Source organism: Chroicocephalus ridibundus, chromosome 5 (genome assembly GCF_963924245.1).
Source record: "Chroicocephalus ridibundus chromosome 5, bChrRid1.1, whole genome shotgun sequence".
Taxonomy (NCBI): Eukaryota; Metazoa; Chordata; class Aves; order Charadriiformes; family Laridae; genus Chroicocephalus; species Chroicocephalus ridibundus.
In genome coordinates this window covers 8,407,702-8,696,059 of record NC_086288.1, presented here as the reverse complement: position 1 = coordinate 8,696,059, position 288,358 = coordinate 8,407,702, and the positions used below count along the sequence as shown (strand labels likewise).

General features: G+C 41.8%; 3 protein-coding genes and 1 long non-coding RNA gene across 9 annotated transcripts; 1 reads left to right on the top strand and 3 right to left on the bottom strand.

The window, feature by feature from the left end:
* Positions 1 to 8,520: 8,520 nt before the first annotated feature.
* On the bottom strand, positions 8,521 to 22,079 carry LOC134515860 (uncharacterized). Its single transcript, XR_010071129.1, has 4 exons — positions 21,962 to 22,079; positions 11,790 to 12,029; positions 10,624 to 10,712; positions 8,521 to 8,607 (listed from the first exon to the last, which is right to left on the bottom strand). It is a non-coding gene; the product is annotated as an uncharacterized LOC134515860 (long non-coding RNA).
* A 624-nt stretch (positions 22,080 to 22,703) lies between these two features.
* On the top strand, positions 22,704 to 43,083 carry PPM1K (protein phosphatase, Mg2+/Mn2+ dependent 1K). 2 transcript variants are annotated; one of them, XM_063335347.1, is made up of 7 exons: positions 22,704 to 22,884; positions 26,042 to 26,549; positions 27,129 to 27,229; positions 34,934 to 35,099; positions 35,624 to 35,768; positions 36,849 to 36,983; positions 37,447 to 43,083. In XM_063335347.1, exons 2-7 carry the CDS (start codon positions 26,110 to 26,112, stop codon positions 37,576 to 37,578), a joined length of 1,119 nt encoding a protein of 372 aa, XP_063191417.1. In that variant the 5' UTR covers positions 22,704 to 22,884; positions 26,042 to 26,109; the 3' UTR covers positions 37,579 to 43,083. The 2 variants fall into 2 exon arrangements, with proteins under 2 accessions (XP_063191417.1, XP_063191416.1); XM_063335346.1 differs by having other exon boundaries at positions 22,705 to 22,884; positions 26,022 to 26,549.
* A 7,929-nt stretch (positions 43,084 to 51,012) lies between these two features.
* On the bottom strand, positions 51,013 to 229,294 carry WDFY3 (WD repeat and FYVE domain containing 3). Of its 5 annotated transcripts, XM_063337332.1 has the most exons (67): positions 228,882 to 229,294; positions 193,225 to 193,319; positions 172,121 to 172,331; positions 166,486 to 166,609; positions 158,305 to 158,414; positions 157,106 to 157,267; positions 155,096 to 155,288; positions 151,793 to 151,979; positions 148,755 to 148,921; positions 145,399 to 145,866; positions 143,924 to 144,022; positions 140,140 to 140,333; positions 137,479 to 137,936; positions 135,394 to 135,477; positions 127,256 to 127,433; positions 124,371 to 124,585; positions 123,738 to 123,850; positions 121,389 to 121,620; positions 118,534 to 118,634; positions 117,247 to 117,465; positions 113,480 to 113,661; positions 111,745 to 111,976; positions 108,696 to 108,856; positions 107,546 to 107,657; positions 106,941 to 107,131; positions 105,311 to 105,463; positions 102,750 to 102,823; positions 102,487 to 102,648; positions 101,117 to 101,211; positions 99,204 to 99,324; positions 97,459 to 97,676; positions 94,617 to 94,852; positions 93,202 to 93,336; positions 91,109 to 91,288; positions 88,957 to 89,190; positions 86,919 to 87,018; positions 85,235 to 85,395; positions 84,458 to 84,687; positions 83,496 to 83,605; positions 82,439 to 82,621; positions 80,434 to 80,591; positions 78,871 to 78,948; positions 77,627 to 77,854; positions 76,734 to 76,787; positions 74,204 to 74,372; positions 73,824 to 73,987; positions 72,895 to 73,043; positions 72,499 to 72,619; positions 71,999 to 72,084; positions 71,562 to 71,642; positions 70,962 to 71,016; positions 70,478 to 70,597; positions 69,528 to 69,645; positions 68,269 to 68,375; positions 67,347 to 67,500; positions 64,827 to 64,918; positions 64,290 to 64,502; positions 61,379 to 61,526; positions 60,181 to 60,335; positions 59,572 to 59,730; positions 57,916 to 58,095; positions 56,637 to 56,819; positions 55,658 to 55,754; positions 54,273 to 54,602; positions 53,097 to 53,208; positions 52,545 to 52,742; positions 51,013 to 51,711 (listed from the first exon to the last, which is right to left on the bottom strand). In XM_063337332.1, exons 3-67 carry the CDS (start codon positions 172,298 to 172,300, stop codon positions 51,591 to 51,593), a joined length of 10,584 nt encoding a protein of 3,527 aa, XP_063193402.1. In that variant the 5' UTR covers positions 172,301 to 172,331; positions 193,225 to 193,319; positions 228,882 to 229,294; the 3' UTR covers positions 51,013 to 51,590. The 5 variants fall into 5 exon arrangements, with proteins under 5 accessions (XP_063193402.1, XP_063193399.1, XP_063193400.1 ...); XM_063337329.1 differs by lacking the exons at positions 193,225 to 193,319; positions 228,882 to 229,294 and adding an exon at positions 186,594 to 186,610; XM_063337330.1 differs by lacking the exons at positions 193,225 to 193,319; positions 228,882 to 229,294 and adding an exon at positions 186,594 to 186,610 and having other exon boundaries at positions 94,662 to 94,852.
* A 24,692-nt stretch (positions 229,295 to 253,986) lies between these two features.
* On the bottom strand, positions 253,987 to 288,132 carry CDS1 (CDP-diacylglycerol synthase 1). Its single transcript, XM_063337191.1, has 13 exons — positions 287,774 to 288,132; positions 279,680 to 279,807; positions 276,645 to 276,741; positions 272,211 to 272,308; positions 269,758 to 269,897; positions 268,152 to 268,210; positions 265,850 to 265,932; positions 264,298 to 264,385; positions 263,165 to 263,233; positions 262,218 to 262,370; positions 260,686 to 260,805; positions 257,947 to 258,050; positions 253,987 to 256,756 (listed from the first exon to the last, which is right to left on the bottom strand). The coding sequence occupies exons 1-13, from the start codon at positions 287,879 to 287,881 to the stop codon at positions 256,627 to 256,629; spliced, it is 1,377 nt and encodes a 458-aa protein (XP_063193261.1). The 5' UTR covers positions 287,882 to 288,132; the 3' UTR covers positions 253,987 to 256,626.
* Between the last annotated feature and the right edge of the window lie 226 nt (positions 288,133 to 288,358).

The window sequence follows — 288,358 nt, the reverse complement described above, 5'->3', positions numbered from 1 at the left end:
TACTTTGTCAGGATATCACATTATTACAGACCTGAGCCCAGGGTTGAGAAGTCTTTCTGCATAAGTCCATGCCTATTGAAATACACCAAGATATCTTTAGTTAGAACATCATAATTAGCTGAGAGACATACAAAAAAGAAGGGCTAGGTGCAGAGAAATAAAAGTTTCCATGTTCTGGTAGTGCAGCTGGATTGGTTTTGGAGACAATGCCATGGGTGGTTATTTTTTCCGTCTTTTCTTTTTGAGTACACTTCCAATAAAATGCCAAGGGTATTTATCCATTTCAGAAGGATCTCTCTTTTTCAACTTAAGTTTGTATCTTAAAAGGATACAAAATTGAAAGAGGTTATCATTCAGTTGCATGTAACCTCACTGTTTGAATTTATAAATATTGCAAACTGGAGTCTTGCTTAAAGAAAGGAGCAAAAATGGAGTAGAGGGTTTGGGATTCGGCTGTAGAAAATAACCATAAGTATCCATATGTTTTTAGAGGCTGGAATCCCAGTGTTAAAGGAGTGTGAATGTTATTGGGGACTGGATATAGTATTACTCTAGTGATAAGTCTATTTTCCACTTTTTGAAAAAGAATTTTCCACTAAAATTATGACTGCCAGATTTCCTACACCACTCACTACTCTCAAATATTTTGGAGGCTCCCATGATCTTAATACAAAAAGGGATGATTTGGCCCTGGCACCACGTACGCGCTACGCACTATGACAATTCAGACAGCTGGTGGTCTGAAGATCACAATTTGGAAACCCTTATGTGAGCAAATAACCGTGTTCTCTTCTTACTAAATTAATTTAACTAGCCACACTGTAAAATTATACTGCAAGCCATTCATGATCCTTGAGATGAAACGTGTTACTCTTCAAATGATGCTTTACAGTGAAAGATTTTATTCCTCGAAAGGAAAAAATATCCACAGAAATATCTTAATATAACTTAATAACATATCCACCTAGTACAACTGATGATTGGGTAAATAGACATTCAGCCATATGCCTTTTAGACAAAAACTTTTAAAGTCACATTTTCTTAATTTGAAGTGGGTGATGGATAAAATGCATGAGGAAACTCAGATTTTTCTGCCAACTGCAGCATAGTGGAAATCTTCTTGCATAATGAAGTGTTAACTAAGTCATGCTTTTGCAGAATGATTTAAAGTGTGATTCCACCACCAAGAGACTGTAAAAAAAGCAGGGCTCCATAGTGTCTCAGTAACTTCAGCATAAGATATGCTGAGTTTGCAAGGAAAAAAGGTGGGAATGTTTGGTTTGGGAATTTTCCCCCTCCTAATTTCCAGTCCCCCAAACTCCTCCTTTGCATCTCATGCATCATTAGCTGGAATAAATTATCATCAGACTAAATTGCATGATTAACTATAGCTGAGTTGGCAATAGAGGGAGAGAGACTTTAACCCGTACCATAGGCAAATTTGGTAGGAAATAGCTGATAAAGAAAGTGCTCAATCACCTCAACTACGGCACTTTTACAAAATAGTCTTTTATAGAAGAATCAGAGCTTAAGGAAAAGTATACTAATGAGACAAAACAAGCTTGTATAAAAACATGCAATGAGTTTCAGAAAAATTCACTACAGTCAGAAAATTATCAGCTTTATGGATAAATTTCAGAATGTTCTGTAAAACATTGGGGAAAAAAAAACAACAGAGAACTGAGAAGCACACAGAAAAATAAAATTTTGACAATCAATTATTTGCTTAGCAAAAAAAAAAAAACAACCCCAAAATAACAAACAACAAACCAACCAAAAAAAAATCTAGAGAGAATAGATTTTTTGCAATGCAAATACTTTACAAAGAAATATCCTAAAACAGGTAAATCTGAATAATCCACTGAAGTGTAATCTAAAAGGGCAGAAGATTATGGAGCGCAGGCACTATCTGTCCCCCCACCCTGTTTAATTTGCAGAAGTAAAAAATTAAGAGGCAGCATATAACATCTGGTCTCTATTCCCTACAGCGACCACATTTAATTGTGCTTATAGAGAGAGACCATGATTTTTGTCTGAAACAGCTTTCTGCTCTTTAAAAACCTCCAACCATAGTACTCAGTATCTTGGCTGTGCCTGTGCAGAATCTCTCCAATGCACCCTTGAAAGCAGCAGCAGCAGCAGAAGGAAATGCATGATGACTTTCTGGGTGGTGGCCAGATATTGGGAGACATTGGTACCTCCCTCCCCTGCCCGTTCCCCACTGCTGGGGCTACAGCAAGGAAGAGAAGAGGTGAGAGGGGCTGGAAATGCAGTGTGCTACCCTGTTATTATGTGTGCTGGAAAGCGAGCTGTGCTAGCCATAGTTTTTCTTTGTAATTTATGTGTTATGTCATAATGTTTCGCTACAGCGGGATTCAAACTATTCAAAGTATTTTTAATTAGCGAGGACCCACAGAGGAAGAAAGCTGTATTCGTACAAGGAAATAGGACAACAAGGAAGTTCTCATGTGAGCCAGGGCTCTAAGGAAAATATTGTCAATGAGGCACAAGGCTGCCTGCATCTAGATTTACACTGTGGTGTAAACACTTACAGCTACCTAAATAATGTAAATTTAAAGCAAAATTAAAAGCAGAACATTAAATAGGCTCTAGCAGTGCTATGAAAAAGCATATACTCACCAAGAATGAACACTGCTTGGCAAAGCACTCAGACCCTGATTTTTTTCTGCCTAAATCACACCCGAACTGTTGACTGATGTTACTCCAAATGAAATTTAGGTTTGATTAATCTGTTCCTTAATATCGTCTTGTTGTAGGCAAAAATAAAGAGTTATATGGAACAAACCAAAATATTTTTCCTAAATTAGAGGCTTTTATGTATAAAGACAACTTAAGTGAATTTGCCATCAGGCTCTAGCACGCTGTACGGAGATAGAGAGTTGGTATGCAAGTTATTTCTGTAGCTCTACCTCGTCTATAACATTTGCTAAACTGGAAGTGCAAAACAGTTGTAGGAGTTATCCGAGAAGGGGAGAGGGGAATTTAAAACAAAGGGCTTGTGTTTTACTTTGCTTGTAAGGCAGAAGCAAAGGGCAATTTGGGGATAGTGTGGTTTATGTATGCTTTATGGCAACTAAAATAAAAGGGAAGATTGCTTTTTTACACCCAGAAAGAATAATTTTCCTGATTTAAATACTGAGTAAAATGCTGATAATTCCTTCATCAAACATGAGTACATAAATAAATTATACAAGAATAATTATTTTGTTGCGCACTATATTCATAAATATTAGATAGGAAAAAGAAAATCTCAGTTACAGAAAGCAACAAAAGCTAGCGAGGTCTCTTGAGTTTTCCTTTTATTAAAATAAATCAGTAGTCTTGCTGGGATTTCTTAAAAATAATTTATGTCCAGAAGTTAAACATGTTTAAATAAATTGACTGCATAGATCTTCCAAAGAAAGAAAGGCCTAACGCTACACTCAGATTTTTGGAGAGAGTTTGTTGGTTTTATTCTGGTGGGTTAAAAAATATATGTTAAATAAAGCATGGTTTCTGATGATTACTTGATAATAGTTCGTACGGTCTGTGTATAAAAAAATTGCAGGTTTGTATAAAAGTGTCTGTTTTGGTAGGAACTGCTAGTTTTCACGGGTGGTTTGGAAAAAAAAAGGTATCTCAAGGTTAAATTTCTCAGGAACACTTTAAAAAAAAAATCTTTGACACACGTAGCAAGAAGAAAGCATTATTAAAAGGACGATCACTTAAATAGAATTAATCAAAATCGATTTTGTTTAGACTGGGAACCTGAAAGGACAAGACCAAACAAGATGCTCATGACCCCCTTTTTTAAAAAGAAGAACAAATAGTCATACCCTGAAGTGCTGACTGAGCTGTATGCTGTTAGCTCTCCCTGACTGTAAAGGTACCCCTCACTTCGTCTGTGCTCTGTAATAAGGATCGTGGCTTCTCCTTTCTTCTAACCTGTAGAAAGATCTTTGGGACTGATTTGATTTAGGGAAGATGAGAATGGGCAAGTTTCTGATACTTACATTGTCTTTGTCTTACCCAACAATTAGTAGAAAAGGGTACTACAGACCCCATCATGTTGAGGAAACAGATTGCAAAGGCCAGTAACATTGGGTCGCAGAGACAAAATCTCGAAATGGTTAAGCAGTTTCATGGGAAATGGAGAAAGCTAGAGGAGAAGACAGGATATGTTGCTTCCTCTATGTTTCCAAAGATTTACAGGGAGTACATAAAACCTCCTGGCTTCTGAATTATGAAACCACATTTATTCCTAGGTGGGGGTTGCAAGCCCATATAAGGAGGCAAATCCCCTATTTCCCACAAAGCCTTCCCACTCCCCCAGTAGAGATGCTAGACCTTCACAGGAAGTGATCGACAAGGGGTTAGTGGCTTCAAACTGGAAAAGGGTAGATTTAGATTAGATATTAGGAAGAAACATTTCACTACGAGGGTGGTGAGACACTAGAACAGGTTGTCCAGGGAAGTTGTGGAGGCCTCCTCCCTGGAAGTGTTCAAGGCCAGGCTGGATGGGGCTTTGAGCAGCCTGGTCTAGTGGGAGGTATCCCTGCCCAGGACAGGGGGGTTGGAACTAGATGGTCTTTAAGGTCTCTTCCAACCCAAACCATTCTATGATTCTATGATAATTAAAGTGAGAACTTCTTTCCATTATCTTTCAAACCCAGTTCTAGTACAGACAGACATGTCTTTCATAACCAGTTCTGGACAAAGGAAATTATTTTGGTTTACAAGATGGATATAAAAACCATGTTGCACAACCCACCTCCTCTTCTGTCTCCTGCCAGTTGCCAGGCATCTCCCTCATGGGCCAGTGGACAGGATTCTTACAGTCCCTAGTGAAGCCACTTTGTGTGGGGCTTAGCAAAGTCTAATGATCCTTCCCATTTACTCAGCACTGGTGAGGCCACACCTGGAGAACTGTGGCTCAGCTTTGGCCAATGGCATGTCCCCCTTGCAGATGGCTGGAACTAGCTCCATCCACCATGGGGGCAGCTCCTGGAGTCTTCTCACAGAAGCCGCCACTGCTACCAAAGCAGTGACACATAAACCCAATACAGAAAAGATAATTTAAAAAGAGAAAGAGTACAAGAAACACAGGCAGGAATTAAAATCTAGGGACACTGAACCACTTAGTGGGAGATGCTGAAAGAAAATTTTAAAAGTGACAGGTGACAAGACATTGCAGGAGGAATTCATCAATGATCTGAAGGAGGGGATCGAGTGCACCCTCAGTCAGCTTGCAGACAACACCAAATTGGGTGGGAGTGTTGATCTCCTTGAGGGTAGGTCGGCTCTACAGAGGGATCTGGACAGGCTGGATCGATGGGCTGAGGCCAACGGTATGAGGTTCAACAAGGCCAAGTGCCGGGTCCTGCACTTGGGTCACAACAACCCCGTGCAGCGCTACAGGCTTGGGGAAGAGTGGCTGGAGAGCTGCCTGGGGGAAAAGGACCTGGGGATGCTGGTCGACTGCCAGCTGAATATGGGCCAGCAGTGTGCCCAGGTGGCCAAGAAGGCCAACAGCATCCTGGCCTGTATCAGGAACAGTGTGGCCAGCAGGACTGGGGAAGTGATCGTCCCCCTGTACTCGGCACTGGTGAGGCTGCACCTCGAATACTGTGTCCAGTTTCGGGCCCCTCACTACAAGAAAGACATTGAGGTGCTGGAGCGGGTCCAGAGAAGGGCAATGAGGGTGAGGGGTCTGGAGAACAAGTCTTACGAGGGGCAGCTGAGGCAAATGGGGGTGTTTAGTCTGAAGAATAGGAGGCTGAGGGGAGACCTTATTGCTCTCTACAACTACCTGAAAGGAGGCTGTAGAGAGATGAGGGTCGGTCTCTTCTCCCGAGTAGCAGGTGACAGAAGGAGAGGAAACGGCCTCAAGTTGCACCAGGAGAGGGTTAGATTGGATATTAAGAAAACTTTCTTCACGGAAAGGGTTATCAAGCATCGGAACAGGCTGCCCAGGGCAGTGGTTGAGTCACCATCCCTGGAGGTGTCTAAAAGAGGTGTAGTCGTGGCGCTTGGGGACATGGTTTAGCGGTGGACTTGGCAGCGTTGGGTTTACGGTTGGACTCGATCTTACAGTTCGGTTCCGGTTCTGTGGTTCAATGAATCACGCCTCGGGGACGGGGGGCGGCGGAGGCGGCCCGGGACGGCTCCCTCGCTGCCGCCTTTCACCCACCAGGCGGCGGCGCGAGGCTGGCGGCGACGCTGCGCGGGCGCGCGCTGCGGTGCCGCCTTCCGTCCGCCAGGCGGCGCCGCGACACCCGGCGGGCCCGGGACGGGGCGGGGGCACCGAGCAGCGGGCGGCACCGCGGAGTACGGCGGCGCCTCCGCGCATGCGCTCTGCGCGCGCGGCCGCAGCCTTCACCGCTGTCTGACCTTGCCGGGACACCGTCCCCGTCCCGTCCCGCCGCCCCCCCCCGGCCCCGGGCTCTCCCCGCCACCCGCCCGTCGACCGCTAGCGAACCCAGGGCCCCCCCTTTCCCCCTGGGCATCCCCCACCGGGCCGGGGAGCTCGGCGGCGCCCCCGGCCGCAAGGAGGGTCCAGGGGCCGCCCGGCTCCGCTCACCTTCTCCTTCGGTGCAGCCGCATCCCCGGCGGCGGGGGCTCAAGGCTCAGTCCCGGTCGTTCCTGAAGGCAGTTCGTACTTGGTGGTTACTCTGGAATATTGAAGCCAATTTAGCATTACGGTCTTAGGCCCTTTCCAATGTAAGGTGTTGAAAAAATGCTGTTGCTACTACAGTATCATCGAGTTCTTCATGTAATGCTGCTTGCTGCCCGAGCACTGCAGTGTTGTTTCACTGGGGAGTTTTGTTCTCCACCTTTCTTCCATAAAGCAGGCAGCGCGAGATGCCATCCAAGCAACTTTTTTGGCCTTACTGCTGCTTTCTCTTGTGTTAACGAGCCAGTGGTGTTGGGATGCGGATGCTAGACGTGCCTCCCATAGACCAGAAAGCCTGCATGCGGAGGTCACCGTGCAGCAGCTGGCCTTCAAGTGGTTTTGTCCCAGGTGACACAGTGCCTTGCACTCAACTTGTCCTTAGACCGGTACTTGCTGGTACTGGGTGGGATGCAGAGACCCACGGTTCTGGGTCAAACATACATCTCCAGGGGCTGGCATGGTATTCCAGCCTCCTCGCGCCTGTAGGGACGGCTTTGGTCCTGCAGACCAGAGAAGGAAACCTTTTTCAACTTAATCCATAAAAAAAAGACAGAAAAATCACTACAGATGGGAAGTACCAGTACTACTTGATATTATTAAAATAAAAATAGCTGATAGGTGTGTATTAATGACCCCTAACAATCCATCTCAGATCGTCTATGTAGAGTGAAACACCTCATTTCTTCAGGCCAGGAAAGCTTTTTAATCTCAGGATGAAGACCTAGCCCAGTCCACCCCTCTGGAGGCATGATGGCGTCAGCATGTCTTTCTCCTGGACTGTTTTCTCCAGGATGAGCGTGATCCAGTCAGCAACCAAGAGCTGGTGTGCAACCCTCCCCTTTCTGGGCACTTCTGTTTCCAGACCAGGTGCCATCACGCTGCATCAGTCTCGGAAGCTCTAGCAGGGAAGCTCCAGACTGCTGGCCTGGGAGTCCAGAGCACGTGCAGTATAGGAATGCCTGAACAGTCTGTCCCGCTTCATTGACAGCTCAACTGATGTTTATTTGCCCAGGCAGGCTTTGTAAAGCTGAAAGGGCTGCTGGACTCAACGTCAGCACAGTAGTTTGCATCTCTAGCCAGAAAGCAGCACTTTTCTCCATGGGGCACAGCACAGCACTGAGCTGTTCCTTTGGCTTAACGCAGGGCATGCGACCTCATGCTGAAAACACAGCAAGACATACAGACCGGGAGTAAGTTTCCTACCTAGGAGGTGTAAGGGCTGAGAGCATGGCGAGTGCTGTTTTTCCTCCTTCATTCCTGAGCTGCAGTTCAACTGAAGCCACTGCTGGACTAGGGAACAGGCTCCCTCTCCAGCTATCCATGGGTGGTTCAAGGTGGACCCAAAAAGCCTGCATGATACAGGCCACAGGTCTGAACTGGTTTCCCCCTGTAGTGAGTCCAGTAATTTCCGTCTGATTAAAATATCTCTTCAAAAAAAGACATCCAATTTCTCCATGAAGAGGCGGATAAAAGCTGGCATGCATCTGTAATTTGTGAAACAAAAAACAAGTGAGAAGCTCAGGAGCATGTAACACAATGCACCATCTTAGTACACGCAGGTAACACACCCCTTCCTTCCCAACCAGAGAGATGGAAGTCATCGTCAGCTGGGCTTTCTGCATGCATGTCCCATCAAAACGCAATAATTCACAAGAGAGCAAATTAGTGGTGTTAGCTTTTAAAACAAACAAACAAACAACAAAAAGAAAAAGAGTCCAGGTTATTAGAGTAGGAAATGAAAGGGCCTATGAGCTAGATACTTTCATCTCTGTAACATTTTTTTACTGAGTTTGAGTAATTCCTTCTTTAAGAGATGGAGTAGAAATACTGCAAGTTACAGACCTTACCCTCTTGAGGTTTTGCAGCAGGTGACTGTGCTGAGGAAGAATATTCATCTGACTCCCCTCGGGGAAGACTTGCACTGTCTCCATCTGCTGTGAAGGAGGAGAGCAATACTGGACTTCTATGAAGTCGAACATTTACATCAAAATATCCCAGAGAAGAATCTTGACCTTGAGCACTAGACGAGTAATCATCTACTATAAGAACCCAAAGGCAAATTACTCCCTGACTGGGCTGGCACTTGCCCAGGCAGTGGTCCAAAGCTTGGGTATCACCAAAAAGCACCACTGCTGGACATCAGGGATGTTTCTGACACACCCTAAAAGCAGCGGGAGCTGCTGCAGTGATCAAGCAGGTCAATGCACAATGCCACTTCTCCCAGAAGAGAACCGATTACAAAATGAATCCAGGTTCAGTGAAGCAGCAGCCAGCAGTGTCAGCAAACACCGGACATCTTCCCTTTGCACAGGAAACCCAAGGAAGTAAAAACATGTTGAGTGCCTCAAAAAGATCAGCTCACACAGGGAAGAGTGAGCAGGGAGTCTCTGACTGCCTTGGGTCTGTATGGGACCCCTTTTGGACTTGGCTCGCCCAGGAGTTTTCAGCAAGCCTTGATCCGACCTCAACCATTGTGCTTCCTGACTTGTCGGTCTGTCCCTGTAGGACAGGCTTGAGCGCGTCCCAGGATGGGCGGTGTGAAGCAGCCCGCCTACTGTATTTGAGTGCCCCAGGCGACAGGAATACCTCTGCTTCTTGCAGTCTCTGCTGAAGCCACCTTGCTTGGGGCGGTTGCAAAGTCTAATGATTGCCCTGAAGCACAGGTTTTGCTGAGGCAGTGGTCTGAGAGTGGGATATCCAGGGAACCCAGATACATGAACTACACCTGCCTGCAGGCAGTACTACTCCAGCACCACCCTGGGGTTTTCCCTCGGAGACCAAAATGGAGCAGGGATTTTACAACGGTTGGCTCCTGTGGCAGTGTATAGCCGATCCCTATGAGAGCTGCTGCCAGGGGGAAACCACAGCCGTGGCGAGGCACGGGACACTACAGCAAAGATCTTTTCTGTCACCCACAGGCTGCAGAGTCTCGGCAGGACTTGGCCAGTACTCGTGCTCTTTTTCTTCATGGAGTTTGCATTTGCAGTCTTTTCAATAAAAGGAAATACTTTCTAATATGAATCGGTGCAATAGAAATTGCGATGTGACTTATTTAACTGACATACAGATCACGTTACATGATTTATTTCTGTACCAGAGTCTAAGGTTATATTTAATGCACCCTTTGGATTCTCTCTGGGAATGAGGAAGGGAGATGAGCTGACACGCATCTTAGAAGAACTGCTGTTTTCAGAGTTGGTCCCAATGACTAGCAACAAGACATAAAAGTATTTTTGGCAGTGTGGAATGCATTTACAAAAATATTGCATTTCCAGTGGAGCAGGCGATGACTCCCCTCTACAGGCAAAGGAGGATAGCTCTGTGGGGAGACAGGTTGCTGCCCATGTGGTGATTCAGGGAAAGGGAATTAGGCTGACTTTGCAGCCTATCTGCCATCTCACCCCAGCTTTTGCTATTGCCCTGTCTATGACCTGCAAATACCCCTTAGTCTGGCCTTTGGGTGGGTTTTGCTTTCTTCCTTGTCAAGCCACTTTTGTCTTCAGTCTTCCCGTAAAATACATCCCATAAACTGCCATTTTGATTGCAGCACATTTAAAAGAGGTGGGTGGTGAGCTGGTGTTGTCCAAAGGCAAGAAGTGGGTGGCTGTAGCACTGCTTTGCTCTCAGACTGCAGGTAAAGCTGGCAGTCTCCTTTTGGTGAAGTGCCAATGACTGGACCAGCCTTCAGAGTAGCCAGGGAGCACTCGCTGTATGGGTAGGGAGGCATGTGATGAAAAGCTGACTCAATGTCACCGTGATCCTGCATTTGTAATTCTATGCCCGGTTCTATGAAAGGCCCCAGTTCTTGAGAAGAATGTGCAACGAGGTCCCCTAACCGCAAGATCCCAACCAAACCTACTCTCCTTTAGCACCCGAGAAGAGACACAATGTGAGAACCAAAAAGCAACATCTTCACCCATCAAACCTGCAAATAAAACCAAATTAGTTACCTGAAAATCTCCTCAGCAATCTAGTCATTCCAGATATACACCTGCACAGCATGACAGACAGGTTTTCTTGGTGTCAGGCAATTAAATCTCTATGAAGATATAAATCAAAACACCAGCTTACAAATCATCATCATAAAATGTTGCTGGAGGTTATGTTTCCCTGTTTCTTTTCTACAATTTACTAACACTGGATCTTTCTGGAATACGCTCTTTTAAATTTGTCAGGGAGTAAGCCAGAAATTGAATTCAGGTATATGGATGAGTCTTATAGTCTTGAAAATAATATTGTGAACATTTGTTGAAGCTGCTTGTGCTTTCATTGGTTGGATATTATGTTCAGTTGAATCCGTTCCATATTGTTATGTAGATGCATGCACAGACATTAAGCTATCAAATGTGTTATGTCTCATTGCGTTTTCCTTCAAAGCATCTGAAGGTCTGTCCTGTCAGCTGGATTGTCCACCTGTAACTGATATCTCCCTCCTTGATTTATACATGTTGGGAAAGAGCCCAACAAGGAGCTGGGTCATCTGCAACAGGTGTCTCCTGTCTTTATTTCTTACTGTCATAGACTGAGGTCTGTGAAATTTAACTTTGCTGCACCACAGAATTACCTTGCCCTTTGAGACAAACAAATTAAATTTGCTGCTGTATATTGTGTTGTACTGGGCACTCTGCCTTTTCTTTATTCCAGCCTTACGACATCAAAGCATTCATTGAAAAAAGATGGTATCATACTGTCTGCATTAAGTGACATTTTACTGTGCAGATCACACTGGAGTCTTGTTAATTTCCATCTCCCTTATGTTGTTTCTAGTCAGATGTTTTAGAAATTCCAGTAAGAAATAAGAAGAATATTTTGTATGGCTTTGTACAATATTTTGAATGTAGTCTGTGCAAAGGTCAAGTGTTCCTATGTGGTCAACAAGTGATAAGCAATGTTTAATAATGTCCCATTTAAAATTAGTTAGTTAAAAGACAGTCTAAAAGTGTTGCTTCTCCAAAGGTTCACACAGTAATTCACTGAATTCAGAAATGGGTACATTGTGACTGCCGTGATAAGCGGAGGCCTCAGGCAGCGCAGAGGCCAAGCAAAGAGAGACAAGAGGTGCCTGTGGAGAGAGGGAGGTATAAATTTTGTAGAAACAGCAGGCAACTCAACTTACCTTGAGTAATGTATTAATGGTGACCCTATAACAGCTGCTCTGCTGGTCTTGGCTCCCCCAAAATGAAGAGCCGGAGCCAGGGTCCGTGTCTCCTGCGTGCCTGGAGTACTGCTTATCAGCCCCTGCAGAGATGTCTCAGGGAATGGCCAGGTCTCCTTCTTGGCTGCCCAGAGTGTGCTTAGGGACGCTGCAGCATGCAGAAAGGATCCTCCGTTCCAGCTCTGCAGTTTCAGCCCAGACCTAAAGCGGCATATTGGAAAAGATGCACTTTAGCATCTCAGTCGCTGTTCACACTGTGATTCAGGATTGACAGCTGTTAAGATGGAAGCAGCATGTGTACACGTTGCAAAAAACAGACCTTGTAAATCCTCAAACAATGTTGGCAGGGCACAACGGCAACGCACTCTGCTCCGTGTGAGAGGGAACTCTGTCCAACCATAGTCGGTGCATGATGATCCCAGGGAGCAAGGAAATGGGGCCGGAGAGAGGGGAGATTTAATAAAAGTTAAATGTAGTTTCATGGAGCATCTTGGCTGGTTCTGTTCTACAGTAAAAGCTTTACTGGTGTCAATAAGACAATTCCCATTGATTTCATTGCTATGAGATGACTCCCCCCATCCCTCCAAAAAAAAATAAAGTTCTGGAAAAAAATAGGAGGCACTGAGTGTCGTTAATTCCCCATGGAAATACACTGTTGAAAAAGCATCATGGCTTGTGGACTCAAGCACTAAATAAAAGCACTATACTTACAGTTGAGCAAGATACACTGGATGTGCCTGACAGCACTGTGTTTCGCTAAAGAATGGTTGCACTTCCATACGTCCTGCACCTCTCCAAGATCTTACCCGAAAGTGGGCCAACCCATTCATGCATTTTCTTATTTGTGCACCAAGCATAAAACACGTTTTTCTTATTTCAATACATGGGTCAAGCCATATTAGAAAAACAGTTGTTTCACAGTGGTGTAGAAAAAGATGAGATCTTAAATACAGGCTGGGGGCAACCTGAAACTCCAAATGTGAGACAGAACATAATCATGTGCAGATGCAATTGCACAAAATGACTCACCTGGAAGGTGAAGACAGAACGGGCCAAACAGCTTACAAGGGTCTCCAGGAGCAGAGACCCTTGTGGAGTTAGGACCTGGGAGAACCCATGAGGGAACACTTCTGCTTACCCAGGTTTTCCCAATCGGTGGGATAACCTCCAGTGTTTTGGTATTCACCCAGCACTACATCTGGGCCAGGCTTGCCCAGATTTGAGATACAACAGGTGACAGACTGTTATAGTTTGGGCTGGACTGGCCACTGAAATGAATGACATATGCTCTCTGACCTCTCTCCCTTCAGAGAGGGGAGAGCATCTCCCTTCAGAGAGCGGAAGAAGAGAGAGGAATAGACTTATGAGTTTAAAAGAAACTGAACTACTTTAATGAAATATTATTAATAAAAAGAAAATAATGAAATATATACAATATATACAAAACTGTATCGAGATCCCAGGATGACGATCGCGTCACTGGCATGCACTGGGAAAGTCACAGGCTGGACTCAGTGACAGATGGGAGCTGGATTCCTGGTCTGGATTGAGGAATGGATAGATCGGGATCAAAGGCAGACGAACAGAGAGAATCCTCCTTGGACACCGGCCATTGAAGAAAGAGAGCTGACCCTTTGATCCCTCAGCTTTTATGCAGCAGCAGCAGCCCTCAGCAGGATGCAGATGGGATGGAATACTCCATTGGTCAGTTTTGGGTCACCTGTCCTGTCTGCTCCTCCCTGCACGTGTGACCCCTCTACGTTTTTCTGCTTATGACCCTCCAATGGGGCAAATAACAAAGTGAGACGGCCTTGGTTGTTACAGCAGCAAGTATAAAAAAAGCCTCTCTGCATCCCATTCCTTGGCATAAGTTACAATCAGGTTTTACCACTCTGGGAGAGAACAGTGTCTGAACAATATGCTGCTAATTTCACAGAGTTCAGTTAGTTAGAAGAGGCTTAACTGAAAAGTAAAATTACTGAACAGAAAATTGGTTCTGTTTTACATCGAACCAGGACACAGTCTGAATCAGGATGTGCTTACCTCCTTGAAATTAGTATTCCCTTAGCTAGATGCAAAAAACAGGTAAGCTCTGCCACTTCTTGTCATGGTAGAGACAAGAATTAAAGAGCCATTCTTCATTTTTGTTTTCATCAATACTTACTATCGTATGTGCAACTCTTTTCAAAACTGGCTTCTGAATTACCCTCCACTTGGTCTTGAAAATATTCAAATAGTATTCCTAAACATCGTCCTAGATAGTTAATCCTGCTCAGGTGAATAGATGCAACTGGAGTAAGCACAGCATGACATTTAACACTGTAACCATGGCACCTCCCCTTCTTGAATGAAGCTAAATGCAAACATTATCTCTTTCCTCTCCCTGTGTTGTGTTGCCCTGAAAACTAAACAGGCTTTTTCCTTCAAATGCTGACAATATCATTTGTTTCTCTGCGCTGAAGAGATTAGGTGAAAAGGCAGAAGCAGGATTAATTTACCGCTGAGGTAAGGGGTTGGAGTCCTGTTGATTTCAGCTGAGCTGTATGCTCACTTGCATCAGTGGGGGATTTGAACCAGAAGCTGAAGATGCATTTTTAAAGATGAAACTCATCTTCTGAAAATGGTGAAATGTTTCCATAGAAAAGTAACTAACTGCATGGGGCTTGATGACTTGGACTAGCCATCAGCAAATCCTTCCAGCTTCAAAACATTTTCAGGAATTTATTTGCCCATAACCAGTCATTGTTGCTTACTACAATTACCATAACACCTTGGAGACCTGGAAGACCGTTGTCTTCAGCACTGCACAAAAGGCCACTCAGAATAAATCCCAAACTAATGCCTGCTCACTGTCATCTGTCAGGATGAGAGTATCTCCTTTTTGTCAGTTTTTCACACGTGACGCTATGCCTTTCTAACAGGAAAGGGTTGCCTGTCTGTCCGCAGCTGGAAAAGCCTGGGACAGTTTTGTGTCAGTGGGCACCAGGGAAGGATCAGCACAAATGTTGGTGCTCCAGGCAGTGCAAACAGAGGGCAGCCATCCATGTTAGACAGGGCACTCCTCTAATCCTCCTCAGCTCTTGAAGGAAACTGGCAGTGGCAAGGAAGGTGCCCTCACATTTATACAAATCTTAATATTAGCTGTGCACAACACTGACATTATATGCAGTTACGTGTGATGCGGTAATGAGCTGGTTGCGCAGCTTTATGCTGCTTGTGGACTGGTACCCTCCTTGACAGCTAGCCCAGGAGCTAGTCCAGCCTCTGCCGAACTCATCACAACTGCTCCTCTGATCACCCTCGCAACACTCCCACTGACACTGAGAAGTCTTCTTGCCCCAACTTTGCAGATAAGAAGCAGAGATAAAGCCATGACTATGAAGTAAAGCAAGGGCTCAGCCAGAGGCTTGGGACATCTCGCTGAAAGAGATTTAAGTTAATGCTTCACACCTCTGATATGCTAGAAAAAGAGCTCATCATTGCAACTGAACTGACAAAATAACCAGTTTATGCTACTCACCCTAATTAGTAAAAAGTGCAATTCCCCATAAATATTTTCTCAGCAGTAGACACAGTTTTGGTTGTTCTCAGCATCCTTACTCCATGTCCATCCAGCTGTTTGTCCCTACCATCCACCCTGTCCCGCAGGGATAATCACCCAATTAATGCACTAAACTGATCTGAGTTTTAAAACAACCAAAAATGGCAGAAGATGTCAGCAGCAAGTGCAGAATCGCAGCAACTATGCCGCACCCCAGATTCCCACTTACTGTAATGGGCCCATACAGAAGGTAGATGGCAAAGTAGGCAAAGATTGCACATTGCATGCAGCGGTGTGTTGCTTACACACTGTATTTCTATGTGATGCTCACATGTCAAAAACAAAGATTACATACTGCTGAAGCTTTCATTCAGTGCCGGACATGATTTTGAACACATCCATCTTCCTGTGGACCCAATGCTAAGTCAATATGAAGATTCTCAGAAGTTTCTGTATGCTTTGGGTCAGATCCTATAAGCTGACAGATTCACTCATAAACACAAAGTTTCATGAAATCTTCTACGTTACAAAATGATGACATAGGATTTAATTTTGCATGTGGGCCCTGTGCTTTTTGCTTTTTTAAAAACACGAATTTTAACTTGAATAATGCCTCAGTTTTTGTCATACATTATAATGCTGAATGCCTGTTATCCTATTCTTCTGATTTGCTCTTAGGATGAAGTAGTATCCCTTTCTATAATAGCAGGCAGTGGCTGTATTAAAAACAACTAAGCAAAGATGAGTACAGCATCAACAAGAAATAAAAACTGCTATTAAGTACAATAATGCCATGGACTGGGTCACACATGAGCTTACTTCTGCATGATTTCTACCTTCAGAAATTTCTGCTGATTTCTGCCTTCAAAACCACAAATACAAAGTAGCAACCACTGTTAAAAACTACTCTCTTTTTCTGTGTAAGTTCTAGAAAAGCCTTCTCTTGAGAGTTACAGAAAGAAAAGCATGGCCAAGCAAGAAAGTATTCCTACAGAGCAGGCTTACCTAAACAAATACAAGTATCAGAATACTCTTACTCTTAAAGGATGCTTTTCAGGGATTACCTCACTTTATCACAGTATCTTCCAAGTCACCCGAAAAAGGCCACCACAGTCCAGCTCTAAAGGTCAAGAGACAGGCTATTTCAGACCAACAATGCAGTGACTGTCAGAGACGTGAGCACTGGCAGTCCCTCTTCTTCACTCATGAATACCTTCTCTAATTTTAGCTCAGGGACAGAAGCCAGAGAAGCTGCCTCTCTCTCAAAGCAACACGCTGATTAATTCCTTTAGGAGTCTATTGGTAGGACTTGGCATTTCCCACCACACACCCTGGGTGCCAGGGTAGAGCAAAAGAACTCACCGTACTCAGCACTATACGTGCTGAGGGCATGGCTTTCACATGCTACGCTAGTTCTGCCTCTGTGCCTCTGAACAGTTTTAGAGGGAAGCTCACATAGAGGCTTTGCAGCAACCAAATCTCAAGGTAGCGAAGGCACAACGTGAGAAGGCATCAGGAGAAAATGACTCTTACTCCTTCTTACTCTATGGCAGTAGGAACAAGCTCTGACCTTCCAGCTAGAAACAGAGAGAAGTCTGCCGCCAGAGACCACAGCGCTGCTGGGGCATCTGATCAGGCTCTCCCAGGGCTGATGACAAACGCCAGGCAGACGCCCTCCATTAGGATCTGTTAAACACATTTCCCCTGAGCAGGATTTGTTCTCTTTAGGATTCTCAGGTCAGTTCTGCTAAAGCTGCCTTAAATCCCAGATGTCCATAGCAAATAGGGAAGGCAATCCAAATCAGAATAAATAAATAACTGTAAAGCTTTGGAGGAGAGCAGAGGAGGTGCTTCTTTATATTAGTGACACCTCCTGGATCCTCCACTGTTAACCCTGCTAATGGCTTTACACTCCTGTTGATCGTAAGCACTGAATATGGGATCGGAGGATAAATTATCTGATGTCCCAGACACTTGAGATAAAAGGCAAAAAAACCCGAATATGAGCTGTGCTCAGTTAAGAGCTGTGCTTTATAACTCTCTAAAAGGGAATCACAAGTCACTAGCATTTTCTTGGGGCTGTGGGGCAGTGGCGGGGTACATGAATGAGAAATAAACCCCTCTCCATTCCTCACAGTCACTGGATGAGAGAGCAGCCAATAGTGAGCAGGGCCAGCTCCTCCACCCATCTGGGCACCTATGCTAGCTCACCATCAAGAGGTGTGTCCTTGCATGTCTGGAAAAAATTCTGGCAGGCAGTGAGCTTCCCTCTATGCTCCAGGGCTGTTGGAAAGCAAGGAACTGTGCATGACCTGGCAGTGTTTTAAACAAGTGTCTTTAATATTGCAAAGCTGATCAGAACCCAGCATGATACTTAACAGCATACGTCGATCCCTAATGAAGAGTAGTTACTAAGGAAACCACTTAAAAGCCTGTTTTAAAATATCTGTCATATATTCAAAAGCCAGAATAATTTCCTGCTGTCAAATTACAAGACGTCTTCAAAGGTCATTAGGAATATTCTTTAATCATTATGATAGAAATATGCTTGTGGTTCCTCTCAGCAGACAGAGGACTGAATCGTGATCTGGGATATTATCTTTGTAAAACTGAAGTCACGTCACTGAAACGAAATCAGCTGTGCTACTGCAGAGCCATTCCCCAGATTAGATTTTTCAACTACATATTTCAAATACAAAGTTACTGTGTCTGACATCCTAATCTTTTGAAGTATCACAACTTCTAATTTACGATACTTCAGATACTTCAACAATGGTTCAAGTTCAAGGACAAATTCAATTTGCACAGATGAAATGCTATAAATGGAGAACGCCAAAGGCACAATGTGAAGGGCTAGAGACATTCTGTTCTAACTCACTTTTTCCTGCATTTAAGAGGACAGACTCTTCACTAGGGGCACAAAAAGCTCAGCAAAAATATTTTTCTGTTTCCAAATAAACTGCCTGAATATTCAAAAGCCATTAAAAGTATCAGGGCAAACAAAGCAACCATTTATTCTTTTTTCAAATGTATGCTTTTCAGAAAACGTGTTGTATTGGGTCTGGCTGGGATGTAGTTAACTTTCCCCATAGTAGCCCTCATAGTGCTGTGCTTTGTATTTGTAGACAGAGTGGTGTTCAAAATGGCACCAGTGTTCTGGCTGCTGCTGAGCTGTGCTGGCACTGCTGGCTAAGGACAGGGAGTGATGAAGCAGCTTGGTGAGGACCTGGTGGCCACCCAAGGTTAATCCACCACACCTGGGATCACTAAGTACAGAAACCTGACTTTTGTTTTAATGACTACAGCTCATCTTCTAGGCATGATTTTGATCTGACCTTCCCAGAAAGCGTACAGTGTTTAGACACAGGAGTTTATTTTCCATCTCTACTGGGACAGAAGCAAGCCATGTCATCTGAATTCAGAGTTCTGTGGCAACAGAGGTGCAGCTGACTCCCATCTTTCCTACAAATGAGAACTGGTTTAGAGGCAGCAGATTGATCTGGGCACTCTTGTGAATCTGCTCAAGTTGCACCGTAAGCATCATATTTCAGAATGCCTTCTGTCTCTGTGTAAGTCATGGGTCCCAAATGAGACAGAAACTTGTTGAATAAGATAACCAGAGGAAACAAGACTCCTATCCTAAAGTCTAAGCACACATGGGATGTCACATCACCTGTAAAGGTATATAGCATGAGTCTTGAGATTTAGGCATTGCATGTCATTTGAACAGTGCCAAAAGTAATACAGTTTCACTTTTCTATTTCTCATTTCTAATCAGAACGTTTATTAGCCTTCTTAGTCACGTTTCAGTGTTAACACTATTATTATTTATGCAAGGGCAATACCTGGCAAGAGTGCCAAATAGCGCATTTCCCTCGAAGAAGGAAGCCACTTTTCACCCACACCCTGAGGACCGCGTGCTCCTTGTCAGCAAGCAGCAGCACAGCTGCTCCACCAGGGCAGGCAAGCTGGGCATAAGGGTGACAGTGAGGCAGGCAGGGACCTCACTGACACACCCATGGCACCCCAACAAGGAGAGCCAGCACAGCTGGTGGCAGCAACAGGGGTCAGCTGTGGCCCAAAGACAACCAAGCTTGACCATAGAGACAACACAGGCTCAAGGTCAAGCCAGGAAGTTATATCAGCCAGGGAAGCACAGCATCAGCAAGGTACGTGGCCAGGGATGGGCATACCTACCGCATAGTTCAGGCAAGGGCCTGAGCTTAAATTCTGCTCCCAAGCCAAGGGACAGAGATCCCCAATAAGGTTTCCCACATCTCCTTTCCCAGTACCAAGCACTGTGCTGACAGCTGGGCCATGCCAGGGTTGGCCACAAGCCCAGGCAGGCAAATGCCCATGGCAGGGGTAGAGCCTGTGGAGCTTCTCAGTGCAATTAGGGTCTGACAGCAGCCATGAACGCCTTTCCCACCTGATTTTGAAGAGCCGCTTTTGAAAAGTGCCATGACAAATGATAGCTGTGGCCAATTATTTGAAGGTCAGTGTTAAGAGCGTGGCTTTACCACAGCCACGGGATGTTTTCTGGTCTCTTCTGATCTGCCAGCTAACCTAGAGAGTACAGAGATAATTAGCTAGGAGTCTACCGTAGGGAACAGTTCTTCACTTATGAGGATAGAAAGCATGGTGAAAAAGTAAGTTCTCCCACTTGTAATGTCAGGTATCGCAGAGCATACTGTGCTCGTAAGAAATGCAATATTCAAAACCAGCTTGCTCTGCATTTCTGCCTTGATCTGAGATCTAACACATGGAGATTGCAATGGACATTTCTTTTCCAGCTACCCAAGAATCACAGCTACTGTGTGTTCAGTTACAACACTGGGCAGGACAGCATGCTAGCACACCAGCAACCTCTCCCTGCTCCCAGTAGTTTGGTTTGTTTTCCAGTCACGAGACAGTCAATTAAGCTTTTAGAATCCAAAGATGGAAGCATGCAGAAAAGAAGGATGAGTAAAAAAGGGAAGAGAGGTAGCAGGAGAGAAATAATCACAGCAAAATATGTGCAAATTGTGAAGGAAAAGGAGAACAAAATAAAGTAGAATGGGTGGCAGGGGAGGAAAAGGTCAGGAACACGATGGAGAAGCAAAACCAGAGGCAGTAAGACAGAAAAGAGTGAGAAAGATAGTCTTACAGGAGCAGAAATTCCTTGTTAGGAGACACAGGATGCAGAAAACTTAACTCATCCTTTAGGGAAAAAAAATGCAAGGCGAAAGTCAAAATTAACTGTTTGCAGTTGAAAACAAATGTTGCATAATACAAGTTCCTGCCCTTCCTGTTTCTGAATTTTTTTGCCTCCTGTCCTCTGAGTGCTGTCAGATGCCCCTCAAAGTACCAGGTGCTCAAGTACTGTACAAATACTGTACAAGTACCATACAAATACAAAGTACCATACCCTGTCCCCCACACCTCACACCCCCGCCTGTTTCCCTGTGGATCTGTGCCACTGTGCCCTGGCCTCATCTTTAAGCCTGATGCCTTCTCACAAAGCTCCTCTTACACCTGCTGCCTCTTTTCTCCTGCCACCTCAAATTCCTGCTGCTGCCCCTTCAGCTGCCTCCCACTTGCCTTCCAAAACCCTGTACATAGAATAATTCCACTGCAGATAAAGGTTCAGCATTTATAATTTCCATGCTGGCTTTCACCGCAAACTATGAAGGGCAGAAATTGTCTCTCAGCACTTGTGCCTAATGTCATATAGGTCCCTGACACTTCCAGGAAGCCCCTGCTGGTACTGCTCTGTAAATAGCAGTACCTGTTTTACAGGGTAATGTCCTATTTTCATTCTTGATAAATCACTGCACTACTTTGGATACACTTCTGTAAGGATCACTTCTGCTCAGGAAAACTGCCGCTCTTTGCTCGATGGCAGGAGAGCTGGTTTCCAAGGAGCATTGTTTGTCCTTTGTCTCACTGAGGACAAACGGGAACCAGGAAACAACCTGCAGTATCAGATGACAGCGTTGCTATCCTCAAAAGACTCACAGGATCAAATTTAATTCCAAGCGCTGAATGGGACACCACACATCTGGAAACCAGAATAATCTGGTAGGTACTACCATGCTTATCTAACTGCTTCTAGGCATAGACCCTGCACAGTGAGAGCTCCGAGGGATTTTCTTGCTGCTTTTCTGTTGCGGGGAAGCCAGAAGCCGATGGATTTTGCAGTCAAGGTACATCATGTGGTGGGCACTAGGGCTGCTTAGCTGTCCCCTACTGAATACAGAAGGGAGACGGCTGACATCAAGCTTTGTTCAGAACACGATAAAGATGACATTGCAGTGGATGTTAAATATTAATGGCAGCTTTGACAGATTAAGGATGCCACCTAGTAACAGCACTTGATATAGATACGTAGCTCCAAGTTTTTAAGAATCTGTACTCACAGTCAGGAGACCAAAGAACGTGGTTCCCTGAAATACGGTGCCTTTGTGAAGCCCCTAGTTGGAAATTGAAATCGTCAATCTGTAAACCTACTAGCCCAGTATCACATTTTAAATGACTGTTTGTAAGGTAACGAAGAAGTCAATCACAAAGAAAAGTTAGAGAAAAAACAACCAAAAGCCAAAACCTTCCTTACCTCACAAATATCTGGGGTATACTTGACAGTGACCTCCTTAAGCTCCTACAGAAACTACATCAGCTCGCATTTTTCTCTTCAGGTTTCTATTTTCAAGCACTCTTGTCTCCAGTGGACAGTGTAAGGGCAGTGGGAAGGTGTGTTTCAAAGGCTTTTGTAATTAAGAGTCATCCGATTTGCCAGATCACGTCCAAGGTCAAAGACTGTGTCGGTAGCACCGCGCCATGCAAATGATGTCTTTAACCTGCCATTTAGACACGGGTCAAATGAACAGGAGACGGCAGGAGTGTTTTTTTCATAGAAAACAGCCGCCTCAGAGCAGCACGCTTGACTGCATTTTAAATCTGTTGCCATATTTTTCCTTAACGACACACACGCTTTTCTCTTGAGGCCCCTCGAAAACCCCGTGTGCAGTAGCTGCAGATGCAGCCCGCGCGTCCTCGCAGCCAGGCTTCCCACCCGGCCCTGGCTGGCTTCGTGGGGCGAGGAAGGCGGCCTCGGCCAAGGCCACACCGGTCTCCCTCCTCCTCCTGGCCCTCGGGGCCTTGCTTTCCCCGGCCCGCCGCCCCCCCCGCGCCCCTGGCGGCCGGCGGATGGAGGCGGCCCCTCACGGCCAACGGCCGGCGGGCGGGGCGGCCCCTCACGGCTAACGGCCGGGCGCGCGGCGGGCGGGGCGGGGCGGGGGCGGTGGGGGAGGCTTGGCCGTCGCGGCGGCCGCCATTGGTGGCGGTGGAGGGGCAGGGATGCGGCGGGACGGCCCCCGCCGCCGCCCCATTGGGCCCGGCGGGTTCGGGCCGGTCGTCGGGGCGGGGCCGGGGGAAAGGACCGGCGGGCGGGAGCGCGCCCCGCGCCTGGGATCGGGAAAGCGCCGCTTTCGCATCTGTGGGGCGCAGCTCCCCACCGACGACCGGCCACGGAAGGAGGTAAGGGCCGCCGGACCCCCGAGGCAGCCCGGCGGCCCCGCCGGGGCCCCGTAGCGGCCCAGCCTGCCGGGGGCCGGGGTGGGGGTGAGGGGAGGTTGACTGCGTGGCAGGGTCGGGGCTGACTTGCCTCCCTCGCTTCTCCGCGTTTCCGTCTCCTCCAGCCGCGGCTGCTGCGCGGGCTTCGCGCTCGGTCTGGCGGCTCCAGTGCGGCGGGCGGGGCCGGGCCGCTCCCGCCCTTAGGCCGCGCTGCCGGTCCCGCACAAAGGCGGCGGCGGAGGAGCGAGGAGAAGCCTCCGGTCTGCCCGCAGGTCTCTGCCGGCCCCTCCACCGCAGCCGGGAGGAGAAGACCGGCGCGGAGCCACCTCTGCCATCAGGGAGGGGCTTGCGCCGCAGGAGAGCGGTGCTGGCTAGAGCAGGCTTTCCTCGGGGGCTCAAACGGCGACCGCACGGCCTCCGCATGCACAGAATAAACCCGTCCTAGCTCAGTCGGTCGTCTGCTAATTCGCAATTAGTAAGTAGCAGCAGAAATCTCTTTAAATTGCGGCTGTCAGTGCCGTTTAATATCCAGGCAGGGCGTGAGATGATATTGTCGTATATATAAAATATTGTATTTTTAAAAAAAACCCTCTGATTTAAGATTAGCTTAACATACAGAAACATGTAGTACGACCCACAGCTGTGGGGTTTGGAAAGCGTGCAAGGCAAGCGCACTCATATGTGTTCAGAGTTCTGAATTCCTTTTTAAATATGTTTAATCCCCTGGGGCAGCAGGCATGCCTTCTCTTTCTTCCGGGTTTCTTTTTTTTTTTCCCCTTCTCACAGTCTGGAAAATTTCCATCTGCCAAGAAGCAGCCAGGCTGTAAAAGGGGCACCATGCATGCTGAACTACAGTTTAATTGCTCACTTCATTCGCTTTAAACATTGTATTTCCGTGTCTGCCTGCAGGAACTATTTCTTTAAGTTAAATATGTATAGATTAACAGGATCAGATAGATGCACATCTGTTTGTCTTGGACTTTGGCTTTAACACCAGTGCCCCCCTTTCCAATACCTCAGTCTTGTTTTGCACAGATAGGCTCAACCGGTGTTTGCAAACGTATCAGTTAGGAAAGCACAGACTGTTGTTATATGTCCAACTGAAAGCATAACCATTTACATCACAGAAACTAAAGATGAGGTTCCTACTCTTGACTTGCAGAGACACTTGAAAAGCCAAACCATTGTTGGTAAAAAGGGCATTTGGAGAGTTGAATTTGATAGAGAACAAACACATTGATTAGCTTGGGATTTTGGATTAATCCAGTGATTCGTGCTATGGATACTGGGGAACCTAAATATAGCTAACATGTACTTCATGCACTCCTTTCGAGCTGATGGAAGTGAAACCAAATGTGGGTTTTGCTAATTGGCAGGCTTTCAGTTTGGTCATGCCGTGTTTCACAGAAGGAAGTTAACATACTGTTGTTATGAGTCAAGGATAACAGAAAAGAAAAAGCAACTCAAGAAAGTAAAGCAGTTTTTAAATAGGGATGTGATGTCGCCGTCACCCTTGCAATAAAATTGAAAATTTTAAAAGTCCAAGTGGTCAGTTCCACTCACCTGGTGGCCTAGCCCGCATTCGTCTGGCTCAACGACAGTGATTCCCAGCACATTCGGACTTTTATCAAGTTGACAGTTACTCTCTTAAGTGCTAAGTAAAGAAACCTTTCTTCATTTAAGAATGGCATGAAATGTAAACCAAGAAGCATCTAAAGCAACATGCTTTGAGCCGAGATGGACAAGTTAATGGAGGCCCTCCAGAAAGCTCATGTCACAGCCATTTTCTACTAAAGCAGCCACTTATTAAGTTACCTTCGACTGCATTTTTTGCAAGCACCTGGATTTTGTCTAGTAATTTAAAAAAGTAGTTTTAACAAATATTTCAGATTTACAGATGCAATTACGATTGGCATTGGGAAAGTACAATGGCAAGGCACTCCGGCCCAGAATTACAGTGTCTCTGGGGTACATGTGTTGCTCTTTGCTGCTTGATTGTGTCAGACCACCCTTTTTTTTTTTTTGGCATTCACTGTGAGCCTGCATATTTTTAATTCCTTTATTATGGCATATAATCCATTTGACTCATAATTTTGCTCTCAGCAAACTTGGAGCAATTAAGATAGAAATTCCTCATCTAAAATTTAGTGTGGTTAGTTACAGTGATCTGATGGTCCAGTTCAAATTACTCCAGTGCGACAACATAGATTTACTATAAACTGCATCCCAGCCTGTTGGCCTTTCATCAAGTTGGGTGTTGCTCTACAAAAGGTTACATAAGCCAGTCGTTCTACATTTGTCACTATGCTAGATGAATCAGCATTAGTCAATTTTTATCTATGCTGAGCCAAGCGTTTAGTTTCTCTGGGATGGAAAAGATTTGAGAAGCCAGTAGATCTTGCTTGCCTGTGTTTGCCAAGGGAGCCCATTTCAGGGTTAGGTGGCAGAGAACTTCAGGCCAGTTAAAGCAGCAGAGTTATGCAGGGTTTTTTTTTGTTTGGGAAGTTTGTGTGTGCAATTGTGTATGTCCATGGATACACTCTTAGTGGTCAGTCTTAGATAGCCTAAGAAAATCACAGGTCTGTGTTGAAAAGTATTGTTCAAGTCCTCAATAAACGTGACAGAACCAAATATCGTGAGCAGATGAAAAAACTCTTTAAAATGTAAGCAAATATGTTTCTCCTGCCTTCCCCCCCGGAAGTGACAGTGCGGATGTTTCAGCAATTGTTTGAAGAGCATGCATGATAAGCTCATTTTCACAGCCTTACCTCATATTTTCACATTTTCATATTTTAGCTGACATGAAACAAATTCATTATCACTCTCATTTGCTCCATCACAACCTCTTCAACCTTCACAAATTCAGGATATCATTATGCGGGTGGCTGGCAGAAATGTCTTACCTTGATCTATCTGCAGTACTCCCCATTAGATGCGAGTTGGTCTGTGTGGAATTGTTTCTCGGTGAGTCATGCAGATCCCTCTGTAGTTTTTCTAGGCGGTGCTCTGCTACGCATGATTAGCGGGCTCTGAGGGTGACATTGTTTCCTGAACGATGTAACTGAAAATTCCTCTTCCTGTGCTTCTTGTTTCCTGATCAGTTTTCTCTTTGTTCTTGAAGACATTCCAGCAGCTGCGTATCTTTTATTGTTGATCTTTTATTGCCACGAATCTCTGTGAAGACAAGTTATGTCAACAACTACTTTAATTAATTTGGTACGAAACGGAGGGTATCAAGTAAGAAGGAGAGCCGTGCTGACGTCCCGCCTCTTGCAAGACGAGAAGCGCCCGATAGCCGCATGCTACAGCTCCACCTCCGAGCGCCGTGCTTCCCGCTTCGATTCAGACGGGAGCGGGCGACCTACCACATGGGACACCTTTGGCATCTGGGACAATCGCATTGACGAACCTATTCTCCTCCCACCAAGCATAAAGTATGGGAAGCCGATTCCGAAAGTCAGCCTGGACAATGTGGGCTGTGCTAGCCATATTGGGAAGCGTAAGGAAAATGAAGACCGGTTTGATTATGCTCAGCTGACAGAGGATGTCCTATACTTTGCAGTATACGATGGACACGGCGGGGCAGCAGCAGCAGACTTCTGTGATAAGTACATGGAAAAATATATTAAGTAAGTGTGCATCAAGTGAATGCATGTCAAATGAACTACAGTGGAGACTCCTTAGGATTGAAAGGGAACCAGTGGGTCATACGTTGTCACTAATCCTCCTAGGTTATAGAGCCACCTAGCCCAATAGGACAGCAGGAACACTGGCCTGGAGCAGTCCATTACAATGGACATGCTGTGAACTTCTTATTCAGTATGGTGCCTGGCCCATTGAGCAAGCCTGGAAAGACAAGAGGGGAAAACATGATTGTACCCACCTTCCAGGAAAGGACTGGGAACACAGAGAGAGTGTGAATTGACTGTTTTCAGATGGGGTCGCTATGATAGCTGACCTACAGCTTCCTTACACTCTTCTGTATCTCTGTGTCACATCCCTGGGTGTTGAAAGAGGAATTTTATCTATTTGCAAAATTACAGGATTATGCTTCCAGTGTAGGTCATTAGTAAAATCCTATTACCTGTTCACTGAATTTCAGCGTTATTCAATGCATGCAGGGAGGAGATAAGGCTACAGAAGAGATTGATCGAGATGCATATTTCTTGGAAAGAAGTTTAATTTTTTGTTTCCTTGTTTGTTTCCAGAGAATTTCTTGCTCAGGAAGAGAACTTGGAAAATGTTTTGAGCAAAGCTTTTCTAGAAATAAACAAAGCATATGAAAGGCACGCTCATCTCTCTGCTGATGGTAGGTAAAAAAGTACTCGTATGGGTGTGGAGAATGAGGTTTTTCTTATTTGCTCAGTAGTTCTGTAGTAAAATGTCCAGAAAAATGCTTGAAAACAGTTTAACTTAACATAGCATTTTGCTCTGATCACTTACTGCAAATGAAACAATTACGCTTTACCTCCTTAAAATTAAAAAAATATAAAAAGTCTAAATTAAATTTACTGGGGGAGTTATTAATCTGAATGTTAGCATAATCATCAATTAATTTCTCTTAACATGATTCTGTCAAGGAAAGTGTGTGTCAAGTTAGCAGAGAGTGATATAGATTTGCAAGGAGCATAACTTTACTGTGCGAGAAACCTGGAGGCGGGGGGGTGGGGGTTTTTGTTGGGTTTTTTGGTGTTTGGGTTTTTTTGTTGTTGGGAATTTTGGTTGGTTGGTTGGTTGGTTGTGTGGGGTTTTTTTAAAGCTGTTATTCCTGTGGGTTAGAAGAAACAGTATCAAAAGTTCCCCTTTCTAACTTGGCTGCTGCACCGGAGGAGGCATGTAAGCCAAAATTAATACAATTGATATTGCTTCTGCACAAACAGAATCACAGGAGTAGCTGAGTGTGAAAGGCAAAAAAGCAGTGAAGAGGAAAACAAGGTTGGTAAGGCTGTGGTCGAGCTGGCACCAGCCCTTTTAGATTCCTTAGTCCTGGCTGTTAATCAAATTCTCACATATATGTCTAGAGACTAAGTACATCTGAAGTTCCAGGTCCAGCAATGGGAGCTTACAGGGAGTAACTTGGGCAGGTAGATAGAGATCCCCATCCCAGTTCTGTCACAGGAGTTTCCTCAGCCATGAGATACAATTTTAACAGTCAGTTTAGGCAGTCTTAAAAAAACACAACAAAACAAACCCAATTAAAAAAAAAAAGCACAACAAAAAAAAAAGAACCAAAAGCAAACAAAAGACCTGTCCCAGTGCTGATGCAGGTGGTGGCCAAATGAGATCGTTTCAGAAGAACAGAAACTGTAAAACTCTTCCCTCCAAGAAAGATTTGAAACCAACAGGCCCGCTAGGGACTGAAGTGATACTGTATTCTCAAGCCACCTTTCTTAAGCAATGCATGTATACAATCAAGTAATGGAGTGGCTTCCTGCACTTTAACTGCTACGTGAATCTTGGTAGACTCAAATATTTCCTGGCAGGACAGGTAGCCTGACTGTTGCGGCACTGTGAGGGATACACACCTTTCCTCTTACCTGGTACAAGCTAAGGTAACAGGGGTATCAGGAAAAAAAGTTTCAAGTCCTTAAATGCAGCCCTTAAAGAGGGGGGATTTAAATCCATGAAGCTCATTTCCCCCTTACATCCCAATTTCCCCATTATATCCTTTTTTTTTCCCCCTTACATCCCAATTTCCCCATTATATCCTTTTTTTTTTCCCCCTTACATCCCAATTTCCCCATTATATCCTTTTTTTTTCCCCCTTACATCCCAATTTCCCCATTATATCCTTTTCTTTTTTTTTTAAATATTGAAATAATTTAAAAAATAGCAATGTGGTAAAAAACTCCAGAATCACTTTTGACCTTTGGGGGGAGTTTTAACTGAGCTTATGAGAGAGCACATCAATAGAGCAGATGTGCTTTTTATCCAAGATCCTCCTTGCAAATACGTTTTCTTAAAAGCCCAAATTCAAGAAAGCATCTGAATAAAGGCTTAAGTGCTTGCCTGGATGTGGACCTTTCATTTTCACTAACAGGAAGATCTGTTATATTTGTCCCCCCTAGCTTTGTTAGTAGGACAGCTCTTGGTTTGGCTCATTGAAGTGACCTCTGATAAGTGTCAGAGCAGGTCCTTGAGGAGAAGTATTGGGAACTGTGCTTGGTATATTATTCTGTTATTATGAAAACAGTTTCTGATTATAGCATTTCGTACATGAGATTTACAGAACTGGATAACAACAGTGTTTGACATACAGGTTGTGCAGCAAGCTGAGCATTTTGGAACTGCTTATAGGATTTTTTCCATATCATTTAACTAACTGGTGCTGCTTAATGAAATATAGTGCAAATGCCAGCAAATTTACGTAACAGTTACCAAGATACTAGACAAACCGTCTTCATTAAAAAAGCCTGAGGTCAAGCAAAATAGAGGGCAAAAGCATTGTCAAAAATCCACCAGGGCCACACTCCAGCAAGCACTCAGTATTTCTCAGGTAGTCTGAGAACCTGCAAGCTCTTGCAGGAGCCAGTAGGATCTAAAAGAGCCCAGTGCTCTTGGCTGGTTGCCCAGCTCGAAATCAAGCTACAAGGCAAAGAGTGGAGTAACAGCGTGCAAAGACAAGTGTAGATTTCTGAACAAATTAAACTTTTTGCATATCTTTTGTTAAAATAATTCAGTATTATGTTGACTGTTTGGTGTGGATATTTTCGTTGTTGCTGCTGTTTTGAAAGTTACATAAAATTTCAATGCTTGGCATGTATCCTTGTTCGAAGCCTACTTCCAAACTGATTCAATTTGCCAGCAAAATTTCTGATCCAATTGTGGCTATTCTAGATGTGACAGTCAAGACTGTTGCTAAAGTATCTTGAAAATGGTGGCTGGTTGTGTAACGCTGTGTATCTGGGATACGCTGGATGCTCCTCAAGACTGACCTCCTTTTGAAACTTGGCCATAGCTGACGAAGTGGAAAATAATAGCTTAGTCTTGTTCTAGTAGAACATGCCAGGATTCACTCCTTTCACTGAATTTGCAAAAAAACAGAGCATGTTCAGGATTTCCAGGTCTTTAGTAATACACAACCAGCTTTAAAAGCGTGTGCCTGGGTGTTTGAAGGAACCTAAGTCCTGGGACAAATCCCTGCATCCAACATTACGTGGATTTTGTTTGACGCATTGTTTATAGTACTATTTAAGGGGGACATAAATTTAACAGGACTAGAGACGTGCCTTGTTGGAACACCTAGCTATGTCTTCAAGGGCGTGGCCCTTTGTAGTTCACTTTACAATTATAGAATATTTGAAATTATAGATGGAAAATACATAGCATAATAGTTTCTATAACCTTTCAATTAATAATAATAATAAAGGTATATGTATGTGTTCCAGGTACTGCTACTGTGTCTGGCGTGCAGTTCACTAGTGCTGTTGGTGTGCTGTACTATCCTGCTGGGCTCTAGTCCAGTATCCCCTCTGGCAGTGATCTGTACCTGTTGTTTCACATAAAAGCATAAGAAACTTGCTGCAGGCAGATCTGGGATAATCTGTCCTCCACCTAAATCCTTTCTAATCATTAACAGCTTAAAGATATGCCTGAGCCCTGAAGCATGGTGTTTGATCTCTCTTCAAAAATGCATTTTCATTCACTTCCATGCATTCAGATATACCCAGTCACTTTTAAATTGCTGCTAAACTTAGGTATAGGACACAATAAAGGAAGATCAGGTCCAATGAATGTGTCGTTACCCACGAGACAACTGTTAACACAGATGGACAGAATTTTCTAATATTTTTGACCAGCCATAAAAACTGAAATGTAAAGGCTGAATAGCTTTGCTCAGCAAGGACAGAAATAAGGAAGCAAATCAGGTACTTGAGGAAATTTGAGCATCTCTCTGGAGAAGCATAAGACAAACCCTCTCCTGGCCTAGTGCAGTCCTACAAGGTACTGCTACTGCTTCTGTTCACTGTGATCCACTACTCAGAGAAAACAAGAGGGAGTCTTTCCATTGACCTCCATGTTCAGTGCATCCAACTCTAATCGCATTGGCCACTCACTTCTGGAATAGCCATCTTATTAAAACATAGCCAGGTATTAACTGGTTTATCTAGGTTTAAAAGGCACTCCTGGGATCTTACTATGCTGAGCAAACAGCAAAAGCTATTTAAAAATAACTAAATTTATAAAGTAGTGGGTTTTGGGTTTGTTTTTTTAAGTTACCATTCAAACATATGATTTTTATTTCTTTGAATATGTTAACCTGCAACACTGAGGAAAAGGGAGAGCTGCAGAAATTGTACTTAAATATTTCATAAATCCATCAACGTTACAAAGGCAGCCTTTTTATCCAAGGGCCCTGGTTATTACCTAATCAAGTTAGAAGATACTGATTACAATATTAAAGGGGTGTTTATTTTGCATATTTTCCCATACGTCAGAACGATTCATATACTTCTATTCAGTGCCTTTAAGATGGCCCCATTTTAGTGGGCACGAGTTTGAACTCCCCATTTTTGTGTTATATATAAATGTATATAAAAAAATAATTAAATTACCTTGAGGAAACACATTGGGTCATATTCTGTACTGAAGATGTTCTTCAGAGTGGCCACTCTTGCCATATATGAGACAGGGGGCCCTCTAGCATTGATATGATTCTTTGGTTGATTTGTTGGTTGGTTACTTACCTCCACACAGAAAAAAATAAAATCCTAGGTTTCATTTTGGCTGAATTTAAACTGGTTTTGTCACACAGTTTTAGCGAGAAGGCAAGAACAGTGGCAATTCCCCAGAAACGCCAAGGCTGATTTATCTGTGGCCAAAGATGCATGTGTGAGCCTCAAGTACTTCCTATATGACCTGCAAAGGACAGTGCAGGCAAATCCAAGAGTGACTACTTCCCCTGTTCTGCAGCCCTTATTCTTTCATCTCCAGTGTTGCAGGTTTCTTTTGTTTGAACAAAGTCCCTGGGTGAATTTCCTATTTGCCTCTGTGTGCGTGTTATTTGTGGCAGACACTGTACCTGGTCAGCAGCTCTAGAACTGGAGGCCCTGGACACTATATGCTGGGCTTCAGTGGAAAGAGAGATCTGCTTAATTTTGTCCCAGGTGAAGGAGTCCGGCGGTTCCTAGCCTGGACTACTGGAAGGTTCCCACATCCTCTTTGTCACATTAGTTGAGATGACTTGCAGTAAAAGTTGTCCAGTGAGTGTTAAGAACCTATTGAAAGATCTTAGTTTTATAGTGATATTGTTAGGAAAACAAAATAAACTCTTTAACTGTTAAAACCAATATATATGCTGATGTAACATATTTTGATATTATTAAGTGACCTAGCAGCAGTTGTAGTAAAGCATTAGAAATGTTATCCCATCATCATTCCTGTGTTTTTGACCTGTGCTAGAAATCACATAACGCGTGCATCATGTTCTTGCACCCCTATCCAGATCATGAACTGGTTCCAAGGAAGAGAGCAAGAGCAGCATTTCTTTTTCTAGGAGTGCTGTTTAACTACTAAATGTATATAAAGCTCAGGTCACTATGACCATTACCGCAATTCTGGACAATATCTTGACTTGTTCTTTAGTACCATCGCTTGATTTTGTGATAGCAGCTCTTTTGGCTTTGAGAATTTGCACTTGAAAGGTGCATATTCACCCAAATATCCAAATGTTTCCAGTCATTTATGAATTAAAGACTACGGATCTTAACTTTTTCAGAAACTACTTATGTTTGTCAGCATAGTTCCAAAACCAAGGAATGAAATGGGAGACTAGCGGCAGTTCTGCATTAATTTTAACGTCTAAATAAAATGTATTTTCTGTGAAATAAAAAGGTAGTTTTATGTAGGTTCTTCATTTCACTTCTTTTAACTTCACAACAACTAACTGTTGGCTAAAACAGGTATTTTACTGGTTCTAAAATTTCTAATTGCACTGCTACTTGTTAGCATCTTACTTGCATAACATACCTCAAAGTGAGCCTGCACTGGACTAGTCATTGCTTCAAATTAGAAACTGGATGCCAGTCCTTACCCAAATAGTCAGAAACTTACTGGCATCTCAATAATTTTGAATGGTATTGTAACCTGCATGGCAGCCATAACATAGTCCCAAGATTTGACCTAGATCACCACGGTTGATGTTCACGATTGACACGTTGGTTAAGTGTATAGCTAAACCACGTCCTCACTGCAGTAATAATACCTGTTTAAAATAATAACACAAGCTTAGTTTAGACTGTTGCCTTTTTTTGGATTCATCAACTCCCTGCTTTTGCTGCACAACAAGGTTCAATGCATCTTTCAGGGCTTTGTGCATTTCAATTTACTCCCAACCCTAGGCTACTTCTGGGGCGCTGGGACCTTGCAGGGTTGGGGAGAAAGGTTGCTAAGATCCCAGAGCGCTCGCATTTCTGTTCCCGTAGTATGCAGAAGGTCGCGCTGCATGTATGGGGTTTGCTGGCAGCTGGTCAGAGATGGGGCTGACTGGCATTCCTTGGGCTCAAACGTGCCCTCCTGTCTCAGATACATCCCCTCTCCCCAGGGTCAGGGCTGCAGGGCCAGAGGTAGGAGTGCACAGAGTTGCATGTCATTGTGGCTGAGCTCTGCAGAAGCAGTGGTGGAAAGATCTTTACCTGTTAATCGTGTGAAAACAGGAATATAACTGGGGATTCTCATTCCTAAATTAGCCCCAACCCCCTCTCAAATCGGCTCGCTTTTAAAACCTGGAAAATCCCGGAATGCAGGAGAGCTACAGAGGGCCTTTCAAGGGGATTTGCATTGGCTGTGAATGCAAATGTGTTTGGGCAATAGCTTGTCCTGGCCGCACATTTTACTGTAATAGCTCAAGTTGTCAGGAGTTACTGTTTTCCAGGGACCTTTCACTGGGTTACCTTTGCATAATTTGCAGGAAGGGAAGATACTAACTGTAAAATGGACTGCTCCTTTCAGAAAGCAAACAAAAAATGAAAGCTGAGCAGTTCTGGTATTTCCTTCATCACAGATAAAACTGCCTATCTTTCCTGACATAGGCAGACTCACATTTCTCCTTTTCAAGCACTTCTTTTTTTTCCAGAGTATTGTAGAAATTGAAACGAGAAGCCCTTGCACCAGTTAATCCAGCTTGGTCCCTGAGCACAGTCAGTCAGCTCAGCTCACTCCGTTACCTGTAAGAGAAGGCAGACGGCACCCGCAGCTCTGTTTTGCCCTCTAGGCAGTCACTGTGCACCCCTGTCAAGTGATCCCACTAGTTCCCGCGCCAGATTGCCCAGAGAGCCGCTGCCAGCTGACTGCATTGGTTTGCAGGCACAGGGCAAGGCAGAATCCAGCGTCACCTTTGCACTGCGACCTCCGGCAAGTGGACAGGGTCTGAAGGGAGCAGCGTCCCTTTCTGAAAAAAGCCAGCGTCCTGCTGGTTGAAACCGTCATCTCTTGCCAAGGCTGGAGGAAGCAGAGGAAGATTGTAACAATGCTGTCAGCAATAGGAGGATGAGACAGACTGGTATAAAAGGGCAATCTAGTGTTTCTCTTCTGGTGCATTATGTGGAGCTACAATTACTATTACTCAATTGCCCACTTTACCACCTAACAGAAGGGAAGGGCCATCAGCTTTATAGTGGGCTACCTGAGTAGTCCCTGTGCCCAGGGATAAGGACGATAACCCTGTAACTTGAGGTGAGCCAGTGGGACAGAAAAAGTATTTACCACAAGCTGAAAGGAAGCCACTGTACCTTGTACCGCTTTTATTCCATTTGCCCTCTTTGCATGGAGCCATGTTGTTGCACAGAAATACTTTTCGTTTCTACTTCCTCTCTCTCCCCCCAGTCCTACATGCATGCATGTTTGCTGTAATTTTTTTATGTATGTAGATTTAGTTTAAACTTAAAAGCAGTTACTTATTGGTAATGTAGAGCACAAGTTGTCTTCATTTTGCCAATTTAAACTGTTGCTGTTATAAATAGTCCCATGCTTTGAGGCAGTGCTAAAACCTCTCTCTCTGATATGACGTTTATAGCAACTCTGATGAACTCTGGGACCACTGCAACAGTGGCTCTGCTCCGGGACGGTATTGAGCTCGTTGTGGCAAGTGTGGGAGACAGTCGTGCTCTGCTGTGTCGCAAGGGAAAGGCCATGAAACTCACCATTGACCATACTCCAGAAAGAAAGGAGGAGAAGGAAAGGTACCTGTCAGTTGATGATGTGGCTTCCCAGGGAACGGCCTCAGTCAGGATGTGCTTGTGGTCTGCTGCTGGGTTGGGTCTGGAAGAAAGCAAAGAGTTGAACATAATCCCCCAAGAATACCTCTGAGCTGGCAGAAAGTAACACAGCTCTAGTTAATTTGGTTCCGTTTAGAGGACTGGGGATGTGGAAGCCCTGCACGAGCGTAAACTGTCTCAGCAGTAAGATCAGCATAGGTAGGACCTGGTACAGAGCTGTGACACATGGTTCAGACTTGTCCAAGGCTGCCAAGTTAGAGCCAAGACCTGAAGAAATGCACCATGGTTCCCAGGTCAGGACTCAGCCCACTAAGCCACATCCCTTAGGTGGGCTTATGTCCCTTCAGACAGCAAAAGCCAACCCTCAGTTTCCCATCTTAGGTCCTCCGTACCTCATTCCGCATCAGTACCTAGTGACAAAAATTGCAGATAGGGTAACGGTGTGAAGCAGTAACTCATATTAATTTTTCTTTTGTGTTTCTGGACAGGATTAAGAAGTGCGGTGGCTTTGTTGCCTGGAACAGCTTGGGACAGCCTCATGTGAACGGTAGACTTGCAATGACGCGGAGCATAGGAGATTTGGATCTTAAAAACAGTGGTGTGATAGCCCAGCCAGAAACAAAAAGGGTTCAGGTAAAAGAAGGCCTGGTTTACAGGGACAGCAACATTTGGACTAAGGGGCATCATAGGTATTTGATCCAGGTGGTGGTACTCAACATGACATGTGCCCAGGTGAAGCCTGACGGCCAAGCATTGTTTTTTATTTGTGGGGAAGTAACCAGAGACCAATTCTAATGAAGTAATTGCAGATTAACACTACTTCACAGAAAAGAATCTGGCTGTGATACTAAATTCAACCAGATCGACTTCTAAATCTCATTTATCACAGTGCAATATAGGATGAGGGAAGAAAGCTAAGATGTGATATCCATTGCTGAAATACGAGTCTGTCTGGCGCTTGTGGTCAAATTAATAATTTTGAGGTTAATGCTGATTTAAAACCATCACTGAGAACCAGGTGGGATATGGATGGGCTGTCATCAAAAAAAAATAAAATACATAGAAGTTTGCATACTTGGGAGGAAAGGGGGAGGAAGGCAGGAGGAAAGGGCAGCTGCATACATCTTACCATAGCTCTGTAGTTGTCTCAAAAACAAATTAACCACCCAGAAGGTACTCAGCATGGTTGCCTTCACTTTTGCAGGAAGGCTCTCCTCCCAGCTCCTGTTCTGTTTGCTGCTTATCCCCAGTGCACCTCCCAGGGCCTAGGGAAATTATATTCAGTTGGTCTTAATTAAACGGCACCCACTAGGCCTGAGGGGTTTCGGGAGATGATCGCAGTGTTATCATGTCTTCCTTGAAATCCTCAGTTTAAGGAAGCCTTTTGTTTACTGGATAAAGTATGGATCTGGTCTTTTGGCCTCAGTGTATTTATTCAGAGGGCTGCTTCCTAGAACTGGAAGCACCTTAAGACACTCTTCTCCAGTAGGGAATACAGCCTGCGCGGCTGATGGATGTGCTCGAGGATTCAAGGGGGTAGCCTTTGGCTAGCCGAGGGTTTGGGGGTTCCAGTTGGTCTTTGCACAGAAAGCAGGAGAGCACGCAGCACCCACAGGACAAGTACTGTGCAACAGAGTGTAAAAAAATGAAGGCAATTAATTTGCCTTGCAGCACTCGCTCCATCGTTGTGCGTACTATGTGCCTTTATTGCAGTTGCATCATGCAGACGACAGCTTCCTGGTCCTTACTACAGATGGTATTAACTTCATGGTGAACAGTCAGGAGATCTGCGACTTCATTAACCAGTGCCATGATCCTGCCGAAGCTGCCCACGTTGTTACTGAGCAGGTAATGCCAGCGCTTCTCTTGGCACCAAATGCTTGCTATTGTTTTTGGTTTGGTTTTAAAAAAACAAGTATGCAACCACACATACAGGTGAACTGAACTATACTGGTTGAGACATTCGCTATTCCTGCCAACTAGCCTTTGCCTTGCCCTGGGTCTTGCCACATCCTTGCCAGGCATCATTTCAATTAGCTTGCTTAGCTCACAATCCACTGAACTGTGTAGGACCGTCACCGCAGTTTATTCCTGTGCTGAAATGTAATCGGCATAGACAGAAATGGCCAGTTTCTCACCGGGGTTCTGGATGGCGGCATATCCTATGGAAAGCTCTGGGGTATACTAGAATGCAGCATCAGGGTGGGACGGGGCAAGGAAGTCTTGGGCCTCAGGGCTTGTTTCTGGAGCCAGACACTTGTTTCCTTTTCCAAGCAAGACGATGCTGCTGACAATTTGTTTCTTCTCTTAGGCAATGCAATTCGGCACTGAAGACAACAGCACAGTTGTCATAGTGCCATTTGGAGCATGGGGAAAGTACAAAAATGGTGAGATCAACTTCTCCTTCAGCCGCAGTTTTGCTTCCAGCGGGAGGTGGGCGTGAAGACCTGCCACAGCTATCTTTTCCTGCCATAATCTGGACACAGCGTGCTACAGGAGAACACATCCATCTGTTCATAGGTTGACTCGGTGTCTTGTCCATCTCTTCTGTTCCCAGTGTTATAGAAGATGCCACTGTTCCCTCGGTGCATAATGCCCTGTTGTTGCTTATGGCTGTTGCATTTTGCTGCATTTATTTATTCCAGTCGGCATTGAGGCAGCTATTCCTTTGGTTTTGTAGCCCCAGCAGCTCTGCACATCACTTAGTTCCCATAGACGAGGCTCTGGGCTTTCACCGAAGGCTAGAGGTGTTGCACAATTGTTTCCTACCGACTTGTGTTACCCAGGACCCTTAGTTACCTGGCAGCTGTATAAGTCTTGAGTCTCTGAGCCACATGCTGGCTTCTTTGTATGTTAATACACGGGGGAACAAACGCACAGTGTTCTTAGGTAGACAAAAAGCAGGTTTGTTGTCTTCCTCTGCTGTGCAGCCAGCCAAAACTCCCCTGTGCTTCAGAAGAAGCAGGTGAAAAATAAGGGAGAAGTTTCAGAAGTGTTTAGGTTCTGATGCCAGTGGCATTTGGTGTAGCTGAACAGCTTCCTGAGACAGTGCTGCTTTGCAGGGCTTTATGCTCTCACTGCCATCATCCGTGATCCTCTAGCTCTAAGGAGACGGAGCAGGCTGGAGCCACGTGCTGTTGGACAGATGGGAATGTTTCTCCATTGTGTCTCTGTGGACCACGCAGCAGCCCCTTGCACTGGCTTGTCTCTGGTGTGCCAATGCTTGACAGGAGCACAGAGGAGGGAAAAGCTGCACATTTTTGATATCCAGAAACTCTCATCTACTTGAATTTCTTTCTTTTTTTTAAAAAAAGAAAACCAGCTAATTTCTGAGAGTTTACTAATCAAGATTCTTTGGACGCAAGACAGGAGAGTTTATTTCTTCATAAATATATGAGGATTTTCCTGCCCTCTGCTGAAGGTTTCTTTCAGTTAGTTGTGATCTCCTGTGTCTCTTCATGTTATACAGGGAGCTGTAAAAATGCCCAAAGCAGGCAAGCTAGAGAAAGAAGTGAGCATTATAATAGCTGTAAGGTAATTTTTATAAGTTTTGAGTATCGTTTGTAGTAGATTTCAGATATTCAGACATCAGAAAGTAGTTTTATACTTAAAGGAAGCATTTCCACTTCCCTTTCCGGAGGGAGTCTGCGTCCAGTGAGGCACAGGGGGCCAGAGCTCTGAGCCAGCTCGTATCACTGCTGTGACACAGACTGCAGGTGACGTGTTGGCATCAGATGGAGATCTGCTCCAGCGTGTCTCCTTCAGACCTTCTTCCTCCGCCTCACATCAAATGTGCAGCTCCTGTGGCCTCCGAGTCACCCTGTTTCAATGAAATATGGGCAGAGAAGAACTGGGCTTTCCTCAGGCTTGCCGCAATATTTTTAATTCTATGGATGTGTCCAACAGCACAATTGTAAAAACAAAACAAAGTGAAAGAGAAGTTGCCTGATACTAAATCACCTTGCAATAAGGAAAAGTATATCTGAGATGCGTGGCCTGATTCTCATTTTGCAGCGTGAAGCACGCATCTTCGTTACTTTTAGCCCTTTCCTTTGAGACCAGGGTTACACCTGAGGCAGTCATTCCACATGTTTTTCCTTGCCTCTGGTCGAAGGCCGAGCAACACCGAGCACAGTGTTGTACTGACAGCATTAAGTACTAGGTGTTCAGAGAGTACGCTGGTTTTGTCCCATCACTTGTTGTATTACGTGGTGTATGTAATGTGTATATTCGGTTTATAAGGACGGAGCGCTTGTGAGTTGGTATATGTAAATCTGTCATACTGGCTGCTGTTGCCCAGGCCTCTGTAATGAGCACATCACTGGTTTACAATAATAACCCCTTCTCTCTCCCCAGATTTTCCCCAGGGTTGGGGTTCAGTCGTCACCTGAAGTCAGAATGTTTGTTAGTCCTGGGTGCAGCCTTACCTACCTGAGGCACAGGGGCACTTTCAGTTGTTAGTGCGAGCAGGTTCTCGGTCTGAGGCAAGTTTGAAGATTCCTACAACCCATTTGGGGCAAAAATGGCAAAACGCAGCCTCTCCCGATCCCTTGAGAGGTCGCACCTGGTGCTCCAGGAATGTGGTCGTGACGGGATTGCACTGCAGCCTTTCTCCTGCCAAAGAAGGGACCTGCTAAAACAGCAAGTGTGAGAGTTGGTAGCAAAGGGTTAACCCCAGCAGCAGCCTTACTCTGGGCACAGCCAAGGGTTAGAGTCAGGCTCTGGAGAGGGAGTTGCTATGGGGGTGGCTTTGGTATCAAGTGTCAGAGAGGCTGGAGCAGTGCTGCAGGGATTTGGACAAGGTCCATCGACACTGTCCTGTTCCAAATGCTGCTCATTTCTGTTGGGCCGGCTAGTCAGCTAGCCAGAGAGAAGATATCAAGGGCACTGGGGGCGTTTGTGACAAGCAGATTTTTTTGAGCAGTGCTGGATACTTGCCGAGCTGAAGACAAGGTATTACATGCAGGCTGCTAATGAAAAGCATTGCCAATGAAGAGCAGGTGCCCTGAGGAATGACCTGGCAGTTAAAAGTAGCTTCTAAATATTGACCCAGGCGTAACACGACAGTTTTTCTTCTCACTGGAGGTTTTGGGGCATTTTTTGGTTTATACCTATCTGGTTGCCTGATTGCATAGAGAACGTAAGTGGTTGGGGGCTTTTATTTCTTCTAACAGAGTGGTTATCCTCTCAGGGGAAGGATACATCCATAACTTTTTTTTAAATTTTATAAAGGAAAGGATATGACAGAGCTTTGCAAAATAGATGATTGGATAGAGCGGTATTAGCGGTTGCTATTACTGCCTTATACAATCAGGGAAAAACTTAGATTAGAAAGGACTTCTGGGTGTCATCTAGCCTAGCCTCTTGCTCAAAGCAGGGCTAACTTCAGAACTGCATACTGCATGAAGGGGTGTCTCCTGACATGGAAATGCAGTGCCTGAACATGGATGGGAGAAAGAAGTTAGCACACAGTGGGGTTTACCTGTGGAACCACTTAATTGTATTGAAGTTACTTACCAGTATTTAACAGGCCCTCTGTAGAGCTGCCAACCAATTTCACAAATAAAGCAGCACATACATAAAACTAAGATACGAGCCTTTTTGCTCTAAGCAAAAGTGAATCAATAACTGACAGGAGATTACAGAGATGCATTTCGTACGCACAGGTTATTCCCTGCCCTGTTCACTCTAGTTTTCTGCATCTCGTTCTGAAGTAAATGAGCTACTGATGAAGATGACATGCTTTGCCAAGCGGCCCAGTAGTCCGCTGTTCCTCCTTCCATTAAGAACAGAGGTACCTTCACACTGGTTTGTGTGGATTCTTTACTTCATGCTGTGCATGGCAAGACTCTTAAGTGCCAGCTTGAAAAGCATAGTGTTTTGTAGAAACACTCCATTACCGGGACCGTTGGTCTCTGCCTCCTGAAGCACAATGCTGCTTTTTCCTGACAAGATGACAGTGAACTTCCTCAAGATTTAGTGCCAACTGCAGCAAGCCTTCTTTTTCTCCAAGAAGTCGAGAAAAGCCTGCAACTTTCTGGGTGATGGATTTTTTCATCATTTGACACTTCTCTCTGAAGAGTATTAGAACAAGTCCCTGCCCTTGCATTTCAGGTTTGAGGCTCTTTGGACACTGAAACCGTGTTGGCAGAATGAGCTTTGCCAACACATTTGTGTGTTGGGTGGGACACAGGTGGTGTACGGCACTGAATTCAGAGTCCGTGGAGTAAAGCCATGTTGGGGAAAATGGAAGCGGTGTGTAGTAGTGGTACCAGAGGATCAAATTCGCAGTGCTGCAGGAACGTCTGGCCAGCAAACCTCGGCATATTGTTCTCCACCAGAGCTAGGTACTGCTCGGCTGTGATAAAGGTGCACTTCTAGGTTTTTTCCTATTTAGTGAATAAGCCTCCTGCTGCCTATAGCAGCTCTGCAAGCAACCAGCGTTTCACCCCAGGGACCAGTGAAATTCTCTTGCCTAGCAGAAAGCTCTTTCATCTTGGAGACAAAGAGCAAATTGTCCAAACAGCAGCAGCTGCCTATCAGAGCGGTTTATTGTTGAAAGATCGCTAGATGTATCTTACACTTTGAAAGAAATGAAACCGACTCTCAGTTTGCTCTCTAGCTCCCCATCTTTTCCATCCATCTATTGTTTCAATGAAAAGAACGATATTTTTTGTTTATTACAGACTGAACTGAACATTAAGGGTGGCCTAGTGAGCAAACCATAACAAGCGTTTGCTTTTTTCCTGCCTTTTAGGAATAGATTCTCAACTCCTTTGGGTCTGGTAAGAGTATTTTCTTGCCTGAACACTCCCCCTGGAGCAGTGGTGTATCTCACTGTACAGGCACTGCAGGAGGCTGGGCTGGAGGTGCAGAAAGACGGAAAAATGCTGTCCACCTAGATACTTGGTTTTACTATGAGGATATAGAAGGCACAGGGGGTCCTCATGTTGCTGGAGGATTTACTAGGACAGGTGCTGAGACTGCGACTGGAGTTCCAGCTCGGTCTCTCCACCACCTGGAAAAAGGGGTTTTGTGCTTTGTAGAAGGAACTCACTAAAATGTCATTTGCAGCCTTGATTTAGGAGAGCTGGTCTCTCTGGAAGGTGAACATAGTGCAAGAGGTTGACATGGGGATGAGATCCAACAGTTTGTTTAATACAGGGTCCTCGATACAATCAATCCCTTTTGTTTGAAAAGCTCAGGGTTGGAGAACAATCACGGAGCACAGTTTGTGGTTGAGAACAGGGGTGTGGGGAGAAATCAGCAATATTACTGATTTTTACATACTTAGGGGAAATGAAAATTGTAAGGAGCTTAGACTCACCACAGGATTTCCGCTGACTTCCATGGGGTCAGGGTATCAGATCACCTTTTCTGTCTCAGCAGGCGAATGTGCTGCGGTCAAAAGCATTGGGATTTCTAGTTAAGGGAGAAGCACAAACCAAGAGTACCAGTGAAACTGGTTTAATATTAATTTTTCTTAAACAAACTCAGTTGGACACTGTTAGGTCCATTGGTCACTCACCCAACAAGCCGAATGTATGGTATAGCAACACTCTGGGTATTCCTTGGTTCCGAAGCTGCTGTTCTCAATGCAGAGATATCCACCCAGGATATTGAGTGCTTGGGCGGCAGCGCGTGTCATAAATTTCTACAGACTTAAGTGCAATTGCGTACATTTGTTACATAGTTTGCCTTAGGACTGTGTATAATTCCTGTGGTTTGATGTTTATGTTTGGTGTAATCAGTGTCCACAATTCATCTACTTCTTCATTTTAGAGAGGTGTCCATTTTGCCTTTGTTTTTTTTTTTTTTTTTTTTTTTTTTTTAAAATGTTTGTTCATCAACTCAAAGCTACAGTGGAGCAGATAAGTCTACACTGGAATGCTTAAAAGATCTTTTAATAAATAATTGGCTTCTAGAGTTGTGTCACTACAAATGGATTTTTCTTCTTCTACTGCATTGCGAACTACCGGAAAAGTTTCTGCTTCTCAAGCTGTTTCGCGACTGTCCTGTTAGCCCTGGGCCTCAACCCCTGCCATAAAAAGCTTCTGATAACCAGGGCTTTGCCTACAAAGACCTTCACCCAACGATAACCAGGGCAAAGTACCTTCTGTCTCTGCGCTCTGCCAGCGTCCGTGGGCTTTGCTGCATCAGGGCGACACGTTCTAACTTGCTGGTTTTGTCTTTTATATTTTGATACATTACAGTACCAAGAAATCAGAAAGGCCTCTCTGAAACAAGTCCGTCTTAAAAAAATAATTCTTTTGTGAAGCAGGAAGGCACCCTGGGATAGTTATCATGGTGAGCGATGGCATCCTGCAACAAACTGGAAAGAAACAAATGGGGCCTCCTCAATAAAAGAATATATTTTGGCTTTTGCATGGATTCAAGACCATGCAAAAAGTTATCCTAAAAGAAATGATAAGGAGAAGAGAATAGCTGAAGGTTTTAACACAGAAATAACCTTATTATTTTTAGTTACTACTGCTTTTAGAGCTGAATTCAAACCTACTTTTACTCTCTCTCCCTTGAAAGGAGCAGGCTTGACTCCAGTGAAGTCCTAGCAGTTTCCTACAGCTGAGCCCCAACCTTTTCCTTGGAGGACCAAAGCGAATCTTTTTTTGTTATCCTTTGTTGTCAATCTGCTCATCAGCTTTTATAGATCCATGCCTCTATCCCATGGTGGTAAGCGTATAGTAGTCACTGGTCAGGTAGGTGAATTTTAAGAGGTGGAGTATTAGGAAACCCGCTGGGGACGGCTTTGTCCTTTCACAGGAGTTGGGAAACGGCTCCCGAGTTACTCTGCAATAGGAGCATTTGGCCTGTAGCGCACGTCCCTGTGACCAGCTGGTTCGTGCACGCCTGCAGGAGAGGAGGGCGGCTCAGTCCCAGCAGCACCATGGCGGTTCCCTGCCCAACCTCATCAGGATGGTCCTGGGAGAGCAGCCAAGCTTTAAGAAAAGCCATCCTTGCCCTCACGTGGGGCGCTCACAGAAGCTGTGGCCCGGGAAGAGCTAGAAGCTTTTCCCAGAGCTGAGGGGTGGCTTATGTCAACACCCCTCAGCCTACCTGCGCGGCGTGGGGGTCGAGGCTGGTTACACAAAGTTTTCATCACTGCTACGGGGCAAGAGCCTTGCTCTGCGTGCACGCGCACACACCCCATACCTCACTGTTTAGATTTGTTTCGTATTCTTGCCCCGAGGTCATCTTTGCTCTTGCTCAGCGCTGCAACCTCCCGCAGCCCTGCCCAGCAGAGCAGAGCAGGAGGCACAGGCTACGGTGGCACCAAGAGTGGGGAGGGAGTTCCTCCTCCCGGGGAAGGTGCTGGTGGGACAGCCGAGGGCCCAAGCGCCTGGAAAACGGGCTGGTTTGGAGCTACCACTGTCTTTGGGCAGCCTGGTTTTACCCTTTATTTATTTAATGTGGTCACTACATTTTGTGGTCATTCCCCTCCATGCAACAATGACTTCACAGCTGCTCCCAGATGTTCACACTTACAAAAACTTACAAAAAATGTCATATCTCCCCCTGGCGTGCCTGCCCCACAGCACGGAGGGCCTCAGCTGGGGCAGCACGCCAGGGGCTGCGGCAGACTCTCAAGCAGGTGCAGTTGGGTTTACGCTCACATCAGTGGCCATGTTCAAGTTTTGGTCCCGTTTCTTAAAAATTCCCCTTCTTTGGGGCCAGCCACGCACCCAATGCAACGTCACTCAACTCCTCCAGGAAGGCAGGGCAGGATTTGGCTCCCGACGCATCAGTCCCGTTTCTGTGCTCACTTACCCTGTCCCCCTCTCTACATTGTGTGGCACACCCACCCACCAGTGAATCAGCACCGTGTCCTGACACGGAGACAGACGTGTTCCACTGCCAGTAATTCTTTAAAAATACATATGCATTTTTTACAATGGTATGCAGCACAAACCACTTTATACTGAGAAAGCAGGCTCCAAAACTCACCTCCCTGAACTGTCAAAGTCCTCACAACCATGATGAAAAACAATTTGGTCACAGCAAATTGGCCACAAATTTGTTAACAACGGACTGGGCTACAGCCTAGAATGAAATGCTGCATTTTCTAGTTCATAATAGCCCCCTGCCCCCAAAACTAGACAGCTACGGACCTTCTGTGACCAAGCAGCACACCCAGCAGATGTGCTGGACGCCTGACCGTTTGTTTTTGCTGCTAAATTGACTACCTGGCCCCGGGAGGTGCTTCTGCCTGGCAGGAGCTGTGGCGGAGCTAGAGTTAAAGGTGCACTTGCAGTGAGCTGCCCAGTCACTCACCGACTGCCTTGTTCCACTCCAAAACTGGCTGCTGGCCCGTCTGATCCCTGTTGGGGATTTTATGGCTCCAACGCTGACATTTGAGCTGCCATGAATTTCACAGGCCATCATTCTTCCTCCTCCCTGACGCAGGTTTAGTGCAGGAACCTCACAAAAGGCTTTGCTAATTAATCATCCTTTTGTTTGTTTGGACAGAAAGGAGCCAAATGAAGTCTCCCAACACCTGATTTGCAACAGGGACTCTAAATTGCCCTATCTTAATGTCAACACAGAAGCCTATGCTCCACGGGGGAGCACTTTCCCAATCACAAGGTCCGTCAGGACCATGGCCCCCGCCGCTTCTCCATGCTTGCTGCTGGCACCTCTGCTCTCCACCATGCCTGGGGGATGCCAGAGGCAGCCACACGGCCCTGCCTGCCAGCCTCTGGCCACACAACTCACTTGAAAAAAATTAAAGGACAATTATTTTTTTTTCATTTCGGGGTGCTGAGGGCACACGAGGGCCACAGAGCCACCCCCTGAGGCTGGCTCACCTTCCCAGAGCTGCGCCATGCCCTCCCTCAGACCTCACAAGCCGTGGAGCCGAGGCGCCGCAGTGCACTCTGCAGGCAGGACGTGACACAAATTCCAGGTTCTTCGCGTCATTCCAAATGCTGTACACCAAGTTAAGCACAAGTTAGCTAACTCAATACGGGACAAATCAAAGGAGGTGGCTCACATATTTTTTTACCTGAGGGGAAAATGAGGTTGAAATACCGCATGCTGAACGATGCAGCTGCACAGACCAGCCCGGAGCTACTGTTAGGAGGACGTTTTCAGAGTATGAAGATTTAAAATATGGAAATCCTTGAATGAGAAATACTTGAACCTGTGAAAAGGGGACATTACCAATACTATATAACCAAGATAAGGCTTAGGAAGGCCATGAAAATTGCTTCTGTAACTACTACACATAACTAAAAACCCCAAAGACTTTACAGAAGGAGTTGAATGCATACACACTTAAATTCATCAATAGAAGTCCCTTTTCTTTTACAACCAAACAATGCAATGTAATTTCTGGTGCTCATCAGCCAAGGAACATAGAATCATGGAATCATTTAGGTTCGAAAAGACTTTTAAGATCATGGAGTCCAACCATTAACCTAGCACTGCCAAGTCCACCACTAAACCATGTCCCCAAGCGCCACAACTACACCTCTTTTAGACACCTCCAGGGATGGTGACTCAAACACTGCCCCAGGCAGCCTGTTCCAATGCTTGATAACCCTTTCCGTGAAGAAAGTTTTCTTAATATCCAATCTAACCCTCTCCTGGTGCAACTTGAGGCTGTTTCCTCTCCTCCTGTCACCTGCTACTTGGGAGAAGAGACCGACCCTCATCTCTCTACAGCCTCCTTTCAGGTAGTTGTAGAGCGCAATAAGGTCTCCCCTCAGCATCCTTTCCTCCAGGTTGAACAACCCCAGCTCCCTCAGCAGCTCCTCATAAGACTTATTCTCCAGACCCCTCACCAGCTTCGTTGCCCTTCTCTGGACCCGCTCCAGCACCTCAATGTCTTTCTTGTAGCGAGGGGCCCGAAACTGGACACAGTATTCAAGGTGCAGCCTCACCAGTGCCGAGTACAGGGGGACGATCACTTCCCCAGTCCTGCTGGCCACACTGTTCCTGATACAGGCCGGGATGCTGTTGGCCTTCTTGGCCACCTGGGCACACTGCTGGCTCATACTCAGCTGGCAGTCAACCAGCACCCCCAGGTCCTTTTCCCCCAGGCAGCTGGAGAGTTTCCCACCAGCCACTCTTCCCCAAGCCTGTAGCGCTGCACAGGGTTGTTGTGACCCAAGTGCAGGACCCGGCACTTGCCCTTGTTGAACCTCATACCGTTGGCCTCGGCCCATCGATCCAGCCTGTCCAGATCCCTCTGTAGAGCCGTCCTACCCTCAAGCAGATCAACACTCCCACCAACTCGGTGTTGTCTGCAAGCTGACCGAGGGGGTGCAACACGGTAGGCCCAACTGAATCAAAGCCTGGTTTTTAGTTAGAGAAAAACTGTTAGCCACCAGTGCTGGCACATAATTAACTGCCAACATGAAACCCCACATTCTTTAGCATTATCAGCTTAGAAAAGCATATAAAAACACATTAAAGAAGGAGTAACATATTTCAACATTTGGGAATCTTAGGCTGTTTCTCACCAGATAAGGTCAAGTTCTGCTCTAGTAATCAGTCTCTCCTCAGGGAAGATGATTTAAATTGGATTTTGATACTTCCTCCTCTTGCGCTGTCCTTATCCAGCATGACTTAAATCATTCTTTTCTGTCGGCTTTCTCTCTATCGGTACAGCCTATTCTTCTACACACTGTCAAATTCTGCTGGCTTCACGCTCTACAACAACGCTTATGAAGCAAAAAAGAATAAACAAAGACATGATTTCACACTGCGTCATCGTACTCGCGTTCAGAAAGCAAAACTGCAACAAATAATAGCAATTTACTCCTCATGATTATATAGAAACATGTTACTCATTAGTTACCGCTCCCATGTTAAAAATGTTTATTCAGCTCCAAATGTTGTGTTTTTCCAACAAATGCAAACCAGCTTTTTGGTGGTAAATAGCAGGTATTTATTTGAAATGAAAAAAATACTTCAGTACCTGAACTATTGCATTTAATCATGTATTGTTGTAATTGTGTTACTCTACCTTTTTGCATTGGAGACAAATATACAATGAACATTCAGATATCACAGATTGCACACTAGATAGTAAATCGTCAGGCCTTTTACGTAACCACCAAAAAACAGATATCGGATTCTGCAATATAGTACAAAATTCCACACTCCAGTCTTAGCCAGTTATCTTCAATTTACTCCTGATGCTGTACAAATAAATGGCCATTTAACTAGGGCTTACAAGTTAATAACAGGACAAAAAAAATATACATTGCACTGACACAAAAAGTCAGCTGTGTTAATAGTCATGCAACAAGTAACCAAACTTGCTGAAATTAAAAATACTTTCTAAAAAGTTTTAACTGCATAAATATTTTGTACACAGTTCATTTACTGAAACAAAAGGAGTCTTTAAATGATACAAAGCAAATATAAGTTTCTACCAATTTTATACATAAGAAAGTGCAAAATAACTTATCTAAAGTGTTCTGCTATTGAACTGATGAATGTCGGCTGGAGGCAGCCAACCCCCTCTCAGAAGCATGACATTACAGTTGCACACTACATACGAATGTTAAGAGTACATGAATAAGTATACTACAAAGAACAAGGCAGGAGAAGACACGTGAGGTACTTGCAGAGAATACAGTCTACTAATGGTAGTGTACATGAGTCTATTTTTGCTCAACAGATCTTTACATGGAAAACAAAGCAAGTATTTGCATTAGAAGCTTGAAAGAAACGGGAAAAAAACCCCACTCCCAAGTGAACAAAAGAGTTGCCCACAGCACCAGCTGCCAGAGGAAATATGAGCAGGTGTGTTTTTCCCCTCCACCTCCTACAAGCAAGAACCTGGTTTTTTGGAACAGCGCAAACAAAGAATTAAGTCCGAGGGCTGTGGTGATTTGTTTGCAAAATGTAAATTGGGACTAACCTCTACACTACAGAATTTGTAAAGAATAGCCACCTTGATTTTTCAGTACGCTGCCAAACAAAGCACAGACCACCACCCGTACAACGTGCTTATGCAGCTGAACGCAGTCGACTACCTCTTCACTGACGGCCCACTATCTTCACGACCCTGCATTAGTACTATATGCCAACTGTTTGCTCTAGTGTTTAGATTATATCAGTGTTATTGTCATAAAACTTGCTTTTATTAGGGTTTAATTATGTGGCTGTACGAGTTCCACTCTGTAGAAAAGACTTTAAATTTGGTTTTGATTTGAAATCTGGAGGCAAGGGGAAGAAAACTCCGTGGACTCAAAGGCATTGGTTAAAATAGCCTTTTCTTCAAACTGAAAACGTTAAGGCCACTAGCCTGTCTTCTGAACTATGCTGGTTTCGCATCATTTTGGGAAGGGTGAAGGCAACGTTAGAGAGAACAGAGAAATTCCAGTGCTCCGCACATGCTTACTGAGGACCTATTCTTGTTTTTAGGGACAAATCTGTCCAGGTAGCCATGCAGCGCGGCTACTTGATCATCACTCTTTGGATCCAACGGGATCTATTTGGGTCAGAAAATCTCAACAAACCTGCATTTACTCAACAGTGTGCAAGGGCTCTAGAGAAGCCTTTCTGTTCATTTGGGGACTTAGTATACATACCAAAACAGGAATATATCTCATTTTACAGACCAGCACATACATAATAAACAAACATGTATCAAAATACGTATTTAACCTTCAGTGCATAAACATGTGATACCAGGGTAAATAGTAAGTGATCAGGATTAACAAATTATTCACCGCTAGAAGCTCAAATCAAGAGAAGACAGGTGTGCCACCGCAGTGCCAAGGACCTTCTGGAAGGAGCTCACACCACCACAGAAGGTCCGGCATTTTGGATGGTGCAATTCCAACAACAGTGCCGGTTTTAACCATTTACTGTCCCAGGGCCAGAGTCTGCCCAAATCATTTCAAGTGAAGGATAACATCGTCTCGAGTGAAGACGCTCACCGAAGCACTAGCAGAGCAAAAGCAGGGCCACTTGTCTTCTGTTGGTTTGGGTCATATCCTTACCGCTATTTAAAAGAACCCATTGTGAATATACCTAGAGCTAGATTGGTTTGTCACTCATTTACAAAATATATACACATACGTTAAAAAACCAAACCAAACCAAACACCAGCCTGCCCCTGTCCCCCCCTTCCCCCCCTCCCGCCCCACCAAAAAGCCACTGGCAAGACCTCATTCAGAAATTAAGTCCATGGGCCTACCCAATGCACGCGTTCCAATCCCAGTGGATATCAGTGTCTCTACTTCATCCCACATGTAGTGCAAAATAAATGATAGAGTAGTAAAAAAATACTGCAATTAAATTCATATTGGAACTTAAAAACCACAATGGAAGTCTACTGCTGTCCTCAAGTTGATGCCATGTGCTGAAACACGAAGATTAGTTCTTAGAAGCGTTTCTGACATGACTAAGATCACCCTGTTTTAGAGCAATGCCTATTGTTCTGGAAGTTTTTTCGCAAACAAGCTACAGGACAACAGCAGTTAAATTTTATGCACAAGGAATTCATTCTGTATCTATATGCAAGCCAATTGCTATTGACTAAAGAAGTTAAAAGCTGGTTCTTGCACTGCATGAATCAGCTGCTAATGAACAGTAAGTAATTAACAAAACTGCAGCTCTGACATATGTATAAAAGAGGCCTTATTAAATATGAACAACACTGAGGTGGTAAATAGTTTGGTATAAAATGCAACACAAGTGTACAATTTAGTTCCTGGTTATCTTACAGCTAGAATAAAATACTCCAAGTCCTATTCTCAAAAATGTTTTCTTTTGAAAAAATCCATGTAATTCTACGAATAGCCTTACTTAGATTAAGATACTGTGGGCAACTGAAAGAACAAACATGCACAGACTGGATTTTTAACAGAAATACGCATAATGCCTTTGAGTTTTCTGGTTTCTCTTTTTTTTTTTTTTTTAACATTCGTATTTAAATTGATAGATGAGATAAAGATGCCACACAAAGTATAGTGGTTAATCTGAAGTCCCATGTAACAGGCAGTTAAGTTCATATTTAGATAAAAAGGCCATTATACCTATTTACAATATACACAGTTGCTTGCGAAGAAGGCAGATTTACAACTATCTTCTAAAAAGCCTTCCCCTCCCCCTCCCCCCGATAAAGATGACTAGCTCTACAAAAACAAGACAAGAATGGGTATTTAGGATAAGTGAGGATTTTCTCGATAGCCACGTCAACACAGGTTTAGGGGTTGACAGTTCTATTGGATTTGTGGTTATTAATCATGTCTTTCTTGGGCCTTGCTCTTCACTTAATTATGCTGTTAGCCTCATTTACCTTCTGTCAACACAAATCGATTCAATGATCCCTTTTTACTTTTAGTGCTTAAAACTCAGTATAAACTTAAGTGTAAACAGACAATATTCTAATCCCTTCCGATCACTGCACGATACTCTCACTAGTTCTTGGAGTGATGGCGGGGCTGGATGGGGTCTCTGTTTGCCAGGACCCCATCAATTTCTGGGCCCTTCCTCTGAACCCCGCTCGTGCTGCAGGTTGTAGAAGCAGTTCTGGCAGACTCTGACTGGTGAGGAAATCTTCAGACGCTTGATTTCAGACTGAAACCGACTGCACCTGTAGAGGAAAACAAACATCGCTGTGAACACAGGTCCTCTCCTGACCTGGCCATTTTCTGTCCAGGTGTGGAAATTATCATCATGACTTCAAATACCAGAGAACTGCCCAAACTCATCAAGGAAATGCAATACAGTGTGGCAGAAGCAGAATTTAACAACAATCAACAACAAATTAACAACAAGAAACAAATCAACAAATTAACAACAGAATCAACACAATGATTCTGCGCTGGGAGGTAGCTTAAAAACAGCTGTTGTCACCAGTTTAGACTCAAAGTATATAGCTACAGAGATGAAACTAGAAATAAAATACCGTGTCTGACCTAGTGGACCAGAGAAGAGACTCCCACCTCAGTTCCTGGGCAAGAGGAGCTCATATACATCTGCTGTGTCATACGTTTCCCTGTGTGAGGCTACATGTCACTGGCTCCTAAATCTGCATCCTTACAGTCCTGCATATGGTTTACATTTTGACCGGGTTGCTTGTGGAAGGACTAGTTGCAAAAGAAGTTTGTTTGGGATTTTTTTCCTTTGCTAAGTTCATTTGCCTAGAGTTTTTCCCAAATGGGCAACAGGGAGGTTTTCAAAGCTGCAAGCAGATTTCCTTCTCTCCTGATACCTGTCTTGCTAACTATAGATTTACTAAGGGTCTGTGTGTCTTTTCCAATTCCTCCCTGGAAGTTTTGAGAGCTTTGATGCTTTTTCTTCATCAGTTCTGTTCTAGTAAGGGAAACCTCAGTCTTTCAGCAAAGTTCCGTTGCATGCAACAGCTTTACCCAGCCTAAAATTCAGTATGGAAAAGAGCCCAAAGGAGGCTCTTGGCTGGCTTACTTCTGGCAGAAGAGCTGTCCGCAGTTCCTGCAATGGTGACGCCTCTCCGTGAGTGAAAAACGGACCGCGCAGCCCGAACAGCTGTCTCCCCCCTCGTCCTTCACCCAGTGATCAGCTGCAGATCGGCCAGGCTGATCGCTTACGGACCAGCTGAACACTCTGCCTCGGCCATCCCCAATAAGAATTCTGCTGTGATCCCTGCAAGAAAAAAGCAAAAACATTCCTGCAACAACTCTGGCACAGTAACGCGCAGACAGTGACGACCAATTTTACATGTCAGAATATGTCATAAATTAAACTACTAGCACAGTAACTAATGTGTACATTAGCCTGGTCTGACTGGGAAATGGAGCTACAACAACACTCTGTATAACATAATGCAGCTGAGTAAGTCTACTTATTTTCGTATTTTTATCTCAGTCCTCGAACAAGGCTGCCCTAAACAGAAGCACCACAAAACAGCATTATGCAAAGAACAATGGCTGGTTCGGACCACTTCCCGCTGACAACACCGAAAAAAATGTTGTAAGTGATCACTTGTGAACTACTCACTTAGAGATGCCGAGTGCAGTGATTTCTGCTGGATGTGCGTTGTCTTTGCGATCAAATGCCGTGTGCATAGTTAGTTTGCTTCTAAACACCAACTGACGCTCCCATCTGTATCCTAGAAATGAGCAGAAAGTAGGAGGGGGGAAAAAGCAAATTTGCTTGTTCTCATATTTGTTCCCTCCTCCCCCAACATACCTGTATGTGTGAGACTTTGTAGAAAGAAATAATCTCCCCCCAGAGAGAATTCTCTATGACTCAAGTTTCTCTTGGGGAAAACACGTTTTTCAACCGCTTCCTCAACACATGTAAGAAAGGAGAGGATACAAAACAACGCACAGGGCCTCCAATTTCTCTGAGTCCAGTTGGGGGCTGCAGAGAATGGTGATGTACACAGGGAAGCCCTGTACCAAAGCCTGTCAGGATTGGGATAGCTTCATTTTATTTTTTAATTTTATTTATTTTCTTTTTAAAGTCAAGACTTAGATTTCCAACTGTCACTACTTTTCTTCATAAATGCTCACACAATGCTGTGTTCTGGGCATGTGACTAAACATAGTCACCATGACATACCAGTGTTTTGGCTGTTGTTCAGCGGTATTTGCAGAGTATCAAGGTTTTCTCTTTTCCCCCACTCTGCTCTGCCCCCCCCACCCCCGTCAGCAGTTTGGAGGTGCACAATAAATCAGGAGGGGACACAAGCTGGACAGCTGACAAACTGACCAAAGGGAAATTCCACTCTGTGTAACATCACGCTCAGCAATAAAACTGAGAGGAGGGGGTTTTTGGGGAAGGCAGCCATTTGCTCAGAGACTGGCTGGTCATGATTCTGCTTGTGGGAGGTGACGAGCGATTGCCTTTGCATCGCTTGTTTTGTCTTCCTCTTTTCCTTTGCTTATTAGACTATCCTTATCTTGACTTGTCAGTTCCCTTGCTTTTGTTCTTTCTATTCTCTCCACCATCCCACTGCACGGGGTTGTGGTGGTGGTGGTGGCCATCAAGTGCCTTAGCTGGGTAAACTGACCAGGAAAAGCCTGAACAACACGCAACCTTTGCACACAAATTTTTCTCTTCACTGACCATTTTGGAATTCAGAGCTGCACAGACAGAGAGAGACTGCCTTACGGGTCCGTGCTGACAGCACGTTTATCTGACAGAGGAAGCGTGTCCAGTTTCTTTTACCTGGTTTAAGCTTGCTGTAGTGCCGTGCTTCAGCATAGCTGGGGTGCGGGTGGTTAACCTGAGCGTGGGGATGCATTTTGGCTTGTCCCTCAGAATAATTCACGAAGATAAAGCCATCTTTCTCATCCAAGCTGAGCTGATCTGACCAACGCCTGGAGTCATCGGAGCCGCTGTCTGCTGACCATGCTGCCGCTGCTCTGTTTGATGATGACCTAGGCCTGTGGCTGGTGCTGCTTGGTTGACTCTGGCTCTCCTGCAGTTTCGTGTCCTGGCCTATGCATGGATCATCCGCCTCGGAGTCACTGCTGTCCTCTTCATGGGCTTCCTGCCCTGGATTCACAGGAGAGAAGATGTTGTTAGCAAGGCTGCTGATCGCCTGAGCTCTTCCCCTATTCTGCTGCTGCACTACCTACAACCACTGCAGCACGACTAGGGGGAAACTGCATGGAGGCATCTCAAAGCCTTCGCAAAGATTCAGCTCCTGCCAGGAATCAAACAACTCGCGTTTTTTGTACTGGTCTGTCAGAAAACAGCACTCCTTAGCTGAAGCAATTTCCTATGATAGTCCATCTGAGGTAGGCTATGAGAGACACAATGAGTACAATTTTCAACAGCGCTCAAGTTAGCAAAACCAAATCCTGCTGTCTTTCAGCAAAACTTACACAAGTAACACAGTCAGCTATGCTGCAACTCCAGCCGACTGAGAAACATGATGCAGATTTGTTAATAACAGGTTTTGTTAATACAAAAAAAGCAGCTGTGGAAGATATTTATATTCCTAGTGACACTGAAAAAAAAAAAAAAAGAGCTGTCTATATATAGTAATTGCTAATGAGTATCACGCGATACAGATCCAAATCCAGATCGTATCTTCAATATGAAAAGGGCAAGAGGAAGATGAGATGGCTAAAAGAAAACACACCCATCAAGCATGGACCAGAATATTCTGACAGTGGAAAGATGATACGGCCAGCATTGCTTGTCTCAACAGCATACTGTTCCATCAGTAGATTTTTTTTAACTCTGCTGTTATGCTATAATTCCATTTCAAAATAAAAAAAAAAAAAAATCTAGCTTTTGGACAATGGTAACATCCATTGGGTTTACCGATAGCAGAAACAACCACACACAGAAAAGTTCAATCTTCACAGAAAAAAACCTATGATGAGCATGATTTTTTCTTACTCATAGCAGTATGAAACTACCATAAGCAAGGTGGTGAATAAAGAACTCAGATGCTTTATTTATTAGGCCCACTGGATGTCAATTTTCATTTGAGACAAAATCCCCTTCGTCCATTCTGCACTGTATAACCACATGATTTTACCTATGTATGGCGAAGATCAGATAAAAGGCAAAGACAAAACACTTGTCAGGAGACATACCTATTTGTGCTTCCTGACAATCCTCTTGCATTTCCAGCATCTCCGCAGGCTCTGGAGCTGGTGTTTCCGGTACTTGCAAAAACTCCATCCGCCAGAACTGGAGGGACAGGGAATAAGGAATAAGCAAAGTGGCATGTACTGAACTCTTAGCTTTCTTCTGAGCTTCTTGTAGAGTTAGGATGGCTTATTAGAACTGCATGTTTGCACTGGTAGCGTGAGAGGCAGGTCACATCTCCATATTGAGCCCTGTTTACGGGGGCTAACTACTGTAAGAGGACGTGTGTTCATGCCTGAATCACAAGTGAACAAGTCTTGTGCTGTTATTTAACATCTTTGCTGTTCAAATAAAAAAAAATCCACTGCACACAGCAATCTGACCAGCAGACTCTGGTTAAAGCAGACCCAGGACGGCACAGCAAAGTACCAAAAATTGGGCTAGGTTCGCAGTGATCAGAGATGCCACTAAGTTCCTCTTTTCTTTCTAGGCAGCAAAATGAGTGTCTCAAGGTGTGTAGAACAAAAACGGTAAACGAAAACTACAATCTCCAGGCATGAAAGTTGGTGACCAAAACAGGGCAGGAAGCAAAAGGTATGCTCCTGACTATTGCTAGTTACGCCCCACCACCACAACGGGTGGATCGAAAAGGAGAAAGAAAACTGAAAGACTGTATAGGAATGTCAGCTCACTGAAAGAGTTTTCCACGAATCTTTGATGTCCATCTAACTTGTGGACACGATACACTGCACCACCCTGTGCAGGAAAGGCACAGCTGGTTCCAGCACCAAAAGCAGTCTGCATCGTCTACCCAGCCTGCACTCCCTCCTTCCTGCAGGATTTAACTGTTCAGGTGGAGGACCCAATATAGCAAAACTGCTTTTTGTACTGGCCAGGACACTATGTTGGATAGACATGACTACTCTAACTACTACTAACTAAGGAGTAAACTTATTTTTTCAAACAGTGATTCCTGATACTTACCCGGACAACTCCATCCGAATGTCCTGTTACTATGACATTCTGAGTATCCCACTCATTCATCTCTGACACAAAGCAACACATTATTTGCTGGCTTCGGCCAGTGAAAGTGTTAACACTTGCGGTAGGGCTGCCATTAATGCTCCATACATGGATATAAGTGCCAGCACATGATACAATATCCCCCTGCAAAGACAAATAACATCTCCGTATTTCAATATAGGTCGTAGGTTTTCTTCAGCAAAATATAAGCCAGGTTCATTTATAAGCCAAGTTCAGCCATCAAAGCTGGCACTTTCAGAAAGTTCTGTTCGAGCCTAGTTTGGACACCTAAACAAATCTTTAGGATGATATGCTTTTTTTTTTTTAAATTGTACATAGAAAAGCAGACTTAGTAGTGACCTATTTGTTGTATTTACAGCATACAATGAGTAGACCAATTCCTCCACTTTTCACAGCATAGCAATCCAACAGTGTATTTTAAGCACTTTTCCTTCTCAGTTTTCAAAGACGCTATTCTCACAGACTCCTCTCTTTTTTCACAAACATGTACCACCTTAAATTTCATTTGCTTCCTTATTGGGAAAAGAGCGAGAGATGGTCCAAACTAGTGCAGAGGGGAAATGGGAGCTGCAGTCTAAACCACTGGCATCACCTAGCAGCTAATCTACTTGCTAACCCCTCCTTGCATTACAGCCCCATTTTGTCTTGATTTCAACCACTACAACTGCTCCAGTTGCATCATGGTCCATCCAGCCCTCATGGACCAGCTGCATAAAGTTTCAACTCAGGCAAAATCTTTGACGTGCACGGGAGCTCGATAAATGGCAACCCATCGCTTATAGGACCACCAGGGAGACATGCTTTTAGGGTATGTCTGTTTCAGCTACAATCGTCACTGCAGCTTCATCCAAGGTATCTTCTGCTTCCTTTAAATGAAGCGTAAGAGAACAAAAGTCAACCAAGGTCAAATATCAAAATATCTTTTCTTAGTTCCTGTGGCAGGTTTGACAACCCACTCTGAAAGCCACACTAGCTACACTGCTGCCAGCACTGTTAATATGCCCTTCTGAACTCGAGCCGCTCTGCATGGAACAAACCTATGTGCGTCTCTGGACAAAAGATGCAAATAATTCCCTAAACCAGCTAATTAGTTTTCAGATGAGTTATACAAGTTTTCTCAAACTAACAGAAGACCCTGGTTTATTTTTCTTTGGTGTAGCAATTTCTGACTCTTGCTACTGTTTCCACTGCACATTGGTGAATGGTATTTGGTTCTTACCGTTAATTCGTTTATACAGAGTGCTGAAACCGGAGCCCGGTGACCTCGAAGCTGTGTTAGAAAAGAGAGTTTATTCAAATCCCAGATGATGCAGGTGCGATCCCGTGATCCACTCACAATTATGTGATAAGCTAGCGATGCTGTTAAGCACGTGACAGTGTCAGTATGACCCAGTAATGCCTGTAAAACAAAAGTCAGGAGGAACAAGCTGCAATCAGGAGAGACTACAAAAATTACGGCATTAAACCCACTTATCTGAAGAGATTCAGATAATGTAAACATGAATATCCTATCGGAAGATGCAAGTGACTTACAAGAATTCAGTTGGCAACTATTTTCATACTTGACAATAAGAGAAATAGTATTTTTTTTTCCATTTAAAAAGTACTCTCACAAAACCAAATTTCAAGCGTCTAATGTTACATAGACTTCTACTGAAAAAAACCCCCAAAATAAATTTCCAACCCGTTCTGCATCAGTAGCTTATTTATAGGGTCCATATGTGTTCCAGGCTGCACCTGAAATTACATTCTGAAAACAGAAATTCTTTGTAAATAGCTCCTATAAAAACTTCTGTTGGTGTTTGAGAAAAGACAAGAAAGAGCGGCAGCCAAAATGGTAAAGTCAATTGGAAGGAGGAGAAAATTACAAGCATCTACTTGTATTAGACCCTGCTTTTACATTTTAGGCTTAACCTAACCATTTGAACAGGAGTCTGGAATACAGTCAGATTATTGCAGTTACAAATCATTGGCTAAAGTACAATAAATGGCCTTCAATATACTGCCCTGAAATTCAAGATAGAGTGTTTTATCTTGCCTTCTTCTTAAGTAAAATGCTTTGGAAACATAGCTTTGGACAGTTGTTAGAGACCATGCAAGGGAAGTTATTAAATAATTCTCTAAATTTCTTCTCAAGTGGAAGCTTTCCTCTGGAAACAGTCCTGCTATAAAGGTGCTAACAGGAACAGTAACACTTAACAACCTAGCTACCTATAACAATGATACTCAGCTTCTAGGATATTCTGAGGTAGTTGGATGGGGGTGTTTTGTTTCGTTTACAGGTGGGCTTTTTTATTATTCTTTCTTTAGTAAATACAAGACTTAGCTGCAAGTGACTTTAAAGCACGAGTGCTCGTTTGTTAGATTAAAAGTTGATGCTTTGAATTAACAAAGCAAGAACAATTTAAGGTGATCCTGAACAAGTATACTCTGCTCCACAAACATCACTGCCAGAAACTGCAAAGTTTTGCACAGAAGTGTAATTTAAATATATACCTTATAAAAGAAAAAATTAAAAAAAAAGGAAAATGAACTTTTGAGACAGTTTCCTTCACTGCCCTCCCTGACACAGTTTTATACAACACTACAATAAAGCAGATGAATTCACAAAACACACCAGTATAATTTTGTTAACATCACTACCAAATTCTCCGTCTCTCCGAAAAGCTCCTGGTGATCAACTATCCCTTAAATGATGCAATTTCCAAGATGCATTTTGCCCACTTCCAATGCAGATCGGCACCTCGACTACTCAGTTCTCCCAGGGTTCGCTGGACTCATGGTTTCAAAGCTTACTATGCGAGCAATACCCTTTTGGTAATTCCTTTGATCTTGTAACATAATTTACGTAAAAGGTATCTTTATTGTATCTTACCTGTTTCAGTGTGAGGGCTTTAGCTTTTTCTTTGGAGATGCCCATTTCCCACACACACACTGCTGTGCTTGTTCCTCCAGTGATAACTAGTTTGGGGTTGGGGCAAATGGCACACAGTATCTGACCCCATTCTGACAAACATTCATAAACAATTACTGCCTAAAAAAAAAAAAAAAAAAAAAAAAAGAAGAATTACTTGCAGGATTAGTGTTTGGTAGGATAAAAATAAAAACCTAAGAACCCCCCTGCATGCTGGACTATTAAGTAACCAAGATATCACTGCTACCCCCTGTGCAGTTTTTCCTCAAACAGAAGCAATTCCAGCCTCTGCCAGAAGATGCCCCCCGAGAGCACACGAGAGATGACCTTCAACGGCATAGATTTAATTCATTCATGTTTTGCCGGCCTGGTAAAAAATTATTATTAATTGGCTTATGTTATTGTGCCAGTGTTCTGATGAAGACCACCAGATAGGGAGCAATAAAACATATGCAGTATGAGATTATTTCATTCACATGTGAAATAAATTTCCATTCTTAGATTTTTTCACTATTGAGTGCTCATTGGTTTTGGTACATTCAGCACTGAAAAAAATTTCAGATTACAAACCTTGTCCGACTCGTAGGTACCCAGTCTACAGCTGAGGTCTGCATAGCCCCAGGCAAAAGTTTTATTCCACGTAGGTGGGATGAGAACCTTATTCTGTTCTACTGCCAGAATGCCTTTATCAGTACACACGATCTGTCCCACAGGCTCCTTGAGCTCTGAAAAAGAAGATGGGGTTATGTTTTACTGCTAGCACAGACAAATATTACCTGATCCCATTAAATATTTGATGCTGTGCACAAGCAGGATCTCTGTATTGGCTATGTCATGCAAATCTTTGTTTCAATTGCAACGATGGCAACTTTTGCTACATTCCTAACAAATGCAGGGCTAAGCATTTACCAGTAGCGGCGACAACACCCCGAGGATCACAGATAGCTCTGACCCCACCTGCAATGCTGCACAAGATGTTCTTCAGACAAGATGCCTGTCATCATTAAAAGTCATTGTACCATTTTCGGCACAAGTGAAAACAAGTTTTTGGTATCAATTCTAACATCTTGGCCAAGCGTTCCCACAGGTTATGTTCCTGACTACAGCCCGTGGTGTTCTACCCGTTTTTCCTCAAGCTTTGCAAATATAGATTAAGGCTTTCTAATTTCCAGTTTTAGAGTGTAGCTCTGCTATGTCCTGTGTAGTAGTACGTCTACCTCCCTTTACGGCAGGCAGGCATAGATTCATTTAACCAACTCAGAAAAAAATCACCATATAGCATTTACCTGCCTCACAAACAATTAAGTTTTGTCCAGTCCAATATCAGAGACGACGTCAAAACCCACCTTTTTTAATCTCAACAACCAACACCACCCTTTCCTGTCAACACTTCTGAGTATTTCTCAGCACTGTGATAAAGAATCCTTCTGCTATAAAAATCACAAAATTGAGGCTATCACAGGCCCAGAAACAGTGTACCCTGAATATCGTTTGTTAAGACTTTAAAGAAGTGCTTAGGTCCAATTTTGTCTCTCTCTTTTAAAAGAGTTACATTAAAGCAGCACAGATGTAGTGCTTTCCAAGTACACTTTAAGGTAGCGAAGAACACAATCTTACAGTATTAGGATATTTTAAATTTGCGTTTCTCACAAAAGTACAGGTATTAAGAACATTAGAGCTACGCGAAACGTGGAAAAGGATGATTTTGCTGAAACTTTGAATGCTCTGGCAAAGAAACAGGAATAATTACTGTGGGTTTTCACTCTACCTTTCACTGGGGCAAGTGATGGCCGCAGGTTGTCCAAATGATGGAAAAAAATCTTGTCACTTGTGGAACCAGGGGGCACAGAGGTTCCCACAGTCTCTCCATTCAGTCGGCTTCTAACACGCTTCGGTGGGTGTGGCTTTTTAAAGAGCTGAAATTCATTAAGAAATTGATTATCATCAAAAATCAAGAGGTTTACAAGAGCACAAGCTTAAAGAGATCATCAGTACATGCAATTTACCTTCTAAAAATTCTGCAGGTCAGCAAATGTTACTTAGTTCTGTTCTCAGTATTCACTAATACCTTATGGCGACCATTTCAATAAGACTTCAACAAATAATATGAAATCCCACAAGGATATAACAAGAAAAGTATCTTCAGAGCTACTTCCAGTTGCAAAAGCAGTTGAAGTAAAGCAAGCAAAAATCCCGAAGTTGATACATAACACGGTATTAAATTCTAACCTAGGACAAAATGAAAGCTAAGTTTTGGCTTTGAAACAAACTGTGTCCCACAAACATCAGGTGACACACTTGGGAGGCGGCCAGACTACCAAAGAACAGAATGACAGCATGGGTGGGCATGTAATTGGACCACATATGACAATCGCGCACAAGAAACGCATCTTAGCACCCGGTTATCTTCTGCCTAGCTTTTCATTACGAGTGACTGAATTTCCATTTTACCGTCTCAGTGACCATCCCCAGTATCTCAGTGTTAAATAAGCCATAGCTTCTAATAAGCCACGATCATCAATGACACACGCTAAGGTTTATCACGTGATAAATTAATAATAAAAATATTGGATGGTAACGCTACGTATTATAAAATGTAAATGACAAATATAAACACTGAGTGGTATTTTGTAAGATTTTGATTACTCTTTTGCAGACAGGCTATTACAGGACTGAAAGGAGAACTGAAATTCCAAGGCTGAAAGGTATTTTCCTTACAGCCCTTTGAGACGTGTTACCTGTTTGCCTATCCAAAGCAGAGGGAACGTGCATAAGCCTAAGGCAGCTGAGCTATGAGCACGCACACATGTTTCTACTGCTTGCACCTACGCTCTGGGTATGAAGGGTAATCACAGGCCTACGTGCCACAGCTCTCACTGAACTACAGCACGCCTCCTGTCTGGCTGGGCTATGAGAAGATGGAGAGAGAAGGCACGTCATACAGCCTTCACATGGGCAACTGATCTCAAAAAAACGCCAGTTCTGCCAAGAAAAATAAAAAAAAAAACCCACAACTCCTTTCTCCTTTGAGCAGTCGTTCCTCTTGTTCATTCATTCTGCTCTGCCTCCCCAGGCTGTGGCATCTCATGACCCTCACAGAGTCTGAGAAAGTGTGGTTCCAAATGCAGCACCAGCTCTGGAATGTTTTGCACAGCACAACTTCTTAAAATGGGAAACAGAACTATCAGGGGCATTACTGGTGGAAAAGATGGGATAAAAAAAAGATGTAGTTCTCATGTTACATCCCCATGCAGCAAAGGAGTGAAAACATGCACAATAGCCACGTCACTGAGATAGCCTGCCTTAGATCCCCTGTGGAAAGTCACAGAAGGTCATAGGCAAAACTCTCTACAGTTACACAAAAATGCGCTCCCAGAGCGCTCACCACCAAAAATGACTTAAGGAAGGAGTTTTGAGTTTATTGCAGTCTGCCTGTTCCTCTAGCAAAGCTTCATGCAATTTCTGGTAGATCTCATCGTAGGTTTGTACCTAACAGGCACTCGAAAACTAAGGCAGACCTTCAGATTCAGCTGCAACACTTTCCCATTGCCCTGCCGTCAGCCCCAGTCTTTTATCTGTTCCTCTGGTTTTAGCTGGGCCACGTCCGATTATCATCACAACCCAGGGACTGACTATTACTTCAGAGGCAAAAACCCCACAGCCACTCCATATCTTGATTATTGAGAGAGCACGAGGAAGGAAAAGGAGAAAAGCAGCCAGCCACAGAGGACAGACAAGCAGTTCTTAGCCTTCTTTCCAAGCAGTAAGAGACAGACAGCTGCCAGCGGGTCCCCACAGGAAATTTCCTGTGGCTGTCCTGAAACAACATGTGCTGCTGTAGTCTAGAGTTCCCAACATGTGGGCTGGGTTCCCAGTGAATCGCAGAAGGTATCCGTGGTTTCCACCAGGATTGGAAAAATTCACTGATGACATTTAAAAGTTTCACTGGACAGCAAAAAAACCCTACAGAAATGCCTATTTAAAAAAAAAAAAAAAAAGAGAGAAAGAAAGAAACCCTTAACCCCGCCAAAAAACTAAAACCCCACACAGCAAAACTTTAGATTTAATATTACATTTAATAACTTAATGTAATCTCTTAAAGAGAACACAAACTTTAAAGCTGCAATAAAAATGCATCTATATAGCTCCTTAACTATTGCTGTCCTACAAGAGTTAATCTTCTTAATTTAAATTTTAAGGTTGTTTTTTTTTCCCCCATCAGATTCTTCAAATAAAAGAGGAGGCCAAGCCCCGCAGAACACCAAGTGATTGGTGTAAAAAAAAGGAAGCATAAGTTGTTATAGAATTATTTTTTTACAGGATAACTTAAAATACCTACACACTAGGCATTACTTTGAATTTGGATTTTCACTGCTCCTCTCTGACTTTGCAGCAGGAACATACATACTTTTTTTTTTTTAATGCTGATTTTTTAGAGTGGAACCATAATTCATTTTGCCTTTATTTTAAGGACGCAAAGTGTGTGTGTGGGGGGGAATAAAAAGGCACTGATCCTCATTGCACTTATGATGGAAATACAAATGATTTCACATCACTGGAAGAATATTTATGGAAAAAGAGTCCCAGGAATTTTCACTCCTAAAACACTTTGCCGTTCTATATCGATACGTTTCAACTGGAGTGTCATCTGGCAAGTAAGAATTCTACAAACAGTTTACCTGCTTTGGTATCTGTCCAAAGTTATTAATGAATCCTATAGTAGCTGTCTCTTTTAATGGATCATTGATGTTATATATGTCCACTTGCCCCTCATAGAAGAGATGGTGAAAGACATTTACAGCTTCTACTGCAGCAGGACCTTGCTGTTTATAGCCAAAGATCAAGTCAATCCACTCATGCAGATGTGCACTCACAAAGTCACATTCCAGAGCCTGAAATTCAAAGGGCATGCATTAGAACTAGCCGTACCGGTCATCGTTTGAGGCTACTGCACCTGCCACGAAGAAAAACGCAGAATATATTTTGACACATCCTTGTTAAATTTTGATAAATCTTTTCGTTGAAGCAAGTCCTGTCTCAATGAAATCCCCAGCCAAAAAGGAATGGGGAGGAAACACTGCTTCTACATACCTTTGCACCAATTAGCCATTAACCCAGACCTCCTGGACTGTGACTGAATGATTTCAGCTTAGGTTAATGTGCAGTGGAAAGTCCCAACTGACGCTTTCTATTGTGATTATTAAAATGCAAATTACCTCCCGATGAACTCTGATAAATTCACGAGGATCTCCTTTTGCCCATGGGGGGAGTATTACATCACCAAGTTTAGTGCCATTTTGTTTGCAACCTATTAAAAAAAAAGAAAGGAAAATATGGAGAGAAGCACTGAAACTGCACTGCACCAGCAATGGTAAAAAAAAAAATTATAAAAAACGATCAAATTCTAACACCTTTCCTTAGTAAAGGAAGCCACTTCAACCTTTTCTTTTTTTAAATACTATGTAATTTGTAAATGTCAGGCAATAAACACGGAAAATTCTGCCTCAGTTGTTCATGTAAGATCGCTCACAGGAGGAGAATATTCCTTGCTAAGACTTTTGAAGATGATGATAGCATTTCAGCATACGCTCTTCAAAACAAACATTACTCTTCTAGCTAGAGGCATTGACTCTTCCCCAGTCCGCACAACTTCATAATGTAAAGCCTGAACTCAAAATCTTTGTTTCCCCGTCAAGTGCTCTTGGAACATGATTATTTTATCTTTATCTTTCTGTTTAAGTGAATTTCTGCTTTTCTCTCCCCGTCATGGGAAAGACCCACTACAGTGCATGAAAGTTAATGAAAACAACAGCCACTAAAGTAGCCTTCTGCAATCATTGTACAACCAGAATCTTGCTCTGTCAGTTTAGTTTGCGCCTAAAGCTACCACGGCAGCCGTCCATTTCGCACTTAGAGGCGTCAGCACAGCAAGGTTTGTTTTCTTACCTCTTTTTGACTTCCTTCTTATTCTATGAGGACAACTGGAATCAATGTGCTAGGTCCAATTTAAGAGAGGACATACTTTCCTGTATTTGGCATCTGTTTAGTATGCGTATAGCAATGGCATGTCAATTTAGTATATTTTGAAGAAAATAAATCCCAGGAAGACACAGCGTAACAGCAAACCTCTGTAAAGCCTTGGTGGAACAGTATTTCATCCCAGGATTGCTTTTCTTCACAATAAATATATTCCATATCAAGGAATGGAGTTATTGTTTTACCATGAGAATGGCTACACATCACAGGAGTACAGACTAAATATTCATTTCTTAACAGCGAAGAGCTAAGTGGTCACCCCACAAGCTTCGTACCCAAGGACATTGGTGATTCTCCTGGGCATGGTCTGGCCACATACATTCATGTGGGTCCCTGATAGCTCCCTTCCCACTCTGAACATTAAATGGCATGTTGCAATTACAAAAAAAAATGTATTTGTTAAGAGTTCCCAGTTATGTTCTTGTTTTGTTGCCTGTTGCCAAGAGACAACTCCACACTTCCTATTAGCCCAGAGGAATACTATCAAATTTCCACATTTAGAGGGATACCCAAGTACTACGTACAGTGTTCCAGCAGAAACACCGCTTGCATCACTAGAATTTAAATCTTCCTCTCTTTTTATCTCAGGGGGAAAGGGAGCAGGACGGCTCCGAAATAACACAATCAGAAGTATCACATAGTGTTTGACAGTTGTTCGTAACACAACCTTTTCTACTGTTGTTCCAAATGCTCAAGGAAGAACTTCTATGACTCTAATGGTCACAGTTCAAAATTATCAGATATGGAGCTAAGTGGACAAGACTTCAACATTTTTCTGGTAATTGTCATACCCGTCTGTGTAAAATATACTTGGGAGAGATTTTGCAGGTTGTTATTTTGGTTTTGTGTTCTGTTTTTGTAAGGTTGTGCTCCCAATCTCTTACAATACATTCTGAATAAAGGATTTGAGGCCATTAAAACTTAGGAGTTGTTTAGTCTTTCTTATTGCTATTAGATTCACAGCACAGAGCCCAGAAAAGAAAAGCTTAATGCCACTGTTAAGTGACATACGTACTAAGGAACATGTATGTCCTAAGGCATGAAATTTGACTCCTGCTGAATAACCACTCTCACAAAAGCTACCGCGACATTTCAACAAAACCTATAGGAATACTTTTAAGAGGAAATTCTAAAAGTGAAGACTGTCAATGGTGAACACCATCGTGGAGTAGCAAGTTACATGGAGAAAAATGCAAACCAGAGAAACTCCAAGTGAAACATGATTATCTGTGCATTTTGAACTGGTAAAAAACCAAAAATCAACTAAAACACACCACTCTAAACGGAAGTCCTTTTGGGGTATTTCATTGTCTTGTTCAGCAATTCTCAGAACAAACTTTGCATCAACTGCTTAAAACTAACACTCAGTGCTTGAGAAAATACCTTGTCTGATAAATCTGAAAAAATAAATCTGAGGTATCACAGAAGCAATAAGAATTCCTGCTGTGCTCTTCCTGATGAAACAATGAGTTCTGAATCATTCAGACTTTCAAATATAATATTGAATACACATTAGTATAAGGAAATATCAGGGGTAGTCCTGCTTGACTTGCATGTTCTGACATGAAAGCATATCTATCTTTTTCTCATGCAGTTGAACAGATCTTTTTCCGCCCATATTACGAGACGTTTTTCTCATGTTGGACTGTCTGGCTCCGGTCTTGCACCTGCAGCAATGCTATCAAGTTCCTTCTGCCTACCTAGGTCAAAATTGTTGGAATTGAGCAGGAACTCGGGGAGGTAGAAGAACTCTGGGATGAGCTCCTTCACATCTGCCATGTTGTGCTTCGACGCTGAATACCAAGCCTCCCGTACGCTGTGAAACATTCGGTCTGCCAGGTCAAAGTGACCGCCCTGTGGGACAGAGCGAGAAGCATGTCAGCACCTCTTAACATAGCAGACTTTGCCAAGAAGGCAAATCAGAATATCCTCTGCCCAATGAAGAAAGTATAGATAATGGGGCATGTTTCCTTCTGTACCACAACAATTTAAAGAGCTGCATTACTTTTTGGTACAAAATAATAGTAAACGTAAAGCACTGAGATACAGATATGAAGAATTTTAAGAAGAGAGTCATCTAGTCCTATTTCAGAGAAACACAAATCTTTTTTTGTCTGATGGCTTCTGTCTAGGAAAATATTTGACATGTAATGTTACAAACCCCATTAACCACTAAACGGGCAAACAATTCCAGGCTCTGCAAACGTTTATTTTAACAGTCAGTACTAAAGTGTCTCTTTGGATAGACATATTCGTTTAAAATAACAATCTTTCAATACCTCCAGCTCAGAACTAAACAACTGGCATATGATTCTTTCAACAACAGACAAATAAAGCTTGATGAGCACAGTATTTTTCACAGTAAAACTCGCTTTGTTTTTTTTCTGCTGATATTTTGTTCAGCATACATTTAGAAAAACGTTCAAACGACAAGAAAAACAAATGTGAATTCCATTATATCTTTTACAAAGGAATATCAAAAACCTCCCAGGCAGTAACAACTCTGCCAAAAATATTTCTTCTACCATATTTGATGAAAACAAAGCCGATTGTAATATTTTTCACTTAGGTCTCATATGTACAGCAGGAATGAAACACAAAGTGAGGTGATGTAACTTTTACCTGTAACCGTAAGAAAATCTGGGTAAAAGGCTCCATCCGGACAAGATAGGAAGCCACTATCATGGCCGATGAATAGTGGGTCCCATAGTGATACGCTGGAGTTTCCCCTGCAGAAGATTGTTTGTACTATGTTTATGATTTTTAAAGCAGTTCGGTGACAGAATCAGTACTAAGTGAAAAAAATGTAATTAGTGCTGCATTTTAGTAACTCTGACCTTGGACACATTTAAAATTGGAATTCGTAATTTTCATTCCGAGAATGTGGAAGCTTTATGTTTGTCACTGCCACCACTTGAGGTTTGGCTGCAGTCCAGTAACCCTAATTCAATGGGCTTCTGCAGAGCACTACTGAATGGTTAGTCATTTTTTATTTTAACTAATTGAAACGTTGCAGAGCAGCTATGGTGATTTCTGCTGAAGAAACTACTTTTTTTTTTTTTTTAACTCTTGGTCTTATTGATTACTGTGGTATTAAAGACTTGGGCAAAAATAGGTCTCAGAATTGTTGGCTACAGATTTTGTACAGCTTTTACTTTCTTAATTTCCTGGCAAAACGTCTGCATAAATACACTTAGAACATACTGATTCACTGCTACAAATGAACATCTTTGCCACCTACTGTGGTTTGATACAGAACAGCACCGCAGTAGTTAAGCACGCTTGTGTCTTCAACAAAAGCACACAAGAAGAAATGTATCGTATAATAGCTGCCTTGCCAAACGCACAAGTTTTATTTTCAATATATATGGAAGCTCTAAAATCAAGAATATGTAACTTAATTGCATCTCATTCTGATTTTTTTTAGCTAAGAAAATACTGTTTCCTTGGCAAAAAACCATGCATTACGATAAGAAATGAAAAAGCTAGAGTACGGCTAATACAGAAGTATTCCCATTCCTTTGTATAACTTATTTTCCTGCAGCAGCACTCAAACTGTATTAGTAGAGACAGCTGGTTGTGCGCTTCATCTGCCTACCCATTCCAGCCTTTAGACAATGTTAAAGTGTTCTGGATGCACAACTGTTTTGCCTTTATTTTTACATATAAACAAAAGCTGCCATTCAAATTTAAAACAAAAAACACAGCAAGACAAACAACGCCCCTTTGCTACTTGTTGGAGAGTCACTAAAAACCATGGTAGAGTTCTGCATATCCACACCCAGACCTCTTGACCCATAATATAAAAATCCATGACTCCCTCCCATCATGTGACAGGCATGCGTCCCTCTGCTCTTCCTGCAGGATGTATCATTACTTACCATTGGGATCTTCCCAGTCTTTGTATCGCTTCTTGTACTGCGCTAACCTGTCTTCCGTTTGAGCTCCCATGGGCTTGGCCAGGTTTCTGAATGTCTTGGGATTCGTAAGATCCAGTTCCTTTAAAGATAAAACAGACACCAATTTTATAAAAAATGCCCAAAAGTCAAACAAACCCTTTCAACACTGCTGATTACCATATTTAGCACCAAATGCATCCCAAGGTTGTCATCTTTGTTTTCTACACACACAGCAGGTGCAATGTTGGATGTGCTTTAAACAGTCCTTCAGGCTGATCTAAGAGAGTCAGTATTTTTTATTTTAAGTCACATCTGGGCTCCATCTACTTTTTTGCCCTGCTCCCCTCATCCTCTTCCCCAGTTTCCCCTAATTCTGTTCTTGAATCCTTGGCACGTACCCTAACAATATTTTATGTTATGGTCTGCCTGGTAGCAACAGCTGCCCAAAAAAGCATTAATAGAATGTTTCATCTTTTTCAAAAGCAAATTCTTTACCGTGGAGCCAGATTTCGCAGTATCCCCTACCACAGTCTTCTGGACACGCTTGCTTTATCTGTTGGCATAACATCCTTCAGGGTATTCAGTAGAAAGCTAATGCGAAGACTTACAAGAACTGCTACAATAGAGAGAGGCAATTGCCTTAGAAAAAGCTATGCAAGCCGGCCCTCATCTGTGCGCAGTCCAGTAATAGTTGTAAAATCAGTGCAGGCAGGAACCTGCCCACATGGGACAGCCAAGAATCTCCAATATCCTACCCCCTGAGAAGTAGGAGGAACATTACAAAACAGATGAAATCAAACAACCGATGATAAAGATAAGCCTCGGTTTTACCAAGGTAACATGAGCAAGCTGTAATATTTGCAAAACCTCCAACATTAAAAAAAGAAAAAAAAAAAAAATCACTGACAAGGCTGACAAGGTATTTTATTTACCTCTGAATCGTAGTCTGCGAGGATCCAGGGAAAGACAGGGTACTGCATGAGATCATTATAGGATCTGCCCGCCAGAGTGTTTAAGTGCATCAGGTACTGGAAGTTACTGATTTCTCCTCTCTTAAGGAAGACAGATAACAGCACTGTAAAGTGTTCACTTTACAACAATCAAACACCTATGCCGCCAGACTGTCAGTGTTCAGCCCTCCCCAAACAAACGGAACTCACTTCAATATCACAATGCATACTCTACTTTTATTACAGTCCCTCCCCCCCTTGCATTTTCGACAGTAGGACCATTTCCTACTTGATGATGGTATAATGAAATAGTACAAACTAAAATGCTGAGATACGCTTTCTATAGCGGTATATTCCACCTGTTTGAATAAGAGGATGCACCTTATGTGCACTGATTAATTGTGTATCACTACAAAATGTGAAATTTAATATAAAAAAAAAAAAAACCCAAAATTTTCATACTTACTTCCCATCTTTGAGTAACAGATTTTTCTCCCACTAAAGTGCTAAGCAAGCCAGACCTAGTGGGAAGAAGGAAGTGTGTTTTCTGACTTAGCAGCAAGATCTGGGTTACATCTTCACAAGACAATCCAAAGTTTTAATCTTAAAACTTGTAAACTGTAACGATTAGAAAAACTGAGCTTTGTTCCTTTTTGCTTTAGCAGTGCCTTTTTTTATTCCTAAACACAGACTGTTAAAATTAGGCATATTAATTATGCAATTCAGTGACAGTACAAATATATCAAACAGGCTGACCATGAGGAAAATACCTTTAACAACTTGGACAAATCTAATGGCTTTGGCACTCCAATTCTTTTCAGAACGTATTTGTGTACTGATAAAGTTAATCCTGATAGCCTAATTAGTAAGACGACACAGCAATGCTGCCAATGATTCTAGTACACTTAAAATAACTGGAGCACAACATCATTGGGCATTTTTTTTTTGGAATGCCCAGTTTTAAATCGAGGTTGCAGTACTCTCCAGCGAATCCTAACCCTAATGCAAGCATCATTTATTTGGAACTGATGAGCTCCAGAGCGTGTGAGGAATAGATAGTACTTACCCTTGCTCTACACTGGTGTTTGGTCTCTGCCCAGACACCGACTCCGAACTGTCTGTTAGAGATGGCACCACAGCCAAAAACCTGCATCAGCAGTTAAAAGGAGATTGAGATTAGCGTTTCTGTCCTCGGTACGTCTTCCTTAGAAATAGAGTGCATTTAGTGCAGTTACAGACTTCGTTTTGAGCAGCTACGTAACCTCTTCAACAAAATCGGAAGGACCCTTTTCTCAAGAATGCATGCGGGAAGTTTCACGCGCAGGCATTAGCGCTTCCTAGTGGTTCTTTCGTGCAGCACTAAATTGCTATCGGGTTATCCACTGCCTAACACCCATCACTTGCTATCTCCTTCTGGTTGTTAGGTCGCTGTAAGCTCAAATATGGCTCAGCACAGATATTTGCAAATATGCAGAATAAATGTTCTAACTTGTTTTACCATACCTTTGATAAACTTTGTTTCTAACTCCTTTTTGGAAAGCTAGAAGATAGTTCCGTCCGTCTCCAGAGAAAACTTCAATTGCAATTGGCTGAAAACAAAGCGGACAAACCCATGTCAACGCTAACACACTTTGTCACCTCTGAAGGTCAGACACAGACCAGTTTAGCCATACTCTACTACATCTGACACCAAATTATGGTGAAAAAGAATTTGCTTAGTGCAGCCAGATGTTTTATTTTTGGAACGCTAAAATTCACTAATACACACAACAAACTAAACCATGGTAAGCCATCAGACAAGGATGCCCAACGTAAGCACACAATAAACTAAACCATAGTAAGCCATCAAACAAGGATGCCCAACTTAAGCACTTCAATTTCAACACAGTGAGCAGCTTCACTTTCCAAATACTGATCAGTTATTTATTTACTTTTTAAAAATTACAACATTGTCAAAAAATACCAAAGTTGGCTCCTCAATCCAAATACAGTGTCCAAGTTACCTGCAACAGGTATCTTCTTTTATGTACTTCCTTGATATCTTCATAGGCAAAAATGCTGCATGTTCTTTTGAGTTGGCTTGGACCTTGCCTTGCTCCCCTAGGTATGATTGGCTCATGCATCCTGCAAATGAGCATAAACAGGCAAGAGGGAAGTGATTAAAAAGATGATAAATTAAAAGAATTATTCTCTTAACTCTCATATGAGAGTCCACTTACAGAAATAGCTGATTTTCACTATATATCACACTACGCTGAGCAATTTGTGAGCACAGAGGAAACTGCTCCTGAGGTCTTTCTGAATCTGACATTATTTTGAAGCTGACTCCTCAAAAATCTCATTAAATACTTCTTGTTCAGCTATTAAAGACTGAGAAAACTCTCTGTTAATCTACTCACTTTGGAGGCAGTGTCTCAATATCTCGTATTTCTCTGGTGGCTGTCATGGTAAATCCATCAATGACATAGAAGTGCTCTTTCCCAAAGAGAAGCAGCCCTTCGCTGGTGTCAAGGCCCTGAACCCGAGCACAGCGGTACATATGCTGAATCTGTAATGAAAAGCAGACGCTTAGCAAAAGCAGGTTAACGAGCTCAGGCTCAGACTGTTGGTTTGTTAGAACAAGCCCCAGACACTGCTTTATGACTTGTAGATACAGCAAAAACTCTGCTATTTCCCCCCTTAATCAGGGATACACGTAACACCTGCAATTAGCAATTGGGAAGAGAGTTAAGTAGAGTCTCCTCCGTATGATACAGATTTTTATATTTACTAACTTATTTACTTACACCATGCTTCTTGAGCATATTTTAGAACCCGTAGCCCACTCGACTATGATCACAAATGTATTTACTGGTGTACCTCAGATGCACAAAGTCTGAAATACCAAATATGCAGCACGGTCATTCAACGTTGTTCTTGGGGATAAAATATTAGTTATCAGGGGTTTCCTTCTAATGAAAGGAACAACTAATTATTGACAGTCTGCCAAGTTCAGTATTTATATTTTCAACATATATTTTCTCTCTGGACTCATTAAGCTAACAGGATAATAATCCAAGCATGCGATAGCTCACAGCTTTCATTTCAGGACAGGTTCTTTTCTCTTCTAGCAGGGAGAGGGAGAGAAAAAGAATGTTTCCAGCGCAGGGTTTTCAGCTCACGATCTCTTTGAATCAGAGCACACATTTGGTTTCAAGGAAGAAGCTGATGAAATATTAAGCAAATTCAGCTGCAGATCAGGGAAGGTATTTAGGACATTTATTCCTGCTTGCAACATGTAATGCAGAAATTCCAATTCAGTGCTTTGTGTGTTTGAAGCAGACAGTACCTTCTCTCCTTCTTCGAGAAGTCGAAGCAAAGTTGTATTGTCAGTCTTCTCCTCTTCATCAATCGAACTCCCCTCAACAATTTGATCCTGTGATTGGTCCTGGTTCTCATCATCTCCTCCATCAGGAGCAGAGCGAGACCGTTTCAGAGGAGGCTTCACCAGGCCTGGAAAAGAAGAACAGAGAAAGATAAATAAAAGCCTGGCACATAAAAAAATTCACTTTGCAAAACCTATTGAACTTCAAAATTACTGATCCAATGCTAAGACAGAAAAACAAGAGTCCTACAGGATCCTTATGCTTATCTTAATGCAAATGCATGAGAAGATATAAAAGCAGATAATTTAAAGAAAACAGTTCAGGACAGAACAAATGGTCTAACCTTTGACTCTTGCAATCGTGTCCTCCCCGTGTTCTGGCTCCTGATGAGTTGTTTCACCCACTGTATTCTCTTCTATAGCATCCTGAAAGACTGCAGGGTTTCCCGAAGCCAGGCGCATGTAGTACTCCTTACTATCATAACTTATAGCTCTTCGGTAACGAGCAGGTTTCTTAGAAATAATTGAAGAAATTGCTTGGTCAGTCAACTCCTCACTCACTTCTGCGAACGTGTTCCAGGAACAGCGTGTGCAGCACAGTGCATGCCCACCAAGTGTTTTGTGCGTGCTCATACACCAACACATAGAGAAACAGAGACTCTTCAGTAGATCTAATCTGCCAGCTAATTTGCAAGGGATCTACTCAGCCACTCAAGTAATAATGGGGTTGCAGAAATGCCTGCAGATAAACCTACAGCATGGGAAATAAGAAGTGTGGCTGGTATCTTATGTACTGTCACAAAAGGCTGGGATACTTGTGCTTAAGTTTGATAGATCAGATAGTCATTTTACCATCTTCCATTACTTCCTACAACATACGCGGCTTATTCGTTAGCCAGCTGACTTCTTTGCTAGGCAATAGTTTGAATAAAAAATTGCCTCAAGGAAAAGACACAGACATATGGAAATTGATATGAACTTAAAGCAGTCAGGGACTGGCTTTAAGGCTCAGAAATTCTTAATTCTTTTTCAGTAAAGATGCTGATGCTTTGTGCCGGTCTCCTGCCCACAAGAGTATCCATTTAACCAAAATAATTCTTTGAACGACTTTTCTACTTTTGGGTGACAGCAACGGATTATGATACACTTAATTATGGTGGTGATATGGTGTTTTTTTTTCATTTTAGGGTTGGATTTTTTTTTTTGTTTGTTTTGGGTTGGCTTTGGTGAGGGTTTTTTTTTTGTGTGTGTTTTTTTGTTTGTTTTGTTTTTTCCTTTGTCCATCCCATTCCCCACCTCAGACTAATTCTTACGTTCCTCACTTGATTATGGAGGTAACGGCTGAAACAGAAGTAAGAACTAAATGAGGACAATAAATATGTCAGGATGATCACAGGAGATACAGGTGAAGATAAAAGAGATATTAAAGAACCAAGAGCCTTTCCAAAATTAAAACACACTGATGCACATGGATGGATGACAACCCATTCATTTTATACTGGAGTTGAAAATTTTCTTCGACTACTGTTTAACTCCATCCTCAAACTCTAGAAAGTTTTGTGAATGTGTTCAGTTTTCCATCACAAATAATTTTTTTCGTTTTGTAGCCCTATTTCCCAAGAATTTCAAAATTACACTGGAATAATTACAAAATTCTATTATTTTCAATCCAGTTCAGTGCTTTACATTATGAAGAACTGTAGAATACCACTGCCATTCCAGTCAAGATTTTCCCTTGTCCATTTTTGCAGTAATAACTGGAAATACCTGATTTTTTTTTTTTTTTGTATTTTTTTTGGTTCATCTGTATGATAGCGTAGTGGGAAACTAAATGACCCACAGAATCAAATTAGCTTTGTTACAAGTGGATGCTTGGGAGGACGAAGAGATTAAGATCAGCAACATGAAAATTTATTATTTCAGGTCAAATTGACTGCCCCCAAAATAAAAAATTTAAGGCATCGTCATCTGATTTGCTCACTTATATTCTACTAAGTCTTCGCTACTTATCACCACAAAAATGCCACTTAAATGACGCTTAAAACCTCTGTGGGAACAACTTATGTAATAGCCTACAAAGAGAAATCCTAACTAGCCCTGCTAACACGAAGAAAGGAATACAGTAAAAATTTATGTTAGATTCTCTATTACAGAATTACTTTCATTTATATGTATTAGTTTATCGTTGAATATAATTCAAAGTGAGTGTACGAACATTACACATTGTACTTAGTGATGGGCAAGACTGTGAATGTAATTAACAGAGAAGCAGCACAACACTGAAATGCCTGCAGAGCTGCTACTTCCAAACAAGTCTGTTATTCTCAAGGCAGGATTCACGTTTTTTAAACAAATGTGTGTATTTCATTAATAACAAAAACAAGAAGAGTGAGCTGAGACAAAATTAATCCGGGCTCTAACAAAACCGGGCCTGTTACAGCCCGTTACCACCAAAACCGAGAAGAACTGCTCACCAGAATTTCAGTCTTAGAAAGAAACACTTAATTTCCCAGTGAGTGCTTCCAAGTGATCGTGTTGCCCATTACTAAACAAGTTCCACTGACCATTAGTTCAGATCCCAAAGCCACAACACTTCACACAGTGAGAACAGTGATAGCACAGCCCAACACAGCCTGTTAGTGTGCAGCAAAGAAGGTAAAATCTACAGAAAGTTTTATTAGGTGAAGGTTCAGGAGAGCAAGTAACATCTTCTAATGTGATTACTGAAAAAACCTTTAGGCCTGGAAATATTTACTGAAAGAGCAAGTTAAAAGCCAAATGTAGAAGCCTTGTTAAGATTGCCTAACATGCAGAAGGAAAAAAAAAAGCTGTATTTATTTTACATTCTTTCAGTCAGTGTGCTTGTTTCTTTACCTTTTGAGGAATGGTATCATCAGGTGTCTCAGGAAGTCTACTTGAGAAGTCAGACTGAAAACAGGGCATCAATTATATAAGCATCAGAGAAAGAACACTTTTGAGAAGAATGTATGATGGCACGTTCTCCGCTTCAGGTGAACTGGACTTCAACTACAGCTATTGTGTGTCAGATTGCAAGCAGACGAAAATACCTAATGGTTTAAACCTGGCTGAATGCTACTGTTTGTTTGCTTGTTTTAAGAACTTTGACACTCATGCTTAATTTGAGGAAAAAAATCCTACACGCATGCCTAAAAAGACACAATAAAGACTGCTCCATTTCTAAAAAACAGTGTTCCAAAATTAACAGGTACTAAATGCCAAGCTTTCAAAAGCCACGTGCATTTCTGCTACACAGCCCACGTTCATATTCACAGAGGGATGAACGCACATTGCTGTTTGGTTTTTTTCCCTTTTTTTTTTCCTCTTCCCTTTTTTTTTTTTCTTTTTCAGATCACTGTTTACTGTGTTATCTCACATAAGGCCCAGAACTCAGGCTGAAACTGCCACAGTTAGGGTACTTCTCAGCTTCTAGAGGCTTGTGAAGGTGCCTCTGCTGTTCCCTGGCACGATCACTTAGCTGAGGCAAGCACACCTCATCTTATGTTGATTGCTAGTCTTCGAGTTCACTTCCATTTGAGTCGAGTGATTCAGTCCCTTTACTAAATATATACTATGAGGAACAACCGGACTTGAGGAAAACTGGACCTTACCAACCGTTTAGGACATACAGACGGAATACCAGGTAATACCAACAGAGGAAAACGCGTTTCTTAAGAAAAACTTAGCAAAAAAAATACTATTTTACAACGGGGCATAAAATTACTCATCACAAAATCTTGAATACTTACCAGCAAGTTTGTTTCTTGCTCAGCTTCAGGCATGTAGGGATACTGAGTATAAAACATGTCATTTCGCACCATCTTTTTCCTCATTCTGCAGGGACCCTCAGTCATCTCCAGCATCCACTTGTCAAGATGGGAGCCAATGGGGGGACCCCACAAACCTCGCTCTCGTAGTAACTCGTATTCAATTTGAGACCACTCTTCTGTCACGTATTTTAATGCGTTCTGCTGACGCTGAATAGACAAACATTTGTATATGCATCAGGAGAGACGCTTTTAAGCCTGTCTCTGATGTGAGCAGAGACATTTTCACTACATTACAGAAAAACGTGTAATAACTCATAATTCTGGCAGCATTTTCTTGTACGCCTTAATGAGATTTCTGGTGTCAGTCACCATAAAAGCAGTGTTCATATTGTAATCGTCCCAACAAAAAAGGAATAAAAAGAAGGTAAAAGCTCTGCTTTTGGTTTATATCGTTAATTGAATTTATTTCTAAATGGCAAATATGAAAGAAATGTAACACTAATCCACTGATTTTGAAGAAGTATTTTAAGAATGAAACCAAAAACTGTTTTGGAGGCCTCCCCTGCCTGTATTTACACTGAAGATAGAAGTTAAATGAAGCAAAAATTGGTGGTTGTTTATTTTAACTAATTGCTTTCAATGAGTTGTTTCTCTCAGAAGCTGATTTCTTAAGATTTACAGCACACAGCTCAGCAACTAGTTTGAACCAAAGGTCTTTGGGGATGTTTGGAAGAAACCGCAGGGTGCAAGGATTTCATGCTGGAAGGCACAGAGCAGCCACTTTCTATCACTGCATGACTTGGGAAAGGTACCATAAAAATTATCTTTGCGTTACTATAAAAGTAATGTTTGTACACAATGCTTCTCCCATCTTAAGTTTTTATACAATGTTTTAGAAAGACAGCATATTCTAGCAGATTTCCAATCTCTCTTTTTTCACACTTCTAAGGAAAGACTACTTAAGCTTCTGGAAAAATAAAAAAAGATTTAACATGTAATTATGTTGCTACAAGAGTTTTCATCTACAAGCAGATCAAAATGAGCTTCCTCATTTGTTTATTTGATTGCACTTAGAAAACCCTTAAAAATAACAACTGTATCTAAAAATTCAAACATTTCACCAATGACAACCTCCTATTTTTAGCCCCATACTAAGAAATGGAATCGGTATAACCTAACAGGTCAAAATATCAGTGTCAGGTAATTAATCCTCTGAACCATACCTCTTGATATTCCTTATACTGCATGTCCACCAGGTCCCGAACCACTGCGATGTGAGTAAACATCCACTGGGAAATTTCCTAATACAAAGGTAAGAGGACAGACAGAATGACACATTATAAAAGAAGATCTTGTTCAAATGAAAAGCCTATGAATATATCACCTTGCTAAATTTGCTCACGAAGGAGCATTTCTTAATTTAAAAAAAAAAAGATAATGAATTTAGATAATGAATTTAATGAATTTCAAACTACTGCATGCAACAGTACTTAAGGGTTTTTTTTGTTTGATGTTTTCTTCTTTTGTTTTTTTTAAAAGAGGCAATAAATTCACGTATAGGAATATCCTTTAAAACAAACTGGCAAACATTTGGAAAATATTCCAAGCACATGACTAACAGTTCAGAACATTCCCAAACAGCCAAAGACTGGCACTGACAAATATTACTACTTTCCCCTATTTCCTTTTAAGTAATATTTTGTGGATACTACCTAGTTTGTTGGAAACCCTCAAAACACGCAGCACTCCTCGCTCTGTACCGCAACACACCTTTTTGCACTTATTGCTCCCTCTACTGATACAGCCAGTAACGGCTCCTGTCAGCTCAGTTTGTGAGTTTCTCCCTTTTCATTTTAACGCATATGCCTGCTCACCAGGAAGAGGCCCGAGAGCACTGAGAATTCTTTATTTTATCAAAGCCACTGAATGATCTTCAGATCAGAAAAAGAACTGGCAACGTATTTTTTTCCACAGGACACAAACTCCTGATTAAGTCAACAGAAATGATACATTTCCTTGTGGCAGGAATACACCTGCCCCCTCCCTTGAGCCAATGTGTCCCTAACGTTGCAAGTGCTAAATACAATAAGAACTCAATTCTCCAAAACTTTCAAACCCCTCTCTTTCCTTTGTGTTCAATGCCTCGGATACTTTATATTAACTCCTTGCAATGCCCCACCATGTACTGTCCTGCTGAGAGCACCCCTGCTGTGCTACTGTGGTCTAACTTACTTTTTTTTTTTCCACCCCCCCTCTCAAGCAAGCAGGTTTGTAAAGTGAACTTCCAATTCTATCACATATTGTTTTGCTGAACTCTTCTCTGTCGTACAGTAACAGTGCAAAGTAGCATTTGTTTAGAAAAGATACACGGTCATAGAGGGATCTTCCTAAACCACGTAATCTTGGGGGCAGGATGAAAAAAAAAAAAAAAAATTTTCTCACATCGTCCATTTCAGAGCAGTATTTCAAACTGAATTTAAGAGCCAGACTAGCAAAGCGATAAAGCATATATGTAACCAGAAGCAGCTGAGCAGTCTCACCAACAACAGAGTTTAACTCTTGGCTTAACGCTACAGATACACCTATTAGATCATACGGACATATCTATTAGATTAGGACACACAGAAGCAGGATGCCCAGTCAGGATATTCAAAAAGGGGAAAGAAAACCAAGCACCACATATCATTTCACGCTCTGCAGGATACCTTACATTGGGATATTTACCACAAACCCTGAACATACCTTGTTGGATTTTAGACTGCATGTTATTAATTTCCAGAAAGTACCTGTGTAGAGAGATTGTGTTTATTGAGACCACTCTCCTTGCGGCTTCTCCTGGAACCGGTTAGTTTAGAGAGGCCGAACCCACTGCTAACTCGTGAAAGTTTGGACTGTGTGGTTGGAACCAAAGCCTCCCCTCTACTGATGCACTTCTTCTCATGAGCTGAAAAACAAAGAGAAAGCGTTGGGAGTACTTTTTAGGTGTTTTTTTTTTTTCCCCTACCCCCATTATAGTTGTTTTTTTAAATAGAATAACCTTTTCTGCTGCTTTAAAAAGGTGGTTGTTTGGGGGATTGTGTGTGTGTGCATGTGTTTTGTTTGTTTGGGGTTTTTTGTTGTTATTTGTTTCTTTTAAGAGTGCCCAGGAGCACTACATTCATGTCAGACATTCATGACTTGTATGAGGAAAGTTTCCCAGATGAAATCTGGGAATTGCTTGCATTTTGAAGTGAAGCATGATGAACAGATTCGTTACTCCTTTTATTGATTATCAAGATCAGGGTCCATAGCTATGAATTCCGTCCTCATCTGAAGAGGTGAAAAACAGCTACATATAAACAAAATCATCACCTAGCCTCTTCCTACCCCCACCAACTTTAATTTTCATGATTTACATCCCTTAAAAAACAAGTTGGCATTCCAAAGAAGGGAGACAGCATCTGGAGAAATACTTTTTTTCTCAGAACAGTCACAAAGATAACAGAATTTCCATAATTTATGTTATAAACAGTAGACAGTAGCAAAAAAAAAAAAAAAAATAAAATATGCATCTGAGCACCGTATCCCTACCCAAAAACGTAGAGATGACAACGTGACCCCACTAACCAATCTGGTGGCAACATACGCTGTATCGGCCAGACAAGCTAGGTGGGCCTACTGCACCTTTTTGTGCACGTACAGCCATGTCAAGTCCACAAGACTGGTGTGCTTACTTTAAAACTGAAGTAAAAAAATCCCACCCAAGTTCAACTGTCTCAAAAAATTTAACATCCTCCCGATACTCTGCTAATGGATCGTGCTGTTTATCAGTTACTTCTGATTTAGAAAATACATGCTCACATTCCTCACACTTTCTTCAATTCACTCCACACCTGAGCTTTCTTTTTCTTTTTTTAAAACCACTACTACTTTGTTATAGCAATAATTTCTCCAAAGATCCTTCACTCTGCTCAAAACATTTCTGCAACTATACTATCAGGGAGATACTGGAAACTTGAACAAACATCAGCCAGGGACAAAGCACATCTAGAAACAGAGAGACTGTAAAAACAACTATTCCAACTTTCCAAAAAGGCTTTCTGTACATCCAGGTAAACTCAATTACTTAAAAGCGGCGTAATCATCAAAGGAGTCACATCTATGGAATTTTATTATCTTCTGTCTAAACTCTTGCTAATCCAGTCCAGCAACAGTTACACAGGCATGGTGCTAACTTGTGCTAAACTCGTTTTCCACCAGGATTCCCAGGTCCTTTTCCTGCAAAGCTGCTTCCCGTGCTGACCAGAGTTCCCAGCCAAGGAGGAGAAGTCGTGGTACCCTTGCTGCTAGAGAAGGACTGCTCAGTCACGCATTTCCAATCATATCGCAGACCGAGCGTTTGCAGGCTGCACCCTGACATGCTCAAGGCGGGGGTCTCCCTCCCTGCCAGGCACATCCCTGCCAGGCACATCCGATCCTGACAATGGTAACCACAGGTAACCCCAATCCAAGCATTCATGGAGAGTAGCTAAATGAACCCATCACTGTAATCCACAATACGCTAATTGGTGTGCGCTGACTCACAAACACTGGATGCTGATGAGACCACCGACAGTACTGAAAAAAGGCCCTGTGCGCAGTGGAGTGTATGTATATCCTATACGTGGTACAGTTTCTGAATGAGAAACATTAAACGGTGACAGAGTACTTACTGCGACACAAAAGCTAAGCCCATATTAAAATGTCCACTGCATACGGTTCACTTCAGGGAAATCTACCGTTCAGGACAGATAAATCCTCAGTTATGCTTACCCAAATGATTTTGCCAACACTTTAAACTTGCTTCCTCAATAAAAGGTCTTGCAACAGTTATATCCACTTGGCCACGATCATTGACAGGTAGCGTCACTTTGAAAACTTCTTCTAAAACCTGTTTTTTACTATGGATCAGCTCTGTCCACACTCTGTTTATGGCTTTTAAAAGAAGCTGGCGACCTGCAGAGGCACAAGAACACAAACAGCAAGCTTTCTACAGTGCTTATAGAATTAGTATTTTTACAGTAGTGAACTGAATAATTTCTGCAATTATACTCCAGTTTCTTCCCCTCTTGCATGACCTGTGAAATGCCTTTGGCCAGCCTTTCTTTTTTTTCCACTTATATGCTAACAGAAAGTATCTAACAGTTAATTTTAGCATTTTTTTTCTCCGCAAATCTGAAACACTGGCTCTGATTAGTTTTGATTCTTCTCCCACATCCATTAACAAAATGAAATTCAAAAAAACCTTATAGAAGTATATGTCTATCAACATATATATGATTCCATGCACATATTACGCTTTAGTATTTCTACATATGACTGTGTGCATAAATACACACCTGCATAAATATCAAATAGACACATGTAAGAAAAAAATAAAAATCACGGAATCCTTTCTTCCACAGCTAGTTTATAAATTTTCTTTCAGTGAAAGATCATGAGGATGCCACTGAATAATTTTACCGCTTATACCAATTATTTCTTACCTATGCTCACGGAAGATCCAGCTGGTATAGAACCATGATGCACACTCAAAGTGACCCATTTCTATTGCATTCGACTCAGTGTACACAAAGCAGTATGTCTAATTCTGATGTGTGTCCAGAAAACAATGGAGAGCTCTTGCTATTTTAACAAAACAGAAACTTATCCTGGACATGCCTGTCTTGGTATTTCTAAGTGGTTTTTCATCTATTTTTTATATATATTTTTTTATACACATTCCGCCCCCCCCCCAGCCCTCCGAATAACTGGGGTAAAAGATTAGTGACATAATGCCATACAGAAGTGGCATTAGCAGACATCTGTGGCTTTGTCACTCTCGGATTACCTTCGCTGACATCTTGATTGTAGACTCCATCTGGTTCTATATCAGAGGGGATCATAATGTGCCAAGTTGTCATCCTGGCTTCTGCTTCCAATCCAAACCCATCAACGTTGCTACAAATACACAGCGAATTAATAACAACCAGAAAAAAACCCTCCAGTTAGAGCATTTGATTCCCTGTGACAGTATCACAAAGATTAATATGTGCTAGTACAGCAACGTTATCTTCCCTTCTGTCCACTTGAGTTCTGGTAATCTGCAGTCACAAGCTGAACTGAAGGTTTATGAAAAATGACACGCCATGGACACTGATGGCACTAGAGAAAGATGCTAATATTTGAAGGAACACAAAACAGACGAGGCCACAAATGGAGAACATTAGGGTTTCTGCTGGTGATGCTTCTCAAGTGTCTTTGGATGAAACACAAGTTGCACATTTTGTTGGAAAGAGAAAACAAAAATGCCAGGCAGGCCTTAACAGCAATGCAGAAAAGTAGGTGTCTACAGCATTTGTCACAGGCATCTGATTAAATGCCTGACTAGACTTACTTCAGCGTTATACATCCAAGTACCAAGACACAAAATTTGTACGAAACGATTCAATAGACTATAAATCTAATGACAGATCCTTTTGACTATTAATTACTTAGGACCAGTGGTTCTTTCTACCTTGAAAACATTTCAAGTTATCAAAGCATAACAACAAAAAGGTTAGACAAGCAATTGTGTCAGAATTTTAAAATATCTTTGTAAAAGGAGGTAAGAATGTTCTCTATACCCGGACTCTTCAAACTTAATTTTGTTTCAAAATCAATCACTTAAGCGTGCTCGCATTTCACTGGCTGGAAAATTATCCAGAATTTGCTGACTTATTTGCAAGGCGAGTGTCATTGCTGAGAGACAACAGGTCATTTTAATACTCCACAGCCCCAGTTCTGGAATGAATTTATGTCTGAGATATTTACCTTCCCACGTGCAGATTAATCAAGCAGTGAGCTAGGCAGCTGATGAACTCTTGATCATGATTTCCAGGTCCCAAAATTAAGTTTCTGTTCACAGTAAGGACCCTTAGGGAATCAAGGAGAGCCACTTGCTGAGGAACAGTTTTGTGCGGTCTTGAGAACTGATACAAGATGGTCCTGTTCAGGCAGTGATAGATAGCATCCAGCGATAGTCCCTGAGATCTTCTTTTTGACTGATGGGAAATAAAAACACACGATCAGATAGTAGCAAAAAATCAATTTACTGGCACAGAATTTTCCCCTGAATTGACCCGTGCTCATTTTGCAAAATCAGTATTTTACTAAACGTGTCAAAATCTATGAACTTCAAGGACGAAAATAACATGAATACATGATACACTTAAAATTTTAACATCTGTAAAGACACTGATTTCTAACAATGCAAGCACATGAGGAAGCTTCCCAAAAATGTCAAGGTAAATTTAGGAAGCTTCCCAAAATCCATGTGAGGTAAATTTTTTGGTTTATTTTGGGGGATTTCTAAAAAATTATGTCATTTGAAAGCAGTTTTTACTCAACCATCCCATATTAAAACACTCCACACTGACAAGATGTGCTAGGAAAGCTCAGTAGAGAGAAAGAAGGCTGGGGAAGAAAAGCATACTTCTATGCTGACCTGACGTGCATTGCTAGCAGGCTGCTTAGTAACATCACTCCATGGATTTTAACATAACCTGTGAAAATGTTTTTGCAAGCAGGCAAGTAGAACAACACTGTTACCTGTGCAATGAGCTGGATTATAAAGTCCACAAGAAGTTTGGATTCTTTGTTGAACATGCCCTGCCAAAGCTTATCTACCACACGCTGTGTAAAATAAAACACGTTGTTCACCAGCACTTGGTAGCTTCCTCCACTCGTTATCGGCAAAGATGCATCTTCACCTAGGTAATAAAAAAACCCCAAAGTTTTATTCATTTATCAAAAAACCCACATCTGCATAAATACATTCACATTAGTCCGTCCTTTCTAGACTTCTGTAAAAGAGAAAAACACCCAGTCAAAGAAAAAGCTAAAACCTCATGGCTTCGCTACAATGATCTTCGATGGTAAGCAAATGTTTGAAATCGACAGTGATAAAGACCAAAAAAGGAGGGGCTGGGGCGGGAAGAGTCCAGAAGAAATGGTAGTCCTATGATCCCGAGGCATCATATTTATGTATGGTCCTCCTTTTCAACTGGTAGCTATTTTAAATTATTCTTTTGCTTTTTCAAAAAGAAAAGAACCTTTTAAAACACCTAGAGGTGACAAGTGATGCCAGCTGGCATCACTTCTTCCTCACTGTGCTTCGCTCAACAAAACTGAGTCCATGCGCATCAGCCGCATGGGTCTGCGTCAACATAAATGTCAGTCCAGCTGTATTAAGAGAAGCTTGAAAAGTGCAGGTACTTCCATTTAAAAAAAAAAAAAAGTCATCAGTGGCACTGATTTTGCTCAAAGTTCACGTACATTTATTCACTTGTTGCCTCATCTTTACATAAAGCAACTTATAGCACTGCACCTGGAGGAAGCTGTCAAAACCTTGAAGAAGGAATGCCTGGGGAAACAAAATCCTGTTAGTGGTCTGCACAGAAGTACGTGTAAGGGCAGGAGACTCTTCTGACAGCCTTACTGACCCAAAGCTTCATGTAACATGATACTGGATTAATTTTATTACTGCACTGCACCCAGAGAAAGACAAATCTTTGCTGTGACAAGAAAGGGAGAGCCTTACAAGCACTTTTGAACAGAAATGCGTGCTGCCCCATGACATCTAGGATGGAGATAGAACAGACCGAGAACTCCTGGGAAGTCCAGCAGGCCACTGTGAAATCTGACAGGCACCTGAGCAGCAATACTCCTACAGACCACTTCACGATCACCTACATCTGGTCGGAGAGCCTACCCTACGGACATCCAAGCTACAAGCTTCTAATTCTCTTGCTGTCCATTTATTAACTGGATCAATGGAGTGCTAATCGCAGAGTTTTTTTCTGGGATGGTGCATTCATAATAAAATCAGAGTAGAAGAAAATGGAAGCAAAGTTAACTTTTAAAAACCACCCACTTTTAAGTCCCACCCATGATAAACTGACAAGCTCCAGATCCTCTACCAAGGCAAGGGGGACAAAAGAGATGCTGCGAGATCCAGTTTCAGTTCTTTTTGATGTGGTTGCAATTTGTCAGGCTTACATATCCAGAAGATCCATGCCATATAGTTTTTTTGAATAATCTATCTTACACTTCGGGGCAATCAAAATAGGGAGGGAACACGCAAGCACAGCAACACCATTTACACATCAACGGAAAGGAAAAAAAATAAAGACAATCAAGTTGTAACAAAACAGGACACTAATAAAGAAAAAGTTAAATAATCAAAACCTTTTGTTCAAATCAATAGATTGATAATTAAACTTTACTATATTACCCAATAAAACATCAGCTGCAAGTAAGTGGTCCATCACTCCATCCAAAACATATGTCTGAAACTCCTTCTGCTGTGTTCGTGTTGATCTTTCAGGGGAAGCCTGATAAAAGAAATGCAATGTTAAGATAACAAATATCTCTTAGTGAGCAAAAAGAGGGAAAGGGAGGGTGTTTTAGGTGAATTCTCTTTTCGCAGTTCTTCTGAACTATGTTTTTTTCTTCTCTTAGCGTTCTGTCTCGAGTAAAAAGTCTTGGCTTTATCTAAAAATCTAAGAATGCATGTCGAATATATATTGCTTGTATGCAGTCTTACAGAGTAGGCATTAGTCCTATTTAAAGCCAATACATTTATCTTCTGCCATAACAGGAACTGGAAAAGAATACATTCCGAAAAGACGCACAAATCTCTTAACTAAACATATGGCTAAACTGCAATCTCAGTTCACACAGTCACCTCCTTCAGTGAAAAATGAGTAAATGGGACAGATCAAACATGTAAATTGATCACCGCTTCTGTGTGGCGTTCTGCATTACAGCAGCCTTGGTATAGTCATATAATAGATGGATGTGCTAAACCTTTCTAATTTCATTTGCATTTAAAGGGTAAAACCACTTTATCACCTCGTGTTGCTCAATGCGTACATAATCATACCTAACTGAATGATCCACTTAAACAGTCCTAGAAAGCAATACAGAATTAAGTCAACATGCTTTTGTCTTTCCCTGTAACAGTTTAGCAGTGTGTACATACCCATTTCTCTGTTTATGCTAAGGGGCCAGTAACACTGATGGTGATACCAGATTTAAACAGCGGTAAAGCAAGTGCAACTGATTGAACACGGCCTCAAACAGGCTTCCTGATATCTGCATATAACTGCACCTCTTGACAATTCATTTTTTGCTTTGTGACGGCAAACAGATGCCCAACTGCCCCAGGAAATGTGCTAGGAAATACACAAGTACAGTCCAAAATTCCTGCAACTATCAAAAAAAAAAATCAGGGAGACTCAGCAACACATGGATGAGGTAACAAATAGATAGGAAAGGGAGAATGTGAACTGACGTGAACTGAACATTTGAAAATACATTGACCAAACAAGGTGTGGGCAGTTAAACAGTAACTAAACTCCTCATTCCCTGCCTCAGCATTAACAGAAGAATGCTTTCTGCAGGTGTCACAAACTTTAAAAGGTAATTTATAGGAGGATAACACAGTTATTTTGTGAATTTTTATAGCATATCATGCCGTATGTCCTGCCACTTCTTTTTATCTAATAAGAATAAGCAGGAAACCTTAATATTTCTGCAGGGATTTGCAGGGATTTTATATTTTCAACAAAACCAATACAGCGGTCATGGTCTGAAAGGTGTTTAACAAAGGAATCATACTCCACAAAAATAAAACTTGAAGAAAGCTACAACTTCTCACGCTGTCACCATTGAGGATCTAGTGTTGTGATTCCTGTATTTCCAGAGAACATGAAGTACTGGCTAAGATGCCAAAATAAGATTATGGCTGCTCCAAAGTGAGGACAAAATGGAAATAAAACATTGCCACGGTGTGCTCAGCAACTAACAGAGTCAAATGGAAGTTAAGGTACACACAAACAAAAGCGGTAGTAGGGCTCTGGTGTGGAGGGAAGAACAGAGCACAGCAAGAAAAAAAGCCAGGAACCAGCACGCAGACTGTCAGGTCAAGCACCTGAGATGGTCACCAATATACACAAATGCTGGGGGGACAGGGAAGAGAAATCCAGAAACCATTCTCAAAAGAAGGCTGAGTTAAACCCTCTACGCTTGCTTTTTTAGGTTTTCCACACTGTTAAGGAAAGGTGAGCAAACTACTATTTATGAGACATTAGTGTTCCTTTTTTTTTCACCCCCCTCTTATTTCATGACTATTTACAGGATTCTACTGAATCTCAGGTTGTCGCTCCTCTAACTTTGAAAGTTAAGTAGAGGAAAACATTTTAGGGAAGTGCCACAGTAAGTTCAAATAATAAAACAAAAAACCCCCAGAAAAATCAAAGAAACTATACCTCTAGCAGAAGATCTACCAGTGGAGTCTGTTTGCTGGCTGGTGTGAGGCATAAGTTATCAATTATCAGCACACGCATGAAGTCAAACACAAACTTCTTGGCAGGATGGTTGGTTAAGTATGTCTTGGTGCCAACATTGCAGTATTCTGACTGACTCCTGTTCATGCCAGAATCAGCTGCAAAGGCTTTAAACTCTTCAGCTGGGGACCCAACTTCATCATCAAGATCAGTGACCTGTGAAAAACAGCATGTTAAAACTCTAGAGATCAGCAAATTAACAGCAATCTTTTTGCCACTCTGTTCTTCACTTGTCTTTCTAAGGCTACTCACTTCACATTTTGCTTCTTAAGAGGCCTTTTTACAAGATTATTATGTTCAGGATCAGTTCCCCAGTACACATCAGGGAGAAACAACCAAATTCTAGTTTCAGGTTCCCAAGGCAAACAATAATCAGTGAAGACTGGCATGAATTATGTGAGCTAGAGATTACATTTCACATTCACGTGCCAACAAGAAGTACTTGGGCAATTTCTAGACACTTTGCAAAAATAAATTTTCTCATTGCAAAAAAGAAAAAAGTTTTGAAAAAGTTATTAACTAAAGCAGTTAAAAAAAAAAATCAAGACAGAAGCCAACTAAAAAAGGCTATCAAGCTTAAATGACAGAAAACAAAAAAAGAAATAAGCCTTTTCAAATCTCAAAAAAAGGGCTGCTCCAGCTTTCCTGTCTCTGATGAACAATCACCTTCAAGGGGCTAGCTCGTCAAGGGGACTCTAACAAAAGCACAAACAATAGTGAAAGCTGTCAAATCCAAAAGTGTGACTCTTTTTATGTAATGCCCTCCTCCAAATGCAAGAGGAGACAACATGATTTCCCTCAACAGCCTTATCACATCACCAGCTCACATGTGAAGTAACCAAATGTTTTGAACATTCGGTCTGCTTCAGTGGGAGAGTTCTCCCAAGAAATTAAGAGAAGCCCGAACGTATACTCTTTCTGGTTTTAATGGCAATCTCAGAAAGGCTGAAAGAACAGTTAAAAATTTTTTCTCCGGGCTGAATTTGGGTTATAGTGTTTTGTTGCGGGAACCTGGCTGTTATTCATCTATTTCACAAGGGATTGATTAGTTCTACTCGTTTGGACAGAGAGAAATGCTGGAGGAGTAAACCAATTTGTAGCCAAGAGAGCCCTGAAACAGCAAAGAGCTCAAGTTGGCAGGCGGCTACACAAAGTTTCAAGGGACCTAGTAGTTAAAGTAAAACCCGCTCAGAGACACAAGGCTCACTCTAAAACCTCTATACAGGTGAATGCCAAATCAGCATGACTGGTTTATAAGTGGCTTTTTTTTGAGAGAGAACATGAGCTCCTAGAATCTACTTCTAACTTAAAAGCAAAATAAACTATCTTTATGAGACACTCATCAGCATGCACCTTTAAAAACTGATCTCCCACTTTTATTGGCAACAAAAAGATAGCATGCCACCCGTAAGTATTTACTGAAGTATTTTACCGTACCCTCCCTAGTTCTAGCATGTGCCAACCTGTCGCCTAAGAATCCTTCCATGTTCTTAGTAAGACTCCTTTTAGATGTTGGCTAACAATAACTTCCTTTCCATTGATAGTCTAGAAACAGCATCATTTCTAAACGACACTAAGTTCAAAGAATACTTCAGGCAGCAATGCAAGCAAAGTTGAATTCACACCCTCTCCCGGCTTGAACTCAGTTCCAGCTAATACAAGAACACTGTTTCGCGGTTAAGCCACAAAAGAAGAAATGGGAAGTGGGAGGAAAAAGAAGGTTTAGATTTTATCACATCCTCCAGAACAGAGGGCTGAAAGCATAGGCTGACTCAGTCTCTTTGGCTTTTGTAAATGTGAGCTAACATTGTTCATACGATTGAAAATAATGATCCACTAGCAAACAAACCATGTACATTCCCCCTAAAACGCAGTTGCAGATGCCACTGCACAGCAACTGCCCTCCAGTTGAACCTGCGCTTCTCTCTCTTCCAAAAACAAAGTACAAAACGTTCAGCCCAGCCTTTACAACAACCTCTTTTCCATTTTATCTTTACGTGACTGTTTAATTGATAAATCCTCAAAAGTAACGTTCAGGGGAAAAACAAAACAGCTCACTAGCTGGCTTTCCTACCATCTCAGAGTAAGGTCGTATGTTGAAAGGAAACACTGTTGCTGCCAGCGCACACAGGAACTCCGGACTCATCCATAAGGAAATGAGATCTGGCACATTGTGATACAAATACCGAAAGAACTGCATCAAGGTGACGGGATATTCTCGAAGCCAAGAGCCTTCTTCCTCCGACTGCCAAGGCTGGGTTGAAAAACAAACAGCACATTAGCACAGATGGCACTAATTGAAGAATTCTCATTTCAGAAAGGAGCTGCAGGAAGAGGAGCTGTAGGGTCAAACATCAAACGCATTGTCAAACATGCAATGAAACACGTGATCGTGACATGTGATCAAAGATGCGGTCAAATGTGATCAACCATGTGGACAAGCACTTGTTCAAGCACAGCAGAAACAGGCGATTGAACGTGTGGCCAAGGACACGACCAAGTGTGAAAAACACATCCAGAACATGTCAAATGTGTGTTGGAGCACTTGTCAGAACACATGACCAAACACATGTCTAGAACACAAGACTGAAGACACAGTGTCCGAACATGTGACCCAATATCTGATCAAACAAGCGACAGAAAATGTGTTTGGGCACATCACCAAACCTGACCCCGTGGTGACAGAAAACGTGTCTGAGCATGTCACCATATGATGAACACCTGACCAAACACACGGTTAATCTTGCCTCCAGAATGCGTGACATTTGAACAAGCCACCAACTTCTAACAAACACATAAAACACATGTCCAAAACATGTGCCTGCAACACATGACAACAGAACATGTGATAAGAGAACATGTGTCCAAGCCATCACAAACATGTAACTGAACACAGGGCAGCATGTCACCGCATCACAAATGCATGAGAAACATGTAGCAGAACATGACAAACATTACAACAACAGGACATGTCATGATAAAACAGGCTGGAACATGTACAACAACATGATGAAATGTAACCAGACACATGAATGAACATGTGACAAACCCACAGCTGTAACACGTGGCAGCCTAACTCATGACAGTAATGTATGCCTTGAGCATACATGTTTGAGCATGTAATAGACAGGAGACTGACCACATTTACAACACGCGAAGGACCACAAGACAAAACATATGTCCTAACACATAATGATTCAAAACATGTTGGTAAACATGAGCTGACTCCTGTCAACCCAAAATGTGATGGCACATCTGAACATACACAGCACAAGACAGCAAGGCAAGAGACAATACATGTGTCTGAGCACGTCACAAATGTGTCCAAACAGGTGAGAACCAAACACATGACAGAGCAAGTCACCAGCAAGAGACAGAACACATGATGACAGGAACTTCTACTGCAGCAGGTCACGTACACATAACCAGTGTACAAGTCCAGAAGACACTTCTGAACTCATTAACACGGGAGAGACATGCAAGCAATGCTTCTCAGAGGATATTGCAAACACATGACGACCAAACAGGCAACAACCGAACAGATTGCTGCTTTGCAAACATTTCATGACACAATTTTCAGCAGATAACACTCTCTGGCTCCAAGGAAATACAAAATTTTCCTACTGAGAAACCAACTTTCACTGCTCTTGACATTAGATTCAAAGATGAGAAGACAACACATTTTTCTGGCAGTAAATTAATTTCCTCCAGCATGTGGCTATTAATAGTCAGGGGACTTCTCTGCATGTGGAAGGTTCATGCACGAAATCTGCAACTCACATAGCTCTGAGCAGATGGGATATAGAGTCTCAAACATTCCCCCACAACGTTAATCAGGAAAGAAATTCAATGATCTCTGCCAAAGGCATTTTATCCTTCTGCTTTCTTGTTTTGTTTTAATTGCAGCAAAACACAAAGCCCAGCCTTTTTGTGAAAAAGCAGCATTAATTTTGTGGCCCCTAATTTTTCTACAGATGATGAAAAATAAAGTAAGATAGAGTAACCCACTATCAACGATGGTTTTCACCCAAGTATTATGAGCCTACCTCACAGCTGGGTTTGTCGTGACACTAACAATACCCCAACTTTTCCAATTTGGCTTTTGATCACATGGCAAACTCAAACAATTCTGTATTTTCAGATGTGAGCAAAATTTTTTATGCTTACAGAATTCAGCATGCTCCTCAGCATTCCCAATAACAAGAAGGCAGCTTCTGTGCAAACACTGTGTATTGAAGAGGTAACGGTGCCACATGAGGCAGGAACTCCAAATATGAATGTCCAAATAGAGTCTAAATCAAACTGTAAGAGGTGAAAGAGAAGAAACATGACATGAAATAATTGCTTTATCCTGTACAATTTGATACTGCTTTTTATTTTACCTACAATAAGCTCATTTGGCAGTATATAAAAAATGAATTGTTTCATGTCCTCCAAACTTTATCCCCAAAAGCTTCATGCGAAGGCCACTGAAGAAAATGCCTTCTAACCATGCACTAACATAAATGCAACTCTCATTTTCTCGAAGCATTTAAGTGTTTTGAAACAAGAAGAGACCTGCACAAGTCTGCACAATCACCTCAGTTCACTCACATGTAGCAGTAAAACCCACATGGAATCCCACAGAAAAAAAAAAAAAAAAAAGAACAAAACAAACCAAGCTGCGTTTTCCAGAAAGTCCAAAAAGTTAAATCAATTAAAAAAAATAAAAAAGGACAAAGTGCCCACCTCTAGCCTTAAGACTGCTACTGCTAAATATTTTAAGTAATTGAATTTAGTTTCAATTTAACAGGGCCATACTTCAGTGCTGTAAGTAGGAGAGCTTCATGACTCTACTTCACTGTAGCACAGCGCGGAATGGGCTGCCAAGTATTCCTCTTGAGAAAACAGACAGGCAGAATACCTTTCAGTCTGAAATTTTTACTTTCCAGTTCCCACTGATAAATGAATGTTAGCACTGCATCCATTCTAAACAGGTACCTTGTCTGTCTGGAGTGTGGCTTTTCTCCCTAAAGCACTATACCAAGGCTTCCTAGGACTCTGTTGTAAACCATATCCTATCTACTCATTTACATACAATTAAAACAAGTCCAAAACCCAACCTGTTCAGAATAAGAACAATAAATGTTTTCCAGCAACAACCAAGATGCCTCCCTACAAAACCATAGAGATTTTCTGAAATAAAAGCTACCTTGTTTTGTCTGTAACCTCATGAACTCTCTTTCAACACAGCAACTCCCCACTTCTTTAAAAACAAACAAACCAACCAACCACCACCACAACAAAGAAAGCAAGGAAAAAATTATGCCCCCTTTGATGCCCACACCATGCCTGCTTGAACCAGGGATCTGCTTCTCATTTGACCCCAAAACAGACCAGAAAGACACCAGTGACAGCTATGCCATAACAGGCTGCCTTCCACATCCTCCCACCGTATCTCGTCCTCCCACCCCAACCAGTTCCGCACTAAACACCACATTGTGACTGTGAATCAGCTGCAGAGAAGGAGGGTGCCTGGTTAATCCATTATTTTCTCGCATGACAGACAGAATTACATTTATATCTTACTAGATAATCCCTACCTGGCAACCCTGATTACATCGGCTGCTGATGCCAGGTGCACTGACCTGCAGGTTTTCGGGCAGTTCAGTGACCGGCTGCTGCAGGAAAAGGGCCATGAGGAGGAAATAGAGCGCAGGTACATTAGTGTGCTTCGGGAGAAGGGACTGCAGAACGGGAAAGCCTGGGAAGTGACAAGCATCCCGGTTAATCTCCCGGACTGTCGATCTGCCACCAGCACTCCTGCCCACATTGAAACCTAAGATGAAAAAAAAAAAAATACAAAGAGCCAACAATGTTAATAGGGAAGTGCCTATGAAGCTCCCTCTTCGTAGAGCAGTGAACTCAAGACGGTACCTCCTCAGAAATTAACGCTGTAAAAACTGAATGTGTGCATATAGACCATCACACACATATGCAATTCTGCTTCAGATGTCTAATTTTATCAATAATAAAATGGAAATGATTGCATTTCAGTACCACATAGATGACGCTGCTTCATACAGACTGCCTAATGCTACTGCATACACAGAGATCCAGTTTCTGACCATGACCGCAATTTCAGACTTTTAAAACACTCAAGCTGCTGGAAAAAAGATATTTCGCTGTCTGAGAAGGACGTATCACCTTAATCTCAGTTACAGATTTATATTACCAAGCAGCAATCCAAGGGCCCATTTAAGTTGATGGGCAGCTAATTTTGTTTCCAGTGTCTCAGGGGCATCTTGTTTCAGTTGTTTTGGTACTGATTAATCAGCTGGTATGAAGCATTATATTTTATCTTAAGTGCTGCCAGAGGCACAAAATTCACCTTTTGCGACCCTGCTTCTACATAGGTATTTCATTTTCCTATTAAAAAAATAAATAAATACACCAGGACCACAGAACCGCTTACTTTCAAATGAGGAAGGAGGTAGGAAGACAGTTCAGTCTCCACATCAACCCAGACAGTGAGCCATTCTTCGGACACTGCCAGAGATCAGCTTGTTTTTCTGAGGCTCTAATAAAGATATTCTTTCCAACAGAAGTTGGAATCAGACTAATGAAATGTTTGCTACAAAGCTGCAGGAATTCCACCAATAATCTTGGGGGGGGGGGGGGTGCGCGAAAAGGCTTCTATTTGGTTTCATGAGAAATCTTGGATCCAGTGTGTTGCAATTTATTAAAAAACACAGGATATGAAAGTTAGATAATCTGTCACTATCATTTGATGAGACACAAGTTTAAAAATATCTGTTTGGTCACAGTCCAGCTTGGATTCAACTAAAGTGATACCATAATAAGAAAAATAGGAAAACTCTACAAATGCTCTCCAAACATGAGTGTAACTCAAAATCTTATTTAGAAAGATTTTGTGACTGAAGAAAATTTTTATGTTATTGGACATTTAAAGTGGATACTGAATAAACAGTCAATTCCCTAAAGTATCAATGGTTTTCAAATTTTAAGGCACATGCATGTGCAAAAATTGTTTATTAAATAAAATACAGGACCTTAATCAAAACTGGCCAAACAAACAGATAATGGTTTCAGGAAAACTGTTCTCCTTAACCTTCCTAATTCATTAATAATGCAAAGAACCATCCTACGTTCCTAGTAGAATAACCTGAGTGATATATTATAGCAAACCACTGTAAATAGACTTAATAGACAGTTTCATTTATGCAAAAAATAACAAGACAGCAGAAGATACTTTGATGTGTTTCAAAGAGTCAAAGCAGAAAATAATGGACTTTATATTTTCATTTCAGGAAAAGCCCTCTTCCTGAAGATCACTTCAATAACACTTCACAGTTATTTCCTTATAATAAATCAATTCAGAAAAATCTTTAGCACAGAAACAGATCATATACTGCTGCAACAGAGAGGTGGCTCCTTGTACAGTCATTTTAGGAACAAAAATTAAGTTAAAAGTACTATTAATACCACTGCCTTGATCTAAAGCCTACTCGAGCTCATGAAAGCCTCCCATTTAATTTCAATGGATTTATATCAGGGTCCAAATGGACATTCATCTGAAAAGCACTATCTTATTTTGCCTAAAAACACCCAGGTCCATGGGAAATAGCCACTACACCTGTCTACACAGAATTGGAATCAGTTATTTCAGACACTTGGGAGATGCATTTCAGACAGCTTAGAGATGCTCAAAATACACGCTGAATTCTGGATCACACGGGGCAACGGAAAGGTCTGATAAGCTGGATAAACGAGGCTTTAAGAACCTGCAAAGAAAGTCTTTAATCGGAGAGAGAAAGAGAGCGTGCGTGCGTGCAGAAGAACACAGGAGAGGGAGAGGAAAAGAAAGGATGAGATGATACTGTGAACACAGAAATTCTCAAGACAGCAAAAATTCAAACTGGTAAATCTAATTGCCAAAGAACTCACTAGACAAAGCAGCTCAGGTGTAACACCACATGATGCTCTAACTAATAAAAGTAAACAAACAAGTAAATTTTACAGCACCTTTATTAGCTGCGTAGATAAGGTGCTACGCTGTGCTACCTCTGCACCTAGCTCAGACGTGCCTGTCCACGGAATCTACTTAATCTTACCGTGATGGCAACAGAAAAAACTGATTAGCTACAGAGGCTTCGTGCAGATAATGAGGCAATACTGAACGACAAGGAAGTCTGTGCAATGTCAACTGAAGGGTAGTTTTGTAAAACAGCTCCCCTTTTGCCTAGGAAGTCTAACTCTTAGTTGTAAGAAAAACGAAGTGCAGAGGCATCTGAGCACAGCAGACAACAGGAACAGACAGGATGCATCTGCTCGACAGCAGTCATAAAATAACCCCCACCTCGACACATACGCACACGCACTCCCACACGATCCTTCAGCCATGAAGGGACTGAGATCCCATACCTAGCACAGTACCAATCTTGTTGGTCAAGACAGAATCCGTCTGATCGAGCCAGCCTCCACCACTGAGACCCTCCTTAAATTTGATAAGGATGGGCTGATTACTCAACAGGACCACAAGAATTCGCATGGCTGCTGTGACCGTGGTGGAATGCAGATGTTCTTCCATAAACATCATAATCCAATCAAAACCCAGTGTCTTGACGAGTTCTTCACAAGCCCTAATTAAAAAGGAAAAGAAAAAGAAAAAAAAAGTCATCACATTTTACAGCATTTAGTTTCCTACTAGAAAGCAAAAATCAGTGCTCACCATCACAGCGCAAACTTCAAGATCAATAAAAATTCAGATCTATTGAAGAGTTAAGTGAATTCTTAAGTAAGTTTGCTACACAACAATAAACATTGCTCACCAACTTATGTTAAATGGAGCACATACAGTGTATTTGTTTAGCAGAATAGGAAGACTAAATACAGCTCCTGGGACTATGGGACTGTTCCATTGCATGAGATTTCTCCAATTGCTGCTTTTGATAACAAATGTGGAATGCCGAACTGGAAACATTTATCCACAAATTATAATTTCCAAATAACTTTTTGTTGAGGCATGGATAGGTTGAGAGTTGCTTAGGAATAGCTGAATGAATATAGTTTGGTTTGGGTTTTTTTTCTCTCTCTTTTTTTTTTTTTTTTTTTTAAGCAGTATTGCTGAAAAGCTCAAACAGGTTTGGAGTTTGTCAACCAATGCTCTGTCAATCACTACATAATCTACATATGCCATACATCCACAAAATGCCTCTAACAGACTCAATACTGCCTACCAGGCAGTTGCTTGAAAGTTGTATTTTGCCAAGGTTTAACTTGACAGTATTTCAAAGTCTCTTCTCCATCTCACCATATGACTCTAGTGCCTCAAATGATAACATCACCTTCCCTCACTTGCAATTTTAAGGAACTAAGGGGCATTCTAGGGTCAATGATCCTAAATATAACCCCTACTGAAGCCATTTGATCTTAACCAAATGACAAATTTACTATCCCACATCTCTAAAACCAAAAGTTTTCTCTTTTGACAAATTTTACTTTTGCTATAGCCACACCTGAAGTAATGAGAAAACAGCACCAAGAAGTACACGAGGAGAGCAGAGGGTTAAAGAACTGGCTCTCCAGATAACAAAACTTAAAAAAAAAAAAAAAAAAAAAAAATAATCAAAGTAGCCAGACATCCACACTTGTTCACACTTGTGATCCTCTGGCACTCAAAGTTTTAAAATAAACACTTTTACAAACACTATTTTTCTTCCATGAAGTAACAATAAGAAGCAATAATGCTCCAAATCATGGTTTTATATTATTTTTTTTTTTTAAAGATTTGAAATGAAAACCAGTTAATGCAATGGCTGAAAGATGCGCGTTACTTACACCAGCATCTGCTTAGCACTATTATTGTTGCTGCTGCAACTGACAGCATACAACTCAATAATCACAGAATAGTTTGGGTTGGAAGGGACCTTTAAAGGTCATCTATTCAACCCCTCTGCAATAGGCAGGGGCACCTTCACCAAGATAATAACAATGCATTCCATTTCTGCTAGCATACCCAAAGCTAATTCAGTTACACCTGCATAAATCATCCAGTAGTTCCTATAAAATTATGCAATTCCACTAGTGAAGCGAATGGAGGCTGTATAATTCTCCTCTTTGCAATAAAACTTTATATCCTTTCCTTTCCTCAAATTTTTTATACTTACTGCAAATTAACAGTTGTCTTTTCTTTAGATGTGTATAGAAGTTTCAGGAGGATATCTAAAAGCCTGTTCCGCAGTAGAATAAGATTAGCTGAAACAAGTCCTCCAAAATCATCCTCTGTTCCTAAACATAAAAAAACAAAAAAGGGGGCAAAATTAGACTTTTGGTACTTGAACATTTAAAAGGATATTACATAATTCTATACATAAGCAAATGCAACCTGATTCTGCTCAGGTTGTAAGCCATGCCAAAAGGCAGTCAGCCTACTCTATGCTGCCGAGAAATGCAGTGTCCCATTATCATCACCACACGGAGTTTGGTCAGTTTGAACAATGGGTAAAAGGGAATCACAGTGTCTCAGACAACAGTCTAAACTGAGGTGGTCCAAATTAGCTAAACTAGTCGCTCCTGGCGACTAGGTAAAGACATTAAAAAAAAAAAAAAAGCACCACACACACAACCTGCCTGCTCTGCCCCCATCCCTCCCTCTCCGCAAAACCCCACAACATAATAGTTAGATTTTGCATTATGCAACCTGGGGCGGGGGGGGGGGGGTGGTGTCCCAAGAAACACACTGATGCTTTTCAATTCCCTCTAAATCTAAGAAACAGGGAGAAAAATTAGTTTCCTTTTCTTTTGACAGAAAGCCAAACTCACCATCAGTTGAAAAAACACACTTAACTGCAAAACAAGCCAATACATGCAGCTCAGGACTAGCTTTACAGTTATTTTGCAAATCCCTCTTATTATACCTTATGCTGTCAAAGCAGGACCATGTTTTTACATTATTCAAAAAAAAAAAATCTCAACATGCAAAAATGAAGATAGATAAACGGACGCTTTGGATGCACAAGTCACAGATATGAACACAAAGCATCTTCTGTGGCAGAAAATACAGCAGAACTAGTGAAGACCAGTAACCTAAAAATCTCATATTGTTTGCTTCAAAAGCTTCTCTCTCCATTCCTGCCACAGCCTCAATTTTTCCCCAAGATTCTTCAGTCCCCCCAGGGTAGGCAAAAAGCAGCTCAGGCTGTGGTTAGCCTTGGAAAAAAAACAAACAAAACCACGGCTGGCCTGTAGTGAGAACACCAATCTACATCTCTCTCCAATAACCACTTCCTCTTTTTCACTAAAAAGCTTGAATTTAGTCATATTTGAGACTGCAATAAACAAAAGTATTCAGAAGGAACAGGAGAGTACAGGGGGATAATGATGAATGTACAGACTGCCTAAACCTTGTTCTTCGGGAAACCAGATCAATAAAGCTAACTGCAAAGCAGAAACGCTTCTACTACTTGTCCCTGTGCACCAGGGTATTCCCAAGAAAACGTAGAAACATAGGATCTTTGGATACTCCCCTCTAGTTATGTGCATGACACCCACTGTGGGGCTGAAACATTTCTATTCAGGGAGACCGACTGAAAATGCAATTGCATAAGCCTTTTTTCTTTACGAAAACAAGGGTAGAAATTGGTTCAAAACAATTCAATATAAGCCTTCTTGAAGGAGAGTAAAACTTCTTTTTTTTGCCTAAAAAACCAAATAGGCTGTTGTAGTTAGTTCTTTCACTTCCTCCACGCCTGGGGGGCAGATGCACTTACTAATCAGTTTTCGTCTTGTTTTCTCTCCCCACAAAGACGCAGAGATGCACAGCTGATTTGAAGGAGCAAGTGGTGGAAACAGAACAAAACCATTCAGTGTTAAATGAAGGAAAACTAAAGAAGAGTACATGGGTTTTGCACTGCTTTGCACGCAATACTGAAAACCAAAAGCACCACAACCAACTAGCAGCCAGGTTATACCAAAATTACAATATTGCTAATGACACTACTTCTACATTTTACATGTTCAAGCACAGAAGAGATCATGAAGTATTTCTCTTCTGCTGCTTCTAAGCCATTCCGCCACTTACCACTGTCAAGCTTTTCTTCGTTGTTTATTTCCATGACTACAAACTTCTCACAGACCGCAAACGTAGGTAAAGTGGAAGAGATGAACTGTCCAAACCTTGACGTATATAGAAAAAACATTATTCATTGATATGACAGATGCACTCTCATCTATCAATAATTCACCTTAAATATAATGCCATAACACTAGTGAGAGTGAGATACCGCAAAACGTCAACTTTCTCACACCTGAAGATTGAGGAAAATGGTCTCCATCTAAAGTTACTAGCCAAAAACCAAATTCATGTCTAGTAATTAGCAGAATCTTTGCAGGCAAGGGACCCTGAAAATTCTAGGATTCAAGAACAGAAACTGGGAGATACCACCAAGTCCTAGTAAAAGGAACACCACGAGAAAGGAGAAGAAAACGTTGTTCTCAAACCATTACAGCTGAGCAAGTATTACACCAAAAACAGCGATTACTCGACCCAGGTATAACATTTATGCCTATAGCTTAAGGTGATGTAACACAAAGTCATGGTTTTCCAAAACAAGATGATGTGCTACTCAAAGAAAGGGGATGCAATGTTTTTCTCTTTCCTCTGGAACTAAGCTGAAATGGTCTCTAGTTAGTATAACTTTTTCCAAGTTACACAATATTTTTTATTTTTACTTCCAGGAAGGAGACCAAGAAACACTCAGATAGGCATTCCACAATCTGTTTTGTAACCATTTAAGCATAAAAATCAAAGGTTTTATTCTTGAATCATGTTTTTAATCACATATAATTAAAACAAAGACAGGTAAGATGGTCAGGTTGATGCTTCTAATACCTTTAATTGCACTTAAAGTGAGAAGCTGAAAACATGACCACTCATATGTAAAGAACTCCCAAGCAATATTTTATCCATTTCCATTATAGTGAAATAGGAGATGAGAAAAATTAAGCTATCAAGGATTTGAACTCATTTAAAAGCATTTCAAATACTCCTGTACGTATGAATTGCAATTATTTATGTTACTTTCAGTCAGAATTCATAGTACTATATCTAACAGCCTTAAATATTCCTTTGATTTTCAATATTTAAGCGCTCAGTACTTCACATGAAGAAGGGAGCTGCAATACAGCACCTTTGCTTTTCACTTGCAGAACATTAAGCCAGTTTAATCATTCATTCATACCTGTTTAGATACAAACTGAATGTAATATGCAAATCAAGGTATTAAAAATTATTCCCTGTGTCTAGTGCAGTCTAGCTCTTAGAGGAAAAAAATCCAGTACGTAAGTATTTCATGTTCCTTACTCCACAGCAGTATGACCATTAAGTATTTTTAACAAGATCACCGACATAAGAAAAACAAGAAAGCCAGAATTATCACAGGTGTGGGCTACCTGAGCAAGTCATAGCTGCTAGGGAAGCCTTGAAGCAAAAAGCTCAGCACATTACTAATCGCAGCGATAGTAGGCTGGGACAGAGACATATCTCGAAGAGTCAGGAGCAGTCTTGGGATAAGCTGGAATTCCCTCATTAACTTAGCGTTCTTTGCTGCTTCGCTGGAAGAAGAGAGAAAGGAAGTGGCAATTTAAAATTGGAGCATCCTCTACATATTACCTCATCCTGTAAGTGTCATTACTAGACTGGCACCAACTCATACCTTGACTCAGTGAGAAGTTCGATGAAGTGCTCAAATAATGACAGATGAAGCTCATAGGGTGCATGAAGCCAGACCTGAAATACAGAATGATATGTTTTGTACACAAATCCACTTTAAGATTAAACACTGACATTAATATACCAAAGGTTATGAAAGGCTTGAAGTGATTAAACTGTTCACCTACACGACAATTTACCTGGCCATTGCACTCAAAAGCTCATTGCAAGGTTCTCAATTGTTTATTCTTCAACTTCAGGTAAGTATTAAACATACTAGCTAAGACTAAAGAAACACACATTGGTAACAAACATATTCTCTGTAAACGTATCATGATGAAAACTAAGAGTTCTAGACAAAAAAGTCACATACTATCTGGAATTTCTCTTTAAACAGGTGGTGCAATGGCTCCAAAAGGAGTTACTGGGGTTTACAATGCTGATGTAAAATGCTGTGTTACGGTTATTTGGCTTAAGCGAAGATTTTTCTCTTTGTAAAAGTAACTTACTATCTTCTGCCAAGATTAAACTCAAGGTTTTCCCTCATTTTGGTTTATTTATTTTTATTTTTACCCAGCATTTCCTGCACACCGTTTTAAATGATTTAGATACTCAAAAACAAAAAAAATCAATTGTTCAATCAATAGAAGTAATAAAAGATACAAAAGCCAGAAAGCTCCCTGTTATAGCTGCAAATCTTAAAATTGATTTGCTATTGAACAACGCATAATAAATGTTTGTGCTCTGGTGTATAAAACTGGCTTAAACAAAAAGCTTTCAAATTTTTTCTTCTATCCTATCGTCTAAAATGGTAGAAAAAAATATTTTCATTTCCCTTTTTAGTATAAGAGTAAGAACATCTAATTTATCCAATCTGATTGTAATGCTCGGGTCACTGATTTCTGAATACAGAAATAAAATAACTAACTTTAAAAAAAAAATCCGAGCAAAAAACAGGCTTTTGGAAAGTTTCTTCTTAGTGACTCACAGACCTATTACTTGCACATTTTTTATTTAATTTTTTTTTAATTCTCTTAACTGTATTCCTTTCCCAGTTGTTCTTAGTCTTCAGGGGAAAAAAAAAACCAGACAAACACAAACTAAACAATATGAAACTGGATCTTTTGTACAGTAGTTGCTGTCTGAGTGACTATATACCGTTGATGAAATTTCTTAGCTGCTTCCTTTATGAGGGAAATAAAAAGAAAGAAAAAAAAAATAAAGTGGGGGGAGACAAGAGTATTCTTCAGAAAAGGAGCTGGCCTACGATTCACACTCTTCTCTCTGCTAAACAGTTCATCTACTTTAAGACCTCTATCACAAATATTACCTCTTGTAGACATAATAAATTCCATTAAGCTATGTTTATTTTTGTGAGCAAAATATGCTTAATTTTGTGAGCATAAAGGAAGCATTACTGTAATTTAAGAGGTTTGTTAAAAGACTAACTAGTTACACAATACTGAAGGATTCATGTTTAGACACAGCACAAGCTTATTTCTTGTTTTCATATTATGCCTAAAAAAGAAAAAAAAAAAAAAAGGAAACTTTGGTGGGTGACAAATTTCCTCTGCATTAGATCCCCACTAGGGTTAGAAAAAAAGAGGCTCAGGTCTGCCCTTTCCATTTCCTCTTTCTTTGTGCCATAATTATAGCATATCATTGATCTTGGCAAGGGGGCAATTTGGGTGCATTAAAGACCTTTAAGCTCTCCAAAAAATGAAGTTAACAAGGCCAGTTGATTTTATTAAAAGAAAGGCTATAGTAAGCAGCAGGATGTTTTTCATAGACAAGATCCTTAATTAAAGTTTCCAGGAGTGCTTTGAAATACTCAAATAGACATCTAAAAAAAAAAAGGAAATAGGTAACTCCATAAAGCCATTTACGCAAGACGGACCTGTGCTGTTAATTTAGTATCTTATAGCTGGATTAGCAGTGGTTAATAGTATTTTTGTTTATTTATTTATTTTAGTATATGTGAATCAGGATACTTTAACTCAGTCTGTGTCAGGTACAGATAATGCCAAAGGGCCAAACACTAAACGACAACTTCTACACATCTTTTATCAGCTTCTATTACATTACCATTTCCTTAGCTTAACACAACAACACTTAAATATTTCATAGGTCGTGTGAGCAGACTTTTAACTGCATAACTATTAACTTTGCAGGAGACATATGATAAAGTGATTCCTGTGTCCTATGCTGAAAGTTTACCTCCTACTGTTATTTTCAGTACATCTTTCATGCCTCAATACATGGACTGCAGTAGAACACAGAGGTTAAAAGGAACTGCTAACCATAAACTACAAAAATATATCTTCTAAACAACAAAAAGCAGAAACATCTGCGGTACCCACTCATTGTTTCTACACTGATTCAAGCCGGAAAGGAAAAGTTACAAATAATCTTGCTGCTCAACTGCTTTACTGTACTATATATGAAATATTAAGTTCTCAGGATAACAACCTACTTTACTGCTGTTCAATATTTAAGGTATGCTATCAGCATCTTGACTTAATCACTATCCATATCATCATCACTTTCCTGTGCAGCTTTACGTACTTCAAAATCACAGAGCAGATCCTGGAAGGCAGCAGAATTTGGAATAATGGATGTCTCATGCCCGCTATCGACAGTTCCCACCAACGAAAAGGTCAGATGGAGTATGTGGCTGTTAAGAAGGGATCGTTTCTTCTTTAACAGCATCGCCAGCAACTTGAACCAGAAAACAGAAAAGAAATTAGTAGCCTATGAACACACCGCAAAGTTGTCTAAGCACAAAGAAGCTTGGATGAAATGTCCGTGTCCCTTTTGAGAAGGCCCTTAAAGTATGTCTGCTAGCTGATACTCTTGATGAAAAAGCTTGAAAGTGGCATTGTGGTTGATTAGAAAAGGGGCACATCCAGGACACCCTACAGCTCATAAACCACCTGTTCTACACTGCAGACAGTATCTAGGCCCTGCGGATTAGGCATCTCCCCCTCCCCCCTCAGCTCTCTGCTAGTCACTCACAGTCTAAGATGGCACATGAAATATGGCTCAGATAGTTGTGTTCCTGGACAGCAACCGGGGACACGGCAGACGTAGATATAGCACCCCTAGAGTACTGCATGCACAAACGAGAGGTAGTCTGGCACTGAAAAGTAGCCATGACAACATAAATCTGAATAAGCCTGACTTTCTTTTTTCTTGCTACCCTTTGTTGCCCTAGGCATGACCGTAGATGTTGTCCTTTCAGCTTTAACTTCTTACAATCTGGGTTGGGAAAGAAAAAATTGCTAGATGTGCTATTATTATTTCTTGTCTTCTGACGCAAACTTGTTAAACTCTCAACGTACTGGCCTGTTCAGCTTCACCATCCTCCTTGAACTGTTACTAAAGAAATACAGATCTCTGGGAATCTCCCTCAAACCATGCTATTTGCTGAGGTTAATACAAGTGAAATGTAAGGTCATATGTGATGATCCACTAACTGCTTATGGTGCAAGGAGGACACTGTCTAGATAGTCAAACAAAGGCAAGGTCTGCAACAGGCTACCTGGAATAATATGTTTTGATGCAACTAGTCATTAGCATGAGAAGGTTTGTAAATACACTGCCCAAGCCACAGCACAAGCTTTCTGTTTCAGTAAGGCTTTTTTCATAAGAAACGTAAAACGTGAAGATCTTTTCAAGTCAGTCACTGAATCCTTCTGCATAACTGATTCCACTTTCCCTATCCCAATGGAGAGTTAAAAAGTCTTCAGCTTGAAAGCAAATAGCATCACCAGCTGTACAGTCTGTGCACTATTCTCAAAATGGTGATTCTAGGAGTCCACTTGTTCGGTTTTCTTCATGTGTCCCTATTCTCTCTTGCTGGCAGATCACGAAGATAGAAGCTCCCAGGCTGCAGGGGTGGGTTCAAAATCATGTGAAACGAATCAAAGTGCCATAGTTGCGCTCTTCCTTGCCATTAATAAAGGCTTGGTTTCAGCAAAGCAGCTAAACGTGCACAACTGCTTACCAAAACTTTTCACCGTCTCTTTGAAAAGCCATCCTGAATAACTATCTATGTTACTTAGCCAAGAGCTCGGTTAAAATTAAGAGCAGAAATTCAGATCACTACAACAGAACAAGGAATTTCCACGAGCACTTCTAGGACAGACAGTGAAATTCAATCAGCCTGGTCGGTTTTGAGACATTTCTTACATACCTGATAACCTCTGATTCTTTCCATTTCTTTACTGGCTAGTGGATTGCTCTTTACCACACAGACCAAGGCCTTCACAGCTGCATACAACCCTTCTACATCTGATGCCATGGCTACAAGTCCCAGAATAGCAGCAGCTCCACCAATGTACTGCAGTGTAGTGGCAACAGGTTTGGGGACAAATGTTCTTACTCCTGAGCATAGGCGGAGAACAGAAGTTAAAAAACCATCAAGTCTAATTCTTGTAGAAAATCATTGTGAATACATGCAAGTAATTTGCATTCTAACACTGCTTGAATTATGAAAAGAATATCACTAGAAGAACTATGACACCTCAGAAGAGGAGGTGAAGGAAATATTGCACTGGAAAATAGTTTGTGACCTAAGGTAAAGTAATTAAGTATATTTTCATAAAGATAACTCATATAAACTGAAACAAGCATCCCATGTTAGTAAAAGAAAAGATGTCTATATAATATAAAAATGTTAAATAAGTTCAACATGTATCATTAACATTGATCAATGACATGACTTATCTTCTAGACCTAAGGTCTTATTTAAAGAATTTATCATTTTTAAACATAGTAATTCTCATATATTCGACTCACCCAAATATCCTATCAAAGCTGCACCAATGGAGCGTGCTGGTCCATTCAAATGCCCTGCTGAGTTATGTAGCAGCTTCACAGGTGTGGCATTTTCATGAGAAGAAATAGCCATCTGCATAAAACAAGAAAAAAAGCAGGGGCTAAAGGGAAGAGTTGTTTTTTTTTTATGCAAGCCTGAACATAACTTGTGTATTTTTCTCCTGTGATAAAGAGTAACGTATAACAAAATGGAACTATGCTAGAGTCATTAAGAGATTCTCTAAAGCGAAGAGGAATCTCCAGTCTCCAAAGTTTAAGGAAGATGAATCTAACTATAAAAATAATTCCACCAGATCATAGAATGGTTTGGGTTCAAAGTGACCTTTAAAGACCATCTAGTCGAATCCCCCTTCTGTGCGCAAGGACATCTTCCACTAAATCACGTTGCTCAAACCGCTATCCAACCTGACCTAAGCAACCTCCTCCAGTGTCTCACCACCCCTCAGAGTAAAAAGTTTCATCCTTATGCCCAATCTAAAGCCGCCACCTTTCAGTTTAAAACCATTCCCCTTGTCCTGTCACTACATGCCCTGGTAAAAAGTCTCTCTCTGTTGTTCTTACAAGCCCCCCATAGACATTGGAGGGCTGCAATAAGGTCTCCTCGGAGACTTCTCTTTTTCAGGCTGAACAACCCCAACAGTCTTTCTTCATAGGTGGTCCTTTGAAAAAATAATTCACTGACTTTTTACGTACTTTGAAGAAAAACGTAAAGAAATATTCTGGTTTCCAAAACTGAATCACAGTCAAGAGGACTAAGCTATCAGCTTTGTTCATCTGCAACAGTAGAAATATTGTTCAATGACATAATCTTAACTGTTTTTCAGCAGGATTACAACTGCCATCTACATTAAAAAACAAAAATACCTCCAAAAAAGGTGCTAAAATGCATAGCTACTAATAATTTCAAGAATGCGAGTAAAATCTCAGAGTACAACTTACCCCAAATTTTTTAAATTTAAAAAAAACCCAAACAAACATGAAAGTGATTATGGGAAACTCTTCTGACAAGTACATTATTGTTCCTGGTTGCACTGAACAAATTGCCTCGAAAGAAGTTAAAAGAAAGGAACAAACAGGCAGTACACATTAACCAACTCATTTTCCAACATACCTGTTTGGCAATAGCTTTACTGTCCAACTTGTTGTAAACTTTCCTTATTTTTGCCACTGTAAATGAAGAAACTGACAACGCATAGAGACCAAAAGAAACCTTCTCTTCTGGTACCAAAGATACTGGACATGGGTTGATTCCTTCAGACTTTGAATCTTTGCCTTAAAGACAAAATAAGAGTCCATTTCAGTAATAGCACTGTTTTTGTTTTCAGTTTGAAGAATAAAATCTTAAGCAAATTATATTGCAGAATAGGTATAGAAGAAAGGTTTTACAAATAGCTGAGGCATGATACTGTCTTTGCATACTTTGTCGCTGTAGCAAAGACTAATTTGATAGCATACAAGTCATGGAATAAATTTGCTACTTAACATAAGAGGTCAGCAAACATTTCCTTTCAAGAAGGTCTACAATATTAACTGTAATGGCAGCTACCAGCCTGTGGCTTGGCCAAGCAATAGAAGATATGGTGCTTCCTCATCTGAATTTCTGGAAGGCAACATTACTCCTGTACTCAATTTGTGTACAGCCTAAGGGTTGTCCACTTCCCTTCCCACCGGAAAAAACACAAAGTAATAAAAAATAAAAAATAATAAAAAAAAGAAAGAGTATTTGGTACATCTGCATCTTTGCCTGTGACAACAGGCTTTTTACAGCGGTTTGCTAGAAAAAATGCTTTAGAGGATGGTACAAGAGATGCAAGACTGAATACAGACCAAAAGGCCCAGGCATTGAAGAGAATATGTAACCGTATCTTTAATGTTTTGTATCCACTGCTCTGAAAGTGGATGCTTCTTGCAAGGCACTGCAAGCACTGTGATTGACAGCTACCTACAAAGCTCAGAGGAAGCGTGCAAAACCCAGCACCCAAAAGCTCAACATGCAGATTCATGTCTGCATCTTCATTCCAGGTCAAAAGCTAGCTGCAACAGTAGTGAAACACGTTACGGAATTAAAAAAAAACATGACGGCTCCTCATCTAACACTGAAACAAGTGAGAAGCTGGGTGTCTACATAATTTGTTGAACCAGGGTCAAGTCTCTGTCGCTTAAGAGAGAATTTCAGCAGTCTTGGTTTGCCCATAAATGAAATCCTCATTGGATCCTCTGCCCACACAGATGCCCCGAGAACATTCCTCCATTCAGTGAGCAGACAAAGGAATTCCTTCTGCCGAACTAGTAACTGCTCTCTGAGAGGTCTTTCCGAGACTTAAAGAGTACCAGGTTTTCCATTTTGCTTAAATACAGGACAAATTCTCAGAAGATGGCAATTTCGCTCACTGAAAACAGGGACAAAACTTCCGAAAGAAGCACTGCATGGGCAAATGGCAAGTCGGACACCATTCCCCTGTAAAGGACAACAGCAGAAGACTGCAAGGGCTCTTCCCTTCTCCAGGATTCCCACAAATAACCATTACACCAAGGAAAAACAAGGATTTTGGAAAGAGAGGCCAAGATAAAAGGGTAAGATCTAGAGATTCACACTACACCCCCTATCAGACTCCTTAGGCTTGCACAGTGCAGATGAAGTAAACAGAAGCTCATCCCCAAACAGAAACTCATCCTTTGTTCTAGAGCAGACCACTCCTGAAATACAACAAACTCAGCAAAGCTTGCATGGAGTAAAATGCACCGCCGCGCTGGATGAAGTCAGTATGTTAAGAAATGAAGAGTTCTATTAAGTTACTGTGGGGTTTTCTGGTGAACGTAGCCTTAGTGTAAAGGCAGGAAGATCTTTAATTATCGGAAGTGAATGAACAATTTCACATTCATGGAACCTGCTTTGGCTAATTTGGTACTTAAAACTTGCACACCACCAGTCAAAATGCCTTCCAGGACAAATTATAACTGACTAGCAGATACCTAAATCCAGAGTTGTTTGCCGGGTTTGTCTAGCTGTCAAAAAAGCAAGTACATGACACAGATCTGTACACAAAATTCAATTCTCTAAAGTTTTTCAGTCAAGATGAGCAAGGAAAGCTATCATCTTTTTCATGATACTTTGTTCAGCCTGGACGTCATCTACATTTTGGGGGGTGGGAGCATCTGTCCACCACTGTAGGGAAACCTTTCACCATGAAAAGACTCTGCACTCCCTGTACCTATTTTGTTTTCCTACCACTCTCATCACTCACTGCCTCCTTCCTTGAGATGGTGACAGCTTCTCTCCAGAAGAACTGGAGAGCGCTATGGTCCTCATGAGGAAAGACAATGTAAGGACAAGACAACCTGATACATTCCCCATTAGTATTTGTTTCACTGAAAAAGCCCTGTGATAGCCAGGTAAATCAAAGAGCATCTCCTGTCGTAATACTGATGTTAGTGAGGAGGTACTAACCACGCAGGAAGACAGGGAGCTTTACAGAACAGGAAAGTCTCGCTAGCGACAGTGCATCTCACCAGAGCTAATGAAGAATACATTACGTGAATAATTAAAAACAGGGCTACGGACACACATTTCTAACAAGTTTATCCTCATCTTTTTGTGTTGCACTTCCCTCAATTTCAAACAATTTTAAAAAATGTAAGAGAATTGCCCATATTTGTTCACAATGAATGCTTAAAGACTGCACCACAATCCCTCTCTGATTTTTTTTTTCCTTCAGTTGACCTATTTAGGCCCTATAAACAATGACATTTCAAGACAGCTGTGTTTGAAGTACAGAATACACTGCAGATTTGCAAATAAGTGCTATCACTAGAAACTGACAAGTTAAAATGTCTTTCCAATTTCACTTTCCGCAGATAAATATAATATACAGTAAGAATAATGACAGCTTTAAGCATTTCTAACTGGTTTCAAACCAAAGTGAGGAATACAAGCACTTCTATCATATCTCAGTGCAAGAACTACCAGAAGTATATTAAAACAGTAATTTGGATTTCTGTCATCCTCTTCAATACCACCTACTAATCTTCCTCCTGTGAACAGCCAGCTTTTCCTCTCTGCTACCACATACTCTCTTTTCTCACCTCTTCCGCCAATATGCACACAAAAGATTCCACTACACCTGGGCCAAGTTACTAGCTGCCATTTGAATTGTACTTACATGGCACGTATACTGCTTGAAAGCTTCCGACGTAATTTGGTCCCAGCTCATAAATGGTGCTAACACCTGGGGCAGGCAAAACTTCCTCCAGGAAATGCGTAGGGCCCAAACGCCACACTAATGACGAGAGCTGGCGCTGTGCGGGTGGCGTGCCAATATAGGCATAAACAGTGCTGACTACAGGTGGATTGGCAGAACCAGACCCACTAGGACTGCTATGAATGTAGTGAAGCTGTAAGGGAGAAAAACACGGTGAAGTTAATCAGAGAGCATGGGTACCGTGAAAAGAAAGTAGGCAGATCAGAAATTCAGTAAAGTGTTTTGCAAACCAGGGGACGTACCAAATGATTGCTATGTAACGCGTGGTATTATGATACCATACAGCAAAAGTCAGTGAAGAACATTAACCAGAAGGTAAATGCAAAGATTAGAAGTTAAGCGGCTATCAAAAGATGAAGGTGTGTATGGAAACACAGGATGAGAACATGTGAGTTCTATGCTTGAAAACGCTAAAGAACGAGGACGTATCTTGATTCTAAAAACATGGTGCTCTATGACGGTCATTATTTTTTGCAAAAGCAGTAAGACTATCTCAAACTTGTGTTCTTTCTCCTCCTTTTTCAGCCAGTGAAAACATGACTTTGGTAATTATACTGTTTCAAGCTAAAGTGCGAACGTTGATGAACTCAACTTGGTCAGATTTTCAGACGACAATAAAACAAAATACACGAGTAAGATGCTGGCCATGTATATATAATGACAATAACAATCTCACAGGCATTTTCTATCTACCTTGTAAAAATTCTGTTACAGCTAGTGAATGTAGTCACGTATGGCCAGACACATGGTTATGCATTACAGCTATTAGCATAGCAAGTGAAGTTACTATAGTCCTCTTTCTGCAAAAGAAATACTGACAGGTAGACTTTCAAAGTCAAAATATTGTTTTACCTACATCAGTACGGTAATGCCAGCTAATTTACACTCCACACCAGGTTTAGCTTACTCCCTTAAGGTCAACACGTGCCAGGTGCTCTTTGATTCTCGGTTACAGGTCAGGAATACTTTGTGTTCAGTGGACAGGTCTACAGTGCTCTTCGCTGCTTCCTGCTTTTGGCCTCTCAGTTTTTTCCACGTAACAACAAAACGTGTTTCCATCTTTACAACTGAATGTGTTTGATCTACAATAACAACGCTGGAGATCTCAGTGGCTATCACTGACAAGGGGATGCTATTTCTGGGGTGGTAAGAGGGTTAGGAAAGGAACAACCTGAATAAATTGGCAAAACTGTCTTACTCTGTAACCTCCCTATTATTCAAAGTTAGATGTGGTACATGGTCCTGGGATAAGTCTTCTTCAGCTTTTTATGATCCTTTTAATTGATCTAGTCAGCAGCATAGCCATGCCACACTTGCCTCACATTCAATGCAATATGTCCACTTCATTTTAGCACTATTGCTCGTACCTGAGAAAGTATTCATTATCTTTTCCTCTTAACAGGACTAGGGTTGGCTCCGAGCTGTGTGATGAGCAACGACCCCTTTTTGCAAGGCTCCACATGTTGTAGGGGTTTTTTTTGTGGGTTTTTTGGGTGGGTGTTTTTCTGAGGGGGGAAGGGGGGCAGTATTGGTTTCTTTTGTTCTTGCTTTGTGTGGGTTTTTTGCATACATACATGTGCACAGAGAGAGAAATCACTCCAACCAGTACAAATGAGGATTTGAAGATTTATTTTACCTTAACAGTGTTAACAAGCTGTCCATCAAGATAAAGTGCAGCTGTGCTGTTCTTTAGCATGCCTTTACTCATGACCAGAACTAGGTGATGCCACTGGCCTTCCACAATGAGGTCACCGCAGCGAAAACGGGCACAACAGGGAAGAATTTCATAAAACGACGATTCCTCACTGAAGTCATCAACTAAAGGAAAAGTTCCAGTTAGTGGGCACCAGTAGAAATGTTATAAGAAGCTTAAAACATAAAAATATGCCATTAGACATGATGCAAAACAATTTACAGCAATACATTAAAGCCAAATTTTTAGAAAGCATGTAGTTAACAAAAATACAATTAATAAGATATGAATCAAAACATATGACTAACAGGAATGACTTTAGACCTTCCAATACAAGACCTGAAAGAATTAAATCAGATTTTTTGAGAAAGTATTCAAGACCAAATTGTGACAGTTTGACAGGTTGAACATCCTTAAATACCTGCATATTAACAAACTAGTATAGTTTTGGTAGTATCAACAACAGGTCTCTTCTTCCTTTGCCTTAATTTTTCTCTAAGAATATTCTCAGGATGCTTCTAGACTTTTGACAATTACGTTTTACTTCTCCCCCTCTACCCTCCCTTTGCAATTTATCTGGAATGACTAGTTTGCTCAAGTTTTTATTACTTTCTCATGCCACCATTCAAGTCACAGGAAGATCTTTTGTTGTTTTTCTAAACAACAGTAGTAGTCATCAAGAAATAACGGGCGTCTCTCCAAACCTACAGAACTATTTTTCACTTTTCTTACACCATGAGGAGAAAGATACCCATACTTCCCAAAATTTCTCCTCAAGCTTCTTCCTGGCTCCACCATGGTCTCCTCCACAGGCCCCACTACCTGCTCTGGTGTGGTCCTCTCCAGGGGCCACAGGGGATTTCTGCTCCGGCGCCTGAGGCATTCTCTCCCCTTCTGCTCTCACCTTGGTGTCCTCAGGGCGCTTTCTCTCACATTTTTTTCCCCTTACTCCTCACTCCATGCAGCATTTCCCCCTCTCTTACATGTGTTTTCCCAGTGGCACCACCAGCTGCTGGGCTCAGCCGCGTCCCACAGATATTGAGGTTCTGCTGCGGAGCTGGCTGGAACCATTCATGTCTGGCACAGGGCAGCTCTGCCCTCTGCCCACAGAAGCCCCCTGTTGCCCTCCCAGCACCTGGCCACAGACACCTAGGGGTGTGTATAAGCTTGCCACTATCTTGCTTAAAAAATTAGGTCACACACAAAAGAAGACACAAGCAAAATGATTGCCTTTCAGAATGTCTGCATCAGAATCACGGTAAATTACAAAGCATAAGTGAAGTTAAAGACGAAGTTGAAAGCCTGAGACATTTTTTTTCTTAATAAAGGCTGTAAGTATGACATCTGGCTAGCAAGACTCGCATCAAGCACAGGCTGGGGGGTACTCATCACTCAAGCCTCAGCATGCGGGCTTCTCTTCTTCCCTTTTTACAGTTCTAGGGAAAATTAATTTTCTGAAGCGCTGCTGAGACATTTCTGCCCAAGTCAAAACCAAGACTTTATGACGTCTCATCTGTTCCATTTCAGTACTGTAAGCACAGTGAGTTGCCCTTGCCTTCCCTCCACCATATCAGCAGTGGAGCCTGGGTTGTAAGGCCGCTGACCTGACGTGAGCAGCAGCAGGTCAGGGGGAGGCGAGCTGTACCTGTGGCTCCATCCGCCCCCCTCGCATCAACAGTGAGGAGTGGAAGACAGATGCCTGCCTTCCAGACACACAGCCAGAAGAACGCACTCCTAGCCTCTCCACACGAGCTGCAAACCACAAGTTGCTGACCACCCACCCCCAACTCACCCACCTATACTCTTCAAGCATTTTCCAGGTCTTTCTTCACTAACGGGTGCTGAATTCCTTTCTCCTGAATGTTGAAATACCCTTTAGTTCTTAGCACACAATTTTTAAATTTCTCTAAAAGGCGTCTTTTGACTTCATACCAGAGGGCATGATCAAAAAAAAAAAAAAAAACCACAAAAAAACCCAAAAACCACATAACCAGAGACAAAGCTCAAAAATTCTGCACCAGGGAACGCTTCAACAGAAAACATGAGCTTTTCAGATCTCTCTTCATTCTTTCATATTGAAGGAAAAGAAACCACTAATCCTCTTACCTCCACAGCCGCCTGCACAGGGAGAACACTCATTTCTTCAGAAATTGCACAAGGGAAATGATAAAAGCAGAGTACTTGGAACTAACTTTCAGATACAAAAATAACCTCAAGTTCTTTTTCTCAGCCAAACACCTTTGAACACAATTCTCGCTCACAAGAAGGATCCTTAAACCACCCCATTTCTTCTTACAATAGACAGCCAGTACTTCAGTCCCTGCACTGCTGGGACTGCCGTCTCAGTCCTTCAGGTACTTACCTGCTCAGCAATTGTCGGCACACCAGCAACTATGACTTCACCATGACTGTGGCACTCCAGTAAAGTGAAGTATCCCATTCAATTAAAAAACAGTCTTTGTAGTCAGAGACCTACAGATATTCTCTGACAAAGCCTCTTCAAATCCAATCTCTTTTAAAGAGTTAGATAATAGGGGCTTACAGACTAAAAACATAAGATCTATAGCTCCAGTGCAGGATAAAGCAATTAATATTGAAGATAAACTTAATTCTCTCTTATAAGAATTTGGTCTTCTGGGAAAGAAAATACTGTCAGTATCTCTGTAATTTAACAGGTTTAGTTCCTCCCTTATACTATGTATCTTCAGCTCAAGTTTTAGGCTTTGAACCTGCCTTCCACTAAAAGGAATACTACAATAAAATGATGCGAATGTCTGCTTATCATGAAAATAAGGAATATTCTGTAACAGTCTGCTTTGCTGTTTGTGTTTTTAAAAAATAGTAACAGCTGTATAAATTCTTCATTAGTGCCTGCTACACAAAAGAAAAGAACAGACGCAGGAACAGATTTTTGATAGCTACTTGTAACCCATCATGTTGGTCTGGTAAAGAGCTAAGCCTGAAACATATGCAGAAGGCCCTAAACACAGGGTGCATAAACAACCTGTCAAAACTGACCATTTTTGGAGGCTCTGATGGAGGACAAGGCAGGAGACAGGTGATGGCTAAGTGTGAAGCCCCTGACTGCACCAATAGCTCTCTTTAGCCAGTTCACTGGCCTCACCATTTTCACTTAGATCTTCACTGCACCTCCTGCAATTCCACCTTTGATCACAGATGCTGAATGAAGCTACAAACTGTTTCTGAAAACTGATCACAGCACTAAAACATGAAGCGAATGACTGATCGCCTTCAAATAGCCCTCCAGCGTTGGGCCTATCCAGATTGAAAAAGCCTTCACAACTTGTTAGTTTACTATTTCCAAACTTCTTCAAAGCAAAGACAGTTAGCATTTGCACCTCAAGAGATGACATCTAAAATGAATGATACAAAGTAATTACAAGGCAAAAACCTTCCAAAACCAATGATGTTAATTCCACCTTCAAATCTATAATACTTAGGGTATTGGCAAAAATTTTTCTTTACATGCAGATATCGAGTCTTCTTTGGAAATTATAAAAGCTCTTTAATTTCTACATGAATGTTTGCGTTTTGCATTTTTCCACTGTCAAAACCCATTAGGAGCTGGTGAAGCTGCAACTAAAGTTCCGCCACACGCAATTCTTCTAGATACTAAGTTCAAAATAAACTTGCTGTTGCATCCCCATAATATTGTCGGGATTAGCTGATGACATGACAACAACTCTTACCGTAATTTTGAAGCAATTCTTCTTTAGTTGAAACAATCAGTGACCGGTCTTTTGCTGAGAGGACAATGGCAAGGCATACATAATGCTGCTCCGAGGAGTTTGCTCGCCTCACTACAGTAAGAAGTCTCACAGGATGGTTATTAGGAGGTGTACTAAAATGTTCAATACAAAACCAAGTTGAGTAGCTTAAACCAGATGGAGGCGGAAAAAATCTTTCACCTAAAAACAAAAATGAAAGCCCATTACATAGCTGCAGTAGCTAGTACTTAGGATATCTACTTGTTCCTCTTCCCTTTTTCGTATCAGCTCAGTTGATACCAGCTGTGCTTTCTCAAACTTTACCTTCAGGGACTTCAAAGTTACTACCTTCATTTCTGACTCAAGCTTGGAGGAAAAGCCACACTTTAATGGTAGCTCAGAGGGGCTTCCTTCGAAACAAAGTAAAGCAAGAATTGCACACTATTCCCTCCTATTCTAAAACCAAAAATCAACTCTGAAGCAGTGCTTGTTCTGAACAACCCAGTTTCAGTTCCCTAGACATAAGAAAGTGGAAATGGATCAGGCCCTCAGAAACTGCTAATATAATGATAACATACTTGTTCCATAGATGTGACTGAATGAAGAAGTCTTTGTTGAAGAAGGTCTCTCCACCACATACACCTGACTCCATTTCATCTCCTGGGGTGCTCCCACAGACTTCAAGTACTGTCTAACACTAATTCTGCCTTAACTGCAGTAAACCTTCAACTTAGTTTTCAGACTGAGCACCTTTTTTAACTAAGTGATCATGTTCAATTAGCCCTGCAAGCACACCAGGCTCTTGTAGGGTGAACAGCCTACATGAACAAATATGAGACAGCAAACAATTTAGATGGGATTTTTGTGATGATGCGTGTAACTACACCTGTAATAGATTCAGTCAGGAATTCAGGAGAACAAAGCTACAGGTACAGCATTACAATTCACTCCACATTTCCTCTTCTCTGCACACTATTACCTTTGCTTGTTCTTAATGCATCCAGGTTCATTAATTCATATGCTTCTTTTGATCCCAATTTAACCTTCTGCTGAGCACCTTGTATTTTAAAGCAGTCACACATTTGTATTTTATATATTGCTTTTTATTCACTCGGGGGCAAAAAGCAACAGAAACTCACATACAAGAAGTTCTCAATTATGAGCGTACAATGTTCGATACCATACTATCGCTTCATGGCTAACAAAGAAATATAAGAGAACTAAATATCAGACACACAACACTGCCAACAGTCATACTTGAGTACTTACCAGTTCCAATTCCACTGACAACTGCACCATCAATAAGTCCTGTCGTAACAGCATTATTTGTAGGTGCATTATGGGGAGCCAAACTTGGCAAGAACAGGCAGCTGTTAAACAGAACACCAGTAACACACTAGAGTTTATCAAAGTCAGTATAACCAGAGTTCAACACAAACAAAATATAGCCTACGAAAATATACCACAAGCACACTATCATTCTCCTTGACTCATGAATACATACTATTCTTAAAAAGTAGAAATGAATTCTCAAGCTTTCTCCTTGTGAGGCTGAATGGTATCTTCAGTGCAAAGAGCTTTGTCAGCGCATGTCTTTGGTGCAAAGGCACAGACACTTATGCCCACATGGCTCCATAGCATAAGATGCTCACTTGTGGGCTGCCATAACTCGCTGCAGCCTTTGAGATGTTCTGAACTCTCAAAGAAACGGGATTAACTAAATATTCAAAGGATCTGGTAATTGCATACTACGGTGTTCTTATTTTAAGTATGTACGCTCTCACTGTAACGTCATATTTCACCAAATCAGCTACGTTTGGTCCTTACAAGAGCCACCGATGCTGTGGACACAATGGAAACAGATATAAGGAGGACCTCCTTTAGGTAACTAAAGATTTTAAGAGCCCAGATGGTTTCAGTGACCAGCCGACCCGGGCTGGCATCAATCTCCACAGCAGTTCAGCTTCCAGCTTGTACAGATTGTCCTACTGGAAGCAAAATGACGGCTCTTCTACTTGCTGAAGAATCATTATTTTGTTGACATTTACACTTGAGCAGGCTAGTTTAAGTATGCTGTAGCTGAGATTCCTGACAGAGCTAGGAGTTATCTTTTTCTGACGTAAGCTATAAAATGTTAACTTGACCACCCATCTTGAAAGCAACAGCAGTCCATGGTTCTGGTCACTACTATCTTCCTTTCGATTACAGTTCTCATTATATGCTTCTTCCTCCCTCTTGAAAATGTTCTTCTCTGGGTGAATCCCCCATAGTCAATGGTGTTACAAGCATGTTCTCTCTAAGCAGATAACTTGCAAGGCTACGCCATTGTTTAATTCATGAAACACCCTGGCACTTTAAAACAGACCAAAAAGATTTTAGCGTTTTTTTTATTGATTACAGCAGCTGCCTTAGGTGACGTGTTAAAATTACAAGAAGTCACAGCTGCATTACGTGGATTACTTTTGGACATGTTACCAGCACCTACAAATCTCCTGTGTGACAAATACATAGCGACAATTCATTTTGCTAGCATATTTCTTCTTAGGGCCCAAACGTTTTCTTTTCTTTTATGAAGGATGTAGAACAGAGCTTTGAGCACCATTTGTTTTCAAGGAAAAGTCCGTCCCTGACTATATTGGATATGAAGGCTAGATGCAAAATGGGTGCTGCATCCTTTCTTTGCAAAGCTGAAAAGAGGATGCAGAGCAGCATAATTCCCAAATATCCAGGCTGGACTCTGCTCTCAGACCAGTCATGCCAAATAAAACTGGAACAGGTGCACTAAGATGCAAACGGCCCTGTCGAAGGCCATGTCAGAAAAGAAACAGGTTTAAGAAACACAGTAGTATAACTACTGGGTCTAGAAAGAAAAAGACAAGATGAATGATTCTCTGTTAGGTGGAGCTGTTTCTGGTTGTATGAAACTGTGGTACAGCCATGGACAACAGATGATTTTTGCCTCTTCTCACAATTCTTTTAAAAAGAAAGACTAATAAAACCGTTGTGGAGCTACTCATCTCATACAAGAATTTGTCCCACTCTTTTGGGCTTCACAGCAGTTGTCACTTTTGGTGGTTTGTATCACTAAAAACCTTTTAATAAAGCTTGTAAGTCAAGGTTTTTAAGCTTTTAACCAAACTTCTGGGAAATTCTAAACAATTATTATTCGAGGTGCCATTCACAATTGTTTGACTTGCATGAACCTCACAACACTGTCCTCTCTGAGATACTAGCTTTCAGCCTATTTGCAAGCCTCTGCCTATGGACCAGTCCACGGGCCATTAAGGAATAGCTGTTCCTTATGCCATTGGTCTGAATTTTTATAGCAATTTTTCAGCAATAGCAATATTTGAGCAAATACAGCAATATTTACCCCTTAGCGTAGAACATAATGCGTGTTTTGAGGTTTTTCTATTCTGTTTTTACAACCAAAAAGACAAAACATTTTCCTTAAACAGATGCTGAGAATGGTGTCATGTTTTCTTCTTCTGAACAGTCAAGTTAAATCATATTACAGGATCCTCATAAAGCACCTTAAACACTCCGCAGGTGTTTAGAGAGAGAAAAACAGCAAGTGAGGGTGATACTGAGCGCTAAAAGAAAAAATGAGTTAAGCCTTATATTCAGGCTACACTCCCAGTTCATAATAATTTTTTCCAGCCATTTCAACTCAGCATAGCTGCCTTCTCTGCTTTACTTGTATTTCTGATTTGCCCACTTCCACATTTCCAAGTTATTCAGCAATTTTAAGTGGGTTTCAGAGCATTTGGGCCATCCAAATGTCACACACAAATCCTAGCAACTAATGGAGTGTCTGCAAGATTATGTTGTATTCCTTCATTTTAAAAGATGAGTGAAATCCAGAACCAAGAGGGTACTATCAGCGTTTAGATACATACATACTTCTACTTTCACACATGGCAAGCAAGCATTTGGTTTCAAGGCATTAATGAATGACAGAGTGGAAATTTATGTGGCTTGAAGCATTTCTTTCTTTTCTTTAAAGGATTTGTTTCTGGTTTGCAAACAGTCCATTTAAAAATTACAAGTATTTCTTTGAAAGAAGAAAGTAAGAAAACATCGCACTGTGCCCCATGTTATCTGAGAGCACTGTAGGACCTTACCCGAACCCTTCAAGGGACGTGTCAAACTCAATGAACGCTGGCGTAACTGATGATCCGTGAAGCCTGATATCATGTGGCGTTGTCATGGAGACCAAACACTTCACTCTCGTCAGGGGTACTGTGCTCCCTTCTGCTGGCTTGAGCAGGCTCTTGCTTATCCGATAGTGGTTGTCTTCGTGCAAACCAAAGACGCTGTCGGAACCCAGACCTTCCATTGAGGTAACCATGCTATCTACAGTAGAAGCCAAGAAACAACACAGCATTGCAAAAGGGTGGCATTTTCAGGCTATTTATTTGGACTTTTCAAGTACTGCGTCCAATGCAATAGCTGAACTGTCAATCGTCATCAGCTAGTTCAGCCTCTCAGTTAGAAAATTATGAGTTGGGAAGTATTGCTGTCATTATAATGGCATTCAACTGAGACAGAGAGACGAGCATCTTGCGCAAGGTATTACAGAAAGTCTGTGATAAAGCCAAAAAAATTGATCCAAGAGGCCATCTCATTACCTAAGATTGGGAAAGGTCCCTTTCACAGAGGTTCTGTTTCAGGCACATTCCTGCTACCTGACTTTACAGGCAGGAAAAATTCTGCTTCATGTTTTTCAGATGCAGTAACTGTGAGCTAAAAGGCTCCGAGGTCTCAATAAGCAGAAAGGGTCAGTAAGCTTAGCTTAGGAAATTTAACACAACTTGCAGCATTCAGAAGCTACCTTTGTCTTCTCTTTCCTAGGTTAAAAACTTTCCAGACTTGTGTTTTCACAATTTCACACTTTCCCCTGTGATACTACCCTATTAAAAACAATAAATTAATAACTAAAGCTCTGTCCGAGAGATAAGCTGAATCTCTCCTTGTCTTTCTAAACGTACCGAACCTGACATAATATAAATTCAGTTATTTTATTTTGTTTATTTATTTCATTATTTAATGCTTGTAAGCCAGTACCATCCAGGATACTTTCTGGTTCCTTTTAAATACTTCAAACGTTTCAGCGAAGGTATCTTTAACTATGCATTACAACTGGCCATATGATTGACACAAAGAAATAAATATCACATGGCTTGGAAACTTATCCATAATTTCTTTGTATTACCATTTACTCAGGCTCTCCTATACTACGTGAACAGCTATATAACACATGCATAGTAATAGGAAAGAGCACATGGATCGGCTGGAGGAATCCAATGGTTACAGACATTCACTACAGTTTATCAGATTGAGTCATTAAATGGCTGGAATACAGATATAACTTTCCAGTGTGAAAATCAGAGCTGATGTATAATTGCTGACAGAATACAAAGTATTCTGTCAGACGGGTGAACTTCCATGACAGGACCCACACAAAAGTATAATGAAAATTTCCACTACACGTGCATATGCATGCATATCTATAATCTAGGAATAACTAGCTACTATCAAAATACATTGTGAATACATTCCCAGCGTTAATTCCTGCGCTAAAACTGAAACTGAGTTGTCACGGTGTGCCTCCCTCCCCCCCCCCTTTTTTTTTTTTTTAAAAAAAAGCTGATGTAAGTCTGTCCTTTCTCTTGATAATTTTTAAATTACTATGACCTCATAATTCAATGCATGCTTACCAGATACTATTAAAGATTTAAATTTTAACATACTAGGAAAGTAAACATATTGAAAGCAAGCAATGAGTAAAACCATTGTAAATATTAACCATGAAAAAAAATCAATGAATGGTTAATAAGGGACCGCAGAACTTTAAGTAATTAAGAGTGGGTGTTCCAACTCCATTTTCTACCTCTTTATAAGAGGAGTTATTATTAGATTGAGATTCTGTCAAATTAGGTAAATTGTGCTTTTTTTCTTTTTAATTCTTTCTATTTCTTTCTCGTTACTAGTGATGCTAATGATAAGCCAGGTTCTAGCTGAAATAAACGGAATTATGCTTACGTGTAGGAATTTCAGTTATTTTATCTGACGACTTACTGAACCCATGGGAGACGTTACATAGATTTAATGACGTGATGTGCACATGAAAGTTATCTGAGAAAAATATTTTTCCTTTTACTGTTAAGTAACTACAAAGCCAGGATCCACTCAAGACTTAAAAATCAAACTACTGTCATATTTATTAGTGACTGTTCCTAAAATAAAAAAATTATAATTACCTCACTGGACATATATTAAATACAAGTACTACATTCCCTACACTTTTAAAACTTTTTCCAATCAAATAGTTCTGATGATTTCACATTCATACTAAGCTGGGGTGAAGTCAGGTTTTTACAGATGCTTATCTACAAATTTTACAGAAGTATGCAATTGGTGGATGTCAGTGAAGCATTCTTTACACAAATTTCTAGCACTTCAGCACTTACTTCTCATTTCTGGTTCAAAACTCAGTGAGCTGGGTTTGTGCACTCGGTATTGTTTCAACAGCTTTTTGTCCCAAGCTCCGCAATTCAAAGGGTTTCCCAAGCGTAAAAATTCCCTGAGAATAAAAAATTTACAAATCGTTTTGTCTACTTATTTGCCTAGAATGACACCGAATCTAACACCATGTTTAAAAAAAGACAGTAATTACTTGTAATAAACATAAATTTAACTAAGAAAATAAAAGAACTCATGCATAATTATAAGAAATACATTTGATCCATTTGAAACTATTGAAGTTTTGAATACATGCTCTCCAAAATTGATGTTATTTTAACTAATCAAACAGCTTTGATAATTCCAAAGACTTGGCAGGTGGCTGCCCCATCCTGTAGGAGAACATCAGGATGCTCACTGATGCACATTCAGCAAGCTGAACTCATCTGGAAAGGCAGGCCACAGGCTGAAGTGAGCAAGTGACCTCAGCTTTGTTTTATCCATGTGTCTTATTTGGCTGGGGGATCGCTACCACACAAGGTCACTTATGCCCTCTACCAATCCCAGGCATTTACAGCCAGCCTGTGTCAGCACAGGCAGCAGGGCTCAGCTCAACTGGCCTTCAACGCAATCTTTCTGACCTCAACACCATCGGCTGCAGCGCCTGGGAGGCCAGCCTTTCAAACATCCTTTGGAGTGGCGGATGCAGCGAGTGGTCCTCATCAGCCAGAGCAGCACTGCATCTTTGTAGAAGTCGTGCATGGAGCCCAGCTTCACACATGACTTGCTGGTTTCTCTCTGTGTGCACTAGTGATTGCAGGATATTGGCCACTGCCAGCTGGAGATCCAGCGCATGCTGAAAAAAAGAAGAGCACACAATTTGAGAATATGCAAAGTGAGAAGGTGAATAATATAAAGCCCTTATGCATAATAATGAAAAGGAAACTACCATAGCAATAGGTACACAAAATGTCCTATACTTAAATATATGTACATGTGTGTATGTTGGGGGTGTGTGCGTGCACAAGTGTGAAGAAACACCGCCATCTCTTTATGAAAAAGGATAATAGATTATATGAAGGATTACCACGACCATTGTAAAGAAAAACAATTCAGGTAGGGGTGGTTAAACCAACCTCTCCTTTTCACCAGCAGAAGTGAGTCAGTTTACAAGTTCTACGTGTGTACCGAGAACTTTCATTTTTGTGACTGCTAAGCTATTCCTAGTAACTTAACATAGAATCATTAAGGTTGGAAAAGACAATTAAGATCATGGAGTCCAACCATTAACCTAACACTGACAAGTCCACTAGCATGTCCTTAAGTGCCACATCTACACATCTTTTAAATACCTCCAGAAATGGTGACTCAACCACTTCCCTAGGTAACCTGTTCCAATGCTTGATAACCCTTTCAGTGAAGGAATTTTTCCTAATGTCCAATCTAAACCTCCCCTGGCACAACATGAGACCATTTCCTCTTGTTCTTTTGCCAGCCCCACCTTGCTACAACGTCCTTTCAGGTAGTTGTAGAGAGCGATAAGGTCTCCCCCTCAGCCTCCTTTTCTCCAAGCTAAACAACCCCAGCTCCCTCAGCCACCTCTCATAAGGCATGTTTCTCCAGACCCTTCACCAGCTTCATTGCTCTTCTCTGGACGTGGTCCTGGACCTCAGTGTCCTTCTTGTAGTGAGGGGCCCAAAACTGGACACAGTATTCGAGGTGCAGCCTCACCAGTGCTGAGTACAGGGGGACGATCACTCCCCTAGTCCTGCTGGCCACACTGTTCCTGATACAGGCCAGGATGCTGTTGGCCTTCTTGGCCACCTGGGCACACTGCTGGCTCATATTCAGCCAGCTGTTGATCAACACCCCCAGGTCCTTTTCCCCCAGGCAGCTCTCCAGCCACTCTTCACCAAGCCTGTAGCGCTGCATGGGGTTGTTGTGACTGAAATGCAGGACCCGGCACTTGGCCTTGTTGAACCTCATACCATTGGCCTCCTCCCATTGATCCAGCCTGTCCAGATCCCTCTGTAGAGCCGTCCTACCCTCAAGCAGATCAACACTCCCACCAACTTGGTGTTGTCTGCAAGCTTACTGAAGGTGCGCTCCGTCCCCTCCTCCAGATCATTTATAAAGATATTAAACAGAACTAGCCCCAGTAGCGAGCCCTATGGAACATCACTTGTGACCAGCCACCAACAGGATTTCACTTCATTCGCCACAACTCTTTGGGTCTGACCCATAGACAGTTTTTTACGCAGCAAAGAGTGCACCTGTCTAAGCCACGAGTGGCAGGTTTCTCCAGGAGAATGCTGTGGGAAATGGTGTCTAAGGCCTTACTAAAGTCCAGGTAAACAACATCCACAGCCTTTCCCTCATCCACTAAACAAGCCGCCTTTTCATAGAAGGAAAGGAGGTTAGTCAAGTGAGACCTCCCCTTCGTGAACCCATGTTGACTGGGCCTTCTCACCTGGTCGTCCTGTACATGCCATGTGTTGGCACTCAAGATGATCTGCTCCATAACCTTCCCTGGCACCAAGGTCATACTGACAGGCCTGTAGTTCCCCAGATCCTCCTTCTGGCCCTTCTTGTAGATAAGCATCCCATTTGTTAACCTCCAGTCAACTGGGACCTTCCCCATTGGGCAGGACTGCTGCTAATTGATGGAGTGTGGCTCGGTTAGCACTTCTGCCAGCTCCCTCAGTACCCTTGGGTGGATCCCATCTGGCCCCATAGACTTGTGCGTGCCTAAGTGGTGTAGCAGGTCACTACCATTTCCCCTTGGATTATCGGGGCTTCATTCTTCTCCCCATCATCATCATCTCTACAAAACTTAAGATACATGCAATGTAACTGCCAAATTAATGCCCTGAAGACAGAAAGTCACCACACTCATCACTGGTAGAGGACAAGAAAGGAGGAATCGAGCCTAGTGATTATTGTAAGCTTGTGGAACTTTTTTTTTTTGAAAAAACAAAACAAAATCAAACAAAACCGAAACCAAACAGTGTTCTTCAGGGAAGACATTTAAAACAAAAAATACTTAAGTAACTTCAAAAAATGTCCAACAAATCCTTTATATTCAAAACACCAGTAGAGGCTTTGGTTTGGGAATTATACAAAGCAGGCAGTATAATTTTGGAACTAGAATACATTCCAGCTATTTCAAATAGCATATATAATATCCAATCCCGTGTCCTCCTTGTACTATGCATTAACTCCTGATATATCAGAGAAAACATGAATTAACCACAGTGCTTGGAAACTTATCTGATGGCCCTTTCAGAAATTTCTTTAAGTTTACATTGTTGACAGGAGTTTGAAAGAGACAAACAAAACAAAGCTTATGAAATAAAACCATTTTTATCAGACCTTTATGTCACCAGTTATTCAACATAATTAGTCTGTGAAATGTAGTAGTTTCTCAACACGAAACAAGAGGACATCATCAGATTTTTCATTTCCCACAGGCACCCTTTTTCCCAGTCACTCTCAAAGCGTAAGACAGAAGAATTTTTCTTCCTACCTCTGGGTGCGTAGCTGATCCAACAGAGGCCAGAAGATCCAGCATCGCGAGCATAGCACCAGGGTGGATAATGACCGCATCAGAGCTTTGTACAGATGTGGGTCCTGTTTGGAGTTTCACATCAGCTATGTTTTTCTGAGGGCAAACAGGAGGTGTTGAGACAGAGTGATATGCATACCTGCAGGACAGAAAACATCCCATGGTTACAACAGCCATCTATTATGAGCTTTGCGTTTTTCAAATAGCTGTAAAGTTGAACTGGCCTATAGACATTACTCCCCTTCTCCTTTCTCTTCCCTTGGTTAGACAGATCACGTGCTTTCCTCTTCTCAAACCTGTTGGGCGTGCTTCCCCAAAGACAATATGGAAGGGTTTCAACATCTGAACTATGCTTGAACTCAGAAGCCTTTTTCCCCAGGTGCCACGTAGTTTGAAGAACTTAAAGGCTGCCTCCCTCTTTTCATTCTAGATGCGGTGGCAGCACCCAGCAACAACAGCTACCATTGCTCCTGTTCTGGAGACGAATTCAGCTTTGAATACTTTTCTCCCTATTTGCTTTTAACAGCTGATTACAAAATGGGCTATCACAAAACTTGCGGGACTCTCTGATTAGCCTACAGGAACAGAAAACTGGTCTCGGTGTACACTCGTGCCAGCAGTCCATATGCTCCCAGTCTTTCTATGACTGCACGGCAATTTAGTTTTACATTAAGCTGCTTTAGTCTGGTTCAGGGAAAAGAGGCTTTGACACACTGACTTAGAAGCAACCACTTGTGCTGAGAGCTGTAGATGCGTTTCCATTAAAACTCTCAGAGGTATCAGCTTGATGCCATTCTTCTTTCAGCACAAGATTCAACACACAAACAGCATGAGCAGCTGACTGAACATATGCTTTCAAGATGGTACTTTTGAAGAAAAAGATAGCTCGAAAGGCTCATGCTCAACACAAAAAAACCCAACCAAACAAAACACAACCAAAACCACCCATATTCTCTAAGTATTTATCATATATGCTCATTTGTAAGAAGAAAGAAAACAAACTCTATGTAAGAATTTTTCTTGAAGATCAAATATTGCCTGCCGTTTTACAAAAAGTGAATCCAGCTAAAAACGGGTCTCTTCCTACCAAATCAGTTGAAAGAGGCATTTCCTCACTCCTGTTCTCACCGACAGAGATTTAACTAACCCCTAACAGAAGTAACACTCGGAGACTCACTGTGCCTCACCCGTTAGGCACTTCTAACTAGGAAGTCTTTTCTCCTGGGAAAAACAGGACATAGATGGGAAATGAGGAAGGCTGCAAGAGCAGTTCTGTCCTAAACACTTTGAAGGTTGCACCTTCAACACACACCCCCAACCCGTCAAGAAACGTCATTTGATGGGGGAAGGCTGAGGCAATGGAATATCTAGCCTAAAACAGGACACTAGGAAGTACAGTGTGATCTTCGTGTGCTGCCTGGAAAATGCGCTGCATAAATAATGTTCCAACAAAGTGTTCCTATTGAAAAGGCTCACAGCAGATCAACAACAACTTGGCATCTGAACAATCCAAGAGTACATTTTAAAAGAGATTTTTTGAAGAAAGATGAAATTACTGATGCTCTACTCACTCAGCTAATACAGCAGACATGAAATATTATGGCAATTCTATCGTAACCAACCACTAAGAAAAAAATCTGCCCAAATCAATTTTTCTAGTGTTTTTACAAACTCTTTAGCCATCAGTTTCCTAAAGTTTTCTAGCAGACTCACTGACTGAAGCACCTGGCAGGTAGAGAAAGGTTTCATCATCTCTTTTAAAATTAAATGGAATTAAAAACAGCAGAACAACTGGTAATACTATCATAGAGAGATGTTATCTCAACCCTTTACTATGTCTAAATGCAGAGATTGAAACACGGGCAGTTGTTTCTCATGTGTCCTAACAGCACTGCTCTTGATCTGAAGAGGAAAACTGCTACCTCTTTCCAATGTCACCTAGAGCATCTCAACGTAAGTTTTACAGGATACAGTTTAAAAACTAAATATTCATTTGTATTTAAGAATGCTCTTCAGTCTAGTGAAATTCCACTCCCCAAGACATTCTTGAAGGTCAAGCTTCCATCCACTTTTAAGCACAAATTTTACTTCTAAGCATCCTGATCCGCACTATCACATTCACTTCATTAGTTAAGCTGTGAGGTTACAAGATGGTAGTACAGGGAGAGCCTAATAAAAACCTGAGCCATTGCTCAGTATGATTCACAAACAAGCACACGATTCTGGCCTCAAAGGACCTGAACTTCAACATTACGTACTGGAAAAGGGATACAGTCAAGACTAGGCAAGTCGCTTTTCCGTTAATCAATTTAAGTACAGTTATGTCCTTAAAGCATATATTACTGAAAGTTTTTCACATAATTTTTAAAATACCTTCTATATTTAGTTCTTCCATATAAGGAGTACTTGTATCAAAACAACGAAAAAAAGAACACAAACCAGTTCAAAAAGATTTCTGTAGGCAGAAAAAAGAAAATGGATCCTAAAATATCCCACCAAAGCATTCATCGAATGTTACAGGTCTATGGGTCAGTGCAGAACCTGCAACAAATTAATTTAGTCATACTTATACATTCTTTATATGATCCCTTTAAGGGAGAAGAAAGGAAGAAGTGGACAATGGAAAAAGGCAGTGTACCAAAGACGACACAGATTTGTCTAATTTAACAAAAAACAAAACTGAAGAAAAAAATCTCACTTAAATTATATAATTAAGTACAACTCTTGATGAGAATTATAACACCATTTTCATATGGAAAGAAGTAAGTAAGATTTATTGTAGATAAACCCTCTGCATATCATTCCACTAGAGCGATCAACATCCAAACTTTGTAAAAACAATGTCTAAAAGTATATTAAAGTCAAAGCTACATTATATTCTCTACTTCACCCTGTCAGCCCCAAAACATCCTCTCTCATTCTCTCAAAAAAAGAAAAAAAAAAGAAAAAAAAGAGAGAGAACATCAAGATAAGTTTTTTTCTGCCAAAATTTACAGCAATCAAACAACTGTCAAAGCTGTAGTTCTTGATTCAAATTATACAGGAGGGGTGGACAGGTAACAGGGGGGACAGCTATGTACCACCATCCCGACGCATGTGCTGGAGGAGTCCTACCTACTCTGTTTATATAAAGGGTAACACTTGGAGGGCACCACTCCTCAGGGAAATACAGCTGCGAGAAGTGGCAGACGTGTTTGAGAGAGAATATAAGCATATCTACATATCCAGAAACATTCTAGACTGTGTGCAAAACCAGAACTGTACTGCTTTTGTCTGTAAGAATTATTTGTGTGCACAGCGTCTGCTTGGTCTTTTAGCCAAACACCACCGGGCTCTCCCGCAGGCACCTGTCTTACGAGTCAAAAGGCAGAAAACCAGGCCAAAGCAATAAGGGAGATCCCAGGGAAGCAAAGGAAAGGAGTCAGAAAACACTAAGAGAAAAGCAAACACTTCTCTCAGAATAGTCAACTTCGACAGAATCTGACCGTATCTGACATTTAAGAGGAGGAAAAAAAAAAGAAACTCAAATAATATTGGACTACAAACCCCAAGTTGCTTATTTCGGAAAGTAGGAAGATCCCAGCTACTGGCACTGAACGCCCTAGGAATGACAAACACGATGCTGAACAACCGTGAGAAAGCAGACAGCTGCTCAAACAGACTTTTTAAAAAGCCTAGCCCTGGCTATTTTTTTAACTTGAAAACATGCCTTTACAGAAAGGATCTGAAAAGTTATTCGGGCCAGCATGACCGTCCTTTCTGTCCGCTTTTGCTTTAAGCCTTACACAACTTGTTATCACCCAAAGGCCTATTTTGTTTGTGAAGATCTATGTCAAACGCTCCTTTACCTCAGCAAGTACCCACGTTACTATACTGGTGCTTACCTGAATTGCCCAAAGCACCCCACAGGGATACTGACTTTTTAAACTACCGAACCTTTACCTCACCTTATACCACACAGTTTTCAAATAACTGCTTGCATTTTCAATACTACAAAAAAAACCCAAACCCCAAACAAAGGAAAATTATCCTATCTATTCATATATACAGAAATTACTATTTTAATAACAAGGCTGCATCAGCTATACCCATCTGGCACGTTTTTATTCATTACGCCCTGGAATCAGCTCTTGTTTGGCAGGCATTGCATGTGTTCTGCTGCAAGCCTTGGCATACAAGTGCATTTGAGTAATTCAATGAACCTCAGCAGCCACGCAGCTACACCTGCGAGAAGAGCAAAATATAGTAAAGGAAAGGGCAATCCATAACGCTAGAGGTTAATACCGGGGCCGAAGCGGCAAAAAGCCTCCACAGGAAATGCTGCTTTCTTTCAAGTTTCTTCAGAGTAAATGAGAGGAAAAGGAGTTTGGCAACTAAGGTTTTTCTCTCTGAACTGCAACTGCTACGTTCATTTCTAAATGCCTCAGTGTTAGGAAAGAAAGGAAACAACAGCCTAAGATGTTCTGGATTATTGGGAAAGTGGCCTTGTCCAAGCCAGTCCCTGCAGAATATCCAGGTATGATATCGTTGAGTAACATCACTCAGCAAGACAGAAAAAGGCTTCTTTCCTAACATGACCAAATACAAACATTTCCTTTCAAAGCAGTTTCCAAAAGCAGCTTTGGTTGCTTCCCTTTGCAAAATATTTTACATTCCAAACATGAAACTCGATGCATATTTTAAGCCATACCCCAAGCCATAATGACTGGGAGATCTTGTGCTGGGAGTATGCTAAAGACCACCCAACCAGGATGAGGAGACAGATGAAGTATTCTATAAGCAGCCGGCTGAAGTCTCGCAATCGCCAGCCCTTGTTCTGGCTGGGGACTTCAACCTGCTGGGTATCTGCTGGAAATATAACACAGCAGATAGCAGGCAGGCTAGGAGGTTCCTCGAGTGCATGGAAGATAACTTCCTGACACAACCGGTAGGTGAGCCTAGCAGGGGAGGTGCCTCGCTAGACCTACTGTTCACAGAGAAGGACTAGTGGGAGATGTGGTGGTCGGAGGCCATCTTGGGTTTAGTGGTCATGAAATGGTCAAGTTTTCAATTCATAGCGATGTAAGGAGGGGGGTTAGCAAAACCTCCACCTTGGACTTCCGGAGGGCGGACTTCGGCCTGTTCAGAACACTGGTTGAGAGAGTCCCTTGGGAGATACTCCTGAAGGGCAAAGGGGTCCAGGACGGCTGGATGCTCTTCATGAAGGAAATCTTAAAGGCCCAGCAGCAGGCTGTCCCCAAGTGTCGCAAGTCTAAAGGGCGGGGGAAATGGCCAGTCTGGATGAACAAGGAACTTCTGACATGACTTAGGAATAAAAGGAGGGTTTACCACCTTTGGAAGAAGGGACAGGCAACTCAGGACGAGTACAGAGATCTCGTTAGCTTATACAGAGAGAAAATTAGGAAGGAAAAAGCCCAGCTGGAGCTCAACTCAGCCACTAACATAATGGACAACAAAAAAAGTTTTTATAAATACATCAACAAAAAGAGAGCCAGGGAGAATCTCCATCCCTTACTGGATGCAGGGGGAAAAGTTGCAACCAAGGACGAGGAGAAGGCTGAGACACTGAATGCCTTCTTTGCCTCCGTCTTCAATAGTCAGACCAGCTATCCCCAGGGTGTTCAGTCTCCTGAGCTGGAAGATAAGGATGGAGAGCAGAACAGCCCACCCATAATCCAGGAGGAAGCAGTCAATGATCTGCTTCTGCACCTAGACGCACATAAGTCTATGGGGCCAGATGGGTTTCACCCAAGAGTACTCAGGGAGCTGGTGGGAGAGCTCACCAAGCCTCTCTCCATCGTTTATCAACAATCCTGGTCAACAGGGGAGGTACCAGATGACTGGAGGGTGGCTAATGTGATGCCCATCTACAAGAAGGGCTGGAAGGAGGATCTGGGGAACTACAGGCCTGTCAGCCTGACCTCAATACCAGGAAAGATCATGGAGAGAATCATCTTGAGTGAGCTCTCACAGCAAGTGCAGGACAGTCAAAGGATCAGGGCCAGCCAGCATGGGTTTAGGAAAGGGAGGTCCTGCTTAACCAACCTGATCTCTTTCTATGAACACATGACCCACCTTCTGGATGCGGGGAAGGCTGTGGACATTGTCTATCTGGACTTTGGTAAGGCCTTTGACACCATCCCCCATAGCATTCTCCTGGAGAAGCTGGCAAATCATGGCATAGACAAGCGTACTCTTTGCTGGGTTAAAAACTGGCTGGATGGCCGTGCCCAGAGAGTTGCGATTAATGGGGTGAAATCCTCTTGGCAGCCCTTAGGGCTCAGTTTTGGGGCCAGTTTTGTTTAATATCTTTATCAATGATTTGGATGAGGGGATTGAGTGCACCCTCAGTAAGTTTGCAGGCAACACCGAACTAGGTGGGAGTGTTGATCTGCTTGAGGGTAGGAAGGCACTACAGAGGGACCTGGACAGGCTGGATCGATGGGCCGAGGCCAACTGTATGAGGTTTAAGAAGGCCAAGTGCCGAGTCCTGCATTTCGGTCACAACGACCCCATGCAGCGCTACAGGCTTGGGGAAGAGTGGCTGGAGAGCTGCCTGGGGGAAAAGGACCTGGGGGTGCTGGTGGACGGCCAGCTTAGCATGAGCCAGCAGTGTGCCCAGGTGGCCAAGGCGGCCAACAGCATTCTGGCTTGTATCAGGCATAGCATGGCCAGCAGGAGAAGGGAAGTGATCATGCCTCTGTACTCGGCACTGGTGAGGCCTCACCTCGAGTCCTGTGTTCAGTTCTGGGCCCCTCTGTACAAGAGGGACACTGAAGTGCTGGAGCGTGTCCAGAGGAGAGCTACCAGGCTGGTGAGGGCTCTGGAGACCAGGTCACATGAGGAGAGGCTGAGGCAGCTGGGCATGTTTAGCTTGGAGAAGAGGAGGCTGAGGGGAGACCTCATTGCCCTCTACAGCTACCTGAAAGGAGGTTGCAGAGAGGTGGGTGTTGGCCTCTTCTCCCAGGTGAAGAATGACAGGACCAGAGGAAATGGTCTGAAGTTGCGGCAGGGGAGGTTTAGGTTAGATATTAGGAAGAATTACTTTACTGAAAGAGTGGTCAGGCACTGAAACAGCCTGCCCAGGGAGGTGGTTGAGTCACCATCCCTAGAGGTATTTAAGAAATGTCTAGATGTGGCACTTCAGGGCATGCTCTAGTGGCAGAGATTGTAGGGGTTTTTTTTTGGGTGTGTATGGTTGGACTTGGTGATCTCAAAGGTCCTTTCCAACCACGAAGATTCTATGATTCTGTGACTGTATTTTCCACAAAAGGCACCTGCACCTCAGATAACCCGCAGTCTTTCAAATGTCTTTTTAGCCTTCAAAAACAAATCTCTGCCTAACCTGCATCTTCACATGACAAATGGCTGCTCCCTTCCCTGGGGTCTCCAGGAAAAATCTCCTTTTATCATTTGCACAGGCCTGTAAGTCAAACTGTTGCTGAATCAGTAAACCTTTTTCTTTTAAAGAAAAAATAATCTACCACACACTAAGACACATAAGAAAAGACAGTAGTTTGGGAGGGAAAGTAGGTGCTAGGATTTCTGAATTGTGCCATTTGTAGTTTCTTTCCAAACCTTTTAATTTAGCATGCCTCTACATCATTTGGTAGTCAAGTACTGACAGGTGCATGCTTTATTTTTGTACTCTGTGTAATTACAAATGAGCACCTTAACAAGCCATCCACCTTTACACTGAAAATACCTTTTCTTGAAAAATTAGTCAAGAAAAAAGAAATCCTCCTGCATTAATTCATCTACTAGCATAGTCTAAACTTCTTTGAACTGCTCCTGAGAGTGTCATTTATACCCCCCTTAGATAATTTCTTATACTAGACCTTATTTGGTTTTGAATCATTCAATTAACTGTAAGTGCTTCAGCAGTCTGGAGACATGTCTAGTCTCATCCATTAGCATCACTACTTATGATACACTATGAAACATACCTTTACATTTCTTTTATTTAGTAAACACACAAGTGAAAATGCACACCTCAGAAAAAAATCACAACTTGAGAGAAAAAAGAAAAACCAAAACTAAGAAACACAATAGTGAGAGAAATCAGAAGCAAGATGAACTTCTCTTTGAAGGGTCGGTACCTTTTCCTGGACAAAGCTGGCGTACCCCAGGGAGAGGGGAGAGAAGTCTCATTTGTCAGGCAAGGAGGGATCTGTTCTGCACGACTACAGACAAAACAGACAGGGGTAGGACAGAGAGGTTAGAGAAGAAACCAGAGGCCATAAGCTTGTTAGTTTTACAAAAGCACCAGTAAAATCATTACTAGGATCCGTTCTTCAAAAACACCACAGATGACAAAGGACACTACCAAATGACACACATCAGGTAAACACATGGACATGCTAAGCGTGTACTTGTTTTATGGCATGCCTGCAGTGCTCCTTCCTTACTCCGCCAAGGTTTATCAATACAGCCACACTAGCAAAACAGAACATCTTTCAATGTTAAACAGCGGAAATTAAGATGAGAAAGTAAAGCCTCAGTAAAGCAAGTATAACCAACACGCATAAGAAATAAAATCAACGTAAACTTTACAAAGAATGATGATCAGAAAATTTAAGAAAGAAGGGAGAATGCAGTCACTGAAGATGACAAAACAAAAAAAGGAACTTAATGAGGCAGCTTATGCAACAACACCACGGGATTTACTTACCCCATTGATTCCTCCTACTGTACTGTTAGCCATTGTTATAACTTCTACAGTACGTGCAACACATTCTTAATAAACATTTTCCTCCCCCTACCTTAATGCTTTCATAATACTTTAAAATGAGATCAAGTAAATTGATTTGTGTACTCAGCTTTTGGTTTTTTGGGGTGAGTTTTTTTGGTTTTTTTTAAAAACAAGAGAAAAGTGTTAAGATTTGTCGATTTTGAGACAAAATGTTCGTTAACAAAAACCTGAAGTTTGTACTTTACTAGTCAACTAGTTTAAGAAAGCCTGAACAACTGGCAGCTCTATTGGTATCTCAACATAGACAGACACACTTGGAAAATCAGACTCTGTGTTTGACTAACTAGTTGGCCTGTCTTATTAAAACAGGGTCATATGCATTACATAGCTAGGATCTGTGTTTTACTTTTTTGTATCTTAAATTATGGGCAAGAACTACGTTAAGACAAACCGATCTTCAACACATACTTCAGGAAGATTTGTTGCAATTTTGAATCAATTTTAAGACACACATTACTGTTCATTTCAAATCACAAGCATAATTCAAATTCTAGTAGTTTAACTCTGAGAGCGTCTCCCAGTTAAATTTAAAGAACAATAATTTACAGACTAAACAAGATATCTAGTCTAGATGTGTTTAGTCTGGAGAAAAGGAGGCTGAGGGGAGACCTTGTTGCTCTCTACAACTACCTGAAAGGAGGCTGTAGGGAGGTGGGGTCAGTCTCTTCTCCCAAGTAACAAGCAAAAGAAGAAGAAGAAATGGCCTTGAGTTGCACTAGGGGAGATTTAGATTGGACATTAGGAAAAATTCCTTCACTGAAAGGGCTATCAAGCACTGGAACAGGCTGCCTAAGGAAGTGGTTAAGTCACCATCCCTGGAGGTATTTAAAAGATGGGTAGACATGGCACTTGGGGACATGGTTTAACAGTGGACTTGGCAGTGTTAACAGTTGGACTTGATGATCTTAAAATGTCTTTTCAACCTAAATGATTTTATGAGTCTAAATTTGTCATGATATTATCTAATTACTTACTTTGAAGTCCCATATCAGAGGAAACGTGAAGTTAAGGTGTGACATTCAACAACCAATTTTTCATTTCACTCAATAAAAGCATAAAAATGTAGTAGTTCTGTATGATAAAGCAGCCAGACATTTCGACTATCAACCAACACGTTGTTTCAATATATCAAATATACCCATAAATTGACATCTCTATCTTAACTGCTGTCATGACAAAAACATTCAACATCAGAGGGAATGCTGTGTACCCTGGAGAACACCAGCAAGCTAAGTCAATATTAGGTCAGATGCTGCCACCTTATATTCCTCTCACTGGGGTGAATGAACAAAGAAATAGATTAAAATGGAAATACAAAAGCTTGCTATTAACATATTTGAAGAAAACTATCTTGGGCAACAACAGGATTACGCAGCCAGGTAGGACAGGACGATAAAAAAAAAGCAAAAAAAAAAAAAAGCAAAGTTCATACCTGTCAAAAGAATCTGTTGCTACCTTGTAGAGGTAAATAAAAAGTTTGCTGCAGTGTCTTAGCGTAGGTGACACAGAATCCAGGGATATTAGGTCATCCTCCAAAAGTCTTTGAAATAGTTGTGTATTTGAAGGGAAGACATTCAAGGGGCTTATTTTTCTCAAGTCTGAGAAGCAGCCAAGTAATCGAACAGCATCTGCCAGTTTTTCATACTGGATCTCTGTTTTGAAGAAGTGAGAATTGGCTGGCTCGTAGCGCATTGCTGCAGTCAATGTGCAGAACACAGTGTGAAGCAGTTCAAACACTTGATTCTGGTTTACTTTCTCCCAGCCATTCTTAGGCGGCGAGCACAAAGATCTTTCCATAGCAACGAGTAAAGATGTGACATACACAAATCCACCAACTTTTCTAAAAACAGTTCTTGTGCGGTGACTTTCTCTCAACACTGAGAGTAGGGCCTATGGACAAAACAAACAATCAAAACAAAGAATTAAAAAAAAGAAGCAGCATTACAAACAGCTTGAAAAAAGGTAGGAAAGTTTTGCTAGCAAAATCCTCATGTGATTTGTCAGTTTGGTAATGCCTAAAGTCTCCAAAGATCAACTGTACTGCAAGAGTCCCCATCCTCAAGAGCTTACAAAATACAAAAAAAAAAGAAAGAGTCGGGGAAAAAGCAAAGCATTACCCCTAATTTAGAAATAAGGAATTAAGGAGATAAATAAACCTGCCAACAGAAAAGACTTGACAAAGCCTAGAACGGAACCCAAAATCCCCAGGTAATTCCCTTAGTGATAAGGCAGAGAATATAGCTATTGGAAAGGAATCTACTCTGCCATCATAATTCACAAACCATTTCAAACAAGAGCAGGCAAACAACTGCCTCTAGCAGTGAGAAATCCAGACCTGGGAGCATCCTAAAATGGGTCTCCCAGAAACCTACAACGCATAAGCATCTGGCAGCTATGAAGCAACAACAGCACTCAACAACGGCAGCAAAGAATTAGCCCCAAAACCACATTTAGTTTTAGCTTTCATCTATAATGCAACCCATAAATCTCTGAATTGAGTGAAACCTGATTTTAACAGTTGCTGTTCAAAAATAAGCCTGAGAAAGAAACAAAAGTGGGTAAAACCTTACTTGCTCATCTAATACGAAGCCAGAGCATAAACAGCAGAAACTACATGAATCTAGGCGATAGAGAATAATACTCATTTATCTGTGAAATCACGGGGTGGGGAAGCCCATCCACCCAACTAAAAACAAACAAAAAAACAGCTGCCACAGGATGTTTGACCCACATGTGAATATGGAATATAGAAGAAAAAGTCTCCCTACACAAAGCGTCACAACACAAAAATGGTATTGATGCAGAAAAATAGGCTAGAGGGGCAGGGAGAGTGTTTCATGACCAAAAGTTTACTTCTTCAGAATCACGCTTTTCAAAAAAAACAAAAAAAAAACAAAGACAAACAAACAAAAAAAAAAACACCACCAAACCCAGAAGATGGGTAGTGAAATAGACTGTCATTCCTTTGAAGGCAGTATCTCATGTCCTGCTAAACCTGGATAAACAGTAAGAGACACATCGCTGCACCATTCTGGGCTGTCAGTTCCATAACCAAAACTTCTGAAACCAGCACTGATGAAAGACAAATACAACGAGTCAGATGAAGGAAAGAAACCCTGACTTTGGATGTTAAATCCATTGGGGAACTGCAATATCCTTTCTCTCCCCTCAAGTACTGTGAATGAGACGTGCTCAAGAATGACTGAAGACATTGACATGTCAAAGACACGAAGACAAAACATGTCAAATGAATCATTTTATTACTAGCTTTCCTTTCTGCCTTTTGAAATAATATGAAGCTGCTCATCCGCCAGAGAAATATTACAGCTCCTTTTAACAGAGATGAACCTAGATGTCTCAGAGTTCTCTCTGGTAAGACTCATTTACTTATTAGTACTTCTCTCAGCTTCTCTACCCTAAAATAACAGTGTTATGTCAATTTACAAAAATAAAACTTACTATTCTGTGAAGAAATTGTGGGTCTAGATCAGCAACCAAAAAAACTAATATGATAGAAAACAGATGAGAGTCTTCTCTCTTCCTCCTCCACTAGTAGCTTTACTTTCCTACCTTCCCACTTCCACTTGCTTAAGCTAGCCAGCTCTTCAGCTTTATCTTCTACTGTGGTCACTACGATTTACGCTTATATTAACTAATTCAGCACTCATAACTAACAAATTGGTAAAATAAAGTAAGTCTGCCACAGCAAAACAGAAGCCAGGACTGAAAATAAACTTAAGTGTTACATGCCTGCTTTCCTCCCCCCTCCACGTATTCTCATTATTTTGAGCTGAATAATACTCCTCCAGGAAAGACTATCATAACGTAGAACCTAATTTCCTATCCACTGAGGCCGATTACAAGTGATGATGCTGAAAACACTTACTCGCTAGCCTTCACCTCTGATTCTGAAACCTGCCATGGACAGATGGAAGAAAATAAAAACCATGCATCAAATGTACACATTTCAACTCCAGAAACAATCTACATTCAGTAGCTAAGTACCATCCACCCAATCCAATCCCCTTCTCAGTGTTTTCTTTTTTAAAAGAGTGGTCTTAGGAGCAGGAGTCCTGAGCAGTACTTCATTTACCCTTAAGATGTCCGTTTTCAGCTGCAGTTCCGTAGGTGGAGCCGAGTGCATCAGTCCCAACAAAGTGCCCATATCATCTTCTCCGCTAGGTGACAACACCAACTGCTGGATGATCATCAGGGCATGCTGTCGGCACTGGGGATACTTTACTATGTTGTGCACGCATCTTGCGCCACCAAACTCCCTGAAAATACCTACTCAGAAAGGGGTGGGGTCGGGATAAGCGCATAAGGAGTATGAAAAATACAATCAGTAACAAATAATGACAACAACAGAACACGAAAGGTGCTTATTTTCATTTCTACAGATTGAATGTCAGGAATTTAGCACTATGGATGTTTAATGTTTACTATTTTTCCTCTCCTACCACAAATAAAAACAGAACTTGAACAATATTCTTCTGACAGTACTTTTCACTAAAGATGTTCACTAAAGGACCAACAGTAGTTATTCTTTTCATGCCAGAGCTCAAAGAGTCACAGAATGAAACAAATAAAAAAACTATAGCAAACCCTCCATCTTTACAAAGACTATATGCTAGTTCGGTTAAGGATAACGTTTATATTAAATTTAGTTCATTGCCAAAAACATAACTAGACTACTTTTGGACAAGATGCGCAAACTAGGAGCACTGGTTGGGAAGTGATTTGGTCCATCCACAAGATTCATAACATTCTGCAGAAGTTTTCTTGTGGCAAGAGTCACCTCTGCAGAGATAAAGCTTAAGTCAAATAATGGTTCTCAAGCTTACTGGATACTCAGAAGAACACATGTGTGATGTCCACTGAAAATTAAATGAAAATTCATCCTGAAAACACCACAAAACCCAAATTGAAATATATGTGGCACATGTAACGTGTGTTTACTACAGTGTCAGCATCTAGAGTGCTACCCTATGTTAATTACTGAAGAAGAAAACAGAGTAGGGAAATGGATCAATGCTGCACTACTGCGTCAAAAGGGATCATTTTCCTTGTGACCATAAACTAAAAGAGTAGTTTAAATGACCAAGTTCAGGATTAACAAGCTAGCCAGGACAATATTTATTCCCTCTAATGCACATATAGAAACCTTAGTCCCACTATCCATTTCCGATTTCCTGCTTCCTCTGACATTCGTTGGACGAGATACAGACAAGGCAAAAGGAGAGGCCTCAGACCCTGAGACAGTTAAGTTGGTCGCATCCCTTTACAGACAAAGCGCATCTCCTCAGTGGTCAGATCTCTTGTTTTCAGAGAGACCAAGGTAACATTTTATACTTCTCCCACTCTTAGTCTAGATTCTCAACTATCCAGTGAATTTGTCTGGGACTGAACACCCAAATTTCTTGTTTGAAATTCAGTTATCAGTTATGTAATATTCAGGAAACCTTACCAGAGATACTGGTTGAAGATCAGAAACCAAGCTTTGAGTGTAGCATGAAGCGCTGCAAGGCTGCATAATGCCTATTTATGCCTCTCTGTGATGACCTAAAAACCTCTGCTGGCCTCTGGATACAGTGCCCCTGGGCTCACATCACAGCCATGCTGTACAGCCAGCAAACGCAACTTCTCCGAGAAATGATTTCTTAACTCCTCCAGTATAGCTCTGTCATACTCCTGAACTTGGAGAGCTACTGATGAAATGAGGCCCTCAAACTTTCCATTAGTCCTCAGAAACGTCGTCTGTGGTGTCATCCCACAGTCCTGATGTGTTTTACGCTACCCTCTTATTTCTCTGGTAGATACTCAGAGATTAACAGTACTGAGAAGTAGAAATGAGGTAACGATGGCTGCTTCAAACCTCCTAAGTGAGGTCAGGAACGCCATTTAAGAGCAGCCAAGGATTTGTCACAAGTCAGGTGGACGCTACCACAGTCAGATCATAATCCCTACCTCACAGGCGCAAGGCTCAGGTACCTGACGCCACGCAGGCACATATAGTCCAGTCCTGTGAAACAAGACCTGTTGCTTCCAAAATACAAGGCAGTTCCAGTCCTTCAGAGATGTAATAGTCACATACTTACACCACCTCCTCTCATTCATCCTTACAATCAAACAATCCTGAGGTTTTGGTTTGGTTTTGGGTTTGTGGGTTTTGTCCCCAATTTATCCTTACATGGAAGTCCCCACCTGTACCTTTGTGCCACTCCTTTCTCACTCATTTCTAATTCTACGTTTTCTTACATGGCAAAACCAAACTGAGTGATAAACATACATGTGTGCAATTGATTCATGCAATTCATCTGTCATCTATACCAATCCCTCTTCTAAAACCCTCTTATTTCAGCCTAATTCACTTGCTTCTTGGTTCATCATTGAACCACCATCTAGTAAATCAAAGATCATGTTTTTTCCCTTTCCATTGATAGAAGAGGTGGCTTGGTGGACAAAAGGTAAGTGGCAAAGGAGACACATTTCAACTTCAGCAAAGCTTCTGGCAGTGTCATCCACAGCCTCCTCAAAAGCAACCCAACAAGATCGTCTAAACGCAATCATGAGAGACTGACTGTGTAACTAATTGAAACATCAGCTTAGAGTAACCTCTACTTTGCTGCAATGTCCTTCTGTTTTGACTAAGGGCATGCAGCTAGGGTTTAATCTCAAGTGCCATGAATAATGCCTTTCCTGATGGAATGAAGAATTTATCAAGTACGTGGACAAAGCCAAGCTGGCAGATGCTGTAAATGCTCAGTGGGCAGAATTCAACAGCCATCTTCGAAAGTGGTTTGAAACTACAAGCTGAAACATTACAGAACTTGAAAACAAGTGCAACAGTGAAATAGCACAGACAACACTGGAGGTCACTCCGACACTGGGTGCAAATTTAAACAAAAAAATTTGCCCAGGCAAAAGCAGAAAAGAAACAAGTTACAAGCTTTACATCATTAGCCCAGGAACTATGTTTAAACAGTGAGTTGTCAGCGAAGCTGGACAATTTTCAGGATTTCATTCTTAAGCATTTGTCGCAGATTGTAGTTTCTCCTACTTAAATGAAAACAAAAACAAAACCAGAAGTGAGAAAACACCAGTCAGAATTGAGAAAAATGAGGGGAAAAAAAAAAAAGCCTGCTGAAATAAGGATGTTTCATGGCCTCCAAGACCAGAAACTTCCTGGTTCCTCAGGGTGGTGTCCGTTCCCCCCAGCCTGTTCATTTTCTTGTGTAACAGAACAGACAAAAAAGGTTTAGAAATAGTTATCATCCTTTCTCAATCTGTTATTTCAAGCTCAGAGACAGCTTTACGAATGTGAGATACGCATACTGTTTATTTCAATGTCATTAAGTCTTGGCTAATGAAGCATATTATAAGCCTGCCTGATTTAGAAAAGGACACTCATAACAGAGCCCTATTTATAAGTACTGACTGGGAATACGCTCTTAAAAATGAAAAGCCATCTTTCACTAAAGATGCAAGCATTATTAATCACAGTTAAGTAGACGTGACGCTGTCAACAGCAAACTACATTATTATGCTTAAATTTTTCAATATACAACCTGTGTTACAAGCCCTACTAAAAATTATTATAGTATTGTTGGAGAGTGATGGGGTGTGGTGGTTGCCTTCAGGTAAACAATAGTAAAGAAACTAAAGTTAAAAACAAACACTGTCTTGTACTCCTTTATTTTATGTGCTCAACTTTATGCTACTTATTTTCTCTTTCGGAAAAACACTGCAAGAGAAAAAGTATATTTTAGTGTGTTTCATTACTTAGTGGGAAGATAAAGTCAAGACTACATTGCTTTCAGGCATGATTTTATTAGTTACTTTTTTATAAATACCTTGACAGTGGTCTCTCTACTTACCTGCATTTGTGTTTGATCCTTGTAATAGTACTGTCAAGGTCTCCATAACCAATAAAGCCAGCTGCTTTTGGTCCTCAAATGAACTGTTTCTTGAATCCCCTAAAAAATAATTTCAGAAGCTAAAAGCCAGAGTAAAAATCACTTTTTACGATGCTTCTCAATACTTTCCACCCACACCTTTATTTTCTTTGCTTCCCCAGAGAACATGCAGCCTAACCAAACCCCAAAGCAAATTAAGATTTAGCTACACATGCATACCTGAGAAATCTTAACTATGAATTGTTTGAAAAGTTAATTTATAAAAACAAGAATTTAAACAGAAGCTTTTGAGCTGTGTAAGCTCAGTGGCTAACACTGCAGCTGTATGTGTACTTTCATATCCCCAACTGTTGTTTCTTGAAGCCACAAAACCGTACCACGGTTGAAGACTTAACAGGATCTGCTCCTGTTCAGCATTCAGTACTTGAAAAGAGAAGTTCCACACAAAAGCACAAAACTAAATTCACATGATTACAGTAAATGCGCTGATGATTCAACAGGTGTAACAGATGAACCAACACTGCAAGTGGCATCTTAAACACAGAGTAACAGTCCAGAAAAAAAACCAAACCACGTTTTTTTAAAATGACTCTAGTAAGAAGCAAACCACAACACAAGGGCATGTGCATCCAGGTAGCACCCTCATCAGATGTCAGCTTGGTCCATTAATTTACAAGAACATGAAAACTGATGTGTCTGTCAATGGAGCTGCTGGCAAGAAAGCTTTCTAACTTTAATTAACTGCTACTGCTCACTAATGAAGCTTCAGACAATAAACCCAGGTGAAACATACAACAACCACAAATAAAAAAAACAAGTGTCACTTATGCACACCAACTAGACTGCAATTTGAATAAAGAATGTAAAAAAAAAGTGTGTGTGTGTACACACATGTGGCACTTCGGAGTGCCTGCTTCACAGGCTAACCAGCGTGTTCATCTCTGGAGATGAGATAGCTATTTATTTTTTTAAAACATGCTTATAAAAATGTAGACCCAACTTATAAAAAACTCTGCAAAAAGAGCTCAGATATGCACTCTGTAGTACTTTTTCGAAGCCGGGGCTAAACACAATGAAATGCACAAGTATCTTTTGAAAGGAAGAGTATAGATCCTACGTATTGCTCCTTCACTTGCTCTTTTCATGTTAATTAACAAATATTAAACCAATACGTCAAAAAAACCATTTAAAAAGGAAAAGATGAACTCCTATTTTGCATTCATACAGCATCTTTCATTAAAGCTTGCCTCAAGCTTCTCGCAGGACGTTAAGAGAGAAGCAATTCCAATGAGCTTTTAAGATGGCCCAGCAGCCGCCAGCACAACTCAGCCCTTGAGATACATGTTCAGACTCTCTCATTCCTCCTCTTAAGTGCTAGCCCTCCATCACTCCCAGCCAAAAAGACACGTATTAGTAAAATGGAAGAGCAACCCTACCTTGATCATTCAGTGCTTGAGTGGGATCTTTCAGAAGGGCTGCATATTTATGAAGAAGATTTACCATCACCTCCAGAAGTCCCACTTCCCTGAAGACATCCTTAAAGATGTAGTCATGACGGGTGAACTTAAGGAGTGTCTTCATGGCAATGATGCTACACTGAAAAGAAGTGCTGGATTTTAAAAGAATGCTCACACTGATCAGTTCTTTACAGGGTATGTAATTCAAGCTGAAGACTACAAATTCCAGCATCTCAAAGTATTTGGTCTGCACTTCTGGAAGTTTAGGAATTTTCTCTGCAAACTGAGACAACGTGTGCTGCGATTCCAAAATGAAGTAGTTGGCATTGTCCGCCATATAAATATTTGTGATGGCATCAAGGATGATTTGTGCTAGATAGTTGGTTTTTGCTCTCAAAAATGCATTCTGGAGGACCGAAAATGCTTGAATATTCCTCACACTATGACCTAAATCAGGAAACAAAGTGGGATGGGAGGAAAAAGGAAAGAGAAAGATCTTAATCATCATAAACTATGAGTACACTTTTTAATAATGATCCATACATTTTAGTAAGTGTGAATATAATAACAGTACATGTCACACGTAATAAAAAATTTTGAATAAAACCAACTCTTCAAAAAAGCCTCTGCAGAATCATTTACATTGAAAATCCTACAATCTACTGTTCATTAAGATGGCATCTTCATCTTTGAAAGTGTTTATATAAGCAGCTAAATGAAAGATCATTTCTTTAAAATAGGTAAGTAAGCTGACCTATTGTTAAAACGTGAAACAGGGTACAGTTCTAGAGATAAAACAAAGCCTGCCTGTCACCTGCCCAGGCCATAAGAAAAGTCGTTAGAGCAACAGTAACGTGTTCTGTACTCCATAATGCAGAAACGCAACTCTGCCTTCTACAAGTATTCGGCAGGCTACGTTTGGAATAACGACCATCTGTATCCCCTCACTCAAGAGAGCAATAAGTGATAACAAATCCCTGTCAGCCAGGTTCAAATCTAGACAACCTACATGGCTTCCAAATTATCCTCTTGCTTCCACTCTTTGGCAATCGCCTGTGAGAAAAAGAGAGCTACGTGTAGAGAAACTCCACCGGGCAGCGTAAGGCCAGCAGCTCCCTGCCTTCCATAGAGAGGCTGCTTTTGCTCAGGTCTGGATTAACTGTTGTGAACAACCATAGCGGTATCGGAAGGTGGCCCGGGGCTGGCTTTGGGAACCAGGCCTGGGAATAAGATAGCTTTGGCAGGGTCCAGTGCTGTTAACGATTATGGAACTAAAACAAAGGGAAAGAGTCGCAAGGCATAACGTAGCTATAATATTAGCACACATCTTTAAAACCTCAAATTTCTTCTTATAAGTACCTTCAAGTTGAATAAAATCTCATTCATTTGGCCAAAGGATGCATTATTTATGACTGCTCCCTGTGGCCCTCAGAATTTTCTATGGGCAGATACTGTTTTTATTCTACTAAAAAGATGCCTCAAAGCCAACTTTTTTTAACTTCTATAGGGACAGTACAAGTCAGAGTGGACAAATCCCATGACGCAGAAAACAACTAATGGTAAAAATAATTTAAAAAACTAAACAATGAAGAGTGAGAACCGTAAACACAATCTAAACAAAGCATTTAGGATGGTCTAACAATAAAATCGTATTTTCTAACTAAGCAAACAGTTGATCTGATTTAAAACCCCTTTCATAGACAAAGAATCCTGATGTATTACCTATGCTCTGTGGAATGCTACTCTCTGTGTATAAACTAAGTTGTCCAATTTAAAAGTAAATTCAATTATCTTTGCGTCTAGCTTCACCACCTTCCCTGCCAGTATTTCTCCAGAAGGCAACAGGAAACTTCCTTGAAAACTAAATGGAACAAGTTCAGATACTGGACGAATATGAATGTTACATTATAAGTCACACTCATTTGTTTCTAAAAGGATATTTTCTACATGCTTTCTTTACAATGAAAAATGTGGAAGAGGGGATTTAGAGCTTGTTAAATGTGACAGGAACATAGATAGTGACAGATACAACTATTTATATTCTAATTTTGTATCAACAGTTGCTCCTGGCAATCACGTAGATTGATAAATTATCTTTGATTATTACGAGGAACCCTGAAGAAACCGAATCTTAACCAGCTCTTCAGAGTTCAAGAACTAAGAGGATTTAAATAGAAGCAATTAAGAAAATGAGCTAATATGGTTTTCATAAAAAGACAACTTGCCAACTTAATGAAAAGCAGGTAAAAGGAATTGGGAGATGTCGTGACAAATATCAGAAAATTAAATAAAAGAATTCCTTTCGAGATTGCAATAGGCCATGGTTCTCTCATGTTATTGTATCAGAAGAGCTAATTAGCTTAAGCAAAAATTAGTATGTTATTATCAAAACATGGAGAAATTAAGCTCTGAGTGTGACTGTCACCTTCTTTCTCTATTTAGAGTTTAGGGAAAACAATTCCCATGAACAATGAACTCTCTCAATACCAGCAAAAAGAAGTCATTGTCCAAGGAACCTAGATATACAAGAGAAACAGGGAAAGTAAATCCATCAGTCCATAAATCCATAAATGTAACCCTATCACAAAATTTTTTCTTCTATCCCTGGTACTACTAAATCCTGTACATGCACCTACTAAAAGGCCCATGTAATAAACTAGCTCCCAAGGTCGCTTAAATTCCAGACTCCTTAGTTGCATACAAGACCTACCTGAATTTAAAGTTTATACACAGGACGTGAAAAATAAGTTTATTTTTATAAAACCCTTTCTCCCCTCAGACTTCCTCAACCTCATCTCCAGACCATAATTGACTATGGTTGCAAGCACACCACAGATTTCATCACTCTGTGAACACTAGTGATTCACAGATTTCAGCTCACAAATTACACTTGCCTAAGCTGACAAAAGCTAAATTAAAGCAAATCTGGTGCACACACACAAACAATAAATTTCAAACCAGCGCATCAGCCTTTCACATCAGTTTAGTAAAAGCAGCTTAAAACACCGTAAGTCAAAACAGTGCATCTCTCCATTATGACAATCTCTAAAAATGTCCACACGGAAACTGTCAGCTTTGCAGTGACAGATGTTTGACTCGGCCTTTAGTCCCTCAAGGACAAAAGCCCCACACTTTCTTCTTTGGATACCAACCCCATAACAGGACCTTTGAGACCAACAGAACTAAGTATTTGATGTGCAATCTTAGTAAAAGAACCTAGACTCAATTGCAAATAGTTTGTGTAGTATACAGCTTCTCTGTATTTTGTTATTTACATTTTTAAAAAAAACAACAAACAAACAAAGAAAAAGAGGGAGAAAAGCAAGCAGACTCACCTTTGCCTGCAGGCTGTGGGACTGCAAATCCAGGTAGTAGGAAAGGTACTCCAGTGGTAACACCAGCTGGCTTTAATTCATTGACACCATATGTTGTTAAGGAAGTTATCAAATTAACTAAGTCCTTCAAAGCATCCTTAGATTCAGCCTCTTTCGCCTGTTCTAATCTAAAGAAAATACAATAGATCAAGTTAGCAGCACTAGTTTATTTCAACTCAAATCACTTTAGTAAGATACCTCTTCCGTTTTACTCTATTAATTTAGAGACCACACTTTTACTGCCCTGTTCCTGCAGTATTTTACATGTTCTCTGTTCATATTTCATACCATTAAGTCAGTCAAACATTATTGAATTTATGAGAGCCTACATTATTTCCCATAGAAATTCACCTCATAAATCCTTCCTAGAACTCAACAGTCTGCTAATAAGCAGCAGAGACATCAAAATTACTTTTAAAATCCTCTTAACAAACATGAAGCTATTGGATAGGAAAATACCTAGATAGTCTGTCATTAAATAAATCCATAATTAACTTGCTAGATTATATCTGCCACTGCGAGCTAATATTTTATGCTAATGCAATGGTATCTTGGTAGAAGCCTAACACTTGAGAGCACACAATGCAACATCTTCATTAGAACTGCAGACCCTTACCCTTTGAGCAACAAGAGGACAGAAATGCTAACATCCCATTCCAACCAATGTTTACCACCAGCAACGTGCCACCAGACCAAACCCTAAAAACCGACTCCGAGCCCTAGAACAATGCTAATTTTCCTTCTGCTTCAACAAAAATTAAACTACATTTAATTACTTACTAACTCGATAGTCTCTACAGAGAAAGATGGTGACCAAAATCTCCTATTCACTCATGCAATGCAACCTATATTTTTCTTCTTGCTGACAAGTGACCGTGGGAGCCCTTAGAAGCAGCTCATTCTTCATCCTCCATCTTCTTCTCAGTCAGACATGGGGCTGAAACTCCTTCAGACAGCTGTTACAGAAGGACTTAGCTCATCTATTGCCATTCTACTAAGCCTCCACATGCCCTGCCCTTTCACATTGAGGTGAAACTACATACTCGCTCCTTTGGTCCTCACAGACCTCCTGCAATTTCTTATTAAGTCACCTTCTTCATATGTCCTTCAGCATTACCAACTCCGAAGCCTTTCTTCTTTGCAGCTTGATGCCCATTGTCCATATTTCATACCCCTACGTGACAGTCAGCTTCACAACAGTGCCATAGAGCTGAACAAGTCTCTGTCAGTAGATTTGAGCCAAAACATGTCCAGGGAGGATACATTACTGTTGTTCATCATTGACCAATACACAGGCTTGCCTACGTTGATCGTTTTTTTAAATAAATTACATTTCGATTTGAAGATCAAATAAACTAAAAGTTATAAGGAACAGCAAGAGATACGGCCATCAAAACAGCAGTCATTTTTTGAACCATCTTCCGTCTGCTCTACAATACTCGCATTGCTAGCAAATACACCACACGGTGTGCGCTGTTCACCTTATTCCAGGCATTTCTGCAAGAGTCTTAGCAATTTTCTAGAGTCACCCTGGGAAGAAGCAAGGATAATGCATTCCTACACTTTTAACCTTTACTGATGTCAACTGAAGAATCCAGGTGCTCTCCTTCTTCAACCAGACATGCAAACCTCTAGTCTTCCTATACATATTCCAGGGATCCCTCATTCTTTGATTTAAAGGATGAGCAACCTCAGGAGAGAGTTTGTTTAAAACACTTGATCTACAGAGGATTGCTTTTGTACCTGAAAATGACATTGTTAATGAAAGCATGTTCCCCTCAGATTCCACCTAAACTCTGGCTGACAGTTTATGGAAAACAATGGAGTTTAAATTACATCACTTTGAATGAATGCGTTAGTAAATATAACACACTCAAAACCGCCATTCATACTATGAGAACAAGAACAATTCCTTAAAAGGTGTTTTAGGTTTTGTGGCACCAAAGATGATTTATGAATAATTTTAACTGTGATTGAGAATGTCAAACGTCACTTCTATGTCTGGTATCCATTTAAAACAAAAAAACCACCCAAAAACATACTATGTAGTAGAAAATTTAGCTCAAGTATTTGAGTGCCAAAACCTAGCATCCTAGCACCCAAAATGAATGTCTTGAAAGAGGGAGAAAACAACATTAACACTTCCCAGGCCGTTACAGCTCTGTTTCTAAGCATTTTTGACCCACGTATACTTCATAAGGTGTACACTCATAGACAATATTTCCCAGTTTCTGTCTTAGATTTGTAAAACATATAAATATTTCAACAGCTAAGCATGCTTCTTCAGAACTTCATAGCCAAGCAAAGCAACACAGACTGACCATAGATTTTACAGAAATAACGTAGCAGACACTAACGTTCTGAGAAAGAAAAGAATGAAGTTTTTTTCATGGAAAGAAATAAAATCATGGACGGATCAAACAACCAAGTTTTGTTTGCGCAAGCATTTTTATCACCATATTTTGTGATGCATTAGCAGGTTAGCAGTACCTTTAATAAAAAATACAAATTAAAAAAAAGAACTTATACGCTGGTTCCCTAGTAACATGAGAGTTCTCTCCAGCACTCTGGTATTAGAATTTATGTACAAAAATGTCTCTTCAATACTAAGTAGCATGCACCACATTTACTTACATGATTTTGCATTACAAAACACACAAAAACCCAAACAAACCCAAAAATCACTAGTGGCAGTCAAAATTTTATTTTCTGAATTCTTTCAGAATTTTTAGTACCAGTTGTTTTTAAGCATCTGGTTTCTGTATGTGCTAAGAAAGATTTAGTAATACACCAATAGCAATGAATAAAAAGCTAAAAAATATATAGTTTCATAAATGGAGAGAAGCACATAATTTCATGTTTTGGTCCCACTATCTCCATTTCATAATAACCTATAATCACTTATTTGTCCAAACCTATTCACTTATTCTTTAGTAAGAAATCTTTTCAGAAAAAGCTCACAGTGATCTGCCTGCATTCCTTCAAGCACTTTTGCATACCTGAGGAGGAGGTCACAGAGGAAGTTATATCCTTGCCATATCCGAAAATCATCCAACAACGTTTGGGATACATCACTGGAGTCTTTGAGGAAACAAGAAAGTCCAGCAAACATCTCAACTATTTCTAGGGGAGAAAGGTCATCAGACTGCTGCATGTTCTGAACACATGTGGACAAACATTCCTTTTCTGAAAAGAATCGCAATTAAAGAATTTAGAATTTTACTGACATTAATCACAGCAAGAAGCTTAACTAGTACAAGGAACACGGCAATAAGGTAACTGTAATTGGACTATCTCTTATCACATAACATTTAATATCACAGAGTGTGATTTGTGATCTGAACCTTAACCTCTTTTTGCCAATCCCTTCCTCCTTTTTATAATCTTTACTCTTGTAGAAGACTGTATGGACAAATACTGGTTTTACCTTAGGAGTTTGACCAGATAACTCAGTAGATTAAAAAGACAAGTATGGCAACTGTAAATAATTCTAAATCATCTTTTTTTCCTCTTAAAATACAGTTATATAAAGTCTTGTGCTACTCTAGTTAGCATTTCTTTGGCTGGCGTATTTGCTTTCTTAAGACATCTTGATCAAAGAGAGACAGCTCGTCTCGTTCTGCGTACCTCTCCCACCCCATCAGTTCATGGGTCAGTTGCAAAAAGCTTTCCCAAATCTATAGCCAGATTTCAGGCTGCACTCCTGTTTTAAAGATGCTCCCTTCAATTATCTGCTATTTTAACTTTGCAGCGTGTGCAAGACAAGTGCAAATCTTTCTAGATAGACTGGTAATAAAACGTCTCAGAGATCAAATCAAAGCATGAGACAGTGAAAGGATGCTCCTTTGCATATGATAAAATGTCTTTAACTTTTTTCCTGAATATGAGATGAGCCTCTTGACAGATGTTATCTCTTAAGTCAGGTTTATTTTTTTATCAAGAAGCGAGAGGGATGCCGACTGGTTTTCTTTTTAAGATTTTATTGCACTTTTTAAAGAACCTAGAGTATCTTTTGATATGCCAGCCTCATTCCTCTGTGGATCAAGCCCGCAGAGAAGCGATGATGGTAGTAGCTGCAATATGCTGAGTGACACAGTCAAAACTCGGTTATTTTCTTTGTCGTGCTTCATAATGTTTTCACATATATACACACACCTTCTACAATCATCAAACACCCACCAGAATGCTGTTACAGATGCAGGCAAAATACCTATCACCTTTTAAGTCCTATCAGAAAATACTGAACTGCTGACTATTTTGTGCTTCCAAGGGATACCGTACATTCACATCTTTCTGACTGGAACTGGAAACATGCTGCTAGCACAAGAAAAAACACAGACTGAGATTTTCTGTGAAGTACGTGGGAGCAGGGTGATGTATTTCGCAAACTGTCAAAATGGTTTTGTGCAGCTTTGTAACTACTTGCTCTCCAGGGTGTGAGGAAATTGTGGGCTTCTTTTCTTCCAGTAGGTGTACACTGCTAAAATGTATGATAAGGATGTTCGTTCACTTCAACAGTCACTCCAATTTAAAAACTACAAATGCTTCTATGTTGTCCTACAGTCTAAAAGCCCTAAATACAATATTAGAAACAGATTCTACGAAATTTCCTACCTAAAATCCTACATACCTGACGACCAATGCAGTTTTGAATTAATGCAATACGAGTACTTCGTATGCAAAACTGCTCCTGGGCACCTAGTATCCTCTCCAACACCAGTTAGCATCTCGCTTTGCTCTCACAAATTCTTTGTTATGAACTAGCTTGGCAGCTGCCCTTGCCAAACGGACCATAACCAGGCCCTTGTAAAGATACGTGATGAATAAAGTACTCCTTAAATTAGCTACCAAAATCTGCAACCAGCTACAGAAATACCCCGGTATGCTGCAGTTTCCATGCCTGAAAAAGTCAGGATTCTGTTTGTCTCAAAAAAGGACAGGAGATAGAATGGAATGATGCTGGCTGACAAATTCAGTCATTTGGTGGCTGGCAGGTTGAATTAAACCCATGAGATGATTTTATTTTGGCCTTCGAGAAGGCATAAAACCTGTAATCTGTAAACCGTATGGCAAGGCGGGGAATACAAGGGCGCAGCAGAAGAAACGCAGGCTGGCTGAGTGGTCAGCAATCTAGTCAGTCAACAGGGAAAATGTAGGTACTGCAAACACATCCAGCAGCCAGGCTCTTCCCAGCTGTGTCCCAAAATCTCTGCACTTGGTTGTGACGCAGGCTCTAGGACAGGCTACACGTAAGCTTCCTAGAAGCACCAGCACTGCGAGACCACCTCCTTCAGGCAGAGGCGTGCGTCTGCCAAGCGAAGGAGAGCCTCTCCTGGGCCAGGCCCTAGGGACAACAACCTTGGGTTAGCGACTCCACAGGGAAGCTGGGCTGGATCACAGGGGAGGAAGCCAGTTGGCTGCTCCATCTGTCAGCACTTGGAGGTTCACCCTGAAGTGCTTCTGTGCCCATACGCCACGCTCCCTCAAGTATTTCCTAGTGCCTGCATTACACGGGTTTTGCTGTTACCAGGGTATGCCACCTGCTATGTACCTGGACAATGGAGACTACATTGCAGATCAGTGGTGGTTATAACAGTCTCACCCAGCCTCTTCCTGCAAATGCAAAATGTTTGGGAGAAAAAAATTTTCTCCCAGCATACCCAAATTCACTCTCCCTGGTTTGTGTAACACACCAGTATTTACTACAGGGCAGCAGCTTTCATGGGCTTCTAATAGATCTGTGTCAGCAGGACACATGGACCTGGTTCCTCTTCCTGTGGCTTCCTCAGATGTCTCTACACTTTTATTGCCACTTAGAGTGGTACCCAGACAAGCAGCTGTAAACTGGAAACTGATAGCTTACCTTGTGCCTCTACAAGGGGCTGCTGGTGCTAATTCAAGCGCAGGACTGAAAACAACTAGCTCCTGTTAAGAATTAATGCTCGCAGCCAGAATTACAAACTTATGCATCTTCCCAGTCAATATTTTTCAATACGGGCAGTTACTGATGTTACCGAAAGCCTTTCCTCTTGGTCATCATAAAGTCTACACCAAAAGATAAGGGGAAACTCTCTCCTTCAATGTTAAGTTGAAATGTGGAGAAGGCAGACTCAGCCACAAACATCTCTCTCACTAAACAAAATGCTCTGAAATTTTACCTGTATGTAAATAAAATGTCCAACCAAAAAACCTAGAAGCTTTCCTTGATCTGTTATTTTTGTGCCTATTTCCTACCTAAGAAAACTATGAAAGAAGAACAACAGAAAAAAGACCAATAAATAATACTGGATAAGGATACATACCATGAATGTATTTCACTACATTGACGCTAAGGCCATGACGTGATATGGTCATTAGTACTTCCCCTGCACTCTTCCTCCAAGGCAGATTATAGGGAGGGCACCATGAGGTTATTGCACTGAACAGAAGCTGGAGATCATCCTTTTGAGCCAGTTCTTCCGCCGGGGACACAAAACTGCACAATTTTACTAGGATCTGAAATAATAAGTCATTAAATATCTGGCATTAATACCCTGATCATTGCTATTTTTGCCCAGACTTAGTAAAAGGCGAAACATTCTGCCATTAGCATATACATTAAAAAAGGTAACGCGCTGTTTTCCCTTTGTTTCTCTAATTTGAATTGAAGAAAGGTTATTCAACACATGGTTATTTCAAGTCTCACTTCAGTTTAAAATGACTAGCAAAAGATCAGCAGCAGAGTTTAAATCTCTTAGGCTGACACAGCATACTTGTGTGGATACCAGGCTGTTCCATGCCTGGAGAATCTGCCAGCTACAGGTCTAAATGCTGCAGTGAGGCAGAGGCTCTGCAAAGCAAACCGTTTCGTCCCTTCCTAATGCAGGAAGAAGGCTATCGATGGGTGGCTGGCAGAGCTGCATCCATAACATCTTGGCCAAATGAAAACAGGCAAAACAGTGTGGCAGGAAAGGCTACAGCAACACTGTACACCTACCTGAATAACCGGCACCTGGATCTCTATTTCCAGGTTACCACAAACAAGACAAAACGCAGCCACACAAACAAAATTACTATGTTGCACTCCCTTTTCTGCATGTTTTGAGGACACCTGATGTCCATTTTGTGTCTTGTGCAGGAAAAGCTGAGTCTCCCTCTCAGAAAACTGGAGGAAGACTTTGCAAGGCTGTCTGCATCCGGGGGAGGAGGTTTGGAAGCCATCTGAAACCTCACCCATTCCAGCCAGCTCATTTGAGAGCACACCACTTTACAGGCCTTGAAGAGGGACAGAAAAAGAGCTGAGTGGTAATGTACTGTGGGGAAACCTATGTGGTAACATTGATTATTCATTAACTCTGATGACTGAAACACAGCAGAGCAATTTCTGAAAGATAGCTCACAGCACATCGTGATTGCTGCTTTGGAAGACAGCCTGTAGTACTAAGACAAAAGAGAGACAAATGGGAATGTTCTCATATAGTGTCTGTTACTGGGCAGACACTGCAGCTAGTAATTGTGGGAATAGGGCTCATCTTTATTTCTGTAATGCAGGCACCAAAATGCCTCTCAGATGTTCTATTTACAAATTTTAGCACCGCCTTCAAATCCCTGAAGGACATGATTGCTGACCGACCTCTATGGTTTTGCATACGTGGCTACAATAAACCTACACAGAGATGCATCCAGTCTGCACGTGGAAACTGTTAGTATGACCATTGTCCCCTTTCTAATGGTAACCATCAGCTCCTAAAACTTTCATCAGGAGAACATATGGGAATTTCCTTGCAAGATCTCCAGATGAAACCAGGAGCAGATCAGATGGAGTCCCTGGTCTCCCTGGCAGATCTGGGGGATAACTGTAATAGTAACTGCAAGCTCAGATGGTTCCCATATTTAAATTATTTGTCTCCATATTCATGCCATATTGCCATAATTAAAGGGAAAATAGCATATGTTAAATTAATTCAAAGATTATTATTAATTCTAATGTTTTTTACTACGTCTATTTCAATCAGTAATGGCCAAAGATATCAAAGACTAGGACCAGTTAGATTAAAACAGAATAGGCAACATGTTGCTCCTTTTAAGCATCTGTGCAGAAGAGCTGCACGCATTTTTGTGGAGGAGATATTTGCCAAGAACAAAAACCACAGGGGGAGTGGAAATATAACCCGAACTGTGCTTGCAGGAAAATCCATCTTACTCTGAGCCATCAGTTTATGAAGAATCAAGGTAGAGCAAAACCTGGTTCAAGTGAAAAGTTTCCAGACTTTTCTCACATAAAGCATTTCCACTCCTCTTGCAAAGTCCATGACCTATTTGACCTTTCTTACCTGTACAAAGACTTTCTGTAGTAGCGCTCGGCGCTCTGCGAGAGGTAGTTCATTCTGTGCTCCTCCAACTACCTCAGGCACATGTGGAAGGTCAAAAAACAGATACAGACATTTAACAAGTGTGGAAGGCACTGACATTGTAGTCATGCAGTCCACAGTTTTCTGGGGAAAAAGAAAACAGAACAAAAAAAACCAGTTCAGCATATTACTATATTCAAAAAGTCACGCTCCTCTAATGCAGTTGACTCAAACGCTGGTTTTTTTCCTTTCTCACACCTTTGGTGAGGTGTCCACACCACAGTATAGATTCACCATCTATTGCTAAATGCCTACCTAAACAGTAACCTCAAAAATAGGATCATAATTTATTTACACGACAACAGCATTTAACAGACACAGTTTGGAGCAATCACCGCACAGGATAGAAACAAAAGCTGACAGTCTCTGCCAAGAGAAGCTTACAAGTTAATTACAAGACCGTCAGCCAAGCCCTCATTAGCTATCTATTCTTTGTATCGGTAGAAATGGGAGTGGGAAGAGGACTATTCAATTTATACTCTCACTTGGCAAGAAGGTATAAGCAGGCATAAGGAGCAAGGTGGTAGAAAACATGAAAGCATCAGTGGGAAGAAAAGACAAATTGGGGTGGAGGCTGGTGACATACTAAACACAGATAACATCATGTGCCGAATTATAAAGGCAGATTAGAGCAGAAAGAACAAACCACACAGCTGTCCAGTACATTGCCAGAGATTGGCTCTCTGATGGAGGGCAGCGCCAAGAGCAGAGGCAGTGAAGATTCATGATATCATCACTGCCGCTGGCTTCTCTTTTCACAACTGCTGCTGCCCTCCTTGAATGGGGAGCCCAAGTTCAAGTGATTTAGGTGCTGTATGTGACACGCATCGCATGGAGCACTAAGCAGCAGCATGCAAAAGAAGTCTTTGGGGAACAATAAGAGTTGTGTGCATGATTCAAGAGAACATTATAAGTTAAACTTCCTAAATGTTTTTCTTAGGCAACTGAAACCACACGGAGATTAAGCAGAAGTTCTGTGGCAGTATAACAGAAAAAGGGCCTTAACACAGAAAGCAGAATATAGTTACATCTTTTAATGCGTGTTCACGTGGCTCATTATTTTATTGGTTTTGTCTCTCCCACCCCACAATTTATTTTTAGCCTCGCTGTTTAAGACTAACCTGTCCTGATGAAGCTAGTAAATTGATTGTGGTGAGCAGCATCCAACCTCTACTTGCTTCTTCACTTTGATTGACCTCCAGAAACTGGACTATAGCACGACTTGCAGCCTCTGTAGGGGAACAGTTAAAAAAAATGCAATAAGAATTCAGTCTGACAAGTCTGCAGAAGGAAACACGTCCTCTTAGCAGTCCTGGGTGCTGAGCATAAATTCATCTCTGCAGCACTACTTGAAAAATGTAGGCTTAGGCCTACACTCTCCAGACACGCATTCCAGTCTTCCACACGCACTTGGCTTTGACACTAGCAAGGCTGCAAAAAGTACTTTTTTAGGTCATGCATCATCCTTTAAACCAGCAGACAGATTTCGGTAACATGCAGCAACTTCTGTTTGAGTATTTTGGCTTTATCAAATACAACACACTCTTTTCCAGAGACATGAAGTCACCATCACTTAGTGGTCTCAGTGGGAAAAGATGATATTCAATCTCTGAAAAAATGCACTGCACTGAAATAACAGTGCAGAGCATAATGGGAAAATACTGGAGGGAAAGAGAGGTGCAGAAAGATAAAAGGGATGAAAAACAAGAACAAAAGGTAAAATTAAGACGAAGATCAGCAATTAACACATCCCCATCCTAGATTCTTTGGAAAATGAAAATGCTAACAACTTATGGCTAATTCTTACAATCCAGGGGCCACTTCTGGAACCAGATGCTATTCTGTATCAGTCAGGTAAACATTTAGAGCCTAGTAAACAAGTTATCAGCCTCAATAAATAAATGAACAGAAAATGCAATCCTATTCACTGCTGTCTAAATACACACTTATGTTAAGAAATCTATAATGCCATCATGGTGACTGTCCATTACCCTTAAGGGAAATCTGAAACCATTTTTCATTAATAACTGCATATCCATCATCTTCCATGCTTTTAGTGTCAACTAGGATAGAAAGGGAAGGTGCATAATATTGCTTAAAAAAGGAATTACAAAAGAATTACCAATGGAGGAATAAATCAACAATTGAAGAAAAATCCCATTTTAATCTTGGTTTGTTTACTTCATCTGCTGTCAAGATTCCCCAGCGCATACCCGTGATGAAGTTTGTTCTAGAGTAAACACATTTTATATGGCAAATTACTTTTCAAACTTCTAGCATTGATTGCACTGAAAAAATAATTTTCTGGAGCACCAGACTGTATGCTGAGCTGGACTAGTAAACCTATGAAGTAGGTGATCCTAAAAGATGTCTACAGTTGTTCGCTTTACATTCCTAACATTAACTTTTCCCAAGAGAGACTACCACCATACAGAGCCAACACCATCAGCTTCTGTGCTGGTGTTGGTACACTCTGCGTACTGGTGAATCAACGTAATAAAATTCACGGTGTAAAGAAACTTTTATCAACAGGCGGATAGCTGGTAGACGAAGAGAAGTGATTACCACCCTCTGCACAGTGCTTGTTAGATCACGTGTGGAATGTCGAGTCCAGCTGCAGTCCCAAACCAATACAAGGAAGACAATGAGCAACCAGAGTTCAGCCGAGGGCCACTGAGACGTCTGGAGCCTGGAGCACCAACCCTGTGAGGAGAGGCTGAGGAACCAGGGCTGGCTCAGCTGGGAGAGGGAACAGCCTCGGGGGCACCAAACAGCAGCCTCAGTGCCCACGGTGAGGGGAGCTACCAAGAAGTCAGAGCTGGTCCCTTGACAGCACTGCACGGCTAGAGGGTGAGAGGCTTATACCGAGAGAGTTTCAGACTGCATATAAGGAGAAATTTCCCCCACCCCGAGGACAGAGATGCACTGCAACAGTGCCCAGTCTAAAGCACATGCTTCTTCTACAATGATAGTGCCCCACCAGCTCAACGTTAGGTGCCATTTAGTAGGCCTGTTCTCTTCCTATCTGACCACAGACAGAGCCAGGCAATCAGTCTCTGACTGGTAATGAACAGGGTGTGCACAGCCTCTTTTAGGCATAGTCTCCAAAATCCACCCATGGAACAGTGTCTTTTGGTCATCTTTGAAAGCGAGACTCAAGGGTTAAGTATACGCTTCTGAAAAAGTTGTCATGCTGCTGGCATCCTAAATGGCATAGCAGTTGAACACTATAAATAGCAGTTTCAAAACTGTCAGTCTTAATTAAGCACTACCTAAAACACAGACAGCATTTTAAGTGCAGGAAGAAATTCTCTTGTCATCTGTTCTGAGCAAATTTGATAGCACTATCATTTAAGATTAATTTCCATCATCAGCGCTAGTCTTAATTTATTTCTTGTACCTTTTCTCTGGTTTTGAAGCGCTCAAGTAATCTTTTTAATATAACATCCTCTGTCTACTCCACCCAGATGTCCTTAGCCCTTCAACTTCTGCAGAACAAACCTCTGAATTTAGGATTGGGATATGCTAGCTAGTAAAACCGGTAAAAGACCAAAGAGAAAAACCTATAAAATAAAATGTAAGTATACATATCTTGACAACCGTGCAGCATGTACGCATAAGCATGACCATGATTATGCAGTTACACAGCTAATACACAGTATTCAGATTTTTCATCATGGATTCAGTATATATCGGATGGAGGCTTGGTAAAATAAAACACCAGAATTTGTTTCATATGTAAGAGATGACATTGGTGCTTTAAATCCTGGACTTCAGAAATGCAGCAGATGGAAAGCAATGGGATCAGACCCATTCAGGTTGCTAGCAAAACGCAGCACTGCATTACAAGTAATGCTATTGCCTATAGCAATAGCACTAAGGACGAACTCAGTACATGATGGTTTTAGTTAGATATTCTAGTACCACAAACAGCATATAATAGCATCATCAGACTTTTCTATAGCTTACTCTTATCCTAGAGTGGAACGTTAGTGAAAAAATATCTGTGCGTATGCCAAAGGCAGAGTGGAGGGGAGTGGGAAGTACGGGTGGGTGTGTCAGGGGGCTGGTGGGGAACAAGCGGAAGTCAGGGACCCCTTCTCTATTCGAGCCTTCAAGAAGTCTCTAATACTTCCAGGGAATGCCCAGAAACAGAGTCTTTATTGTTTAAACTCTAGGTATCTACCTAGAGTTAAAGAATACAAATCGTTCCAACTGCCTAGATAGCAAGAGAGAAGTATCAACCCAAACAAAAAAGGGATGGCAAAAAGCCTTCCTTCAATCATCAGGAACAGTGCAGTGCTGTCCTCACAAGCCGCAGATATGAAGTGGCTGATGCCTTTGCAGTGTGCAGAAACAGAGGGCTGCTCGTCCGAAGATAAGCAACTTAACCGTGCCAGCATGTAGCCTCACTAACCCAGCCAATAAAAGAACGGGCTTTCTAGGATCTCTTGGAAAGGCACTGTATTGTACTACACTTGCCTTGCAGAAGATCTGGTAAAGAGCATCAAAAATAACTTGAAGGTTAACCAAAAGTAGCAAGATATAGCAGTTGTTGATCAGAACTGACTCCTGATGAGTAGTTGATAGGACACTGCTTCCCTTCCAGAGCAATTTCAATAAATTCAACCCAGAATCACCTTGTCACCCAAAGTACAGAAAAGCATATACAGATATATACAATGAAAAAAACAAGACAACTGTAGTCACAGCACGTGAGATCATTTCCAATATACTCTCTTCTTGAAAGCAGAAAAGTTAACGTACAAAAAAACAGTCTGAAAGCAGCCCCTAAATCAGCTTATTTTGATGAGAAAAAACCTCAACTCTTCAAAGAGAAGCAGACACTACAAGTGGACGCTATCGGGAAAACTTCAGACTTCATTATGCGAAGAGCCTATAGTAGAAGCTAAGTAGCTTCCTTTAACTACTATCAGTAACTTACCATAAAAGCGAGATGGACTTGAAAAAATAACACTAACTCTTGTGTATTTAAGACAAATAAATAAAATTCGTTCCGCTGATGTGATAGAGGTAAACTGCAATAAAAATGAACAATAAAAGAAGTGTTTGCAGATCAATGGAATTTTAAAAGGAATAAAGGTAGGCATTGTCAGAGGCCAAATACAAACCAACGATGTGGTTTTCTGCAATGGTTAAACATTATCATGATGAATGTTTATCAACTTGGTCTCCCAAAGCGGTTTGAAGATGAGATAATGGCAGTATTTCAGCAGATCTGTTAGAGAAAGGCCTAAAGAGCTTAAAAGCATTTTCACTGGTGAAACAGTTTGAGTAGATCAGTGACAGGAAGAGAAAGAAAGGGTGGTGGTGGGGGAAACCTCAAAAGACCAACCAAACAAAAAAGCCAAAAAAACCAAACAACCACAAGATTCAGAGGATATAAACAGTAACCAAAAACGTTTATTCTGGAGGTAGGAGGGATTAGCTGAACAGTCTAGAAGCATGGTAAAAATAAATTTACCATTAAATAGTAAATACTGAGACAAATAACATACAGAGAATGTTCCAGCTATGGAATGAAACATTGACTGAAATCAACAAAGCAAGATAAACTAAATTGACTTTAAAAGGTGCATAAAACAGTGATGTACGCAGACTAGCATGCATGAAATCATAAAAGAAACCCCAACAAAACACCCCAAACTTTTGAAATTGACCTTGAAAGGAGGTTAAAATGTTCCAGCCCTGTGATGAACCGTTTTCGCTTTCTCATTCTTCGGTTTTCTACCCTGCTGCACAGGTTTCATGGATTGTCCCCAAAACCACTTATTCACCTGTGATATCAAGTGTTTATATATCCTAATGCATTAAATAATGGGAGCTGTCAGTATGTCATTTGATGTGTCTGAAATGCAGACAACATAGGACTGAATTAGAAACCAATTTTAGTAAACATGGAGTAACCACTACAAGGAACTAAATCACAGGCTTGCACATCCTCAACTGCTGAAATATGAGAAGCTGTTAAGAGTGAGAGAGAAAGACGTACTCTGTACTTGCCCTGTTTCTTACTTTCTGTTCATTAGTGACTGCACATCATCAGCAAGAACCCACTGCTTGGCTACACGAGTTCACTGTTTGACATGGGGAGGACAGCTTTATCCCCTTACCTTTAAGTTTGCAATGTGAAACTATTCAGTAGTTGGGATTTCTCATGTACAAGGTATGGGTACTCACTGCAATTACAAACCAAAAGGTCCCAAGCTCACGGAACCTGTGGCACAGAAAGAGAAGCTCTCCCACCTATCTGCACACCAGCCACCTCCACAATGGGGACGGGTACCACACTCCACCATGCATCAGCCCGGCTAGGCACCTTGAAAGGGCACACAAGACCCAGTGTTCAAACCAGGGGGATCACCTGAACTAATCTCCCCTGCCGTATGCTTGCCTTTGCACTGGGTCTAAATTATGATGATGTGCCAAACACTCTAGGACAAATAGCAAATACTGGCAAAAATTAGAGAGGAATCGATTGCATCTAGGGTATGTCTTTTGAAAAACATATAAAGTAAAATTGTTGCTTCCCCTTCAGCATCAGCAGCTGAAGTAGTCATTAGTAGCCACATCTATTCTACCAAGTTTCCAGCTGTTCCTGTCCCTTTTTTAAGAAGTCTATTTATTTCAGCCCTGAGCCAGATGCACTTGCTCCCAAAAGAAAGGCTGGTTTTGGGACTCAGAATAAGCTAGAAATAGATGTCTGAACATATGCTTTAGCATAGTACTACCACAACTTTTTGATCAATTCACACACGAAATTGGATTTATTTGTGGAAAATTTGGCAGCTAAAAATCTCAAGTATATAGAGCTATCTCAACCATGACCCTACCATCTTCTCAAACAGACTACATACCCCAGGGCAAGGAAAACCATGCACGAAGCCTCAAAGATATGGTTACTGCTGTCACCTGCAAATTATCACTGTTGTACAGCAGAGACTTGAACGTACAAGATAATTTAACTCAATTTTAACTGCTTTGTTTTTCTTACTCCAAGGTTACATCCATACTAGAGAAACAAGACAGTTGAAAGTGTAGTTGAACCCATAACTACAATGCCCATGTTCAGAGACTACTTAAGATAGGGTGCTGGCACAGTTACTACTGAATCACGAAACGCTGTTCTGAGAAAACTAGTACAGTCTGCCAAGAATAACTGAGATATGCCTCCACGACGGCAGGCATTACTCACATAGCTATTAGCATAAATATTCAAAGACCTGGTGAAAAAAATTGCCCTGTGCTCCATTGTGAAACTTGGGGGGGGAGACAAAAAACTAAAAACCACCAACCACCCAATCAAAAAAAAACATCAACACACCAACAAGTAAGATTTAATCATACCACATTCCCAACTGTAAAATACCACCAACAATTTATCTTTTTATACATAAAAAACAAGTTCTTGTAAAATCTCTTCCCTTTTGTTAACTACCTTAAGTTGACTTTTGGTAACATTTCTATGGAAAATTTGTCTCTAAAACAAGCCCAGCAATTCTGTTGACTTAAACGGAGCACTTCAAACCATCAGGAATTTGCACTTGCTTATTACCAGAGACATTTCCTGCATATAGTTGTTACTGAAGTTTTTCACTTTTAAAAACATTCTAGGAGATATAATTACCTGTTAATAGCTATTAAGATATGCTGTATCTTTTTGTTTGGTATGCAAAAAGAATGTAAATTAAAAAAAAAAAAAAGAGCAAGAGCCTTCATAATCCATAGACACAATATTATGTTTTTAACATAAAGCGTATTCTAAAAAGCCAAGAATTTCTATTATTTTTTTCAGTATCACACAAAATGTATACATAGCTCTAAACAGTTCAACACAGAAGTCTGCAAACTATGAGTTTTAACAGCTTCTTAATTGGTCATTTCTGGAGAGCAAACTGCAACTCCCTGGTCCCACTAAGAGCCACAATGCGACTGCAGAGCATGGACCTCTCAGGCCTCCTTACTGAAGTCTGACAGGGGTTTACTGACCGAAGTAATAGCAATCTTGATAACAAAGGAAAAGTGACCGCTTTCGGTTTTAATAAAAACATTGGTACTCATTACATTAGAGCTTAGAAGAGTACCAAACTGTCTTTTAAGTCATTGTAGTTTCCAAGTGAGGTAGAAAATAAGAAAACCTCCAAAAACCAACAGCGACAACAACGTCTACCTCTGACCTGTGAGGTTTCAAGGATGCCAACTGGATTATCTTGGAACAACAAGCAGAGGTATGGCTTAAGTAATAAACACACAAAAATGGCCATTCTTAGCAGCATCTAACCAACTAGCAGGCGTAACAGATGTTCCCCAGAAAAAAAGGTCAAACAAACACCACCATCCTGCCAGCACGGCTGTTGGACATTCATTTCCCCTAAATACCCAAAGAAAAGACTATTTACCCGTAGAGAACAGGTTTTGTCTACGATATCTGTTTAGCCATCTGGAATGTTTCACTGTTAGTCACCCTACTTAAAATGGAAAGAAATTGTAATTGGCACAGTTTATGACTCCTGACTTCATGCGTAATAATTTGCACAGCCTTTTTCAGCCCGCTATTTCCTTATTTACCACCAAATCCAAACTGAGAAGCCAGCACAGGTCTTAAAATTATCTAGACAAATCTTCATACTTCTCAGAAGCGCTCTCTTCAGAAGAGGAAATCTAAGAGGAAAGTTAACGAAACATGCCTTCTTGGTGCACTGTCCTTAATTATGCAACTCCCAATACATGGCCAGGCTCTGACACACTCAGGGTTCGACAGAACCAAATTTCACCCTGACATTTAATAAACAGAGCAAAACAGACCCCTAACTAACATATTTCTACGGCTGGCAGCATTAGTCCCACTGTGGGACTCGCTGTACTTTCCCATCTTACTAGCTTCCAAGCCAACAGCTAATTTAAAACGCACATTTTTGCAATGTTAAATATCCAAGGGACAAAACACACTACCAACAGGCACCTCAGGCAAGATACAGAAGCTGTCCACATGCATGTTCTTGATCTCCTTCTACTAGTAGGTGATGCAACTTTGGTTTCTCTTTGATGTGTTGTCGAGTTTGTGGAACTCTGTTTTCTCTGTAACCCAGGGAGGAAAACTCTAGCCTCCTCTTTCTCTCTCTCTCTCAGCCCAAAGAAATGGAAGACAACACATTTTTGCTGCAAAGACTTCAATTTCTGAGCCTGCACAGTTGCTGTGGGTGGCAGCTCATGGTATTCTGACTCATCTGAAATTCATGATGCATATCTCACAAAGCTCAAACTTGTCCCCCATGCAATACCTGTGGACTTATTCGATGCTCTCCGTCGAATTTCAGTCACCATCAACCGTGACACTTGAGTAGTAAACTGCAGGAGGTCAGAAAATTTTTCTGTCATTGTACTTGGAGGAGCATTTCCAAACACCTAAAAGAGAGAAATGGATGCATCAAAAAGTCATGCAGTTTACAAGGATCACTACCTTTGCGAATGAGTGTTACTATGGAGATTACGAGTTTTTGTTTTCGTGCTGCACTATTCATCACCATACTGGTTTTCACAGTGCATGCATTCAGGGAGGTAAGATCTGATGAATGAAAGGCAGAAAGGGAACCACAAGTTTTCTTGCAAGACGAAAACCCCACAGAGTCCCAAAAGACCGAGATTGCACATAATGGGATAAAGATTAGATACCAGAGCAAATTCTCCAATAGGAGTTAAACTCCTTTACTATCTGCTGGACCTAGATATTGTACAGGGGTCAGCTGCATGTACAGAATGATCTTCTAGATGGGGGACTAGGAAGTAGAACTGCTGTGTTAAGTCTTCCCTCAATAAACTGGCAATACCAGGAAGCCTCCCATGTTGCCGGCGTCCCAGGGCCTTACTCTCTTCTCTTGAGATCCTCCTGAACCTAACAGCAGTAGTTACTAGTGAATATTTTTTTTTTTAAATAAACTGTCACTTTAGTCTAGTAACTTATTCTTCATGATTAAGCATTAATTTGGTTATTAAATAATTTATTAACTCATATTTAACAGGGAGAAATGCATTAACTCTATGGTATTGCACTAAGCTATGGAACACAACATTATCTCAAAATGGATTAGCTAGCTATTGAAGCAATTTACTTGTCATTCAAGACTGCACACGAAACAGTGTCTCCATCCCCACTTGCACTCTCCATCAAGCCTTGCACTGAAACGGTCACAGTAAAACCACAATATTCATTATCAAACAAAGCATGCAATCCAAATTCTGGTACATGTCAGTGCTGAAAAAACAGAACAGTCTGCTAAACACCTGAATGGTCTCCATACTTCTCTGCTTGTTTACATTGTTTACATTTTTCTCCCTGGTGGCTATTTACGAAACCTGCATGAATGTTACCTATGAGCCGGGAAGCATAAAAGATTACAGTATTTCTCTAGTAAAAATTTAATTCAACATGTTATATTTGCTTCTCAGAAGGAAGATGCGATCTACAGTAGTACAATTGATTTGGACTCAACAGCTGCTTCACCCTTGTCTCCTTTCCCTGGGTGACCCAGTTACACTATTACAGCTGAACCGCTGACATACTTGACTGAGGTGACTTAGTCCAGGGATGTCTAGTGAAATCCACACTATTACAGCCAACAGAGGCGCAACGTGACTGCGGTACCGACTTACCTTGGAACCCCAAAGTTACTGAAGAAAACTTAAAAGGCAGAAGACAGAATAACCTTTGTCTAAGTTTGGCTTCTTGCTCCCCTTAGTATCAATTGCTCCGGCACTTTACAGAACAGCCAAAAATATTTTCCCTGCCTACTCAGATTGCAAAGTCATGATGAAACACAGCCAGAAATACAACATTGAAATTGAATGCTCAGTTTCCTCACAATAAAAATATTTTTCACCAGAAACTTAAACATTTCTCATACAGGAAATTTCAACGACCATTATCCATAAAGAAAGCAACTGGGAGCCCAGCAACTACAGACAGATGACTGTTTTCGACAGACCAAGGAAAATGCTCCTCATTTGGATTACCAAGCAACATTCTCAGCACAGACAACCTAAATCTCCCTAAACCCTTCACAAGACCTCCTTCTGCAGTTGTCTGCATCAGCTCCCAGTTCATCTGAGAGCCTCTAACAAGACTATAAGAAGGGAGGAGGGCCTCGAGGCTTGCGTGTTCACAGGTATAACCTAAGCAAGATTATCTAGACTAGAATGCACGTTGGCAGAGCATCTCACCATCATTAACTGTTTAAGACTCTTCCACTCGGACCAAGGGAAGAGGGAAAAACTAATAGCTCTGTTATCTGTCCTGAGCTTACCTAGAATTGTCAGCAGATCCCAGGAAACGCAGCGAGCTCAAAGGTGACTGAAGTGAACTGTTTTTTAATTAGCTGCCCCATAACTGAGTTTGCGCTATGTAGAACAAGCATCTGCATTGGACGTTAATATACTCTTTAACTTAAGGTGGTAGTAAAAACCAGAAATAGTATCTGAAACATTTTACTAGCAAATAATCTTTTTAATAAGGAAAAGCAAGGCTCTTTCAAGAATACATAAACAATGTACCACTTGTTCCAAAACCAGTTTCCACGCACTTCTTTCATATACTGCAAATGCGTTACTACTGTGCTGGCAGAGCAATGCTTCCACAAATGCACTGAACTCTAAAAGGAGCCTTTTGAGTACACTTCCAGAGGGCCAATCTTTTGTTAATTATGCACCGATTTAGCTTTTCATTACTATGTGATTCATCATTTCATAAGCCTCCCTGAACAACAAGAAAACGGAAATGGTCTGTAAACCCATTCGTTACCAGAACTAGCAAGATGGTTTAAACTACAGCATATTTGAGACCTGCTGTATCTATAAACCAAAGTTAAGATTGCTTTAGCTCCTTTGAATTTACTGATTAATAATCCTCAAAATATCAGGAAGAAAATGGAACTGCATTTCACACAAAACGTAGATACCTCTGAAGAGAGGGAAAACAAAACAAAACAAAAAAACCAACCAAAACAATACCCTCATACATGGTTAAGCAAGAAAGCCTCAAAAGAGCCCCTGGATACATTGGTTATTTAACTGGTTGCCTGTTGCTGGCCACTTGGATGCCTACGGGAAGCAGCCTTACCTTCCTCACTCTAGATCTCCGCAACTGAGAAAAAAATCACGCCTCTTCCAGAACTATTTCCTGGATTTCACATGCACACACAGACTCCCTGTTTCCAGCCAACCACACGCAGCTCCCGCTTCCAACAGCTCGCTACTCTGCACAAGTGACATTCTGAAGTACACATCAAGGTGTGGCATGGAAGTCTTGATCTGAGCTCCACAATTTGCTTGGGGTTTTCTCCTCCTAACACAGACATCCCAATCTTGTACCAGACAATGCTTCTATGGTACACCATCGCGGACTTCACTTAAGGCAGTCAGCACAAAAAGTACTCCCATCTCACTTAAACCTGGTCAACAGAATACGGACAACTACCCAAAGTAACTGACAGATTCTGAGTCTGAATTTGAATCAAGTGATTAACTGATAGCTTAAAACATTTGCAGCTAAGGAGTATGTTTGAGAAACAGGGAAAATTTTAAAAAGGAACTTCTAGCAATGTTTTAGTCTTTCCTGTCAGCAAAAGTAGGTCTCAGAGGAAAGTCATCTCAGAATTTTGAATGAACCAAGATTTACCATTTCTCCCATTGAAAATCGCATATATAAGACCCTTTGGAAAACAAAATATTTCTCCCGTTCCATTTTGTATTCCAACCAATTTCAGAGTTTGTCTTACTCTGACTCGCAGAGTTACTAAGCTAGCAGGATTGTCCCGAAACAAGCTGCACCACAGACAGTTGAGACTCCAGAAGACACAAAAGGCCAAGGAAGCCACAGCAGACTCTGTAAGCCTCAAAAGAAGATGGTGGGATTAACCAGGAACCTAAAAAGGCAAACTGTAGTAGTAGAAATAAATAGATGACATCACAACTGCTCAGGCTCTTGAATGCAGGAAGACAAGAACACATTCACACGAAATGCAAGGAAAAAAATCCCCCTGAGACTAGTTAGGCAAGAGATGATTTTGACAGAGTAAGAAGAAAACTTGGGGCTATTGATTCGTTTTTCAGAATGCTTCCACACACGAGCTGAATGAAGGAAAGACAGCGAAAGAGAACAAATGGTGCAAAGACATGAATCAACTACAACCAGGCTTCAACAGAGTCAAGTGGAGAGATCGAGAATTAGGACAAAGCAAGAAAGCTCTGTAGAGGAAAAAAAAAAAGTGTAGTAAGAAAGACAGGGTGAAAAGAGAAAAGGGAAAAACAACAAAGAAATTAAAACTAAACTTTTTTTTTTCATCTCTGAAGTCTAATCAAAGTCTAAGGAAAGACTGCTGTACAGAAATAGGACATGCATTGCTGCACTAGTTTTTCTTAATCCCAGTTATATCACAATTGTGATTTTTAGAGATATAATGCTACTGCAAGTAACTATCACAAGGCCAGAAAAAATTTCTTATCCACCCATAGATTACAATTAAGTGCTGAAGCAGCTAGAGTGGGTACCTTCCCTTCTTCAGAAGCATCAGCCACCTATAGCCACCAGAGGGAGATTTCTAAGCATAACTGCATCAATATAACCTTCACAGGCTCAAGCCTGGCTCAAGATTAAGATTCTATTGTGCTAATTTGTAAAAACAAATTAAGAAAATCCATAACTAAAGGGCATACGATCCAAACAGATAAATTAAAGAAGATGAACTGAGCTTACTTCTCCCAAACTCACACAACAGGTTACCAGTAGAACTAGGAATAAGTCCTAGGGCAATGGAATGACATTTAGGGGATCTATCCACTAAAGCATGCTACCTAGTAGACTGAAAATCCTATTAATACTATGCCGTGACCAGGATTAGTTTTTTTCTACACAGCATGTAAGCGGTTCAATGTCTAACACCACCATAAGCCACACTTTCAACAAAACAACAATTTAAAAGAGAGAAAGCTGAGTTGATTTTCCTGTCAAGGTTTTGCATTTTGGTTTCTGGATGATCCCAGTTCTCCACAGTAGCGTATAGAAGCACAAATCCATCACCCAAGAAGAGCTTCAGGAGCAAGGGTTCAGATCACAGCAGAAAAAAAAAAGGAAAGCTAGATCCGTACCTACTGCTCTTTCAAGACCCTAAAACTACTATCGAAGTTATTCTTCACAATGAACTGAGTGACATAAGAGATCAGGAAGCTTTACCACCTACTATTAATTCCAGTGACAGTCGTCACAGTCCTGCCTCCAAACAAAATCTCAATGCCTGAGCACAAAGGTGTAGTGAAATATGAATGGCACTGCATAAGTGGCTATTACATCTTCCCTACAGATTGCTTATTCAAAATCCCCCTTGTCCGAGAAGAGGGATTCAGACTCAATACATACGAAAAGGGCTACAAAGGGCAATGAGAATATAGAGAATTAATCACAAGAGGAGATTAAAACTGTTCAGCTTGTGGCCTAGCAAAACCGAGTCTGACAGGAGATACTATGATTGTTATCTCTAAATATACATCAGTACAACAAATGCGAAGAAGGGAGAAGAGTTATTTCGACTCAAGGACAGTGCTGTCACACAAACAAGTGGGTATAAACTTGCTATGAATAAGTTTAGGTTGGAAATCAGATGACTCAGTAACAGCAAGCTCTGCAGAAAAGCTCTGTGACAGTCAACATGCAACTGTGGATTGCACTTCAGAAAAAGTGGTAATAGAAGGAAATCTCCAATGGCAAGTTTATCCACTAACACAACACTATATGAGGAGAAGGGGAAAACCGAAAGGATGCCAACGGAAGAAAAGATTCTGTTGTGCTAGAACCAAAGGCCTTGGGAATACAAAATATGAGCAGCCAATTCAAATAAAGAAAACCCTCTTGCAGATTCTCTAGCTTACCCTGTTAAACACCGGCAACATCATGTAAAGTTTTTCTTCTTGTTCTTTCTGGGTCATGTGCCGTGGAGGATGACAGAGCTCTGTGAAGAGGCGACGCAGATGCATCAAGCCCAGCGCGTTATCCTGGGGGCTACACTCCTCCTGCCGTGGCCGGCCCATGATCCTCTTCACCATATTCATCTTGACTGACTTCTGGAAGCTCCCTTGTATCCTGTTCAGAAAGGAAAATGAACTCACTGAGTACAACAGATTGAGGCATTATTCCATCAAAGCCTTTAAGTGTATAGCACCCTCTCTTACAAGAAGGACCACACTGCAGATAAGAGCATTAGCTAATTTTATATGCTAGGCATTGATTAGTACGTGCCTGGAGCATTTAAAGACAACAAGTTGAAACGGGAAAACATTTGATACACTTCAGCACAAACCACAACTGACTAGGCTTCAAACACCACAAAACCCTTTGGTACTTTTTATTAGGCGATTTTTATGATTCTTTGGTGCACGTTCACAGCATTTACAGCAGTGTTATCTACATTTCACAAAGTATTCTCAAAATAATTCTAGAATAAAATCTGTACCAGTTATGTACTTTAAAATTTAATTGAATAAGACCTTCAAACTCTCTCAAACATTGGCTTTATCACACAGAGGCACGCTTAAATTTTTTTGTTACTTTTCTATAGCAAATAGACAAGGCTATCCAATGGAGCTATTGTTTGTCTCACACCTCAGCTGTTGGGTTTGCAGAAGAACACCTCCGTCTTCTCCCTCCCAAAGCACAAGAAACTTGTTTTGGAATCACGGAATGGTTTGGATTGGAAGGGACCTTTAAAGATCATCTTTTCCAGCAGACATCAGGGTGCCTGAAGTCCCCTAGCAGAATCAGGGCCTGCAAGTGTGATGCTTCCTGTAGTTGAAGTCAGAATACTTCATCAACATCCTCCCCTTGATATGAGGTCTGTAGTAAACACCAGGCACGAAGTTTCCTTCAGTGGCTTCATCTCTTAAATTTTACCCATAAACTCTCAATCAATCTTTTGCCGTCTTTCAAAAAAAGCACTGTGCAATCAATCCATTTCTTAACGTAGAGGGCAACACCCCCACCTCTCCTTCCTTGCCCAGCCCTCTAAACAGTTTCTAGCTATCAACTGCAGTGCTCCAATCACGATTCATCCCACCAAGTTTCAGTGACGGCAGTCAGATTTCCAGCTCCTCCTGGTTGCTACCCATGCTGCGTGCATTGGTATAGAAGCATTTCAGTTCGTCAACTCTCTCACCTTTTCGGTGGAACCTTTTTGTAGGGTTGGAGTGCGTTCATCACTACTCTGGTAGGTTCACTCATCCACCCTGCTGCTTCTGAGCACACAAGTGTCCCAGCTTTGAACCCCATCGCCCAAGCTCATTAGTTTAAAGGGTGATTCACTACGTCAGTCAAACTGCCCCCAAAGATTCTCTTTCTTCTGGAAAAGGTGGATCAATCCCATCTCTCCCTAGTAATCTGCATTCATCAAAGAATGTCCCGTGATCACAGAAGCTAAAGCTGGTGACGACATCAGCCACAAATCCAGGTGTCAATCTGCATGTTGTGTCAAACTCTGCTGCACCACTGTCTCTGATTGAGAAGATGAAGTAGGAGATCATTTGGGCAGCTGTCCTCTTCACTCACACGCTCCAGGGCTCTGACGTCCTGATTGATCTTGCCCAGGTTCTCCTTCTACTGCATCATTGGTGCCCACGTGTTTTAAAACATCTCACAGATATGACACAGCATCTGTATTTAGCCCTGTACTAGTCTTCAAAACAACACGGGTCAAATCTTCTGAATGGGAGACTGAAGTTTATCAAGCAGGACCTTGCACAAGGGTTGAGAGGGTCAGAGCAGCTAAATCCCTCAACAGACGCAGACAATTGGACACTGCAGCAAAAGGGACTATTCTTATAACTACATTCAAGTAAGGGAAGGAGTAAAAGGGAAACAGAAACAGTTTCAGCTCCATAAACGAAGTTAAGGAGACCAACAATGAAATAACAGAATTGCAATGTCTACCTCTCGCTGCTTAAAGGCAAAGGTCAGTAACAGCTATAAAAATTGTTGAAGGGTAGAAAATGCCTCACAGCAAGAAACGTAAAGAACTTAATTATTTAAATTATCAAAAAGAGAGGTTACCATGAAAGGTCAATTATTAAAAGAAGTGATGATTCCAAAGGTGCTGTGATTAGAGCAATGGAGGGAAAAATATCTATTACTGAAGAATTCAAACCCAGCGATTAAGTCATGAGGAAGCACAGTAGTTGGGTGCTAAAGCCAGGAAAATAACCCCAGCTACAAACAAGGACTACACTTTTAAAAGTGAAGATAATTAACCACTAGCAAAAAGAATTAACAGAAGAAACATATTCTCTAACCTAAGAGCAAAATATGTTTCCAGAACACCTTCATAAACCAACATTTTACTAACACACAAGAAAAGTTAGAAACTGATGCTAACAAACATTTTGGTACAATGCAAAAAATCAATTTATAAAACAAGAACTTAACAAAAAAGCTAAGCTAATGTCCAAGCCAGCAACTGTCATCCTATGCTGGAAATTTGCATTGGCATTTCATATTTGAAGAAAAATGAGACAGAACTGGATGTCATCTTTTAATGTATTATTACACAGGTAACAGACTTCAAATTTGCATGATTCATGCATTTAAAAACAGAACAGCAAAGTTTCTGGAGGTGTTTCCTCCAGAAACCCACACCTTTTCCTGAACTCTTCAGTTTGGGAACTCTTCTCTCACATGTAAACTAACCAAAACGCAAAACAGAATACTGCATCTGAGCTCAATGAGACAAAACTTCACAGCCTAAGCAGCAAAGTCCGTATTTTCTTTTTCATAAAATCTTTTAAAGATAGTATTTTAAATTTCTCTTTATGATTCACAAGATGCTGAGAACTCTAAATCCAACACCCAGAATGCATGTCGCCATGGAATCCACCACGGCTGTAAGACTTCTGCTAGGGCAGCCAATTTTTCTCTTAAATCCCATTGCTTCATTCAGGCTAAGCACACACCTAGAACAAGAATTTGCACTGGTTCAGCCACATGGTTGTAGTTCTAGATCTGACAATTTTCTGATAGTCAGAGAAGTCCAAATAAATGCTACGCGCTATTTCCCCAGTAGCTGGAGCCTACTCGGATGGCTTCTCCAAAATGCGATCCGTTTACCTCCACTGGGACAGTTTTAACCCAAAGGAATCACAAATTCAGAGAACGATTAAAGTAGTTCTCACTCATCACACAGTCATGGCCCTTTCTGCCTATTCCCCAGTGCGATCCCATACTCAACCTCAACATAAGAGGTGGGGCAGAGAGGAGGGGAGATGTAACACAGTGTAAATAATATCCAAATAACTAATTTCTCTCTTTTTTTTTTCCTCCTACAAGTAACGCAAAAGACACTACAAAACTGATATATTCCATGTGTGTACTTAATTCAGTTGGAACTCCAATGTTCCCCCTGAAAAACTGCAACCCAAAAACCAATCACACCCAAATACCACAATGCTACAGAACTTCAGATTTCTGTCCCAAAGATGCCCCTGCAACGCTCAAGAAAAATATTCCTAGAAAACACTGCTTTGGGAGTGTCCCTTACTATGAAGCATTCACTTCCTTGGTGTTTCTCACAGATACAGAGTCCATGATGCACTGTACAAAGTGAAGATGGGAGTAGTAACACTGACCTTTACACATGGAGATCTTTGCAATATCTGCTGCTTTTCTTGGATGATGTTACCTGCCCTCTGGATCAGCCTTTTCTGGCTGTATTTGCTGCTTGTTCTCAGTTTTCAGCAGCTCATAAAGTCTCCCCTCAATTCCACTGCAAATCAACTTGAATGTACACATATATTAATTTCAAGCAGAGTAGATACTACTTGTAGAATTATTCCCCACAGTTGAGTCCTACTAGTTCCCACTGTTTCTGTCCTACTAGAGAAAAAAAAGCTAGCACGGACTCCATGCAACATCATCCAAAACATAATGCACATGAAATTTGAAAGAATTTCTGTGATTTACTTTTGTCAGTCCAAATACAGCGATATTTTTTCTTATTACCACAGCACAGATTATCTATGAAAATACAGGGAAGATAGCTGTGGACTTGGGAAGCTCCCGCATTAGGCCCAAATCTTAGACTTGTAAGAAGGATTATTCATGGTTTACAGCAGGCAAAAGCTTCCTCATTGTGAATCTCAGTACCAGAACTTACTTATCCTAAGAAAACACTGAGATGATTAAGGTAATCTAAAAGAAAAAAAAATAAAACTAAAATCCTCAGAGGAATGCTACATTAGAAATACTACACCAGAACATTACACATGTTCGCTGAGTGAAAGGACAGTGGTATGTTGCCACTATGTCCTATATAAATATTTTGATGGAGGTTTTCTTTGTTTAGGCTTAGGCCTGCACAAGGGAAAGCAGTACACCTAAAACCTTTTACTACAAACAGAAAAATATCTAAAAGAAAGGAACCTTCCTATTCTACTAAGTGAAAGCATCTGCACAGTCTTCACAGTCAGCTGTGACACCATACATGAATTCAGCGTTAAGGCCTGGCAGCCTCCATAATGCCAAAAATTAAAGGATTCCAGGATTTTCAGCAACAGTCAAGTCACCCTTTCACAACTGCTTGCTTATAGCACATGACAATCAAGCACCCTGCGCAGCAAAAGCCTACAGGAAAAGAACCTTAAGAGAAGCAAACTCACAGGTTGGGGAACACCTGTCTTGTAATTGGTTGTAGAGCTTGAATTTGGCCTGGCAAAAATTTGGCCTGTACATTACAGTACAATCTTAAATGGCATGCTCACTTTCTATAGTCCCCCGAAGGGCCTCCTGGCTCTCCGAGCAGACTGGCTCGACACAGCCCTTGCTTCACGAGCAGCTGCTCAGTATTTCGTTACTTCATCCCTCCAAGCGTGATGCTACCTACACTTTGGTTAGTGCAACCCAGACTGAAAGCCTGCTCCGCACACACAGCAACACATCTCTTCATGGGTTCTACTGTCCTGCTTATCACTGCCAGATCAGAATGCCTCACAGCTATTAAATCAACTTATTTTCATAAATCCACCCCACAGCACGGGCATGTTAATGGCCTCAATATACACACAGTAAACAGACACGCACCTTACATTAAAATTGGTGCTGTCTTATCTGGATATCTAGTTCAAGAAACTTTGGAGAGTAGCTATTCCTACACGGCATCTCGTAATGGTTGAATCTTTCTGCTTGCTTGCGTTGTTATCCCTTAGAGACCAGATGATGTCCTTCTCCCTGTCAGCTCGTGATCTCGAAGCTAGACACCCAGTACGCAAAGGATGAAATTAGAGAGCAACTCCAAAAACCTCATGAGGAGTTTTGTGGAAGAGGCAAGGACGGAAGCTGGTTCTCAGGAGAGGAGGCTCTCCCCTGCCTCATGTCCCCTCTTCTGGCACATACAGCCCAGTGCAGCCACAAGTTCTTTACTACACGGCCCTGATGGGTTACTTCCCCCAGCACGTCCAAGCAGGCACACTCCTCACAGGGAATCTCTGAGTTGGACGGTCCAGCTGTTGAGCACTTGCCATTTTTAAGCTGAGTAAGAAGTTAAAAGTTATTTTGAAAGAGCAAACTAAGCAAGCGGAAGGTCTATAATGCAGCCTCACAGTGACAGGCACGTGGTTTATCAAGAGCGTTGAAGCAGTTCAACCCACTGCACTCATCTTCTGCTACTTGGGCTAAAAAGGTGAATTAATGGCAGTTGCACATCATCATGCTCTGTATGGACCAAAACTAAAATAAGACACTCGATGAGTAGATTTCAAACATGCACAAAGACAACAACAATAAAACTGCTGCTCTTGTAAAACGCATTGCGGTTTTGTCCTAGTGGCAGAAGTAGAAAAGTTTCCATGTGAAGAGAAATGAAGCAAGCAGTAAAGGCACAGCATGAGCACCCTTACTTAAACAACCCCTTTGTTTTCTTCCACTGGCTGTCAGATGGCTGCATGTGAGCATAAGCAGAGATGACCCACTTGAGCAGCTCTGACATAAAACCATTCATCAGGTTCTTCACTTTTCTGTTAAATTTATATGGGAATTCTGCAAGATCAACCCATGCAATTCTCAAGAAGTTTCACTGGAGTTAGTGCAAGAGGTAACTGCTACCCTTTAAAATAATATTTTAAAGTGTTTTCTATTGTTAGTGGAAGCTGTTGGACAAGTGATTATAAATTACATGGCATAAAATACCAACAACTTACAAAGCCCAAAGACAAGACGCTGAGAAAAACATAACACACACATATAATCATTAACACAAGTTAGGGTATGATAATGTACGGGTAATTACTACTAGAGCTATCAAAACATTTGTGAAGAAAAAAAAAAAAGTAGACAGAAACTGCATGAGACACACTTATTTTCACAATAGCTAATATAGGTCCAAGCTGTGCATCTAGTTCCAAAAGGGTGTTATTTAAATAAGCAGCTAGGTAATTATCTGCTTTGTAATTACAGGCACAAGTGTTTCTCCAGGCACTCTACTGGTATTACATCAGCAGCTTAGCAGTGAAACAGGAATCAATTTCTTTCTTTGCAGATTATAATGGGACACCAGCACACACCTCCACCCCAATTATCTCAAGAAAATGAAACTTAAGATAAGTCTCGTAGCTACAATGAATCCCACAAGTCCATTACAATCAGTAAATTCCACGCCTGTTATTTCCCTCCACATTTCATCTGTTTTTTCTTTCCTGATTTTAAGATTCTCTATCCATGTAGTTAATACTAACATTCAAAAAAAGACGATCATACGCACTATTAAAAAGGAGCTTTTTTTTGGCCTTCAAAAGAAACAATACAGAGCTGTTACAGGCTAGATACACATCCATTTGTCCTTAGAACCGAACAGGAATAAATTCTCTTTGTAAGCAAAAACATCAGCGGGAGGGGAAGTGAGGAACACAACTACTTCCTCCCATTCCCCCACAGCACACTACCACCAAACAAAACCCCACTACTGACATACAAAGAAACTCCTGCACAAGGAAGCTGTGTTGCTGAAAAGGAAGCCATCAGCTGTCCCTGAGGGGCTGAACTAGCTTGGGCTCCTTTGGGGAATATCGCCTGGTCCCTGCGGGGCGGGAGCAAAGCCAGCATGCTGACTCAGTGATACAAGCGCCTGTTCCTGTACTAAGATTTCCTCTTGTTAAACAGCTAGTCATCCTGTTAAAACAGGAACTATTTCATTGAGAAATCCTCCCAACAGGAAAGCGCTATCAACCCCCACCGCAATTTTTGTATTGCAAAGTGTTGTCAATGAAGGAAGGTGTGCAGGCAAGGATTTGCAAGGTCGCACTATTATTTCAGGGTTGTGGGTTTTGTGGGTTATTTTTTCCTTTGTACTGAAATTTTTTAAAACTTACCTTTAGGAACCTTATGTTGTCACCTGTAAGCTTAGCTTTCCCTTTTCAGACAAATGTAGGTGCAGAGGCCAACCTAATGAAATACTGTTTTGTTTCTGCAGGTTGAAGAGATGCTTATAGAGGTCTCTCAGTTCAAAGGTAGTCTCCAAACTGGAGAATTCAATGCAGTTATTTTTTTGCTTTAATATCTCAAAAAAAAAAAAAAGGAAAAAGAGAAAGAAAAAAGGATTGCTATCCTAATTCAGGACATGTTTTTCCTATTCTCTGAACTCAGATCAGATGAGTATTTAAAATACAATTCCTTTGTTACTTGCAGCATCAGAAATGCTATTCTTACGCTCAATCTGACCTTAATGCCTTGACATCGCTACAAACAAAAATTTCTTAATACTTCAACAAATACAAAGAACTTAACTGGTTAGTGAGAAAGATACAGATATAAAACACAAACTATCGGTCTTCTTTCTAGGTCTGTTTCACACAAATTATTCATGATAATGACACATAATAGCAAGGGCTGATGGAGTAGATTTCCTATGGTTTGTACCCTCTTGAAGGTTAATGCTTCATATTCAGTGAAAAAGAAGGGTAACAATTAAATAACAGTGATACTTTTGACCTATGCTGCAGGGATTGAGGAAAGCTGTCTCACTAAAGAATAATGAGTGTATTTCTTATCTAGTATGAACTTAAATAAAATGAACTTCATTTACATCGAATTTTTGCACTTCATTTTGTTCAAGTAAGAAAATAAAGTACTGCTTTGTACTTCTGCATGTAGCCTATTTTTCCTGGATTACTAGTGCATAGCTTATGTCTAGAAGATAACCCTGTCATTGCATTTTCTAATTCTTTAATTAATAACCACAAAATCTTATTTTCCAAAATTACTCCCAGTACTTTAATAAAATATTTCCAAGTCTCAAACATTTCTCCTGCCACCTCGAAAACATAAAGCCCATAAAACAAACTATTAAATTCTACCACAGCTGAAAACAATAGGTAGTGCTGCTCCAAACCACAGTTCAAGTTGCATCAATTTTCTTTGCTTCTATTTCTGTAGACGAAAAGCACAGACAACTTTAAGATCTCAAGTGCAGACCCACCATCCATTATGCCCTTGCAACTGAAGAGCCTACGTCAAATATTTTTTAGTGCAATAGCACAGAACAACAGTTACCTAGCATGAAGGACTACCGATGCACATATGGAGGTAAAGGATGTGAATAAAATCAATGTTCACAGATATTTAGGGATCGTGCTCAAAACTCCTAGCTTTACCAAACAGGAAGGAGCTACAAAAGTCAGTGTTACAGAAAACAAAGAAGAGACAGTGCACAAGGAAGCAAGCATCTGTGCCGCTTTTTCCAACAGGAACAAAACTGTCCACATAGCATCTAAAACGTGATTTTTTGGCTGGATGCTGAAAAAATTGCTTCCTACATCTTTATTTAGCACACATTAGGATCCGTTACCAGTATGAAGACAATTCTCAGTACTGCTCTTCTTTAAGCATGCCTTTAACAAGACTTAGGGACTCCTATTTTTTTTCAGCTCAGTAATAAGCTGATAATCAAACTAAAGAATTGCAAATGCCCACAAAGCAAACTGCCAGATATAGGCTATTTATACTGACCACACGTGTTCATTTAAGGGTTCTGCCTTTGCGTTTTTTACTCTACATATTTTTCAACTAAAACGAAAGACGAGTTCTCATTTCATCTTGAACTACCACACCACCCCGAGAACCAAAAGGTAATTCGGCTTTGTAAGCACTCGAATAGATACATCCACCACTTCTTTTAAAAGCGGCTTTTGAAAAAGCTCAGCAAAACTTCATGAGTAATTTTCACATTTCAGAAGTCAAATAGCATGTAACAAATACTGCATGAACGTCCAACTAGGAAAGACTCATTTTTGAGATACCTGTAACAGTACAGACAGTCCTTCATCTCTTCACATAACACCACCAAGAAATACAGTCCATCCCTAAGGCTACCTGAAATCCACGTTTAACTGCTGGGTTCTACACAACTTCATCTGCGAATTTCAAATGCAAAGCCTTTAATCACCTCATCTGCATATAAACACGGATCTGATCTCCAAAAACCAGTTCGATTTGGTAGCCATGAAGGAACACTGAAATTCCACACCTCAAACTGTTCACTTCATGGCACCTCATTAGGTTGGGGGGTGGGGGCGGGGAAGGTAGTATTTATCCCAGAAGAAGGTTTTAAATCATTTGTGCAAGGTAAAATATATTGCCATTGTGGGGATGAGGACGAAACAAAACTCTTCATGTACAAAAGAAGCCTTTCTGCTTCAGGAAATGCTCCAGAAGAGGAAAAAAAAAAATAAAAAAATCCTACTGTGTTTCATTAACCCTAGTCATCGGTTACAGTAAAGATCAAAGCAGTGGCTCTAGATAGATATTATGTTAGAGGCACCTGTATTAGCACGTTCAGGTGGTTTGTTCATAGACATTCAGGCTCCGAGAAACTATTTGCTTGTGCTTGTGCAATCATACCACTATGGCATGTTTCCATTCCTTTGACCTGTTCCAATGTGGTCTCAAGCTCGCAATCCAGCCTCGACTGCACTAGTTCTGGGCGTACAACTCCTCCTCTCCTTCAAGGACCGCAAAAGACACTCTTTACCAGAGAACTGTGGTAATCGACGAGACAAAAAATGTGTGCAACGCAAAAATCCTGACAGGCAGAAGGAAAGTGCAAGTTGGCTGGAGCACAGACACAAAAGATAACAACAAAATAGGAGAAATTTCTCCACTGACACGTATTTTTGGAACACTCATTTATAGCAAAATTGTGCCTAGTGACTTAACAAGTTTCAGACCGAGAGAATGGAAGTTCTGGTTTTCAGTGTTCTCAGTGCATACATTATAAACACAGCAGATTACTTTTGGAAATTAAAATTTACCAGATTAGTGTTACCCTGGAACTTTTTAACTGGACACGCTTGCAGGTGTGGATGGGGATCATCAAAATTTGGGGACAACAAAAAAGCAAACTCAAATTATCCTGCAAACCTCAGTACTGCTATTAACACCTACAGCTGAAAAACAGATTGGAGGAGAGCAAGTACTGAAACATCATTCTGGTTTGGAACATACGCTGGAAGAATTGAAACATCTCAAACATTTGCACCTCAGCAAAATAATCTGAAACGGAGGAATCAATAGATTATTCAGAATCAGAACATTACAGCAAAACCTTATAAAACAACTTATCTATGCAGCATCAGGAAAAGTTTGCTGAATACTATGGAGAGAGCAAAGAACCGGTTAAAAAAAAACCCAACCAAAACAGAAGGCTATTCGCTTCCTCAATATTTTTGGAGAGCAAATTCTAATTAACGAGTTCTTCCTATGTTCCATGGTAAAATATCTTGAGCATCTTTGAATGCTGTTTTTCTTGGGTTTTTTTGTTTTCAAAAGGCCTGAATAAACTGATTTGCATTAATTGGACAAACAGAATGCCAGTTACAGCCCGTTGAGAATAGAGCAGAACTGAAATTTTACTTTGCCAACCTGAACTGCATGGCAATGATTAAACCATGCCATTCAGTTGAGGAAATGCTGCTAAGAAGCCCCTGAACAACAGAAAAAAGAAAAAAAAAATAGGGGGAGGGGTGCACAACAAACAAACAAAAAAGCAAAATGATCTGGGATCTGAAGAGATAAACGTGTGCTTGGCTGGTATGCAGACATCAACAAAGGCACAGGAAAAAAACCAAACCTGTTCCAGAAGGCGGCTCTTGCATTAGCAGTCACCAAGTGAAGTAAGAAAGCCTTCCTCGAAAAGTTATTCTACTAGAATCAACAATGAGCTGTTATTAGGAACGGGGAAGAATGCTTTGGTGTGTTTGCCTTTCCAGGTGTGTGGGGGGAATGGGGAAGGAAACCTGTGAGGTTGGAACAGGCTGTTACATCTAAGCAATAAGGCCATGCACTAAACGCAGTAGTCCCAAACAGCACATTCAGCAACGATAACAGTGAGTCTAAGCACATGCTTCGTATTTAGCTACAAGAGACAGTTTTTAAAAACAGGAGCGTGATATCACACAAAGTGGGTACCATTTTGTGGTGGTGGTGGTGGTTTTTTCTGCCCAACAGCAATCTAAAGCATAAACTTCCTCCAGCCATTTATGTACCCAAAAGAGGAACATTTTTTCTGCCTTTAGGAAATTTACATATGAAAGAGCAGTAAGTAGAAGCCCATTACCTGTAAAATTTGTCTCCATAAGCTGCCCTTGTTTCTAACAACCTGGATAAGAAAATCAACAAAAGCACATGCTTGGCTGATGTAATAAAATTCCTCTCTACCATATAGTCAGAAAGAGGGCAACAGGAACAGCAGCGTTATCAGCGTTAAAATCGGCATTAAACCCTCGGCACAAATGCTTGTTTATTTCTGAAGCAATAGGAAGTAAATAAGGGTGAATGCTCACAACCTCTTTTAAGTTGCATGTTCATGGTATTCCTAAATAGAAAACAAAACAAAAACAGCCCAAGACCTTATAATTAGCAATTCAGACCAGAGAAGTACGGAAAAGCAGGAGAAAAACTTGCATACACATGACTACTGTCTTTTAGGCCATAACGGATCTCTTCTGACATTATTCCACTGTGTGCTTGCACCCAACAGAAGCTGCTGAACTTGATGACCACCACCACATCCCCAGGCAAAGGTCCCTCTGTAAACACCATGGGGAAGCTGGACACTGTGGACAATGGCATTTAATGGACAACTCCTGAACTGACTTTTCTTAGATGGGGTTCGCCTACATTGAAATTAAGACAGTCCAAAGACACCCACTGAGCTCCACTGGAACCAAGTGCTGCATACCATACAGCATAGAATCACAGAATCATCTAGGTTGGAAGAGACCTGTAAGATCATCGAGTCTAACCGTAAACCTAACATTTGCCAAGTCCACCACTAAACCATGTTCCCAAGTGCCACATCTACATGTCTTTTAAATACCTCCAAGGATGGTGACTCAATCACTGCCCGGGGCAGCCCGTTCCAGTTCTTAACAACCCTTTCAGTTGAAGATTCAGAAGAAATTTTTCTTAATATCCGATCTAAACCTCCCCTGGAGCAACTCAAGGCCATTTCCTCTTGTCCTATCATCCTCTACTTGTGAGAGGAGACAGGCCCCCACCTCGCTACAACCTCCTTTCAGGTAGTTTGTAGAGAGCAATAAGGTCTCCCCTTCAGCCTTCTTTTCGCCAGGCTAACAACCCCAGTTCCCTCAGCCGCCCCTCATAAAATTTGTGCTCTAGACCATTCACCAGCTTCATTGCTCCAGCAGACGCATTGCCACTGGGAAGAACAGTAAAGATTCCTATGTTTCATGTAACTAAGTAAGTCTTGTAACAATGGGGGGAAAGCACTGTCTTTTCTCCTCACCTTCCCTCTCTTCTGCTGCTCCTCCTCCCCCACCCCCTCCCTGTTAGGCGGCAGAAGATCCTCTCCGGATGATTGTCACAAATTGCAGATAAAAGCAACTTGACCCTTCCCAGTCTCGTCTTCTCGTCTTCAGCCTTCAAACGTCACATTGCACGCTGAGGACTGCGGGCAGAGCTAGAATTCACCTTGGGCTCCCAGCCCTGGCTTTGGAAACAGCCTCCCCACATTGCACATGGAGACACTTCTCAGGAGCCTCACACAGAGTGAAGAGTAAAGACGAAAGCGCTGACTGAATCTTTCCTTACAGAAAACAGCTGTGGCTCCCCACTAACACGCAAGAGACACTGCTGCTCCCAGGTGACTGGGCAGAGTCTGTCAAGAGGGCTACCAGGCTTGCAGAGGAAGACTGGGACAGAAACAAGGCAGGATACAGCCCTTCTCATTTCCCAGCAGAGCCACAAGATTTCTGGCCCCCAGCGGTGAATATGTCAGATAAAGGATTAAACAGAAAAGAGACAGAAAAAAAGACAGGCAGAGAGACAGAACAAACAAAAAACCACCCCACACCAAACAAACCCCCAATCAAAAAGACCCCCACAAACCTAACAAAGCAGACTAAACCTGCAGACTTTTAAAGCACTACCAATTACCCAATGAATGCATTCTTCCAGTTCTCCCCAGTTCTTCAACCAAGTATTTAGCTCTGCTGGAAATTTTTTTCTGGTGTTCACTAGCACACTTATTAAATGACCAGAGTGGCTGTAGATATTCTTGGACGTTAAAGTTGGTGTGTCTCATACAGGGACAAAGCTGCAACATTTTCAAAAACCCATGCTTATTTAGCCTACTTTTTATTGCCAGTAATAGGGTTGTGGGTGTATTATCTACCATAACTACTTTCAAAAGTACTTTTGTTTTCCTCTGCATTAGCCATGTTCTACTCCTGCTTGGCAATAATGCCAAAATGAAAGTTATATTTCACAGTGAAGAAATGCTTTCTCAACAGAATTTTAACCACCACATTGCAAGATTAAATAGGACTGCTAGAAATCCCCCCAAAAAGTGAGCTGCTCTTCGTCAAAGAGAAAAAAAATGAAGCTTTTAGCACTCAGAGACAGGCAAATTACTATTTTAATATGATGGGTTCTTCTCCGACTTTCTTTTCCAAGAACATTGTCTAATATAAGTCGATAACAAGCTTGCTTCACAGCACTTGAGAACAAGCTGTATTTTGTAAGCTACGTACATGACCAACTAAAATCAGTTATTTTCTTTTCTTTAGGTGGAATGACAAATGTAATCTATCTATTTTTCACTTGTTTTTGTAGAGCCAACATCCTAAACGCAAACAGTTATGCATAGTTACATTACTTATATTATTCAAAATGTGACTATATTTTGACTGAATCTCAGCTTGTCATTTGGTTCAGTTTCTAACAGCAAGCACAACTCCAGAAGAGTCTGACAACAAGAAGTACAACTAATCATGCAATTAAACATTAGTCTAGGGGTGGGAAAAGTATTATGCAAAGAAATAAAAGTAGTTTGTGTTCATTTAGGTCTCATCCTACCTCGAATTCTTGAAGTTCAGTGCAAGCATCTTAGTTTTCAAATCCTCTCCTTGTAAAATATTACTAATAGGAGACGGCAAGTTCCTCTGACTACAAGCCCCTGCCAGCCCATCATTAGTAAACATCCTCCTGGCAGTCAGGCGGACCTCCCGAGCTTTGCGCCGCCATCTGTACCAGTGCCCAGGCTGGTTTGATTGTGGAGTGCAGCTGGTCCCTCCCGGCAAGCACGGGGAAGCAGGAAGGAGAGGAACAGCAAAGCTGAAGGAAAAGGATTCCTCCTTCTGCCTTACCATGCCCAGGCCACAGTAACTGATACAGCTGCTTTACAAAAATAAATCAAAATCACACACGCAGCAGAACGAGATGAAAAACTGTATGCTCGAGTAAAAAGACATCTGGTCTGCAACATAGTCACTGCAAGTAAGAATGATGTATCACAGCTTACAAATAAATTTGTAAGACAATATTTTCTGTGAGATAAGAAAAGCAGGAAAAAGTAGATTTGTTTAAATATCAGTTACAATAGAACTAATTACTCTAGAAAAATAAAAGGAGTACAAGAGACTTTTCTTACCAGAATCTAGATCAGATGCAACGTGGGTTTTCTTAACTTTACATTTTCTGCCTTTTTCGTTTTTTCTTTTTTAACAGTTTACTATTCTCACTTGCAATGCTATTTTCATGCACAGCACCATACAATATAGAACAGCTGGTTCAGGATCAACACTGCCAGGTATCTTGTTTTAATAACAACAACTATTCAGAAGTGGTAGAAATTCATTATCAATAACTATGGTTACTCACTTGTTATGTCTTGCCACTATACTAGCCCCTTTCTCCAGTAATAACCAAAGCTACAGAAAGCAAATTAGGATTGAAGCTACAGCTCTCTGAAAAAAAAATTCTCCCAGTGCCACAGAAGGATGCTGAAATGACTACAGTGGTCTCTGCTTTTTAACTTAATTTTATCCCAGAAAGAGCCTGAACATCCACATAGTGAAAGTACAACTACTGAAGCAGAGTTTATTCCCATTCTCCCCTTGGATTCATCTACAGACACACACACAATACACACACTAAGGAAATATCCTTCCTTGCTGAAGGAAAACACATCATCAACAACAAGCAGAAAAAAAAAGACAGTAATTGTATATCATATGCACTATGTCATTTACAGCTACAGAAATTACTTACTAGTTATTTATTATCTGCAGTGCATCTGTGAAAGCGTATGGACTCACCCGGACATCCTGCAGAATGCTTGGCCATTTCTGAACGCAAAGAACACTGGGACAGAACTTGCTCTCCCGAAGTGAAGACATGATTTTTTTAACTGTATCCCTTTTCTCTAGTTTTGTGTCCCTTTTAAGCTTTGACAGTAAGCAGTGCAAGAATAGGAATAACTATTCTTGTTTATTTTTAATACAAACACGATGCAATAAACAGATTGCCAAATAAAAACGCATTAGAAAAATCAGGTAAATAGATGTTCAATGCTAGGATTTAATTCCAACAATAGTACCCCAGCAAAGGCTCCTTCTCTTAAACATTCATATATTCCTTTCTTTAATTTGATTTTACTTTTCTGTCAGAATTTGCAGATGTTCCCTCAAATACGCACTCCAGATTGCTCAATCTGGGACCAACGACTGAGAGAAAGAGGAAGGTGTTTGGGCTTTTTACATCAACTTGTTTGATAATAGCTGCTATTTGAATAAAGAAAGGATGCTCTAGAAGCTGAGTAATTTACACACACCTCATAGGGGTAGCTTCAGGTACTTGAAGTAAAGGGATTTATCCAAGCACTGTTATTTTCATAAAATGCATATGTTCAGACACACATTCCCACAACCCGTCTGGGTAACAACAGCCTTCAGCACAATAGCGTATCCTGCATGAAAATCCTGCTGAAAAGCAACTGCACAGTCACAGTACCAGCTTCACTCTTGTTAACCAACTTCAAGAGATGGCATCATTCAAAAGAGCGACCAGTTCAACTCTGACAAATTGCACAGAAGCAAGAAAGCCAACTTACTAGGAAAGGATGCACTTGGGTGTACAGGTGCCTTTCACAGTAGCTGTATATTCCCTATTAGAGGAAGTATTTGTGCAAGGCTTCCATGTTAGAGGACTAAATAGAAGTTGTAGTAAGATACCCATCTCTAACACAGGGATAAGTTTCATCACTGTGAACTATGGAGCAAAGCAAAGAGTAGTAGCCTCTTCCTAGCACTTCTCTCATGCAAGTATTACAGGCGTGACTTTTTTGTCTTCCCTTTTTTTTTCCTTTTTTTTTTTTCTGAAAAAAAAGGTGACCTTTTAGCAACACTGAAGAGTAAACAGTACTTCTAACAAACTCTCACTGCAATACAGCCAGATGGCAGCCCACTTCTCTGCTGTTATTTCCTCACTTTTAAAAATTGCTGCAGATCAGTTTTGTCTTCCAGCACTTTGTACAGTTACTCCTGCACCTACGGGAACATGCCTTTGAGGTTTCTCCCAGGTAGCTTTTTGAAGTTATAATCAAACAAGAGAAAGCTCTAAAACTAGGATTACTATGGCTCCAGTTTGTTTCAATTTGTGGGACCTAGAATCTTTCCCTAAGGACTGCCTAAGGCTTGCTCTTCACAGGCTATCACTTACCAGTAGTAGCTCTTCCAATACCAATACATCTATTTGGGACATTAGATGGGGCACGAAACATTCACAGCATTCTTTCTATTCCAGTTACACCAGTGGTGCACCAGGTCTTTGCTGCTGAATTGTATCTATTATCAAGTTAATCTGTAGTTTTGCTAGAAAAGCATTTGCTAGGATACCAAAGAGTGAGAGCCATGGTTTAAGAAACCAGGAAAACAGCAATAGGGATTACAGAACCAGAGAGCAGCATCTCCACAGAATTAACCTCAATAGAGATTCTCCCTTGCTATGTTTCATGTCCATAAGAGACCATGGAAACCTGACAAAGGAAGTTTCAGGCATTAATCTATTGCTAGCAAAAAATATTGACCCAGTGTGAAATATTTGGTGCTTACCTCTAAGGGAGCCAGCAAATTAATCTTTCACGATAACCTGACAACTATGAGAACTGCATTGTGTATGCAAAAGTACAGCACGCAAACATCCCTTTCTACCACAGCGAGCTTAAAATAAAGCAGTATGACAGACTTCTCTAACACCATCCCAGATGACAATTATTTCCACATTTCATATCTTAGTCTACAAAAGCTCTTAAAAAAAATATGGTCACTCCTCCCTACTCATACATTTTCTCTCTGTGGCAGTCTAAAGGAACTACTACAAATAAACAAACATTAGGGCAAAGCCCTGCAAGGAAAAAGGTTTGAGCTGTCGAGAGAAGCACTGACAACTCTTCCAGCAACCTTGCAAAAAGGATACAGAAGTTATTTTTCCCTCACGTACACCTTCAACAATCCAAACAACAACCCACATCATGAATAGCTCAAGCACTGCTTCTTCCCGCTCCCCACCCCCTCCATCCTTCCCAAAGCTCAAGCAGCCACTCGGACAGCAGTGTATGTTTTGGACTGTGCACACAGAAATGCAAAAAGAGAAGAGGGGCTGCAGGAGCAGCCCGCTTCCAGAGTCCAGACAAGCTGCCTAACTGGATCTGTTGCTATGCCATCGGGTAAAACGCAGGGAGGCGGCACTGCTAGAAGCCTACAAGAGCAGCTGCCTGCTCCACAGTGCCCAACCTTCTGCTTCCCGCCAGCACAAGAGGAAAGTCCTGCAACTTTCCAAGAGTGCTTCCACATCTGTAACTCAGTGGTGTCCCAAGACCTCAAATCCAGATACATCATTTTTTAGGCTAACGACCACTTCCATTCACGCACTAGTTCTACGTTTCAGTGCTGTAATTTTACTAAAGGATAGAAAAGTACTACAAACAAAAGAGAGTTTTGGAAGAGACTATCCAACTCAGTAAACTCAATATACTCAGGTTATATACCCTGACTGAGTTACCGTGGTATAACAAATAAACATTGTGTGAGGGAGGTCAAATGAACACATGCAAACCCTTATCTTACTCCCATTATAAAGTCAAACACCTTAATATAGACCCTTTGTGGTGCCTACCCCACAAGTTTGGTCTACTCCCAAACTGACATCATCTGCACTTTTTCTAAGTAGACTCTCCCAACATCCCTGCAAGTGTTCCCCCATCCCTGGAAGTGTTCAAGGCCAGGCCAGGCTGGATGGGACTTTGAGCAACCTGGTCTAGGGGGAGGTGTCCCTGCCCATGGCAGGGGGTTGCAACCGAATTGTTAACGTCCCTTCTAACACGAACCATTCTATGATTCTGTGATTCTACTCCATCGTCTAAATCACGGATGCCACTACTGACAAATCCAGGCATGGCAAGCTAGCAAGGAAGCCTACTTCAAATGCCTTCCCAGGTGATCCCAAACCCCTGTTAACTGCTCCACTGAACCATTTTTAATAAATTTTGCTCCTGCAGTAAAGTGACTTAAGGAAGATCCAATTTTAAAAACTCCAAAACACTACATGTATTACATCTAAAAGAACATCCTTCAAAATCTTATACACGTCTTCAAGTTGTATCACTTCTATCCCTTCCCTCCCTTATGCAGTAATCCAATTCATTTGTCAAGGAAGCAAACTAATCAGCTTGATATAATTTTCTCCTTGACAAATTCATGTTGGTTGTCTGTCTTCCCTTATCGCATTATCTTCTATGTGCTTATAAACTGCATCACAACTTTTACTATTACCCATGTAGCTGCACGTAAGTCATGCCACAGATGGAAAGAAACTCAACATGGCCCCACGAAGACCCCCCGCCAAATCAAATATAGCTGGCTCAGGTCTGAAAGGAATATAACCACAGTAGCACTAGACCCAAGCTAATAAGCTCTGCCAGTTCTTGCATGTCCTCAGAACTGGAAGAACAGGATGTATAACGTGCCAAGGAAGTATTTCCTACATAAGTATCTGAACAGCAGATCATGATACAAATAAGACAGTCTTCACAGATTCACAAAACAGTCTGCATTCAACAGTCTGCTTGAAACTTACTGCTTTTACTAAGTCAAGAGGGAGACTAAGGAGAGAGATGAGCCTTTCATCTTTTTTTATTCTCCATAAAATAGAATATATTTTTAAAAAAAAATCTAAACACCATAGGTTGAAGGGAGCAAGGTATTTTCTATAGAAGTAAAAAAAGGCATATTTCTATCAGAGCCCCTTGTGGACAGGTTTTTTTTTTTGTTAATGAATAAAACATTGGAGACTAAAGAGGCAGCACAGAGATAGAATGAACGCATTGATGTTGGAATGCAGGACTCCATATGTAAGGATGTGTTTCGGGTTTTTTGTCTTTCTGTGTGCTTTTGTTAAATTAGAAGTGATACCTCCCCATAAAGATGGTGAGAACATATGAATAACTAAAGGTCTCCACAAGAAATGGCACCACTTACAAGAACAGTTGTTAAGCTCTACATGCCTCAGAAAGCAATACCAACTCACATGTCCTCGTACTAATGGGTCTTTTTCTGCTGGGTCAACTCTTCTCTTTCTGTGTCTGTGACATGCTGCAGCATTTTTTCCCCTGTGTTGTTTTATTTTTTGCTCCAAAAGGGTCTATATGTTAAAGGGTGTCCTAGCAAAGCTTGGACATTACTCTTCAGTAGCCACATCGCACACATCTATACTTTTAAAGTAAGCTAACAAAGATCTGGAATCCTTTACAGTAACCAGATAGGTTTAATAGATTTTAACTCAACAGCTCTTATGGAAATCCACTTCTTTGCTTAGGAGCACTTCAAGATGCCTACCTCTTTCCCTCCCTGTCCCCCACCCCGCTTCATCACATTTTACTTGCTACGTACATTTTTCATCAGCAAAACAAAGCATTACTGAATTTGAGAGTTATACAAGCTTTTTAGACTTCGCTAGTTAAGAAGAAATCCATCGGGTGATAAATACACTTAATCTTTTTTAGCTTTACAAAAAATGTTAAAGTAAACTCAATTGAATATTCTACTTGCAAGAGGAAGCCTCTTGTAGACCATAATATTTGTAGCAGGACTATATAGTTATTGGGAAAAACACTAACAAGCAGCAGTCTATGCAGCTTGTACATAATCCAAAGAAACTAGGATATAAAACCAAAATACAAGTCACTCGAGGCAAAAGTAGAGATAATACTACCTTTGTGTGGATACAGAGTGAACCTCTCCCAGCCTGTCATTCTACTGAAGAGCAGGAGCATTCTTCTCCCAGAGTAAAAATGAGACTTGAAAAGCTCAAAAAATAATTATGTATTATGATCATTCTCACCTTTTTTTTTTTTAACCCTATCAATTAAAACCTTCATGTTTACTGCAGCTTGATTCTAAGCATGCATCACGCCACACAACTTTCTGTGACCACCCAGCTATATGTTTCTACGCATCTACACAGATAAATAAAACCCTAAACGTTGTTTGGGTAGAGCAATTTTAAACTGACCATGTTCTCACAGTGCCTGAATTAACGCTCCCCTGTGACAGGCAAATGAACTGCTTCACACAGAATTTATTGAACAGTATGACAACTACAAATCAAAAGGCAGTTACTACAAAAGCTCTTAAGCATCCAAGTCACTAACCTCTACAGCATTCCTGGGATCAGGGCATACAGCTTCAAGAGAACAGGGCCCATTCCTTTCCAAGGTTTCTCTTCAACACCAAAGCTGTTCTTTCACTAGGTAAAGTAAAAAGGAAAAAGGTTAGAATATAATTGTGACAATAAAATCACAGAGCTTTGCGGCTTTGAAATGGAAGAGCAGTCACTCCTATGACAACTGGACTTTCACTAACCTAAGAAGTCTTTTAAATAGCTCCTGGAAAAAGAGCTGTAGCGAACTAGAAACTGACACACAGCATTAAGCTTAAACAAGCATTATCTTCCCAATTAAATGATACTCACTGAGAACACATGAACTGCTAAGAGTTACTAAAAAGTGCAAGCCCAGTAATTAATGCACTGACAGCCTGTGATCAGCAAGAGTATCCCTCCAAGGAACTAAGCGATTTCTCATCATTACAGCAGGGGAATAAGAATGAAGCTGCGTTGACCCCAACCCAGCTGAACACCTGTGAAGCTGCTGAATGTGCCTAGCTTTTCCTGGCCTCTCCCCTAGTTTTTGTGCCTCTTTTTTCAGAGTTATAAAATGTTTATATAAAAAATTTGCAAGTGGACACACACAAGCCAACAAGAGGCACCGAGTCCGAGCTCACTTCAGCGTGATTCCACAAATCCACCATGATGGGAGTCTCCAGCTAACTCAAGGCAAGTGGCAGAGGCAGCAAAACCAGCAGTATTTACTGTTAGACCCAGCAAACAACTAGGTACCTCGGTGAAATCCTACGCCTTGGTTATTTAGCCATGAGATGGCAGACCATTATTTTACCTCTGATTTCCAGTCAGTCCCATTTCTCGGTAGTAGTTCAGGTGCTCCTACACCACGGTGCACTACACAGTGCACCTAAAGCAACTGGGAAGACTTTATAATACAATTCAGTGTCTGTTGTTTTATTACTTCGTACATTAAGAGGAGCAGGGAAGATGGCGGGGGGGGCGGAATCAACACAGGTCAAAAAAGTAGCACAGTATCAGGTACCTTAGAAAGGCTTTGTGAGAGAGAGCGCACTAATGTGACAAACTTGCTCAGAGAGATGTTGTAGTGCCTAATAACAGTAAAACATTTTGTTACAGCATTGTTGTATGTGCTAAAAACTTAAGTAGCTTGCAGGCAAGTGCAAGAGTTCAGCATCAACAGCTAAAGCAAGAAGTTCTCTTCTAACTCCATCCTCCATGACCATAAAGCCCTCTGCTACTCGTAGGACAAGGAAGGGAAGTCAGTTAACAAAGTTTGCCATCTGGGACTTGGGAGTTTTTAAACTGTGTTTATTTTGTTGTAAGACTCAGAGCACTCGTGTGTTGAGCAAATCCTGCTTTTAGAAAGAATAGTCACATTTTAGTCTAGGAAATTGGTAAAGGCATCTAGGCAACAAACTAGAAAAATACACCAACACCCTTCCAGTACACAGGATGACAGGCTAACGAGTTCAGTTTCCAGAGGCATCCATCTACTCGGGCACTTCATCTGCTCACCCCACTAGCATTCTCAATCGCATTTTCGCTACTTCAGCTCACCTACCTCTCCTACCCACAGGCCACACAGCATCCACTTACAATTATTTTCTCAAGAGATTAGCTCCAGCAAACCACTGCAGTGGTCACCATTAACTAAAATAAACTAGATAAAGTCAGATCAGCAGATACCCTCATGTGCATTGCTGCACCCATGCCCATGTGGTACCTTAGATGCTTTTTGCTGGTGCAGAAGTCCAGGTTCACACCAGGCCTACGTGACATACCACTGGTCCATGCTGCCACGCAGAATCATCAAGCCCAGAGAACCACCCTACAGCATCCTTGGCTTATTCAACACAATATGCCTGTGGAAGGCCTTCATCCGCTGCTTCTCCCTGTGTCGTCTCCTCTCACTTTCACCTCATCATCCTGCAACTGTTTGTGGGGAAAAATAAGGAGTCAGCAGCCACTACCTGTGTGTGCACAGCGTATGAAACAGTAGAAACTGGACTGAAAAACTCAGGAATGCAAGAAGTAGGGTGAGCACTTTTATTTTTACTGCTACAGACAGAAGTAAATATTTAAAGTAGGAGGATAAACAAATGGTCCTTTTGTCATAGGACCAGTTACTGGAACTAGCTTGGCAGTAAGCCTCAACCCAAATAGGGAATTGTAGTTTCTGCTACCTTCAACTGCATTTCACTTTATTAAGAACTTTACTATATCACCAACAACCTCTCAGGTTCAAAATGATAGATTTTTATTTTAAATACAGACAATGGAAGTCTCGGGTATGGGCTCCAAATCAGATCAGACAGCAATTAAGTCAAACTTAATTAACATTTACTACGTTTCCAAAACTCAAATGACCAATCACACTACTAGTACTCAAAACCCACAACCTTACTTGAGCAAAGTAAGGCTTTACCAGTCTTCTTGCATCCCCCAGCCTAGTGAAGGCTCAGAAGCATCTCAAGCAGGAACTGCATCTAATATATGTCCTCCAACTACACTACACTCAGATAAAAACCCCGCTCAAGTTCTGAGAAAGGAGAACCCTTTCCGGTCAGTGCCAAGGGGGCAGCATAGCTTGGTTACCTCCTGCTCAATCAAGTCTCCACTGTAAAGGAGAAATGCCTCTGGGAACTCCACTAGCGTGATAAATGCTGAAAACAACCTCCTTCCTCTTGGTGCTTAAGGAAAGAATGTATGTTTTCCAAACTACCAAGACTCAAATTTACCTCTCCTAGACGATTTCTTAGGGCATTCACCCTCTTTCCATCTGAACTAGGTTCCTGACCCTCCGCATGGACAATGGACCTCCTGGTGGCACGCAGGCATGTAATGGACTCCATAGCTGCACTGCCTACAGGCTTCCTTACCCATCTCTGTCCACTGAAAGGGTGCAAAAAGGAATATAAGTTCACCGAATAGAAGTTCGCCCTGAATCAGACTGCACCTTTCCAGACATGCAGTACCTTGCTCTCTAGGTAACGGGTTTCCAATTTGCAGATCCCACTCTATCCAAAGGCTTGCTGAAACCCATAACAGAAAAGCAGCATAGTGAAGAACCTTTCGTTTCGTGTTAGGTGTCTTCTCACGACCATTTCAAAAGCATATCACGTGTCAACTACCTCATGAAAAAGTAAATGACAAATAACAAATATAACAAAGCGTTGCCGTGTTTCCACTAGCTGTGCGAAACAAATGCCTCCATGATTTCTCATCCACCAGAACACATCTGCACTGAGTGACACACATGTGGCATGTGATCCAGCAGACACCAGCGCAACTGAGAAGCCATGCTGCCGGCTCCCAGCTCTGAGTCACTTAATTTTCATGACCCAACACTGAATTCTGGCAGCAGCCACATCTATTATCTTCCAGAAAACAAGTGTCATTCAGAAAACAAGTTTCAGTCACCAAAAACAGCCCCACCCATGGCTTACGTAAAGCTCCCTGCTGCACTGAAGGCCTTCCTTTGGCTAAAAGAACATGTCGTTTGCAACTGTTTTTTCAAAACATAATATTAGGGTGGCTAGCTTCAACATGAACAATAAAAACATAAGCGACACTTCACAGCAGTTACCATCAAGTTTAACACATATTTTCTCTTTCAGACAAGTCCCAATCTACGTGCATTTCTTGAGGAGTTTATTTCATATAGTTTGTATAATTAAGTAACATTATGAAAAATATTTTTCCATCAGAGGAATAAAAGCTTTTTCTTTTTTTTTTAACTGCATAATACATTGGGTCAGCACTTTATTATAAACACCTTTTTGTTAAGATAAAGGATATAGTCAGCCGAACTTTGACTACTGCTTATCCTAACATACTTCTTCGGAATTGATGCTGGTAAGTTTAAATAATTTTCTAACAATATATATGTATGATTTGAATAATTTCTCTTAGCTGCCATTACTTCTTTGTCCTTGTCATTTAAATAATTTGCTCGCTGTAACATAAAACATTTGCACTCCTGCATCCCAGTAGGTATTCCACCGGGAGTTTTAGTTATGTCTCTATTTTTATTTCGACTTCTAGCCTACTACTTCTAGGCACTGTTTCTGGAGTTTAACAAATCAAATAGAATTTGATTGCTGCTCTCACCAGACATCTCAGAAAAAGTGCCAAATAACAAATCTCAGCAAACACAAACCACTACATTTCTGCAAAGAAGCAAATTGATAAAGTAACATCATAAAATCTGCTCTTTTGTATGTCTCATTCTGAAAAAGAAATACAAATGCTATGCAGATTTCCAACTTAGCTGTATTCCCCTCATTTAAGGTATTTTGCAAGCATTCCTCCGTGCACAAACTATGTTTATCAAGTTTACAAATACCTTACTGGTGCCATCAGAAGATAAAAAAAATGAAACCATAGGGTTTCTTCTGTGCTGCGCACCACAGGTATTTAACAGAAACCTATTCAGGCCTAACCAGCCATTTTCCCACCTGCTTCCATGTTTTGCAAAGTTACAAAACTCACTTACATGTTATGTCAGAGAAGTTGAGGAATACATTACATACAAACAAAACGCACATCAGTGGGAGCTCAACAAGGTATTGATGTTGAAGCCCAAAACAGTTGTTGCTTGGAATTACAGTAATTGAGTGCTAGTACTTACTCCACACCCGATAGAGATAAAATCCTGCTTCTAACTGAAAGAAATCAAAGGGATCATACACATTACGTGACCCAAGTCTATTTTCTGCCTCTTCTAGCAGAGATGTGTGCTTAGCATGCATTCTCTAGATCACTGGTGCACTTTCAGATGCACTACAAGGGACATGAAGACAAAGCACGTCTTTAGCCTGATGAGGGGAGAGGTCAGGACCATATACTGCCAGCACGAGCTGATATCTGCATTCACGCTGTCTACAATGATGAGAAATAAGTTAAGTATCAATATATTTCTGCAGTATATAGAATTTGACAACGGGCCATACGTTGTCTAAGTACCTCCAGCTATTTTAACAGTAGGATCCGGTTGAAAGAGATGTTTCCCCTCTTTCAAAGAAAAGGCCTTAAATGCCCATAGAAGGGCAGGTAGAGCATTTCAAGTTGCTAGCTCACTCTCTTCTTTACTGTTTCTTATTCGCCACTTCTGCTAAACCAAGCTCTAGCACTGTAAACCTGAATGTAGGGACAAGTAAAGCTACCACATCTGTTTTCTTCAATAAAGCTCACAACTCCAGCAATCACCTCCTCCTCCTCCTCACAAGTACTACTGAATTCTTTTGCTTTTTGCTTTTTAAATCCAACTATTGGCATGCTTGTTATACTTCCAAACGAGTGCATCCTTCCAAGAGAAGACTCCATTAACCTCCTCATGCTCAATAAAGATGAAGAAATGCATTAAAGCCCAGGCTTCACCTTCTCACAGATCAACCACAGAGGTCCACAGCATAAAACAGCAAAAACAGCCCACAGAAGTCTGCCGACACTCGTCAGCACAGATTGCTTGAAAAATTTTCACCACCTTTTAATCCATCCATCTTCAACTTAAAAATGAATATGACCACCCATAACTTGGTGTTCTTGCTGTCCCCAACAAGTGGGACACAGCTCAGAAAGCAAGCAACACTAGAAAGATGATACCAACTGGGGGTGGGGAGGAAACACCACCTTAAACAGAACTTTCTGGAGGTGGTGGGGGGAGATCTTATATGCAGTGATCTAAACTACACATATCTCTGCTTTATGACTATTTTAAAAAGTACGATCCAGGGCACAAATTTCTGCACAGATGACGTCCTGTCTCTAAGCTCCAAAAATGCACTTAAGAACAGATAAGCACTGTAACCAGATGAAACCTCTACTTCTCACGCATAATGACAGACACGCTGTTTGAGCAGGCAATCCCAATTATAACTGGGCTAAAACAACGTGAATGCGTTAACTTATATGCCCAACAACTATCTATCTTTAGAGAGGAAGGAAAAAAAAGGAGGAAAAAAAAAGAAAAAAACCAAGGAAGATATGGAAGATAATCACACCGTGAGATAACATGCCAAGTCCCATACCAACCTTCAAAACGTAAGACGCCTCCACACACCAGAGCAAAGGGGAGGACCCTTGCGAAAGGGGTCAGCATGACAGATCATTACAGCTACTTTACTAGACACAACTCTTAAATGTTGCTCCTTTCCACTTAAGTCATCCAAGAACTAAAAGCAATCAAACTACCATCTGTCAAGGGTTCTGTATCTCAGACACCATGCATTCCTACGCTTTTCAGACAACAGTCCCTTCTTACCTGAAAAATTCTAGTCTTTAATGGATTGCATTTCAGCCAGATTCTTCTCAACATAGCAAAGCACTGAGAAGATATATATGCAAAGTGCCAACCAGGTACAATAAAAAGAGACATCACTCTACAGAAACTTCTCGAGCTGCAGCTGCATTCACATCTCCTCCAGAAGCATCCTATACAGAGAGGCAAAATGCCAAAAAAGAATTTCAACAATTTGGCACTGGGTAGAATTTAGAAGCAAGGAGAAGTTTAGCACCAACTCCTCCAGCTTTTTTAAAGTAAGACAATGAAAGTCAAGGAAATAAATCCAGTCTCATTTACTGCAGGCAAGCTCTGCTGAAGAGCCCAAGTCTTGCTTCAGTGTTACTGCAGTCATTTGGACGAGCGAGGAAACCTAATACAACCCCTGATTTCTATGCCACTGGAAAAAATAAGTGTTCCATATATTGTGCGTTTATGTTAAGTCAAGGCCAAAATTAAACTGAAAATGGAACAAGAAAATTGTCGTACACGCTTGATGTTACCTTGCTCTTTAATTACTTCCTAATTAAATTTGCATTCTTTGATAATATCTACTATTATAAGTTGATGCTCCAAATGGAAATAAATGCTAATTCCCCCACCAAATGAACCATCAAAACCATGTACATTTAAATAGATTAGTAAAATTTATTTCAAGTTGTCTTCAGAACATTCTCATCTACTTAATCTTCAATTTACAAAAGTCTTTGCCAAGGATGCATTAATCCACAATCACCCATAAACAGTCTTCTGCTCTTAATAGCAGAATGATGCACTTCTTGTAGAAACAGATTGCAATCTGTCAGCGTTAAACTCAAGATGGTCCCTGCATAGATATGCTGAACTGACTTGCAGGTCACCTGCGACACAACATTTCATTAATTAAATTGCTTGATAAGAAGCATTATCTTTTTACATAGAGGTTTTCAAATTAAGTAATTGGGTCTTAATGTTGCAGCCCTATGACTCCTACCATAGAAATACTGGATGTTCTTTACACCTAAGTACAGAATTATATAGGCTGGAAGGTATCTATGAAGGTCAGGTGGCCTAACCTTTGCTCAGCACAGGGTCAGCTTAGATCAGGCTGCTCAGAGGTCTAGGTGGAAGCATTACCTCCCATTACCTCTTTGAGAAACGAACTCCAGTGTTTGACTACCTCTGCCTTCATGGTGTAAATTTTTATCCTAGTTGTAATTTACCATGTTGCTACTTGTGTGCAGTGCCTCTCATCTTATCCCTGTGCATGTCTAACAGGATAAGGATAGTCAAACTTTCTACAGTGGCCACCTCTTCTAAAATAAAGATTAGTGATCATGTACATACTTTATAAATTGATCAAATACCAAAAGACAGGGCCCTTAATCAGATCAGTCAAATACACATTCAAGTAGTGAGTCTGTATTGTTTATGCAAGCTATTATTTTATTTATGAAAAAATAAAATAAACCTTCATGAACACACATAACATTTTGCTACATCAAATCGGAAACAAAAACTAGAAAAATAGAGAGGGGTTCTCTGTTTATTTCAGGAAGCTAATGCCTTGCTAATCCTTTATCTCTCCATGGGAATGAATAAAACCCTCTGGATACAGAGACAAACCCTGATTATCTAAATCACTGGTATCTAAAATTCTGAAATCCAAAGGTCAGATACCTCCCCAGAGGACAGATGTTCTGGCAACCCTAAGAACAGATAAACTACCTTGATAATATTTGGAGGCTTACAACACAATTTTAAGTACTATGTCCAATTGTCTCAGTGGTGGAGGCATGGTTGGGGTTTTTTTGCCTTTTTTTTTTTTTTTTTTTTACTAAAAGAAGTGTGCAAGTTGTTCCAAATAATAAAATCAAAAGTAAATAAAGATTTTTCCCCTCTTAATTAGTGTCTACATGCTAGCTTGCTCAATATAGCTACGCTCACTGATGTTATATTGCATAATGTAATCAATATATCACTATGCTATCCCAGTCATTAATTCCAAGCTCATATTCATTTTTATTTACTTTAATTAATGACAAAGTTACAATTTCCTAACACGGACTGAAGGCTGACCTATATTAAGAGGTGCCACAGGCTACTGGCAAACCAAAGATGAAGCCAGGCTTTTCAGAGCACTGCATGGTGGGAGGACGAGAGACAACAGGCATAAATTGATACAAGAGAGTTTCAGACTTCATATAAAGAGAAGCATTCTTCCCCCCCAAGGACAGAGAGGCACTGGAAGGGGGGCCCAGAAAAGCTGTGCTGTCTCCAGACTTGGGGGTTTTCAAGATTTCAGGATCAAGCTCAGTGAAACTTGGTCCCATCTCACAGCTGGTCCGTCTGTGAGCAGGAAGTTGGACTACAGGCCTGCCGAGGTTGCTTCCAACCTGAGAGACCACGAGAGGTTCTCTTCCCCACTGTCATGTATACAGTCAGTCAATCCCAGCATCCCATTCTAACATTTAATGTTCAAAGTCAGTTGATTTACTGCTCTACTTTCCCAAATCTCTCAACCGGACAGATTCTTTTAACTCTGATCTACAGTCTTCAGCTTCCTGCCCATTCTTCTACTTTACAACACGGAAGTACCCTTTCCACCAGTGGACATAGTTTCCTTTCTGGGCATCTCCTTGGGGGCCAGAGTAACAGTCAAGAAGTCTGCAGTAAATGAAAAACAGAAGGCAGAGAACAGAAAGCAGACATATTGTAGGACACGTAGGGCAGAGAACAGGCTCTCCCAAGCATACAGACCTCCTGACTAGCAGAGACTTTTGTATTTGACTCGCATCCCGACCTAGAAGATCCAAGCAGGTTCCTCAAGAGCTGTTCCAGCTGCCATGTCCTGCAGTAACCGAGTCCTTTGACAAGTTTTTCTCCAGCATCCCCACTGTGGGGGCAACATTTTGACCTGTGCTAACAATCTCTCCTTAACAAGGATGACAAAAAATCATGGCATGGCAACATTTCAGTGGCCCTACCTGGAGTTAAGTCAAGTCCAGAGTACTGTCCAAAAGCAGCTGCCCTGGTGAGCTGCCTTTGACAACAAAACAGCTATTTGTGTGGTGCTGTATTTCAGGTAGCATCTTCATAAGTGCAAGAGCTGACATTGCATTAAGTTAGCCCTTACCTCTGTGAATCTATGTGCCACAGATAACGGAGAAATTCTGCCACAGATAATGGAGAAGTAGCTGTGCTTCCTGGCCAGCAGCTCTAGTCTACATACATCTCCTCAACAGTGTCCTCACCCAAAAACCTAGAACAAGGCTTCACAACATGCGCAGCACCAAGCCACTTGCTCAGTGTGTGCTGAGTGAAAGCAAAACTAGGGCAGCAGGCAAAGAGGTAGCAGCTCTCCAGGTAACTGGCCGGCCAGGCTGCACATTTCCCACCATTCCTCCTGCTCTGGGCTAAGCATACTGTTTTTAGGCTGCGTGCTGCACAGCTGGTGTCCAGGTATTCCCAAGGATGAGAAGAAACAGATTTGCAGAGGAGGTTTCATTTCTGGGTTGCCAGCCAGCTATTTCTGTTCTACAAGAACTCCTTTCTGGCCAACGACCTTGGACTTGAAGCCTTGAAGTGCATGTATCCCAAGAAATTATTTCCTCTCTGCTAAAATTAATGTTACTGTTCTCAGAAGGTTTCTGCGTCACATCTCTTTTTGCTAGAGAATTTTGCCAACTCAGACACAGTTAAGGCAATAAGCAGTCTGACGACCAAAAGTATAGATCAGTATATATTTAAATGTTTACATATATCCTAAGGATTCTGTTCAATGTTGCAATTGAACAAGTTGAAGGTGATGATATCCATGATTCCTAACAATAAAAGCTTTCTTATTTATCCTATCACACACTACACCAGGAATCTTCAGTTCCTAGAGTCTGTTTCCAAAGCACAAGTACAGCTATAAAATGTTTCTGTAGCTGTTGTGGTGCTAGCCGTCTCATCCCAATTTGCCAGCCTTCATCAGAAGAGTGCTGCAGAATTCTGATTCTCATCTTGCAGAAGAGTCTATTTACTCAGTTCCTTGAACTCCCATCGGTAATCCACAGAGCACTGGAACAGGCTGCCCAGAGAGGTGGTGGAGTCTCTGTCTCTGGAGACATTCAAAACCCACCTGGACTCGTTCCTGTGCAACCTCCTCTAAGGTGATCCTGCTCTGGAAGGGGGGTGGGACTAGATGATCTCCAGAGGTCCCTTCCAACCCTATGATTCTATGGTTCATACTCTGTGAGTTTGCAAGGCTAGGATATACTCGGACAGCCCTCTTCAAGTCCAAGTCATGTTTAACTTAACTGCAGTAACAAGGCATATCAGAAAACGAACATTAAGACAACAGTTTCCATCAATGTCGATTTTACTGCTCAGTCTACCACTTTCTGATGGTAAACGAGATGATGCCTTATTCCAGTAGCTACCTGGAAACAAGGAAATTTACTGAACTACTACCATCATCCTGATAGGAGAGAGATGTTCTGAATATTGTCCACGATTATTCATCATGTTCCTGGGAGAGCTCGTTCTGCAGACTGCCTGCAAAGTCCTCACAGCTTTGGGTTCTGCCTTCTTGGCAGCTGCCAGGGATCTCATTTTGAATCAAACTTTTCCCATCTTGACCAGCTTAATGTAAGTGTTAGAAATAAATTTTTTAAAAATCCCAACAAGCACCAACAGACTAAAAGAATACTGAATAGCCAAATAACTGTTTCAGCCTGCAACGTGAAATCAAAGAGGGTCTAAAGTAAAAGGTCATCTTTTCATTTAGTGACCCCCAAGTTGAACAGAAGACTAGCTCCCGCAGCCATTTGGGGGAGTCTGATCTCCCCGTGCGGCTTATCACTAGCACTTAATATACTAACCTAATTGATTTTTCCTTTTTCTTGAACCAAAGGGAAACTAAGGTACTGGAGATCAAGTCCTAAAAAGAAATAAAAGAAGCGTAAAAATGAAGTCAGTCTACAAAAATTATGACCACGTACTTCTTTCTCCTTTTTCAGAAAGTAGCACTGAGCACTTGAAACATGCTAGTCTGAGTTTCTCAAAATGGCTTTACTTTACAACTGGGAGAGCTCAACAGAACGCTCAGTTCACAGGCTTTAATTTGTTCAGGCATCACAGCTAAATTTTCATTGTGTGCATATTTAAAGTATTTCCACACGGTGCATCTCATCCTGTTAAATTCACATTCAAAACTCAAATCAACTTTCCTCAGTGTCTCCCCAGACAATCTCTTCATTCCTCAGTTCATTCATCGCGTTTTCCTTTCTTCTTAGATGTTAGATCCAACAGAGAGATCCCTGACCAACAAAGATATCGCTCCTGATCATTATTAACTTCAATCAGATTTAGACTAGATAATACCCATTTTTATGCTCCAATTAACAGTGTAACTAGATGAATTGCCCAGCAATCCTAAGAAGTTGAAAGCAGAAGAATGCAGATAACAGATTTAGTTTTCAATGTTTTCTTTCTGTCCAAGCATGCATTCCACAAAGAGAACTCATTCTGCCAAGACTTCAGACATGAAGTCTTTACACAAAAAAAACATGGGTGAATTAAAGCCTTCCCTTCAAAGCGCAAGATCTGTAAAAAGACTCAGTAGGAAGCAAGTTTCAGATCCAGGCCATTTCAAATGGGTAAGTTTTAACACATGCCCAAGAAAAAAAATATTATTAAAGACACTGAATGACTTAAGTCAAGGAAATGTCACTTGCCAACATGAAATAGTGATGTCTCTTCAGTCATCCAGTAACCTCACTATTTGAGTGGTCTGTATGGTCAACCATGAAGAAGTATCTTAGGAGAAAAGTATCAACAGATCATAATTTTAACTCTTTTTCCACAGTTATCCAGTTCTCCCTGTTATCATGGGCACAGAATCATATCTTTATTAGTCAGTATTTCTAATGGATTTGTAATATTGAGTTTGTGTATGTGTGAATTTTAAGTTTCCACCTAGACTTTTGTCATTGGTTGGGGGTGCTTGGTTTGGTTTTAGTTTTTTGCTGATGGAGGGAGATGGGACAACATTTAGGAAGAGGAATATAGCAGCTACTTGATGATACACCTTGACCCTTCCTTCCCCTTAACAGATTCTTACTCAACTTGCTCAGAATATAATTTGAATAACCTCTTCTTCCTCTGCCTGTGAACCACCAACATCATTTTTTACAATTTTGTCCTCTACTATCCGTCTGGAGTATTTTCCAAATGAAAAGGAATCCTACAACTCTTCTATTAACTGCAACCTAAGTTGGTCGCTTTTTTTTTCCCTATTGCAGTTAAAACTACTCAAAAATTCTGCACTAGAAATATCAGAATACATCAGAAAAAACACGATCCTGGCTAAAATTATTTGTGCCGTAACCAAAGTATACCAAAAATAATGCCCCTAATGAAAAAAGAAAACCACCCCAATGCCATAAAATTTTATCATCATTCTACTACATAAGAAATAAGTGAACATGAAGTAAAAAGAAGCTAAAAACTGGTGAGGTATAAAAGTTGACTGTTAACACTATTTAAACTCTTGTTTATTTCTGTTCCAATTTATTTTTTTTTAAAAAGTGTCCTTACAGTTAGTTTGATAAATATCATTAAAGACACTAGCTAACCATAATCTGATGGCTGCAGATTCCTAACAATTCCGTAAAGAACTGTCACATTTGGCTTGCTGCCCACAGCATTATAATAACTGTAATAAACCAAAGTTCATGTGGTGTTACTTTGAAGGAATTGGGCTTTTCACAACACAATCACAAGTCTTTAAGTTCTCTATGATGAAACGAGGAGCACTGCTGAACATTGCAAGGTACCAGAATAATCATGTTTACAAACTGAGATTTATTTAAACAGAGCTCAAGAAAGGTATCGCAGAATCAGGAAATGCCGTACAAGATAAGTCATTAAGCTTATTGATGCCACCACCTTCCTAGCTTATAAGGACTTCACTTTTTTTTTTTTTTTTTTTTTTTTTTAAATAAAAAGCTTAACCAAGATACTAGACCTGCATGCTTTTCAACTTCCAAACACCAGAGATTATTATATTGCAACCCAGGTATGCCAGGAGATCTCAAGCTGGAATTTGTTTGTTTTAAGAGATCAATTTCACCAATAATATTTTGCCTTCTTTGCAATGAAAAGTCACCACCTCGGTTCTCTTCCTTTTGAAGATCTGAAGTGTAAATACCCTTTAAATGAAAAGATCAAGTACCACTCTTGATTAAAATTCTTTGAGGCCTCTCCTTACCAGGTAACACGATTGAGATTTACTCTTACAAGAGTGAAAGTGCAAGGAACGGATTAGTTTTAACTCTCTTTTAAGAGGACTAACATTTCATGGATATGTCCTTAGTAACTAGTTATGTAGAAAATCCAAACAACACTGAACAGGAGAGACATTAGAGATTGATCAAGAAATTCTTCAAGAATACCACTGAACTTGAGCTGCTGTTCATTTCCAGTGTGTTCCTAATACAATTGTAAATTGATTCCAACACTTACCTCCAACTTGTTAGAAGCACATGTAGAATTACAATTTTCCATTGCCTTCAACAGAAAATAAACTCTCCAGTAATCAAATTCAACAGTGCACTGAAGCTCAAAAAGAAAAGGGGAGATTTAGGCAACTGCAACTTGGAAGAGAAACGACCAGACTCAAAAAGGAAAATAAAAATCTTTTCTCCAAAGCAGCAAAGAAACACCTTCCTCTTAAATTCTTCAATTTCTAAGATTTCTGGCTCACCTGATGACTGCTTTGGAAAACAGCAGTATGAAAAAAAAGCCCTTTAATTTACTAATTCATACTAGACCTTGTCAAACACACCACTACAACCAGAGAGTCACACACTAAGTTACGCACGTATTCATTGAAACTGCTAAAAAAGCAGTTAAATCCTTCTTGAAGATCATATCACTTAACACTAGATGAATCAATTGCAAGAACCACATCTAGAAAGGAGAGACGTGGAGGCAAACAATAAACATTCCAGGAACACACCGATTCAAATAATCGCCTCTTTTCCTGCAGCAGACAGGACAGACATAGACTCCTTACAAATCACTACACTGTATGTTTTTAAAGAATCACTATTATTTTGGAATTAAAATAAGTTCTTGGGCAAATTCCTGAACTAACAGGTTTGTATTTCAAAAAGCATCTGACGTACTTCTCAAGTCTAGGTTAAATCATGTGTGTATTGACTTCCATTTCACTGTCCTTCAAATGTTTGTTTTGGTACTCGGAAATACTGTATACACAAATCTGACACAAAGATGTTTTGTGCAGGATCATAACGTGCTCTTTTCCAAACAAAGTGTTTTGAGCTAGGTCTTCTCTGACCTTAAGGAGCTAGCAAGTTACAGACTGATTTCCAAATTTCCTCCATTACTTTCTTTAACAAAAAACAAACAAACAAACAAACAAACCAACACCAAAAAAAAAAACAAAACAAAGCCAAAACATCCATTTCATGGCCAGATATGACAGATCCTAAAAGCCACAGAAATCCAGCTTGGAGAAGTCCTGAGGTCACTAGGAAGAACTCTGGGATAAGGACCACAGAACATCTCAGCTGAGAAAGTCTGAAGAGCGATTTCAAAATTCCCAATGAAGTTACAGGACTTACATAAGCACTACTTTTGGGAACTTGGCATTAGACCAGCGAATCCCCACCGCCATGGTGACAAAGAGCTAGCCATGATATGCAGCTGTTTTGTTTCGTTGGTTTTGGGGTAGTTTTCCAAAAAAAATCTTTGCAATCCTTCCCTCCTCACCATTACTTTCTGGGATTCCCCAGTATCAGGAGCTCTGATAAAGTACAACTGCATTTGCGGGGCTGAGGTATGAACTTTAGCAGAGTCTTCAACAGCAATGGAAATAATCAAATAACTCAGTGACAAACATGGCTATCAAAAATGGATTGAATATGCATAGCCAGGCGAGGCTATGCCTGAGAAACACAACATGGAAGCCAGAACTCAATGTTCCTGCCGTGAGAAATTCAGGGGGTAGAGGTATGAGTAGACAGGATTGAAGCTTGGTTCATTACACATCCAGTCTTCCAGTTGCAAAAGAGAACGTCTTCTGTATGCCTGGTCTCTCTAAAGCAGACTGAGGAATACCGTCACTGAAAGAAAAGAAATTCCAACGAAAATAGCTCAGACCAAAAGGACCACAATTTCTTACAAACGACAGCACTTTAAAAAATCAAGACAACTTGCTATCTCTCCACAGTACAGACACAACGAGCAAGAAAATGCATCTTTTGCATTCCCTATAATTATTTAGCATAAGATTTACAAACTAAAGTACCTTAAACCCTTACCCTCAATTTATTTCTTGGCATAGGACACTAAGCACTAGAGCCTATTTATGACTGATACAGATCACATTTGACACAGAAACACAAGCAGTATATCAAATAGGTATCACAGATCAACTATTATTTCTCCTCTGTTGGGACCTGTATGTGGTATACTCTGTTCATCTGTAAGCAGAGAACAGTGTTGCAGTCTAAAAGTCTATCATCTCTTGTCCCGCCACCCAGTATTGTCCAGGCAGGTTTCTCAATGTTAATCATGGATCAAAACAGCCTGTCTACGGTCACTTAAGCTCACAGGAAGCCATGTAACTTGAAACAGAAACAGCATGACATAAAACTGAACTGAAAATGAAGTGTGAATAGGGTAAGATGTACAGCATTTTTATAATATATCAATTGCCTTTATTACACTGCAGTGAGATCACTTGGCTGTAAAAGCATGAGATTTACAACTACCTCATCTTATACACAGGAGCACTGTATTTTATTTTGTGATCCCTGGGAGGGGTGAAGGGTGGAAAGACAATTAAAATTTCACTCAGGCCCACCTTTTGAAGGAAGAAAAAAACGCCAGCTGTTTACATGCTTCCAATATCATGAGAAAATGAACTAGTAGCTTTTGACCTTAGATTCAAGGGAGGCCATTTGCAATACCATTTCATTTAGATCCAAGCAAATGCCTTTTCTTATATATCCATAAAGCATCAAGCAGTTTTACTTCTTGTGAAAAAATTAATTTCTCTATATATTTCATACTTTGTGTGATTTACCAGGGTGGTTTGATTTTGCAGCATACTGAATTGAAGAATAAACCCAAACAAGCCACTGCCTCACTGGCACTGGAGAGAGAAGGAAACAGCAACACAGGAAAGAAAATAACTTGTTCACAAAAGAAGCTGGGGGGGGGGGGGGGGTGCCAAGAAAAGAAAAAAAAAAAGCAGCAACCAGAACATAAGCAGCTGGCGCTCAGGGACTAGGAAGGACTTTGGCTCCACAATAACAGGATCAGTTGCATAATCGCTGCTGCCTGAGAAGTTATACAATGTCCATCCTTCTCCTCATTAGGAAAACAAATAAGCAACAAAAAAGTCCTTTTAGCTCACAGCAGCTAATAAATGAATTACCACATGTTAAATACTACTAAAGAGAAGGCCCTCTGTAGTTTCAAACATTACTTTTTAGCTTAGTGGAACATAAAACATTAAATTCTATGTTAACCCTTACTAAAACCATCTTATTTCCCTAAAAGCAACATGTCCTACCTAACACCAGTGCCAAGACACAAGAATCTACCACCTGGCTTTTCCAGCCCTGCTCTCAGAAGACATGTTCATATTGGAGAAAGCTGTCTCTTAAGGCTAAATTGCATGAAACGCAACCTTTCCTGTTGCTGCAGAACTTTGTGAATTCTGTGGCTACCTTGACACTTGAACTGGAACCAAACTACTGAAAAATCCGAAACACTAACACAATTCTAATTCTATAACTGGATATTTTGCAGATACTTACAGCAGAACTGGCAAAATATTCAGAAGAGAAATGGAGACAAATCAACCTACGAGGAACAACACATCACTGAAGAACGAGCAGGAAAGAGTTTTTCCTGAGTGGTTACGTATTGTGCAGACCTGTACGCTGTGGCATTGCACAAAGAATGAAAGTGCGGTTTGACTCAAGGATGAAAGACCGCGAAGATACTGCATGCTGATTAAGAGGCAGCTGAATTTTAGCTTGCCAGGACTGAATCCATAAAGATAATTCTAGCCTAATTATAGCCCTCTTGTTAAGGACTTGGACCAAAAGAACAAAAGTTCTATCTCCTCATCTAAAATTTGCATTTCTCTATGATTATCTCTTTTCTGCTCTAAGTCTTGTCCATTTGGTTCTTCTTACCTCTGGGTCAGAAGGTTTATACCTCCCTGCCGTGATTTGGGCTCACAGCCCAATGCTGCTGCATTGCAGAGTCAGCAAAGACATGATGCAGCAATATTCCTGAATTCCTTCAGATGTGGAAGTACATGTCATTGCTGACAAACCCTGAAAGCCATACAGATGAAACTCAGAGGTCCCATGGCACTTCAGAAAAAAGCAAAAAAAACCATGACAACAACGCTGAGATGGATGTCTTAGAAAATAACAACAGAGCATAAAATGGCTATCTAGTGTCCAGAATATTGCAAAATTCACTGATTGTGCAAAGACAGAACAAACTTTCACTCTTCTGCTCACCTCTACAACTCCAAGCGTTACACCCTGTGCTGAGCACAAACCACTTCCAGCACCAATTGCAGGAATCAACAGCTCCCCTTAAAGAGAAGGGGAAATATGAGGATCCATATTGCAGTGGAAGCACAGATCAATCAAAGAAGAGACACCTAACGTATATTCCCCATAAGCCACCACTCCAGCCTGTCAGATGCTGGGTAAGCAGATGGATGAGAACGGAACCATCTCTAGTCAAGGCCAGGCTGGATGGGGCTTTGTGCAGCCTGGTCTAGTGGGAGGTGTCCCTGCCCATGGCAATGGGGTTGGAGCTAGATGATCTTTAAGGTCCCTTCCAAATTCCAACCCAAACCATTCTAGGATTCTATGAGAGAGAGAGGCTCCAACCCGAAAGCATGCACAAATGAACATGCTGGCCACGACACAGATTGATTCTGTATATCCAAGATATTCAGGGACCAGCAATAACAGAAAGACCCACCCTTCTCCGCTTAACTCACCAGTCCTGGACTTGCCTCAGGAAGGTGATACAGATGCTATTCTGCCACACCAGCCTCTTGCCATCACTACACCTGAAGCAGACTGTCTTGACCAGTTACAATTTCTGAAGCCATGGCCAGGTCAGGGCAGCATTTCACTACCAACCACCATAACAGGAGAGTAGCACATTTCAAACTCCACTTTTTTGTTTTTGTTTTGTTTTTGTTGGTTTTTTTTCCTCCATATTAGGTATTGCTGCAGATGGCAATAATCCAATCCTTAAAGCCCCTTATTGTGAATATGCTACAATGCAGCATAGCTTTATCTATAACATCTCAGCTCTGAATTAAATATGCCACTTAGCTTTCCTAATGCTTCTGCAACAACTCAGAATTTTGATTAATGACCTGCTCTGCACCAAGTGCCCCTTACACCAATTTAATCAGCAGTCCCCTCACTCCCCTCCTGGCTCTCCGGCAAATGCTGTGAACAATTTCAGGACATGTGAACATTCAGGACTCAGGGGACCCATTTTACCTGTTCAAAGAGTAAAGCAACTCCAGCCCACTCTTAAAACACTACTGTACACTAATCTGAGTTCAACTGGAACAGCTACTGTGTTTGATGAGTGTGATGCCCTACCCTGTGGAGAATACAAGAAGATCTGACAACACCACCCCCACCCTAGCCCCCATTCTTTTTTGCTTTGGTGCTAAGAAAGGAGGAGAAAAAACACAAGCATAGAGTGCTCCAGGACTCCAACATGCAAAATCTGGCACTGTTAATAAATTTACTTATGAGATAGCTATCTAAATGCTGAGAACTAAGCAAGCCAGAAAGCTCACATGCTAAGCTCACAATGTTACCAACTGTGCTACCCACTTTCTAATGCACAGGAAAATGGTTTACATAAAAAGATGTGTCTTATTAGTAAACTCACACATCTAAAAGATAATCAACTTAAACGACTCACTTTTTAGTTGTCTAGGATCGCTCTACAGTTGATAATTTCCAATTAAACAGCTCTTTGGAAGTATGTCTTCAAACCAGCATCTAAGGTAATGGGAATCAAGCACCTGTAAAAGACAATTATTTCCTCCCAGGGCTATAAGGGCACCTACACAACTGTCTTGATTTTGGACAGCTGGGTCCAACACACTTAGGAGAAGTGAACTCCACCCTCCGCGTGTCTCAGTTGATGAGCAGTTTCTTTTAATTTAATCACTCACTATCGGGTATCAAATACTTCAAGTCTGTGATGACCTTTTTTTTTTTCCCCCCAATGAAGAATGGAGAGACAACTAACTTAGACTCACGGCAAAACCCCTCCTAAGCCACTAGGCTTTTTACATCCAGGAAATTTGCCTTTAGCTTTTGCAAATATAATTGAGACTCATTCTGGGTCCCAACAAAATTTCCCAATTAAATTAAAAATATTTATTTCTTCAAAGGGGGGAAAGAGAAAGGAAGAAACTAGAAGGAAAGAGAAAAGGAAAAAAAAAAAGGAGCAATAATAGGCAAAGTAATTAGTAGTGACATGTTAAAATTACAAAATTGAGCGGGCGAGTTCTGGATGCAGGAGAAAAAAAAGCAGATGCTTCCAGCAGACATGAAGGAGGTGCAGAGTGGAAGACAGACCACAGTTTTGTGGACACACAAGTCCTGAAAACCAATTTACTTAAACCACTAGAAGCTCAAACACACATGTTCAAATCTGATTATTCCTGCTTTATAACCCTAAAGCTTAAGTTTGGGGAAGAGGTCAAAAAAAAATTAAAGCAGCAATAACATAAAACAGTGAAAATAATGGTCATTTGATTTTCCCTTTAAACCATTAAAAGGCTTTTGCCTGCTTTGTCAGTAGCCTACTCTAGGAAATCCCAAAGCTTACTATGTTTTGACCTAAAAAGAACACAAACACGAACATAACATACCATTTCCTAAACTTGTCAAGTCTCAACAACTACTCCCCTGCCCAGCAAAAGAAACAAACATAAAACTTTCATCCTTACATCATCCCAGTCAAGATGATTTAAGAAACTAATGCAAAGAAACAAAATTAGGATTTATGTATCTTGTACAAAACTCAAGTTCTTCAACTCACTGATCACCAATCCTATGGACAAAAGGGAGTCAATCCAGATTCTACAAATCAGAAACAAATATGCTGATTGCAAATTACCTGTGCATGTATACACTGAAAGAAAGAGCAAAAGATTTAAGTCCAAAAAAAGCAGTAATATTCAGAATGTCAGTGCTATCCTGAATTTAGATGAACTGAAATTATCAGCAGCAATTAAGGGGGAAAAAAAAAAAATCTATTTAGTCTTCAGTGTATTCTCCCTTTGATTTTTACTGATAATTAAAAAGATCTCCATATTTAAAAAAAAAAAAAAAGGCAGGGATGGGGGAGAGTTTTGAGAAGGGTCTGAGTGTATCAGCTCATGCTGCTATCTCTGGTTTCTCCCTTGCTTTGAACCATTTCCAGGAGGACACTGGAGGAATTATCTGTAGCAATCTTTTTCCAAGCAATATTTTGGCATAAATCCAAAGCATTTGTTTTAAAACTGAAGCCCGGCAGACTGTATCAGCAATGTACCTGTAGAAGGTCCACAACACAGTTTCGAAAGAAGAATTTTCTTTCAAAGGCAGATCAGGAAGGACATACAATTGAGATTATGACACACACAAAAAAGATACCCCCAAAACCAGCAGAATGGATAAATGAATGCTCTGGCAAACCAGCGCGCGCGCGCACACACACACACAGTCACCTTTGCTTGCTCTCATAAGCAGAGCTTTTTGCAAGAGCAGAATATCAAAACAAGCCAAAAAAGGAAAGCAAAATAATGCATTTGTTTCATTTAAAGCACTCCCAGGAGCAACAGCAGCACACGTGCCAGACTTACAGGAACAGACACTGCAAGAGAAACACTGTGAAACAGAGATGGGTCACTAACTTGCATTCTCTTACTTGTGGCAAGCTGACACATTCCTTCCCTCTGCCTGCCCAGACTTGTCAGCGTACCACTTGGAAGCAGCTGAAAAACTTATAACGATGTTGATAATGTAGAGCACACATTCAGATAGCACCTCCTCCTCTATCAACCAGTGGTGACACCCAAAGGAAAAACAATTACCATCCAGCAGGAGGTGCCCAAAAGGGACTGGCAGTAAGGGGGCAGGGCATCACTAACCAGTGAGATGAAAGAAGGAAGGAAATGAAGAGTAGGAATAACAACTCAGGGTGCATTAAGAACAAACAGCTTCAGAGGTGGAAAAAAAATATTCCCTCCCGAAATCCCCAAACTTTTTTCTTCAATTAAAGAGCAAGGGCAAAAACTACGTCTACGTCCAAGTGGGACTAACTACTGCTATTTCCTAAACTGAAAGAGGATGGGGGGGGGAGGGGAGAGTGTTGCATGATGAGCGCAACGCAATTTTCTTACGCTTGCAAATCCACCAGGAGAGTTTCTCTAGAAAGCTCAGAAGAAAAATAGCTTTCCAAGAACTACTGTGGTACCAATGGCACTGCTTTGTCTCCACGTCCATCTCCCTGCCCTGTTGACAAGACAACCAGCAGAGTGGAAACCAAAAAGAAACAAACTGGTTTAGTCCTGGGAGGACCTCATATTCTGAAACCATCTGACATGCTTAAACTACTGGTGGGGGGACAACACACACAACACCACACACACCACCGCCACAAAACACACCACCACAAAAAACCCCATCCAAACAAAAAAAAAATCACCACAAAACAAACAAAAAATCCCCAAAACTAATCCCCTTCAAGCCCCCACCTATTGTGTAGAGTAATAAAATTTCTACATTTTTGAGACTGGATTGTAAGTGACTACAATCATTTTGTTTAGACAAGCTATTTTAGTTCAGATTTTCCAGACGTCTTTCCCAAAGACATTTATATTTGCTATCTCACCCACATTATTAAATAGATCATTTTGAGATAAACATGGTCTCCTCACATGAATATACTCATTCACTACCAAAGCTGGCACATGCTGCTCAGCATCATTAAACTGATACCTTCGGCTCAGCAACTTTGCTTTAATCACATTAAAGATACACCAGCTAATACAACCAATATATTAACAGAAGCCAATAATTCATGCATCTGAATGAACACACAGGGGCTAACTGCTGACTGACACCATTATATGGACCTCTTTGTAGACAAGGCACCTTCTAACATTATCCGTTTTAGTACAGTCAAATGCACAGTTACATACTAGGAACCAGAGTAGGAAGAAGGGACTCGAGTACATAAAGCACAGATTGCAAAAGGATAACCAAAAAGCCCACGGCAACATGAGTTACACGACCCTTGGATGCAGTGGGAGGCACCCCCGGGTTACGGGAGACGGGTGAGGAAGGAAGGGAGGGTTTCAACGCAGGCAAGAAATACTACTCTATATACCAGAATGCAGACAGACTACCCTGAGACATCTAAAGGTGATTCTTCTTAAAGGATCTTAAGCTCTAGAGGACAACTAGAATACAAATAATGACTACCAATCACTTAAATGTATTTTATTTACCACTGAAAGCTAAATTTATTACTGAAGGTCAAGAGAAAGATAAAAAGAGACTGGGTCATCTTCTCTGTATGCAGATCGTATTTACCTAGCACAGGGATCTCTGACCTAGCGGCTAATGGTATTACAACTACCAGATTCTTCAAAAGACAGTTGTTTTTAATGAAGAGAGGACACCACAAAAGATGTCAGGCACTGTAATTACGCTCCTCCAGTACACATACTTTTCAGATCTTGCTCTGAAACATCCAAGTTCTCAGTCCCTTTGTCTTTGCCTCCTTTTCCTTGCCTTTTTATTGAAAAAATATTTAATTTAGACTAGGTTAGCTATTCGTCAAGATGAATCAACAAGACCTTGCACAACAAATAGCAGAAAATAAGAACAACCTACTAAGGGGTATAAATTTTGAGAGAGTATTGTATTTTTAGTACAAGCCTCCAGCTCACAATGAAGTTTTGCCATCTTCTTCTTCCCAGCCCTGTTCAAAATACTCTGTTAGGTCTTAGGAATCCCATCTCAGGAACACTTATTACAAATGATATAAAGAAGAGTGAGAAGCTTACTTACTAACATCAAAATACTTAAGCATAGCAATGAAAAAGAAAGGGAGGGTTAGAACACCACTTTCTTTCTGTAAGATAGAAACAAGGAACGGCATTAACACAATACGCATAAATACATATGGATGTGTCCTGCCATTTATTGTCAGTTCATAAATAAGAGGGGAAGACACTGAAAATGGGAAACAGAAAGCTGCAATGATAAATTAGAAGAAACTCATGTAATGAAACTCACTACAACTCCTACAAAGTCTGCTATAATTAAGGAAAAGCATTATTCCTCTACTGGACACAATGAACACTGCCGTATTTCCAACGAACAGTGTTTTAAAAACACAACCATAAACCCCAATGGGCTGAGGAGACCAGTCACTTAAGCAGCAGCTTCCTCTACGAACAAATGATTTCACCTATCAGCCACAAAAAACTGTCCTTCCTCCAGCCTGTGAATCTTCTGGGGCTGCCCAGCATCAGACTCACTGCTGCCAGACAGGTCACGAACAGCAGCAATGCCTGTGCTCCACGTACCACCCTATATTATTGCACTAATGTGCAAAGCCTAGAAACGTGTATTTCCAAGGACTAAAGCAAACAAGTGCTACTCTTCTGTCTCAATACAGTTCAGCCTAAGTGCTATTCTAACAATACCTTATGAGAGAGCTGGAGGGCAACAGAAAACTTGTTTTTTACCCCAATGCTCAGTGTCACAGCGAATTGGTAGAAACAAAATCCTCATGACTAGTTTGCCGGACTACTTTTTTATTCTTTTCCTACAAAAATACTTAACTGTTGTTACTGAAGAAACTGGGGGAGAAGGGAAGGGGATCTATTTTGCTAGTTTTACTTTTTGTTGGTAGATTTTACTTGTTAACTGGCAAACTGGCCATGGCCATATAAGTAGTCATTAACAAGAAGGTGAAAAGAAAACGGTCAAGTATTCTTGGCAAAACAGTTCTACAAAATTCTTCAAGATATCTGCAGACAAATACCTCTTGCCCAGTCTAAAGAAATGGTAGCAATACTTGTATTAATGAGAAAATAACAGACAAATAATAAAAGTCTTTATCCGGTCTCCATTTTCCTTTCATGTAGGCAAAGCTATCTTCCCAAAACATTTATACTGAAAACTACTCATGAAGAATATTCATATGTTAACAAGAAAATGCAACGCTGTGCATACACCACAATTTTTTTTTCCTTTAAATATCAAGACCGTCCATTAATCCCAAGCAATGCAGTTCTTCTAAACTGAAAGGGTTATTCAGAAGCCTTTTTTTCCAAACGTTATTTAATGCTTTAACAAGAAAGTATGACTTATGACCAATGTTTTTTCTGTGTTCCAAGTTAATACTAAACTTTCAGTCAAGTCAGGGTGTTCCTAAGAGAGAGTTCCTGCCCCCCTCCCCCTAATTAACTACAGGCTTGTTTCCTTGAACATACACCATGAGCAAAGTAAAAGGGTCAAAGTACACTTACTGTTTATAATTAATTTGTTTAAATTTACAAAAAGCAGCCTGCTTTCTCCTCGGCAGAGGTAAGAGCCTTCCACATGCTGTGCTAACTTTCCAATGAGGTTTACATTAGCCGCTGACCTCATGGCCACTGACACTAGTCACTGCTGCCCATCACTCCAAGAACAAAGCAACAGACCAGTTATAAGCCCAATGGTGAAAAACAGTTACAATAATTTATCCAGTACTTCCATACCGCATCAGATAACAAATGACCTTATTATCTTCAGTATCACACAAAAAAAAAAAAAAAGAAAAGAAAAAAATTCACCTTCTGCCTAACTGCCATAGTGCTTCATGGTGCACCTGAAAGATTCACATGTCTTCATTTGCGGCTTAAAGCACACCAAAAGCTCACCCCAAACCCACCACCTCTTATCTCTTCCTGTACAAAGTCAGGCCTCCAAACCCCACACTGCCAACTAAAACACCCTACCAAATGTCCTGCTTCAAGGAAGCAGGACTAGATGTCCCTTCCAACCAAAATTTCTCTGTGCTCAAATCATCCTGGGTGAACTTAAATTTTAAGACAAGGCTTTCTTCCCAGCTCATAATAAAAATCAGTATTCAAAGACTATTTAGCAGCAGCCGGTCTGTTGAATCCAAGTCTTGCCCCATCATTAACATCAGAATAAACCCTTCAACAGGGTCCTGATGCATTAACATCAGAATAAACCCTTCAACATGGTCCTGATACCGACAGATACCGGAGAGCCTTTCACAGACCATCAGTGAAATGAATTTTAGAATACATGACAAAATAGGACTGCTAAAAACATCTGGGTTTGTTCGGCATTTTGGACATGGCCCAAGACATAAAGTAATTTTTAAATGCATTTTTGGAAGTGGCAAGAAGTTCACCATACCTCTTTAAGCAAGCTTTTAAGGATAACTTTGCAGAGATAGGCTATGAAAGTAAAGAAATACAACATACATACGTCCCTCCCTCGCTCTCCACACAGACAAAACCCACCAGAACAGCTTCAAAACGTAGCTGTGCAACTTAGTGCAACTATTCACAGAAATAGTTATAAAGACAACATATTTCAAGAAAGCTGCTAGAAGCAACCTCCATCCTTTCATAAATGACAGAGAGCAAAAAAGACTATTGGCTTCTGGACACAGAACATTTGGCCCTCCATCATACAGATTCACAGGATGGTTAACTTCTCTAGTAACTTCATGTGGAGCTACCAGGAAATTAACCAAAAATCAAGACATATATTTCAATTGACTGTGACCGTGCAGTGTTTGAGATGTGGGAATTACTCCACTTTCCGACTCAAAGGCAGCCTTAAGAGGAGTGCTACAGAGGGCAGACAACAAGCAGGTCTTCTACAGATCTCCACTCCACCACCAGAACTCTCAGCTTAATGCAACAAGACAGACCTAAACTGAACTACAAACAACATGAACACCTACTAACAATGGTATCCCTTTTTTATATATATAAATTATTTAGATAAGCTTATTCTTGTGTGTTGTGCTATTACGTTTTCATTTGAAATATTTGTCCTTACTCAGGCTGCAAGTTCAGCCTCATTTCTCAAAGGATGATGGAAAAGAGGATGTGCAGGAAAGAGGAAAACAGTTTTCATCTTTCAAATTTATTCTGCCTGTGCCAGAGGAAGCTAACCCCCTACTTTGGTATATTCTCTACTCAATCTGAGCTACTTCAGAGAAGCACCAACTATACTGATCTCCTTTGAAAAAGAAAGATCACAATTTAAAGACACTTATAACCAGATGAAAAACATATTCCCAAATACATTATTTGCAATATACTCACTTCCTCTGCTTCCATTTATTTAAAAAAAAATACCAAAAAACCCACAAACAAACAAAAAAACATTCAGATCATCGTGTGTATTTGAAGCAGATATATATACACACATATGCGCTTTACTGAAATAAAGATAGGTTATAGCTTTAGGCGGCTTAACTGATCAATAGGCTATTCCAATTCGCACCAAGAAACTGTACCAGTAACTAGGGAAAAAGAAAAAAAAAACCAACCAAAAAAATGCCAGCTACCAATTTAGCATATCCAGACTCCTGTCCTCACAAATACAGGGATATCACCAGTGAAATTGCAAGGGATTTCAAACAGAGAGCAAGTAAGCCATTTTTTAACCCCTGATCCAACACTGCTAGAAACACAGTTATGTTCCTGGTAGGAAACTGAAAGCAAAGTATTTCTATCTCCAAAAGTGATTACGGTCAAAGTAAGAAGTGTTGCTACTGTGCCTTTACACTCTCTAATAATGAAAAGCTTGAAGAAATACTCCCTGGTTACTTCATGACCCACTCAAAACCTAAATTAAATATTCTTTACTAGCTTATCCTTACCGCTCAGAACTGTGAAAAAGAAACTTTTGCAAACCTAATTAACAAGCAAATTAGCATCCTCTTAGATCATATCCACAGAGACTTTGTTTCTACATTTCTGTTGTGGCTCACTGCTCAACTGCTACTGACTCAAATAGTAGCATTTAACTTCTGATGCAATACCAGAACTGTTTCTCTGCCTATTCCACATGACTGCTTACAAAAAATGTTTACTTCTGCCTGTTCAGAGATACAGACTTTCTTCTACAAGTGTAAAGAAACTTCCAAATTAATTAATTAGTTAGTGAAATTAATTAATTTCACTCTTTTTCAGTCACTTTATCAGACAGGAAACCAGTGATGACAAGAGTATCGCCAGCTCAGCATCCTTCTCAATCTCATCATATTTGTGGCATCCCAAGTCTGAGCATTTCGCCATGTGAAGATTCCAAAAATGTTGTAGCCCTCACTGTTGTGGGAAAAATTTGACAACTGCATGCTCAAGGCTCAAAAAACAAAAGAGAAATCCATTTATTTTGTGCTTTTCATGCTTTAAAAGCCATAACTTGAGTCAATCTCACAACTGAGGGCCTGCACCGTGACATTTCAACTCTTAGGTTAGCAGCCCTGAGAACATCAAAGAGCTCAACTTTTACATTAAGAAACACTCTTGTTATCTGCTTTGTCTGTCATTCTACCAGGTGATACATTCTGTACTCTGCACTCACGCAAATACAAAGCAAGGCCTTGATCTCGTCCCTGGCTCTCATGTGAAGACCCAAGGCCGTCCATAAAACCCCACTGGAAGTAATAAGCCTCGGCAAGAATACAACTGCAGAGACAAGTCCTAAGACCATCAATGGCACTTTGAATGCTATGGATGTGGTGAATCTTAGCACAAAACCAGTAGATAGTGGTCCTATTATCATCAGCCTGCAGTGAAAGCACTCTTCTCTCCTGTTGCAATGTCAGAGCACTAAAGCCCACTCTCTCCCATTCAGCAGGGATTCAAAAGCTTCCAGCATTAAAACAAACACACAAGGGGAAAACCCACAGTCCTCTTAAGTTTCTTCCACTGCCAAAACAGTAAGGTCCTGGTTCTACAACAAGACAACTTTGACAGATACATGAGCTTACAGCATTCAACCTGAAGGAGCTGGTAATTCTCAACTCTTGGGTCCCATTAGTCCTTTGGCTGTTTTCAGACAACTGCTTTGTTTCTTCCCCCCGCCCCACAAAAATTAAGGATCACTTCCAAGCTTGCTGCAGTTATTCCATACAACATTTGCTCCCTGCTCTCCATAGTTCGGCTGCGGGAACCGCCTAAACTAGTATTGCCACTGAAGCCTCCATATCATCCAGCCCAAGCCGAAAAAAAAGAAAAAAACAACTTCCCCTAGTACAGTCCACCTACTATGAACAACTCAAATGCCAATACTCCACGCCAGTCTAATAAACCTCAGACAAAAGCTGAGGCTGATTATGCCAAGCGCACTTCTATCTGATTAACCTTCTTAATGATCTTTACCCTCCCTAAGGCAGTCTGAACAGTCTTTGTCCCTTTTGGAATTGGCCATCATCTAAGCACTTGAGAACTCTTTTAAAAGTTTTGTTACCGAGCCAAGTTGATATTTTGTCATATTTTTAATGAAAAAGCACATGCATTCTCTGTGTGCATTTTTATTTATTTTCTTAACAGCAAACCTTCTGGACACCCTAAGCATCTTCCTAGCCCTGCAATTTCTCTTTCTATTCCCCTAATCACAAATTATACAAAAAAGGACATACTTACAGTGCCAAGTAAACAAACGAATTTTAGGAAGCCCCTGGTGTACAAATCCCCTCTTTTTATTACAGCTCATCTGTGAGTTAAGATTTTGCTTCTCAGCAAGAGCTAGGAGCAGCAAGCAACACTACTTATCACCTTGGCATTCAAATACAGTCCACTTTCTGAAGCAACCTCCCGTTAGCTACTAGTTTACACAAATCAAACCACCGTGCTTTGAATTATACTGAGATATTTACCATTTTTACCATCTGAAAATAATAAATCATCTGGTAATCTAAGAATACGGTTCACTTGCACCCACGCTCCACCTAGCAGAATGCTACTGAGAAAAGTTAACAGCAAGGTGATCCAGGTAGAGCTACCCTCCAATACCCAATGCATGGTAATACCTCTGACAAAACCAGCAGTGAAAAGGGAAGCCAGATGAACATTTGTCTCGAGAGCTCCCGATCCACATTTTCACTGAAGTCACACCATTCCAAAAACAAAGGACCCTAAAAAACATCTAAGGAACATGAGGGAATATCTTCCCTTTCTAGCCACATGTGTCTCTCTCTCTCATCACTACTAAATTGTCAGCTCTGAAGGTTTTGCTTTTTCCCTTTGCTTATTTGACACTGCTGCTTTAAGTTAAGCATTGATTTTGGTAACTCTCCCCCCCAGGAATCTTAAGTTAGACATGTAACTGATTAATAACTACCCAACCTGAAAAAGTACAACTCTTACATACTTTCATTGTAATATGCAATTTCTCTAGAGCAAGAGAGAAAGGGAAGAAAAAGTCCACCTGGAAAATCCACTTCTTCCATGTGTATTCAAATGTATTATTGTCTGTACGCTAAGTTTGCCAACCTGCTCAAAGCTTTTTCCTTGTGGTTTCGTAACAAAATGCATGACATGGAAATAACAATATTTGTGAAGGTACAAGAACTAAACATTCTTTTAATGCATATCTGACTGCTATAATTCAGACTTATCCATCTTACCTTTCTCCTACATTTCTTAATGTTTGCCCAAAAATATGAAGCTATATGCCTTCATATCATTCAACATCCCTTATCATTCATTTATTCCACACAATTCACACTCTCCCAGCATAACATTGTTCTATCACTTTTGAAATTTTAGAAGATACTTTTTTACATGTGTTACAGTAAGTTCTGCAAATCTGTTCCTATTCTGCAATATGAGAAGCATTAGAAGTCACATGCTTAAGACAGGCAAAAATCCATCACAGGACACAACAAAACCAGCAAAGCAGTCAAAACTGTTTTCCCTCAAAAGGGGAAGATCCCAAAAGATGACATGTAGCTCTCACTGGAATAATCCAATTCCAAAGAAACATCAAACATTTTTTCCCCAAATCTCAACACAGACAGTTCTACTTCCACACTGACAGCTTTGCTCAACAGATAGGGAGAGAAAAAAAGAAAAACAAAAACCACACCATAAAAAACCCCAAAAGGATTCCCTGCTTTTATTCAGAATTCAAAAAATGTCAGCACAATTTTCAAAAATTATGTCAATTGCACATTTCCACACAGAACAGAAATCAATTGCCCTAGAGTTGTTCATGGGAAAAAAAAAAAAAAAGAAAAAAAAATAAGTATGGCATCTTCACTCACAAAAGACTTAAAGGAAAGAAAAAAAACCCAACCACACTACCTCCTGCACATTTAGAGCAAAACAATGAGAAAAGGAACAAGACCTATTCTTCCTTCTTTGGAGCTCCAGGACAAAACTGCACTTCGCACCTGTTTTGAAAGCCTCAATACCAGCTAAGAAGTCCTAGCAGGGATAAGCCAATTCCCCCAACAGTGACACCCACACCTGAGACCAAAGCCATGGTCTCTTCACCAGGCTGCTGCTAGTCCTCACCAGTCATCAAGGCCCTTTTTGTAGCAGCTGACAGAGAGAGAGAGAGAAAAAGATGCTCAATGTGCGAAACCCTGTTTCAGTTGAGTAACTAGCAGCCTTTGGTACATTCTGACCTAGGCAAGGGGCATGGGGAATAATCAACAACCCCCCCAAGCCCTTCAGCTACCCTAAAGACCAAGTAGAAAAGCCAAATTCCTGCAACCCTTACAGTTACATATTTAAACACTTTATTGGCATGTATACTACAGTGAAATTTAGATAAAGATTATCCCCCCCTTCATCATTAACACAAAAATTCCTTTTCATTACAGGTTTAAACAAGCCACCTTGAGTCAGAAAATGCTGCACAATACTAACCCAGCAGTTTTATACAGTATTTCCCATTTCTCCTTCACCTGATAAAGTATTAGTTAGCATAGAGATATGCAACAACTGTGACACAGACCACTTTTTGCTTAAATAATCATCCCCATCAACCAAAGGATGACCCAAACACAAAGACTCTGTAGGTACTGTATTATCTTTCACTGGTAAAAAAAAGGAAGGTGCTGTGCCCACTTACCTGTAATGCCACAGAAGAACAGGGGATGCAAGCAACAAACAAAAGCTTGCAATATTCCATCGCAAAACACAAGTTGCTTGCCAAAGAGGTGCTCTCAAAGGCCAGATCACCAATAGTGCATATTCAGTCTTGCAAAGTCTGCAGCGCTATCACCTGAGCCAAGATGCTGCTCCCAGGTCTGCACCAGTGACTTCAGCTGAAATGTTACAAGCCACTAGCAGAATTTCGTACATAACATCAGAAGCTTTGACAATGAGAGCACAAACAGGAATACAGGATAAGGCAACATTTTCTATGCCGCCTGGGGGACAGCTGGTTAAAACAAATGTGCATAGGTGCCTCATAATTATGTCCTGTCTACTCCTACCCAGCACAAGGTGTGAGCAGCCCAGCAGCAGGATGTAACATCTCCAATAGAAGATAACAGGAGCTATACAAGAGTGAAATTGTTTATTACAAGATGAAAACTGTAAACCGAATCACAAAGTTAAAGAACCGAGCTGTTCAGGAGATGTGCCAATCTTACGTCAGTGCAACTCAGTCCCTTCATCACTGAAGGCTGCGTGAAGGCTTACAATTACAACTCAAGTTGTAGGTCCCTCAGGACACATATGTAACAAAACAAGTATTTTTAAAAACAATCAGCATTTGCCAACTCAAAGAAACCAATAGCATAAGTATTTGTCACAACTTGGGCATTTTAAACACTGTACTATTGCAATCAGCAACAACAGCAACACAGAATCAAGGAGGAAACCATTGAAGTTAAAAGCTTAAGTACTAAAGCCATGAAGAAATCATTTGTTTTCCCCTTACACAAATACCCAAAAATTGTACTATGGATCAACAAAAGATTCCATTTCCCATTTCAAAATGCAAATTTCTTTCCAGTAATGTATCATAAGAATAGACTTCCACAATCCTAATTATCAGAAAGGCAAGCTCTAGGGGGTAAATTATGACTAAGATTTATGGTTTCTCACAGCATACCATATCCGTCCTCTCCAAAATCTGTTTACTTTGGACAAATGATACAAGACTTCCTTATAGCAGGAAATCCTGCAAGTCAAAGGCCACTGCTGAAACAGTATTTCCACTATTTTGCAACAGGAACTTAAAATCACTTACAAACATGAACGAAACTGCTGATCAACATCACCAGATTTGTCCTTTAGCAATTTAACCATCAGAGAGGGAACTACTGGCTTTTCTTCACATTCTTCAGCTTAGCAAATCTTTGGAAACCCAAGTAAATCCCCATGACCCAACAGTAGAAAACAGTTAACACTGACATCTGGGAAGTGAAACATCATGTTCCAACACCAGAGTTTCCAAACAATCTCGTGACAGTGCTGAGCATCTCACAGGGTAAGCAGAACATCTGCCCACACTCACCATAAACTCTGCACACGAAGCATCCCAGAAGTTTTAAGTATATTAAAAAAATCCAACTGAACACTTGCAGAAAAGTATGAAATAGTTAAAGTAAGACTGCCAGATGTGAAACACGTTGCTGAATTCCTCTAACAGCAACGCACATCAGTACACCCTGAAGACCTGCTCGCCTTGTATACTTCTGGCAGTTTAGCTCCAGTAAACCAGAGCTAAACACCAAGACTTTCATACCTACCCAGATGGCTGTTAGCATACCTTCTCAGCCAATTCATGTAGCAAGATGCAACAAGATAATACAGCCTTCTGAACTGAATTTGCTATTTCCAGGTTGCAAATATTAAGAATTGTAATAATTTTGTTACTTAGCATCTTTCTGTTACTGTTTTGAAAAAAAGAAAGGAGAGTTTCTTTCTCATAGTACTGACACCACACAATACTATCAAGTAACTGATCTTGATGCACTAAACTGAAAATAAAGCAGCAATCAACTGGACATACTAATCCTTACTTAAACCTTGATATGGAGATGTTATAATACATTTTTAAATAGGTGCCAGAGATATTAAAAATCACAGCAGCATTGTGCTTAACTTGCTTCAATTTGAATCAAACAGATAATCACTTAGCTAAGAGGTGCAGTATAATTGTAACCATACAACCCAAAACATACTACATTTCTATTCCAAGTCTAGCAGCCTAAAAGCACCTGGCTAATTGGAAAAGCAAACAACCACCTCCAGTTCCTAGCAAATACATACCAAACTGAAGAGGAATACCATTCACTGATCTCTAGTCTACGACCACTGATATTTGAGGCATTCTTCTGCCCAAAACACGTTGCTATCAACAGTGTTGAGTATTCCAGAGCTGGCTCCAATTAAGCTCAACAGACCCACATCACACAGTACGGAGATACCCACTTGTAGTCCAAATATGCAGTCAAAGTTAGATTATCATCACTTCTTGACCAGGATCATGGAGCACAATGCCATATTAACACAGATGAACATTTCTAGCACCCAAGCTAAGAACGCCCTGCAATGCATTCTGCTTCATAAACATGCCTGCCTATACCTTAAAAATACTAAGGATTTGGTTACTGCAAGTGACCAATTCACATAGCAGTAATTAAGTTTCATATTTGCAAATGCCTGGAGTCTAGCAGCATTGCATAGGATGAGCAAAATACTGCAGAAACGCCAGTTCACACAAACTGTACACTTTGTTCACATAGCCTACTTCAAGATAGCACTAACTTGTCACCAAAAATGTGCCAAGACTGTAATCAAGCTGGCTCTCTGCAGAACCAGCCTGGATCCATGGAAGTCTGTGAGCTGAGGAACATCATATAGCTGTACAGCCATAACTCGGCACGGAGGCATGCATAGCCACCAGGTAGCAACAGAGCTCTGCCGCAGCTTATGACTTCATTGATAATTTCTGTTTGCTACAACATGCAAAATTTACTTTTCCTAAAAGGAAACCTACTGTTTGTTTTCCATAGTAAAATTTCATGGTCCAACACATGCAAATGCATAGACTTTGTCACAAACCTACAATGCCAAGTAACCAAAATTCAATCATTAAAATAAGGCCAGGACTCTCAGGTCTACACTGACATCTTGGGAGTTAACTCCAGTTAGACAAGAAATTTTGCTTAGATTATTCGTGAAACTACAGGTCAAAATACATATATTTGGTCCTCCACACTATTTCTTCCGTAAGTCTCTCTCTCTGCAGTCATACGTAAGCACAGCCAGAAATTACGGTCCTAATCTTTCAAGGTGAACATCACTCAGGGTCTCAACACCCAGCACTACTGACTGGCCTCTGCACAAACCTCTTCATCTATGCAGATCACCTCTCAGAACTGCAGGGCAAAAACCACGTTGAAAACAGGCAGCAGGCACCTCAACACCTCCGAAAACCCCCATACACCATGCTCCGGTCCCCCCAGGAGCCCCAACCCCCGCGTCCCCGGGGACGCACCGCCACACCACGGGGTACTTTAACTTGAACGCCTCCGCCGCACCACGGGGTCGATAGCTCGAGGGCTGCCACCAAAATAACTAACTAACTAAAAAAAAAAAAAAATTAAGGGAAAACAGCGACCTGTCTTCGCGCCTGTGAGTCGGACCCCCCCGGGGTCCCGGCTCCCCGCCGACCCTCCCGCGCACCCAGGGACTGGGACCGGCGGGCCCCCTCCCGCACCCCCGCCGGGGCTCCCGCGGGAAAACCGCCCTCCCCAGCCACAACAAAGGCCGCCCGAGCGGCCCAGCGCCGCCGCAGCGCCCGCGGGGCTCCGCCGCCCCCTCCCGGGCTCCCCCGGGCACCCTCCCTACGCCAGGCCGGGGCCCCGGCACAGACCCTGCCCGCCCCCCTCAGCTCGGCGGGGCCGAGCCGGCCGCCCCGCAGGCAGCCCTGGCGCGGGGGCCGCGGCTGGAGAGCAGCCACTGAAATAAAACATTAAAAAAAAGGAGGGGGGGGAGGTTGCCCGCCCTGTGACAATGATCTGCTACCCGAGGCACCTGCGCCGCCGCCCCCTCCCGCCCGGCGGAGAGAAGCGGCCGCCCGCACGGCATCCCCAGGGAGCGGGGCGGCCGCCGCGGCCTGCGGCCGGGCCGGGCCGGGCCGAGCGACACCGGCACCTCATCAGGGACGGGGGCCGCAGCCCGCCGCGCCGGGCCCGCGGGGTGGCGACGGGTCTCCCCGCGGCGCGGCCGAGCCCGGCGGCGGTGCAACAAAGCGCCGGGGCCCGAGGAGCGGCGGGCACAGCCGCCAGGCACTCACCGGGAGGCGCCGGGGGTCTCCCTCGGTGCCGCTGTGCCCGGCCCGGCCCGGCGGGCCGGGGAGGGGGCAGCGGGCGGTCTCTCCTCTCGTCTCCTCTCCTCTGTCCGCTCCTTTCCACGGCACGGCACAGCTCGGCGAGGGGGGTGGGGGGGCGGTTAGGCGAGGGGGTGGCCGCGGCCGGGCGGTGCGGGCCGGGCCGGGAGGGCGGCTCCCCCGCTGCGGCCCGGGCGGGCTCCGGCGGGAGGCGCCGCCGCCGCTGCAGCGTCCGGGCGCTGGGGTCGTTCCGGCCCCATCAAGGCCGGGCCGGGCCGAGGGGGCCGCGCGAGGCGGGACGGAGGGAGCGGGGCCGCTCCCCACGGCGGCTGGTGGCCATCTTAGTCCTCCTCCTCCTCCGCGGCGCCGAGTGCCCCCTCCCCGCCCGGCTGCCAGCGCTGCCTCCTCCCTCTGCTCCTCCTCCTCCTCCCGGCTGGCTGCGGTCGCCGCCGTTCCCGCGGCCCGGTGAGGCCGCCTGAGGAGAACCGGTCCGTAATGGCGGTCCGCGGGAGCAGCCCCTCAGGCAGCAGCCGGTCGCCACCTCCTCCCCGCAGCGGGAAGGGCGCGCGCCGGGGGGGCTCCCATCCTCGCTCGGAGCGGGACGGCTCGACAAGAGACACAGGCCCCCTTCTTAGTTCTGGGACTGTTTACAGTTATTTTAATTTTTAGAGCAGCGGGTTTCCCGGGCAGGCATGTGGCGTGTTTGTTTTCTCACCGTTTTCTGACAGAAATCCCGCTCGTCCAGCACCAAAAGCCGGTGTTCTGTCCCCGCCACCACAGGCCCCAGCAGCCAACACACTACCCTGCCTGCCAGGAGGAGAAGGCATCTGAGCCTGGAGCCTGCCCGTGGGATGAGGGGGAGGAAATGCCGGTCAATGCAGGAGTAAAGAAGCCACCGTTGGGTTGGGGTTGAGGCACCTTCCCTTAGCTTTTCATCAAGTGTACATCTAGGGAAAGTCCACCGGATATCACTCGTATTGACCACAAAGAGGACTGTACCTCTGTGCTGGCCAGCCAGTCTCATCCCTACAATCCAAATGTTTAAACACAGAAATAGTTACTCTTTCCCTAATTAAGCCAGAAGTTCAGTTAAATTCCCGACAGCCAAAGGACTTCTTTTTTTGTCAGCAGGACAAAGCGTCAGTTTAGTCACGCATTGGGCCCACGCTGCAACCCTGGGGCAAGCTTCAGCCACTGGGATACTGCTGGGGTGTGTCCACCCTTCTCCCTTTTTCTAGTCACTTAGAAACTGACCTCCTTCAGGAAATCAGCTGCTAACAGCCATTCGTGCCCTAGCAGTTTTGTTTGAGGTATTTTTTCTTCGCTTACAAAATCTTTCCTGAAATCTTCACTGAAAAGACTAAATAGCAGTTTGGAGAGTCTGGCTGGAGGGGTAACAGCTGCAATAAACAATGCGCAAACTATCCAAGACCTCCGTGTTTCATGGGCAAATTCTCACAAGCGCCAGCAACCAGGACCGTTGCCTCTTACCTCTACTAGGGGACCTTGCTAAATGATGCTGTGTACTCTGTTGTACTTGAGGATGAATGGGGCAAAAGCCATTTACCTGGTCTTCGTTCTCTGGCCATTAGCATCAAACATGCAACTCCACTTAATGTTTTTACTGGCTGATGTACCGCTGTTCAGCGGGCAGTGGAAGTCATCCCATTCCCATTTAGGTGGAGGAGGCCTCTGCTTAAGACTCATGGATATCTGGAGCGAGGCTAACTCTTAATTTAGCTGCTAAGGAGCACTCATTGAAGACAAAAAGTGTAACTCCAAACAAACAAACAAACCCTATTTGTCCCAACAGAAAAGCAAAATAAGCAAGGACAAATTTATAACCTCCTTGTGTACACACCACAACACTGCCTTTACTAGTTAAAGGCATCTAGAGGCATCCCTAAATTCACTGTATTAATAGGAGCAGGATTTAGCCCATCTCAGGGGACCAGCCTGGGCTATAGTTTGGGTTGGAATGGGGCCATCTGGCCCTTTGCAATACCCATATTTTTTTCTGCACAGGATAATCAGTGAAGAATAGGCACCGAGAGACACTTGATGCACAGTACGTCCGCCATACTCCTATCACAGCAACTGTAAGATGATCAGTGGCAGAAGCTCTTAGGCAGTTGGCATTCTTGTGTCCCTGGAAAAAACCTTAATTTTTATGTCCTATGTATCTTGTTTTGTCCCTCCTAACTAAATGCCTACTTTTACCAACTTTTTTGGACACCGAACATTTTAATGTCTTCCCCAACCGCTTTTTCTTTACCCAGCCTCTCTTCGCAGCCTCCTCTTCCCACATCATACGCTAACATACAAAATTGTCCCTGTCTGCTATAGAAAAAAAAAATAGGGTTGTCTACGGCCAAGGCCATATGAGAAATGTTACAACAACAGGAAGGGAAAATGAGGAGGGTCAAAACATAAAACTACAGATTTGCTTTCTGGGGTTGCCTTTTGAGGGCAGTCACCATGTTTTGTATACATCATGGAGTAATGTATACATGGAAAGAAAAGTGTTTGTGTTGAGTTACAATCTATCACATGCCAGCCTGAAATATTTTGCCCATGCAGTGAAAGCTAAGCTTGAAGTTGGTGGAGAGCATGTTTGTGCTACAAAAAAACCCAATGTTTGTATCTCAGTCCATTCAAATCTAACACGGATGTTTCTTTGCATGCCTGAATTTTTACAGGTGCGTTCTTCTTAGTTAGTAAGCCATGCCACTCTAGAAGAAAAAATGCGGTGCAAATTCTGCTACTAGGCAGAATTCGGCCCTGTTTGGTATGTTTTCATCCTGGACTACAGCAAGGGGAAGCACTGATTTAATCAGCTTGTTCCTACAGTTATTTCACTTACTGTGCAAGATGCAGTCTGTGAATGGTACATAGCAGTTACACTTCACAAAACAAACAAATCTTCTCTCTAATTTTTGTGTAGGAGGATACTTGCATCTTTCATATGTAAAAGATTAACAAGATCTATCTTAGCCAGCTCTACTGAGTAAGAATCAAAGCTTACAGCGATGGTGCTGTTCCTAATTCTTTATTGGTAGAGGTAAATTTAGTGAGAAATCACAAAAATCCTCCAGGATGTCAGTGGGAGTTGCACAGACAGCTGTACACCAGATACAAGTTTTGCTGTGTGCCAAGTTATATTGCTTTTTTCTTCTTGCGCAGTTAATGCTCCTTGCATTCCTATTTATAGTCCCCATGTTTCGGTCAGTTGTCACAGTTCCAAAATAAATAATGGCAAGCTGTAACGATCCATACCGAGTGATACCAGACAGTCTTTTTACCTTCTCCTCATCTCCTCTCCTCTTGCAAAGCTTATCACGGGTGCCTGCTTATCTTTCGCAGAGAAGGTACTGGTTAGTAATTACAGTGCTATAATTAGACAAAAGAAAGTATTTACAGTTAATTTTTCTTCCACTTTGCAAAGCAACTGTGCACAAGGGATTGCATCAATCATTAAAGACCATGGAAATATATTTAAAATTCTTTGCCTCCTTTATTAGAAGGTAAGGGGAAACCAACAAAATTGTCTTTGAGTGGTGCGGTACCGCTCAGCTTTCGGGCGAGATGCTAGCATACTTCCATTGCATTTATTCCATACATCTTGGGCAGTAAAGCTACATCTGTCCTGTTTGCATACGTTACCTAATACCAAAGTACAGGCAAATCCAGAACTGGAAAGAAATTTCTACAAGAAGGTGAAAGAAAATTGAGGGAGTTTTAGCCTTTTTTTTTTTTTTTCATTTGAATATTTTTAACTGAAGAAAATAGCACTGTTTTCCAAATTTACACAGCCTAACATTTTCATCATACACGATTCTTGTGACTTCCTGTGCTCTTCCCTCCCTCCTTCCCTCCTGCTTGTTTATAGGTAACTTTCGGTATTAAATAAGAGGAAGGGTGGAGTTGCAGAGGGTTTAGTGTCCCTGTCCTGTGACACTCTTGTTAAATTTGGCTGAAATTTGAAAAACTGAAAAAAAAATATAGATCTCTCGTGACATATGTTCTTCAGAAAAAGAATGGGTTGCTTGTCAGAAGTTAATAAACAATCTACAAATAGTCTACGGTTGAGCTCATAGCATTTGTAAAGCATTAACAGAGTCACCACAGCAGAAACACCAGCAACATGATGGAGTAACAATCAAAGAAAGCAGCAGCCAGGGCTACTCCCCCTTCACCCTCTGGCGCCCAGCAATCCAGCCCAGTTTTGGATAAATAGCCTTTCTTCTGCTGCCTGTTGATGTTAGTCACATAGTTCAAGTAAATAAATATTTGCATCCCAGTGCTGCAGGTTCGGAGTTCAAAGGGAGATGATTTATGAATAGTTTGTTACAGTAGAACATAATGTGTTTTGGTTTTTTCTCTTCTAAGACAAAACCACTGATAAAGCAGCGTTGGCTTTATAATCAAGAACATGAGGATGAGAGGAAGGAGGAGGACAGAGGACAGTGTGATGACAGAATTCCCAGCCCGCAAAGCTTTAGGCCACACCTGTAACTGTAAAAGAAACCATAGCTTACGAAGTTAAGTTCTCAAACAGGGTAATTCCCTGCCCTGGCTTGGATTATCTGTGCAGAACAGAGTTCTTGCTATAAAGGTTACAAGCCTCGTCGCACATAACTAGTCATACATAACTGGTGTACAATGAATTATTAATATAAGATTCAAAGAATAAAGCATTGATAGAAAAGAACACACGCAAAACTTGCTTGTGAACAAGAATTAAATCGGGCACACATGTCCATGAGAAAGAGCGAGTTAAAAAGATAATCAAATAAACTGCATGCTACTTAATATTTAGAGGATATAGAAATTTTAGAGCTCAGAGCCATATTAACTGGGTCTGAATTTTTATGTGCCTGTATTCTTATGGACTCAGACCTGCACAGGGAAAAGGCAAATCACAATTCCAAGGGCCTGGATTGTGTTCGGGCCACCTGAATGTGACCCCACACATCCAAGGAAAGTGGGAAAAAAGAGCAGGTGGTGACAGAGGAGGTCCGGTTCAGTTGAGGTCGTTGTGGCTTATGCAGCCTCAAAGCCTGATGATCCCAGGCGTGAATCCGAGAGGATGAGATCACACTCGGAGTGAAGGAAAATGCTGCCATCTGGTGCCTCTGGAGAAATTTTAAAAATAATAATAATAAAGAGGGTTACCTTGGTGGTATGCTTCACCTGCAGTGCTGTCAATGCTGCTGGTTGGATCCTACAGACCTCCATTTGTCTTTTTGTTGTTCAAGGGTGTTACCGTTCTGCTTGACATTTGAAAGACTACCTTGCGAAGGCATATGTTGAATCTCAAAACAAACAGGCTGAAAAAGTGCATTTTACGGTGGGCTGCCCAGAAGAGAAGTAGCTTTAAGCATTAATGTAGTGTTTAAGGCAGGTTACTTTAGGAAATATGATTTTAAACAAAGTCACTTAGGTCTGAGAACACCACCTTGTTTATTTTGATGAAGTTATGCATATTCGCACCAAGAGATTGCAAAACGGTCTTCCATCACAAAACCTGTGTGCACTGTGTATTTTTACTACTGTGTATCAGAAGAAACTTGAAATCTGTACAGTACATCTGAAAAAGAATGAAGAAGCTGCTCTTTGCTATCAGGTTTTGTGAAAAAGTTTAACAGAACAAGGATTTAATGCGCTTCTTTTGCAGAACTGACTTTGACCTTGACAGTCACTGCACAATCTCTAATGCCCACTATTTTATCCTTTGAGCATTGTAGATTATACTTCAGTCAGTACATGTCAGAAGCCTCAGAGGATACAGGACAAGCCACTGAACACCGCTTATTTTTATGATTCGCCTTTTACAGCAGCCTATTTCGGATTGTTGTTGATACAACCTCAGAGGATGTGCCAAATATGTACTGAGACACTCCACAGTGTTAGAATGAGGGAGTGTTATTTTCATTGAAGATATTTTTATTTTTACAGGCTTTCACAGAAAGCCATAATGGTAGCTTGGAGAGATTGAAATGACTGATCAAGTAAAAACCCATACATTGCTCTATTTTAGGTGTAGCAGGAACAAAGATAACTCTTTCTGTGAACTTGTATTTGTTTGTCCCTTGACCCAGGCACTGGAAAAATCCGAGGCCCACAGGTCAGCTTCCCACCTGAAGAAAACTGAGTGAAGCGGGTTATGTACCTCATTTATTTATAAAAACATAATTTTTGGAAGAAAGCAGTCACAAAACCTCAGGCATGGGGTCCCTTGCAGATAAATGAACTCCCACACCACCATCAATTTCCCAGGAAGATACTCTAATACAAGAACAGCTTCAGGTTCACAGGATAATCTAAGGACCAGAGAGTCTTCTGAAGCGTTTCTTGTACAACTCTGCAGAGCATCAAAGAAAAGGAACATGTTTACAAGCAAAGAAAAGGGATTTGTAAAGCTATAACTAAAAGGGTTTTCTCGTAACTGCCTTAACGTACTGTCACACTTTGAATTAAGTATCTGATTTACCAAGTTGCAAATTCACTGCTAACTTTCTCTCTTCCAGTGAGCGACTGATACAAGCGAACAGAACTTTTGCCACCGCAGGTTTCTGTTATGCATAGCTGCAGACAACACAGACTTCAGTAAGTACAGAAAATTGTGAGACCAAATAAATTTAGAATGCCCTCATTGCCTAAATCACTAGGGGACTGCTTTTATTGCAGCTTTCAAAGAGCGGTCAGGTAATTAACAAGGAACACGTTAGTTTAAAATAGTTATTATTACTTACTGTTTATTATTATTTACCATGCCTTTTGAAAACAACAAACCAGGTTAACCCTTTGGCTAAATTACTGATGTTCTGTGGAAAAAAGGAAGAGTTACTAGGTGAACTATATGAGGCTTGATGTCACTTCAGAAAGGCTATTCCAAAACCTTACAGTTTCCATGGCAAGATACTTCTTCCATTTAATTCCTAGCCTTAATGTATTTACAGCCACTTGATACACATTTGTTCCTAAAAACCTGTATTTTCATTCAAAATGGAGATAGATCCTCCTATGACCAATGTTGCACTAGAAGATCTTGGAGTCCCTTCCTCTTCAACAGCGTTAGAATTGCTTGTGGGTACACGGAGGGAGTCTGGAGCCTTTAGATGTGTAAGTAGCTTACTGTAGAGAAGCGGTAATTTCTTTGACAGTGTCTTGCCCATGAACAAATCAGGCAACTTGAAGCCCTTCTAATGTTATTAGCTGTGTCATATAAAACTAGTTTTAAGAAACAACAAAATATCCTGTCAGTGCCTCTGGCAGCCTTGTTAACAGCAACTTACATCATCAGCCTCCCTTCAAGTTACAGTCTGGGAAGGGCATTTAATTTCAAACATAAAAGCATTTTCCATGCGTCTTCCATCTCCAAGTAGAATAATTGTATCACATCAGCTAGATGATCCAAAGAGATTTCTTATTAGCCAAACTTTTGACTATTCTAAAAGTAGATGATGAGAATTTTCTGTAGTAGATTACTGTGTGGGCTAAGGGCTGAGCAAGTCATGTGAAACAGGACTGGAAAGAGCCCATGCCTTTGGCAGTAGGCTTGAACCCAGTATACAGGGTCCACATCTCCACTGGATCATTCTTTAGGAGTCTGCCTATTGAGAAAAGTGGAAAAACACCAGGTTAAATTAAGCATGACATCCAGTGTCCAGAGAGGTGAAACTGTAGTAGAGATAAGCTACAGCCTTAGTATATTTGTGTGGTCTCGAGGATAACAACACATGGTTCACACGATCTATAATCAGAAGTTGCCTGGTGCTTTTCAAATGGCCAGATGTGTTAGTCTCCGGGCCCATATTACCACAATACCATGCAATTTCCTTACAACCTCGATTAGTTTCCCAGAATATTCTAGCTATCAGCCTACAATCGTCACTCAGCATACTCGTGCATTGCAAAACCTCTATTGCAGGGTTAAGAAATAGATTTAATGTGTCTTAGCTTTTCATCGATTTATGCACACCAGTACCGATAATTATCTGCCAGCAGCACTGTCCATCTGTACGTTAGCATACACTACTTTAAACATGTAAAAGTGCCACTTTCCCATGAGTCACAGGAGGAAAGAAGTGACTCTTGGCTTTGTATGGTTTCATCATTTTGGCCAACGAGCTTTTGCAAAAAAGTTTTTTTGGTAGGCAAAACGAATGCTTAACCAAAAGTTCTGGAAGAACCTATGTATGAACATTGCATGGCAAAACTACTACCAGCTCAGAACTTGGGTGTCAGCTTCCTTATGCTCTTTATTTAAATTTTTCATACATAAATACTGCCTAAAAGAATGGGTTCTTCTCTCAACACTCAATTGCCACTATCAGATGTAAAGTGTAGACATCCGAAAATGAACCGGAGCCCCAGCCTGTTCTTCCTGAGGCAGAAGAACTGATTGTGGCTCATGTGATCCACTTCTGAAGTTCAAGCCAGCCACACAGGTCGGTCAGACAGGACGAGGTTTGAACACTAGCTCGCCAGATGTGCACTCACCCCAACGTTGTTTGTAGAAAACATGTGGATTTATTTTATTGCTAATGGATAACATGTCTGAAAAGATGACTTGTGTATGAAAGGCAGTACTTTCCCTGCATGATTTTAAGCTTACTTCTTTTTTTTTCCCCCTTAAATCATGTGATCAAAAAGCACACAAACTAGCTTGCGTACTCATTTTAATCCTCCCGTCTATTCCCCTGCCTCCTTCTCCTCCATCATGTGATCCTTTCTTCCTCAAAACACCAGCTAGTTTTGTACATTGTCAGCAGTAACAAACTGCAGGACTCCCTGGAATTTGATGGGCCTCTGACAGAAGACAGTACTGAGTGCTATTACACAGTCACTGTCACTGCATGAGCCACCCTCCTCTCTCAAAACATCCAGTGAAGGCTTCTGGAAAACAATCCCTTCCCACAAACTCCTCCTGCTTGTTCCCTCAGTTGGAGTGCAAATCTTTCCTCTCAACAGATTAGCTTTCTCTCCCCAGCATTTCCTCTTGTCCCCTCTGGAGAGATAAACCCCAAACCCTGCAACTGATTTTATTTCTGCAGTCAGGCACCAAGCAGAAAGGCGTGGGGATATACTCTTGTCATCAGCAGGAGAAAACGCTGACTATCACCATGGCAAAGAGAGGGCAGTTCCTGCAAAATCTCTGCTCTGGGAGCTGGGAAGTGGCCAACAGAGCTTGAAAAATCTCTCTTAGCTGGTTAATAGGAATATTCGGTACCTGTGTCTAAAACATTACATTTTCCAGCAGATGCTAGAGGAGATAAATCAAGGTAGAGGACTGGTATCTATAAGGAAAATAATGAATGTCATATTCAATTACTTCAAAATGTTATAGAGATCGATCTGTACAGACCACACTTCAGCTGTTCCTTCTCCATGTCACCTAATAAGAGATCATGCAAGGAGATTTTTCTTCCCCGTTTGAAGGAAAGGCGCAAACCACCTTTTTGGGAGGACTGCCCTGCTTAGCTCTTCTTGTCAAAGCCAGAGGTTAAGAGGTAATGCTTGCAGAAACAGTTGCTGCAGTAGTTCCATTCTCCAGCATCTTCAAGATGTGCCAATCTTTTGACTACCCAAAGCCTCAGTTATCGCTCACAAGGAGGTCTCTAATCTAGCCTTTTCTATGGTTTGTGACACAATATGGAATTATTACCAAAATAACTCACCTTCTGTCAGAGGTAGGACTGCAGGAGAAAACGTGCTGGACTTCAGCCTCTGTGGTACAGACTTGCCAGTTACAGATGCTTGTCTTCTCATTCCCTCCCCTGGGAATCAAAGCTGCTTCTCAAACATACCTATCACAGGTTTGAGGATAAGACTCCCATGAAGTGGTCTTCAGTCCAAGTTCTACTAGAATAACTAGTGCAAAGGAAAAACGAAGTAAATTTAATCAAATACCAGGACTAAAGCATAGAATGTCCTGAGATCACGGTACAATTCATACTAAGAACTGAATTTGCGATAGACTGGGAGTATTGGATTAATTTAGAGGACTTTAACCTTTATAAATGATATAACCTTAAACAGGAAATATTAATTGGAAAAAATCAGTATAATTTTAAGTTACAGATTTGTCTTTTTCTCCACGACTGCCTAAAGACCGGGGGAAGATAAGACAAACCAAAAAACTCAAATTATGCTGGCTCACGTACCTCCTAGTACTCTGAGAAAGGAATTACATTTCTGTGACAATTTTCCAGTAGTAAAATAGCTTCTAAATTCAAGGTGACATTACTTTGTCAACAGGACTTGATGGCACAGTTTTACCTGCTGTAGGGGATTGTATTACGTGACCTATGAGTGCCATTCCACTCCTGTTTCTCTGTCGCACAAACTGCTCATCGGATTTACCAAAAATTGAAAGGTGACTCAATCTCCCCATCCAGAAATAACATTGATATTTTTTGCATGAGTGTAAGCTCTAGCTTGCACTGTGATGATAAACTCCTTCCTGAGACACTCAAGGAAGGTCTCTACCATGTAGGAGTTTCCATCACCGTTCATGGAGGCTTACTGAGCAATTCACATGCTTCCCACATACCACATTTCCACCATCTGCAGCTTTCACATGGTTTCCAGATGTCCCATCACCACTAGCAGCCTCCAGAGCAGGGCTTTCTCACTGTTTCCAGGGCAATGCCAGCATGGCCACATTGTGCACCCAGCACACCAAAACACCGTGTGAGGCCAAGGCAGAATCTCAGCACCTTCTCACCACCAGCCAGAAGGCTAAACTCAGGCCAGACTCGTCTTTAATTTAATTGCACGAAGCTGCTTGGTTTCTGATTTGCAGTCACACCCTGCTTTTCGCCAGTCCATTTGGCAAGTTCAGCCTTTCCTGGTACCCTACCAGGATTTTCAGAGCTCAGTCTGCCTTGCCCTCATCAGCAGCAGGCAACCATACACACCACACCTGGCGAGACTTTCCCTAATTGCCCTCCTGCAAGTGCTATAGGGTAGGGAATGCCCTGCTGCTGTACGTACGCTCCAGCTTATGTTTTTTTCTGCACAGAGGCAGTGATTTGGAGCAAGAGAAGTTATGTCTAACAGGCAGAAAAGGGGATTTTTTGGAGGTAGGTTGCAAGGGGAGAAAGCTGCTTGAAAGAGCTAGGTAGGGGAAAGGACACAGAGCTTTTTGGGGAAGGGAATGTTTTATAAATTGAGAAAAAAGTGGAGATGGTCTGAAGAGTATCATTTGTCTGCCTGAATAAGTCCAACTGGGCTAGCCAGCTTCAGTCAGGAAGTGCTGTGACCTCCTTCCCAGGGCCAGACACACCACACTGGTGCATGTGAGCAGCATAAATCAGGGAAACGGAACTCTGAATTGGCTGTTTTGTACAACTGCTTTCATTTTGGGTCATCTCAATCCATGTGGAAAAGCCTTCATCTAATTCTTCCCTCACCCCCTCCCTTAATACGCAAAAGGCAGATGAGAACCAGAAGTAGGCAATTCAGAAAGACTGTCTGCCACAAATTGTAGGAGACATTTGCATGCTAATGTGAAAAAGATGTGGCACCTGGATAGATTACTTTATTTTGAAGTTGTTGCACCTAGAGGAGTCATAAATTAGAAATTTACTTGGTGTTTTAAATAGCTAATTCTGGAAAAGTATCATCTTTCTCTCAGGTTTGGGTTTTTGGTCTGTGAATACGGCTAATTTAGGCATTACACTTCAGTCTCTCAGCTGGGTGGGTGTTGGATCAGATGCTTGTGGCCCTGTAGGACCACCAGGTGGGTGCACTCTGCAAGGCCACCCTCCGTGCCGTGGGCTGCAGGCTTGCTTTCAGGGCAGCTGAAACCTGAGAGTGGCACCTCCAGCACCTAACACCCTAAAAAACCAAAAAAGATCACAGAATCACAGAATGGTTCGGGTTGGAAGGGACCTTCAAGATCATCTAGTTCCAACCCCATTGCCATGGGCAGGGACACCTCCCACTAGACCAGGTTGCTCAAAGCCTCATCCAGCCTGGCCTTGAACCCCTCCAGGGATGGGGCAGCCACAACTTCTCTGGGCAACCTGTTCCAGTGCCTCACCACCCTCACAGTAAAGAATTTTTTCCTAATATCTAATCTAAATCTACCCTCTCTCAGTTTAAAACCATCACCCCTCATCCTATATCCCTGATAGAGAGTCTCTGCCCATCTCTCCTATAGGCTTCCTTCAGGTACTGGGAGGCTGCTATAAGGTCTCCCTGGAGTCTCCTCTTCTCCAAGCTGAACAACTCTCTCAGCCTGTCTTCATAGTATAGGTGCTCCAGCCCTCTGATTGTCTTTGTGGCCCTCCTCTGGACCCACTCCAACAGGTCCATGTCCATCTTGTGCTGAGGACTCCAAAGCTGGACATGGTACTGCAGGTAGGGTCTCACAAGAGTGGAGTGGAGGGGCAGAATCACCTCCCTCGACCTGCTGGCCACGCTTCTTTTGATGCAGCCCAGGATACGGTTGGCTTTCTGGGCTGCAAGCACACATTGCCAGCTCATGTTGAGCTTCTCATCCACCAACACCCCCAAGTCCTTCTCCTCAAGGCTGCTCTCAATCCATTCTCCGCCCAGTCTGTATTTGTACATGGTGTTGCCCTGACCCAGGTACAGGACCTTGCACTTGGTCTGGTTGAACTTCATGAGGTTTGCATAGGCCCACCTCTCAAGCCTGTCCAGATCACTCTGGGATCTTCCCTTCGGTGTGTGAATAAAGCTATTTTTGAGCTACTGGCTCTGCCTTCAGGCATTTTTTATTTTTTTTTAACAAAGCCTGGCAGAGGAGATGCCTGACACTGTGTGTGTTTCACAACCAACCCGGTGGATCCTGCACCAGGGCTGCAGGTTGCAGACAGTTTGCAAGGCGGGAGCTGACTGCATGTAGAAGGAGGGAATCAGTATCTGCTCTGGAGGCAGCTACACAACCAAACTCCCTTCTCTCCTCCCTTGGAAAATCAGGCAGTGTTCAAAAATAACAAGCCTGGGTTTTGCGGAATGAATGGCCATACTCTAAAGACATTGGGGGGAAGTATAGGATCTATCTTGGTCCTTTCAGTCAGAAAAAGGAGATAGGTTTTATTTGAACTACCAAAATATATTCTTATTTGTTAGTCCCAGGCGAAAGTACTGTTTTTCAAAATATTGCATTCAGCTGTCAGTCTCTCAGTATCTATCTGAACGCACTTCATTTCTAAGTTCTCCTTAACTTGTCTTTCAGAAACCTTGCTGTAGGGATTTTTTGCTTTAGTGTTTTGTGTGTTTGTTTTTAAATAAAAGTAGTTAAAAAAACCCCAACAGACAGCTATCTTTACAGCCTATTTGAAAAGGCATACGAGTATAAAATAACCCGTAACAATAAACCTTAATGCCGATAAGGTTGATTTATAATGCATTTTCTCAAAAACCAATTACTGAAATAAGAATGTGAGACCCAGGCACAAGCGAAGGAGAAGTTGCACAGCATTTATAAAAATAAGTTGCTATATGAATCCTCAGTAAAACAATAGTTTATTCCTTCTCCACTCTAAAGCGTACTAGAACTACAGTCTGAGCAAGTGTAGTATTAATCCAACTGTATTCTCACTTAGGTCAAGTTTAATTAAGACTTGTTTTAATTCAAACAGTAATATCACATCCCTGATAAAGAGCAAGTTTGAACCCACTTGCATTGAACACCATCATGTTCCCAAGAGTTTCAGTGTTAGCTCAAGTTAATTATGTTTAAATTATTTCCTTTGGCGTACTGATGTAAAGATCATCATCTGACCCCTTAGAACAAGAGCAGCGAATTAAAGCCTTCTGCCACTTACAGTGAAGCCTGCCTTACCATTGCACCCTTGTGGTAGAGTTTGCCTGCCTTACATTTTAGCACCAAAGGACTACATCATTAAAAAAATCATGGCTTAGTTACATTGCTTGGTTTCCTATCTCTTAAAATTCTTCCAGGGAGGTTTTCAAAGTCTTCACCTTCCAAATACCTTCCACTGTCTGGTAATGACATGAAAACAAAAATCACTGCAGCCTTCCTTTATGCTTCTGCACATGGCTCATTGCACGGAACTTACAAACCACTGCAAGTCCTCAAGCTTTTAAATCTAGAGAACACGTTAACTGTGTTCACCGCAATGTTGGTGATTTGCAGTCACTGCTTACTAGCGTAACAGCCAGCAAGCTTAAAGGCAGGAGCAAAGGGGGTCAGTTGGTTTTCCTCATTGTCTTGATGGACAGAAGTGCAGACTGGGTCTCCAGTGAGCACCCATACTTGGACATCACAACTGCGATTGAGCATAAACGCTCGCCTGTGGAAGTTTCCAAGTATCGGAGTAAGTGTGTAAATTGGAAGTAATTTCTGGCTAAAGCACAGTTAAAGATGGATCACTTCCAAGTGAAGCAATCAAGAAAAAACCCTGCGCTTCTTGGGCAATGTTCCTGTTTGTTTGTTTGTTTTTAAATGGGCCCTTCAAAAAGGGAAGGGCAGGAGTGGAAGACACTGGACAAAATTGCTCTCAATTAAATCTGTTTTAGAAGGAAGTTTTCAAGCCTAGGAGCATTCAAATTATCAGGCAATTGAGACCTTTTCCGCATACTAGGAGTATACAGATGCTCTAGCCACAAAACCAAACCAAACAACCATGAACCAAAAGAATTTGTCTGAAGTTAGTGTTATTGAGCCACTGTGAATAAATCATCTGTGTGTTAAAGACATGCCAAATCTCTGCACAAATTAAAAAGCAACCATGAAGTACACAAAGGAACCTTCTCCGATTCTGACCAATGGTCTCTTCTGAACGTTTGCAGTATGTGAGTTTCTACAGACTGTAAAGAAGGAAATACATAAGCATTTAAAGCTTTCTCCTAGAGATTTACAGTTTGTGATCTGGTGGCTAGAGAAGATGCCACCTGCAGCAGACAGGCCATTCTGTTGTCCTGCTGTATGTGGGTCTTTGCAGAAAAAAGCTCACAAGCAGCAGAAGTCTACAAGGCATTTCTTTTTCTCTTCCAGCCTCTGTTCAAAAGGGGTGGTATTGCATTTGCTGCATACCAGGTGAGATAAATATGATAACCTCGATGCTGACAAATTATTTAGAAGAGCATAGAAGACAAACACCGTGTTGTTTTCTAGCCAGAGCTTCGGAGGACATCATCCTTGGTTTGAAGCGAGATCAAACACACCAATGGCTACAGACTAGCACTCTTTTTGATGCCATCCTAGCAGAAGCAGGGTTATCTACCAACTCTTACAGTGATTCATTAGAGTAGCTAAGATCTTTTTTTTTTAAGGGTGAGTTCAGTGAAGGCTGGTGTCCCCACTCAATGACATTCTTGGCCTTAAGAGCTGCTAGGAATGTCAGTCTCTGGGCTTCTTTTATAGCTATGCCTTCTGTTTCTCTTTAGCTAGCAAGTGTTTGTAAACATGGATTTTTGCAATGTGAAATTACTGTGGTTGTGTAATGACTATAATTTGTCAGTTTACAAGAAAGCAGGCTAAGGTCAAATGTACATTCTGCTTTTGAAAGTACATCTGGCATTAGTAGAGGGGAGGATGCTGCAAGCTGAAGGAAGAGCTTCCCCTCACCTGCATTCACCATGCCAAGTGGCCTCCTTAGTTTTCGTTTGAGGCTGCAATTAGCTAGCTTGGAGCTGGTTTGAAAATGTGTTTTTTGCTGCAGAGAGGTGGGTCGTTCAGGCGTGGGAAAAGCTGTTAAATAACAAGGTGTCAGATCACTTTGAACCCAAGTCGAAAACCTAATTTTTTTCCTTTCTACTTACTGAGGGTGTTTAGCCTTGAAGTACTACTGATTGCATGGGGGCAACTTGGTCACTTTGCTCAAATGTCTGGGTACAAAAGCCCTTAGGGGAAAATCCACTGAGGTAAACGGAAGGCTTTCAAGTTCAACGTGATGTGTTTTGATTAAGCCTGTTCCAGTTAATGTGAAAGCTAGAGTTAGCAGCCTTTGCTGCAAGTTTGGGAAGCCGTATTCTCAAAATACTTTTGAAGTGACTTTTGCTCAAGTAAATGCAAAGGTTGTGGGGGATTTAAGTACCCAAATCTGGATTTGTGCTCTGCAGAGTCCCTGCTTGGCTGCTAACTAACCCTGAAGGTTTTTGAAAATGTAAATGTCTACGCACTTTCAAATTAAAGCTCCCCAGGTTCACCAATTTCTGCCTCTGGGATTACTCAAAATATGGGTCTCTTTCAGCCTGAGGGCTAGCCTGCAGATCCATACTCATCCTGAACACACCACGCCTGCACACACAGCCTTCCATGTCATCTCCTCCGGAGGTGCTTGGCACGCAGCATCTGCCAATGCCAACTTTTTCCAGAGGGGAGCAGGAAGATGTGTTTACTTCCCAGCACAGGAGTGGTACTGGGAGCTGGGACTGAGACCTGCAGCTTTGGAGATGAATGCCTTGCCCTTTAGGGTAACTAAACATGCATTTTTCCTTCTCAGACAGTCTCCACATCAAAGATTTCTGCTACAAACAGCCACCATGGGAAATAAGGAAGGTCTCATTCCTGACATAGCAGAGGTGCTCTCAAAGACAGCAAGGAGACCTGAGCTAGGCAACTACTCTTCCTTGGCTGTATGCTGGAATAGACATGGAGGGGTGATGGCTGCACCCCTGCTTCTCTCTAGGTGTGGGGGGAGTGATGGTCCTGGCTTTGCTCTCAAGAGAGAAGAATTTGTTCTCTCCATCAGCAGGTACTTCACTATAAATCACAGTAGCAAAAGACACTGTATTCTGACCAGAAATATAAGGGCTCTAGGATGTAAAGAAAGTTTTCTGCAGCTGCCTTTGCCAGTCCCCTGTTCTGAAGCACCTAATTCTTACAAACATTTCAAGTTACCCAATGCCAAGATTATCCTCAATTCCCCAGGTACATTTGGGCATCCAGCCTTCTAGCTCCAAAGCGGCATACCCCTGGTGAAACTGGGAGTCTGCTGAGACACAGCTTTGTCCATAGAAGCTGTCCTTTCTGCCTGTGACCTGTGCCACTGCTGCCTGTCCCTCGCTGTGCTGGAGAGCCCACTGTAGGGCAGTCTTCTCTCCCAGGGAGTGCTGGTCTCCTGGGGAAGCACCAGGGAAGCAACCTGGGTGGAGATGCTGAACTTCTGCAGGGCTCATTTGCTTGGGTGTAGACCCTCCAGACCAGATGGTCTGCATATCTGCTGAAGCCAGCATACTTGGTCAGCCCCTTTTATCTGCTCTGGTTTCCTCCATGTGATAGCCATTTTTTAGTTTCTAAGCTCTCCTGTTTGTTTTGAGAAAAGCACTCGGGAAAACTATACAAATCGTGGCTCAAAGGAGTGAAGAAGATCCCGTGACACAAAGGCTTATATCCCTGCCAGGAAACTGAACTCATTTTTCCCTCTCCTGCTGCTCAAACATCTGGCTTCAAGACTTTAAGTGTTAACAAAAAAATTGACATGTGACTCACTTTGTTGATGTTTACAGCTGTTCCACATCAGGTCTAGGGAGAAAAAAAAAAAGCAATGTAATTGAGCCAGGCACAAGTTTTATAAAGCATTTCTTCTGATGAGAAAAGGTTAAAAACACTCTTGGAAGTACAGAAAAAGACTCAGCTTCAACCGGAGTTTCAGCTAGCTTCAAATGCCACCATACTCACTGTTTTAAAAACCTAGTGGTCGGAGTTCCTGAAGCAAGCCCTTCTAACCCCCAAAAAACTGATGGGATAGCACCTCCCCTCCTCGTCAACCATGGGTGATAGGGAAGCTCCTCTTTTAGAGCACAGCCCAGGTGCTTTTTGCTGCTCACATCAATGAAGTAAAACCGACCGGTCACTTAACAAACAGCAAATAGGCCTCAGGTGGAGACAGTCAAATGCCAGGAGCTTTGTCTTCTGTGAAGGAGCTCAGCCCTGGATATTTATTCAACTCCATATGTGTGTCCTCTGTCCAGAAAGCAACTATTTCTTCAAATTTGGTTTGGAAAACTGCCTCACAACATTATAAGCAACTGCTTAGTAAAGCTACTTGCTGCTAGAGGGTTTATGAACAAGTCGTCCCATGCACACAGCACCCACAGCACTCAGAGCAGGTCTGCTGATGACGAGCAGCGCCTCCCACATTTAACCAAGGCACAAACCGGACACTCCGAAGGGCTTAAAACTATTAAAAACTTGTAAGTATTTTCCTTATGGAAAACCAAACTAGACGTTGTCTGCCCTTACTAGCTCCCACCTCCTGCCTCCCCCTCTCCAGTTTGGTCTTCTAGTTTGTTCTTCCCATCCGGTCTTGCAGGTGACCCTACGCTCGCTGCAGCTCGCACCCAGGCTACAGTTGTACGACGACATGACACAGGAAGCAGGGAAAGGATATCACACATGAAAAAATGCAGTGCACTGCATGTTCTCCAGGACTTACGGCAGGGTTTACACCACAGGCTTGCATGTCTGGAGGACAGTGGGCAATTCCTGTCAGCGCATCCCCTTTCACCAGTCCTTTTGCACCTCTTTGTTTGCTTAAGCAAGGCAGAGACCTCATGGGCAGCTACAAAAAAAATGTAATGAGAAAAAATCTGGGTGAAACCTTGTTTTGTCTAGGTTTCAGGCTCAAAAGGCAACTACGCAAGGAGCAGGTTTTTCAAGGTCAACATGCATAGTACTGACAGCAAAAATTGGCTGAGGGTCCTGGGGCTGGCAGTCAGTGGCTCCAGCACACGGTGCGCAGGAGAAGAGCGTGAGGAAGAGAGGTGGCAGTAGCGATAGAAATGTCAGTCTAAGGATACCTGCTAACACACAGACTGTCAGCGTCACCTCTTTTCAGCTCATGGAGATGGATCGTAATGCCAGCAGCTGCTGAGTAGCTTTTAGTGGATTACTCTGCGCTACTGAATTAGGGTTTTCAGAACACCGCCTGTTTTACCAGCGTACCCTGTTGTCTTGGGCTTTTCCTGAAGCCCACACATAGCAAAAATAAATAGTAGCAGGACGTGCTGGTGCAAACTGCTTCGATCTTAACTCTTACCTCAAGGTAATAAATGGGTAAGAAAATGTGGGGTAAAACAAAATTACAAGTTACTCAGGGCAAGCTTTGGAATGGGCAGCACCGAGGATCAGCTAGAGTACTCGTTCCCATGCTCTGCAATTTGGCTGTACAGTCAGCTAGCTGACCATGTGGTCCTTGCTCCTGTTGGTATTAATAGGAGACCGGCTGGGATGACAGATGCCATAACTCTCCAGACTGTTACAGCTTCTCTATTTTTAAGCTGGTTATATGAGGGTTTTGGGTTTTTTTTTCATCAGGGTGATCATAATCTAAGATCGCCTCAGCTAAAGGGCTGTAGCTCTCTTCAGCATTGAGCAGCAGGAGGCTGCAGCATCTCTCTTAAGTGCAGTCCCAGCCCTCAGCATTTCCACGTCCCCTGGCCGGGAGTGCCCTGTGTCTGCCTGGATGCCACAGTGCCCTGTGGAGCTGACTCACACCCGGCATATTCTCCCTGATGTTCAGCAGCTGCTTGCTTTTTGGCTACTGAAACCCCAGGAGGCTTCAGTGCAATAAATAGTCTTTTCTGTGACCACTTCACCTCCCAGAAATGTGAATTTTGATGTACCCTGATAAGGAAGCCGATAGCCTTGCTGGGAGGTGCTCTCTGCAAGGGATCAGTGTTCTGCAGCAGGTGTCTCTGACAAGCTGGTCCTTCCAGGTGTGTCCATTTGAAAGGAGGCTGGAGGTGGAGGCTGAAGGAGGGCGTGGGGAAGGAGGAAAAGAAATGAGTGGTCAGAAGCATGGCAGGGCACAGTATTGCTTTTGTCAGTCATTGCAGGAGTTACTTGCAGAGGTACTAATTTGTGCCTTGTAAAATCATGGAGCATATTAGTAGAAGGGCATTGGTTCCCAAAATCTTAACATCTACATTAGCATTTGGGATTACAGACTTCATAAACATCCCTCTGTGTGAACACAAACAGTCATTTGAGAAGCTGACCACTGAAACCCTGATACAGGCATGGCAAAGGCTTTGGTTTTATGGTACCTGGCAGGTCTCCCCCTCACATAATCATTTAGGTTGGAAAGAACCTCTAAGATCGAGTCCAACCATAAACCTAACACTGCCAAGTCCAACGCTAAACCATGTCCCCAAGTGCCACATCTACATGTCTTTTAAATACCTCCAGGGATGGTGACTCAACCACTGCCCTGGGCAGCCTGTTCCAATACTTGATAACCCTTTCAGGGAAGAAATTTTTCTTAATATCCAATCTAAACCTAGCTTGGTGCAACTTCAGGCTGTTTCCTCTCCTATCACTTGTTCCTTGGGAAAAGACACCAACACCCACCTCTCTACAGCCTCCTTTCAGGTAGTTGTAGAGAGCGATAAGGTCTCCCCTCAGCCTCCTTTTCTCCAGGCTGAACAACCTGAGTTCTCTCAGCCACACCTCGTAAGACTTGTTCTCCAGACCCCTCACCAGCTTCATTGCCCTTCCCTGGACCCGCTCCAGCACCTCAATGTCTTTCTTCTAGTGAGGAGCCCAAAACTGGACACAGTATTTGAGGTGCAGCCTCACCAGTGCCGAGTACAGGGGGACGATCACTCCCCTAGTCCTGCTAGCCACACTATTTCTGATACAGGCCAGGATGCTGTTGGCCTTCTTGGCCACCTGGGCACACTGCTGGCCCATATTCAGCTGGCAGTCGACCAGCATCCCCAGGTCCTTTTCCCCCAGGCAGCTCTCCAGCCACTCTTCCCCAAGCCTGTAGCGCTGCATGGTGTTATTGTGACCCAAGTGCAGGAGCCGGCACTTGGCCTTGTTGAACCTCATACCGTTGGCCTCGGCCCATCGATCCAGCCTGTCCAGATCCTTCTGTAGCGCCTTCCTACCCTCAAGCAGATCAACACTCCTGCCCATCTTGGGTGTCATCTGCAAGCTGACTGAGGGTGCACTCGATCCCCTCCTCCAGATTGATGATGAAGATATTCAACAGAACTGGCCCCAATACCGAGCCCTGGGGAACATCACTGGTGACCAGCCACCAACTGGATTTCACTCCGTTCACCGCAAGCCTTTGGGCCCAGCCATCCAGCCAGCTTTTTACCTACCCAGCAAAGAGTGCACCCGTCCAAGCCATGGGCAGCCAGTTTCTCCAGGAGAATGCTGTGGGAAAACGTATCAAAGGCTTTGCTAAAGTCCAGGTAAACAACATCCACAGCCTTTCCCTCATCCAGTCACATCCCTTCTCATCTACTACCTTCCTCTTTGAAATGGCCTTTCAGTAATTTCTCGTGTCCCACCTTTAAGTCATCCCTTCCTCAGACTGACGCTGTTGGGGTGATCCAGGCATCCCTTCTAGGCTGCGTGTTTAAACCTTCCTCTGATCATACTGTTCCCTTGAAAAAACACTCAGTCTGGTCAGTGTGTTTCTTGTAACACTGTGCTTTAGTGTGGACTGGCCACACGAGTAGAGCAGAAGGGTTATTCTGTGCATCCTGCACGTTCCTTCCTGCACCTAGAAACCAGGCAGGCTGCTCCAGCTGCTCCAACTGCAGCAACCAAACCAAACCAAAAAGCACAAACCAGTACCACAACGTGGCCTACCGACAACAAGCTCGTGATCCCACTAGCCCTCATAAAAAGGGCAGGAGAAGCAGTTATATGCCACCTATGCTGTGCTTAAGTGTGAGTGTGGCTCTTTCACCTTGCTGAACTGTCCCAAATAACTTTTGCATCCTGCCCAGGTGCTGGCAGCCCCCACCATGCTTGCGGCACTTGCAGATGCAGTGATGCTGCTCTCCTCCACCACCCCACTGTGACTGAACCCATTCTCTGCCCACTGCTGGCAAATGTGCCTGGCCACAAGGCCTTTTCTCCCCTAAAGCCTCCTGCCTTGCCAGGCGGGACCAAATGCTGCCAGCCCAGCAGCGGTGCCTGGACGGGGGTCCCAGGGCGGGATGCGGCAGACAGCACGGGACCTCTGGTGACACTCCTGTCCCTGCCAGCAGGAGCGCGCTGAGCCAACTCACAGCTTTAGGTCCTGCTGTTCTGCATAGATGCTTGGTGAAATGCTTGTGGAAAAAGTCTCTCTTTGGACTATGCGGTCTGCTTTGTTTAAGAGGGAAAAAAACAAGTTGCGGGGGAGTGATGTCCATGTATTGCAGAAGGATCACGGGCCGCAAACCTGTGCAGGTGGGTCCACAAAGCAAGGCTGTTTGCAGGTGATGCACACAGACAGGGGGTGAGAGGGATCAGGCCTCCCCTGCCGGGCCTTAAATGTTCCGAGAAAACCAGGCAGCAGGAAGGACGCTGTCTGCTGGGCTCGGGCATGGTTCAGGTGGATTGCAGCGTGGTAGCTGAGACACCTCAAAGCATTGCTAGTGCCAGTTGTGGAGGGGTTGAAAGTTAGTCTGAAGGACACTGTACAAAGAAAAGGTTGTGCACAATTAGGCACAATTAGATTAAATGCAGACATGTTGGTTTGCACATTGATTTTCTTCTTCAAAACAAATAGGAGTCAACTGTCCAGAGGCTTGCTGGCATCTTAGTTGCTGCAGGAAGAAAGGACCTAGCCTGTAGTTTTACAGAGCTTCCATCTGAATTTGAAGTCAGAAGCTTGTTTTGGTGCAGCTGGACATGGCACAGCACGGAGTCTGGCAGAGCTTGCCTTGGGATAGCCTACATTTGGTGGGTATGACAGTTTGTCACGCCAGAAACAAGGTCAAAGTATGCAGAGCTACACACACCCTTCAAGCACATACAAACCTCAACGATTAGTCACGGTCAGGTAGTTAATATGAGCCACTATTGGACAATTGGAGCCCTCACCGTGTTTTCTTTAGAGGTGTGCACGATTCCTGCCAGATAGCACAAGTATTTAACTTCCCGTGATCAAAGAGCAGGGTCCTAACAGCAGAAGTTATAGAAGAAACCTATCCTCTTGCTCTGGAAACCGCGTGTGGAATTTCAAAACTGGAGTCCTTGCTGAGCCGGGGGCAGCTGGCCCGGGCACTTTGCACGGGAGCAGCAGAAAGCAAAGTGCTGCTATTGCACCTCGACGTAGGCAAGTGCAAGTGAACTGGTGGCATTTAAATGGGGCTGAAGCTTTATACCTTGACTTCACAATGAGAGTGTGTTGCCTTTTCATACTTGCGAAGGACATGTCTGTGCTAACAACATCCTAATAATACCAGTCTTTCTCACCTGTTCCTTTAGCGATCAAAACGTGTCCCTGTAATTTGCATCACGTAACAAGCAGCAGTTTCGGGAAGTCAGGGTGCAATATGTATGCAATCAACAAATCGTACTGTCTGTAGTGAATGGTGGACCTGGCAGTGTTGGGTTAACGGATGGATTGATGATCTCAATGGTCTTTTCCAACCTAAATCTTCTATGATTCTGGGTTTATAGGTGACACTTACATTACTGCCTGTTTCCAGAATTCTGTCAGATACAGGACTTAAGTCTAAGTTTATGCAATTTGAAATTGCTGAACCATGGCATCGAATATCCACTTTATAATTGAGAAACTATTTGCAGGAGAAAGAGCAATTGTACCTTAGCTACGGGCAGGTTCTGGGGCAAGGTGGACACAGGGACTCTGCACAGTGTGGCTTAAATGTTATGTAGGACAACTGAAGACAACGATTAAAAAAAAAAAAAAGTCCCTAATTCCTTCTTGCTGCAACTGCACAAACAAGGACTACATTTGCTGTCAGATCAGTCCACTGCTGCTGGTATCCCTGAAAGCAGTTCCTCCCAAGTGCCCCAGCGAGCATGCCCTGAAAGGGTTTTGTCTGGTGAAGGTAAAAATTTCCTGTTTCTGTGCAAGTAACAGCCCAAAACATTATCTGTCTAGCAGGAGAAAACTCAGCACTAACTTCTTCCCTTCCCTTTCCTCAGAAGGGCATCAGGAAGCAGATGCAGGCCCTGGGAAAGCTCCCTCTGTGCTTCTCCAGTAGTTTTGTAAAGTCCGATGAGGTGCACAGTGCAGGCACGATGGCAAGTGTTTAACAGATGTTACAGTTGTCTTTGTAATTTAGAAACAAGGTGCATTTGTTACCCAGCTTGTTTGAGGCTGCAGGAGAGGAAGGGCCTCGGATCCAAGACTTACCAGGGAAGGAGCGGGAATTCAGCAGAGAGGCAGCTGCCCCATCATCCCCACACACGGTGAATGCTGATGGGCTCGTGCCAGCAGCACCAGGAGTAACTGAACGGGAAGTTAGGTTCCAAAACAAGAAAATTTCACAACCCCTGACACCAAGAAAACCGAAAGATTACTTGTGTTTCCAGAGGCAGAATGTGGCAGGGTGGGAAGAGGAGTGACTGAGTCCTTCCCGAGCAGGAGCTTTAGTCTTGGCCATGCTTCACCCTCCCCTCTCTGCCATTTCTTTGCAGGTACCTGGAGTGGAAGCAAGAGGGACCAGAGTGGAAGCAGGTACCTGGAGTGGAAGCAACTGGTGGCCGGGAGCAGCAATGCCACCCTTATGACACAGCGGGGGCCCAGACACCAGAGAAAGTCCTGCCTGGCCACCCCAAGAAGCGTCCCCAGGAATGGGGGTCGCCCATTGAGCAAGCGCAGCACTCACTGCAGCACTTCTGGCTGTTCGGTCTAGCCCACCTGAGTGACCTCTCTCACTGGTTGCAAACCAGTGGGAGAACCAAGAGAGCCAGCATCAGGCCTCGGCACACGGGGCAGCCTCTTCCAGCCTCTCACTGGTGTGCCGTAAGGGCAGCGATATTTCCTACGGGGAGGGAAGCCATTGCAGAGGGCAATGAAAGCGTCACTTTTCCATTCTGTCTGCTCCAGGGCACTGCAGTAGCCATGCTGCACTGCACGCTGTGCACCGTCCACTCGGGGAGCACACAACGTTGAAGTGAGCACCTTTTGGAAAGGATGGAAAGTTTGCACATCTTTGGACATGAGGCACATGGTACAAGTTGCTTGCGGCAAGTCAAGGATGGCCTGAAGTGTTGAGGGGCAAAAGGCAGGAAATTAATAGCAGGCTTTGCTACTAAGACCACAACTTTAAGGAATATATTAAATATTTCTTGTTAAGGAATCTCCACTCACTCTGCATGCTATAGGAAATAAAATACAGGAGGATTTCTGTCCCAGTTTTATTTTTATTTATTTTTTTTTTCCACAATGTCTGCTTCAATGAAAGATAGAAACAGTCAAACCAAAACAGACCAGGACAACATTATATGCTTATACCATTTACAATATTTACATAATATACATTTCTTTTGCTCAAGGGGCAATTATAGCAACTTGGAACAAAAGTGCAAGTGAAAAGAATCACTGCTGTAAAAAGATAAACTTTCCTGTTGGTCATGTTGCAACGCTTGAACTAACAGAAGTCACAAGTGGGGGAAATGCACTTCATAGAAAGCAAGCGTAGTTGTCACTTCACAGTGACAGGTCCTGCTGAGCTTTATTTACACCAAGCCTAAGCCATTACTCTATCCAGAAAAATTGATGAGTGAGTTCACAAGTGATCCCTTCTTCATTTTAACATTGAACAGCAGAATCTCAGGGTTGAGCCGTCTATTGTGCAAATAGTTAGCAATTAGTTTCAAATGCTCTGTTGTATTAAATGCTAAAATATATTTTAACTTCCTTATTATACATGCTATAAAATTACACTAAAAAGTTCAAGTTTCTGAAGTAACAATTACCTTTCTATATATATATATATATTCCCTCTATATAAACTTTTAAATTTTTAATTTTCTTCTTTAAATACCCAGGATAAAGATATACCAGCTCTGGTACGGCTGTGTTTTTTTCATAAGCATTTAACAAAGTCCCACACGTAACCAAAGCCTCATCTAAAAGTTAGTCTTCCAGGTACGCTACTTTGGTCACCCTCTCATTTTCCCTTCCCTTCTTTTTAAAGCACCTTCCCATGTGTCCCACTGTGACCTCAGGCTATGCTGCTTTTCCGGCGGAAGGGATGAATTTCTGTCCCCTCCAATTAATAAGCCAAGTTGCGTGGCCACTGACGGATGAGCAGCTGTCAACATTTTCCACCTCTTGGAGGGTTCCTTCAACAGAGTACTGCAATCTCCAGGTCAGACACAGTTTAATTCTGTCAAAGACCTGACATCAACGGGAATTACTTTAGACCCGGATTTCGTTTCATAGCCATGCACAGGGGTGTTTTTTCACACACACACTGTACACATGCTACCACGGCTTAAGTGCAAAACAGAGCGCACGGTGCTCTCAGCCGGATGGCGTTCAACAAAACACAGTCTGGATTTTACAGAGACAGCTTGTCACCCACCCTAGTGATTTTCCCCATGGTTTTATCCTCAGGTAGCACCAACCATTTAAAATTTTCACCTTTTATATACATATGCCTTTTAATATTTTCTCTCTATGTACATACACACACATATATGTGGCATCGGTACGTTCACTGCAGGAGAAACTTATTTACATTAAGTTGGAAAAATTCAGTTGTATCAAGTTACAGTACACCAAAACAAAATTGGCATTTGTGCTTTCTTTTTTCTACAGGAGTCATTTTTGTCATTTCAAAAAAAGTTTATATTTTTATTTGCATCGAGACATGTCACGTAATGAAAAAAAGTTAGAAAACAGCTAGGACTGAGAATTACAGGGCATCAGCTTTCCTCATATGCTCCATGAAGTCTACAGAATAGCTGCTTTCTATAAAAATGCTCCCTTCAAACACCCCTGCAGCTACCCACGCTTGCTTGAGGATCTTCTTAATAAATAACACACAGCAGAAGAACCACACACCTGTCTTGCACTGTGCACATTCATGAGACAAAAGTTTCTGCATTCACTGAGTAACACATTAATAAAACGGCGCTTAAACTTCTCTTTTTATTTGGGACATCAAAGTGCTTTTAAAAAGAAGGAAACACCCCCATTCTACGCGGTAGTTAAGAGGCACAAGGAATAAGGCTTGAATTACTGTCTTCAGACACTGACTAGGCTGTGGAAACCAACGGCTTAAACTCCAGATTCTCCCCGGTCTCTTTACTGGGTCGGAGAATCCCATTTTCTCAGATAATCTCTACTCTTGAATGTAGATGCTTGTTTATAATCCATAACATTAACCAAAAAAAATAGCAGCTCCACAGCCCAAACAGCCCAGCTATACTTCAGTAAAGGTACTTTTCCCTTGAAAGCATGAGATAGTTTCATAACAAAGCTGTTTAATTAAAAACAGAGCAAAGTTTAGCCTTCATAGCAATTTAGTAAATACAGGCAGTCTGGTCCAGCGGGCTGTAAGTACCTCTTTGACCGGGTAACGAGTATTTTCCGGACAATTGTAATTTCAGCACTGGGCTACATAAAAGTGACCGCCTGCCTCATCTGTTTATGCTTCAGTAACCGCTGGAGACCAAAACCGTATTGCTAAATTATACAATATTAAATAACTCATTAAAAAACTAACAGTGAATTTATTATTATTTTTTTTTTAAATTAAATACAAAGCCTGTCAGGCTGGGTGCTGAAGGAACACTGCTGCCATCCACTTCAGGAACTACAACATACAGCACGTGTCCTGTTACTTTGCGAGTATGTGAAGTATTTTTGGAGTAAGAGATCTGTGTCCAAATAGGGAGCCATAGCATTCACATCCATTTAAAGAAATATTCACCTCTTCCAGACCACAAACTACTCTTCCTTTAGCTATTATCAACGTGCACGTTTGCAATGCTTTTCCACAGGCTTCTTGTAAACGGAGGTTTCTTCTAGTCCTCCACTTTGACAAACTACCCTCTCAGAGATGGCTGCAGGATCCCCTTTTCAACAAGGTGAGATTTCAGGGTTTTATACACGCTTAGTTGTTGCTCAGGCTGAAGTATCAACAACTGTTTCAGTAATTTGCTGGGATTTGGACCCCTGTCAATGAAAAAAAGAAAATTTTTTTTTTTGGTGAGCAGCTGCTCTAAAGAAACTTTTTGACAGCTTTCCATTTTCCTCTTGCTGCACAAACAATGCCTTCCCTTTTTTGGGGACACCAAGTTATGGATTACTCCCAGTCTATGTTCTCAGGGTAGACGGGCAAGCGTTACTGGCAGTGTTCTCCTTAGCTCAATTTGAGCAGAAACTAAAAAGCATTTCTTGTATTTGCTGTTAAATGGGCATATTAAGAAGGCTTATGACAAATAAAATTCACTTATTCATCCTTAATCGCTGTAATCAACATTTTTCATCAACAGATCCTTTTCAGTTTAGCATCTATTGCCAGATAAGATGTATACTATTGAACTAAATAGAAAGTTGGCCAAGTTGGTAAAGAAAACCACAAATTAAGCCAAGCTTTTCTAAATAACAGCCTTATTTTTAGCTAGTCATTTATTTACAATCTACTTCTAGGACAGACTGAATAAGAGGCAAATAATCTGATCAGGTATCAAATAATTATTTAGCCATATGCATTTACAAAACTAAGGACACGTATCAGGACACCTACAGCCCCTTGATTCCCCCCTGCCCCAGGAACTAAAATGCCTGACTGTAAGAGAATTGTCATTCCCGTGATTTCTTCCTGAAAGCTGGTGTTGTTCAGGGAAGATAAGCAGTATTTTTAAGAAGTTGTCTCCTCTCTTTAACCATAGTGTTTTCGTCTTAAACAGAAGATCCCGAGTCAAGCGACTGAGAAATACTGAAACTCACAGGAAGAACTGCAGTCTCGCAACCTACAGGCTCTTCAGAAACCACACAGGGATAAAGCAGACGCTGCAGCAGCCCTCCTGCCCCAAACCCCACCCTCACACCTCTCCGTAATCAGTAAATTCTAGTAAAACTTCTATGAGGCTGCTCCACAAAACTTTATGGTACTTCGGGTACGCAGGTTACCTTTAACAGCAGCCATGGGAACATTAAGGCATAGCTTGAACCTGACACAAATCCTAGGCAGTGACATGTGTTTTCTGAGTAGTTCTGTATTTGAAATCATTGCATAAATCAGATTTAGAAACCTGCAATCGTCACTATGCTAACAGTGCAGAACATAAAAACTCATATGAAGTGACTGTGGTACAGCTCCTATGCAAGCTTAAGCAGTTAATATTGTAAAAAGCCCATACCTTATGAAACTGGTGATATAGACGTGAACAAAAGTGGCCATCAAGTACTGACAATCAAAGCGATCCATTATCCCACCATGCCCAGGGATTGTGTCTGCGAAATCCTTTTGAGTGTGAAGGATGAGGGGGGGGAAAAAAAAAAACAAACAAAAACACGCATTCAGTGATTCCTATGAAACGCACTAACGATGTATCACTTGACAGCAGCACATTAAGGCCGCAATTAAGCTATTGGCTCAGTGCGGTGAAACCAAAGTTAGCAAGAGCCTCCTTTGCTAAAGGAGGTTTTCAACTGCAAAGGTGAGTCAAGGGGCGAGAAGAAAAAGAAGAGATGAAGCAACTTGTCCACAGTATCACACAAGAGGACAGCAGTAGGTCAGGTGCAGGTTTGCTACGCTTGCGTGCCTATACACACTTCATTTTGGAGCTAATGGCTGTGTTTCTTGCCTCTGTAGAATCTAATTCTCCTCTTTAATACTTTTATTGCTTTATTCTCTACTGGTAGCTGCTGCTGAAGCACTTGTTACCAGGGAGTACGTTTTTGCTACGAGAGAAGCAGTGATCTGGGGACTCTTTCCACTGTCTAACACTGGCTTTGCAAGTTGTACTGCCCATTCACCTGCTGGTTTTTTCACTGGGTTCTTGGTAACCGCAGTTAAAAACCATAATGTGTGCATACAATATAAATATATTTAACAGAATCAAAAAACCCTGTAGTGAAAAAAATTATCACTACTTAAAAAAGTATATTTCTGATGCAAACAAAACTTGATACGCTACCTTTGTGTTACCTGATCTTGTCTGTAGAGCAGCTTTATAAGTCAAACTACCTGCATATATCTTTTTTGTCATCCACAGTCATTTGAATACTTGCTGGGTGAAAACCCTGACCTTAGCCATGTGGGGCAACTGCCAGCAAGTTAAACCAGTCCTGTGTCCGTGCCGCTCCAGCCACTCCAGGCAGGCATGGAATGTCCAACCTAACCTATGCTGTCCAGCCAACCTAACGCTGCCTTCAGTAACAATATCATAGAATGGTTTGGGTTGGAAGGGACCTTAAAGATCTTCTAGTTCCAACCAACCTGCCCTGGGCAGGGACACCTCCCACAAGACCAGGCTGCTCAAAGCCCCATCCAGCCTGGCCTTGGACACTTCCACGGATGGGGCAGCCACAACTTCTCTGAGCAGCCTGTTCCAGTGCTGTTTCATAGTAAAAAATTTCTTCCTAATATCTAATTTATATCTACCCTCTTCCAGTTTGAAGCCATTACCCCTCATCCTATCACTACATGCCCTTGTAAAAAGTCCCACTCCAGCTTTCTTGTAGCCCCCTTCAGGTACTGGAAAGCTGCTATAAGGTCTCCCTGGAGTATCCTCTTCTCCAGGCTGAACAGCCCAACTCTCTCATAGAGGAGAGGTGCTCCAGCCCTCTGATCACCTTTGTGGCCCTCCTCTGGACCCACTCCAAGAGGTCCAAGTCCTTATGTTGGGAGCTCCAGAGATGGACGCAGTACTGCAGGTCTCACAAGAGTGGAGCAGAGGGGCAGAATCACCTCCCTCGACCTGCTGGCCATGCTTCTTTTGATGTGGCCCAGGATGCGGCTGGCTTTCTGGGCTGCAAGTGTGCATTGCCAGCTCATGTTGAGCTTCTCATCCACCAACACCCCCAAGTCCTTCTCCTCAGGGCTGCTCTCAATCCATTCTCTGCCCAGCCTGTATTTGTGCTTCAGATCGCCATGGGATATTCCTGTCTTCCTGACAGCACTGCCTTGGGGCCCAGAAGTATTAAAACAAAAATAATGTACCTTTTCTTCACACAAACAGTCTTTTGCTACCCGGATGTACAGGTACAACAGCACACAAGGCTGTAGCTAGCTGGGCAAGTGCTGGGCAAGCTGCTCAGATCGGCATAAGAAAGATGGGGGTAAGGACAAGGACATGGATGGGAGGTCAGCACAAACAGAGAGGTTTATATACTTCTGTGCAAAGCACATGCCAAAACTGGTGGACATAGGAAACAATAACAACAACAAGCAACAGGATAAGAATTACAGCAGTCCTACCAAGACATAAAGGAGGTCGGGAGAAAATTTGGGGTTGCCCTCTTCCCATACTCCTGCTGCCACTTAATACCAGCCAGGGACAACACTGCCACAAGCGACAGCGCACACCTTGCAATAAACAGAGGTTAGCACGTCACATCATTTGCCAATACACACTCTTGTTACAAGGCGGCACTGTATTGGCAAAGGCAGCCAACCACCTCATGCTTTGGTGAACCTGACACGTCAGCATCTGTGTACGACACAAATACTGTTGGTAAAACACAGCCAGCCACAATCGGAAGGGTAAACCACTGTGGTGCTTCTTAGGCATCTATAGGTTGTCTTTCACGTCAAGTCAAATATCTCGCGCCTTGCTTGTCTAAACCCCTTCTGCAGCATGACTTGGAAGAGTAATTATCAAACAAAATACGACACCAAATTATTCTTACATTTCCAACACTAAAGTCACATGTTGATTATGCAAAGTTTTAAGAATAACATGTACATCTATCTGGTAAAACTACGTACTGCGGCTAATGCTGAAAAAACCAGCTCAAACATCCTCGCACCATACTAGAAACACTAGGTACTATAACGAACGATTAAAAACAAAACAAAGCAAACCCAGACCACCCATTTATCTAATTCAAAGATAAAACAAAACCAAAACCAGCTTACAGAAGTCATTACTCACCTTGATTTTGAAAGCTCTTTTAAATCCACTGGCAAAAAATCCTCCAAACGGCCCAATTAATGAGGCAAATGTTGACAGTGCAATGCTGTGCATCTGAAATGGGTACATATTCACCGTGTCCTGCAAGAAAAATAATTAGCACTGTATTTCAATATGTTTGATTGTAGGCATTTTAAGCTTAAATATTTTAAAATGGGTCTGTCACAGAGCAAATTTCCACAAAGCTCCAGCTTCTCTCCTTAAAAGGCTTTTTGGAGCCTGGCAAAAGTACTCCAGAAGGGCATGTGGAACTACCATCTCTTTTTCGGATTTAACTGATGGCTCTCTATTAGACTGGCACAGAGCTGGGCATTCCCGTCTCCTTGCCCGTTACCAAAATACACGATATAGCTGGACGCAGTATGATTTCTCTCCGCTCAGTTCCCATTATGTTTTTGTTCAGAAAAATCCTTATTAAATTTGCAATCAAGCCCACAGTCCCTGAGGCAACAGTACGTTCATTTAGTATGAAATACTAAATGTACTTCTAGATGTACTCTTGCTTCTCCAAGTACCAACTGTAGACATTACTTACTTTTAGTCTTAAGTTTAGTTAGTACAGTTTCCAGTTTGCGCTTTCTCCTTGTAACCACATCAGCTTTTCCCCTGTGGTGTTACACGCGTGTAACCACAGGCAAAGCCCACTGCCTTCCCTAGCGCTGTGCGCTCACTCTCTGTGCTGAGCCACTGCACGGCCCAGGGGAGCCCTGCAGAACCCACTTGTTCTGCATTTACCCCAGTCACCTGCTCTTTGCCCTAAAGCAAAAATAACGACAGACTGCTTTGTTTCTATTTGGCGTTCTCTTCCTGTTCGAGTGCCTCTGGAGCACGTGACTTCAGAAGCACTGCTTTGTGCAGTAGGGTGATCGACGACCTATGTCCTGGCAGGTGAAGATACAACAGCTCACTTACAAGAATTTCCAGGCTGGGTGTGAGGAAAAGGGTCGGTGACATTACATGGAACTATTACTGGTACTCCTTTTTCAGTCAGCATGGAAGTAATGGCACTAATGCACAAGATGCTATGTGGTGAAGTACGAGTCCAATCCTAACAGCAGCTACACACTAGCTGAAAATGGAACGAAGTTCTACAAAATTACTTGAGCTTGCTACTAATTCAGGCCACAACAAGGCTTTGTCCATTTTCCATAAAAATGGAAAATTTTTAGGTTAAAAAATAAATAAATAAATGGTTGCTCTTCAAAAACAGGTTTTTCTGCAAAATGCTTACGTGACATCCATTTCCAGCACAAAGAGGATACAGTCTATAAGAACGCAGGCAGATTTCCTCGAGTGACTCCAGCAAGACATTTCTAATCTGCTTGGGTGACCACCTCCCTGATCTGAGCAACAGAGCTCCTCATGGTATCAGTTCAGGTCTTAGCCTTCAAGCCTTACCAGCATTCATATACCTTTCTAAAAAGGTTTAGAAAACCATTCAAGCTGGGAAGTATAATTTCAATTTTAACCAAAGCCTGTTTTTTTTCCCTTACCCATCCCAACACAGCCTGAAGCAATGGTGGCAGAGAGTACTTCTTCATCTGAAAGAGCTCTGAAGGTTCACACTCTGTCACAAATCTGTTGGTTTCACTGTTATATTCCACGGGGCAGACAAAGTACTGATGTTGAGCCAAAAAATAGGAAAACTGAAAAGCAAAACAAAGGCTCCTGAAATAGGTTTTCATTGTTAACGGTCAAAAATCATATTGTAATGGATGGCTTTGTCATCGCAAGCTGAGGATAATGAAAATCTTTTTAACAACAGAGACCCAGAATGGAGTAAAATTGGCCTGTTTAAGTTGCAGAACGCCTCAACAAGGCAGACAAATGTTCGAGGCACTTCGTGATGATTTCCCAGCTCGTCTTCATATCTTTCAGATTCACATCTACTGGACATTTCTGCATTATAAAATCCCAAAATGTTAGCCACTTATTTTTTGCAGTTCATTGCTCCATTAAAACTTGAACTATCACTTCTACCAAGTTTGGCATTTATGAGTTCTGCTGACCTTGGTGATAAGTTACTTATCAGAACAGTTACTGTATGCTGTTATCTTCTATGCAAATTGTCAGTGTAAACTACTTCTCATGAGAAACATCATTATAAAGTACATAATAAAAAGTACTACTTTACAAAGCATAAATAATGTGATGACTAATCTTCAATTTCAAAGTAGGGATGCAACTGATAGATATTCCAGATATAGTAACAGTAATGGCAAAAATGGTCAATATAATCTGTTCAGGAGAGGTGCAAGCCTTGCCTGACCTTTCCAGCTAGTTACGAATTGGCATAATTCTCTAGCCAAAAAACCCCAAACCCCTAACTCTTAGGCTTTCAGCAGGTTGAGATTAGCAAATTTGTCAGTAATTTTACTTCAAGTAAAACCAGAAAGTTGGAAGACTGCACGTATACAAGGCAAGTCCTGTGGTTACTTACAATAAATCCAAACACAACTGTGGAAAAGAAGCCTCCAATGAACCCCTCCCAGGTCTTCTTGGGAGACAGCTAGGCACAAAAGAGATAGTGTTAGCCTCATCAGTTGCACCACTGAACCCTTTTCTACTGTATTTCTGGACCTTGTTTGTGAAAATTAAGCTCCTATTTGGGTTTTCAAAGCTATGTGTGAAATACTGAACGTCAGCAGCTGCAGCCAACGAATGTGATCAATAGAGGAGTATGGCTAGGACCTGTCCCAGGCACGGAGGGAAAGTGCCACAGTCGGGTTGGTGCCACTGGGCAGCTTGAGGGAACAGAGAGCTCCCTTCCCATCTGCTGCTGCCGTCTGGAGGCTGCTGCCTGCCTCTGGCCACAGCTGACCCCAATTAAGCAGCTGAGCTCCTTCAAGCAGAAGACTTGGAAACCTGCACGAGCCTGCTATGGCTCTCTTGGAGATCTCTGCTAGCAAGTGCACATTTAGATAGAGACAGAAGCCTGGGTGTTAGACGACTACTGCTGGGGATGCTCCTCGAGAGATGCTAGCTTGCTACATACGCACTGGCAAACTAATACAGCAAATAACTGCAGGCCTAGAGAGACCAGCTATTTTCTTCAACAAGTTCTATCACATTTTCAATTTAGGAGCAGTTTAACATCAGAACCAACTAAATGCCCAAAAGTTAACGTGGCAACATCATGAAAATAATAATTCCTGTCTTTCTGTGGGGTTTTGCGTATTCTACCGGAATGGGAAGATTACTACTTGAGCCCTTCTCAGTGCTACGTCAACAAGACCAGATGAGGAACAGGTATTTACACTTATTTCAAATTACAGTTTCTGACAGTAAGGATGCAGTTAAAACTATATATTAATTCCAAAAAGGAAGCGATTATAAATGATGATGCAATAGGCTTGAAATGTATTACACTGTATATCAATATTACATTCACATTAATCCCAGTTTCCGCTTACACATCTTCAGAAACAGGACAGTCAATTCAGTTTTTTTAACAAAGATGTGCATCATGCAGTACAGCAGAAAGTATTTTTTCCATGAACACGTTTTTGATCAAGTATCAAAAACGCTATAAATTGTAAAAGCTTGTTAGTGAGGAAGTGCTGGAGTACATACCTTAATTAATGGAGTCCTGCCAAAGAAGAACCCAAAAATGTAAGCGGTAATATCATTGCAGATAACACTTGAAATTGGAACCAGAAACCTAGAGAAAGACATAAAAAGTTTCAGAGAGAAAAAGAAAAGCTGCCCAAAACTAAACACAGGGCAGAAATTGAAACAGCATTTCTTTCTGGGAAATTTTTCTGTAGTATTTAGAAGGAATTATGTTCCATAACGTGTTCACCTAGTTTCCCCCATGAGCAGCATATTTAGCTATACTGGTTTTAGTCTTCAGCCAATCAAGACCATTACAGATCCATGTTAGTTCAAGTTAAGATACGATTTTGGTGCATGAGCTTAAAAAGTGAACAGGCTGGCTTTGTCCTGTCAGACTTGAAGACTGGTACCACAGTTAAGAAGAAATCAACAGATATAAACATGTTAATGTTACTGGTAACATCAAAGCAAGCAAATTCCTCGTAAAGTTTAATGATACCTAAATTTAATAAAAGAAAAATTTTTTTCTTTTTTTTCCTCCTGTCAGTTTGGAGCAGCCTGTATAGCTTTCCAAGTGTTCTTTGCATGCAGACAGCGTCTGAATTTGTTACTCAAGCCTGTTAATCTTCTCCCCCCCCCCCCTTTTCAAAGCAGGGATGTATTAATAAGCCAATATTCAGATTTTGTTACCGTCTGCCAAATCGCCTAGCGCCAGTGGAAACAGTAGACTAGCAAGGCGACTAGGTTCAGTTTTTGGCTCATGAACATGACCACTATGAAAAGAATTTGTTGATACAGACTTTGTCAAAGGCTTTGGGTTTTCTTTCTAACTATAAGCATGGCTTCTCTGCAATAATCTCACCAGTTGTACATACATCGGGAAAAGAAAAAGGAGAACATACAGTATTATGTCCCTGGAAGAACACAAATCATCTCCCGTGTGCGTCTTCCTTCTTTCTCAATTTGTAATTTACCCTGTTCCTAAAGAAGTGGGGGGTGGAAAAACACACCCGCTCTTTGAAGAGAGGTTTTAAGCAATCAAATTCATCAGAATTTAATATATCGCTAGAAATGGGGCATTAAGATGACCCCCAAATATGCAAGATTTTAACTCTTAAAATATTTTAAGTAATCTGAATTTATCTGAACAGGGAAGGTGGCCAGACTGGGGATTTCAAATTAAATGGTCCAACTTAATAGCTCTGAGCAACCTGAAGCTCCCAAATAATTGAAAAAGAAATGCTGGATATTCATCCATTCAGCAAAACGCTACGGAAACTATTTTGCCAAGCATGCGAGCAATCCTAGTCCTTGCAAGTAAATGAAGTGGCTGTTCAAAACTACCATACTTGTGGCCGCCAATCTAGTTAAAGAGGTTTCTGCTTCCTCTCCTGGATCCTTTACCTCATCACTCACAACTCCTCCGACTCCCCTTCCAACTAGACATTAACGCTCCTTTAATTTATGCTGCTTTAACTGTTCCCACGAATATTCCCTAACCAGATCTATGTAAAAGAACCAACCTTTCAATGCAATAGAGTTACAAATCAGTTTATGACTGTCCCCTTACCAGATCATGCCTTCAAAGAGATTTTGGATGACAAGATGAGATTGAGTTACAGTGATCAGCAAAGTGACATGAGTCCATGCGAACTGTTAACAATGCAACAACACAACAGTTAGTGAAAACACCAATCTGTACACCTTGATAAATACTGGCGTGTCAGCTAGAGGAACTACTTAGGAGCTCCCAGGAAAGACCAGTTCTAGTGACAATGCAAGGGATGCGTGCATACAGTATATCACAAGTTAGCTGGCTTTCTGAAGCAAGTACTGAAACTTTAACAGGTTCCCCATCACTTACCTCCGCCCAGAATTTTTTAAAGTGCAGTTTAAAGTCTGATTTAATAAGACATACACCTTCAGCATGAAAGCAGCAGAGAAATGTAAGCAATGTGATATTCTGTATATACATATAACAGACATGTTAGAACTGTAACAATAAAATGGCAATGAACCACTTATGAAAGAGTCATGTTACACAGATGTGGATCTCTCTCATAACAGAATACCAGTCCTCTTATGAAACATGAACGTTCTCGGGATTAGCAAAAACAATGTGTTAATTTTTATGCACATGGTCATTTCAACAGTCATTTTCCTCAGTATTACTGTGTGTAGTACTTGGTGCCAGTGTACAGTGAAGTGGTTCCCAAACAGTTCACCAGTTAAGATTCTACATTAGATTTTATTTTCCAAAACCTGGTAGGTTTTTTTCCAAGAACTGGTAGTTTTTCCAAGAAACACCAAATTTAAGCACTCTAAGTGTCTGGGCGATTTAACATTGGGAATGTCCTACTTTATTCTCTTCTCACGTGTGTTTTCCTATGGCAGCCAGCATCTACTTCCAGTTAAAACAACTCAAGAAGGCTGAAAGGCGGGGGTGCAAGAACTGATTAAAAATTTCTAAAAATATTACCTGCTGGTTAATCAAAGCATCGCTGCAGCAAAATTTTTAGTATTTGTCAAGCGATATTGGAACATGACCTAAAACCAAAGGGCTACTCTCCTTGTCTGTTCAAACACTGTGTTGCCACACAGTGGATACACAACTTCCCTCTGTTTTACTGCAATTCTTAGGTAGTCACACCTTAATGTTTTCTGGGCAGGTACCAAGTCGTACGACTGACACTACATTTTTTTTTCTGCCTTCTTTCCAGAAGGGGAAAAAGGAAAAAAAAAAAAAAAAAGGAAAATTAATATTTTTACCTTGTGCCAACCTGAAGATGAGAGCTTTTCTTGCAGATTAGAACATAAAGACCACCTCTCCTAGAAAAGCTGCATCTCCCTGTCAGGCAAGTTCTCCCACGAACAGGGTAAATTTTTTTTGAGTAAAATATTTTTTTTTTACATGCTTATACAGGGCTCAGCTAAGTCCTAGTCTAGAATTAGGGATCCTTCATGGTAAAGTGCTACCTAAAGCCCTGCAGAAACAGATAGGTTAACTGCACACCCAGAACTTTAGGAAATCTTTAAGGTTGTGCAATGCTCTGCTCAAGCTCTTTAAAGACAGCAGCTGTATTGCATCACTGTTTTATTGTTGCTTCTAGTCATTCCTATATAGAAGTGGGAGGGTTCAGTGGAGCTTTTTGGGTCTGTTTTGGTTTGGGTGGAGTTTTTTGTGTTTTTTTTGGTCATTCTGGGTTTTTTTGGTGGTTTCTTTTTTTTTAACCTGTGATGTTACAAAATTAGTTCAACCTACGATACAAACAAGAAAAAGGTTCACGCTCTTGATTAGTTACTATGCTGTTTAGTAAATGGACAAACAAGAGATGAGAACATCGTTTTCTTTTAATAGATTAATGATCTATTGAGGCACAGCAGGGCAGAAGACCAGAACTGCTGTTAAACGTCACAGAAGAAATCTTCCACGTAGGGGTTAAGATCAAGTTCCCTTCACAGTACTTCAGTGGGGCCTCTACAAAGTAACACTTGAGTCACAAGAACCACTTCCCACGCTACGCTGAGCTATTTGGCTTCAGACCTGGGAGGGAGATGCACACCCCTTTCTCCTGGAATCTCTTCAGTATCAGGCTATCACTAAGGGAAATATATCACGTTGCATATGCACGAAGCCTCACCAGTGACAGCCTGTATTGACTGAAAGGCCGTATCCCGCGATATAATAATAATAATAAGCTGCAAGGTGAACAGATACCAAACAGCCCAACACCAATTGATTTCACGCTCCTGTGGGTTTAAGCACATTTACCACCACACCCCTCTTCAAGCTACCTCATGAACATGGGGACATGACTGTTTCCAGTGACATTCATAACGTGAGTGACCACAGCAAAGTGGGTAATACACACCATGTAAAACTGCAGACGATAATGTTTCTTCACTAAACTCAAAACAAACATGCAGAAGCCTGTAAAACAAAGCAGGTGTAGTTTGTACCATCTTATATTTGATTACACTGAACTGTGATATACCAGTAATTCTCTTCCCTTGAAGCAGCTTTTAATCCCTCTGCTGCTAGGAGCGTTTGCTTGCATTCAGTTAAGTGTACACATAGAATTATTCTCATTAAAGCACAAGATTTAGTTAACAACAGTAAAGAGCATCCATTTCATTACCTACAAGGTCCCATCGTAGACATCAGTTTTTAGGGGAGGGGACCGTCACCTTTAAAAACCACTCAAAAACCAGGCCGACAAGCTGGTTTTGAGTAATTAACAGAAAGAATTGAAAGGAAAAGACCAGCTTGCCCCTTTCCTCCAGACAGGCATACGGCTGCATGCAACATGAGCATGAAGTGCAGGTGTTGGAGAATTCAACTGACTGAAAGAAACGTTCCGGGGGCTAACAGAGCACCTCTTCTCCCTTAGGGCCGCTTCCCACACCAGCAGGGTCAGAAGCCCTCAGAAGCCCCTTAACCCTGGGGACAGCCCCTCAGTGACCCCCCCGATCCCAGGGCGACAGCCACCGCGGGGCTCTGCTATGCTCTGCCTCCTGCTTTTGCTCACGACTGGCTTGTCTCACCTCTCCCCCCGCTGCCCTTCAGCAGCCACGATGCATTAGTTAAGTCAGTTTCCTCAAGGCAAAGCCAGCTGAAAAAGGTCAGCTCTTGCAAAGCTGGTTTCAAGTTTGCAATCGAAGCACCAATTAGAATTTTTATTTGGCTTAAAAAAAAAAAAAATTTAACAGTAGACAGACTGACAGTTCATCATGAAAATCAGGTTTCTTAATATATTTTACAAGTATTTGTACCATAGCAGTCTCCTGTCCCTTAGGCCAATCTGAGCCTTCAATTGATTTAATTTCAGGCTAAAGTAATACTAACTGCATTGCTGAAAATACCACGGACTATATTTACATGTTCACAAAGCAATACGCCAGCCAGCTCATGTTTCTTCTTCCTAGACAAGAGGTTTTTAAAAAGCCTTTCTTTGGATAGGCAGGAAAATCTACGCATGAGGCAAGCATCTGAATATCTTTCAGACAAAATAAAGCCTCGGGCATTTTGAATAATCAGTTTAAAAGATATTGGTAAATCTTATTGCTGTAGACCTAGCAGAACACTTGCAAAAAAAGCATCAGCCCAGCACAGCAATTACATACAAAACATACAAGTCATTCCCACAGACTACCAAAACAGCATTCAGGTATTCAGCTACTGAGTTCTTCAGCGATCAAAATTAATTCATGCCAACTTCTCTTGAGTGCTATTAGCTCAACTTTCTCAAGGTCATTGACTTATTTAGGCTGCTTTCTTCTTCTCAGTGAATGCAAAATTTAGATTCATCTTTTCACAGGAAAAATGGAACTGCGAACACCTAATTTCCTCGAACATCAAGAGGAAAAAGAAACTGAAAGTGCATAAAGCTCGGGAGCAATTTTTTTTTTTTTAAAGAAATAAGCACAGAAACAAATGCAGCACAAAGTTCTTTCATTTTTGTGATTTCCTACACTTACCTGTTAAATAGAGCGCAAAAGATATAAACCTGTGGTAACGAATTAGGAATTGAAGCTGTTCTCTTCTCTGAACAAACGTAGCGAAGTAATCAGCCACAGTCTCTCCATAAAAGAAGTAGTTCACACAGAGCAAAAAGTACCTACAACATACAACAGCTAGCAGTTATTTTAACAAGATAATATGTATTTAAGCATCATTCTTAAAAACAAAACAAAAAAAAACAACCACAAACAAAAAAATACCACACAAGGAAAACCAGAAGGGCAGAAGAGACGTGAGAAAAATAAAATTCAAGTATAAATCAAGTCTTATACTTGTGGGTCGGCGTCTCCTTTGACAAGCCAATTTTTGTAATTTACTTCTTCTAGAGCAACCACAATAGAAAAACAAGCACATTTTGCAGGATACAATTGGAACTTAACTACACTATTGAATACTCCAAACCTAGGCAAGTTGTTTTCAGATAGTCTAAAAGCACGGAACAAGTACCATTGCTATCATTGATATTGACACAAGCAATTCTGCGTATTCTTTCCCTCTATCCTAACAAGGGTAGCTTGCAATTTCTGCTTTACAAACAGAAAAAAAAGGTACTTGCATAACAAATCCCCTGAGGTTATAGGACAGTGAACCTGGCATGGGGATTGGGGATCTGGATCTACACTTTTGCCACCTGGCCTGAAGATTCTCGTCTGCTCCATCTTCTGCTCCACTCCACCACGCGCTTTGCCTTTTAGCTTTCTTTACACAACAGTAATCTTACAGGGTTAAATTCATCAGCTAACTAGTAATGCAGCTATTACTACAACTATTTCAAAACAATTTTGTGGGAGCATGTCCATGCTCAACATTCAACTGAGATAAAATGTCACCTTCAGCCATCTCTTTTTGAAGGCCCCTCAAAGAAATTCCTTTCAATCAAAACAGTCAGTACGCAAGTAATTCTGTCACAGGTTTTCATACAAATTCAGTTACTCAGCTTCTAAGTCACAATGGGATCTCAAATGCCGAGGCAGCACTCAATAAAAAACAAGAAATAGCAAATCCAAAACCACTAAGAGAAGCATCTCTCTAGGCAACGTGCTTTTTGGTTTATTACCAAAATCAGCCACAGAAGATGGCTGTGATTCAAGACTAGATCTCCGGAGAGTCTCAGAGTCATCAGTACTCATTCTTTTTCCCCCCCCGATAGATGTTAATGCTTATTTTGCAAGGCTCCACATCCCTACGTAAGCCAAATAATTGATGTTCAGACTACTAACAGGATTCTCTCATCTCACTGAAATGTCTAAATATTTAGCCTCAGTGGCAAGACGTCGGACTGCAAAGAACTCTGATGTTACCTAGTGTGGCAATGCAGAGGGGTTAATTTTGAGCTCCACATAGGAAAGCAACGGTGGTCAACTGCAAAAGACAGCGAAGCGGTCGAGTACACGTCTCCTCCTCTAAAAATTTTGGCAAGACCACAGAATCATTCATGTGTGAGTCTGCTCTAGCTGTACATCCAGAAGCCACAGACTAAAGCAGACAACAGATCAGTCCCCTGGATAATCCAGGGGTGACCAGAGGGGAACTGATGAGCATTTACAGAAGAGCCGACAGCAGGAATACACCACGTTACACAGTAAAGTTGCCTCTAGAAGGACGCTATGCGACAAGAGACAGGGAATAACCTAGATATAACAATTCCTTAGAAAAATAAACCCAACACAAAACCAAACCAACACAACATAGGTCACATCTGAAGAATTGTCCTTAAGCACCTTAGATGCTATGTGTGCCAAACACCTTCCCACAACGCTGACTGTAATCAAAAGTTCTTCCCAGAACTCAGAAGAGTTGATTTCCCCAGTTTTATCCAGCCCTATATGAGCTGGACACTGTCACAAGTATCCAGGATTTGCCAGAAAAATTAATCTCATCTTTCAGAAGATCCCTCAGCACTATATTTATGCAGTCCTGTGATTGAGTGCACGATTGGAAAGGTTTTAAAACTTGTAAGTTATTATTTTATTTCTCTATGTGTATGAAGAAGACCCTTTAAGGTACCTGTCCTATGTATTTCTTGTGCAAGTTAACACCCCCCTTCCTCCTCCCCACCCAAAAAATCAAAGCAGTTCAGGTAATACGTATCAGGTGATTATTCGGCTATGCACATTTTTAGATAGCTTACACATGCTCAATTCTGACTTAAAGCATATACGCATGCATATATATATGTGTACATATATACATATTTATTACACGGAAGAAATTGAAGTAGTAAAAGGCCAACTGACTTGTCCAAGTTCACAGGTGAAAGACAACTACAGAATCCTGTATTAGAGGCAGATGTCAAGTTTTATGTCCACACATGACCTACAAAGCTATCATCCCACCATGACAGGATATGAAGAACATGAAGATTTAAGTTTCACATCCCTACTTATTGATGTTCCTGCTTGCTACTCACCAGCTGAGGGATCTAAACCACGGTAAATCGTATGAGTGGTACACTCTGTAACCTATAGTAATGATTTCATGGTAACACTTCACTTGGATGCTTAAGACCTAAAAGAAGAGAAATAAAAAAAACTATGTAAATATGATGCAGTTGTTTCTTAAAGGCAGTAAGTAGTACTGCAACCTGCATTAAGGGGAGAAATTATTCTGAATTCAAATTCCGCACAGAAAACAGACAGCTTCCAAGCAAGTCCAAGGGAAACCAAAGCTCCATTTAAAAAAAAAAAAAACAAAACAAAAAAAAACCAAACCCAAAACCACTAGGAAAAATGACATTGGGCTAGCTGGAAGAATGCACTCATGAAACAAGGGAAAGCTCCTGATTCTTCTTCATTAAAACAGTTTGGCAGCAGCAGGCCAAAAGTATTTCCTGCAAAGAAGGCTCTTCTGTTACTTTTGGCTATTTTATTTTTAAATTTAGTTTAAGAAATATGTTCTAGGCTCATGGGGAAAAAACTAGCTGTGCAACACAACTTGGACACCCAGGTCTTCCACTTGCAAGTGTCTCATTAAGGGCAATTAGCATTGATTATTAGAAGCAAAGCTTGTCTAACCCCGGTCTGAATGTCACACCCTCCACGGCCTGCATTTGGCTTTGCTGATCTCACTACTTCAGCGCTTGCCTGCGCAAGTCTGGTAGTACGTCCTTGCAGTCTTTGGGCTCCAAAGGACACTCTGCCAGTTTTGTCTAATCCACAGTCACCAAGCAGACTGCCCTGCCCAGATATCAAGCATTGACAAACACAGGTCATCAGTAATCCCATCCAGAGGCAGGAGTAAGAACCTACCCACACCGATTGCACACGTCAGCATGTTGGCTTTGCAGTGTTCTCTTACCACCTGCATTCGTGAATAAATTTCATCTTGCTCAATGTGTGAACACAGTTTGAAACAGTCATACACCACCCAAGTGAGTTAGTTTTGAAGCTCCCCTGTCTCAGGCTCTTTCTTCTGCTTGGCCTACATTATAAAACTTAAATGCCATATGCAAGAGCAACATTAAAGGATTGCGTCTTACAGTGGAAAAGGACACTGGGGTCCAAAGTCATGGAAGCTTTTTTTCCTTACATTCTTCTTTTTACCTAGTCTCAAATGTCAACTTTGTTCAATAGTTTATTATATTAGAAGACAGATTTTTTGCTGCGTGGTACAACAGAGAAAGAACTCTATTCCAATCCTATACGAACTTTAAATACTTTTTGGTTCATCTCTTGATAGCTTTGTCCATGATTGCAATCTCAGAGTATACCATAAATACACTGAATCACGCTGTAAATTGATTTGTTCCTTTTTGTTCGTTATCATCATTCTCAAGCATAACAGACTACTAAGGAAGGACTGGAAAAAAAAAACACCCTCTCTCTACAGTGACCAACAATTTAAAGGGGATTTTTTTTGTTGTTTCTTCACATACAAAAAAGAAAATCCTACACCAATGAAACAATGAATTACTAGTTTGTTATGTCATTTATCTGAAAACAGGAAATATAAACCAGACTAATTCAGATGTAGATACTATAATGCAGACCATAATACTGGTGAAACAGCATTCCAGTCTCTCAAGACAATACAGGGGGGAAAAAAGGGGAATTCATGACTTTTGGAAGAAGGGGTAGGCAACTCAGGAGGACTACAAGAAGTCATGAGGTCATGCTATGAGAAAACTAGAAGGGCCAAACCCCAACTAGAAATTAATCTGGCTTCTGCTGTAAAAGACAATTAAAAAAATGTTTCTATAAATGCATTAGCAACAAAAAAGGGCTAAGGAGAAGCTTCATCTTTTATTGGATGCAGGGGGGGAAGATAGTGACAGGGCATGAGGAAAAGGCTGAGGTACCTAATGCCTTCTTTGCCTTAGTCTTTAACAGTAAGACCAATTGTTCTTAGGGTACCCAGCCCCCTGAGCTGGAAGACAGGCCAAAATGAAGCCCCAGTAATCCAAGGGGAAACAGTTAGCAACCTGCTACACCACTTAGACACACACGGGACTGACCCCAGGGTACTGAGGGAACTGGCAGAAATGCTCGCCATGCCACTCTCCGTCATAAATCAAGCAGTCCTGGCTAACTGGGGAGATCCCAGTTAACTGGGGCTTAGCAAATGTGACGCTTACATACAAGAAGGGCCAGAAAGAGGATCCAGGGAACTACAGGCCTGTCAGTCTGACCTCGATGCTGGGGAAAGTTATGGAGCAGATAGTCTTGACTGCCATCACACAGCACGTACAGGACAACCAGGTGATGAGGCCTTCTCAGCATGGGCTCGTGAAAGGCAGGTCCTGCTTGACTAACCTGATCTCCTTCTATGATAACGTGACCAGCCTAGTGGATGAGGGAAAGGCTGTGGATGTTGTTTACCTGGACTTTAGTAAAGCCTTAGACACCGCTTCCCACAGAATTCTCCTGGAGAAACTGGCTGCTCGTGGCCTGGATGGGTAGGTAAAAACATGACTGGATGGCTGGGCCCAAAGGCTTGCGGTGAATGGAGTGAAATCCAGTTGGTGGCTGGTCACCAGTGATGTTCCCCTGGGCTCAGTATTTGGGCCAGTTGTCTTTAATATCTTTATCAATGATCTGGAGGAGGGGATCGAGTGCACCCTCAGTCAGCTTGCAGATGACACCCAAGATGGGTGGGAGTGTTGATCTCCTTGAGGGTAGGACGGCTCTACAGAGGGATCTGGACAGGCTGGATCGATGGGCCAAGGCCAACGGTATGAGGTTCAACAAGGCCAAGTGCCGGCTCCTGCACTTGGGTCACAACAACCCCGTGCAGCGCTACAGGCTTGGGGAAAAGTGGCTGGAGAGCTGCCTGGGGGAAAAGGACCTGGGGGTGCTGGTCGACTGCCAGCTGAATATGGGCCAGCAGTGTGCCCAGGTGGCCAAGAAGGCCAACAGCATCCTGGCCTGTATCAGGAACAGTGTGGCCAGCAGGACTAGGGGAGTGATCGTCCCCCTGTACTCGGCACTGGTGAGGCTGCACCTCGAATACTGTGTCCAGTTTTGGGCTCCTCACTACAAGAAAGACATTGAGGTGCTGGAGCGGGTCCAGAGAAGGGCAACAAAGCTGGTGAGGGGTCTAGAGCACAACAAGTTGTGGCTGAGGGAACTGAATTGTTCAGCCTGGAGAAAAGGAAGCTGAGGGGAGACCTTATCACTCTCTACAACCACCTGAAAGGAGGTAGTAGCGAGGTGGGGGTCCGTCTATTTTCCCAAGTAACAGGAAACAGAACAAGAGGAAACGACCTCAAGTTGCACCAGGGGAGGGTTAGATTGGATATTAAGAGACACGTTCTTCACAGAAAGGGTTATCAAGCATTGGAACGGGCTGCCCAGGGCAGTGGTTGATATACTGGTAGTATTTAAAAGACGTGTAGATGTGGCACTTGGGGACGTGGTTTAGTGTTGGACTTGGCAGTGTTAGATTAACAGTTGGACTCGATCTTAGAGATCCTTTCCAACCTAAATGATTCTATGAACGCCAAAAGGTGTTTCACAGGAGGCCACGAAAAAAGTAGAAGCACATTTTGACAGTTAAACAAACTTAGAGTGAAAAATCAAAGCAGTTACCCAGAAGTACCAATTTCAGTGTTTTAGAAGCCACACCCCTGCCTGTTACTGGGAAAGATAGTTAAACCATTATTCAATAAAAATACCAGCCACAAAAAAAGATGGAAAGAAGCAGTAAAGGCTGACCAGGTATGCAGGGTGTATGAATTTCTTAATTTTTTTTTCTTCACTTCGTGACCTAAAAATGCACTTTATCTCTGTACCTAGGAAAGGGGTCTACGTCCACTCTACAGATAAATCCAAGGCCACAGGGCAGACCCATACAGAAGTAGGGAATTAATGGAACATGCCTGAGGAAAGCCTTCCAGTGCCGATCACAAACAGCAGACCAGAGCTGCCTGCTTTCCTCAGCCTCAAAAATGAAACTCTTGTGTCTTCATTTTTTGGGGGGGGTTTGTTGTTGGTTTGGGGTTTTTTTCTGTTTGTGGCTTTTTTGATTTTTGTTTTTTTTTTAAACCTCAAAGAGTGTTAACAGTAGGTGATGGGAACTGGACAAGGAAATGGATGACAGTAGTTTAGTAAACCTCGAGGAAACAACCATTCAACTTCTTAGAGTTATTTTAATTCCTACTTTAAAAAAAAAAAAGCTAATTACAGTATATGAGAAGTCCTTAATCCAATTACAGTATATGAGAAGTCCTTAATCCCAATGCCCAGATGTGAAACTGCCCAGTGTTTTTCAAAAGTATTTACATTTACACAAATAAGAGACAAATTGCTCTGAACTGTCTGTGCAGTTTGTTTCCAGCTGCCTTAGGCACGATGAACAAAGATATCAAGTAACTCTTGTGGGGCAAAATGTATTTAAACAAACTTACCAGAAGCATCAGCATAAATGATCCCAGGTATATGATCAGAAAAAACACAGAAATCATAGCTAGAGTGAGAATTCCACGAATCCACCAATTTTTCCATCTATTAAAAAAAAAAAAGGGAATAAAAAGCAAGCAGTTATAAATGAAAATAAATACTACTTCCTTTACTAACTAGAGATTAAAGTGGATTAGAAACAGTGGGAGTTCCAGAAAATTTTGTGCTTAGTAAAACACAGAATCAACCAACTATATGACTAAACAGGATACACAGTAAAAGAAATTAAAGTTAGGCACCTTTCATCTTCCCCCGTGCTCCCCCCCAAACATCATTTGCAATTAAATGGATCGACCCCATATTGAAGCCATATAAAGCCTTACATATGAAAGAAAGGCTGCCAGGTAAAAAGTGTACGATTCTTTGAGGAGTAACAGACAAAAAAAAAAAAAAAAAGAGATGATCACCAACTTTCTGTAGCGACAAAGTAGCTATTTTGACAGGTAGAGGGTTATCTATTGAAAGCAGTTCTGTGCTCTTGTGAGCACTGGCACCGGGGCAGTATTCAAGCTGTGCAATACCTTGACATGAATTCTTATTAAAAAAACCCAAATGACTGGGAATTTTTGCTAGGTTGTTTCTTTTTTTGCAGTTTCTAGACTAACCAAAATGTTATTTTCCACACCCTCAACCCCTGCCCCCAAAGGTCAGTATCAGAAATAAAATCAAAAGCCCCATTCATTTAAAAAAAATAATTTAAAAATCATCATCACATGCTTCACTCTGCCATGAAAGTGTTTCTAGCTATCAGCAGTCTGCATTTTATGGTTCACATCACTTTTAAGTTTTTCTCCTCTGTTGCCTCTGTTTTTCCCTTCAAGAATTTTGCCTCTAAAAGTACACTGAACAAACTCATCATGAATTACTGCTAAACACAAAGCCCCCTACTATAGCTTAAAGACATGCTTTCTAATGTTTTGGTTTGTATCAGTCTTGTGTTTCACTGCTGCATCAGGAGACACATCTGATTCAGGGGATCCTGTTAGCTTTGCGTAATATTCCAGTTTTAAGATAAACTTCAACTACATTAATTTGATTTTCAACGATATTATTAATCAGCAGGTTAGTGGCAGCTAAAGCCACTAACTGGATTTGCCTTAAGTATCACAACAAAGGCACAACGGGCTTTATCACAACAGATGCTTTATGTTCCTCTATGATGTGGGCTATAGAGTAGCAGCTTGCTCCTAGTGGCATATCTATAGTGAGCAAGACTCCTTGAGAAGAATTAAACTTCCCTTCAGAATAATGTTAAAACACCACATAGTATCTTGAGGGTCTTGACAAGTGCAGCACTGGAAAGACAGCTTCAGTAAGAAAGACAACAACCTCCAGAACCTAGGAAGCCACCTGACAAGTTTATTGTATCTCCATGGGAAAGTTATGGATACTATTTCTTCTAAAAGCCAGATACAGAGAGAAACGAGATCTCTGAGAGTTATAGTCCAACTCACTCATGTTGCACATTATGACAACACCTCTGTTAGGACTGCCAGTTACTAAACAAATGGGTAATTTTGCATCTTGCATTCACAAAGCACCAAGAATTTAATTTTGCACTCAAAGCACCTTTGTGCAAACGCTCCGATAAAGAATTTCAAGCATGTGAGACAGGAAAGGTTTCACCCGCACTTCTTAGTTGCAGGCTTTGAGGTATCACCATGCAAGCACCCTTTGGAACAAGTCTGATTTGGAGACCTAATATTAAATGTTGCGGGAGTCTGGTAAGAGAACTCTGAAAGTGACAGGAACTAGATACTCCTTGCGGTGTGATGGCAGTAGAGAACATCACATTCTGCTCGCAGCTGGTGCAGTTTAGAAACATGCTTTTTGAAAGCCAGGAACAATATGTGTGTTTATAGCTCCCAAACAACACAGCAAAAACAGACAACAGATTAGAAAAGGAGCAAGTCAAAAAACCCTGTAGTTTCACACTGCTATTGAAGATAACTATTGGAGATCTTTTTTTTTTTTTTTTACAAGGACTCAGAAGTTTTTAATCGTAGTCTGGATTGGAGATCCTCCTTCTGACTCTTGCAAGACCTAAGTTGTGTCTAAAATCTACATTGTATATTGCTTGGTTTGTCGTATTGAACATAATGTATATTTGATACATACATTCATTTTACTAGGTAGTTTTTTTGGTGTGTGATCTATCACACACCTAACGCCTTTTCATTGCATTAATGAAAAAAATGTAATGTGAATTGCCACCTCCAAATGGATTGATGGATCAAGTGTTGTAAAGGGATTGTATAAAAAATTATACTAGGAACTTTATTCGTTAGCCCCCATGAATATGCAAGTCCCCACGATTATCTGTCTATACACATACACACACTCCCCCCCGCAAACATGCTAGTCCTTAAGCTCCTGTGAACAGAGGCTGGAGGCAGAAATCTAGGTTTGAAAAGACATGGCAGGAAAAAATTAAACATTGCTTTAAAAGGTAGGAAAATAAAAGCTATGTTGTATTTAACTGTAAAGAAAAATTATTTAGAAGTGGAAATGCTGTCACAAAAAGCTCACACAGAGAATTTACACTTCTTCCCTTTTCGTTTATACACAAATGCTGACCCCCCCTTAACCTTGGATGTAGGAAATCAGTTTATTATAACCCCCAGAATACCAATATCTTCCGGATATCAAACCCAATTGCTATTCTTTAGCCCATTTTATTGCAATGCTTAGACTGAGCAATGGCAAATGTTTACATAAACTGTAGCTAAACATTGCAGCAGCTAACTTAGAAATGCATGCAATGGTCAATCTTCAGGTATATGCAAAAAAAGTATTACACTGAATGGACTACCAAAGCATAAATAAACCAATGATATCCAGTTAAAGTTTATCCGTGATTTTTCATTCGTATCATACAAAATTTAAAACTGCAGTACAATCTGTAAGAATTAAAACTGCAACATAATCTGTAAGAATTTTAGCCAGCAGGTATTAAATTTGAGAACCGTTTGGTTTACTCTACCTGGCAGACAAGCCTGACAAAGCCCTTTTGAGGATTTCTGGAGTGCTGTCTGTTGGTGGAGGAACATCAGGAATGTCAGAATCGCTTCTAAGATCCAACTCACCAAGTCTTTCTTCCAAATCCACTTCCTAAGAAAACAAACACAACACACAAGGCTATTAACTACAATGTCAGAAAACAGTATCAGATCATAAATGTTACTTTAGGAACTGATAGTATCTACATTGCCTTCTAAAAAGACAACAATGGTGTACTAGCGAAACTGTAGATGTTGTAGGGACAAACGCATCCCAATAAATATTTGTAAGAAGGCCAGTACTCAGATGCTGTGACATTACCTGCTGCATTCAAGAAACTTCACAGTCTAGGCACTTTTTCAACCCATGTACATAAGTATGAGGATATATATTTCCAGAAATACTACAGCTGACATAGAACACATGAGTTCAACAGAACTCCCCAACCCTCTAACACATTCCCTCACCTACGTCTCAAACTAACCTTTTATGGAATAAGGAGAAGGGTCTTCTGGTGGTTTAATGTCATGTTAAAAAAAAAAAAAAAGGAAGTGTAATGCATGAAAAAAACAGTCCCTTTGTACGATGAAAAGAGGTTGCTGGCACAGTCTCGTACATACAGATGCTAGGACTTTCACCCTCCAGCTTGAAAAGAACGATACAAAAACAAACTGTGAAGTGACCAAGTGTCTTATGGACACAGTATTACTCAGAATAGTTTCTTGTACGACTCCAACTCTGCTGTTGTTTCTTCAGTACTCACTAATGACAACTCAGGAAGACATCATCTAGACAGACTGTGTGTCTAATCCAAATGCAAAACAGGCAGTACATAAATTTGGTGACAATGTAGAAATTGTCACCAATGGTCAGAGTAGAGTGCCAAGACTATTCTACCCCTCAGTTAAAAGCCAACACTAAGGGTGCTGATGATTTACTTTACTCCTTCTAATGATACAGACGCCACAACTCTGGGGAGTCAGAAGGCTGCAGTCAGCCCTGGCACAGCAGTAAGGCAGAGAGCTGTCTCTAGCTCAGCGTCTGGCTCTCTTGAGACCTGAGCTTCCTCCTGACCTCCCTGACTTGCCTCACCTCCTTACAATCCCAAACAGCTTCCGGCCTTCCCTGCCGCCTCAGGTTCATCAGTTCTTAACAGCTCTGGGGACTGTGAAGTAACTGCGCTTGAAAACTTTTTTCACCACCACTATACTGCTATTTGTCTCTTTCCAACTTCCTCATCGCAGATCTCTGTTCTTTCACCTTAATCTACTTCCATGAACACTGCTTTTCTATCCTACTTTTCCTTAATAATATTATTTTCTTCCCTGGTTCCAAGTATTTTTGGCATTTTGGAAGACGGCAGATGTATATCCACCCTCTCGCCCCCTCCATAAGGCACCCCAGAACTAAGGTGGCCTACAGTCCTGGCCATGGCATGGTTACTCCGTTTATAGGCCTTTTCCTCTCAATCCGTTGGCCTTTTCCAGGAAGTTACACTTCAGTGTAACCATTGCCTCAGTGACTGACCTCTGTAAACAAGACAGGTGGAAAAGATAAGGCTTTTCAAACCCGGCCGCCCAAAGCCAAGGAGGAAGCCTACAGCCGGCCTGGGGAGGGCCGGGGGCCCGGCCCCGCGCCCCGGGAGCTGACCAGGGTGCTGCAGGCCGGCTCTCCCCGCAGCCTCCCCAGGCCCAGTCACCGTCCACCGCGCTCTCTCCGAGGACAGTAGTTCGAGGGAAAACACCATCCTTTTCATCTTTAAATTGTTTTTAGCTTTTTAGAACCCGAGACCGTGAGCTCGCACTATAGCCATGCACAAGGGAAATAGGTAATGACGGGAAGAGTAATTCTCTTCATTAGTGTTAGGCCTGTTTTTTTCTCGTTCACTTTATCGTAACACACACATGCCCAAGATGAAATTCTTGAATGGATTTTACATCATTTACTCCTTTGAAAAACATGATCAATGCTTTCCTATTCCTTGAAACCCCACAATCAAATAATTATGAGACAGACATTGTCTAGAATTAATAAGTAAAAAGAGAAAATACTCTAACTGTGGTCCAGACTTCAGAAAGTACGTAGAACACCTGAAAAGCACATAAATAAATAAAAAAAATTGCTGTGCTTGCAACCTTGTTATTCAGAGATGTTCCTCACAGTGTTGTACCATAGCTTAGGAAATCAACTATACGCGTGACTGAGGGGGAAGGGATCACAGGTCTCTCCCAAAGCCGTGTTCCAACTACCGTGACCTGCAGTGGAGTGCAGCAAGCTATCTGTACAGTTCTAGAAGACACTACTCACTATGCAGATAACGGGCAGTAATCCTGGGCCTAAGACCACGATTTAGCGTCTTTAATATTAATCCCTCCTTGCACATGGCAGAGATGTTCTCTCTTTTAAGCACTCAGAACTAAGAATACCCCCAAACTTTTTTGTTCTATTTTTGTGCTTTTGGGATTGCAGAAAATGTTTCCATACTAAACTGGTGCTTAAACATTAAAAAAAATAATAATAAAAATTCATACTTCGTTTTATCTCTCTGTTATTTAACACACAACTGTCGCTTATGCACCTCATTAGAAGCAATGTTTTAGATTTGCCATTTCCAGCATCTGAATTCACAGGTGCATGGCATTTTTCCGAGTATCTGAACACCTTGAAGAAGGAGTCTGCGTTTATCCAATGTATTTTTCAGTAGCTCATGCTTCATATTGATGCTACTGGGAGCTTGGTTGGTGCAACCTGCAGGTTGCATAGAACTTGGGGCATTTGGTCTTTTTTTAGCTTTATATTGCTACAATACCCAGGGAGGCAAACCCCAACTATCTTCAACTTCCCTTTGTAACATACCTCAAAAATGACCTTGAATACTTTATTTTCCAGTTAATTGGTATAATGGCCACAGCCATTTCCTGAATAAGGCATTTAATTTGCTAAGTCAGAAGCCAAAGAGGAAGCTGTTCACTAAAAGCTAGTTAATCGTCTTCTGCATCATGAAGTGCTTAGAGAAGCCCATCACAAGTCTTTCTTGCTAATTGTTTTCTTAATTATTTTACATGATTTATTGTAAATGCTCCAGTTTACAGCCACAAACATCAACAATCACTATAGAAGGAAACACTAATTTAACCACTATCAAAGCCCTTAAAAAAAAAAAAAAAAAAAATCAAGACCCTTGCTACTTCAGATCGACCTTGTAGAAGCAGTTTTGGAATTCAGTATAAAACCAAGCAGACCCTTCTTCTCCTGCTCTTCAGGTTTGGGATCTGGCCAAGCCGAGCTCACAGTAACAACAAGGACCTGTGAGGGGTATTACTTGAAAAGCCATGGGTTTCGTACAGTAGGTAGGTGTTTACAAGGTTTTCAGAGGTTAATTGAAAACAGCAGAAGTTGTACTGTCCTAAGTGAATAAGACACCTTTCAACCCCAATTCAAAATTAAATGTTTGATCTGAGGTATTTTCATTTTTATAGAGTTTTCAAACTGCAGGTAACAGAGCCTTTTACATACAGAACATGTGCCACTCCCATCTCGATACACATCCTAAGTGACTGTAATGGACAGGTGTTGCAATGAGGTCCTTCCTTGCTTCTCTTCCTTTGAAGGCACACGTTCCCTCAAGAGAACCTCTCTGATCAGCTCATAGAATACAAATACAACAAGGCTGAGATGATGCAGGCCTAACAAGTACAGGAAAGCACACAAACATGACAATTATTCACACACTACAAAGAGCTCAGTGCATAACAAACATGCCTATCTGACACACTAAAGCGCTCACTGGTTTTCATCATTTCCAAAGTATCCCAAGACAAAGGTTTATTTAGTTGTAGGGTTTTGTTTTGTTTTAATTTTGGTGTTATTAAAGACAAAACTTTCACCCTTAAGCTAAATCTTCTGTACAAGACCTCAAATACCTGGCCATACAAAGGAGGAACTCAAACAGTCAAGAGCCTGAGCCTCCCTAACAGGAGTTCAAAATGTGACATCTTGCCACATGTTAAGCTTCCATGTGGATTTCTGCTTGCTGGCTACTTTGCAACAGCTACCAGAATACAGCCGTGTGTCATGCAGGAAAAAAGTAGACATGCCAACCTTTCATCATCTAAAAGAACATACGCATCTGAATTGCTGGTTTGTACCACATGCCTTCCACTACAATTAACACGTGCCAAGTGAACCACGCACAAGAATTATTTGAGTTACAAAGGCACGTGCAATGTTTTGCGGGTATTGCATGTTTTCCAGGACTCAAAAAGGAACTCCCCAGTAGACAGCAAATATGTTTTTCTTGGAGAATGCAGCATCTACGTGAAGAGCAACTGAGAAAATGAAGGCATTTGCCAACAGCTTATGTGAAAAAAGCAAGCAAAAGAATTTCGTTGTTGTCATTTTACCTGCATAAGCGTTACTTAAAGTAAGTTTTCTTCTCCAGCTTTGACCTTTCTGCAGTCTCTGTCACATGTTTCACAACAAAGTCAATAGTTCACTTAGACCACGTTCTAGCATATCTAATTAGATGTACCTTGATACCTTCCTCTGAAGTCAAGATATCAAAGTGTCGGAAGATCCTGAATAATGAAACCTTTTTTTCCGAACTGTTAAAGCCTGACATACGCAGAAACACAAGTGAGAGAACTGCACTCACTGAATCAAAGACTGAAACCTACAGATCCTTTACTATCTGCATCAGTACTATTTCACCACCACTTCAAAGAAAACAGAGGTTTGGAAATAGTCAGGCCTTATTATTATTACCACACTTGTGGCAGACAGACTTCTCTGTGAAAATTAAACAGATCCATTTTCTGCATATTCTAAAAGAAGTAAGACAAATTAAGTAACTAAGTGACACACAACAGACTCTATTGTTCCACCATAACTCATACTGCCATCAAGAATTTAATTTATCTCCAAGCGGGTTTGGGAAGTTTTGGGTATCAAAGACCCAAGTCCCAAATCCAGCTTCACAGGTCTGAGAAACTTGTCTAGCAATTGATTCCCTGGAAGGGCTGTCTCAGGGAACAGAAACAGATTTTTCAATACCGTAGGAGAAACAGTGGTCAGTGATTCTGGGCTTGTTTTAGTTACAAATAATTAACAATGACCCTAGGCAAACAGGCACTTGTTCCCATGGCCAGCAATGCAACTCGATTCCACTACACCCTCCTCGTGCTACCCCGACAACTATGCACAGCACAAAGAGGAATAACTGTGATTACTTCCAGGATATACTAATTTTTTCGAAGCATTTGAAAGTAGCGTCACTTGCTTTTTAGTAAAGGATGCAAACAACTGGAATTTTAAAAGGAGCATGAACACAGGCAGATCAATCTGTAAAACTTTAACTGACTTACACATATTAAGTATTTGAATGCCAAATCGTTCCTCTTGCTCGCAAGCACCACAGAGTATTCGTGAAGGCACTTTGACAAGACATTCTTAGGAAACGAGCGGCCAGGGCAAGCGGCAGCAAATTCCTAGGAAAAGAGCGTCCAGGGCAAGCAGCAGCAAATAAGAAAGGGACAGATGAAAAATCACCCCTGCCACAGGACAATGCAAAGAAAAAACAAACTCATGAAATTACAAAGCCCTGCAGGGCAAAACCTGTTCAAAGGAATTTTGCAAAAAGTCGTCGGTTCAACAAGCTAGTGAGCAACTGAAGATGCCGAGACTTGCAGAGCTTGGGAACTTCAGGAAGAAGCTTCACAAAGGGCATACCGTATTCCTTCATACAAACCCAAGGAAGTTAACTTTTATTTGAAATGATACGGATGTAGAAATGGCTACCAGTTGTTTCCAGTTAGTGGTAAAAAAACATACCAATGAGAAAAAAAACCAGCTTTGCTTAAATTCAGTAAGAAAGCAGCATCTATGGATATAGTAAATGTAACATGAGAAGTATCGGATCACATGCCGAAAACAGGACTGAAAGTACAAGAGATAAAAACCTCCAGACATATTTAGTGTCGTGGAGTTCTTCAGCAAAGACAGAGCACTTCTCTACTTTGGCAAACAAGGTGCTTTAAAGCATGTCACCTTTATGTATCTGGAAGTCTGAATTAATTGGGTCAACAAGAGCAGAAGCAGCACAAAGCAGTTACCATATGAAAGGAGACAATCAAGTTTTCTCCGTCATTACAAGTGAGGAAGAGGGTGATGTTTCCAAGCGCCATACAGGGAAGCAGTGGAAACCCACTGCATCATGGCCATCCTGAGTAGTTCTGAACAAAAGAACACATTTTGGGTCCAAATATGCAGTTACCATGCCAAATAGGCCATCTCAAAATAGGCAAAGGACAATAAGTTACCCACTTGTAAAGGTCAGGTGAGAGGTAGAGCAGGAAGATAACCATCGAAGGAGGTGTATAATGTGGCATCTGTGAATCCAGATGACCGGATGCTTCCCATCAAATCACCTATACCCGTGTACTCGCATTCAAAACTGACACGCTGATAGAAAACTCAGTACAAAATGCTAGTTTATCTTTACAGTTACCAACAGCCCTAAAGACAGCTCAATATGTAAAAGCAATCCTTAATGTCACTTGTGAGCCATGACAAGGGTCACCGGTGCTGTGTGCATCACAGACAGGTTGAACGACTCTAACAGGAACAAGGAGGGTCCCCCACATAACCCATCAAAAAACCTTCTGTGCAGTGGAAGAGGCTCTATCAAGCAACCATCACAACTGTATGCATATTGAAATTCATCTCCTGTAAGCAACATCCTAGCTGCATACACAGCAGCAGAGTCCTTTTGATTCAACATCATCTGAAGCTGGATGAAACGCTAGACTGCTGAGCAGCTAAAGTACAAGTGCAGTAGGCCTATAGGCAAGAACCGCACTTCCCTCTCTGGAAATCATGTTGATAAACCAAGAATAACATTAGGCAAGTTTGAGGTGCACCCTTCTGAGGTCTGGAGAGGAGGCTTTGAACTAGAACAGTTCTTTGAAGGCTGTGCACCTCAGAAGTGAACTTAGCCTACAAAATAAAGTAAACCTGAACAGCTCCACAGAAAAACAGCTTTTTGAGCACGCTGCTACAAGAAATCATGTTTAAAAGTTAATTCTTGTCTACAGAAAAATACTCTCTGCCCAGCTATAGTCTAAACGTTACCGTATTCGATCACAAAGCTCAACGCAGCACAGTACTGCAAATTTTCAAGTTCACTGGCTCTGAGTTACCACAACCAAAGCACAGAAAAAAACCTGACTATTGAATTTGACTTTCCAATTCCCAGCCACAACGCGTAAGGCAGACTGCACACTCTGCAGCTTCAACATCCGTGCAGGTTTAAATAGTCACCGATTCGGGAGCCCTCCATCATGCATCGCAAACTCCATTTAGCAACCAGAAAGCTTAATTGTAGTTACCAAAATGAGAGCACCTCTTTCATTTTATTCAGATGATTAGCAACTGCGATGTGGTTAGCTTTTGTAGAGATAAGCCTTAATTCCACGGCAAACAAAAGAACAGCACCGTGGCTGTTTTGCCACTATAATGAACGCCATGCATAGGCTCAGTATTTCGAAAACCTCTTGCCCTAGCAGAAATGTCATACTGTAAGTCCTTTCCGGGCCAGAGGTGAATGCCTATCACTTGAAAGGCCATAAAACAGAAACAGTTGCCGGGGAAGTGCTGACACAGCCTTTACCCGGAGCCGGCCACCATCCCCTGTTTGCCTCCCAGCTCGCACTGGCCCAGCCGCCCTGCGGCGTGCCCTCTGCCTGCCCCAGCTCCTGGGGCGACGGGTGAACCACCACAGCCGGGTCGACGGCGCCGAGCTTTTCCCGCGGGCCCGCAGGAAACCCGAACGCTCCCGTTTCGGCCTCGCCGCGGGGGAGGGGGAGATGGCAGCGGGGCAGGACACGCGTGGGCCACCGAGGCGGCTTGGCAGGTCGCCTTTCCCCTGCTCCCGCCGGGCAGAGAGAGCGGCGGCGTCGCGGCACGGGGAGGGCTCCTCTCCGAGGCCGGGGCCTGGCCATCGCTGCGTGGGGGAGGCAGCGCTGCTTCCCGGCCCCCCCGCGCACCTGCCCCAACGGCTCCCCCGGCCGCACGCCCTCACCTTGTCGCTACCCGCCGCCGCCTTCTCTTCCTCCTCCTCCTCTTCTTCTTCTTCTTCCTCCTCCTCCTCCTCCTCGGCGGCCGTCCGCCGCCGCCGCCGCGCCGACATCGCGCCGCGGGAGCCCAACGCCCAGCCGGCGGCGAGCGGGGCCGGGCCGATCGGGACGGGGAGGGCGCGGAGGCCGCGCCGCGGAACCCGGCCTCCTCTGAGGAGCCCGGCGCTACACCCCCCCCTCCCCGGGGAGGGGGGCGCTCTGTCCGCGGACACCGCCGCTACGGCTCGGGGTGGGGGGGCGCGGCCGGACCCCACCGCCCCGGCAGGGGAGAAGCGCCGGCGTCCCCGCGGCGACGGCTGAGGCGAAGAGGGCGGGGCGGGGTCGCCCAGGTGCGCCCGGCGCTCCGCCCCCCTCCGCACCGGCCACGCCCCCGCACGGCGCAGGGGGCGGGGCCCCGACGGCCGCGAGCGACGCCGGGCCCGGCGCGGGGTCCCGTTCTCCCGGGGCGCCGTTCGTTCTCCCGGCCCCAACCGCCTTTCTCCCGGCCCACCCTACTCCCGGTCCGCTCCCCGCCGTTCTCCCGCGGCGCA

Coding starts and splice junctions, on each gene's coding strand:
- PPM1K (XM_063335347.1), top strand. CDS start 26,110: ATGTCAACAACTACTTTAATTAATTTGGTACGAAACGGAGGGTATCAA. Junction 26,550..27,128: donor TACATGGAAAAATATATTAA/GTAAGTGTGCAT, acceptor GTTTGTTTCCAG/AGAATTTCTTGCTCAGGAAG. Junction 35,100..35,623: donor AGAAAGGAGGAGAAGGAAAG/GTACCTGTCAGT, acceptor GTTTCTGGACAG/GATTAAGAAGTGCGGTGGCT.
- WDFY3 (XM_063337332.1), bottom strand. CDS start 172,300: ATGAATATGGTGAAGAGGATCATGGGCCGGCCACGGCAGGAGGAGTGT. Junction 108,857..111,744: donor TCAAGCAGTATACGTGCCAT/GTAAGTACAATT, acceptor TTTGTCTTTAAG/GCAAAGATTCAAAGTCTGAA. Junction 94,853..97,458: donor CAAGATTGGTACTGTGCTAG/GTATGGGATCTC, acceptor TTTTCATCTTAG/GTTTCAATGTGGGCAGGAGT.
- CDS1 (XM_063337191.1), bottom strand. CDS start 287,881: ATGTCGGCGCGGCGGCGGCGGCGGACGGCCGCCGAGGAGGAGGAGGAG. Junction 279,808..287,773: donor CGGCGGCGGGTAGCGACAAG/GTGAGGGCGTGC, acceptor TTGTTTTCTTAG/GAAGTGGATTTGGAAGAAAG. Junction 272,309..276,644: donor CATTTATGCTGATGCTTCTG/GTAAGTTTGTTT, acceptor CTCTTCTTTTAG/GTCTTAAGCATCCAAGTGAA.